Source organism: Diorhabda carinulata, chromosome 2 (assembly GCF_026250575.1).
Source record: "Diorhabda carinulata isolate Delta chromosome 2, icDioCari1.1, whole genome shotgun sequence".
Lineage (NCBI taxonomy): Eukaryota > Metazoa > Arthropoda > Insecta > Coleoptera > Chrysomelidae > Diorhabda > Diorhabda carinulata.
The window spans coordinates 34,157,928-34,411,874 of NC_079461.1; the positions used below are offsets into that span (position 1 = coordinate 34,157,928).

Consider the following 253,947-nt stretch of genomic DNA (forward strand, 5'->3'; position numbering starts at 1 on the left):
ACCGAAGTACTAATACACTTTGTTTTGTTTAAATATAAATAAAAACTCATAACAAAGGTAGTTTTAATGGAACGGTTGTAGCAAATGAAAGAGGACACAAATAATAGAATCCTTCATATGAGGATTATTTGGAAACAAGACATAGTTCTCAAAATAGTGATTTACATATGCAATAACGATGAAAAGAAACGGTCGCCATCACTTTTCAGGCCAATAAAACCGTCTTTGTTTGTTTTGGAGTAGTTTCGTTCTTTGCAATACACTATCTTGTCCGTTTACCGTTTTAGAATGTAGTAATAAATCCCGGTTTCATGCTGAATACACAGTTTACACTACAACTACACCAACACTCAAGATTACACTGACTGAGGCGCGTTTCGTTTACCAAAATTATCGACTGAAGGTAAACAGTTTACTTTGAGTCTCTGAAGACGTTAATTTGGTTATAGAAACGCGCGTCAGACAGTGTATTTATGGGTGTTGGTGTAAACTGTATGAATATCACCATCGGTTCCAGAAATTCCAACTTAGTACCAAGTTTCATGGTTAGGAATTGATGCAAAAATAGCCTGGGAAATGAAAACAAGACAAAAAACGGTCGCCATCACTTTTCAGGCCAATAAAACCGTCTTTGTTTGTTTTGTTTACACTACAACTACACCAACACTCAAGATTACATTGTCTGACGTGCGTTTCGTTTACCAAAATTATCGTCTTTAGAGACTGAAGGTAAACAGTTTACTTAGAGTCTCTGAAGACGTTAATTTGGTTATAGAAACGCGCGTCAGACAATGTAATTGTGAGTGTTGGTGTAAACTGTATGAATATCACCATCGGTTCCAGAAATTCCAACTTAGTACCAAGTTTTATGGTTAAGAATTGATGCAAAAATAGCCTGGGAAATGAAAACAAGACAAAAAACGGTCGCCATCACTTTTCAGGCCAATAAAACCGTCTTTGTTTGTTTTGTTTACACTACAACTACACCAACACTCGAGATTACACTGTCTGACGTGCGTTTCGTTTACCAAAATTACAGTTTACCTTCAGTCTTTAACTTGGTTATCGAAACGCACGTCAGACAGTGTAATTGTGAGTGTTGGTCTAAACAGTGTATTCAGTATAAATATCGCCAATGGCTCCAAAGATTCCAACTTAGTACCAAGTTTCATGGTTAGGAATTGATGCAAAAATTCGACTCAATTTGCTTAAAACTCATCAATAAAGCCTGGGAAATGCTCTTTCGAATACGATTTTAGTTAAGGAAAGAAAATAAATAATAATAATAAATTATTTATTAAACAATATAACTCTTCATCGCCGATGTTTTCTTTTTCATCATCGTTCATTGTTATTCATTAATTTAGACTAATCTTCGGATAAAACAAATAATTTCAAAGAATTAAAAATTAAAGGTTATACAAAATTATCGAAATGAAACTGTCAACTGTCAACTTGAAGTGGCTAGAGTCACTCCAGAGCGTCCCGAAAGTGTTTTGCAGTCACTTTCAGTACATGGAACACTCGAAACGCAACTTTCGGTATGTAAATGAATACAGAACGAACAACTTTCAAATGACGTCGCCTAAAATATGAATTTTGGAGGTATCAAGCACAAGGAATTTGATGAGGAGAAATGACATATTGACAATTGACAGTAATAACAAAGTTGAGTTTGGTGGGTATATTTTGTGCGACGACTGCAGCTCATACTCAAGGGTAAGATAGAAGGGCGCTAGCGAGGGAGAAAGCAACAGAAATATTCGAGGTATAAGAAGGGCTGGTAAATTTTTTCGCTTGGTAATCTTCAACGTCAGGAATACCGGACAAGGCACATGAAAGAATGCCTGTGAAAATAACTGGATACAATAAAAAAAAACTCATTAAAATGTATATTTTATTTGTATACGCCACATAGGTACATACATATAAAATTAAATCAAAATACATAAAGCAGAATAAAAAATATGAAAAATTTCTGAGTTTCTAGTAATATTTAGCTCATTTTTCCAACAAGAGCTTCCAAAAGTCTCGACTTCGCTTTAATCTTCTTGTATGATACATAAAAATTCTCCATAGGAGCTTTATCTTCCTTTTGGATCATCTTTCCAGTCGTCAGTTGCACATTCAATTCAAATTCCTTTATCTTCCTCTTCAATTCTTTCCTTTCCTCCGTCGTTATCCGAAGTTGTTCGATCAGTTCTTCTTTGGACATAGAGTGAATATTATCTTTCGCCGAGCTATCGGTATCGCTGTCGGTGCTCGTCGAAGGTAAAACGGTTTTTTCCGATTCGGTGTCGTTCGATTGAGACGAAGATGTTGGAGTGACGAAGTTCATAGTTTCGTTTTCGTGGATTGTCGCTAACTCGTTACCGCCAATGTTGTTCTGTAACAAAAATTATAGAACTACATATAGTTTTTGCAAAAAATTACCAAACTGGTTTGGACGAGTCCTCTTTATGTCAGCTCCCATGCTAGTTTTCATGACATGGAAATCATTCCTTAATGTAAAGATTTTCATAAGTTCGAAGGTTCGATAAGCTTCAATAGATGTTATTCGACGATATCTGACAAAAGTAGACGCCAATTCATCTGAATATTTAAGAATTTATGTGATTCGACAATATCTGACAAAAGTAGACGCCAATTCACCTGAATGAGCTTCAATAGATGTTATTCGACAATATCTGACAAAAGTAGACGCCAGTTCACCTGAATGAGCTTCAATAGATGTTATTCGACAATATCTGACGAAAGTAGACGCCAATTCACCTGAATAAGCTTCAATAGATGTTATTCGACAATATCTGACAAAAGTAGACGCCAATTCACCCGAATGAGCTTCAATAGATGTTATTCGACAATATCTGACAAAAGTAGACGTCAATTCATCTGAATATTTAAGAATTTATGTGATTCGACCTCTATTGACGTCAATAGACATCAGAAAATATCAAACCACATGAAGTGACAGTGGACATCAATTGCCTTCAATAGATAATAATCGACAATACTATCAAGTACAAAACTGGCTGAGGAGAAGATTCGTTGAATAGAATTTGGTAGGACAAGGAAAATTTTTATAGGAGGATGGTTTGTTGGAGCGGGTCCTGATAAAGGAATACCTCCTCTGCAGGGCCAGGGTTGTGGTGGTTGCGTGAGGTTGTGTTTTCTAAGTTTTCTCAATGAGGAAAAGCGAAGATTTGGGATTTTTGGCTAGAAGAAATTGAAAAGTGAGCTTGCAAGAAAAAACGATTCTTCTCGGTTTGTGATTCTTTTAAATTTTTTTGCGTTATTCCTATCGTCGGTTATTTTGATGGAGAACCGGTCCACCAGCTTGGCTAGGAAGAGAAATTGATCCAGAACATCGGGATTGAGAGTTAAAAAATAATGTAATACAGCCAATAACGACTTTAACCACCAGCCCCTGATGATCTACCGTAATTGTAATTGTAAGAAATGGTTGTGGATGCAAAAAAATTTGATTGAGGTGTTCAAAAGTTTGTGGACGTTGCCGTGGCCAGTCTTGCTTAAATGCATAGTAAACAAATGATGGAAATGATCAAGATGTTGATGAGTCCATTCGATGTTTTGTCAGCAACTATTACTGATCGAGAAAATGAAGATATCGACAATGAATAAAAAAAATTATATTCTAAAGTTCACGTTTTTTTGTATTTTACTGAATTCCAATAAAAAATTATTTATTCTTGAATAAGAAAACTTGAATTGAATATCATGGATTATGTCTACGAGGGAATCCATGTAGAAAAACTCGCCCTGCATTCCACCTCGTAGGTGGTGAGGAAACGAAAAAGATATTTGCGAAAAACTGATTTTCGTCGATTGTTGATTGTCACTTGTTACTTGTTACTTGTCACTTGTTACTTGTTACTTGTTACTTGTTACTTGTCACTTGTCACTTGTTACTTGTCAGTAATGGTTCACACAACAAAAATTTATGGTTGAATATTTTATGCCTAAACTATAATTTTTATTTGTAATTATGAAACACTTACCGATGTTAACTTTGATATCATTCTCTTTAGCGTGCGATATCTATCGTAGAAAGGTCGAACTACATCACGGTCAGCTTTTGTATTTGGTCGTCCATGAATCGATTCTAGAAATAGTAAAGCCTTTTGGACGGCAACTTTTTCTTCCACCAACTGCTCCGAAGACATTTCTTCCAGATTACAGCTCCGATTTGCAGCTTCTCGTTTCGATGTTAATTTCTGAAAATAAATATTAATTGGAAACATTTTATTATGGCAATGAAATATAGATTTCGGTAATAAATTGAAAAATGACAGGAAAGGAAACTAGAAATTGTTTTAGAAAACAATTAAACGCGACGAAATATACATACAAGACGACAACCATGAAAACGGAAAAAGGATAACGGAAGAAGTTACAGCTGAAATGTTAAAAACTATGTTGACTTATTTACAAAAGTATGCAACATAGCTTGTAATACAACAAAAATACCAAAATACAAAAAAATTGAGACCAAAAATAGAAAATTCTTTGATTGATACTTATTTCCCAAAGACAAAAATGTACAGGCTCATGTATTATATACATCAAAGAATTAGATAAAGCTGTCCGCCGCCGCAGATGCATTATTTGCATTTATTGGTATGAAGAAAGCTTTTGACAAAGACCAAGTACCAAAGTACGGTCCTTCTAGATGTAAACCTCCAAGATCTACAAAAAAACTTTGAGATCTGGAAGAGTACACTGAAGCAGTTTGTTTTGAGAATCAATGTAGAACACACTATAGCACTCAAACAATAACCAATTAATGTAGAATTAGAACAGTTGTAGATTACCAAGAGAATTGAAATTGATATTTTAGTATAAAGCTGCTGAATCAATAATAAAGAAGGTTCAAGAAAGATTAAACTAAATCTTTGAAACAAAATTTATAGATCAACATTGAGTTACGACCGTGAAGCATGGACTGTCACTAATAGATAAAAAATGCATTGCAAGCTGCAGGGATGAAGTATGTTAGACGCGGAAGAGATTTCATACTCAAGGAATTCATTGAGCAAACACAGTTTAGGTTGGAAGGAATGGAATATTCGAGACCAGTGAAAAGAGTATGGGACTCGAAACTAAGTAGAAATAAACAAAGAAGACTTAGAGCAACATTGAGTTACGACCGTGAAGCATGGACTGTCACTAATAGATAAAAAATGCATTGCAAGCTGCAGGGATGAAGTATGTTAGATGTGGAAGAGATGTCATACTCAAGGAATTCATTGAGCAAACACAGTTTAGGTTGGAAGGAATGGAATATTCGAGACCAGTGAAAAGAGTATGGGACTCGAAACTAAGTAGAAATAAACAAAGAAGACTTAGAGCAACATTGAGTTACGACCGTGAAGCATGGACTGTCACTAATAGATAAAAAATGCATTGCAAGCTGCAGGGATGAAGTATGTTAGACGCGGAAGAGATTTCATACTCGAGGAATTCATTGAGCAAACACAGTTTAGGTTGGAAGGAATGGAATATTCGAGACCAGTGAAGAGAGTATGGGACTCGAAACTAAGTAGAAATAAACAAAGAAGACTTAGAGCAACATTGAGTTACGACCGTGAAGCATGGACTGTCACTAATAGATAAAAAATGCATTGCAAGCTGCAGGGATGAAGTATGTTAGACGCGGAAGAGATTTCATACTCGAGGAATTCATTGAGCAAACACAGTTTAGGTTGGAAGGAATGGAATATTCGAGACCAGTGAAGAGAGTATGGGACTCGAAACTAAGTAGAAATAAACAAAGAAGACTTAGAGCAACATTGAGTTACGACCGTGAAGCATGGACTGTCACTAATAGATAAAAAATGCATTGCAAGCTGCAGGGATGAAGTATGTTAGACGCGGAAGAGATTTCATACTCGAGGAATTCATTGAGCAAACACAGTTTAGGTTGGAAGGAATGGAATATTCGAGACCAGTGAAGAGAGTATGGGACTCGAAACTAAGTAGAAATAAACAAAGAAGACTTGGAGCAACATGGGATAAAGTTATTGGTAGTATACTCGAGGAAAAAGATATAATATGGAATGGGAACCAAAAAAGATATCCACGTGGAATAAATCTTTTCACTTCTTTCAAAATAGCTTTTAATATTACTTCAACTTTTTCCTTGAATCATCTCTATTAATATCTTTTTATTCATCAACGTTTCCTTTAAACATCTTCGCTTCTGCTAATTTATTTGTATGCGGTCCTCGTATGTTTTCACTATTGTTTTTGTATTTCTAACACTTGTTATATATTGAGATATAAAAAGTACCAGTTTATTATTTTGATTTTAGAATTTTTTCTCCGCTTAAATATCACTTTCACTTTTTAACTATTGTAGACTGATGTTTATAATTTTGTTATCGAGTCGTATTCGTGACTTCCTACCGTATGTTATCATGTACATACGAAAACGATACGAATCTACGTCATTTTAAATTACTCTGTTGTACAAATTGCAAATATTCTTGATTGACGTAGTTAAATTTTTACTGTCGTTTATCAACAATCGTGCTCAGGTCATTTTAGTAAACTTTTTGTACAAATCCCGCAAACCCAGAAGTCGTGGTTTCAACAAGATGGACAACCAAATGAATATCTTGCGGTATCTGAACCAAATCCTTCAAATCGGTGAATAGGGAGGCGAGGATCGATATAATGTCCAACACGATCTCCCGATCTGATGCTATTAGACTTGTTTTTACGAGGGTATGTCAAAAATACTGTATACAAAACGAAACACCGAATTAACTTATGAGAATTTTGAAGTTCGTTTTTAAAAACTAAAGAACAGTCTTTTTATACTGGAAGACTTGGATTATCTTGTCCTGTGTCGTCAATAGGGTTGAGATAACCCCTCTCGCGGGAGTTCCAATTCACGGGGTAAGAAATAGTTGAATAGATGGTGATGGAACCCCAGATACATGCGGGTACCCCAGGAGGTTAAGTACACTAAACATTTTTCGTTTTGAATTCCTCTAAAAAGTTGCTAGTGTGGCAAAATATTGATACCTGACAAGTTCATCTTACCCCCTAACCCACCGCTCGGAAGTTTTTTCGAATAAGTAAGTTTTTCTGGTACACCTTGTATTTGGCGTCAATAGCAACGAAAGGGTTGATACTAATTGTTCACCCCATCTGTGTACTAGTTTTTATATTCCTGAGGAAGAATCTCCTGGCGAGAATTTAAGGTTACATCTTCAGAAAGTCGGATGATTTAAATATTGGATTTCGTTTGTAGAAAGTACTTGCAAGTTTCACATAGATAGATAATAATATGATTAATAATGTCAAATATATACCAAATCCGCCATTGTATAGAACACAACACTTACCTTCTCCATTTCATTGATGGTTGCTTGCAAATTAACCACACTGAGTTGTTTCGTTCTGTCTTCTACAGGTAACAAAGTACTACCATTCGAAATGTCCGCTAATTGTTTTTGGTCTCGTTTTAACGAACTCAAATCCGTATACAACTTCTTAATATTCTTGTCTGTCATTTTTTCCGCGTGTGACGGCCTATAACCGTGTTTCGTTTCGAACTCATTCTCGTATTTCTTTATTTTCTTCTTGATGCCGTTAATCTGTTTGGCGATTTTGTATAATCTTTCGTCTAAAGGATTCTGCGGTTTGTTTTCTATGTTACTGGTGACTTTAGGAACGTCGGGGTCTAAGTAGATCCTGTGCGTAGCGATAATCGAGTTCCTCGGGGAAGACAATAATCGATTCGAAGCAACCACGGGCATTATTTCCGTCGTTTCGGTTCTGTCTCGAGACGTTTGCGATAACAAAGGTTCCGAACAATCGACTTGTTCGTGTAAAGTCGACCAATCGACTACCGGCGAAACTAATTCTTGAGTTGGACTAGGAGATCTTTCTCTTTCGTCTATGTGCAATTGGAGGAAACCCGAGGAATTATCTTGTTCTTGTTGTGGATAATTCGATTTTTTATTATGATCTTTCGTTTCGGGTAATATTTCAGGTTTGTACTTTGTTCTTGGAAAGCATTTCACTTTTAGTCGTTTCGTGGGGTGCTTTTTTCCCTTTAAAGTCAAAGGTCTGGCAAATCTTTCATTAGATCTACAAAAAAAAACAAAAACTAAAAATTTATACATAAGAGTAAGCAATCACTTCAGCGCAACTTTCATGTGTCAAGGCCAGCGTGCTAACTACCAATTACACGACGAAAGATGTAAATACATTGAGCTAGTAGATAGATAAAATTGCAACGACATTTCTTCCAGATATTCAGGATTGATGGCATTTACACCGTATTTTGATCGGGATAAACCAGATTAACAAGTTACAAAAACTCTTGTTTTAACAGCATCACTAGCGTTCCCTGCTCGTTGGAAATTTTATTTTACGGATAAACCTCGTACAATAAGTGGTTTCCGAAACGAACACATGTCAAATATGTCAATTAATTATTACTTTGGCGCGTGAAATTGAGTGTCAGCGAAACAGAGAACTAATTCATTATCAGACTACCAACATAGCGAGTTCATGCTAGCGTTTACAATTAGGTTATGACGTGCGCAATACATCGAGGAATTGTAGATAGATAGAAATTGATCTTCGTATTCGTCAGCTTTCAGTTTTTGCGCACGAGTAAAGGACTCGAAGTAAAACGAAATAAAACGAATTCCTTGCAAAGTTGCACGAGCGTATGGACTTCGAACTTTTTTTTTGGTGTTTTATTTTTGAATGTTTGTCAATCTGGATTCTGAAACTAAGTTGCAATCATGCATCGAGAAATAACCAAGATTATTGAATGAACAACGTCATTCTTGCAAAGGTGTTTGATATTGTTTGTTTATTAGCTATTTGCATTTTTATGCATTTAAAAGTTATTAATTGTTGCGAATTATGCTGTCGTGTTTACTTACTCAATATGAGTAGACGAGTAAAGGCCTGCTGTGTACCAGGATGCACGAATAAGCAACTGATAAGGTGAGTAAGTAATATTTACTACTCGTTATCAAAATAAAAATATTTAAATTGAAATCAAGTTCATATCTACACGAGAATAACTCTTTTCTTCCTAACCTCATTAATTTGTATTTAGGAAATTATTTTGTTGAATGATTTTATCCTTATTTTACTTTTTTATAGACATTCCATTCTTACGAATGAAGACGTTTGCAGAATTTGGTTGCAAAAAATGAATAAACCCAAGTTAATGCTTGCAGATACAGTATTATCATCACATAGAATGTGTGATATTCATTTTGAACCAATTTGTACAAAACTTCAATGACAGGTTAAAATAACTTTCACTACCAACTCTACATTTACCTGGTAAGTACTTATATTTACTGTGACAATAAACCTCTTATGAATCCTAGTTAAAAGTGATGTCCCAATTTATAAACCATAGAAACTCAAAATATACAGGATTAGAGCTTGTCGTTCCTGATGTGGCAGGTTCAGTAGCGAAGAAATGATTTAAAAGTCTCAAATGCCACTTGTGTAAAAATATAATATTGTCAAACGAATTAATTAAGACAAATTCATTAATATATTCTAGGGAATATAAAAAAAAATGTTTTATGTGCACTTTCAGCAAAATTCTGTGATTTTTCTGATAAAATTTGAAAGATTTTCTCAGTTAATCAATTCGTTAGGCATAAAGAAACAAATATTTCGCTTGGAGGTTTTGACAGACATTTCCTCAATATTTTGTTCAGATCATAAGGATTATGTAAATATGTTTATAAATATTAGTTTTAATATATGGATCTTTCATTACATAGGTATAATTAATAAAATTTTGAAGGGCAAAGATCAACAATATAAAGACTACGATGTTGTGATGAATATGGCATATATTAAATATAGGGAAAGCTGCAAGAAAGACAACGGTAATCATTAATTAACCATGGTTATAAAATCAGTTTTTTATATACCATTGTATGTACCATGTACAACCAGAAACACTTTTTAAACATGCCAACATTTCACTGTTGACAGTCCTAAGCCTGCTAAAGTGTGAAGGAAAATTTTTTGTTTGTGGATATAGTTATAAAATGTCAAAAACAAAATAAAAATTTTAATAATCATTCTGTGTTTCAATCTTATATGAACCATTTAATTGTGAAATTTAGATGTTCAGACGTGATTGTTACATAAATTGTAAATGAAACCAAAATATTTTACAAAATACTTCATTTAAACAGCATTTTAATTTCAGGTATTTATATTTTCTTGTAAACAACAATAATTGAAATGTTGACAAAATGAAAGTATTTTGCATATTTTTGTTTCATTCACAATTCGATGGGACAATAGCTTCGAGCATTTAAAATTACTCGAGTTATTTTGAAATTTCCCGCGAAATTAGCATGGATATGAACCTTAGATGAAATCTTTGATTGTAGAAATCTTTTTTCTTGGTACAAAACCAATTTGAGAGATGTCGCTAGGATCGAACTTTGTCTTCAAATTTTTATACAGAGTGGCAGATCTATCGAGTATATAATCTTTGGTAGGAGCGAGTACTATAGTGGACGAAATTGATAGACACAACAGTCGTTATTGGAACGAAAGTAAACCTCGTTTATTCATAGAGACATATAAATGGAAATGAAATGTATGACGATCACATAACAGAACTAATCACGTATTGTCTCAGTGTAATTGATTGATTAGCAAGTGTCAATCACTAAAACGTACTTCGTACTATATTTAGTCGAGTAGAGGTTCGCAATACGGTAGAGTACAGTAAACAAGTCTTGGTTTGCAAGATGATGAATATGATTCACACTAAATCAATTGCAGTTTACAAGTGGGGGCCTTACTCGTCGGAAAACTTTAAAGGGGATAGTGTTAATTGAATTATCTATGTTGCACGATTTCTGCGGGTTTTCCCTGTTGGTCTATATCGAGACTATTCTAAAAAAAACCACGTCTTTTATCCACGCAAATTAATTCCACGATTAACTCTTTGTAAACCGCGACTCTAATGATAAATATTATGAATCTTACCTTCTTTTTTCGTGTTCGTAATCTTCGTAAGTTAAAGATTTGTCGGACGCCTTTTTGGAAGAAGCATTATAAATTCTATCTGCAGAATTGGATCTCTGACATTGGAAATCTTCACTACTAGATACTCTTCTAATATTATTATTGTTTTCTACGTGTTTCTTCTGAGCAGGTCTTTCTTCGGAATTGGACCTGATCACTTTACGCTCCTGGCATAGAGAACTTATACTTTCTTGTCTTTCTTTTCTCTTTCTTGCCTTACAAGTAGCTTTTGCTTCGTCGTACGTCGTCGGTAACGATGAAGTTTTATTTACAAAAGCGTTATTTATAATTCTCTTCTGTTTACCTATCTTCGCGTCGTGTAGTTTCGTAACTACGTCTTCCTTTCTAGTCGGACCTTTCATTCTAACCTATTCGTTCTGAAATGAAATGTACGCTTATTTATATAAAAAAATATTTTCGAAACCACACGTACCGAATTCGTACTAAGAAATATCGATACTAACAATAAAACGATCGTATTGATATTTACCGGAATTTTCCGGTAACCTTCCTTGTACTACCGTATTAACAATGTCACAACATTTATATTGAAACGGTCATCAATGATAAAAAAATTTAATCGTTTACTGTTATAGTATATTTAAAGTCAATGTGGGTACAGATATTTATTCTTCTTCTTATTCATTTTAAAGATGATGACATAATCTGTTAGTTTTGCAGGTTCCTCTGTATCAGTTCCTGGAAGGTGGACTGTCAGCTGTTCGTCCATCTCTTAAGTGGTTCTCTTTTTCCTATTGGTTTCCCTTCAAGTGGCAGTCTATTCTCTTTCATTTTCTCACGTGGGTTTACCAGTATCTTTTTCTTTGTCTCCCCCATCTTACGATGTCTTGCACCTCACATTGTTCCCTGATTCGATCTGCTCTTGTTTTTCCCACTACAGTCCTGAGCGTTTTTATTTCATCTACCCGAAGCATTCTTTGATACTCTGATACAAGTCTTATAGATCCTAACCTTGCTATCCTTTCTCATGCAGCCCGATATGGCAGTCGCTTCGTTGATCTGGCTTCTTAGACCCTCCACTGGATCGTTATAACTCGACAGGTCCATATCCAGGTATTTAAATTGTGAGACTTTTTCGATGATTTATTCCTCAACTACCAAAGGTTATGCTTTTCGTTTTTTCTGTGGTTATAGTCATTTTCATCGCTTGGCCGACCTAGCAGAATTTGTGTAGTTATCTCTGTGGGCCGTCCTGAAAATAGCTGCATACCATGCTTTTATTCTGTCCCATTCGGTATCCCATATTTAGTGATGATATTTCCTCTATAATTCTGTCCATTAAAATATTAAATAGAAATGGGCTGACGCTGCCTTTACGTGTTGTTCGTATTGAAACTGCGAACTGCTCTTACGATGGTGTCTGGCGTTTCTTTCGTTATATGATGTCGGAGAGGCGGACCCTATCAAATGCCTTGGTCAAATCGATGATGCAGACATACGCTGGTGTATGAGGAAATATTTATTGCATTAGGATAGCTCAGATAGAATTCGAATTAGTTGAGCATCCGCCGTATTATCCAGATTTGATACTATTTGCAGCGTGTAGGTATTCTTTTGTGCAAAACTTCTAATTTTTTATCTGAATCTAGAGAATAGAGTTTTTAAAATGAACCGGAGCCGTTTATTGTGGTGTGGGTCACCGTAAATTCACTCCAATTAGTCAAAAGGTCAATACAGAGTACTAGTTAGCCATTTTGAGGTGCCTAAGTGACGCTATTAGTCTTAAATGACCAGTTTTGGGAGCAGAAAATCCACGGATCTTTCAACACGAAAATGCGTGACATGATTGTGACTGATATCGAAATATTGGACTTAGAGAAAAGTCGAAACGTCAAATTTTATCTTTCTTTCAAAAAATTATTAAAAAAAAACTAATTTTAAAACAGAAGAGACCTAAAATCAAGGAGATTTTTTCAAATCAAAAGGTCTGAAAAATAAGAAATTAAAGAAATTTAAATTTTTATACATAAACTAATAATTCACTGAATAAAAGAGAACGTTTGTATATTGATCTTGACAATTTTTGAAATTACGTCGAACAACCTTGTTTTTTTATAGTTTATCATTGACTTTAGATTTACTATACATTAAAAAAAGTATAAATATAAATTCAAGTTCAGCCTAACAACTACAAGATAGAGGTTAATAAAATGATAGGCCTATTAATATTTATGAGATTTAAAATAACTTTATTGCATAGAACTCTTACAAAAATATAAGAAAAATATATAATGATAGATATTTTGAGACCTGGAAAGTCAATTCTCGGAGAGATTGTGAAAATTTGAGTTATTAGCGCAAAAATCTCGCAATTTAATAACGACTGGCATAAGATAGATTTTGGAAAAGCACTTTTCCAACATTTTCAATGATTTTTAGTCGTAACTTCATTGAAAACACAAAATTTAAAGCAACTTAATCAATATTGCCAGACGAGACTTTTGTATCGTAAACAAACAGCTGACAAACACACTCAAACTGTACGCGAATATCAAAAAAGGTTGTGCAAATTTAGGAAAAAAAATCGATTTATGCTCGGAGTCATTCCTAATAAATAAAAGACACGAGTAACTCAACGACTATACCCTGTATCAAGGTTACTACAATAATAGATCAGCTGCTAGAACACCAGCTACGTCATTATGTTTATATTTTTATGTCAAACATAACCTCACTAACATTATATTCGAGATATGAGGATATTGCTCTATTAAATGAACGCAACTCACAGATATATATCCACTTCTTTAATAAAATATTTTCCTTCGGAAAACGATGGTAGGATACATTTTTTTGATTTAATTTCTTGTTTTTAAAACTATTTTTGCATCCATTCATTTGCGTTTTATTGAAGGAAAACCATTTTTAATTAATTAATGCAAGCAACTATTGTTACTTTTACAATTTTGACAGATGCTAACGTTGTTGCCGTTCTCACAGTTGTGGAGAACCGGTGACGTCACTTGTCTACTGCGCATCTTGTTATTGTCACAAACCTTCTGTTATTCTAGTAACCTTGCCCTGTATAATCGACGAACGTCACAAGGACACTGCCTAAGTTAGTGCCTACTAAGTAATCTTGAGATTACCGTATACGTAATACTCTTAAATGGATAGATTCTGTAAGTAAAAGCTCGGTTCTGCGCATCCTCAAGCATGCGCAGTATAGATAAAGTGTTTAGAACGAGAACTGTCCATATTGGAGTATTATATATTACATAACCATAACCTCGCTTAACATAAAAAATACTCGTATCGAATTGTACCTTTAAAAATATCCTGTGTACTCTATTATCACGAATTCACTTTATTACTGTTCTTTGGACCACAATTATAAACAAATTTGAACCGACGTGACTCTATTAACTAATTATTTTATTTCGGAATTAATAAAAGATCGATTCGTGCACCGGCATTTATTTCAATGTCAAGTCGATAAAATGTACAGGGTTCGTCTGAAAATGCCGGTACTTATGAATATAAGTTGGGAAATATATTTGCGCACACATTCCCACTAAAATGTCATTTTGGACAATTATTCTGTTGATAATAATCGTCGAAGTGAGTCGTTATATGGTAATGGGAAAAATTGAGTGTCAAGATGTAATTAAACTTTTGTTTTGTAAATTTTCTTGTATCTTTGGGACGCCAGTCGGCAATTCTTTCGTCGATATATTCAATAGCACTCTTAGTCATGTTCATCCGTCTACGTATCTCATTATTAGTTATTCTGTCAAGTCTCGTCAATCCGTAATTTCGGTGCGAATAATTATAGTCCGGTCAAATTAAACCAAAAAATAAGAGTGAAGCTACATAATAATAAAATTAATCATCAAAATACAATTGAAAATAAAATTTGAATGTTTATTTTTCAAGGTCAAAGGTAAAAAAAATGAGTTTTTCGCGATTATTAGCAAAACGGTAAGTTTTATCATGAAAATACCTCAGATGAAAATTGTAGATCATGAAATTATCTACAAAAAACGTATTCATACTTTTTTTCCTACGAGCTACCGTTTCTGAGATATAACGATTTAAACAGTTGTGAAAGTTTACAGATTTACTGTCGTATTTAATGACTATAATGATAGCGTCAATTGAAGAGTTATTTAATGAACTTATGACAGTTCCAACGAGCCAACAAAAATTTCTTACAAATACTCGCAACAAGTCTCGGTTCATTTCAATGTTGTAAGAAAAGTTATTAAATACGACAACTTTTTGAATGATTATATCTCAGAAACAGTGGCTTATAGGAAAAAAAGTATTAATACGTTTTTTGTAAATAATTTTATGATGTACAATTTTCATCTAAGGTATTTTTAGGATAAAACTCACCGTTTTGCTGATAATGGCGAAAAACTCATTTTTTTGACATTTGACTTTGATTAAAATTTTTTCCATACATGGGAATGATGGGGAACATTTGTCTAAATGTCTAAATTGACCGGATTATTAATCCTTTTCCACCGCTATGTTTTTGTTGTTTTCATTCCTTTTATTGATTAGTTTTCAGCGCCGTGTACTTTGAACCATTGTGCTGTCTAATGCATCCCCGTATCTGTTCCAGTCTATTTTTTATTTATTTTTCCGTTGTTTTTAATCCTAGATATTTGAATGTATCTACAGGTTTTCATTTACTTCTAGGTTATCTACTTTTCTATCCATATTCTGTTTTCTCAAAGTATATTTCATGTCGTACTTTCTCTAAGTAACTTCCTCGCCATACAACCCAGATCCTCCTCATTCTGCACTATGATACTATGACTAATTGTAATCTGCAAAGTTTAATGAGTATAGGTGTTCATTTCTGACTGGAATTCCCTTTCCCTCGCCCTTCTTTTTCCAATATTTTCGCGTGTATTCCATGTTTTCAACAGAGTAGATGGTGTGAAACAAATCAAGTTCTAGTTGTTACGAAACCGTTGCTGGTGTTATGTCAAGTGTAGATGTGATCTATTGTAGATCTTTCTGGTGTGAATTCTGCCTTTTCTTTCTCTATTTTCTCTTGCATTTGTTCATTGGAACAAGTTTCGTAGTATTCGTCGGAGGTTTTTGGATCCGAATTTGATTAATTCCGTTACGATTCCTCCTGATAAGTTTTTACTGTTTTATGGACTTATTGTGAATTCATTCGAATTTGGTTTTCCTCCGGACTATATAAACTTTAGTTTCTGTAAGTTTCTAGGCCCTTCTATCTTTTCGGATGTAGAGCAAGGTCCATATGTTTGAAAAACCTTTTACTCAACTTACGAACACACCGTACATGTCCGTCTTTACATTCTTGTTTTAACTTTGCTTCGTTGTATGTTTTTTGTTAGTGTATTCGCTATCACGTGACCTTAAACGCCAGTTTAAACCACAGAAATAGACTTTTCCACGTTTTATAGATGGCGTTTAACGACAAACTTTGATTAGGTTAGGTTAGGTTTAAACGTCACTTGTGGTATAGGGGTAATTTAAACTTTAGAACCTAACCTAACTTTTTCAAATTGTTTTATAATATTATTTGAGTGAAGAGTTTCCATTATATAAAATTCTCGTTCCTTGTATCATATTTTGAGATTCCATTTTGTTCCATAGCTCCCCACATTTCTTTTTTTGACGGTCTAGGAGTAGTTTAAACTTTAGTTTAATTTGAAACTTTGGATTCTAACCTAGCTTTTCCAAACTGTTCAACGTTTTACGATATTACCTTGATTAAAGAATTGTTTTTGCTAAAATAACTTCAAATTTGATATATTCGACGATGGGGATGAATAAGTTTTCAAATTTTACTCAATTTCAATGTAGTATCAGCAGGTAAATAGAATTTTAGTTGGCTCAAGCTTAATTAGTAGCAGATAGTTTAATTTGGGGGTAATAACTGACAAAAAAAAATGGATTCAACTATAACCTACAAAAATAGAGCAACTTTGGTTTATTCTTGGTTCAAACTAGAGACTAATCCATAGTTTAAACTACAGTTTGATCCCCAATTATACCTCAAGTTGTAAAATTGCAACTAAATTAGTTAGAGATAAATATCGATGCCACGATTCTTCATTATAAGATGGTTTACCGCAAAAATTATTGGGAAACAATCAAACTCACCTCTTCTTAGGGAGCCACTGCAAATAAATCCGGTTACTTATGAAAAATTTATACCTCCTACGTATAGAAATGATTAACGAAATTGATGAATATGCAATAGTTATTTTTTTATAAATTTAACGATGTTTATGGAGTTATGACTCGGAACACATGGGGTTCATATCTCTATCTCGACACATATCGCAATCTATGGCTGTTTCAGAAAATGCGTTGAGACCAGCCGAAATTTCAGCATGAGAGTGATTACACCCCACGAAATAGTCTTAAAGGCCCGGGTCACCAGGCACTCACTAATTAGAACCTGAAACAAAACGCAAATTTAATATGGGGTTTAACTAAAACTTGTTCTGATTACTACAAAGACTCATTTTAAATATCCCGCCTCTCCACCTAGTACTGGAAAGCGTACCAGGAGAAAAATCATTGGAAAAGAAGGTAAATCAATGGGATAACCTTAGACAACAAATGAATTAAAGCTGTAAAGCTATAAACCAGAGAGAGAGAGTTCCATAGGGGCACTGATGTCTCAATAGAAACTTGAAGATGCTAGACTTAGTAGAGAGGACGAAACCTCCATCTAAATTCTCTCGAAATACTATGGAAATCCAAAGTACTACACCTGAGGGCGGATGAAATAGAAAACGACATTTTCAGCATCGGATTAAGAAGTAGTGTAGCTAAAATCGATTCGGGTCCCACTTAAGGAGAATCGAAATTAACTGGAACGTGATATTTCCGAACAATTTTTAGAGAAAATGCTCAAATTAGTAATTGAGCGGGGCCCCGCGAGGTCCCCACCTGCTCGCAGGTTCAGTCCCTCTTAGACCCTTCCAAAATCCGACGCTACACATTTTGGACTTTCTAAAAGGAGTGGAATTAACAGATCAGCGGTAAACACTGGGCTCCCCAGTATCGCAACGATAAAGGGGGACCCTACATTTTCAGCTCATGTTTTTTGTATCTGATCATCATGTTTCTAGTGAAAACAAATTCCAATTGCTCGGCGACGAACGGCCGACAGCTAGAGCTGGATTCCTTTGAAATTAACTAGGGATAGTGGGGACTATCTTGAAGGCTTCGGCAAACCAGCATCAGCAAGTAGGCTAGTACGGAATAAAAGATGGACGTGGGATAAAATTGCCAAAATGTAACTGACGGAAGGACACAAATTTGAAGGTTAAGTTTGGAAGAAATTGGATCAAAATAAGATCAGATTGCTTGCAGAACTAATATTTATGACGTGGATCGATCCAAAAAAAAAGTTTTTCGTGTTATTCTGCATATTTTTTTCTATATATCTTCCCCGCCGTATTTAATGATTTCAGTTGTATTCTTATTCTTTCCTGTACTGGTTTTTCAAATTTTCTATCTGTTAGAAGATTTCTTTAAAGTGTTAAGCCCATCTTTTATCTTCTGGATTCGTTAACAGTCTTCCTTCGTAATTCGTTGTCCTGTCTCATATTTTTTGGTAAATTTTTTTAGTTATACGTGTTCTTCAATATTCCGAGTATTCTTTCGGATTTCTGAGTATTTTCTCCAGTTTCTTCTATCACTTCTTCATCGAACCATCATTTCTTGTTTGTCTTCTCCACCTTCTCCATTGATTTTTCTACTTACTTTCTACTAAATTGTCGTTATTCTTCGATTTGTGCTAAAATCCTTCTGAGTTTCCTGCCTCAGTTTTACTTTTACGTTTTATTTACTTTTTCCTTCTATTTCAGCTATTAGCGAACAAATTTTTTTTAGAAAACCTCTAGTAATCTACATAGATTTGACCAATAGTGTAAATTAGACAATATCCACTCCTGTACAGGGTATTTTTCAACATAAAAGATATAATACAACGTACAAAAACGTCCAAAGTGAAAATACTTTGGAAAATAATGAAGAGGCTAGATAAAATAAGGAACGAGGCCAACAGACGCGAATTGAACGTAGTGAGAAGAAGAGAAGAAAGTGGAATACAAAAATAGAATAAGAATTTCAATATAAAATTTATATTGGGACGCCGCTGGTGACGGCAAAATCCTTTGTTACTTTTTTTCTCCACTGACTTTTACCTCTCGTTACATCAACCTTAACGTCTCAAAATTAATTACAAAAGCAATCAAATGACACTTCTAAATATATTTTTTCATTTAAAAACATTATTAATCATTTTATAAACGTCAAAAGTTCAAATACTTCTTCTAGCCCCACCTACATCTAATAAAAAACAAAAAAAAAGAAATAATTCATTCATTAAATTTGTATTATAACCTATAAATCGTATAATCACATAAAAACCCGTGTTAATTGTATCAATAAATTGATAAGTGGGTTTATATTCGTATATATAAATATCTACATAGTGTTACTGGAACGCGATGACGTCAGTGAAAACCAATCAGTTATCGGATTCACGTCAGCGGATGTAATAATGATCTCAAAACAAAAATACTACAAGCTATATTATAAAGGCGTTAACTTTCTCTTACATAATAAGATTAGGAAGCAGACTTACCGTTAATCATTGTTGCATTTAACAATCAATAGACATTATTGTTAAACAAAGCGGAAACGTCGTTTTTTTATGTACGATATACGATTGTCAACTAACCTTGTATCGATCCCGGGTTCCCGGAGGTGAGGTGGTGGTGGTTCGTTTTAAATGCGCGTACGCACTGGAATACTGGCGCAAAGACTTTAATTAGAAAGATGTTGGGGTAGTAGGACTAGGGCATTTCCACTTGTAGTTGAGGATAAGGATGTAGTTAAGGATTAAAAATCCCATAGGATTTTTAAGTATACAATCAATTTGGATCGTCGTATATACAAGGTTATGTAGAGATGTTAATAGATCTTACTCAGATTATACAAGGCGTGAGAAAATAAGCATTTGTAATAATGCGTATTAAATGCAATTATAAAGATGGTTTTTGTTACATTTTTTTTTCAAAACTTAATTGCTCGATAATCAATTTTTTTGTACGATCATTTTAAATATTATTACAAAATATTCTACAGGGTGTTTCTATATTCTACAACGCTCTACCACAGAGACATCTCAATAAATGATTCATTTTGATAAGAGAATAGGACCCTTACGGGGCCTAGTCACTGAAATATAGGGTGCTCAAAATTTTAAATCAAAAATTTGCTATAAATCAAGAACAACTTCAAATGTTTTTTTCAAATTTCTTCACCTAAATGCTCTGACATAAACAAACTTTGGAAAAATTTAACCAGTGGCGTGCTGTCAAGGTTAGTTGTCATTTTTATTACCCTATTTTTACGCCACTGGTGCAAATTCTTTTTTAAATTGCCTGATTATTTTTAGTTCAAAAACTAATAACCTTTTATATGTAACAGCTTAATTTAATTACAACTTGCAAGGTCCAGTGTGTTGAAGAATTCAATACTTTTTGATATTTTATTGTTTTTATTGCAATGTCAGAAAAAAATTTTCTTCTAATGTACTTAAAACAACCGTATGCAACTAACGTTATCAATTAGCAGTGCTAAATTAGAGCCCAAATTGACGATTTTTATCATAAAAAACGTAAAATTACCAATACGAAAATAGATATTGGGATAATAAAAATCCATATTTAAACTTTATATTTGTATGTTGAACAAAATCATAATATAGTATATATTAGATTCACCCTGTATAAATGGAAGCTTGTTCATCTAGTTACCAAATGACGTCACAAGCAAATGAAAATATCGTGAATGTCTACAATATACTTTAGAAGGGATGAGAAGAAGATGATTTAAACTTAGTATGGACTTAAAATCAGAATGGCATCACAAATAATTTAAATAATGTCTACGACGTTATAATAAGAGTGACTTTGACATGTCAGCATTTTTCTTGTGTTGAGCGCTAAAATTTCCCTTTAGCACGTCAGCATCTATTAGATGACAAATTGAACTGTCAAAATTTTATCTCTAAAAGTTTTGATGATTTTGGAAATAACATAAATTAAATCATGATGAAAATGATAATTGAGTGAACGATACAAGCATTTCAATAATGCCACGTTTGTGTTTTATAGCTGATTAGTTTAAAACATGTTTGCGTCTTTAAAAAATAAAATTCGCGAAGAAACAGGGAGTGATTTATCCAAGTTAACAGCAAAAATCACTTCTTCCACAGTTCAAAAGATTGAATCTTTACGAGGTCGCTCAACTCAAGGTTCAACTTCCAGTTTAAATTCTATAGTATCTTCAGAAGGTGTAAGGGAAGATGGTCCTATCGATTCCGATGAATTCAAGAAAAGGTTGAGCAGAATTGAATACGATTTTTTAAGAAAACTGGATATCAAAGAATCAGAATGGCGTGAAATAGTTAAAGAAAAAGATAAAAGGATACAGTCATTAGAAAAAGACCGAGACGAAACGCAACAACAGATAGCTAGTCTAAGGGAGTCTCTTAAGAATGCTGAAGGTACTTTTAGTTATTTTTCATATTTGAATTGTAAAATAGTATAGGTGCAATTGTTTAATAATTCACTAGCTGCTTCTTAAGCTTTGCTACTGACCAACATATTTTTATTTCACACTCAAAACATTTTTTTAAAGAAACTGTTGAATGTGGCATTATATTTTTGTAACAATGTTTCCATTTGTTTTCAAAACAAACCTGTGAAAGAAAAAATTGTAAAAACTAGATTTCGTCAATAATTCACTAACCTGTAAACCAAAGTAGAATTCATACAAAAGTCTCATGAACCCGTTTAAAACTAGTTCAAAATCTAAAATTCAAATGAGTGCAATATATTTAAAAAATTCACAAGGCATTTCCTGTTTAAACAGTCATAAAGTACCTTGTAGCTAAGTAATATAAAATACTAAGAATGCTCCAATTTCATTATCTTGAAAGGTACCCAGGTAAGTTTCTTCTACTGATAAAAATAACTACCTATATGTGTATGATAAGAAATAATTACTTTTATGTGGATAGTTTTGATTGATATAAAATTGTAAAGAATAAAGGTTGAGTCAAAAATATCATGTGGTGTACTAGAAAAATGATTGCCCAGGACATGAACTATCATGGTAATCTATTTATTAACACCTTCATTTTTATTCTTTAATAAATATTGAATATTTTGGTACATACTTACAAGATTAATAAAAGTAAAAATATAATTATTATTTATTTTTATGTTCCCAAATCATTTTTATTTTAGTTCTCTTCAATTTTAAAAATATATTTTGATAAAGACTGAGGATAGTTGAGGAGTCAAATTTTTATCTGTCTTTCAAAAATTATAAAAAAACTAGTTTTGGAACAAAACAAACCTAAAAACAAGACGATTTGAAATATTTTTGCTTACATACATATATGAAAGTGAAACCTATTTTGAGACAAAAGACCTTATATAGAAGCTTTGGAATGATTATATTGCCTTTGAAGTAGTTACATTAATGAATAAAATCGATTTTTGCTAAAAAAATGTGTTTTTCTTAGTTAGTCATACGACTTATTAAATAAATGCAAGGTTTTACTTTCCTTTCTATAGGTATGACAATATACAAGTTTGAATAATATTTTATATGTCATTACAAGTTTTATTTTCAGAATTCAATTCTAAAATACTTTTACACAAAGAAAACAACGAACAGTTAGAAAGTTTACAAAATCAAGAATTAAATAAAGTTAAGAATTTAGTTCTGTTGAGAGATCAAGAAATTAAAGAAAAATCAAATGCTCTCAAAGAGGCTAATGTCCAGTTGGAAAAATTACGTAATGAGGTTGCTAGATTAAGGAGGCAAGAAGAACTGCTGAGTGATGTACAGGTATGTAAAATTATTTTATATGGTTTAAACTGAATTTTGTATTTTTTGTTATAGTTAACAACATTATTCATTGTATATATTAGATGTTATCTACTAATAACTAGTTATTTTTATATTCCATTCATATTTTCTCAAAGTTATTTTTCAAAAATAATAGTTTTTGTAGTAAATGTTTCCGCAGAAATTTTTCTTGTATATTATACAAGTATATTGATATAAATCTTCAATAATTTTAATGTGTTTTGTTATAAAAAAATATAGGCAATAAAAAACTTGACAAATCTTATTTAAAATGGCTTTTTACCAGTTTTTACTAAATGTATAGTGGACTGGTGCTCCCACAATTATAATAAATGCCATTTTTGTTGAACTTAAAATCGTGTATTATATGATAATTCCATTTTCAATTCTATAGATCAAATTTTTCAATTATTCCTCTATTGTTTTCTAAAAATGTTGACATTTTTATTGATTGGTCAATAATTGAAGTTTCACCCTTGACTAAAAACACTAAATTTAGGTTGCTGAACACATCCTCACCTGACATATTTGTGTCTTGAAGAAAAGTGACATTAAGATATTGCATATCTTTGATACATGGGTATCTGAACTTCAATAATAGATACCTTGAACTAAAATCTGCTTTTCAAGAACTGAATAATAATTTACATTTATACAAACAGCTAAAACAATGTTTTTTAACTTATTTTTGTCATATTTGAGATTAAAACTGTTGTTATTAGTCTATCTCCAAAGAAATATGTAGACTAAACTAAAGACTTGATCAGTTGCGAGGTACATAAATCAGTCAGTGTGGCCCAAGATAGAGCAGAGTACAATAATACCAACAAAACTTTATGAGGGCCAACAGTTTATTGTTGAGCTAATTTTGACTATCGTGTAGTCATTCTATAATTCCTTGTCACGGAAATGGACCAAAGGAAGAGAGATTGATTAATCTAGGATTCTTCTTTTGTTTAGTGTCTGTCTCTATGGCTGAATTTTTTTTCAAAAAATTCCTTTGTCTTCCGTATTTACATTTATATTGTTTCTTTATCTCTTGTTTTTCTTATTTTCTTTCTTTTTCTTCCTCCTATTACTCCAATTTTGTTCTAGAAGCTTCTCTTATTGTCGTCATATTTATTTGCTAAATTTTTTTCCAAATTGTTTCCATGTTTTCTTTTTTCCCTTTTTAATTTCTCTCTGATTGCTTTTTAGGTCTCTTTATTTTCTTCTCTTCTATTTTTAATATAATTCTTCTATATTGCCCTTTTCTGGTTAACCATTTTCCTTATTTCTTCTGTCCACCATCTGGTTTTGTGTTCATTTCTTCTCTAACTTCTCGTCTCGTGTCATGCTTTTTTTTGGAGTAACCACCTCAATTGGAAGACCATCCTCGGTGTCTCTACAACGTTTAAGCAAACCAAAATATAAGTTGGATAAAAAATTTACATTAATATTTCTACGTTATGTGTAGTTTTTTCAAATACTGCGTATTGAAAATTTTGTAAATGCAATAAACCGGGCCAGTATCGCAACTGTCCGCATTTTAGTTTAATCGTTGTACAGTCTGTTTCACTGTTATTCACTTTTGAAGTTAGCAACCAATTGTCTTGTGTTATATCGTTTCGGTGAGCTTCTGGGCAATTCACAGGTATGTGCTTCTCGCAATTAGAATACCCAAGGAAAAACATTGACAGTTACAAATACTTGTTTGCAATTTCAGGACGATTTGGAGGCATTAAGACATAGTACAGCCAGAGATTTGGCGCATCTTGCTTCCAGTTTATCCAAAAGCGAACAGGAGAAAAAACATTTACAAGATTTAGTTGTCATATTAAGGCAGAATAATAATGACGGTACAACTGATGATAAAGTCATTTCAGAAAGAAAATTGTTGGAACAGAGACTAGAAGAGGCGCATCTTCATTTGACTGATATTAAAACATCTTGGAGCGATAAAATAGCAGCTTTAGAAACGCAAGTAAGTGGAAAGTGTATTTTATTTGAAAAGAGAAAGCACTGTGGATTGTCAGGTAGTCAAATATTTTACTGGATATTTAAAAATTTGTAGATCTACCTTCAGTTTAATGGAAAATACAGTGTTTGAAACTATCACCTTTTCTAATTGATTCAACTTGCACCATGATACCTTTTTAGGTGGGTAGACTGAGTAGACAGGCAGCCGAAGAAGGATCTGAAAGGCGGAGAGCTGTACAAGAAAAAGAAAAACTTGAAGAAAAATTAAAACAGCTCGAGGCCGAATTGGAATGTAACAAATTTGAATTGATGAATCGGGATATTAAAATAAAGCGTCTTTCGGAAGATGTAAATGAATTATCAGCTGAACTCAAAACCATACATTCCGATAACGAGGAAGAAATTACTTTCCTCAGAACTGAACTTGTGAGTCAACAGAAAATTTGAAATTGGGTTTTTTTTTATTTCGCTTAAATGGGAGTTTCTTATCAAAATTACATTTCTTCTATAAACATCATTTGAAATTGATATGGATTAAAAAATATCCTAAATTACTGACAATTTAGTGTAACCAACATGTTTAATTGGTCAAATGATTCTTCTTTCTCCTGTAACTTGGCCCTTTTCTAATTGATTACACAGTTATCAAATGTTCTAATAAACTATTTTGACTGTTGGATTGGCTGTAAAACCAACGCACATTTGGAGTGGAGTATACAGTATTTCAACAAAACGTTAAAATTTTAAGAAAAAACTTCTAAACTTTGATTTTTGGAGGAAATGGTGAAGAAAAGAGGCACAAAAGTCTTTTCTTGGACCTCGGTCTTCACATGTCTATACTGGAAATGTTTTCAAAGAACTAATGAAATATTTTACACCCTCGGATTGGCTGTAAAATCAACGCATTTTAGGGGTGGAGTATACAGTCTATACAGCCAGAAACAGTCTGGAGGAGAAAGAATATAGAAGAGAATATCTTAGATGGATTCTTTGAGGACTAAATAACTCTAAAAAGTTTCTTCTCACTGTGACCTTATTCTATTAGATCTAGCCCAAAAGAAACTCCGGATCATTAAGTTACGGAATTCTTTGTCATCACATTGGATTATTAAAAGGCTGTGGAGGAGATACTGGAGTTATTTAGAACTGTATGGTGAGCTGTAGGTGATCTGTGATATAAGAAATAGTCTGGAGGGGAAAGAATATAGAAGAGAATGTCTTCGGTGGATTCTTTGAGGACTGAATAACTCTAAAAAGTTTCTTCTCACTTTGACCTTATGCTATTAGATCTAGCATAAAAGAAACTGGATAATCTAGTTACGGAATGCTCTGACATCACATGTTAATATAAAGAAAGGATGTGGAGGAGATATTGGAGTTGATTAGAACTGGATGCTGATCTAGGAAAGCTCTATTGTGGGGCATAATAATAATAATAAACCTTATTTAATCTAATTTATAATATTATATTATAGTATTATTTTTTTCTTCAGCTCATTCAAATGAAACAAAAGGAATGTTATGTTTGATAGTAAACTCCAAACATTATTTAATCTGCTTGATTGTTTTTAGCACCACACTCACTTTGCTTGTTTATTATTGGAAATATTTCAGTATTTGATGTTATATTATTTTAAATAAATATCGATTTTATTTTTTTTAAATGAAATTATATTTTTTTAATTTTAGCTTGCCTTTTTACTTCTGGATATTTTGTTATCCTTTAAGGATAAGTATTATCGTTTTATTTAAGAAAATTTATTTATATTACATATTTTATGTTGAATAAAGTTTATTGTAAGTATTTTGAGTTATTCTTTTCACTGCCTTAATTTAACGCTCTTTCTATCTTGTGTTTAACCAATCGGGTTGGTATGGGAATACTTTTGGGAAAAAAATATTTATAGTGGTCAATTTTATCCATATTATATTTTTCTTCATTTCACAATAGAAATTTGAATTTTTATAGGAGAAGTGCCGAGGATAATGAACGAATTAAAAGATTCTAAACATTGAAATGTACCATTCAATACAAAAAATTACAGAAAAATTTTAAACAAAAAGTTGTCATTTTAATTTTTATATAATTGAATATATTACTATATGTCAAAGGAGAAAATTGACTACATCTTAATATATTGCAAACTGAAAAGACTCCTTGCTATAATGTGTTTAAAATTATTTTGTTTTTCAAGGATAACGCAAAAACCGATTTAAAAACAGCAAAGAAAAATTTAGATAATGTAGGAAATGAATTGGGAAAATCAGAAGAAGAGATAAATAAATTGAAGATCACCGTAGACAAGGAGCATTTAATTAATAATTCTCTGAAGGAAACCATAACAAAATTAGAGAAAGAATTATCGGAAGAAAGAGCCAATTCATTGAACGTACAAAAGACTTTAACCAGGTTAGTACTTTTTTTTATTTAATTATGTCAATAAACTCTGTATTGTTATAAATGATTTTTCTAGGGTGACTTCTGAAAAGAATACGACTCTTGTACGTAACGCGGAGATTTCCCAACAAATGGAACTAGTCAAACAGGAAATAAGACAACTAGAAAGAGAAATGTCGGAACATTTGAATCGGTTATCAAATTTGGAAGAAGAAAATACCAAATTGAAGGATAGCGTGCAAATAGAACAAAGACTGAGAAAAAATATAGAGGAACTACAAGAACAGATAGCAGAAAAAAATAAGGTGAGCCATATTAATTCCTCAACATTTTTTTTAAATATACCTTTAACCGATTTCAAATTTTTTTTACTTATATTAATTCTATTTTATTCATACTAAAATTTTAAGCTTACAATTTTTTGTATTGTTTTCCATTTCTATTTGATCTATCTTTAGTTACATATATAATGTAGTATAGGCTCTCTTTCACACAATATAATGTGTGGACTCCTATACTAATGATAGCTGAGCAGTAGACTATATTAATTAGTCGTAACTTTGTTCTACGTATTTATTATTAATAACCATAAAAAAGTAAAATAGTATCAGATATGGGGTACTGACCACTATACTACTGAGAATACTGCAGGTGTTACTGGTATAGGAGTCCATACACTATTTTATGCGATACTTTAATATTTTTTTAATTTATTAACAATCGTGTTTTGAGTGTTATCTTCTGTAGATAAACTAACAAATTACTTTATTAATTTCTTTTTTTTTTTTTTTTAGAATATAAAAACCTTGCAGCTACGTTTGGCCGATATGAAAAAGACTCTACAACAAGAATTGAGAACTCCGGGAAACCCTAATTACCATTCCGATTTATTGGATCTTAATTCTGCTGCTATTTTGACCCCGACTCAAATGTCAATTCGACATTTTCCTTCGCTGGTTAAAAGAGACGACGAAGATGTTAATTTTAAATATTTGAAACACGTTATTTTGAAATTTTTAACTAGTAGAGAATACGAAGCTCAACATTTAATTAAAGCAATATCGACACTATTGAAATTTACGACAGAAGAAGAAAAATTGATACAAGACACTTTGGAATGGAAGAAATCGTGGTTCGGTTCCAAACCGAAATATCCGACGTCGGGGGGTAAATTGAAAAATTTCCCTAATAGTTGATGGTTGTTTTTTACCGAAAAGTATTTTTTACAACAGTATTCTTAACTTATTTTTTCAAAATTGCCTATAATATTTAAAGAAAAAAATAAATTAGTGGCTTCCATATGGTAAAGAAGGTCACAACTAAACTTATAACTTTGTTTAATTAAGTTAGAATTTCTGGAACCGTTGGTGATATTCATACTGAACACACTGTTTACACCAAAACTCACAATTACTTTGTCAGACTCGCGTTTCAATAACTTTTCGCTTTTTGTTTAACACATCCTGTATTTCGATACTTCTATGTTGGTATTATCGTCTGCGGTTCGACGTGACGATAAGGATTCTACTACATAGTCCGTAAACGTCACTTCCGCCCCAGAACCGGCGTAGAGCGCCTACTCAAATCAATTAGAAAAAAGAGGGATCATCAGAATTTTCGTCCGCTAATATAATTTTCTTTAGGTTGGAGCAGTGGATTCTCGCGCGTCAGGTGCACATCATCACCGCAGGTGAAACTACCACCGATGGCACAAGGATGAGATCGTCTCCCAGTCTAATTTGGTGACTGGTAAGCCAATCCTCAACCTGAAAAGAGATCAAAAACCATATAATTGAATGAAAATAAACTCTTAGATAGTGTTTCATGGCAGCTTTATACGTAAGTGGACAGTACTCGGTAGGCAAACATGTCTGTCGAAAATCTTAGTGCTGCACACGGAAAGTTGTTTAGAGTCGAACCATGCGACGTACTCTAATGATGTTGGAGGTTGCGTACGACTCCAACTGCAGGAGACCAGAAAGAAACATGTGCCCGTGTTTGGCCAACAAATTAAGAGCGCAATTTTTAAAAATTCTGTCGCTTCTCGGGTCGGGAATGTTCCCGCAGTCATCCATCTTGTTATTTTCCCGACTCTTGGAGAACTAAGGGTTCGACGTTGGAGGCCCATGCTCGGACAGTCGATTGTTGTGAAGGCCCGTGGCGCCGGTTAAAGAAAAAAGAAATAATTCTCGTTGTTTGTTAACACGTCTTAGTATCTCCTTCAATGTCCACATTTCCATACCGTAAAGAAGCACCGAATAAATTTGATGAATCTTAATCGTAGATTAAGATCCAAGACTGAGATGGTTAACATTTTTCGAAAGTTTCAGAAATGCCTGTCCGTATTTTATTTCTTTGTCTATGTCCAGTCTTCAAAAAGCTTTATGCCCAAATACTTAAATTTACTTTTTCTATAGTCCCCCCTTTAACTATCAAATAATATAAAAATATAATAAAAGTAATTAGCGGTGTGTATTTAGAGTCTTTGATTAGAGCTTTTTTAATTATTTAACTAAGTACATACTTTCAGGGAATCATTATATACATTCCGACTGTATGTGATATACGGGGTACATTCTTAAACTAAGTTTGTATATATGTATATAACCTTGTTCTTTATGTGTATTTATACATTTTCCAAAAAAAAATATTAATATATTTATTTCCAAACAAATAGAGATTATTATTTACCTGTTTAATAGGTAAAGTTGGCCCAAGGGTAGGGTAATGTTTCAAGCACGGTCCCTTTGGCCGTGGAAAAGGTTTGAAATAAAAAAGTACCGCTCTGGGTTGTGGGGAAAGTTCAGTTGCGGGTCTATGTACCGCACCAGAGCTCAATGTGTTAAATTTGGGGTGTATTTTTAACATTAATGATTGTCTAGAGTGCGTATGTTCGCGTTCATTCTATGCACCGCTTTAGTCATTTAATTTTGACAAACGGGAAATTAGTATTGTTAATGAGCGGGCTATTTGAATAATTTTGATAAAATATCAAATTCGTATCCTCAATCACCATATTGTTATATGAAAAGCTTCTGGATAATCAGAAATACTACACACAATCGGTTTCTATTAGGATAATTGATTTGTTATAAATAAAACCACGTGATTTATATAATAATTTTTTATTTGCATACATATTTTGTAGAGACACTGTATGTGAGCACAAATATGATATCTAGATGCGAAATCGGGTTGTCCACTATGAAACATGCTTCTAACATTACTTGAAGAACTGTAAATATGTGTTATAATCGAAATCTGTTTTACATAATGAGCGAGACATGAAAAAATTTTTAATTTCTAAAAATTTATATGTCACTACTACCTCTAAATATATCAAATACAGTCTTCAAATGTTGCAGGTCTAAAATACAAATTTTCTCTTAAACTAATCTCAAAGCCAAAGTTTTTTATCACAGGAAAATATACTAGAAAATTTTCAAAATTCCTCTCAATTTCTTCATAATACTGTAGGAGTTACAAACATCATTCTTTAAATTACTATTTACAAGATAATGAAGAAAAATATGACTTAAAAAAGGACAAGAACATTTTTTTACATAAATAATTAAAATTGGACTATAATTTTGAACCTTACATGCTACTAGAGCAACTATTTTTTTGTTTCTCATACTGAGAAACCTAATGACTGGTTTTTCCAAGGACTTCGGCTTCTGATAGGCCTCGAGCACTATGGGTGTATCAGAAGAAGGTTTATGACAATTCACTTGCATTTTATATTGGAAAATCAAATCCTCACGAGCTTAATTATAAATTCTATGGAAGCTTTAGAACTTTACAATTTTTTTTTTCCTCAAGACGTCGGTTATTCAAAAGGAAACCAAATTTGTATCTCATGAACCGCAAGAATTATCAGCAAATGAAACAAAAATACAAGTAGTTCAAATCTACCATCTTTTAAGACATCAATTATAAAAAATTGCGCCTTATGAACTACAACAAGATTTCAAGTAAACACGAGGACCATATGTAAAGTGTGATACTAGTAGTTCAAAAGTACCAAATTTTGAAATGTCAATTCAATTCGTCGATTAATCAAAAGAAAACAAAATTTGTATCTCATGAACCGCATCAATAATCAGCAAATAAAACAAGAAATGAAAGTACTTCAAATGTATCACCTTTTAAGACATCAATTATTAAAAAAATGCGCCTTATGAACTGCAGAATTCTAAGCAAACACAAGGAATATAAGGAAATAGTAGTTCAAAAGTACCATATCTTAAAATGTCAACTCTTTTAAAGACAATGGAATTTGTGTCCCATAAACTGCGGAAATGAAACAAGGAGCAAAAGAAAATAGTACCAATAGTTCAAAAGTATTATTCCGTGGAACTTTTTGAACATTTTTCAACAACGATCATCGACATTTAGTAGCAGATTTTTTGGATTAATTAATAACAGTAGATGGAACCTGGTCTACTACACTACTGAAAAGGGAAACTAGTCAAGACAGTAGATTGCCAAAGGCAAACGTGTTCCGAAAGTGATGACAACCATTTTTTGGATGGTTATGAGATTTTTCATCAGTACAAGGCACCTTCTCATACTTTGGTGATCACCATGATTAAAATTCGTGAATTGCACTTCGAATTGGTTGACAAACAACCGTGACTACCAAATCTGGCCCCCAGCGACTGTTTCCAGTTTTATAATCTTGAAGTTTACTTATAGGAGAGAGATTTTTATAGGTTAGAGCATCGCTGATACTGAATTTCCAATATTATAAAGAATGAAAATGAATCGAAATTGCCAGTGGTATTCTTCAACTTTGTTTCTTTCTATATTTCTATCAATAGTATTTTTTAATAATGAGAATACGTTTGATATTTTGTTGGGAAAGGTTCGAAGATAACAAATAACAAAATCTAAATAGGTCAGATGTTATTACGTTAAACCAAAATATTCTTTTTCTTCCAATAGATCTTTTTCCTACAATTCCTGAAGGATCTTTGGACCTTTTATGATGAGACCAAGATATTGTTTTCTTCTTTACACTTCATCACGCCCTTCTCCACTCTTCTCAGAACATCTACATTGATCCCATTATATTCCCAGTACCCTACAGTGGATCCATACCTCGAAGGCGTCTTCTAGGGCTAGCTCGCAATGTGGGGTTCAATCGTAGAGAACTGGGAATACATAGAACTTGAGAATCCAAGTTGAGGTCGCGGCTACAGAGAAGCTTCTTGATCTTCATAAACGATGTACAAGCTTCCTCGATTTCTTATTTGTAAGGAAGAGCAGACAACACTTGTTCATTGGGAGCTTCAGTTTTGATGACATATTGTTCTTCTTAACGTTATTTAGTCCTTGGCTCATCCTGATATTCCTTTAAAAAAGTATTTGGATCTTACTGGTTACTTTACTGGTCATGGTCGCCCCAGGAAACTCTTATGAGAATAGGTATAGAAGAGTAAAGGGAAAAACTAAAGGTCGCTTCAATGACCTTTGCAAGGCAATGAAAAAATAATTCACGGGAGATATTTGTGCGTTTCATTGTTGTTGAGATATGTCATCTGTTGCTATACCTCAACCAACTGTAAGTAAGATGAAATAAGACTTCATCTAGATGGTATTTGGAACTCCCACAGTCTACCATTGGTAACTTTATAACTTATAAAACTAATAACTTTATTTGTCGATCACAAGTCTTACACATTGTTTACGATATGTCCGTTATTTGTGATATCATAAAGTAAATAATTTCTACATTATAACTTGTTTTTAATAAAAAATAAGAACATAACCTAGAATTAGATGAAAATCTAGAGTCGTTAACTCGTATAATTCCGCCTCAAAATTTCCCCATCTTAAAGGAATTCGGGATTAAAAATCTAGATAAAAAGATAATTCCAGGGTACAGTCTTGCACATAATATATTCCACATATGATATTTCATGTTACGTATTTAATAATTACGGGATGAAACAAAAATCTACAAAGCTGTGCGTTCGTCGTACACTATAACAGCTTCGTTGTCGACTAAGGAATCTGTGTCCTTGTGTAAAAATTGACTCCTAGACTTGCTTAAAGCTATTATGGCTGCCTCGTCGTTGCGCATGCGGTTTTTTCGTTTTTTACTAAAATTAACCTAAAAAAATAAATGTCATTCAAATACTATTTGTATACGTATACATGTTTGTATACGTATTGCGCATGTGTTAAGAAATTCTTACTAAAATTTCAGTAATTTCTTTTTGAAAGGCGATATACACCTACGCAGGTTTTCAATATATTAAAAGCTTATTCGAATTAACATTAGGATTGCAAAAAAGAAGCAAATCGAAACAATGACATCAGTAGTTCAAAAGCACCTTTCTAAAAAGTAAAAACAAAATTTTTACCTACTCCAGAAACCACAAGATTCCAAATTATAACAAATAGATGATACCAGTAGTTCAAATGTACCATCCCTTAAGACGTCAGTTATTCAAAACAAAAACAAAATTTGTATCCTATATACCGCAAGAATAATCAGCAAACGAAAAAAGAAATACAAGTAGATCAAATGTACCATCTTTTAAGACATCGATTATCCAAAAATAAATTTTGTATCTCATAAACTGCATGATTTCAAACAAACACAAGGAGCAAATGGAGATAATGATAACAGTAGTTCAAATGTACCATATCTCAAGACGTCGATTATTCAATAAAAAACAAAATTTGTATCCAATGAACCGCAAAAATAATCATCAAATGATAAAAGAAATACAAGTAGCTCAAATGTACCATCTCTCACGACGTCGGTTATTAAAAACAAAACAAAATTTGTATCCCATGAACTGCAAGAATTATCAGCCAATGAAAACAGAAATACAAGTAGATCAAATGTACCATCTTTTAAGACATCGATTATCCAAAAATAAATTTTGTATCTCATAAACTGCATGATTTCAAACAAACACAAGGAGCAAATGGAGATAATGATAACAGTAGTTCAAATGTACCATATCTCAAGACGTCGATTATTCAATAAAAAACAAAATTTGTATCCAATGAACCGCAAAAATAATCATCAAATGATAAAAGAAATACAAGTAGATCAAATGTACCATCTTTTAAGACATCGATTATCCAAAAATAAATTTTGTATCTCATAAACTGCATGATTTCAAACAAACACAAGGAGCAAATGGAAATAATGTTAACAGTAGTTCAAATGTACCATATCTCAAGACGTCGATTATTCAAAAGAAAATGAAATTTATGACCCATAAACAGTATAAAACAAAGAACAAATTGAATCAGTATCAGTAGTTCTTTAGAACCATCCCTTAAGATATCAGTTAATAAAAACTGTTGAAATGTTGACACCAATAGTTCAAAGTTCTTCTTCCATCTTTATAATTCCTCAAACATGGTCTAGCCTTAAAAGAAAGGAGGTTTTTTGAGTCGATTCATAACTGTAGATGACACCTGGATCCATCACTATACTACTGAAACGAACAGTTAAGCCAGGGGATTGCAAAATGTGAACTTGCTCCGAAAAAAGCAAAGACGATTTCATCAGCCGGGAAAGTTTCCTAACCTCAAAGTTTCACTTGTGATATGCATTTAAAGAAAGTATATGGTGTGCATTTAGGTTTCTTACCTTAGCGTATAAATCATTGATGTCATCTTCTGTGGATAGAGGTCTCGGTTTAGACCTTACCCAAGCTGGTAAACTTCTAGTTTTCAAAGTAGGTTCTCCGTTGAGTTTATCATCTTTGGTACTAACTTCATCTAAAACTACAGAAATCATTAAATCGTGATTTAATACCTATATAGACATTTTCAAAAAATGGGGTTAGTTTTTTAACTACGTCGTACTAAAATCAAATGAAATGGTTAAATAACGAGACTGGTGATGTAAAATATTTCATATCATGTCCCTACTCGCTCGTACGAATCTTCCATCGTTCGAAACAGTGCAGGAAGATCCTTCAGGACACGCACAGCTTCAACAGACTTAAATCTTGTTCCTTTTAATGCGGATTTGATAATAGAAATGAGGTAGAAATCGCACGGTGCAAGATCCGGCGAATAAGATGGGTGATCTAACACTGGAATGTTGTTATAGATTCAGCAATCGCTAGAATACTTATCCGTCAATCAGATTGAACAATATTACGAACTTTTCCGACATTTTATTCAGTTTTTGAAGTGGAAAGGCGACCCGAACTTGAATCATCTTCAATATCTTCTCGGTCATCTTGAAAACGACTCAAAAACATGCGAACACGCCAAATTCTCATTGCTGTTCAGTCGTTTCGATAAATTATAACTTTCTTTTGAAATTTTTCTAAATTTCATATGAAATTTCACAACATATGCCATATTTTTCCGGCAAATTAAAAAATATCCCCACGGCTACATTGGTTTGTCTATAAAAATTGTTGACATCGCGTTCGAAAAAGTAGGCGTCGACCTAAACAGCTGATAACTTTGGCGCATGCGTACTTTTTCTATCAGTGTTAGTTACTCAATAGCCATGCCTCGTATATACGATTTAATTTTTATTCGACTGGTTATTAAGCTCATATTGATTTCTAATTAATCTCAGAATATTCAAAGTGATTACGAATTTTTTAAATGACGTCTAAATACATCAACTTCCACCCAATTATCTTACGAGGGATTAAAACTTTAGAAACGACAAATATTCTACTTCAAACAAACTTCGCTGTGTCGATTCTCCAAGGAATAGATATTTTCCTTTACCTTATTGTAAATAATACATAGAATGGTTACAGGAAACTAATTTACCAGCCAACCATTTTCGTATTAAAACAAGAAGTTCACCAGTAAGACATATTTATTATTTACACTGTATGTATACAACACAAAAAGAATTTAGGAAGAATTTCTGGCAAATTTCAAAGCTCCACATATCCAAATAAATTTCAATTAATGGACACTAAAAGAAAGTGTCTTGCATTTCATCAACATTTTTAGCTAGTATACGAGGTGTGGCTGTTAAATAACGAGATGTCTACTGTAGCTGTAGACAAACCTGAATAGCCGTTGCTTGCAACTGAAAGTTTTAATTTATTAAATCAAATGTATAGTAATGATTTTTGTCGCTTCCAAGTGTTTTTGAGTGGTTTTCAAGATGGCCAGAAAGATGTTGAAGATAATTCACGTTCGGGTCGCTCTTCCACGCCAAAAACGGTTGAAAATGTCGATGTGACTGTCGGGTAAATGTCGAACAATGAAGTTTGGTACATATCGGAATCTTTTATACCATCAGTGTCGTTATTTACCAGCCACACATCCCATAAAATTGCATAGAATGGAACATTCCCTATAAATTTCAAAATATTCACAGTTCCGAGTAAATTTTAAGTAATCAACCCTTAAAGAATGTCTATCACCTCTTCAACAATGAAAACTTAGATAATTCAGGAAAACTACATCACAATCTAGAAGAAATTTTCGAGGAAAAGCAATATTGAGACGACCAAGACAGTTAAATATATTTAATCGACACAATTTTGAACACAGCCCATTTTCAAAATCACTTTCTTCGTTAATATTTTTCAAATATTGAAATAAAAGTTTGTTTCACCACTCCCCATTGTATTTAACAAAAAAAAACCTGCCCTATTGCGACTAATACAAATTTATCTTCTACAAAAATAACGAATTTTTTTAATTTGAATTGTTGTGATACTTAAGCCGGTGCCACACGATGCGTCCAAGGCTTCCAACGTTGAACGCTGGTATGATTGGACGCATACCATTCGACGAATGTTTTGCATCAAACGTTGACCATGGAAAATCGTTTTTTTTTACCCGCATCAAAAGAGTACTCAACATTGGAACCACATTCGAACCAACACTATAAACACTTCTTGTCCTCCTGAGTGTGAATGCTACGTGTTTTGTATAAAAAAATCTGTTGTATGCTGTTCATCACTTTTTTGCCATGTTTTCATTTCTTTAGGTACATTTAGATGAGGTTCCAGCTTATCGTCCACTGTTCGGCCAACGTTGGACGCATCTGGTAGTAGCGGCTTAACGTTCTGGCCTTCATCCAATGTTCAGTCGCACGTTAAAGGGTGGCGCAAGTCTTTGATGCATCGGGTAGTACCGGCTTAACGTTCTAGCCTTCATCCAATGTTCATCCGCACGTTAAAGGGTGGCGCAAGCCTTGGATGCATCGGTTAGTACCGGCTTAACGTTCTAGCCTTCATCCAATGTTCATCCGCACGTTAAAGGGTAGCGCAAGCCTTGGATGCATCGGTTAGTACCGGCTTAACGTTCTAGCCTTCATCCAATGTTCATCCGCACGTTAAAGGGTAGCGCAAGCCTTGGATGCATCGGTTAGTACCGGCTTAACGTTCTAGCCTTCATCCAATGTTCATCCGCACGTTAAAGGGTGGCGCAAGCCTTGGACGAATCGGGTGGTACCGGCTTAAGGTTCTAGCCTTCATCCAATGTTCATCCGCACGTTAAAGGGTAGCGCAAGCCTTGGATGCATCGGTTAGTACCGGCTTAACGTTCTAGCCTTCATCCAATGTTCATCCGCACGTTAAAGGGTAGCGCAAGCCTTGGATGCATCGGTTAGTACCGGCTTAACGTTCTAGCCTTCATCCAATGTTCATCCGCACGTTAAAGGGTGGCGCAAGCCTTGGACGAATCGGGTAGTACCGGCTTAAGGTTCTAGCCTTCGTCCAATGTTCATCCGCACGTTAAAGGGTGGCGCTAGCCTTGGATGCATCGGGCAGTACTGGCTTAAGGCATCAAACCTTTGTTTTATGCTCTTTACTATCAATTCAATGTTCCCAAGTATCAAAAAATTCATTTCCCTAAAGCCTCAATCAACAACTTCATAATACTAGCGATTACCATTAAAACAATTTCATTGTTTATAAAATAAATAATTAAATGTTTTTAAATAAATAAAATATTAAAAATATCATTGAGCGAATAATAAATGTGGAACAATCGATAAATAATTTCATTGAGCAACGTCATTTTCTTAAAATCTGATTTTTTTGAAATCATAGTTATTAACGTTAAATAATTTGCCAGTACCTAAACTATTGCATCTTTATTTTGCTTAATTTGTAATAAAAAAAATATTTGAAGTTATAAAAATGCCTTAAAACATTTTTCCCCTAAAATTGGGGGAAAACAACTGAGTTGGGAACCCTGTCTAAATTTAATGTAGCCTTCAATAATTTTAAGGTTAGATAGTAGTTTTTAGTAATGTTAGTTGTTTAATTTTGCGTCCCCGTCTAATATTAGATCTAAGAGTCTCCTCCACAATTTTCTTCGTGGTATTATTATCTTAAAACAAGAGATTGTAGTGTGAAAGTGACGCTAATGTAATTTAATATTTGGAGTTATGAGCACTCGAGTATTAAACTCATGAAACGTGTTTAAGTTTTCTCTCTTCGACGGGGTTCATGTTGCAATGAAAAACATTCGTTCCAGATGAAAATCATTTCGTCGTTTTTACAACGTTTTTGATAAAATATTACATCTAATTAGAAAAAATAATAATAAGTACGTTAAAAAATGTTTTTATACGAGGGTTTTTCAAATTGTAGTATATAACTTTGAAGAATATGAAAGACTCACTACTGCTAGAAGCATATTGAGGGCTGCTCGGTGAAAATTCTGATATTTCTGGTAATGGAGCTTTTGGTACAATTTCACCATTCACGGTTGATGGTATCGGTTGACTTAGTGGTCGTTGTTTTCTACTCGTGGAACTACTTGAAGCCGCCTGAAAAAAATACGTGCACGGAGTTTAGAATGCTTTCGAAAAATTCCATCCTTTGTCGTGAAACGTCCTCTTCGTAAATATTTCTTTAGGATCAGGTACAACCAGAAACCACATATAACCAAATCAGGCGAATAGGGTGAAAGTTTAATGATTTTTTAACAGGAAGCACAGTCAATAGGATCGGTCGATCAGAAGAAAACGATCAGCATTTAACCGCTGTCATTTACTCAACAAAAAAATTTAAACTTGTGGAACCTGGAACTGAAATAGGGAGGTTCCCCAAAAATCGTTTCAATCAATTCTTCAATTTGTGTGTTTATCCTCTGTGGGCCCTTATAACGCTGAAATACGCATTAGAACCCGAGCCGAGCTTTTTCATCCACACTACAAAATACAATTTTATGACGCCCAAATTACACCAAGCGTGTAGCCAAAAAGACATACCAAGAAATACAAAAAGTATCCAGAGCATCCGCCAAACTTTAGATTCTATTAACATATTAGAACAAGTCCGGCTTCACGGTCTATATGTATTAGTGGACGAGTTCGTGACAACGGTCTAATGTATTGGAGAGGATACAACCAAAATAAAACTAGAATGGATCGGAAAGTTGAAGAATGAAAGAACAACAAAAGAAAGAAGTCACGGAAATGGACGCCCTAACGAGAGCAAATAGAGTCAAGAGATTACCAAGAAAAAAAATAATGAATTTGATCAAAAACAATCTGAAATATCTCTTCTTTATGGTGAATTAGTTGCGTAGCCTCTCAAAATATACAAACGGGCCCTTTTATTTCAGATACATAATTATTTGGTAATTTTAATACTTACGTTCGTTGAATTACCGGGATTACTAGAACTCCTGGGTACTGGACAAACTCCAGGACACTGCGTGCATTGAGGTCCGCCTATTACTCTCGGTATGTACCAAGGACTGGGCTGGGTAGGTGCAACGAGTTTATTGCTATAACCCCAAGAGCATCCTTTTTGTTCAGCGAAAACAGCAGATTGGTTTGGGTAGGCCGGGGAAACTACTGATGGTACTTGAGTACCTGTAGGAGTTCCGTCTGTTTTCCTAATACCTATTGAAAGTAATTTTATCTCTAAGTACTTCTACCATCACTCAATAAGTCGGGTGACTCACATACAGATGGCGCTGCCATTGTCAAATCCGTATAACTTTCAAAATACTAAGTGTAAAATTTCGTGATATTTCGATTAATCAGAAAGAAGTGACAGTCATTTAACTGAAGGTACTTTTGTTATTTTCAAAACAGTGGATTCAAAAAAATCTCGTGTGTTCATTTATCATTGCTTCTTGATGAAAAAAAAATATTGTACAAGCTAAGGAAAGGCTTCAAAAGTATTATCCGGACTCTGCTTTATCGAAAAGAGCCATTGGTTTGCAGAATTTAAACGTGGTGAACGTTCTGGTCGTCCAATTGAGGTGATTACTTCAGAAAACATCAGAAACGTCCACAAATCTAATCGTAAATTGAAATTGCCTGAGATAACTGAGGCCGAAAAAATATCAGAAGGCGGTGTGTTTATAATTAGTCACGAACATGATCAAAAACAACAACGTGATGATGATTCAGAGTAGTGTTTGGACATGTTTACACGTAATGAAACAGATATGCGACAATAGATGAAAACATAGATCCATCACTTCACTTCGGAATTAAAACTATCATCATCTGAGTAGACTGCAGTCGGTGAACCACGTCCGAAGCGTCCAAAGGCACAACAGTCAGCTGGGAAGGTTATGACTTCAATATATGGGATCATTCATTAATGTATAGATTTTCGAAGGATCAATAAGCTTCAATAGATGTTATTCGACGATATCTGACAAAAGTAGACGCCAATTCACCTGAATAAGCTTCAATAGATGTTATTCGACAATATCTGACAAAAGTAGACGCCAATTCACGGTGAACCACGTCCGAGAGACAATACTACAAAGAGTTTTTGGATTCACAAGTCGATGGCAACGATGGTTGAATTAAATGAATTACATTTTGAATTGTTTCCTCATCCACCATACGGTCCAGATCTGGTCCCCAGTGTTTACTGATCTCAAAAAAATGCTCCTCGATGAGAAATTTCTGCTCAAATTAAGAATTAATTGCTGAAACTGAAGCCTATTTTGAAGAAAAAGACAAATAGTTCTACAAACACGGCATTGAGAAGTTACAGAAGCGTTGGAATGAATGTTCTGCACCTGAAGGAGATTACATTGACGAACAAAATCGATTCTTAGCAAAAAAAATGTCACCCGACTTATTGAGTGGTGTGTTATTATTAATCACCCTATCGAAATTTCTCGTTAACGAATGTTACATTTGCTAAAATTAGTGCGAGAGAAAACTGTCATTTCCGTTCGCAACACTTCATAACACATATTTATAGATTTGTATTGGTTCAATTTCCCGAGAAGATTGACTGCGCTCGGACGGAAATTAACCTAGTAAATGATAAACGTGGTGCAACAACTTACCGAAAAATTGATTTAAACGAATGATTAGAATGATTCGGGAAGGCTTTCAAATACACACGGTTTTTCCAAACTATCTAAAAGATGTCTGCTAATTCAATTTTAAAACGAAAAGTGTAATTGGTCACGTGACAGTAGCGAAGGGCTACGAAAACCGGTGTCAAAGAGGCAGCGGTTAGTTATAGTCATGCAGAATGTAAATATGGAAGTATACTCAATGATTCCTGAGAAACTATAACCAGGAAAGGTCTGTGGCATGTATCAACATATGGATGAACAATCTACGAATACTGGCAGAAGTTTTGCCGGGCCTTTTCCGCCTTAATGGATACTTGAAGACGCCGAGTGTAGCAGAGAGTGCTACTTGAAGATTCTGTTATGTAGAGGACAAAATCTCGATCCAGATTCCCTCAAAGTGAGAAAGACTAAATAAAGATGGTCAAAATGCGGAATTAGACAGCTGCCGCCTCAATGGACTTGAAGACGCTGGTTTTAGCAGGAAATTCAAACCTCTATCTACATTGTCTGGAATTGTGAGAAACCACGGGAAGTCCAGAGCATTACACCTGGAAGAGTATAGAATAGAAGACGAAGATCCCACATCCTGAAGCTTTTAAAAGCAGTGGGATTAATGGAAGAAAGGAAAATGGGAGAAAGGGATACCCTTAGATCTTTTTTGTATTGAAAAGCGACCTCATGTTGTGGAAGGAAGATATAAAAATCATGTTTTTATCCCCATTCGACTATTTACTAGCCCTCGACGGAAAAAACTAGCAGCTCGATGTGAATTTTAACATTATTTGGACTCAAATGATTATTACTTACAATAATGCTTATCCCTACGTGGCATGACGCAACAACGATAAAGAAAGAAAGCGCAGATTAAACAAACTATTAGCGCAGCACCACAAAATACGGCGGCCAACAAAGGTAAACGCTCGGAAGAGATCTTCCAGCCCCTCGTTGAGGCGGTTGTAGGCTCCGGCCACATACTCGCAGTCAACGTCACCCACTGCTGTTGCAGCACCAACCCACCATTTCGGTCGACTTCGTATATCTGTCCTTCATCTCCTGAAACGAAAATTGTTATAATGAATATAATTAATTCATTGACGGAATAACTTTGTGGGATTGTAGTAGCATTGAGATCGATTTGTGGGAGAAACATAACAAATGTTGATGGTTACATCCCGATTTTGTTAGTCTGGTACTGCGCGCCCTTACTTGTTTTGCCCTCACCCACATTTGGATCGAATTATTGCACTTGGGAAGTATACAAAGTTGCTAAAACTAGGGCAAAATTAACGGCAAAAAGTGAATTATAGAATACAAAGACATCACACTGAATAATAATGTGTTAGTCCAGTCATTTTAGGTAGATTTAGGAAAGAATTTCGGAAAATCGAGATACCCAGCTATAACGTCGTTTAAACTTGTTCATTTGACATTAAAAAACTCCTCTCGAAGCTCACAACTTTTAAAATCGGGGGTCAAAATAAAAAAAATCGATTTTTTGCACATTTTTGCAAATAACTCGTTCCCTATGGATTTTACGCTAATGGTATTCATTATCAATATTATAGAGCATTAAATTTTCTACAACATTATTTGAAAAATTTTTTCATTGGGTGAATCGTTTCTGAGATATAGAGCGGTTAGAATCCCGTTTGAAATCAACTGGTACTCCCGATCAAAATAATCTCTTATAAAGTTTATAAATTATTGCTAAATATATAATTATAAATAATTTTCTTTTTTTATCAATAATTACGTTATATTTAAATATTTTTTGCTTAATTATTCATTTCCAATAAAGTATAAATTCACTTAATAGCACGTGTAGTTTCAAAATCGTAGGTAGAAAAATGTTTATCATATAATTCAAATCTATCTTATTTTTAAAGTAATTAATCTTAAATAAATAAAAAATAATAAAAATCAATTTTCTTCTTCTTCATCGTCGTCGTCTTCCCGCTGAACTGGACAGTTTTCTTCTTCAAATGCTTCTGCAACTTCATCCAAATTATTATTATTTTGATTGGGACTACCATTTGATTTCAAACCGCCCTCTATCTCAGAAACGATTCACCGTATGAAAAAATTTTTGAAACAAAAGTTGTAGAGAATTGAATGCTCTACAATATTGATAATAAATACAAATAGCGTAAAATCCATAAGAAACGAGTTATTGGCAAAAATGTGCAAAAAATCGATTTTTTTTGCTTTTGACCCCCGATTTTAAAAGTTTAAACGACTTTATAGCTGGGTATTTCGATTTTCCTATGTGAAAAATGACTGGACTATGTAGCGAATGTTAGCGAAAGTAAACTGGATACCATCTTCAATATTTCAACTTCAAATTGCAACCCTAAATGTTTCAATATTTTTTTAACAGGCCATACTGCCTGCTCGCATTAACCTACATCCACTTTTGTAATTAAAACAGTGTCGCGGAATGTAAATTCAGTTTAAAACACTAACGAGCGATAAATCTTTTTGAAAAACAGAGAATAAAACCACGACCTTGGTATATATTTCATTGGTCCGAATAAGACGAATTTAACCGCAATAAATTACAAATTTCAATTAGAAGAAGTATTTTGATCTTTGTTAAATTTTGCTTAAATATGAGTATAGAAACAATACAAAAAAATAACATTCGTTTCTGAATTAAAAGTAACAACTTACGTAGACCGGGGTCAATAATTTTTGAAACCAAAAAAAAAATAATACTAGGATTAAACCCATTGGAAAAGAAGGAGATTATGATAAAAATGGAAGGAAAAGTAATTTACGAGCGATCTAAGTGAAAGGGAAGATCGGGAAGGGAAAAGGGGTTGAGTTTTTAAGGGTAAAAAATAGTTAATCTCGATTTCCGGTAAAACTACAATTCCTATGGAAAAAAGTCGTTTAGCAAAGTTGTAGATAATTAGAAGATCTACAACTTTTGTTTTTACACTTTTTTCACATAACCTCAAAATTTACCACGGTGATGGTAACCAATAAAAAGTAGAGATTTCAACGAATGAAAATCTCACCGACTTTTTAAAAAAAGCTGATATTTTAACGGGAGAATTTTCGTTCGAAAATTAGGGTACTTTTACGATATTATGTCAAAATAACGTGAAAAAATAAATTTTTCAATCCAAATGAATTAAATTTTATTTGGGACATAAGAAGATAAGTTTTTATCAAATTTTGTGAAAAAAAATATTCCTAAAAGACAAAAATTAAAAGCGAAAATCTCAATTTTTTGAATTTTTTACCTAAATTTCGAGGTTATGTGAAAAAAGTGAAAATACGAAAGTTGTAGACCTTTTAATTACAATTAAATTTTATTTGGGACATAAGAAGATAAATTTTCATCAAATTTTGTAAAAAAAATTGTTCCTAAAAGACAAAAATTAAAAGCGAAAATCTCAGTTTTTTCAATTTTTTACCTAAATTTCGAGGTTATGTGAAAAAAGTGAAAATACAAAAGTTGTAGACCTTCTAATTACCTACAACTTTGTTATTTGAGTTTTTCCCATAAGACTTGTAGTTTAGTCGGAAATCGAGATAAACTATCCTTCCTATTTTTAAACGCTTTTATCCTGTTCTAACGAATTTATTTCCGCCGAACAGGGGTTCCTTAGAATAATTAATAATCAGGGTTCCACCAAAATGATTAAGATATTATTAGAAAAAAAGTTTGAAGAAATGGGAAATCAATACATGAGTTGAGGCAATGAGGCAAACGAAGTCTGAGGCTTCTAATATATTTTGTATTCTATGTTCAATCATCAACTATATTTATGGTAAAAGATAAATTGATAGATTTTGAAAAAAAACTCAATTCCTGGATTGCCTGTAGGTAAAAGACAACAGTGAACGTTTTTCCCTTGTATACTTTAACTTCATTACACTCAGTTTCCTTTCTACAGACAACTCAGGATGAAAGTAATTCATTAGATGTAATTTGGGCCCTAGTTGTATTCGGGTGAGGTCATAGTTTAAGCTGAATGATCGTTGTTGGTAGTCCGGTTAAGTTGACAGTTTTCCAAAGATTGCAAGGGACAAAAAATCGATTTTTTCCGCGTTAGTCGTGGCCAATTTTTATTTTTTTTTTCTTTTGCATAATTTTCTGTATTTTTTGTATGTTAGTTATATAATAAAAATCCATATATCGAATTGATTCACATCTAATTCTTCGTTGTTCGACTGCTTTTCCAGCATACTAGTTTTCATTTTATTGTACCCCAAATTTTCGCCTATAAATAACAGTTCCATCTCTTATAAATACATGCATCGTGTTGATATTTTCCTTAAAAGACTTTCAAAGAGTATTTACGGGTGTTTTGAATGTTGATTGATGTTTCTTATCGCGCCCTATTTTCTACACCTTTCCATGATACATCCTGAAAAGGACTACCGTATTTGTCTCATTGTATACAGTGTTAAATATCTCGATCACTATAGTTTTTTTTATCCGAAACATACAAAGTAGTTTGGAAATATAATGGAAAAACGTTATTTGTATATGAAAATGTCGAAAATGGAATGTTTTCAATTTAATTAACGAAAATGTCAATTCCTTCTCGTAAAAATCAAATTTTTCTGAGTGTAAGTTGGTCCAACTTTCGATATTATGAGTTTTTTTTGTAAAAAATTGTTTTTTTTATTGGACGTTTATATTAAAAGCATAGGGACATTTTTTTCCCTTCGATTGACATTAGTCGTGGAAATAGAGGGTAAGATTTTGGTATAATAGGGGTCCAGAGCTTTGGTATTATAAAAATTATCCGAATTAAAAACTTGTTGAAAAACTGAATCAAAATCAATGGATATTAAAGAAAATTGATGAAAAAAGAATGAGAAAACAATGAACGTTACAGAAAATTGCTGGAAATTGAAACAAAATCGATGCATATTGAAGAAAATTGATGAAAAACTAAAGAGGAAACAATATTATTGAAGAAAATTGATGAGAAACTCACGTAAAATTAATGGATATTAACGATATTGATGAGAAAAAAGTAAAATTAATGGATATTAACGATATTGATGAGAAAAAAGCACAATCAATGGATATTTAGGAAAATGGATAAAAAACTGAATCAAAATCAATGGATATTAAAGAAAATTTATGGAAAAATAATGAGAAAACAATGAACGTTACAGGAAATTGCTGAAAATTGAAGCAAAATCAAAGGGTATCAAAGAAAATTGGTGAAAAACTAAAGAGGAAACAATGTTATTGAAGAAAATTGATGAGAAATTCACGTAAAATTAATGGATATTAACGATATTGATGAGAAAAAAGCACAATCAATGGATATTTAGGAAAATGGATAAAAAACTGAATCAAAATCAATGGATATTAAAGAAAATTTATGGAAAAATAATGAGAAAACAATGAACGTTACAGGAAATTGCTGAAAATTGAAGCAAAATCAAAGGGTATCAAAGAAAATTGGTGAAAAACTAAAGAGGAAACAATGTTATTGAAGAAAATTGATGAGAAATTCACGTAAAATTAATGGATATTAACGATATTGATGAGAAAAAAGCACAATCAATGGATATTGAGGAAAATGGATAAAAAACTGAATCAAAATCAATGGACATTAAAGAAAATTGATGAAAAACTAAAGAGGAAACAATGTTATTGAAGAAAATTGATGAGAAACTCACGTAAAATTGATGGATATTAACGATATTGATGAGAAAAAAGCACAATCAATGGATATTGAGGAAAATAGATAAAAAACTGAATCAAAATCAATGGACATTAAAGAAAATTGATGAAAAACTAAAGAGGAAACAATGTTATTGAAGAAAATTGATGAGAAATTCACGTAAAATTAATGGATATTAACGATATTGATGAGAAAAAAGCACAATCAATGGATATTTAGGAAAATGGATAAAAAACTGAATCAAAATCAATGGATATTAAAGAAAATTGATGAGAAACTAAAGCAAAGTCAATGGATACCGAAGATATTGTTTTCAAAATAGTATTAACACAAATTTCGTGAATGTTTTCATTGCATATTGTGTGTGCCAATAGTAAAAAGGTCGGCGTCTTGTAGACTGGATATTTGTGGTTTTGGAAGATGCTTAATATAAAATTAATCTTGGCAACCATTATCGTGTTTAACTCGAAGAGATGCCCTTCATTAATGCACATATAATAATACTTAAAATTGAACATCTAACACTTATTTTACGAAATGGATTATATTTGATGGAATTACTACAACAAATAACTGATTGCTTCGAAGACTATGGTTTAACTGAGAACTAAAACTAAAAACATAACACATCACTTGGTAAATCGTGTGACTAACTAAAAAAAATACATTTTTTGGCTAAAAATCGATTTTATTCATCAATGTAATCTCCTTCAAGATCAATAAAATCATTCCAACGCTACTTTAACTTCTCGATGCCGTGCTTGTAGAAATATTTGTCTTTTTCTTCAAAATAGTTTTCAGTTTTAGCAATTTCTTCTTCATTTGAGCTGTATTTCCTACCGGCGACCATTTTTTTGAGATCAGCGCATAACCAGTAGTCACTAGGGACCAGGTCTGGACTATATGGTGGATGAGGAAAGAATTCATTCAATTCGGCCATCGGTACATTGACTTGGTGGAACAGTCATAACCTCCCCATCTGACTGTTGTATCTTTGGACGCTTCGGACGTGATTCACTGGCTGCAGTCCACTCAGATGATGATCGTTTCGATTCCGGAGTGAATTGATGAATCCACTTTGAAAAAAACTTTCTCATGGTCAAATTTTTCTGGTGTCTTTGCGGCCTCAGCTATCTATCGCAATTCAATATGATCAATTTGTGGACTTTTCTGATGTTTTCTGGAGTAATCACCTCAATTGGACGACCAAAACGTTCACCATTCGACGAACCAATAACAACTGGTTCATTTGGATGGAGCAGAGTCCTCAGAAATTGAAATTTCTAAACATTGAATTTAGAATAGTCAATTTTTGACAAAGTTTGACAAATTAAACTAAGTAAAATCCAATTGTGGCCAAAAGAAACGTAATTTTTCCATAAAATTGTACTCAGAAAATGAAATTTTGTTAAAATGAAACTAAAATAGCCAAATTTGACAAACAAAAACTATTTTTGATGAAAACAAACTTTTGGAAAGAGATTTTGTCAAATTTAACTCAGAATTTTCAAAAACTGGAACTAGAATAGACAAAATTTAGATCAGAAAAACAATCTTTTCGAATTAAACTCTGTGAAACGAATTTTTGACAAAAATATATTAAGAAAAATCAATTAGTTAGTGAAACATTGTCAGAAATTATAATTTTGACAAACTGAAATTGAAATATCAAATTTTTGACTAAATTTAACTCAGAAAAACAATTTTGTTTCGAATTAATGTCGGTAAAATCAATTTTTCACCGAATTAAATTTTGAAAACGTATGTTTTTACTAATCTGAAGTCAGAAATTGTAATTTTGACAAACTGAAATTGAAATATCAAATTTTTGACTAAATTTAACTCAGAAAAACAATTTTGTTTCGAATTAATGTCGGTAAAATCAATTTTTCACCGAATTAAACTTTGAAAACTTATGTTTTTACTAATCTGAAGTCAGAAATTGTAATTTTGACAAACTGAAATTGAAATATCAAATTTTTGACTAAATTTAACTCAGAAAAACAATTTTGTTTCGAATTAATGTCGGTAAAATCAATTTTTCACCGAATTAAATTTTGAAAACGTATGTTTTTACTAATCTGAAGTCAGAAATTGTAATTTTGACAAACTGAAATTGAAATATCAAATTTTTGACTAAATTTAACTCAGAAAAACAATTTTGTTTCGAATTAATGTCGGTAAAATCAATTTTTCACCGAATTAAACTTTGAAAACTTATGTTTTTACTAATCTGAAGTCAGAAATTGTAATTTTGACAAACTGAAATTGAAATATCAAATTTTTGACTAAATTTAACTCAGAAAAACAATTTTGTTTCGAATTAATGTCGGTAAAATCAATTTTTCATCGAATTAAACTTTGAAAACTTATGTTTTTACTAATCTGAAGTCAGAAATTGTAATTTTGACAAACTGAAATTGAAATATCAAATTTTTGACTAAATTTAACTCAGAAAAACAATTTTGTTTCGAATTAATGTCGCTGAAATCAATTTTTCACCGAATTAAACTTTGAAAACTTATGTTTTTACTAATCTGAAGTCAGAAATTGTAATTTTGACAAACTGAAATTGAAATATCAAATTTTTGACTAAATTTAACTCAGAAAAACAATTTTGTTTCGAATTAATGTCGGTAAAATCAATTTTTCATCGAATTAAACTTTGAAAACTTATGTTTTTACTAATCTGAAGTCAGAAATTGTAATTTTGACAAACTGAAATTGAAATATCAAATTTTTGACTAAATTTAACTCAGAAAAACAATTTTGTTTCGAATTAATGTCGGTAAAATCAATTTTTCATCGAATTAAACTTTGAAAACTTATGTTTTTACTAATCTGAAGTCAGAAATTGTAATTTTGACAAACTGAAATTGAAATATCAAATTTTTGACTAAATTTAACTCAGAAAAACAATTTTGTTTCGAATTAATGTCGGTAAAATCAATTTTTCACCGAATTAAACTTTGAAAACTTATGTTTTTACTAATCTGAAGTCAGAAATTGTAATTTTGACAAACTGAAATTGAAATATCAAATTTTTGACTAAATTTAACTCAGAAAAACAATTTTGTTTCGAATTAATGTCGGTAAAATCAATTTTTCACCGAATTAAACTTTGAAAACTTATGTTTTTACTAATCTGAAGTCAGAAATTGTAATTTTGACAAACTGAAATTGAAATATCAAATTTTTGACTAAATTTAACTCAGAAAAACAATTTTGTTTCGAATTAATGTCGCTGATATCAATTTTTCACCGAATTAAACTTTGAAAACTTATGTTTGTACTAATCTGAAGTAAGAAATTTGAATTTTGATAAATTGAAAATGGAAAATTTAGCACAAAATAGCAATTAAAATAAGGCTCGAAAAAATAAATTTTCTACGAAAAAAAAACGTAATTTTTTACCAAATTGAAACTGAAACTTTAATTTTTTACAATTTTACGTTAAAGAAGTTTGAAAAACTAAACTTTTAGTAAAACAGCCTCGGAAATTGTAATTTACCAAATCGTAACAAGAATAGTCAATTTTTTACAAAAAAAAACATTTTTTATCAAAGTAAATGCAGTATAAGCAAATTTTGACCAAAACAAACTTTTAAAAAATGACTTGCTTGACTTAGAAAGTGAAATTAAACGTGCAACCAAAGGAATTATTTACTAAAGTACATATTAACTGTAGGAAAAATTAATTTTAGGAATATGATAAACACCGTCAAAATTACGCATTATTAACAAGCCGCATCTAGATTCCTGAGTTTGATGTAGATTAATTTATACCGTCAAACACAGCATTTCAATGTACATAATCAATCACTGAATTTTTATAACAATCCACTGTATAGTTTAGAAAATATATTACAAACAACATAAGTTTATATTTCGAAAAATTTAGGGACCTATAACTTTCGAGACTCGCTCCCGATTTTGACATTAATTTCCTGTGTGACATACATTTTCCTCGACATTAGTAATAAAATTTTCGGTCAATTATGAAATAAAATTCGTAAAAAATAATTTACAATTCAATACGATCTAATACGTCATTCCTTGCAACATATATTATCTCCACGTTCCACTTTTTTTTATCTTTCTAGTGCTTCATTCTAAGAATATGCCAGACATAATATTTCAACAAATTAAGGTCGTGTACTAGTTTTTTTAAAGTAAAAGGACGTTGAGTGTAGTATATCAATTTTCTAAGCCCGCCAAACTATCAGCGTTTGTTTATTCCAATCCTTTCTCACATAAATCCTTCATTTCGACTTTACGATATAATCTAATTCGATTAAAATGATGGGGGAGTCTGAATTATTTATAATATAAAATGTAATTCTAATTCAAGTTAATGTCGGAGGTTAAATTGTCATGACACCACGCGATAACGTATTAATTAGTGATGTTAGAATACATCATGAAGACACCACGGATCAACCACATAACAGAAGTAGAAATTGGAATTTTGACTAAATAAACTTTTATTTTACTCAGAAAAACCAATTTTTCACGAAAACATCTCCGATTGATCAAATTATACGCAGAAAAATGATTTTTGATCGAAAGAATTTCAAATTTAAGCGGATTATCGTTAAAATATTCAATAGATCCGAGAGAAACAAATTTTGAACTATAATAAACAAAGAAAATCGAATTTGAAACCATCATGAATTTAGACGAAACAATTTTTGGTCAAATTAAAAGTAGAATTTGTAATTTTGACGAAATAAACTTTCATTTTACCCAAAAAAAACCAATTTTCCACCAAAAATGTTCCGTTTGAACAAATTATACGCAAAAAAATAATTTTTGATCGAAAAAATTTCAAATTTAGGCGGATTATCGCTAGAATATTCAATAGGTCTGAGGGGAAACAAATTTTGAACAATAATAAACGAAGAAAATCGAATTTGAAACCATAATGAATTTCGAAAAAAAGAATTTTTGATCAAATTAAAAGTAGATTTTGTAATTTTGACGAAATAAACTTTCATTTTACCCAGAAAAACCAATTTTCCACCAAAAATGTTCCGTTTGAACAAATTATACGCAAAAAAATAATTTTTGATCGAAAAAATTTCAAATTTAGGCGGATAATCGCTAGAATATTCAATAGGTCTGAGGGGAAACAAATTTTGAACAATAATAAACGAAGAAAATCGAATTTTTAACCATCATGAATTTCGAAAAAAAGAATTTTTGATCAAATTAAAAGTAGATTTTGTAATTTTGACGAAATAAACTTGGAATAGGCAATTGCTTTACTCAGAAAAACAAATTTTCCACGAAAACATCTCCGATTGATCAAATTATACGCAGAAAAATAATTTTTGATCGAAAGAATTTTAAATATAGGCGGATTATCGTTAGAATATTCAATAGATCCGAGGGAAACAAATTTTGAACAATAATAAACGAAGAAAATAGAATTTGAAAACATAATGAATTTCGAAAAAAAGAATTTTTGATCAAATTAAAAGTAGATTTTGTAATTTTGACGAAATAAACTTTCATTTTACCCAGAAAAACCAATTTTCCACCAAAAATGTTCCGTTTGAACAAATTATACGCAAAAAAATAATTTTTGATCGAAAGAATTTTAAATTTTGGCGAATTATACTTAACCAAACTTACGAAAGTAATTTTTGACTTAATTAAAACTAGATATTGAAATTTTTACTATATAAATTCACAATAGCCAATTTTTGACAAAATTGACCGTGGAAAATGTTATTTCACATCAAAATATACTCAGGGAAGGTTATTTTTGAAATCGTATTCATAAAAATAAATATTAGAAATTGAAATGTTTACTAATTAATTTTTTTTTTAAATTTAGTTCATAGAATTGAATTTTATATCAAAAAAATTCAGAAGACGTAATTTTGAACTATAATAGACAAAGGAAAACAAATTTTTAATCAATATAAACTTAGATAATCGAATTTGTGACTACGAAAGTAATTTTTGACCAAATTAAGACTAGATATTGAAATTTTTACTACATAAATTCAGAATAACCAATTTTTGACAATATTTAGCGAAGAAAGTCTGAATAAATAAATTGAAATGTTCTCAAATTAAACTTAAAATAACCTAGTTTTGACTATAAATTTAATTCAGAAAATCCAATTTCCTATCAAATAAAACTTAACTGAAGTTTCATTCCCCGTGACTATCTGAGAAATAAAATCATCACCGTCTTCATAATAGCACGTCAAAAACTGAAATGCACTGCCCATCCATTATTTTTTCTGAGAATACTCCATAGCAAGAGCACTAATTCTAATCGCAGATTTGGCGATCCATTTCACTTGGTCTAACTTCTTCTTCTTTTTGCATTCAGAAAACGCATCACAGATCTGATTTCACAATCGGCGGCATCATAAAGAAGCACTTCGGAAGCAGGGATCTGGAAATCACGTACATTTCTTCGGGTTGAATCAGAGTACTGCAGCGCTTCTTCAGAATTGCGATCGCAGCAGCGTTATCGCTGATAAAATAACGTAAATGACATTGTGGATACGAGGTCTGGTTATTAAATAACGATACTGGTTACGAAAATGGCTTTCCCTTTCCCATACATTTTATCTATTGATCGAAACAGTGCTGGAAGTCTTCTTTGGTTAGTTCCTTCAGGAGTTTGCTTTACCGCTTCCATCGACTCAAATCGGGTCACTTTCTCTTTCTAACCTTCCAAGGAAATCTAAGCAGACCCGTTGACGCAAGAGCTTTTGGTCAGGAGGCAGATTTATTGGCACCAGCTTCGCACAGACTTTTGTCATGTATAAAATATTCTTTATCGGCGTTTACAGCCTGGGCTGGTCATTGTTTCCGGTGTTGAAACAGTCTCAGGGCAACCTGGCCGCTGGTCATCTTCAGTGCTCTGACTAAAGCGCTTACACCACTCAAAAATACGCGCACGAGATAGAGAATTATCCCCACAGTCCTCTTGAAACAATTTATAGCACTAAGTCGGAGTTTTTTACACATGGTGAGAAAAAACACGTTCGTTTCAAACCACTACTGCACAAATACTATAATAATGACGGAAACGTGTTTTGGGACGTGCATAGACAAGATATCTGGATACCCCGTCCGTCTAGGGCGCCCTCTAGGCGCGCAGTCTCGTTATTTAATAGCCAGACCTCGTATACCTTGTATAATTAAATTCAATAAGGACTAACTTGAATAGGGCTAATAAATTACATTTAATTCTTCGTTTTTCGAAATAGAAGTGCGCGGTTCCGTAATTGAAACATTTAATCTATTGTTTTATATACAAAGCCACTGAGAATTATGTCTAGTAATTATTTCCTCACTATTATATTAAAAGGTTTGGGTAGTTGATAGGGAAAGAACAATCGAAGTAACACGATTGGTTTGATTTATTAGTGTATCCAAAATCTTTAGTCACTAAACCCAAACAAATACAAAATGGAGTATGAAAGTGCAGGACCGAATTAAGGATTATTTGCTAATATAAATGATCATTACAAAAATATTTATTCCATTAAGGAAATTTCAATTTATTCTGGGAAAAAATTGGTTTTTCTCAGTATTACGAGGTTTATTCATAAAGTGTATCATCTCCCCGCGCCACGAAGACAGTTTAAAGCTGTCTCTCAAAATGTTGTGAATGCAGGACTTGCTGACATCAATCGCTTTGTCCGAAAACGATGGCCGGCCAAAAGGTTGTTCGTTATGGGGGTCTTCACACTCTAGGGCAGGAGCTGGGAAAAAGGGGGCCACTTTACACGCCAGTCTCGCCAAATTTAACCTAGCATCGTCCGCAGCTCCTAGATTTATGGATAAGCCTCGTATTTGATATAAAATTAGATTTTCTCGGCAATACAATTTGGTGTATTTTTTTGCCAGTGACTTGCGATTGCAGGAAAAACGTAGTCGCATTGCATCCCTGATGGAATATTAAAACAAATCGTGGTTCAACGGTCACTCACAGACGATCAAAATATCGATTGAACGATGTGCAGAATTCACAGTAAGATATTGGGTCTATTGTTATAACGAACATATCTATTGCAAAGTTTCTCTTGAGGTCATGAATTTTATCCGGTTACATTCAAGTTTACATTTGATAATATCGTGTAGCTCAAAACTCATTTAAACATTGTCGAACTAACGTCGAATCTGTTCCAAACTTTCTTGTTAAACAAACTAAACATGAAATTAATCATTAATCAAATTTTCTTCAACTATATAAAAGGGCATTCAAGTAAAACTTTTTATTTGAATGGTATAGGTTATCTGCTACGAGCTACGGTATAAATAGATTTGGGACCTCGTATACACTGCGATCCAAAGGATTTATTCTGTCTCCCTGTCTTGCTGCGATACTGGAGAACCCAATGTTTACATCTGATCCATCAATCTCCTTCCTTTTAAAAAGTCTAGAATGTGGGATGGCTTTAATTGCCAGAGATCTACGTCTTCTATTTCAAGCGCTCCCAGGTGCAGCGCTCTGGATTTCCTTAGTGTTTCATACTACGAGAAAATGTGGATAGGGGTTTCGTCCTCTGTGCAACAACATCGCATTATCTGCTAGTTCTAGAGTCTTCAGGTCCGATAAAACTCCTATTAGTAGATTGTTCTTACTTAGGTTGATACATTCAGTAGATCTACTCTGGTTAGAGTTTCCCAGAAGAGTCTCTGCATGTCTCAGTCCCCTGTAGGTTGTCCCATTGTTCTGTAGCTGATAACACAGAAGGGTTCGAGTCCCATGAAGGGATCTCTGCTTGAAAAATGCTTGGTGCGCTTTCAGAGTGGTTCTGATCCCATAAACTCCTATTCCAGTTGCGTGTGATGTTTTAGATCCATCCCTATACCATTTAATGGCATTTCTGTTCATTTCTTGTATGGTGTTTTAATTCCACTTTCGCTTTTACAGTTTATTATTGAGGTGAGAAGTTTTTCTCAAAGTTGAAACGTCCTGAGGCATGTCCCAGGGTTGGTCATCATTTAGGAACGGGTTTTCTTCAATGATTCTGTCTCTGAACATTGTAATGTGATTTAGAATCACTTCTAGTGCAGCTGCTTGGCAAGATTTCACGGCCCCAAATGCACGTAAACAACCCAGTCTTTGTACCTTTGAGATATTGTTTCTTGTTGTATTCAGACTAGTTCTAGTATCTTATAGAGGTGGATGGCAACTATTTATGGCATTTTTTATGTACCCATAGAGTGAAAATATAGTAGAGCATGTGAATTGACTATAATTTATTAAAAATTACATTGATAAATTGTAATTAAGTTGATTAAATTCGACTTTTGTATCGCCGTCTAACTATTCAAAGAATAATTTTTTACAAAACCAACGGTTATTTTAAGAAAGCATTTTTTTAGATTAAAAATAATCCATGCTATCCTTTATAATTCCTCGTTGGCATAACGCCTTCAGTGAACAAGGTGTGAAGTGAGCTTTTAAAAGTGAAAAAACGTAATACGAATTCAGTGCAACACGCAGACACATAAATTATTACATTCCCAAAATAGTCCTGAGAGACATAGAGGAAAAGGAAAATTCCATAATCTACGAGGGGAAACGGCGTTTTTATGAATTGTTAGTTAGTCAAAAACGTGCAGGGTTTTCACAATCGAACAATAGGTGGCGTTAATGAATTGTCACATCACTGTATTTGCGAACATTAAGGCCGATTCATAAACTTAACTTTCTGTTTTCGTGATATTTTTGTGTTTTTTTGTAATCCGTGACGATTTTGTGGAAAATTACGTAGATAAAACAGGCAAAGCCATAACACCACCATAAAGAAATAAACAGAAAAAGAAATAACCTCAAAATCACCCTCTCAAGTCATACGTCAAAATCACGTGACAAACGTAAACGGATGTAATTGGTTCTGGTTGCTACGATCGGGAAAAGATGAAATTCGTTTATGTTGAAAGCCACCAACAGCAAACGTCAATGTCAACGGCAAATGGTAAGTCACGTTTATGAATTGACCTTTATTTTGAGCCCAATAGCCATTTAGAAATTGATTGAAAGTTTGTACGAAAATGAAAATCACTTGTGAAGGCTTACGTTGAAAACACTTTGTTTCAAACTTGTTCACTTCATTTTTTGTTCTAAAAAAACACCCTCCGACAATTGATAAGCAATTAAAATGTCTGGCTAGGTGAGATGCTTCATATTTGGGTACCTCATGATTTGAAAGAAATTCATCAAATCAAAATTTGCGATATGCACCTTGAACGAGTTGAAACCGACCCTTTCTTGAAAAGAATCATCACCGGTAAAGAAAAATTGGTCTTGTACTGGAACATAGTTCGAAAACGATCACGGAGAAAGCACGATGAACCAGCACAAACCACATCGAAATCTGAATAACAACAAAAAACCTCATGCTGTCGGTTTGGTGAGATTACCAAGGTTTTTTGAGCTGCTTCCAAGGAATCAAACGATTAATTCTGATGCTTACTATCAACAATTCATGAGACCGGATGAAGCAATCCAAGAAAAACGGCAGGAATTGTCAAATCGGAAAATGCGAGGCCTCAAACATCTTTTGTAACTCATGGGAAACTATTGGAGCCAAATCCCCCATACAGTCTTGATCTGGCACCATCTGATTATCATTTATTTCGAAGTTTGCAGAATTGGGTAATTATTTAGAATTGGGGCTCCACTACAAACATTTAGGGTTGTTTTTTAGTGCTCCGAAAGTACTTTAAGAGTGAGGGAGACACATCATTTCCATCATAATACTCATTATCTTATGCATATTGAATGTCAATAATTATCCAATCATATCGGAATACTCGGTCATCTAGAGCAATAGCACATGAGTTAGGTTAGGTTAAGTTCCACTCCTGGGAGCTTTAAGACCTTGAAGTTGGTGGAGTGGCTCAGTAACTTCCTCTCTTCTCGTGCCGTCTTGACGGACTGGTGGAGAGGAGTGAAGCTAAGAAACAGCTCAAAAATCCAAAGGATTAAGTGTTGTACGCTGATGCAATGACAATTTGTTGTCCTCCCGGCGTACGACACTCCCGAGGATTGAGGAGGGTGGTTTAGTGGGTGAGAGTCCCACACAAACTCACAGCATTTGCACCCGCTCGTTGCGAGGAAGGCATTAGCTTCCACCCCACCTCTGGGCAAAAAAAAAGGTTAGGTTAAGTTAGGTTAGGTTAAGTTATGTGACGCGATGTTCGCTAAGATCGGTTCCACATGCGTCGGTGGAGAAAAGGGTGGGTTTTTAGCTGGTAGGCGGCCGGTTAACGGTTAACACCTTCCCGGGCGTCTTTCGAAGATTTTCCCACCCACACCAAACAAAAAAGGTTAGGTTAAGTTAAGTTAAGTTAGGTTAGGTTAATAAATCAAATAAAATAAAAAAAACGTAAACATTTTGTATGAAATCGAACGTTTATTCTACCAGTAAGAATATATATGCTAAATTTACCAATAAATAAGAATAAAAGCGAAAAAATGTGAATTTCTAGAAGTGAAAATCTTGATATCGTAATATCGGAGGGAAAGACGAGTAAATGTTAACCAAATTTTAAACACTTCTCCCCCCTTTTGCTACCCTCTGAAATGTATGATCAACGATTTCAAAGAAATTCATAAATAAATGGAATTAATATGTCTCCCCCGCCTTAAATTTACTATTTGTAATTTGTACCCTCAGAAACGACCCCAAATGAAAAATTTTTCGGAACGATTTTTGCCCCAATTCTACATAATTACCCAGAATTATTTGAATGATCAAATATCCATGAATTGTAATCGCATTTGATTAAATTATTTGATGATAGTACCAGAAATGTTCTGAGCGCGGAATCATGAAGCTGAAAGGTCATTCAGCATACATAGTTGATTAAAAACTATTCTTTATTTGAAAAAAAAAACAGTGTTTTATTTTATACTACAAAACTACTTTATCGCCAATAGATAAATAAATTTTTTAGCGAAAAAAACCGATAATCACGCTCCACACTATATATCAAAGTGTTGAACCCACAAAAATATTATAATAACAAAAATTATCACCCATTTGGTGACAAAACTATTTATTATTTGACACGAAAGCGTTACCTAATTTTGTTTTGTTTGTTAAACCGCAACATAAATTAATTTGTGTTATTCAGATAGTCATCCTGATGAGTAATAACCATCGTTACTTTCTCGTTGTATAATAAACTATTATAACATAGTATCAGAATCATTTTTATGTGTTACTATAGATTAAATATAGTCTAACTTTATGCAATGATGTCATTCATTATTATATAAATGGATATTCCTTATTTGCATAATCGTCTTGCTCAATAATAAATATTGTTTCGACGTGTTTGTATTATGTAACTTTTCTATCAAACCCACTTATAAATAAATCTACACGGTACATTAAACAATCGTAGCAATGGATTTCGTTACTTATACATATAGAGGGTGTTGAAAAAAAAAACAAATCCCGTTTCTAGGATAGATAAAAAACGTTGAGTACATAGGCCTTCAGATAAGCCCCACTTGACGTTACCAAAGGCCGATGTCATTTGAGAAGCCGATCAGAAGTTTTGGCTTGAACCCTTTGATGTCGTTTAGCAGGTTGTGGGGTTTAAACCGCGTCCGCGTGAGTACAAGGCCCTTATAGATAACGTGGTCTGCAGTTTCGTCATCCTCCATGCACCAGCGGCACTCCGGATCATCCGTGATGCCCATAGTGTGAAGATAGATTGTTGTTGAAACAAGGAATGGTATAACATCAATCAGAATGTGATCCGCAACTTAATTCAAAGTCTGCCGCGCCGACTTTAAGCAGTCATCAATGCAAGAGTAGGGAATATACGTTATTGGTGTCAAGTTTTTTTATTTTGTTCGTTCCATCCCTAACAGCAAAATGTCGAATTTCGCTTTTTTAGAATAAATCATCGAATCCAAGAAAACTACCTGAAAACGTAAAATTTCAAAGAACATGCAAATTTTAAGGTGACCCCAATTTTTTGCTGGCCAGTGTATATTATAATTGATCGCTTGCACTAATTTTTGTCATATTTAAATGCTCGTAAGATCCTTGGAATAATTGTTTTGGAAATACTGGACTGAACTGTTATTTCTTTTGTTTTTAGGCGCCGGTCACTTAAAACATGTTTTAATATTCAAAATAAAATAAAAATTAAGATAAACCGTCACGCTACTGAACCTAACATTTATTTACCTTGATATTTGTTGTTATCCACGTGAGGTACCATGAGAGGGGGTCCCACTTTCGCATTCATATTTGCGAACTATCAATAATTTATTCAAAAATATATATCACATCAATTTTAATCAGAGTATTTAAACAATCGATAAAGAAATAAAAAAAAGTCACATTTTGATAAATTGAAAACGTACACTACTTTTTTGGCGCCTATATAATATATATTACGAAAAGCGATGTTGGAAACAGACAAATTTTCAACCGACCTTCCACCTCAACAAATGAAAACCAACTGACTCACGTTTGTGGCAATTGCAGGAATAGCTTGGTGCGATGTTGCCGTTGCACATGAATTGAATATTCATTAAATTGTTTCTGGTAGGTTAGAATATAGTCCAGGAAAAATACTTTCATTTATGCCCAATCTATTTAAAATATTTATTAACCACATAACTTTAGTAGTAACTTTTAATTGTCGAATAAATGTTTACCGTTTCTTCACTCTAGTTGGTTTAAATCCGAACTAACTAATAAGTATTTGTCACTGTTGGTAACACTATGCAAGATGCCTATATAGCAATCGTCCATGTATTGAATAAGGAAAGAAATAAGCGAAAAAACGTTTTTCTATTGACGTTTGTGATAACGATCTGTGCGTAATTATATTTGCACGTGTTTTGTTAAGGTTAATGTTGATGTAGTCTCATGTCAAAAATTACAACATCAAATCGTGTTCTGTGTCAACTGTTACCATGTCTTACGTCATCTGTCATCATATTATGTGTGAATTATCTCAATTACGATTATTTATAATGATTATTATTGATTCATTGACAAAATCGAATAGTTTCTATTTAATCAAAACATAACCTTCGGATTTATGATAAGTTTCAATCGTGCACAACTTGTATTCGATTTGTTTCGATTCATATTTATATTATTATATAATACAATCCGAAGTGACTAAAAAAGCAAACATTCTCACGTATTTCAATACAAATCTTTACTATCGCAATCAATCTAGATTCCTATCGATTGAAAACAAACATTCAAAGTTTCCATACACAATTTTAGTAACAGGAAAATCACAATTAGTTATATCTGGCACATACGTTGATTATAATATGACAATCAGTCACAATATGTTAATATATACCACATAATCGTGGTGGAAGATTTATAAATCTTTTGTCATTTATGGGACTTATTTTGTGGGTTCATTAACTAGATTTTTGGTTAGTTTGGACGTCGTATTCATAAACCCGCGTCTTGTTACTATACTCGTAGTTTGTAGAGTCGTTAATTTATTTTGCAAAATATTCAGGTCTGTTTTAAGTCAGTGTATTTTGTTTAAACGCGTTTTTTTAGAAGACCCATTAATTTTTTCTCAATAAAAACTTAATACACTAACTTTATTGGTAGTAAAAAATCGTGTACTGTATCAACTGTCATTACATCTCATGTCAAAAATTACAACATCAAATCGTGTTCTGTGTCAACTGTTAGCATGTCTTATGTCATCTGTCATCATATTGACATTGACATCATTGACAAAATCGAATAGTTTCTATTTAATCTAATCATAACCTTTGAATTTATTATAAGTTTCTCTTGGAATTTACTGGAAAATGAACCTTATAAACGACTTTGTTTTGTATCCCAAGTCGAGGAAAAAATTAAGTAGATAATAAAAATCTTTTTAAAATTTAAACCTACGCGACGAGAAGCATAAAGTGTCTCATTTTTGATAAATGTGGTTTCGCGTGGGCCGCTTTCTGAGGGTAGTAAATCGACAAACGTCTAAGAATATAAATAATTATTTATAGGATTAGTTGATGCAGATACATAACACGCCGCGCTCACTATTGAAACTCGCCCACACTGATACGTTTGGCGCCTACTATTTCGTATTGCGCCGTTGCCACGTTATAATGAATATTCGAATATTAACAGGTTTATTAAAAACAATCATTCAAATCCCACGCCTCGAAACTTCCATCATTATGATTCCCAATTAATTTATGGCAGATTCAGAAGTCACATCTAGTAAATAAGGCAAACAGGAGGACTTTTTTTTAATGAAGACGAAAGTTTTAGCTCGTTTTTTAGTTGTAATTATTCCTATATATTTTTTAGTATCTCTTTGTAAAATACGTAGCTTAAAGTTGACGGCGTTATCATTCACAATAATGACCAAAACATTGACAGACATTTTTCATCCGTTTTTGCGATTTAAGTACGTCTTGGGCATTTTCTGATTGTTAAATTACTTATATCTTTGCCATTTTAATATCATCAAATGATTTTTAAGTGAACAGAATCAAATTTTGAATTAGATAACACCTTTACGGTGGGACACAACTTTTTGAGTTGTTACTTTAATAATATTGACGTTTTTTTAATTTTTTTAAACTATAATTTGTTGATTTTGACTCCTACGTCTTTACAAATATTTGAAGGGAAACTAAGAAGCCGATCGGCATGTCGCAAATTAATCATCTTTAGAATATCCTTTTACCCATTTCATCTCAACAACTTCATAGCGGTCAGCGGTATTTACATAATAAACGGCAGCTTTTTAGGAAACTTGTTAGTTAAACAAACAGGACAAGATAAAAGACCCTTTGTTCTTTATCTTTACGTACGTCCTTCTGGTGGTTATTGAAAAAAAAACGGCTTTTCAAGGATACTGAAACTTCTTACTACGTGTTTTTCGAACCTAATAACTTTTTTATAAATTCGAATGAGTTTATTTTAGAATTTAGAAGAAATCGATTTGTTTCAATATTTAATTTTGAACTTAATCGTGGAGTTGTATACATTTTTCTCTTTTAGAGACATACAAGTAGATTTCTAATCTTAAATTTCTGAAATTTCTGAAACGATAGTTTTCATTAACAGTGCTGTGTCTAAAGACGGCACACAGTATGAAATCAAGGAAAAGACACAGTTAATGAGAGAACGGAAATAATTATTTGTATGCCAAGGACTTAAAGTGCTACTTTGTACATAGTAATATTTCAGCCGCGACGTACGTGAAACTGTCAACTGTCAACATTGAAGTGGCTAGAGTCACTCTAGAGCGTCCCGAGAGTGTTTTGCAGCACGGAACTGTCACTTTCACTACATGGAACACTCGAAACGCAACTTTCAGTATGTAAATGAATACAGAACGAACAACTATCAGATGGCGTCATCTTAAAATTATTTTATTAGTGGTGATTCGATACTTGAAGATCGTTCGCCCTCAGATCGTCCATCTGCGTCGGATATTGAGGTTACAAGGGAAGGGAAGAAAACCTATTAAAGCCTTTCGATATACCATACATCGCCATTTAAAATCATTAGATAAGGTCTATAAAAGTTGTCGAATAGTGCCAAGATTCAAGCGAAATGTCGAAATTGACACATGACAACCTGAACATGAAAAATCAGTGGTTAGATATAAGACAATTACCAGAACCCATCGCAGTCGATTCGAGTGGAAACTCTTGTTACGTCTGGTGGAGCCTCATTTCCAAAACTTTGCGAAAAATTCACAATTAATAGATCGAATCTCGGTAAATGCACAAAAATTTTGGAACATTATAAAATAACTTCCATACTGCGAAGGAATTGGCTGATGAACTCGGAAATTCGACGTGTTAAGTGTTAGGCTGATAAAAATACTCATCCAGACAAAATTAGATGTTGAATTTTGGACACTACGTTAGTTTGATCCAACGAAAGATTCAAATAATTGAATGAGTTTCGCTCAGGGAGCTGGTAGTGCTGAAACTGGCACCGGGTGGAGTTATGAAGGTTTAATGTACTTAAAAATCATTCCGGATGGTCGAGCTAACAAGTCCGAGTTATATAGTGGACAGCTAATGCGATTGAATGACATTTTTATTTGATAAATATCAAGTTTACGTTCACTTCCAACAAGAATTTACTAAACTACATACTGCGAAAGTTACGCGGAATACAATCGAAAAACTTGGTGGTATTCAACTCCAATAACAACCACTTAGTCGTCCGGATCTTGCACTATCAGACTACTATTTAATCGCGAAATTCTCGCGTGAAAAAAAATGCACTGGGACTGCATTTAAGCCCAAAGAATGGTTTCACCAAGGTCTCAAAGAGCTTTATGATTTTTTTTATGAGACACCCTATATATAAGCAATTCTCGTCGAAATACCCGGTTTATTTCTGACTCCGGGCAATAACATGAGTCATTAGATGTTACAACTTCATTGGAGGGTTGAAATAGAGGGTTGTACATCAAATATGCATTATAAAAGGGTCTAGTAATGATCAATAACTTTGTGGTGGTAGTTTCGTCAAAATAAATTAAGAAAATTATCTTAAAAATTCATTGATTTAAAATATGAAAATAATAAAAATATGAGAGTGACGAAAACATTTTATTATTAACGATCATCACGCAAGTAGTTTGATAAATAAAAACACCGTCCAAACAATGGACTTCATCCAAGAAGTGTGCTCCAATGAAAGTTCTTTACTGTAAAGTAACTTTTTTTTTATTGAAACGGCAAATTCAGCTCCAAAAAGTAGGTCTCTGTTACAATCAACGCAATCAAAAACATTTCAATCCAAACTTCAAACGTTTCACATTTTACCACATAGGGATATCCGTATATCAGTCAAAATCTAACCTATATAATAATTACTTACCGCTTTTTCCTTATAAATCAAACTTTCTTTTTCACATGAAACAAATTGGCACGGATATTCGTAGAAAGAAGATATCAATTAATACGAAGACGTAATAAAAAATAAGAATAAAATGAACATAAAACATAAAGACCAAGATATAAATGGTCCCAGTATCTGCGCAACGCAACGCTTGCGCATAAATATTAACGCTGCTAAAAAATTACCGGGAGGAAACTAAATCATTTTTATATCTACTTATTTATCGATAAATCGTTTATTTTGTTATGGAATTATTTCAACGTTGTCACAAGATGGCGATAATAGGAAAAAAAGTAGATTCATATAAATAAAAAAGAAGAGGAGAATATACCAATTGACAGTTTTACGCGAGATGGTGTTAAGACGAAGTATTAAAAACGCACCCTATGACCAAAGGTTCCAAATGATAGTTTTATACGAGGGGAATACGAAGATTCGGTAACTATTAGTTACATTTCAATATTTCTTTAAATTTGAGAAAACTTACAATTTATTTCCGTATAATTAGTAGATTGTCTTAGATGGAGAAATCCAAATTTAAATCACGAATATTTATACAACAGACAAAACATTTATACGAAACTTCGGTGCGGTGAATTTACACACACTGTTTCTTACTTACTCACCTAATTTATTTATACGCTTACACTAATTACACTAGACTATTTACTATTCACTAAACTATACACTAAGACTTATTACTGAACGCTTATGTAATTCTTAACATATTAATTTATTAAAACACACGTTTACTTGTCTATCTCGATGTGTTCGAGATATCATCAGATTATTTACCGACTTCCTTGCTAATTTCTCGTTAATTCGGTTCTAGAATGTAGACAAACAAAAAGCCCTGACTCTAAATAAATATAAACGCTACCGTTGATAAAAATATGTAAATATCATTTCTGGGAATTTTCGCATTCGCCAAAATTTGAGTTCATTTAAAAATCGAACAGGACCGGTTTCACGGTCCATGTCGTAGACGAGATCGTAACTTCTAGCTTCATTATAGTTTTTTAATTTATTTATTTATTTATTTATTTATTTTTTATTATGTTATATCCCTACTAAAAATCTGAAATGCTGTACGATAAAATACAATTTGTTAAAGTTTCGATGATACGTCCTAGAAAAAGTTTTCTGTTAACCATAGACAAATTAAAAATATAGTGCACAACTTGATATCGAGAAGTCAAACTTTCATTAAAACTTTACTTCATCTTCAAAATTGTTTTCGAATTTTTAGATTTTTATAATGGAATCCTGAAATATTTAAAAAATCTTTATTAGTTACGAATTTCCACGTAAAATTGGCTCAATTTCAATGAATTTTACCAATAACTTTGCGAACAGTGCTTGCGCATGAGCGTTTGCACAAATTTTTTGAGGTTAAGTTTAATATGGATACATAAATAAAGAATTTCTTCTCCAGTGTGTAAACCACTTTATGATAAATCAGATGAAGGGTTTATATCTGTGTTTCAAAAATAAAATTGTTCAATTCGACCTAGTGCGCATGTTTCATGCACGTACGAAATGCAAAATCTTGGACCAAGTATTTGTGCTGTGTTTCCACTTTTCCCGTGAATTGCTCTAGAAGTGTACTCTTAACGAACTTTCTATAATTATCCTTTCGAAAAGTTTGTTAGAGTATGTACGACAGAGCTGCATTGCTGGCGCTCTACTAGAGATTGAGATGTATATCAAATATAGTAAACTAGAGAAAGATGAATACAACTTCACTGTATTGCACCTCACTTTTCAGTTCTATAGCTTTTATTCTCTATGTTATTAAAAAATAAATTTGATTTGGACAAAATCTTCAAAGTAATTTGTTAATATTTCTTTATTAATAGTCTCTAACGATAGCGCAACAATTTATATGTAAACAAAATAATTGCCATGAATGAAATAGAGTTTGCGACACGTGATAGATTTGCAGCTTTTTGATTAGCTACGTAAACCAATCCGTGGGATGGAATCGATAATTATTTTGTGGGCGATACTGTCAGATTATGCGATCGATTATAGGTTAAGCACTTTAAAAAATGTCAAAATAAAATAGTGTTTTTGCTATTATATTTTTAATAAACAATGAATTCAAGAACAAAATGTAAAATAAACTCAGATGGTAGTGTTTGTTTATCAACTATTTTAAACTCATTTAACTCATCAATCAAAGAAGAACATGCTTGGGCCCTGTGTTATCAAATCGCCAAATACTTTGAAGAATGTCTTCAGGCACATAAACAAAATTCATATATTATTACTGAGGTACAACATGTTTACTTAAAAACCGATGGAACGGTACATGAAAATACAGGAATAGTGAGTGATACTTCTAGGAGATTACCACAAAATGAAATAGATATTATTAAGGGAATAGGGGTAGTTATTTATGCGGCATTAGATTCAGAAATTCAAAATGGTGAAGAGAAAGTAATAAGTTACGATCTTGAGCAGCTTATTAGTGATTTAATAGCAGATGACTGGAATAACACTGACCATAACCATCATGAAACTGATGATGAAGGTATAGAAAGAGATTCAGATGAGGATCCAAATACATCAAGAATTGTAGATCATATAACTTTGAAAGAAGTGATTAGAAGGTGTGAAAGTCATCTAGGATATTTAACTAAAGCTCAGGCAGAGGCACATTATAAAGCAGTAGTTAGGGCTCTCGTAGCTGAAGCTATTGAACTATCGACATTTTTAGAAAAAGTGGCTCAAGGCAGTATAAGTTTACCATCTAGTAGTACCAGTGATCAATTGGAGTTTTCAGATTGGGCTAAATTTTGGGTACAAGTTATGAATGAACTCAGGACGGGAGTTAAACTCAAAAAAGTAAATTTCACAAAAGCTCCTATAGAATATGAATTAACCCCTTATGAAGTTTTAATGAAGGATATACGAAGTTGTAAATATAATTTAAGAAAAATAATGATCAATGGAGACGTACCTTGTAGAATAACCAAAGATGCTCATGCTATTATTTTAGAATTCATTAGATCGAGACCACCCTTAAAAAAGGTGTCAGACAGAAAAATTGTACCTCAACCAAGAGCTTTAACTCCTCGTGAACAACTATTGAACTCAATCAGGAAGGGGAGGAAACTCAGACCTGTGCCAACACCACGGTAAAAAATTCAATTTAGTTTAATTATCACTGAATGTTCTTACAATGTAAACTATTCAAAATTAGATGGTAATTAGTCATTAGAAAATTCTGTTTTAGTACTTCCAAGTTTAAACTTGATGTATCAAATGCTTCTACTTCAGCAGAAGTAATGACACCTCCAAAACCAGCTGTTAGGAAATTGATAAAAGTTGATTTTTCACAATTTGAAGATGATGACGATGATGATATAGCAGATACTCCAGATTCTGCAACTGAACCAGGTTTGTGGTCAAGTGAATATCCAGAAATTTCAGACACTTCTCTAGTAGATGTTTATGATTTGGCTACACAAGCATATGCCAGAAATCCACCTCGACGTAACACTCTAGAAGTCGTTGATACCAACAATGGGTGTTATTCTGTACCACAATCTCGACCATGCTCAAGACAATCATGCAATAGTTCTGAAACTGAATCAGTTCAGCTAGAACCAGAGGTAAGATATTATTATAGTGTATATTTTGTACTCACTTCTTGTTATTGTTATATTATGAGTTTGTATCAATACTAAAGATTTTATTACTGCAGATAAACCATTTGAAGTGCTTGGTGTAAAAGTGCCCATAAGGCAAAAGTTTTTTTTAGGCCCTCTATTTTTTTTATGGTTTCATACAGTTGGCCACCATTAAGTTTTCTCTTGTACCTTCTCTGTTTGTTTTGTTTTTTAATTGTTGAAAATATATAAGTATTTTGCTTATTGTATGATTCTAAGTCTCAAAGAGTCTTTGGTACCTTGTAGTAACTCCTTGCATTTTTTTACATTAACAATGTTCTCGCATGATTCAAATCCCAAAATTCTATGAGCTTTTGCTTTGTTTAATCATCTAATTTCAAGGTTTCTTTCTCCATCTGCTGGATGGGGCATGTTTGGGAGATATAATGAGTCCTCTCATAATATTGTTTATAGATTCTCCATTTTCTGTTATCTCATCATTTTGGATAGTTTGACCTTATTGGATCTTCTGAAGAGAACCATAATGAAGGTAAAATGAAACAAACCTCTAAAAAAGATGGTGGATGTGGTTAGTTTTAAAAAAAAAAACTCCCTCAAACAGTTTAACCGTGAATAAAAACCTAAGTTCTAATAATTTTAACAAAAGGGTTTCTGGCCACTCAAATTTATATTTTTTTGTTTCGGCAAAGATGGACAGCTTTCATTTCTAGTATCACTGTATCCTCAAAGATTCATCCAAATCGAAATTGTTATTTGAAGATATAAATTATTTACAGTGGGTAATCTGAATTGGTGGATAATCGAAATTGCATTGTATTCTTTTTAGGTAGCTAGACAAATACAAGATGAACTTACCTGTTCCCAAACTTGGCAAGATACCATATCTTTAGATGATAGACTCTCTTTAACATTAGCCGAAATTGTCCATATTCGTACTGTACTTACGAAGGCTGAATTAGACGCTCTACCAGTAGAAGGCAAGGTATGTTATTCGACTGATTACAATTAATTATTATTTTTGTTTCCATCGACAGTTTGTTTCTATTTGGATCTTAATTTCTATTAATATTATTCAAATTTTGTCTAATTTATTATTATTTTAGGTAAGACACGATGTAGAAGCACGAAAAGTATGTTTTCTGTGTTTAAAAACGCGTTTCGGTATATTCGGTCCTTGGGGTCAAAGATGCACTCTTTGTAAACGCACAGTATGCACCAAATGTAGCTGTAAAATGAATATTCCAATGGAACATTTCTCCAGCGTTCCTGTCGTACTATTGAGTCCAAGTATAATGTGTTCACCGGAAGATGATAATCAGTCAATTGCCAAATCTTTAGTGAACAAACTATCGGATACTAGTCCTAGTTCGAGAGATGTCAGTCCTGCTGGAAGTAGACCTGGATCTAGTATGGAAACTACAGAATCGGGTGGTCTTGGGAAATTTCGGACGAGGGCTGCAGTTGTTGGAAGAATTAATCGAGCTTCCGAAAGGTGAGTAAACTGACAAAAGCTATGTTCATGTGATTTTTACAATTATTATAAAATGTACTGAATAATTTGAAGATTAGTACACATGTGATACATTTGTGTGATACAAAGAATAGGACCCAAAAAAATTATGACATTCCTTGACTTCTAATTTTCTAAATAATTATTGAAACGATTTGGATATATGAGCTATGGGGATGTGCCAGTAAATCAAATACAATTATTATCCAAAAAAGACAATAAAAAATGAAAACAAACGCGCCTTGGTATATTTCACTCGTTACGAAGACTTAAAAATCATCTACATACCAGAAGTAATCGCAGATGAAAGTAAAAAATACTGCAACAGACTAGAACTGCACTTTAATATCCTACTCCATCCACTGTTAGAACCCCAACCAGTTCTAACGGTGACTGCTGACCTGAAAGATGGTTGAAGAGGTCCTATCACTGGAGATGACCTCATTATGCCAATTGGAACTCAACAGCTCATAAGCTTATAGAACTAAACAATGAATAGTATCTTTGTTTTAAGATATTCTAGGTAACCTCCAATGCTGCTTTGTTTCCCAAAGAAAGCCTTGTAACCATTTTGGAATTAAATATATTTCATTTTATAAATTAGAATCCTAGCAGATAGATAGATTTAATTAGGGGTTATATTACCCTGCAACTATAGTTTCTTTATGTCCCCCATTTATATCTACAGCTTGCCTTTCAATTCCAGAATTCGAATCAACTCTACAATAGAATTCAAAAAAATTATGAAACCATTTTTGTAATAATAAAATGTAAAGTTTATGACCGTCAACAAGCTGGAGACTAACGAAGAATCATACAACCAAAACTGTTTTTACTATATTGAGTGTTCTGGCAATGGTGGAAGCTTCTAAAATTATAAGAACCTGAGTTTCGTGATCCTCTCCACAGAATCTACACAGTTTTTGCTAAACTTAATCTCATTAGGTGTTTTCTGATGCTACTGTGCCCCGTAAGGGAACCAATAAAAGTTTTTGCTTGTATCCAAATACATTTAAGATTTGGAGCGATTTAGTCCTGGAAGGCACCTCTAAATTTCTGGAAACTCATTCTTATAGGATGAAAATAAGCTAAAACTGAACGATTTGTATTTATAAATTTGTAAAGAGCTTTGTATAACAAATAATTTTAGTGAACGAAAATATTTCAAACAATGTCAACATGTTTTTATATGTTCAACAGGTTTAAACATTCTCAGATGATGGTATGCCAGGATTGCAAAACGATGGTGCTTCAAATAATAAAATCGGCAAGAGCGAATAGATCGGCAATTAGAAATAAGACCATTCAGAGTTTAACCCTTAACCTATCACCCGTATTTTAGAAAAAATTTTCAAAATTATTCGACCTTTGTAGATATGTAAAAAAATGGTAAAAATTCAAAATAAAAAGAATCATCAAATAGAGCTTTAATTAGTGTTTAGTGTACAGTAAAGATGTCCTACATGTTTAATATCAAGTTTTATTATTTTTTTGTTTCAAAAAGAATCGTATATTATACAAATTTTTATTTATTATTGTTATAAATATACGAATCCCACATTAATTGTTTTTAAATACATCCAATTTGTAATTGAACTATTAATAGGCATATTTTCATATTTATAATGATCAAACTTTTTATTCTCTCCAGAATTTATGAGAAGGTTTGCATTGTGTCCCAAAAATAATCTTCAGCGCCTTTTTTTAGATCTGCTAACAGATATAAATAGTATAATAAGTTTGCTTTATTCACTTTTCTTACTAAAATTTAGCTTATCGTCAATGTCTGCAATATAATTAAATATAAACTTTTTTGAATCTCAATGAGGTTTGTAAACCAATCAAAATGTACAACATTTTATTAGATTATCATTACAAATAGGATAAAAGTGTATGTGTATAATTAGTAATGTAGAAATGGCTTGAATAATTTCTTTTTTGCTTTTGCTTCTCCAATTTTCAGTTTTATTCTTCCTTTCTTCATCTTATGTATGTAAAATTGTTAACAATACAATCGTAGAAAGGCCATGACTTGATCTATTTACTTCCTCTACTTCTTCTTTGCTTTTGATTCTCCAATTTGAAATTTTTAGCTCTTTTATATCCTTCACCAACTGTTACCTGCTTTAAACTAACAAATTGTAACTTTTTTGGATATTATACGTCAGTAAATTTCCAAAATAAGTAATATCTAGAAGAAATGGTATAATCAACTTGATAAAATTTGTAGGTTATCTAATAATCAGTCAAAAAATTGTTTACAGAGTGACCATAAAAACTGTAATTAGAATAAAATCTCCCACTTCGATTAATGGAAATATTTAATGTTTTAAACGTTAGGTTAAGGAAGTGTTATCGATATGTCAGGTCCACCATATAAAATTCACTCTGTATATGTGGACAAAATGGCAGTATCGTTAATATAATACATAATTTTTACCAATTTTGAATCAAGGCATCTAAAGGTCGAGTTTGAAACCTCATAATCGTGATATTTTAATGTTATTAATAAATAGTACGAAGAAATTATATTCACACCAAAGATTAGATAGAAAACTTTTTGCACACTTACTAAATCTGGTCATTTCTTTTATAATAACGGTGATTATTGACAAACTTTCATTGATTTTAACTTAATTGTTTAAATTTTAAATAATAAGTTTCCTATCATGTGTAATGTAAATTATATATATTTTGGATGCTACAACAGAAAGAACATCAAACGCAGAAAAACTATTTAATGCGATAGAAACATCTTTTCTAAGGACTTTTAGTGCAGTAGACCGATTGGTAAATGCAATCAGCGCGTTATTTCAGTTAAGACAAATGATATTAGACAAATAAACTTGTCAAAATACTAGTTTATCTACAATATTTCATTTAAACGAACTATTCGGAGGGCTTCTTTTAAAAAAGTTTCAAGCGACGTTTTGTCAACGGTGCATTGCAAACATAACCTCAATTCTTTTATATTGAGATTAATCTACGCGATTAAAACCAACAGTACGTTCTGGTGTATAAAAATATTAGATCAAAAGGTTGTATTGGAACAAAACTATTATAAATGTGATTAGATGTTATGTATATATGTCTGAATGTACTTTGAATTTAACTTTTCTTATTCAACTCCATTTCACTAAAATTTTTTTGCAATCTACAGATTGATCAACGACAATTTATTTTTGTTAGGCTATTTAATCACCTTAATCTCCTGTAATTTCTGGAACCGTTGTTGATACTCATACTGAACACACTATTTATACTACTACTACACCATCACCCACAATTATACTGTCTGGCGCGCGTTTCGATAACAAAGTTATCCTCTTCAGAAACTGAAGGTAAACTGTTTACCTCCTTCAGTTTCTGAAGAGGATACAACCTGTGATAATGTGAATAGTTTTGGTACGCTATATGTCGAATGGAAACACCTCTATATTTTCATTATTCAAAGCAATTTAGTTTTGAAAAAGCTAATTAATTATATAAATCATAATGATAGAGTCTGATACTACTACCCGAAGGATGATAAACAGATAACTAAATGCACAATCGCCTTTAGCACTGTCCTGTTGAAGCTCACAAATTTTCACTTCATATTTCAATAAAATTTCTTCGTGATATCCAGTGTTTTTAAGTAATTAATTTTTTTTATCAAAAGTTACATGGTCTTCTCCTAATATCTTTCGAACCGGTGAACATAATACCATTTTCAGTTGACAAATATTTAATTAGTGTTAATTTCAAATTTCCACTGATTATTGACTATATACATTAAAAATATTCGCTTTCAATCTGTAGAATCATTCTAAGGTGAATAATACATTTTTTATTCCACATGTTACTTATAAACCAATGTGTTAATAATAATTAAATGTTAAATATTTAAATAAATGATAAAAAACTGTAATACGTGACAAATTTAAATAATATTGATATAGGTCTCATTAAATATTGTAATTTTTTGAAAATATTGATAAAAAAATGTTTAAAAAGTCTATATGGATAATTATAATCATTTACAATAACCGAAGAGAATTATAAATTTGTTAATATGAGATTTTAAAACTGTGGAGTGTCTCAGGAGAAGATTTGATGGAATTTTTTTCGAATTCACTAAATCTGTTAAAATAAGAACATTGATTGCCCCTCTACATCGATATAATATGAACAAGTTCAATAATTTTTTCATCTTTTATATACTATAATTCACAATTCAAAAACTTTCACTCCATATTTCTATAAAATTTCTTTATGATATCATTGTAACTTTATATTTTTTACAAAAGTTACCAAAGATGACATGGTCCCCTCTTTTTCTAATATTTTTCAAATAGACCTTCACAAAAAAAGTTTTTTTACGATGGAGCTTTTCTCTTCTTTCGGTCTGAATCAGTACAATCATAAACAAAAACCAAAACCCCAGCCTTGCAGAGGAGCAACTTCTATATCAGGACCAACTCCAACAAACAAGTTTTATTTATATCTTTTGAACTGTTGAACTTGAAGCTTTATACAAAAGCGCTGTTAACAAATGGTTTTTTTAACATTAGAAATATAAATAGTATACTAAAATTGAAAACATTTTCCATCAAATTAAAAAAAGCTTGATAATTCTTACAATTAATGTATTGTTAATGTAGGAAATTGATTTTTTCTTGGACAATAAAAAAATAGATTTCATGTGCCTGTAATTGAAATATAGAAAACTATTCATTCAATGCTACTAAATTAGTATTTTTCTTTTTATTCCTTCTCAAAATATCATCACATTAATTACTGGTGTGTTTAGACTATGGAAATCAATCTCTAGTATCTAATTGATTAAATAATCAGTTGAAAATTATTCTTAACACTTATAATCATTTAATTTATAATCAAAACTTATTGAAACACACAGTATACATTGTGATTCGAGAAGAAATCATTGTTGTCCAATCCGAAGACCAGTTTTACCAAGTTTGTAACTTTCTTTTCACATTCCACTAATTTGTACTCAATTTTTTTCGGAATTGTTTGTTGATAGTGAGAAAAATATAAAATAAATTCCTAAAAAATTTAGTAGTGATACTAGAACTAAATGATTAAATATATATATTGATAAAAATCTATTTTAATTTTATAACCCTGCTTATCTTCATTTTATTCTTAAATCCATGTATTTACGTGTTTTTAGCTGTTAAACAAAATATTATAGAAGAAATGAGAGTAAAGTTTATTTTATTTTGGTAATTGTAATGTAAAAATTTCCTAAAATGTGTAAGAAATTAAAGATTATAACAATGGTTAACTTTTTGTTTTGTTCCTTAATACCCTTATGGCTTTTTATTTTCAAAATATGAGTTTAACCTTGATAAATAACCGTAAATTGTTTCAAATATTTACGGGAGGAATTTACAATAAAGGGAGCGTGGGTAACAGTGAGACTAGTCAGTTAAAAGTTCTATTTGAATGGTTGATAAATCTAGCGCTAAAATGTTATACTATAACCTTCTCCAATGTGTTTACAGCTGCTACAGAACTAAATTAATTTTGATTTTCATTTATATTATGATAAAGGTAGGCAACTGTTTATTTGTACGTCTTGAAGTTTTCTAAAGTTTATAGACTTCTTAATTTTTCCTTTGTAGCTCCTATAACTTGAAACGAGCGAATCTTTTTTCTTTCTCAATTCATTTATTGGTATTTCTATTACAGTACTTATCCGCATCCAAGCATCGCACTGTTTCAAGCACGAAAACATGCAATAAGTGAGAGTTTTAATTAGTTATTCCACACGGTACTCATTTTGTATGCAAAATCGTGGTATCGAAAACACGACCACCCATGGCAAATTCTACTGAACGACTGAGCAATCCGTAAAGTATTGTCGTGTTCGCGCCTGCGTGCCCTTTATCGCGGGACAAAAAAAACAATTTTTGGCGAAGGAGCCGCGAAGAATATACGAATAGTATCCACACTATGCTTCACGATATGGAATTTTTTAGATTCTCTTGTATCCCTCCGCTCACAAATTTGTAACATGAGCCTCTGATACGGAAACACCGATATATTAGCGTATTTTGACAAAATAGTTCCTAGTTCTGTGCTTGTGCTGTCAATTAAACGCAAATAATTCTATTCTAACCTAAAACTTTATTTTAATAGTAGCAGTTTATTAGGTTTGCTCTTGGTTGCTGCGGTGGAACTGTATTGAAATGGACCAGTGCAGGCCAGCTCATGAGTATAGAATTAATTCGATCGGATACAAAGAACGACATAGTGCAGAGAGCATTTGTTGATTGTTTTATATGAGATTTGATGTGATCAAGTGATTGTGGTATTATGTGGATTTTTTATGCTGTTTCAGAATTTAGATTTCTAGTTTTGTTTTATTTACATATGTATCACTGATTCTTATGTACCATCTAAACGTTTAAAAATTACAAACTGGTCATTATGTTTAAATTTTAAATGGTTGTTGGAACTTCACTTTACACTATGGGTATGTTTAAATGTAGAAAAAATTTTCACTATTCCTCACTTTACCTAAAATTCGAACTTTAATACACATATATTGTACTTAAAAAGTCATAATTTCAAATATCTCCTTCTGTTAATGTCTTCACATTATAGTTAGGACAGTCTCTAGGAAGAACACACATTTGACTTATTTCATCTCTCAAAAATCCCTCATCACATCTATATACTGGAATACATTCTATAGGACAATCCTCATAATCACATTGTTTGGTTTGCTTGTTTTGGCAAGTAGAATCTGGGCAACAAGGAGTACATCCTTCATGTTCATTGAATGGAACATTTTCTGAAAACAAGTGTTTGGTTCATACCATCTTTTCTCTATATACTATAGATAGGAATCAGTCCAGTCTATAATTACATGCCTTTTTATTGTTTTCGACTTGGTTCCCTTTTTATAATTTTTTCAACTTGCTTATCTCCCACAATAACATATAAAAATGAAAAACTATGTTAATTTATATTTGTGTAGTATATAATAATTTATGCTGAAAAAGTATTAGATGAATTGGAAGTAGTTTATAATAGTGCAGTTTTTGAATAAATTGAACCCGGGTGGAATTCAAAATAAATTCCTTTATTAGTTCATTGTAAATAAAATACTTACCATATTGTCCCATAACTTTAACCACAAATAAAAATAATATTAATCTATACATCTTTTAAACGAAAATAAATATTGAAAACAAAATGAAGAATTCAAGGTAGCCTCTGAATTTTAATACACAATGACGTTACTTAACTGACATTTTTCTATACCATGTTATCTTAAACATTTTCTAACTATGTTTAAATGATAAGCTATAATTCCAAAAACATTTATAGTTTGAATAAATTATTGAAGCCTTATGTATTCCAAACATTTTCTAGATTATTCTAATACTTTTGGAATATTTTCAACAGTTTAAGATTAGATCACCTCACTACAGTCTTCCAGTCATTAAGTCACAAAATAGATAGAAATAGAACAAACCTTATCAAATCTAATGAACACAAGACGCCCCATTACCAAAAAAATTGGTAGTTGTATACATTTAAAATGCAATCCCGGCCAAAATTATTTAAAGTTATACAAATTATGGTAAAACAGGAAACCAAGCAACGTTCATCTCACCGTCCAATAAGTCTGCAATATCCAAACTTCTTGAAAAACTACTCCTACATAAAATAACCGAAGACCTACGTCCACGGGAATGGATCCCCAGCCATCAATTTGGATTCCAACACAAGCATGTCCTCAAACTCACACAGGAAATAAACAAAGAATACTGCTCTGCTATTTTCATGAATATTGGACAGGCTTTTGACAGAGTGTGTCACCAATGATTGCTATGGCGGCTTCCTCCATCTGAATAGTAAGACTTGACTACTTCTATTCTAAAAGATGTTTTGTATTTTCATCCAGATTCAAGCAAGCAACAAGTAGATCCCACATTTTATCTATCTCAAGAAGATTTACAGGACTACCCTAAAGCCTCTTCTGATAATGGACAACAGAAAAGAAAGGCAAGAGAGAGATACACCATTAAAAATGGGCTCTATATATAAGCAAACGTAAAAGTTTAGGGCCAAGACTTATGGAGATACGTGTATTACGATAAATTACATAGAATAAGTAAAATTTTCACTGCACTATACATTATTATGTTAATTGTATATTTGTTTATAAAGCAATCGTCACAACAAAAAGGTAGGTTAATGTGAATTACCTTTTCATACTGAATATATAAAGCACCTTGAACGTTGTTCTTGAACATTCAATCCTTTATACTGGATTCATTTGAAATAAATCATAATAAAAATGAAAATCATCATTATTTCTTTTGTTATTATATATTTTACCACTGTATTTGGATCAACACAAGGTAAGTACTTTTCTTTCAATCTTCTTAACTGCATTCTTTTTAATAAATGTAAGACATAAATTTTTTTGTTTGGAAATGTATAGAATTTTCTTCGTAAAGTGCCATCTTTGGACGAAGGTTGCGATCATCATGACTATTTGTATTTTATTCACAGCTGCTCTAACCAATTAGTTTGATCTTCAGTTAAACTTTGTTTTGAGGTACATAGAGAGTTTATGGATCACTCTGGCACTCAATGTGTTAAAATAATTTTGTCCAAATACACTTTCTAGCTGTTTAAAGTTACCCCAAAGTGTACTGCAGCTTCTAACAAATACAAGTGATGATATTGTCGATTTTTAGTGTATTAAAACCAGGTCAAGGTCGTTGGCATGTGATACGATTAGCACTATAACAAAAACTGCTTCTCAAAAATTTCTGGTGCTAACAAGAAAAAGATATACGATTGGCACTACAGCTCGCCTTGGCATCTTTAAACTGGTCTGTTTTTCAACATCTCTCACATTCATTCTTCATAAATCTTTGTGAATTTGATCTAATACTGAGTCTACTTTTGTATATTCTGGCATTTATGATTCTTTTTGAATGTGGCCTACCTCTGGATGATGTTTTATTGCATATTATTTCATCGATTTCTTTATTATTTCGAATTCTCCAGACTTTGTCGTTCATTCTAATCCCTCTATATTAACGCGATTCATTTCTGAAAAAAAAGTTTAGTACTTACAATTTAAATACGTATAAAGTTTTAAATTTATTTAAAAAATATTTTTTTTTCAAATTTCTAATACTCACTTTTTATTATAATGCATATCAGTTTGATGGACTTAGTGGGAAATTTTATGTTCTTGGAAATTGCTTTAGTTTTTTTGTATAACTCGCACTGGTTCAACAATAGAAGAAAATTTTTTTCAAAAACTGCACTTTAACAACCCCTATTGGTGAACCATTGCTAATTACACAAAAAACTCAAAGGCGATTTTAAAGAACATAAAATTTATCTTTTATGTGTAGTTTTCTTCAAGTTTATCAATATTTTCCTTCTTAAGTTAAATATGAAAATTACTGATTTGGATTTTCTTATATACTTTCTGGTCCTTTGAACTTTCCCTAGGTCACTAGTACATATCCACCCCAAAAGAGATGCAATTACAAGTATTGGCGTAGTCATAGTAAATGTATTTATACTTTTTGACTTTGCACTTTTTTTCTATATTATACTTCAACCAGTCTTACTCTTGTAATATTTCTGCTATTTACTCTTCTGGTGTTGCAAATATTTCAACTCTTATTTTCATCCCTATTTTAAAATTTGTGGCATCTATAACCAACAGTCCAAAATCCATCCTCCTTTCCCTCTACATTTATGGTTTCAAAAAGTCTTTCCCATCTTTCTTCTGTATTATATTTAATACCATTTCAGACTTTATTCAAGGCTTCTGTCAAGTGTATGAAGCACCGCGAATTTTGTGTAAATAATTATACATGTACTGGTTTTGTTTTCAGATGCACCCCCAAACGAATATCTTGGATGCAAACCTTGTTGTCCTGATGCGACCTGTGCTAATAAAAATCCTCAACCTTGCGATCTCATATGTACTGCTCAGTGCATAGAACAATTTAGATGCAAAAAAGGTTTCGTGAGAGATGAAATCAGCAAAAGATGTATCTGTCCCCATCAATGCCCATAGAAAAACAAACTGGAACAAACTCATTAGAATCAGCACAAATATTTTAATAAGTTGTTAAATATGGTGTATTTAATCAATAAAACAATAAGAATCATCAATAATGTAGCAAAATCAGTTTATTTGATTGAAGTATTAACATCCTGGTGACATAAATTTGGAATAAAAAGTATCATCTGCAGGAAATTATCGGCTGTTACAATCCAATTAGGTTTAAAAAATTTGAGTATAAATTAAATAAACAATATAGCAATAATTTAAAATGACTCTAAAATTTCTCTTCTTCCAAGCCATGTTTGAAGAACATCATTACAGGCACAGAGTTTCCATCGATTTCTCTATATTCCATTAAACCTACCATACCATCAATCTCCATAGATTCTCCAGTGAAAAATTGAAGTTCTTTAAACCTTCCTAAGATGTCTTTCATTACTTTATTCATATTAGTTTTGAATACATCTACTTGATCTGGTGCTTTTTCTTCCAACTTGGATACTAATCTGAAAGAGATTAATATTTATATTGGACGAAAATTATATATGGAAGATTGCTTTTCAATAAATTAAGAGTTTTAGATTGTGTGCTCTCAAATATTTGCAAATGAGCATGAATACAAAATTACCTTTATCAAAATTCATATTTATAGTCATAAAATCAAAATTAGACCCTTAGATTTGTACTATTATGATGTATAATGAATATCTGCAGCAAACAACTATTGAGTAAATATGATCTAATCTAATTATAGTCTGATTTTGTGTATTCAACATTTCATTACTTCTAATTAAAGTTGGTTATGCAAGCAAAAGTTTTACCAAACTCTGTACACCTGTGAAATTTGACTAAGGTTGTAAAACATTTGTTAATAGAGTAATCTGAAAGATGCTAATACACCAGGAAGTTGACTGCAAATACAAAATAGTCAGCTCACTTTATGTCTACTAAACTAAAAATTATTTTCAAATAAAAAAAACCTTATCTGAATAGTTATTTACTCAAAGAGAGAATTTAAGAGAATAATAAAGTCTACACCTCTATTCCTGTTATTTATGTTAAAATCTTTTCTTTCCTATGTTAGAATCTAATGATTAAAAATTGTTGGGTCATCATATGAAAATTCATTTCCAAAATATGCATATCTAGAAGAAATGGTAAAATCAACTTGATAAAATCTGTAGGTCATCTGAAAATTTATATAATCATTCAAAAAAAACTCAAAATTGTTTAGAGTGATCATAAAAACAAATAAAGCTGTAATTAACATGAACTAAATAGGGTCTACCACATTAAAGTTAGTTTTTGTCTGGTCACTATATATATGTGGATATAAAGGCAATATCTCTGTTATCTTTTAATAGGAAGAAATTATTTTCACACCAAAGATTAGTTCTGGTCATTTCTTTTATAATAGCGATGATTATTAATAAGCATCTGATGTTTTTGACATCATTGTCTAAATTTTAAGTAAAAACTTCTACTAAGTGTAATATTAAACCAAATTGGCATAATTTGAATTTTTTAGGCAAATTTACATAATTATTTTGGAATACTTTATGAAAAATAATTAAGAATAAAAAATATTCTTAGATGATTCAGACTTAATTAGACACTGTGTATAACAAAAAGCATCAGGAATTGTAAAAAAATCTCAAGTTGATATTTATTATCAATAAAAAATCGGGGATTTATTAACCCTTGACCAGATATGGAGAAAAATAATGATAAACACGTCAATTCTTCACCTCTGCACTATTTTTACTTATGTTTCTATTATTTCTGTTGAAATCATTTAAATTGCTTTTATTTCCTATGTTAGAATCTGAAGTAGTACATCAAACACTGGACATACAAACAAATAATTCAGATTTTATTTATTTGGCATGATTTGCTCTGAATAACACACTTAAACATATTATTCAGTATTAGTTCATGCTATATATTGAAATTTGACATACTATATTTTAGGTTATCATGTGAATATTTATAAACAAGGTATATGATAAAAAAATATTTTTAACTTCGTTATATCTAAAAAAACACTTCAAGCTGCTAATCAAACTTAAACGGTAATTAGTTTTGGAATATTTATTGGAAATTATGAAATAGCTAATATGTAACAAAACAGAAAAGCAAAATGACTAAATAAATTTGATGTACTTACTTTTTCATATAGTCTTTAAGATATGCTGTGTAAGACTTTTTGTCGCCGAAAGCATATGTTTCGCACAACCTGTGATTGAGTACAATATCTACTCCAGATTCAACAGCTTCGTCTGTACCTTCATCGGCTTCTTCAGCTGATGGATTGGCTCCATCGATTTGGACGTCTCCGTGTTTACGTTGAATTAATTTTCCATATACCTCGTATAGAACTTCGTCTACTAATTTCATTTTGTAGGTATCTGAGAACATTTCGTCTCCTAAAAAATAATAAAGATGGTAAATGGAAAGTTTAACTTTGAAAATATATATAAACAAATTGCAAAACATCAAAAATATGTATATAAAATAGTTAAATACAATATTAAGAATAATATTTACCGGTAAAAATATCTTTATAAATCCTCATTTTCTTGGATTATTCAGATTTTGCTTTCTAATATCACAGATGGTACCTTCTTGTCAAAAGAGAGCACCTAAAAAGAAAGTGGTCGTCAAAAAGATCAGTGACGCCAACATTCGTTGTTCATGACGTTAACAATTCCGTTAATGTCGATTGCAATTGGTCATACAAGCAACAATTTCCTTAGAGCGGGACGTCCTCTACACGAGCCACTCAAAAATGAGGGTCTTACAAATTGTAAAATTATTTATTTGTTAATATTTTAATTCTATTTCGTGCTTATTATGCATGCATTTATTATACTGTAATTTATTTATATGATTACAAACTGCTTCTGATGTAGTTACATCAGATATCATTACCAAATTTCATTTACTGAACGTACTCTTTAGGAATTTGAAAACGTTTATGTCATATGTCAAAGTTAACCTATTATGCTAATATCGTTTACCGCACGTGTATATTTATAGCCAGTTTAAATCATTTCTTAACTGTCTGTAGTATTACAAACTTTAACATGGCAAACGATTTAGAAGCGAAAATTATTAAGCAAATAGAATACTATTTTGGGGACATAAATTTACCGCGAGATAAATTTTTGCAAGAAAAAATTAAAGAAGACGAGGGATGGGTGCCTCTGGAGACTTTATTAACGTTTAAACGGCTTGCCGCTTTATCTACGGACAAAGAAGTAATAGCGAAAGCCATTGAAAAATCTGAAGATAAAATTGCGGTAGTGAGCGAAGATCACAAGAAAATTAGACGTAATCCAGAAAAACCTTTACCAGAATTGAATGATGAACGTCGCAAGGAACTCATGAATAAGACAGGTAATTTATTTAATTCTCCAAGTAGTTGAAAAAAGTATAAGTTCTTTAATTTTTTACAACTCTTTATGTTATATTATATTGAAACCGTCTCGATTTTTGGTCTTTTTGATAGACTTAAGTTACAGAAAACAGGTAACAACTGATAAAGACCGAAATCAAGACTATTTATTAAGAAAATAATTTATATTGGTATAATATGGGTTTTTCAATTTAATTTTTAGCCTATGTCAAAGGATTTCCATTAGATGAAGACTTTGATAAAATTGTCTCTTTCTTTGAACTATATGGTCCAATTGCCTCCTGTAATAAACGTTGTACTAAAGATCATAAATTTAAAGGCTCCTGTTTTGTGATTTTCAAAGATGTTGAATCCTGTAAAAAATTCATTGATCTCGAAAGTATTAAATATGGAGAAACTGAATTGATAAAAAAATTCCAGAAAGATTATTTTAACGACAAAAAGAAAGAAATTGAAGAAAGGAAGAAAAACAAAAAGGAGAATAAATCTAAATCAGATGAAAAGTCAGAGAAAAAATTAGAATTTCCTAAAGGAGCTGTTTTGCATTTCTCTGGAATCGAGCAGGGCCAAACTTTAACTAGGGAAGAACTGAAAGATAAAGTTAAAGAAATTGGTGATACTGAAGTACAATTTGTAGATTTTAGCAAAGGTGATTTAGAAGGTTATTTGCGTTTTCCGGCTGAAAATAATGCTGTGGAATTCTTTAATAAAGTAACTGACGCAACACTTGAAGTAAGCGAGTGTAAATTGAAATTGAAAGTTTTGGAAGGTGAAGAAGAAGAGGAATACCTTAAAAAGAGTTCAGATGCCATCCTTGAATTCAGGAAGAAACAGAAAATGGGTGGAAGAAATAACAGGAAACGTAAAGGCAATTTTGGTGGCTATAACAAGGATTCAAAATCTAAAAAAGTAGATTAAAACTACAATATTTGTAATAATGAACTTGTTTATAAACTTATTTTTATTTGTACTGATGTATTATATAAAATGATATTTTTTTATCATGTTTTTTTAGAGAAAAATACAAGGAATTTGGATTAGGTTGTAGATTTTTGTCAACTATTATAAGTAGTTTCTTAAAAAAAAATTTATTTTATACTTGGGAGTCCAATAGTTAAATGAACATAAACAATATCCCAGGTACTAATTGAATAATTCAAGGGATGTTGGGAGTTACAGGAAAATGTGATATCACGTTATCATTTCCCAAGTATGGATTTTCATTAATTCTATTGAAGGAACGGCTAATAATAGCTGAGAGAAATCTGTGACATAATTCAGTTTTAATTTGGAAGTTTTTCTCAAATTAATGTTAGCAGAAGCAGCCCTTTTATTTTCCACAAAATGTTTTTTATTAATAAATTTACATCTTATATAGTTTTTCATTTACTACTAATATGATTTATCCCCCTTAAAGATCCAGTCCAATTAACAGCTCATTTTCATAGGCCAAAGTGGAAGCAATTATGCCGTGGAATAAATTGTATTTGAGCCCTAATCAGGTGTCGCAAACAAAGCCTACAGGAAATCTGACTAGGTTTCAAAGGCTTTATAAGAGCAGGGACCCTGACATCCTCCTCCACCCAGGGATCTGAGCAAACAGGTACCAAAGAACCAACTACTCCCAAAAGCATTGGTTTCTACTGATGGCTATGCTCTGGCCGGTGCTCTTGACAAGACCTGGTTCAAACACCACAACATCAGTGGCGCGCAGAAAGAAAGTCATGGCTACTGTGGTAGTTTAGTGCTTAATGGACTAGATTGACTCGACCTTCAACCTTCCAACCAGGAGGACCAGTTAAAATCTGTTAAGAGGTCAGGAACTTGAGACTAAATAAATCTGGACGCAGGCCATGGAATGTCCAATCATTTTGATGGACATTGATTAAATGGCGCCTACGATAATAAGGGTTTGGAGGCACACATCACTGAGAGGGAGCAGTGGAATGGTGACCCAAGTATGCTTTACTGAACAATGGAGCCACTTGTACAAAGACTGCTCCAGGAGGCGATACTCAATTGATGCCACAGGAACAAAGTAATCTCAATTTACTCAGATAGCAGAGCTGCTATAACTTCCGAAATGGCGTTCTCAAGGCTGGTGCTGGAGTGGAAGAAAGTCCTGTAAAATCTGGTGAGCGATGGCTGCCAGCTCGTTTGGGAGCAGACTCACCAATGGGCTAAAAACCCATTATTGGTGTAGCTATCGCTTCACTCAACGGCCTGCTAGCAAGGCGGGCTCGGCAGAGACAAGTGAAGGTAAACATAGATGGACCTTGTGCCTGTCTTACCAAACAATTGCACCAATTAAATAGGAGCGAAATCTGACTAGTGACTGGACTTTCAAGTTTATACAGTCATCTTCGCACCATGGACATCACAGACGATCTGGAGTGTCACTGGTGCATGGAGGAGGATGAAACTGCAGACCACATTTGTGATATAGGTGTGGTTCAAAGACTTACATCTTGCTTTATGACATAAAAAGGTTCAAGCCAAAGTGCAAATATATAACCATATTATTAGAGAAATATGTTTAGATTGGCATTGGAAATCAAATAAGAAATAAAGTTTTATATGAATTTTTAATGTCCTCATTTGTTTACAAAAACATTCTTTTATCTTACAAATTACTGTTAGCTTCTTTAGCATTTTGTAATGCTTGTGTAATGTAAAGTTTGGCCAATGATTGCGAACAAAACTGAGAAATAGCTTGACTGTAAGTATTCACTTGTCCAGCAATAATCATTGGGTTTAATCTTGGTGGAACCGGAGGTGGTCTAAATAGTTTATTGATATCCTCTTCAGGCAGTGGTGGTTCATCTTTGGCAATTCTTGCAGCATTTTCTTGAGCTCTTTTTTGTATATAGCGGTGTTTGTCTTGTTGCTGTCTACTTACAACCTGCTGATACCTGCAAGTAAATAACAATTTCTAGTACAAAATATTTTTCAATAATTTAATGTTTTTACCTGTTAAATTTGATAGCTTCTTGATTCAATTCGTCTATTCTATCCATAAGACACCTGAGTTGTCCTTCAAGTACAGAAGCCGTTCCAAGATCCAAAAACTTTGAACCTTCTTCTTCCGGTACTAATTCAGCTAATTCTGACATCATTATATTAGATAATGGGGAATTTTTAATTAGAAAAGGTACTTCCACAAACAAATTTTCATAGCCAACTTTCAATTTCAAAAGAACTTCAGGTGTAGATTCTCCTTCTTTATACATTTCTATAGCTTGTGGTGTCAGACGATAAGCTTTAAGAGTCAAAAATCCCCTTGATGACTTTTGTGTATCGTAAATTACGACAACAGATTCCTCAATGGAGGTTTGATAGTGGAATTGTGATTCCAGTAAAGGCAAACTCAAAAAATTGCCTAATAAAAAAATAACAAAAATAATGAAATATAAAAATTTTTAAAGTAAAATATTTACCAACATCAGCACTTTGATACCATCCCACATGAAAGTGATCCACATTAACTCTCCTTAGTCTACGCATCATAGCTAATTGGTATTCATCTTCATCCATATTCTCATCTGTTTGTTTAGGAAATGGAAAACAATTTGTTATTTCAAGACGGCTATCTACCACTAAACCCAACAACGCCCCTTGTGCAATATCCATATTTGTTGTGGATTCTTCATGGCAATGTTTAACAATTTTCATTACAGCCTGGAAAAAAAAGTTAAGTACAACTCGTATTGTATAAAATTCAAGTTCTTACTAATCCATCGGCTTGAACGTACGAAATTGTGGGCTCTTCTACACGTCTAGGCGTAGTGCTATTGGCATTATTAGTTGCAGCAGGACGACTTGCCATTTTGGCAATTTATGAAATTATACTTCAATATAGACAGTGCTGGATTCGAAAGGAACCTTATTGCAAAGAACAATTGACAAATGAAAAGATATTGACAAATTATAAATTTAATTTCTTCTTTTTTGTATACTCATTTCATGTACTTATACGGTTATATTAATATAACTCGTTTAAGTGTTTTGTTTTATTATATTCATATATTTCCTTGGAAATTACTTTGCAATAAGTCTAATTATTTGAATGAAATATGATATACTTATCTAAATTATCCTTACGATTTTTTAAATCAGTCCACTTGTTGTCTCATACTAAAACATGTCAGATTTCAAATGTCAATGCTCTCTCGTGATAGTTGAAAAAACTAGAATATTCTGTTAATACACTTTATATTTAAAGGGATTAATTGAATAACATGTTTTCTGATTATGTGTTAATACTATAGCTCTATTTTTTCATCAGCATTTCTAATTAAAGAAACGTATATTTTTTAAAATTATTTAATCACATTTTTCATGATAGTGAACAAGTGATACTACAAATAAACGTAATAGTGATAATTTCTGTTAATGCTCTAAAATGTCAAGACCAGTCAATAGGCATTATTTATTTATTTTAATCACATTATTAATCTTTTGTGTTAGTATATCTGATCAGAGTATTGCTGATGATGTACCAGTAACAAAACTTAGTCAAAATGTCGGTACACCTACAATCAAATTTCTTTACTGGTAAGTTCATTTGTTTCAAATGATATTTATTGGAATAGTTTTTGGAATAAAATCAGTTTTATATAAATAAATCAACGAATTGTAATTCTAGTTATTCATGTGGTTATAAGAACATGTTTGATCAGTATTCCAACATTATTAATCAAAAGTATCCAGAGATTCTCGTGGATGGTGCCAATTATGATCCACCAGGTTTAAATATGTTTATAGCAAGAGCAATAGTAAGTAAAAAAATATTTATCACAGTTTCATATATAATTGTATAGCTAAGTTATTTTATTTTTTTGTCTTCTGTTTCAATAAATATTTCAATTGTGTAGTATTAAATATAGATAAGATATAATGAATAATCAATATTTACATAAGCATTAGGATAATGATGCATCAACTAAATGGCTTCTGTATTTAATTTAATTTGCACTATGCTATAACGTCAGCATAGAGAGAGTCGAAAAATTGAGCAAAAATTTGTGCAATTCTCTTTATTTGTTAATTTCCTGCGTTCAGAGGATCATATTTCCTATGGAATATCTTTATTCCCTTTTTTATTATTTCCTTCCATATTTTATAATTTTAAGCCTGGTGTAATGATATCTGAAGGAGTTGTTTGATTTGATCAGGTAATTGGCATTTATTTATTTTTTCTTGTACTTTTCTCATCCCAATTACTCTTCTCTCTTTTATTGTTTTTTCATGTATTTGATGTTAGAATTCCATTTAAATTTTCCATTCAAGCAAAAGTAAAAATCCTCAGTCTTTTTCATTTATTAAAATTTTTTATTTCTGGTTTAAATTTAATTTTTTTTTCTATAAATATGCAAATGTTCTCTAGCGTCCTAAGGTGTCCATTGAGCAGTACCCTGACAAGACACCTGTTAGTATTCATAGGTTGTTCTTGCCACATTCAGTAGATCTTCTCTGGTCATAGCTTTACAGGAATTGTTTTGCCTGTCTCAACCCTTGTAGATGGTTCTCAATAACTGGTTTTACTCCTATCTACCTTCTTTTCCAGTGATTTTTTTTATTGTTTTATAGCTGATGCCACAAAAGGACTCAGTTCTTATGAAGGGTTTGTTTCAGTTATTGATTTGGATTGAAATAGATTTTTTATTTTTTCTCAATACATTCTCTTCGTTCTCATTTGCTTTATGCATACATTTACTTCAATCTCTTGGTTCTTAGATACTATATCAAAGTTTCAAATTAACAAGAAAATTTTTTTCATCATCTGGAACCTTTATTTTATATTCATATTTCAATTTTAATAAAGTTTTAAAAGTTGATATAAGCTCGATTTTTTACACAACAATAAATATTCATTTTGTTTTCAAGGGTTGGATCAAAATGGCCATAATCCTATGTATACTTTCAAATATCAACATTTTTGAATACTTCAATCAAGCAAGACCGTCATGGTGGATATGGTGTGTTGAAAATAAACTATATGCCTGTATGATGTTGTTCTTTCTCTCCAATATTCTCGAAGGTCAACTCATCCAATCTGGAGCATTCGAGATATCTCTGAATGATATACCGGTTTGGTCAAAGTTAGAAACCGGTCGTATACCTCAACCTACAGAATTATTCCAAATAATCGACAGTCATATGCAATTTGACAATAAAATAGAACTGAATAATTTTGCTAAATAATATTGATTCTCTCCTAATGAATATCTAGGAGAGAATCATGGAGAATCTTCATTATAACATGTTGTTATTCTACCCCTTATCTTTGATGTAACTCTATTAAGTAGGGTTTCTATAATCCAAATATCTAAAAAGTTTAAACTATATTCGGATTTATAGTGTGTTCGAATTACAATATGTAAATATTTTTTTTAAACAAACTAATAAAACGTAAAAATAAATTTACAATTCTATAGTCTATACAGTTAAATTACTCTTCAGAGATACGATGACTAAAAACATGTAATTCTTCTGTTATTGGTTGGAGAAAACAATTAGTTGAAGATTCTTATGGATAAACTTTAATATTAAAATAATTCATGGTCAAGTTTTTTATTTCCGGTTGAATGTAGTACTGGTTCTATTCAGTGCAATGATATTTATAATTATAGATTTTTGGCAACTAAAAATGTTTTGCATATTATTTCTTTAGGTGAAATAATTAAAAAAAAATAGGTATGTTGTCAGAACAAAACTTTTAATTCAATAATTGGGAATAACTTTGGTAAGGTTCATTCACTTTCTAATTGGTGTCAGATTCCTCAAGGATTATTATTTAATATGTTTATCAATATAATCATTTACAAAAGAATTAAAACCGTAAAATGTTTTATTTAAAATTTTTCCTGTATTAGGATTCTATTTTAATAAAGAATTTTAAATTAAAAGCTTTTTATTCTCATTTCAACAAAATATATTGGGTGTAAATGGAACGTGGATCTTAATATGATGTTGTAAATCGGTCATGTAAAAAGAGAAGGACCACAGGGGAACTTCATTCGATTCCTGTTCGGATGTTTTGTTTCACAGGCAACAATTCATTTGTAAATTGAGTTGATAGATTTTCAATTGGATAGTATTTTGAAAGAAAAATTTAATGAGATTAACGCCCTTACATTTAATACACAATATTTCAAGAGTTTAGATAATTAACCCGAATTAAAAAAGCATACAGCACTCATTCTCTGCATGTTTGGTAGCACTTATTTATGTTAGCAGTAGTTTTCCCTCATGAAAATAAATAAGAACACACATCGCACAAGACTTACGAATAAACATCCCCAATCAATTCTTGGAATAACTACAACGAATATGATACCCGAAATTAATGAGTATCTGGATCCGGATATTATATATTTATATAATTTAATAAATAAAATGTTATAATAATTTAGTAAATTTATTTCCAATCTGGCCCGTCAAATTCAAAATTTAATATATGGTCCTCTGCAAAATTGAGTTTGACACCTCTGTTCTAAACGAAAACATTTGAGCTTGATTATTTTAAGCATAATTTGACATGAGAAATCAATATGGCCGCCTTCCGTTTTGTTTTATGACGTGAAAATTGAGAACTTGAATGGAATGACGTGTCTAAATCATAGATAAATCACTCAATATTTCTTAGAATGTACTATGATGGTCAGAAAGCATATATGTAATATATTATATATATGTCAGAAAGGCTATAGAAGGCGAAACTTTTGGAAATTATATCTACAAGAGCTCGTCTTTCAGATAAATAAATGCGACGTTGCCTAAACCATATATAATTCACTTAAACTGCTTTCGAATATTCTATGCTAATCTAAAGAAAACAAAACTTTCTGAATTGATATCTTTAAAAGTATGTCCTTTAAGGCCGCTTGACATGATGCAATAAAACTTGCAATGAGTTATTCACATAACTCTGTTATTTTTATTTTCAAGTCGGTCACAAAATATTAAATAAAATTTGATTTTAAGAATTTTTTTAACTTAGTTGTGGAATTTTTGTTAGTGGTGGTAGTGGTAATGTCAAACGACGTACAATATTTTGACTTGAAAAAATTACGTGCAATTTCTTGCAAGCGATCTTGCACCATGTCAAGCTGCTTTACCATAGACAAATCTCTCGAAATTCCAGTGCTGTTTTAGTAGGTTCTAGAGTGCACAACTTTAGAAACTCACATTTACAAAAGAATATGCTTCAGGTAAGTAAGTGGTTGTCTCAACCATAGATAATTCACTCAAACTGTTCACGTTATATATGTTAAAAATCAATTATGACGCCAATATAAATCATGGATAAATCACTCAAAACTCTCTCGAATGTACCATGCTGGTCAGAAAGGTTCTAGAAGGCGAAACTTATATCTTCAAAAGCACACGTTTCAAGAAAATAAATGTGACGTTGACTAAATCATAGATAAATCACTTAAAATGCCCTAGAACGTTCTGTACTGTTTGGCGTGTCTAAAAGGCGTGTCTTAAGCAGGCCTTTTAGGCAAGTAAATGCGTTGTCTAACCATAGACAAATCTATCGAATGTCCTGTGCGGAAAAGCGAAACTTTCGTAAATAATACCTACAAAAGCACCCACTCTAAAAGGTTTTAGGAGGCGAAACTTTTAGATTTTATATCTACAAAAGGCCATTTCTGAGCTTTAGCTACATGTATATTGTAAAATTTCTTTTATAATATATATACTGATCAATTTTTTTATTGTTCATCTAAAATGAATAAGAAAACTAAATCTTGGACGAAAGTTTTTGTTTTTAGTTAAATAGTTAAGATTTTTTTGTGAATTAGCTCCGCGCCGTTGCCTAAATTTAGAAATATTCTATTTTGTAACGATAACAGATAATTAGAAAACTGAAAAGTTCTGTATTTAGAAGTTACGAATCGATAAAAAAATTAGTTATTATTAATTAAGAAATATCGTTTATTTGTTTAATTTATTACAATTTATTTTTGGCAGTGCTTAAAACCTACGATTGATACACAGATGAATCACATCAAGTTATTTTTGATAAGCTTAATTATTTTAATTTTAATTAAGACTATGGCACCAAAATAAAACGTTGGCTATATATTTACCATCAAGCTTCGCTTGGAAAAAGATTCTTTACATTTTTACATTTTCTTTTTCCCGAAAAATCCATTAGTGTTATGGGATAGAAAATTCATACTTAAAATATTTATACTGTACATTAATTACATTAATTTAACAAAAAAAAAATATGGCACGTTAGAGTGTTCAGTGAGTTATTCGATTATGTACTCTGTTATTGTTTGGTCTTCTTCTTCTGATTGGACGCGTCCTTCTGGTTCCGGTATTAAGCTGTTTGTAAGTCGGATTTGAAGTCGATTGTTCGGAATCTCTACTCGGGCTAATGAACGGAGGTGGAGGATTATTTGGTCGGTATACAGTTGGTCTATAAGACCGTCCTTGAGATGATGTGCGAGATGTTGCCGATGATTGTGGTAATCCTGATGATCCATATGAACCACCTGCTGATGATCCATACGATCCTCCTGATGATGTTCCATACGATCCTCCTGATGATGTTCCATATGAACTTCCTCCCGAAGATCCATATGAACCTCCCGAAGATCCATATGAACCTCTTCCCGATGATCCATATGAATCTCCCGCGGATGATCCGTACGAACCTCTGGATGATGCTCCGTACGATCCTCCTGTAGCTGCTGCGGCTGACGGTCCCGAAGACGTTCTATAAGATGAACCAGAAGAACCGTAAGCAGATGAACCTGGTGATACGCCATAACGTGTCGATCCCGAGGAACTGTCGTATGAAGATCCATAGGATGATGAACCAGTGTATGATGGTCTGGAATGATAAAAATGTTGAGTTGGGAAGCTGAATATAACGTACTATACTTACCTGTTGTAAGGTCTATTTATCTCACTAGGTACTTCAGGTACTGGTACTGGATTTCTTTCTATTTTTCTTCTAATACATACAGAACATCTACTAACTTTTTGAGTAAGAGAACCCGCTTTTAGGGTTTCCGGTCTTGGTTTGCGGAACATAGCGTAGTCTTCTATAGTAGCAAGCCAATAAGAAACGGCGGTTGTGTAATAGTTGCATGTTCCGTGACCGTGACATTCGACAAATGGTTTTGGTCGGAATTCTTCTAGACAAGACCCAGGAGATACTAGAGATTGACCGGAGCCTTCTGCTCCTGCATCAGTATGCTGAAAATTGAGGAGAAATTCAATAGAGAAAAATTGAATCTCTTAGTGAAAACTTACCATGAGGAAACTGTATCCAATCCATAGTTGATCCCATCCTTGAGGACATAGTGGTACTTCCACCGTTTGACTGTGAACTGCAATTACTCTCGTTGGTGCTTCGCATACAGAACATCTTAAAATAAAAACAAAAAAGGTTAGGTACGGATTTCGACAACTAAATCGAGATTTATTTTTCGTTGAGGATCTGAAATTAAATTACCTTGAAATATATCTCTGTACGTTTTGGGCAGCAATATTTGTCATTGTCATCGGAACTGGTTCCGTAGTTGATAACCAATAACTGTATTCATTACTTTGAGCATAATCGCATACATCATTGATGTTACAGAATAAGAATGGCATTGTGTTGAATTTTCTCAAACAACTTCCGGGAGCACCTAAACATATAAAATAAAAAATAATCGCTTAGCTAATAATACCGTAAGAATATAAGGTAAAAATAGTAAAATATTGTTAAACTTACCCAAATCTTGTCCGTGTGATCTTTCATTACCCATTATGTGTAATAAAGAATAACCGTCCCACATTTTTACTGTATTTGATGGACAAACTGGTATTTGCTCCGATTGAGAATGCCTCGTGAAATGGAATCCTCTACTTCTAGGAGCAAAATATTGCGGAGCTGGTACTCCCCTTTCACCTTTTGGTCCTGGAAAACCCTTAGCACCAGTACGGCCTCTAAAACCTGGCGATCCACGTGCACCTTTAGGCCCATTTAATCCGGGAATACCAGCAAGTCCAATATCACCTGTGATAAAAAATGTATTTTAATATAATTCTTAAATTTCGGTATATTTTCGAAACATACCCATTTCTCCTTTTTGGCCTCGCGCTCCAGGGAACCCTGTTTTTCCTGGAAAACCTTTTAAACCGGGTACTCCATCAAATCCTGGTAAACCAATATCACCCGGTTCACCTGGTAGTGCATCTGGAGCCCAATCACCTACGTCTCCTTTGGACCCTTTAAGACCAGGAAAACCATCCACACCATCTAATCCAAATAAACCTCTTACTCCCTTAAGACCTTGAGGACCTCGAGGGCCTGGTAAACCGTCTAATCCTGGTTCACCACGTTCTCCTTTGGTTCCATTAAATCCTTGTAAACCTCTATAACCAACATCCCCCGTTTCTCCTTTTGCACTATAAGCCGAATATCCTTGGTCCCCAACAAAACCTTTAGGACCAGCACGGCCCATTCTTCCTTGAATACCTGGTTCACCTGTAATAACGAATAGTTGTAAAAGTAATCGTTAATTAAAATAATGATTTACCTCTTGGGCCAGGTTGTCCTGGGAATCCAGGAAAACCGTCATCTCCTTGTTCTCCCTTGAAACCAGTTAATGATATTCCTGGTTTACCAGCTCTTCCCATAGGTCCGTCAGGCCCAAATTCTCCGGGAGCTCCTTTTTGCCCTGGGAACCCTGGTCGTCCAGGAAGTCCATCAAAGCCATCTTGACCTGGTTCACCTCGTTCAGGATTTTGTCCTGGTATTCCTGGTGGTCCAGGTAGTCCTACATCCCCTCTAGCGCCGGGCATTCCTGGATATCCGAAATCACCTGGTAATCCAGCAAATCCACTAGCACCTAATTCCCCTTTTAAGCCAATCAATCCAGGAAAACCGATATCTCCTTGTATTCCTTTTAAACCTATAAATATTTGTGTTCTTATAGAAATCTGGATAATGGGTATCAATTATTTTTTTACCTTGAATACCAGTCATACCATAGTCTCCAATATCCCCTTTTTCTGCAAATCCAATTGGTGCAATACCAGCAAGACCCCTGTTTCCTTTTAGACCTTTAGCGCCGGTAGCTCCTATCGCTCCACGATATCCTTCATCACCAGGCATACCTGGTCTTCCTATTAGACCGGGTTCACCATCCATTCCTCTTTCTCCTTTTGTTCCATTGAATCCCATACGTCCGATATCACCTCTACTGCCCTTGAAGCCGGGTATCCCGTTTAGACCTGGTATTCCTGGTTGACCAATTGTTCCTTTGTCGCCCATAAATCCTTTATAACCAACGTCTCCGTGTTCTCCTTGTTCACCTTTAATTCCAATAAATCCATTACGTCCATCTTTACCTGGCTCACCACGCTCGCCTTTTTGACCTATTGGACCTACTACATCTCTTCCGTCATCTCCTGCTAATCCTTTCAAACCCGGTAATCCCGGACGTCCACTAAATCCTTGAGGTCCAGGTAAACCTGGCTCTCCAGCATCTCCCTTTTCTCCACTTTGTGAAGATTCTCCTTCCTCTCCGTCCCAGCCTGGCAAACCTTGATCTCCTCTGCCTCCTTTTAATCCAGCTTCTCCCTTAAAACCCTGTAGTCCTTGATATCCGATATCTCCCCGTTCTCCTTTCCTGCCATAATAACCGGGCAGTCCTTTGGGACCAGGTAATCCATTTAGACCTGGAAAGCCCATATCACCCCTCTCGCCGGATAGACCCGGAACCCCCATTAATCCATCTGAACCTCTGTGACCAGGGTATCCAACAGGACCTTCATCTCCTAAAATTCCACCATTTTTTAATTGATTTGATTCGCAAATTCAGTTATGAATAAACAAAAGCTAAATTCCCGAATTATAAATATTTATCTCACCTGGGAATCCTCGGAATCCTTGAAGTCCTGGTTCACCCTTTGCTCCAGGTAATCCTACTGGTCCTGTAATACCGTCTTCTCCTTTTGGTCCAATATCTCCGAATTGTCCGGGTAATCCAGGTAATCCATCAGCACCATACCTTCCTGGTGGTCCTGTGATTGATGCGCCTTTTTGTCCTTTAGCTCCAGCAAAGCCGGTAGCGCCGCTATATCCTGGAGATCCTTTGGCTCCTTTATCTCCTTTAAGTCCAGGTCTTCCTGAAAGTCCAGGACGTCCGTCTGGTCCAAAATCTCCTGTTTGTCCTTTAACACCTTTCAATCCTTTGATTCCCATAACACCATTCAAAATTGCTAAACCGTAATCTCCTCGATCTCCTTTTGGTCCGCGAATACCAGGAAGACCATCTATTCCTGGTTTACCATCTGGACCGGATGGTCCTCTGAATCCTTGATCTCCTCGAATGCCAGGATATCCTTTAAGACCTTGTGGTCCGTCGAATGAAATTCCCTGTTCTCCGGTTAAACCTTGTAGTCCCGGTAAACCAGGTGATCCCCGGAATCCTTTCGGTCCAACCAAACCATCATAACCTGAAATCATTTAAGAATACGTATTTTTATTCTAGAAGGCGATGAAAAACTCAATTTCGATAAATACCTGGTTCTCCTATATCGCCTTTAGATCCTCTGTCTCCTCGCTTATCTTCATATAGTCCTAATACATCTCCCTCCATACCTCTAGGTCCAGGTGCTCCAGGTTCTCCTTTCGTTCCCCTAAATAAAACAATGTCATTTTTAGAATAGAAATTGGAACAAACAAATAATACAGGTGGAGTTTTTACTTACTTAATTCCTTTTAAACCAGGCGATCCCATAACATCTTCTTTTGTAGCTGACGTTGGTTCACCTTTCATTCCCGGAGTTCCGTTTAGACCAGGCAAACCATCTTTTCCAGGTATTCCTGGTTCACCATCATCACCAAATTGACCTTTGAGACCTACAAATCCTTCATCACCCATCGGACCCTTTGGACCAGGAAGCCCTTCAAGTCCCATCAATCCAGGAAAACCAGCATCTCCTGTTTCTGCTTCGTCGGCTAATATTAAGTTACCGGGAGGGTAAGTGAGTATCCCTGGGTTACCTGGAGGTCCTGGTACACCTTCCATACCGTCTGTTCCAGGTGTTCCATCTAACCCAGGCTCTCCTGCCGGTCCCGGTAATCCATCAGGGCCAGGAGGTCCACGCGGTCCTGGCAATCCTTGGTATCCAATTGTTCCAGGGCGACCAAAACGACCAGCCTCTCCTTTATCCCCTTTATTCCCCCTTAAACCTTTATAACAGACAAAAATATGTTGAAATTGTTCACTTATATATGGAAGAACTTACCAGGACGGCAAACTCCACAGTCATCTCCACGCCTTCCCTTTAATCCTGGAAATCCATCCATACCATGAAAACCCGGGTCTCCCGCAATACCAGGAGGTCCACGTGAACCTGATTCTCCTGGGGGCCCTCTTATAGGACTTCCTGCACCAGGGAATCCCTTGAGACCAGCATCACCAGTATCACCTCTGTCGCCAGGAGGTCCGTCAAAACCATCTAGACCCGGAAGCCCCGCAGGACCCGGGGGTCCAAATACTGTTTCACCAGGAAATCCTTTTTGTCCCATTATACCGACAATTCCTGGTTCACCTGGTGGTCCAGGGTTACCAGGTCTACCGGGTAAACCGTCTTCACCACGTTCTCCTTTAATACTAAGTCCTTTTATACCTGGCACACCAGGCCTTCCTTGGGGGCCTGGCTTTCCCGGCTCTCCCATCGGGCCAGGCATACCCGGTAATCCGGGTATTCCTGACATACCAATTTCTCCCATGGGCCCATCGGGTCCTTGTCTACCTCGGGGTCCCGGCTTAGCTGGCTCGTCGAGGAATGGATTATAGACACCTGGGGGACCTTCCTTTCCTTGAGGACCTGGGCTACCTGGTCTTCCTGATTCACCAATTCCTCCTTTATCTCCATCTAAACCATCTTGACCTGCGTATCCGGGTGCACCTTTATCTCCCTTTTCTCCAGCAGGTCCCTCAGGTCCTGGTGGACCTTGCTTTCCGTAAAAACCGTCTATACCTTGATCTCCTCTGAAACCCGATTCTCCTTTACGTCCAGGAATACCCTGTTTGAATTTGAAAGGATTAAATCTTCTTATGTATCAATAATATTTAACTTATATGGAGTAAAATTATTTTATAAATTATTATTTCACTCACAGGCTGTCCACGTTCTCCTATGTATCCTTTTCTTCCCCATTCTCCCATTTCTCCTTTCTGTCCTTTGTCTCCGGGCTCTCCTTTTAAATTGAGGGTGGTAGGTACAACTGACCAATCTCCTTTAGCGAATCCATCTCCTTTTTCCCCTTTTTGGCCTTGATCACCATCCATACCACGTTGTCCAGGTAAACCGGGTTTGTTGTCACCTGCATCTCCTTGTACCCCTTTTGGTCCCGCTTCCCCACCAATACCCTAATCAAAAGAAATCGATGGTACAGTATAACATACAATTTTCAAGTAGATATTCTTACAGAAACTCCAGGTGGACCTCTGTAACCAGTAGGACCTCTAGGTCCTTGTAGACCATCTATACCTTGGATTCCATCAATACCGCTAATACCCATTTCTCCTTTTACTCCTATGGAATTTCCACCTCCGTCACCAGCTTCTCCAACTGGACCTTGAGGACCTTCAGGACCTGGAGAACCACGTGGTCCTGGACGCCCTGGAGTACCAGCAACACCGTGCGCACCGTCAGCACCGTCGTAACCGTCAATACCTGGTGGTCCTCGAACTCCCGGTTCACCTGGTTCACCCTAGGAACATATATTAGAATAGTTATTGGGTTTAAGTTAATACTCTAAACAATACTTACAGCTCGACCGGGTATTCCTTGTATTCCTTGTAGTCCTTCATCTCCCTGAAACGAAGATGAAACTTGTAAACGTTAACGTGGGATAAGAGTAGAAGAATAATTCTTGTCATTAATAGATAATTGATAGGGTGCAAAATTAGATATAAATATAATGTATAAACTTACTCTAGGTCCTTTATCACCTACAGGTCCATATTCACCATCCGATCCTTTTTCTCCTTTCGGCCCGGGATTTCCCGGAAAACCTACATCGCCGTAATCACCTGGTCTAGCTGGTATACCCGGAAGTCCTTCAAGTCCTGGTGCCCCCTTTATGCCTGCACAATTACATTTCCATCCCTTGTACGGATTGGGACATCCCCCGCACTGTAAACAAAAAAAAAATTATATTTAAAGTGTCAAGTAGTGAGCTGGGATGGGATCAGTAGATCCCGGTTGCTAGAAGCTGTTAATTTTCCAACTTTGAAGGAATAATTTACTTAAAAAGATGTTTTGAGTGGAACTCCTGCTGCTGCATTGGTATAAAAAGATACGCGTCATCCTCAATCATTCGTAAGCACAAAATTCTCTAGGTCAATAGGGTTTAGATAAACTACACTATGTACTAAGCACTAAACTACTCGCTATTCACTAAAATTATGCACTTAATCAAATTCACTGTTTACTTTTTACTATTTCAATTAGTTTACTAAAACGTACAATTATTTACTGATTTCCTCGCCATCCGCCAAACTTTAGACTGTATCAACATAATGGTACAGGACTGGCTTCACGATCTACGTGGTTAGACGAGTTCGTGATGATACGTTTTTTAATAATTCAGAGCTTTCAGCCTCCGGCGTTTTTTCACGGTTATTTTTGTTTGCTATTATTGTTATTTCATCGGTTACATTTAAGGGTTTCAAAAAAATAAAATTATATACAGGGAATACGAGTGGACAAATAAATTTAATTGTATTAAATGTTTAATTTTATATTAGAGAATATTGTATGAATAAAAAAATTTTTATGGAACATTAACAGTGTTAATAAACAGTGTTTATTGCAATAATAATGTCTCACAGAGCAGCGGGTCAATGACTTAGTCGAAGTGATTATGAAAAAGAAAAAACCAAAGTATAATACGATTGGATGAACCTGTTAAATATGCGTTGTTTCGAGTTAATTATTCGATTGTAAAAGGTACAGAGTGTCTCAATAAGAATGACGCCCTCGGTAATATATCAGAAACGGTTTGTACGAGGGTTTTCTGAAAAGTTTCCGATCTAAAAAACATCAATTTCAGTTTTCAACAACAAATACGTTTTAGCTGGGCTTTGCTTCGGTTTAAGGTTGCAGAGGTTAAAATTCTCCTTGAGCAAGAAACTTGCAGTGATAAATGCGGTAGAAAGTGAAAGATATGTGTGCTAGAAGTACGAAATTTCGTCGATTTTGTGTCTCATTGATGATGTAGTAAAGTAGAATTTCTCAATATTTCTATTTCAATGATTCAATTTCAACGATATCCAAAAAATAATGTAGCTAATCCAAATGGTAAATCAAGAAACTTTTAAAGATTCTAAAGAAATATTTTGTTCTAATTTATGATTAATTTCAAGAAAAATATGCGTGTGGATCTCAAAATAGGTCAAATTATATAACAAGGACTTCTCGATTTGATAATATTATACAATGATTTGCGTGTTATCTATTAACTTTTTATTACTTGTTTTTATCAGTAATTACAACATTTAAGGACATAAATTACTCGTGTTTGACCATGATCGATAATTTTTGTCCATAAATTCAGTATTCAAACTAAATACTTACGAGGTGTGGTTATAAAATAACAAAACTGAAGCTGTAAAACCTGTTATCTATAATTATGGATTACTTATATAATATTAACAAGTTATGACAGTTTTAACGCTTGTCAATTTAAGAATATTGACAATTCGATGAAATAGTAACGTCAAAAATTAAATAGTCTGGGAGCTTGTTGCGTTGTATTTTGAATTAAATCGACCTATATGAAATGAATGAGTTTTATTTGGATGTTGCTTTTTAGGAATTTTTTTATTTGATTTTGTGTGATAAGTGGTTTCAGGATTGCTAATTTTTATTTGTATGAAAATATTGAAAGACTCCGTTAAAAATTAAAAGAGTATGGTTAATTTTAACACCAACTATCGAAGAGTTTTCTCGACAAACAAATACTAAAAATTGATTCAATACCAAAACAACTACCTGGTACTCAGCTCGTAGAAATCCTCGAGAATTCTGAGAAGAAAACTTTTTAATGTTAATGGTAGTGGTCAATTTTTATTGACGATAATGCGAGACCATAAAGAACTGCCGGTGGTCTTAGAGAAAATAAAAATTTAAGGTTTAATTCCACCCAGGTCGCTTAATCTTAATCCCATACCAATATGGTATTTATAAAGAAATTGCGGGATAGGTAAACGGCTTTAGAGGCTTCTGCAGGCGTTGTCACCGTTTCCATACCTCTTATAAAATAAAGTTAAGAGCTGGTGCAGATTAGAAAGTATAAATCCCAGATTTCCGCACTATTGCATGTTGTATTACAGAAAAGTTTATAGGGTAACATAAAGATGGAGTTACTAGTATTAAATTCATATAATTTTCAAGATACGTGTATAAATTTGACAGCTGTCATACTATTAGTTTGTGATATATAAGTTTCGAGTGAAGCAGCTTGTGTTAGTTTAAAAAAATGGTTACAAAGAAATTTTTTAATGAAATTTTGGTTTTTCGTGAAAACACTTGGCCTCTGGAAAGTCAAACACTGGGCCATCGACGAAAGCATCAATGAAGTTAACGAAAGAATTGCGGATAATCGTAAATGGTTTTGCGAAAGTTCTGTTTAGAGTAGTATCTGCTTCTTCGTTATCAATATTAAAACAAAACAATGGACTGAAAAGGGGGAAAATCAGCTCCATAGAAGGCAAGGATTATTCTATCAATATCAACGACGAACTTTTTGCGACGTTTCAGCGAGGAAATGCTATCTTATTAGCCATATTTAGCTCACCCGGACTCTTTTCTGTTCTCATACATACATAGATACAAAATTACCTCGTTGGTCGAAGAGTTCGAAGTGTTTGCAGGTGCTCAATACGAATTTTTGCGTTAATATGTGACAATTGATGAAACATGGCACGATCATTACACTTACAAGCCCAATTGACATTCAGCTGAGTGATGAGCTGACTCCACAGCGTGGAAAGACACAAACAGGCCAAATTTAAGTAATATTTTAAGTTTTTCATCAGTATATAGAATATTTTTTAAGTTTTTTCTTCTTCTTCATTGTACGTTAGGATTTAGTCCCGTGTTTGCATCCATAGTTGCCTAGTTGCAGCTGGGATGATGAAGACCAGTTTTCATCTTGTAGGTTGTCGTCCTGGTGGTCGGTTTTTCTTTCTTTGCAATCTTTGCCTGTCATCTCCACGTGGTCTCTCCATTCCCTTCTCCTATTCCTCGCCCATTTCACTACATCCTGGATGTCACATATCTCCCTTATTTCATCATTTCTGGTTATGGTGTTCTCTGTTCTGGTCTCTACTGGTCTCACACAGGTCTTGTATATTTTGACTTTGCTCCTGGTAGTGATATATTTATCTCTCAGGTACTCTGATATTAATGACGCCTCCGTTGTTTGTTAGGTTAGCTCCTATATATTTGAATGACATGGTCTACACTCTGATCGTATATTGCGAGTTTACATCTTCTCGATTCTCTGGATACCGTTCGCTGTTTATTCAACTCTATACAGTTAGTTATCTCAGTCTTCTGAGATGATCACTGCGTCATCAGCATAACATACTACAGTACAACCTCGTTGTACTGTAGTTATCAAGGATCTATGTTAAGGATAGGTTAATATAGAGGTAGGTATGTACATATGCGTCAGAAGTATTGGTTCAATAAAATACAGAAATTTAAATAATTATTTTTATTTATTCGCATTGCACACGTTACATAAAACTAAAACAACAATTAAAGGTTTAGTCTATTCAAAAAAGTCTGCGATTTTCTTTTGTTTTAAACTATTTACAGTTTCTAAATCGATTTGATTTTCAATTCCGCTCTATAAATGATCGTACAGTCTTTGAAACTCTTTTTGATTCGTTCATTGATACGTTCGTAGATGAAGTTTGTGGTTCGTCGTTAAAATCGTCGTTTTTATCACTTTCAATGCAGTTGCTTACTTTCTTTGTTACTTTGTCAACGTCCCTGCTGTGACTACTTCATCATAGCAAGTAAGTAATCTTCCTCTTTAATGATTTCTTGAGGTTCTGAAGAAAAACCACAGATTCTAAAGCAAGGGATGCTACGTTTCGGCAAGCTTTGTCCACCATCCTCATTTCTTGAAGAACATTAATAGAAGAAATCGTATTTTGCTCCATATTAGCTATCATCATTTTTCTAACAACTTCTTTTCTGTGTAATGTTTGAAGGTTTAAGTTGTGATGTTGTGTTTGGTGAAAGAAATTGTATCTTGACCATTATGATGCTGAGGTTGTCTCCTTGCCTGATACCGATCGTCACAGGTCTTCTATTGTTCAGTTTATTTTCCATTCTGATATATATGTGTAATTATCGGTGTTCAAGTCTTCGATTATTTTATTACATCTATTAAATCTATTGATTCGTATTTTTTGTTACTGTAGAAAGACAACTTTTTGAGCACAAAATACTATGAAATTGATTGAAAAATCTCCTGTGCGAAAACCTGTTTAAAGTCATTAATTTTTGATTAAGGTTAATATGCAAAATCATCGATTTCATTGCACTTGTCTACTTGCCTTATATAGTAATGAGGTCAGAGATAAGTTATTATATATTCACGAGAAACTACCAAATATTGTTCATAATTTCTTATACATGATTTAATAAACGACATTGTCATCCTGAGAGAATGATAAATATATTTATCGTAATGAAATTTAAGACATCACGTTCTGGGTGTGTTGCGATTAACTTTTTCAATGAAAAAGCTGCTGTAACGTGAAGAATTAGGTTTACAATAAATTTTTTTTTCAACTCCACACATTTAGTCCAACGACAAATAAAATGTGGGACGAAAAAAGTATTAATTAGATTTTAGTCTCGAAAGTAAGTTATCATATCTGAAAATTCCTTCATGAATAGGAACCAAAACTTAAAGCAGTCGTGGTAACAAGGAAATTATATGTATTTGAAGAGTAAGACACATTAAGACGACTGCACAGCGTTTGTTTAATTGTTTTAATATTGAAGATTTGACGCTTGAAGATCGGTCGTTTACTATTAAAAGCAGATACCCACGAATCATTCCTGGGAACGGAGCACTTTTAAGATAATATTTACGTTAATTTTCATCGGTTTATATTAATTAACTGTTAAAATTATTTTTTCCTTTTACATTTATGTGAATGTAATCTCGTTTCGCCAGAATCTGTCTTTAAGTTGATATTCGATGTCGAAAAATTGTTACAAGAGGCGGTATAATAGACGCATATTGGCAAAGAAGCTTCAAAATGTGGGATTTATTCTTTACCTGAACTTTTTATGCCCGTTCGAGTGATAAAGTCTTGAGGTTTTAGCTGTCATTAACCTATTATCGATGTTTTCACTGTATCCGTTCTTTTTCTACTTCATACATTTGTCGTTATGATTTTCCCTTTCTCATTCTCATTCCTGTGCTACTTGTACTAGCCAATTCTTTTTTTATCTTCTTTTCCACGTGACCTATACTCCTTTTGGCATAGATTCTTAGACTTGTTTATACACCTGGATATCGATAGAGTCTTTTTTGTTTAAAAGAGTAATTATGTAGCCTATTTCTTGAAAGCAAACATTAATATCTTTTGACATCGTTTTTTGCCCTATATATGCCCTCTGACATCGATTTTTCGCCCCGTATATACTCCTTTTGGCATAGATTCTTAGACTTGTTTATACACCTGGATATCGATAGAGTCTTTTTTGTTTAAAAGAGTAATTATCTAGCCTATTTCTTGAAAGCAAACAGTAAAGTTTTTTGACATCGTTTTTTGCCCTATATATGCCCTCTGACATCGATTTTTCGCCCCTTATTCCTTCCATTTTTCTTTATTGTTCTCTCTCTGCTTCACTTTGAGTCTTTTCGTTCATTATCTAGGAGTTGTCTACCTCCATTTTTCATCTATTCCTCGTCCCTTTATGATTAGATCTTTCTAGCATTTTTTGATATTTACTTCCATTCTCACTCCAAGCATTACGCAAATTGACGAAAAAGTTTCAAACAGACGGCTCACTAGCGAAATCTGATTTCTTGTGACTGAGGACTTCGTGATGTCTACCCAAGATCAAGTTAACAGCAATAATAACTACAATAAGCATGTGATTAAGGACTCAAACACTAAGGAAGTGTACAGCATCATCTACCAGGAACCTGGTGAACAAGTTGGGTCCTCTAAATAGCTACGTACCTACAAGTACCAGCTGCAGAAGGTGCTCGATGACACTTTTAGACTCTAAGATTTGTCAATTATTACCGATTGAGTAGTTCTCGTTGACGGAGCCATACCAAACACAATATTTTAGACGAAAATCAGGAGAAACTGGATCTTGCAATTGAGATTAAACATATGTGGGCGACATCTTCAAGGCTGTAATATCTTTAGATAATGATAATAATGTGTAGAATTTTTCTTCTTAGATGAAATATAAATATTAGAATTGCAATAAAACTACTAATTAATCGAAACTAATCGACTACAGAAATATTTTAACACAGTTTTTTCCTACAAAAATTATATTTAATGTACCGAATTATTAGTATGATACGAGAATAACGTAACTAAAAATAATTTAACAGTTATTTGGAATTGTTTATGTCTAATCTGTTTAATTTCAATATAAGTTATAAATTAGGGTTTCTAAAAGTGCGAGATTCGCACCTTAGGGGGCGCCATAATTCTACGTGTCTTCCAGCACATCAGAACGGAACAATTACTTCAACAGACAGGAAGAAAATTTGAATTATATTCAATTTGATATTATTAAATAAAAATTAAATGAAAGTTTGTTGTATACTGTCAAATAAATGACTTACACGAAGAAGTATTTTGTATTTAAAGCAGAAAATCCACCCTCGCAAATGCAGGATATTGAAAATGGTGATAGTACACAAAATAGTCCAGTCAAATTAGGTGAATATCTCGGAAAATCGACATACACTGTATATTACCAAATAAAAACTTTTATCTTGGCATCCTAAAACTATTCTCAAAAGTCACATATAATTGGATGATCGCAAGTTTTGAAGTCAGGAGTCAGAGGTCACAAAAATCGATTTTTTTTTACGTTTTTGCAAATATCTCGTTTTCTATAAGTTTTACGCACATGGTATCGCTTTTCAATATTGTAGAGAATTCAATTTTCTTCAGATTTTCTATTCAACATTTTTTTATATCTTAATGTGTTTTCGAGATAGAGGGCGCGTGAAACTCGCGGTCAGAGAATTATCTGAGGTCAACTGATAGTTCGATCAAAAACTCATAATATTAAGGTTATAATTTATTGCTAATTGTATAATTATCATTTTTCATTAACTTTTAGATTGAATTCATTACTTCTTAGTTACTTATCTATTTTTAATTGTCAATTTATTTAATAACGTGTCATTTTACAGATTTATTATTGTCAAAATTAATAAAAAGTTCGAGAACAAGTTCTAATTTCAATTCTCTTCTTTTTCTTCATCATCATCGTCGTCATCGTTTCTTTGCTGCAGAATTTCAAGTTCCTCTTTGCCACTTATTTCTTTCTTTTCTTATGTTTGGTTGCATACCTTAATTTTTATGTTTTCGCCTATTTTTTTCGTTCTATCTCCTGTGAAACGATTACCAGGTATTGAAATGTGGTTGATTTATCTATTCCTTGTCATTTCATTGTTGAATTTTCCTCTTTTTTTTTGATCTACTACCATACATTTATCTTTATCCACGTGCTTGCTTCTTTTTCAATTTTCTTCAATATATCTGCTACTATTAGTATATAGTTTGCATAATCCACCTATTTTCACCGGTTCTACATTCCTTTTTCTATGTTCTTTTTCGTTGTTTTCATCTTCTACTCTATCAATGTTTCTTGCTTCACCCTCATTTCCATCCTAAACCATAACTGAGTTTAGTCTTAAAGTTCGGTTAAATTAAAGCAATCTGTTGAAAAATAGTGACAAATACCAAACGGACATAGCTTGAAACCAAGCTCAAATCTATTTATTTTGGCAAATAATCTAAAAAGAGAATCGAAATTTTTTGTTCAAAGGGTTTTCATGAACAAATCGTAGAAGGGTTTCTTGGAAGAGCTCGGATAAAACATCTTGTATTAGCTTTAATTTTTAAGGACCCACTTCTCTATAGTTCTAGCGTCCAGCTCTAAAATTTGGTTCAACTGAAGCGATCTGTTGAAAAATAGTGACAAATACCAACCGGGGATAGCTTGAAACCAAGCGCAAATCTGTTTATTTTTGGAAAATAATCTAAAAAAAGAGAATCGAAACCGTTTGTTTAAGGGTTCATGAGGAAAACCTCAGAAGGGTTAAAACATCTTGTGTAAAGAATCTAATCTATAGCTTTAGAGTTTAACTCTAACTTTTTAAAGTAAATAAAGTATTTTTTTCTTCTTATATGAAACCAGGTAATAAATCTTATTAACTAGATCATTGTCGTAATGTGTTTTAATAACGCATTTTTGAAAGAGCTCGGATAAAACATCTTGTATTAGCTTTAATTTTTGAGAATCCACTTCTCTATAGTTCTAGCGTCCAGCTCTAAAATTTGGTTCAACTGAAGCGATCTGTTGAAAAATAGTGACAAATACCAACCGGAGATAGCTTGAAACCTGACGCAAATCTGTTTTATTTTCTTGGAAAATAATCTAAAAAGAAAATTGAAATAATCTACTCTATAGCTCTAGAGTCTAGCTCTAACTTTTTATAAAAGTATAGTATAAAGTATTTTTTTCTTCTTATATGAAACCAGGTAATAAATCTTATTAACTAGATCATTGTCGTAATGTGTTTTAATAACTTATTTTAGTTTAGAATTGCTCAATGAGAAACAAATAGAAGAATAACTTTACTGACTTTTCAATAAATAAACATGAGAAGTCATATACTTTGAGACTGTTTATATTTCCGGTACTGTTAACCTACAAAGATATTTGCTGCTGCCTGTATTTCGGGATATAACATCAAACAAAATATTTGAGTATGTAATGAAAGTAATTATTGATTTTAAGTGATTTTTTTATGTAAATAATTGGTTTTTGATAAATCATAACTATATTGTGCAGATTTTGAACAATGCTTCCGTAAAACAGCAATTTTTATACTTATCGATGGTTATTTTCAATTTCTTTGAATGTTTTTAGAAAAACTGCTATTTTATTAAAATTTTTACTCATTTCCATATCCAGGTTTCATCTAAAATCCATTATTTCTTGACAAATCCCTTAATCATCATAGAATCTAGAGTCTTTTCTATCATTGATGAATTTTGCGTCTATTTTCGAAATACTGAGAAGTTTGTCCTATGTCTTATCAATTTCGTGTTGTTTGTAATAAGATTTGATGATTTTGTGATGAATTGTGATAGAAATTCATATTAAAATTTATGGTATCTCAATATTTTAGTCACACCATATTCAAATTCTTTTTTAATGAAACGAGTGAGTTAACATTTATTAATCTGATCAATTATTAGGCAGCTTATCAATAAAAACCAATTAAAATAAAGCAGCGGTTTTATTATTTATTGTAGATACAAGTGTTTAGTATAACAAATTGATATTAATACTTTTAGAAACAGTGCAAATGAACCTTATAAATTATTTCAAATTGATCGAATTGACTTGAATAATTTCTCTTTAACCTATGATCTTATTTAAAAATAAATATTATTCCAATATCAAATTTGCTGAATTGTCGTTGGGGCTATGATAGTGATTTAAAAAAAAAATTATTAGGTAATAACATATTACTTAATCCAGATATAAATATGACCCCATCTCTTAATATAATAGTCGTAATCTTGAAAAAACAAACAATAATTTGGATTCAAACCACACTAAAAATTTTGAAAGTAAGAACAGTCATCGTTTGAAAAACTTTACCACTAAATATGAACTAACGTCTTTGACGAGGATTTATCGCCGTAGAGACGAAGAAAAAACAAGAATTTCCACAAAGAACAGGAAGAAAAAAGAAGAAACCACAGGACGATGAACCTACAGGCTAATCAGGAAGAATGGGTGACGTGTAGTCATGTCAGGAAGTAATTCCTGACATATAAACCTGGAGTTGGACTCATTCGACAAATATTTAGAGTGTATATTCAAATTAAAACAATGCCTACAATTCACAATTCAATTAAGCTTGAAAATTGGAGAATGTTGTAGGGATTTAAAGTCAAACTTTCAAATTCAGGAAGGGAGGAAACCAGATTAACAGTTTCTTGATTTTTCTTTGGTTCGGGTCTCATAAAAGCTTCCGAAGTCTCCAGTAGCTTATGGAACACGTCTTCGTCGGTAGCTATACAAAACATTGATCGCGAGTTTGATAAACAGTTGATTTTTGATTTAGTCTTTAGTTTATAACGTTTTGTTTGAAAATTCTTAATATTCTATTCTTAATAGTTATTTAAAATTCGTAATTGATAACGTTGTGAGGCGTTTTAATTTTGTCGTAGCCCAGAGTGACTGATTTATGGTTTAGTTGACCATCTTAGAGCAGGGAAAAAATTGATAATCTTAAAATCGAAAAAAGTCAACTGATAATGAGAAGGAAATGATTAAAAAAACTTCTGGAACCTAATTAACCATATATCAAGAATGTATTGGATTATCTTAAAGTTTTTTATATAATGTTTATTCCCGTTGTTTGTTTTGAATGTTTAATTTAATTTTTGTTTGTTTTTTAAACGTTTCCTTATTGATATTCAATTATAATTTTTTGGAATATTCTTTTCGTTGAGCTGTTGAATGCAAGTCTTATGAATATTATCGAAATTCAAATTCAAATATTGGGTTATCAAATCCGTACTAAAAAAAATTTACAAATAGGAAGAGCACTGATAAATAAATATAACTACGTTATCAGATTTGCGTAGGTCTTTAGTAACATAAATAGATTCGAAATTTTACAATAACCTTCAGTTTTTCTTTCAGCCGGAAGTTAAAAATATTGGAGATAATATATGGTGACAAATCTTTTTCAAATTTGGATAAAACGAATATCTAATATAACACGTGTCAAATCAAATTCAAATTTTCTATTATTCGAATTTGAAACTGTTTTTATTGGACATTCTATACATAAAAACCTAACGGCAAAAACTATTTCTGTTTTATTTTTTGTTGATAATACCGTTAGCCCTGATGTATCAATAGTTTGCACAAAGTGTAAACAAAAAATAAAATAAACAATTTGTAAGTATCTAAATCGGCAACAAACTCGAGATCAGCGAACTAGTTGTTATTGAAAGAAACGTTTATCCCACATAAATAAATAAACATTAAGTAGGTGTGTATATGTTTAAAAATTGAAGCCAATCCCCAAATAGAAAATTGCTAATACTCTTAATTAATTCTGACATAAACCAGGTAGGAAGATTCTTATTAGATGGGGATTTGAGTCTTTTAAGAAATCTAATAAACGAGAACGGTGATAATGATCGAGAAAAACGGAAACAAAAGCAGATTAATATCAAAATTGAACAAGGCACAACAGTAATAACAAAGAAAGTAAAAGAAACGTTGGAATCATTCTTTACTATACTTTATTTCGAAATCTAATATTACCGACAGCTAATTTGAAGTCAAAATTGAAGATACCTACTCAAATTACCATAGGATAGAATCTAGAGTACCGCAGGGTAGTGTTCTAGGCCCATTTCTGGATTCGATGTTCACAGCAGACGTTCCAAACGTAGACGATATCTTCATAGCAACCTTTGCAGACAACCCGGCGATCATGGCAACAGAAAAAAATCCTACTGTAGCCGCAGATACAAAACTGGCTCCACGAGGGAAAAATTGAAGTCAATGCCAGCAAATAACATTTACAACAAGAAAATCTGGTTGTTTACAAATGTTCATCAATAATATTACCATTCCAATAAAACCAATGAAGGACTTAGGGTTGCATTCAGATGGTAAACTGCACTGGGTACTCAATAAAAGAAAAAATAAAAAAAATAAGAATATCTTTAACTGGTTTGGACATGGAACAAGATAGATTGACAAAAATGATGCGGATAGATAAATAAGAAGATGAGATCGACAATAAAACAAATGATGATACTGGTACAGGACAGAAATATATAGTAGAAATGGGCAAATGGATAATAAATATATTTGCGATGCTCTAGTTACATTTATTTTTAAGGGTACAGTTTGTTAATAGTTTTTCTAGTTAATTACATCTCTGACAGCAACTTATATGAATAGTAAATAGGGAGGTTGAATAATATAATAAGAATTCCCCGAAAATTCCCTTCTAGCCATTTTATAAACTATAACTCCATCGCTACAGCCGTTAGATGGACAGTTTTTGTGCAGTTTCCTTATAGACTGATGAGCCTGTTCATGAGCCAAGTGGCCGATGGTTAATCAGCTCTTCTGTATAGTCAATACACCACAACAGCGCTTCGTTTGGTGAAGCCATTTTGTTTTGTTGTATTTTATGCTCTTTATAAATTTCTAAATTCAATTTTACATGTTTTAAATTACGGATCTCTGTTTAGAATTCGATAAGATCGGCATTAGGTGCAAGAAATTCTCAGTTATCATCATCTCAGTTATCTATATCTAACAAAGTTTATTATACAAAGTATTGCTTGAGTCCATCTTGACATACGGTATTCAGTTTTGGTATTACAAGCAATTCGAATCTAATCATTTTGAAGAGATTTCAAATGTTTTGAACATTTTTCAGTTGAGGAAAGAGATGATAGTCGGATGGAGTCAAATCTGGTGAATAAGGGGGGTGTTCTAGTAATTCAAACCCTAAATCACGAATCTTGTGTGCAGGGGCGTTGTCTTGCAAGAACAAAACAACTTGGAGAGGTGGAGAGTAGCCAGTAATGTCGAATAGTAATCTCCAGTTATTATCCCACCCTTATCCAAAAAATAAATCATGATTACTCCATGGTAATCCCAAGAAAACTGAACTTTTCCAGTAGATTTTTGGACACGAAACTTCTTAGGTCTTGTAGAACCAGAGTGTCGCCATTCCATCGATTGTTGCTTTGTTTCTGGAACGTAGAAATGTACCCAAATCTCATCCAAGTAATAATTCGGTTTAATAAGTCTACACCGTTTTCAAATCGAGCACAGATCGATTCTATCCTTCTTCTATCCTTGCACGCTTTTGGTCAACATTCAAACATTTGGGGATCCGTTTTGCAGCAATTTTTTTCTAAATTGAAGTGAACTATATGATGAACGCGTTTGGTATGAAATATTCAGTGCGGTCTGATAAAATCATGTCATGAACTCCATCGATATTTTCGGGGACTGCCACAGAAACTGGCCTTCCCGATCGGTCATCATCTTCAATGGAAAATTTACCTCTTTTGAAGCTTGCAGTCCAATTTTTCACGGTCGCATACAAAGGACATTGATCACCAAGGGTATTAAGCATATCTTCGTAAATCTACTTACCTGTTAAACCCTTTTAAATACAGGTACTTGATGATGGCACCATACTCCAATTTTTCGATTTTCCCAAAATCAATTCGACGTCTGTAGTTTCCTGTAGTTGAATTCGTTGCTTTCTGTTCCTCTACTACATCTACTAGACCCATAAAAAATTTCAAAAAAGAGATTTTTTGGAATTCTAATAGATTTCGACGTTTCAAACCAATTTTTTTTACTATAAATCTTCAGCCTGCATTATCGAATGCAGGATGATCATTTTAATTTTCGTTTTATAGAACTTTTGTAGATAATAAATGAAAAGGGAGGCGATAATGTCAAACATTGGTTCGTGAGTTAAATATACCTTATCATTCCTTTTCCCTAATAATTACCACGTCTCTTAAATCACCTGCTTATTACGATCGATTGTTGTTCGGTAGTATAAAATTGAAAATTATAGACGTGCAGCATGTGTGGGGTATTAATGTTTACTTTAGTAGTTCCTCATTCTAATCAAAATCGTGATGTTTGTTTTTTTAATTCTTTATGATAACAGGATAGAAATAGTATGAAGTTGAGAGTCTTAGAATTGATTGCTGTCATTTACACAGTGCTATAACTAATTATCGATTTAAATTACACGTGGAATTTCTCTTTGATTAGTTTCTTGAAATTACTTGCTTCCCTTGAATAATTTTATTACATTTTTGCATAAAAATACCGAAGCTTTTCTCATTTTTCCCCCGGTTTGGTGTCCCAGGACTTGAATAAATTTATCGACTTCCATAGCGGCATGGTGAAGAAAATTAACCAGGCACTAAATTGGATAATGGACGATCCCGTTTATAAGGAAGGGTCTTTGATGTTTTTTCTGTATAAAATCCAGGTCTATCATAAGGAAAAATCCACTTCTTTTATCCCAAGTGAATCCAGTAAAACCCAGCATTGAATCAAGTATGTCCACACCTCCCATATTATGATCATAGACTCCAATAACTTGAGGAACGTCTACTCTTATGTATTGTTGATCTTTGAGGACTTTCTTGTGACAGATTCGCTACCAACGAATGTTGAAACCATATTCACAGGATTGTTGTCAAACCAAGTAACCGAACTTAGTTAAATTCCATCTATTGTAGTAGTTTTTTCAATAATATTTTCTCTTCCTCTTTTTTTAACTTCTTTTTGAGAGGCGTTTGAGTATTTGGTACACGATTTAATCGCACGGAACCCGCAGGAAAAAGACGACACTGAGTTAGATATACCTGTAATTTTGGACTGTTGTGGATTTCCACTAACACCAATGTCTGGGGCTCCATCAGGAACAACTCAAAGACCTGGCTGCAACCTAAATGTCCACTCAAAAATTCATTTAAACGGATTCGTATATCGGTAAATATCCTTCCCAAGGAACTACCAAAAAGCGCTGTCGAATTTTCTCGATCAGAAGACGAACTTTGAGCAGCTTGTGATGACATAGAATTTACTATACAAATAAATTGTTTTATAGTTCCTTTTTTGATATGAGCTGGGTTGTTGGTACTAGTCATAGCTATCAACTCGCAATCCGAATGTGGTTGCGAAAAAATCGGACTGTTTTAATCCTTGTCAATACCGTTCGTGCTCTAATATTGAATCACCAGCAGTGGATTCCAACTGGGCGACATCTCTATTGACCTAATTTACATGATCACAACGGACCCGTGGAGTTTATCCACTGGGAAAATTTACAACTTTTTGAATCATTATATCTCAGAAACGGTGGATCGTAGAAGAAAAAGTATTAATACATTTTTTGTAGATAATTTTATGACCTACAATTTTTGTCTGAGGTATTTTCATGATAAAACTCACCGTTTTCCTGAAAATCGCGAAAAACTAATTTTTTTTACTTTGACCTTGAATAAAGTTTTTTCCATCGACGCGAATGATGTGGAATTGTACTGATTTTCAGCTTGGTGGGAATTTACGTAACTTCGAATGTCTAAATTGACCGGATCAGTATGAAAATCCATCGTCCGTCTCTGGTACAATAACATGGCGTCTTAATAGTATGGAAGATCGGAATCAACATCGATTTCTCAAAGTGGCTTTCCAGAACAACTAAAATATTTCGTCACGGAAACCTTACAACATATAGGATGCCAGAATTTGATTTTTATAAAAATATAGTCAATTAAACAATAAATAAATTAGTGAGAAAGATATTATATCATAAAATAACCTTTCACTTCTTTATATCAATAATGTATTAATCAATGGGTTAATTAGCAAAAAAATTTGATTATTTATTATCATTTTATTATCCTTACAAATTTACAGCCCATCCGTAAAGTTGATATAATTAATTTATCATTTTTACAATGACGCAATAAAATTAATTTTGAAGTATCAAAAACAACGTTTCGGAAATTCTGTAACTGCCAAAATATATGAAGAAGAATGTGTTAGTGTATAGTATATAGTTCAAAAATTGAATTAAAACCAACAGTGCGGATTTTTAATACCCATATAAAAAAAGACATGGACAACGATATATCCTTTTGATATTTTTCTATATCAACGAAATGTGTTTTTTTATCATATAGGAAGTAGAATCCGCGAATATATCTCTATTGTCGCTGTTTGGAGGACACCAGAATTCATCTTGTTCCAGTTGACCTAGTGACACAGATCTGATAAACATTTCATTCAACGAATGAAAATAATAAAGCCTATAATAAAAAGGGTAGTAAAATTTAAATAGTTGAATATATAATACGAAATATCAACATCAATCCTGGAACGCATCTTATATATAAAGGATGTCTCAAAGGATAATAAAGTCTTGATATTCCAATTTCAATCCAACCTTCAACGAGATCTTTATGATCATGCAGACATCATTCTTTGGGCTTAAATGTATAGAATTGTCTGTATAATTAAAATTCATCGCTTACAAAAAAGGAAATTAACCAAGGGGCTATTTAGTTGTGCATTGTTATCTATTTTAGTCGGGGAGTCTGGGATCGTGGAGTACGAACCTCAACTCAAATAAGAACGCTGAAACAACACCAGAAGTTTTGGAGGTCGGAAAAGCCCCGCCAGAAGTGAAAATTCGTGCGAAAAATCCGATATGATACACGAGTGAAACCTTGTGGAACGTGAGGACCGACTCTCAACTAGTAGCGGTGTAATAGCGAAGCACCATCTTACCCCAACGATCTTCAAAGATTCTTGGGGCACCATGAGCTGATAAACATTACTGAAGGACTTTTCGCAAAGTTACAATTGTTCCCTGACAAAAAAAGTTCACAAGTACGTCGATTTTCCTTATTTTTTTCGGAGATTTTCCGACCTGTACAGTTTGCCAGAAATGCCGTTTGGTGATCTACTAATTACGGACCCCCCGTTTCCAAGCTCAAATGTCGTGTACCTTATCGATGCTTTTTTATTTAGCCAGCTCTGGGATTATTCCCATAGCAAGGTTTCTATAAACTCGTAATTTTCTGAGATAGGGGAGGATTTGGAGCATACTAAGGAAAAAGTTGAATAAAAGACAAATCAGTGGATAGTTTCTAAACTATTCATTTGAAATTAAACCCATAGTCGTTTGTCCATCATTCATACACCATAGCCTCTAAAATCCCATATTTGTAATGTCCGCCTTAGCTTATTTATATAAATTTTAACATAAACGTAACCGTACAACAATTAAAAGCAAAAAACTCGAATATAATCAACCGAGCTGTCGGAACCAACAATTTTTTATGTGCCCATTTATTGCAACTTTTGCAACGGTACTACATTTCGTTATTTTCTCCTGTCACAACAAACGGCATACAAAGTTTCTTCTTCTGAATATTCTGACTCATCGTCGCAAAGATTATTAACGTCTTCTTCATCAGACGTGTCAGTTTCATCCTCAAAAAGTTTCTTCTTTACTCTTTTTACTTTTTTGTTTGTGCTGTCTTTTGTTTTTTTTCCTTTCCCCGCCGTACTTTTTCTTTCTTTGTTGTTGTTTTCTTCTTACTATGCTTCGGTTTTGAGAAATTCGAACGAAGTTGTCGTAACCGTTTGCTATAGATGGATAATGACATACTTGTTAAGTACCATCAAACTCTGCAAATGATACTAACAGAACAAAGTCCGATCATTTTTCTCAACTTATAATTTACTATAGAGGATCTGTAGCTACACTCTTCATTGATTTCAAGCGAGCATACGACAAAGTAAGTATTCTAAAGCTGTATGAAGCAATACAGTACCTTGGAGTACGAATTAAGTAAATGAAGTATGGAAAAAAAGTAACACTAGACAGTTTAGAACCGAAATAATTCAATGTAGATACAGGATTAAGACCCCGGTAGTAGTATACCAATGTAACTTTTTCAATTACACCGAGGAAAGAGAATAAATAATTGAGAATTATTATAAACATTTTATTTATTGAACAATATAATGTACTTAATGATATTTGCAATGTCAATATTAATTTATTAATTATTTGCAACAAGTAATGTTGATTGTACCTCCAGGTAGACAATTATTAATATTTATTGGATTGGATGTTGATGGAATCTCTGTAGATGTATTTGTGATTTCGATATAATTTGTTGATTGATTCGTTTTTCTGGTGGAAGAAAGTATTCTGTTAGCAATTTCAATCTTGTTTGTTATTGAGTCATCTATATACGCTTTAAGGTGCAAAATTATCGAAATGAAACTGTCAACTGTCAACTGTCAACGTTGAAGTGGCTAGGTCACTCCAGAGCGTCCCGAAAGCGTTTTGCAGTACGGAACTGTCACTTTCACTACATGGAACACTCAAAACGCAATTTTCGGTATGTAAATGAATATAGAACGAACCATTTTTTGCCACCATTTTCGCTGTGAGCGGATTTGGGTCTTGATGTACCCTGACATCTTCAGGTAGCTCCCGGTAAGCGTGTTGGGCACACCACCCATAGAAGGGGACGCTTCGTATAGCGGTGAATTTCCTATTTATAAAACCTTGACGGTATGGGATACACATAATATGTCAAGATTTGATTTTTCTAAAAGCATAGTATTTATTCTCTCTGGTCTAAGGAAGAGAGGTTGCCGATTCCCAATATACCCAGAGATTTGGCATTGGTAAAAGAGTCAGAGGAATGTCGAACGCCAAGGAGTAGAAGAAGATCGTCTCGACAAATCGAAGAATTAATTCCATTGAACTATCTAAGGAATCTTTTGTTGTCACGATTGTTTCTTTCGTGAGTACCGCCACTGGTTTTTGTCACGTGCCACTGTCTCTGTTCACGTCGTGGGCGTAACGTTGTAGGAAGTATAAGAGATATGATTTCACCCACGTCCTAATGTATTGCTCACTATTCTCGAATGGACCTATTTTCTTTAGGAATCCATCGAACGATTTCTATTTTACTTGTTTCTCAAGGTGGTCTTATGTTTTGGGGAATAAATTGTTTTTTTCTAAATATTCTTTTTGTAGAAACATCGGTCAAGGACTCTGGGGGTATCAATAAATTTAGTTATTTAGATTTTAAGGAAGCTAGTTTAATATTTAAAAGTTTTTTTCATCTAGAATAGGTGAAAATAGTCAGTTTATAACTTTTTCTTGAAATAATCATATTAAAAAAAATAGAAATTAGTAGCATTTGTTCCGCAGGATTAATTTAAAAAATAAAACAGAATTATAAACAAAAATAACTTCGAAGAATGATTCGTTTATAGAAAACAATACAATAGGAAGACAGAGTGTTATTATTTGGTAAATAAACGCATCAAATGTAATATACAGGGGGTGTCTCATAAGTAATATCAGTTTTCATATGACAAAAGTATAAAACAGTTGATGTTTGGGGATTGTTCGCGTTCAAATCGTCCACCTACGTTAAGAATAACCCGAACATGGAAAATCATTGGTAAGAAATAGTGGAATAAAACGCGACGTGGTTTCCTTTCAGGTAATCAGCAAAAGACTGACACAACTTTTTATTAACATAACATGACATACTTCACACTTTTTAACAGTAATACCAACTAATAAAATAAAAATATTATTGATTAATACCAACATTTTGTTTGATATCCAAAGATAAACATATACTAACAAGAAAGAGGACAATTACCAAAATTCGTCGCAAAGAAGGTCTCTTTAGTGGAATTATGAAAATTTAGTGTACTTAGAAATCATTCCAGATGGTCAAGCGATTATTATATAGCAACAGTGAATATCCAGGTTTAGTTAACCGAAGGTTAGTTAAAAACAACTGCGAAAGTTACGTGGAATAAGATCGATGAACTTGGAGGTATTGAACTCTCATTACATCCAGAATTTAGTCTGGATATTCAGTTTGATGCTAAAAATTTTGAATCCACAAAACGTTGGGTTAAAACTATAGATTACGCATCAAAATGTTGAAAGTTTGATGATATTAATTTTGATGTATGACGCAACTATTAAATCATTAACAATACGAGCGATACGTTTGTGCACATTCGAAATGATAACCGCGTCACTTTCCTACATCCTTGGAGGTTATTGAAACCGGAAATGTTATCTGTGCAGTTTTGTTTCCAGAAAACATAGATATGTAACCGAAACACTACACTCGTGTAGAAGATAATTTAAATACAAACCGAAGCGGAAGATAAATAAAATTTTCGCTAAATTTTAATATGAATCAAGGATATAACGTTTATTTTTATAATTAAACATTATAGCTGATAAGCCTGATGACATATCTATGCATCTAAATGATCACCGCACGGATAAAGGCCTTTTCATACTAGCGAATTGCGAGCGTTTTCAAAGTGGGGCGATCACGCCACGCACGCGCAGCAAATAGCAGCGTGAAAGCCATTTTGTACTACCGCGTACAAACGCCAATCCGTACGCCCCGATTTGTGTATAATACAGCAAAATTATGGCATTTAACTCCATAAATCACCATGAATTGATTAAAACTGAAATATAGGTTTCTTTACTGTTTTGAAAAACTAAAAAACATTCGAACTATATTAAGGAATAAACTCAAAATTTGATTAATGGTACTCTAAGGAATAATATGATAAACTTCATCTGTCAAATGTCATTATTACAGAATTTCTAAATAAAATTCAGGAATAATAATTTTCGCTAAATTTTAATATGAACCAAGGATATAACGTTTATTTTTATACTTTATTAAATCTAGTTAGGAATCAATTAAACATTATCACTGCAGAGATAAAGCCTTTTCATACTAGCAAATTGCGAGCGTTTTCAAAGTGGAACGATCACGCCACGCACGCGCAGCAAATAACAGCGTGGAAGCCATTTTGTATTGTCGCGTACAAACGCCAATCCGTAGCCCCGACTCGATTGTCTAGAAATAAGTGTAGAATACAGCAAAATTATAGAATCATAAATCACCTTGAATTGCTTAAAACTGAAATATAGGTTTCTTTACTGTTTTGAAAAACTAAAAAACATTCGAACTATAGTAAGGAGTAAACTCAAAATTTGATTAATGGTACTCTAAGGAATAATATGATAAACTTCATCTGTCAAATGTCATTATTACAGAATTTCTAAATAAAATTCAGGATTCATATTTTCAGTTAATTTCCTCAGATAAAAGATAAAATAGAAATGATTGTTAGCGAGCCAAAAATTATGAATTTTAAATTATTCATTTCTATTTATATGAGCCCGTAAAGTTGAAAATCGGATTTGTAATAATGCAGATCGAGTTCTGCCTTGATCTATTACTATTATTTCATTTTATAGACTATAACCTATATCCTATCGGATATTACAAATAAAATTGAAATACTTTATGATTTGATTGAATTTTTTTATGAAAATAGTTAATTAACAGCAAGTTTACTTCGCAATTAAAATCTTTATCGGCGTTTTTTTTTTGTTAATTATTAGTAGCGTTTGTTGAATATCATCAATTTAAAGATAGTATTTTTAGGTTATGATTCAGTGAACTTTAGACCATATAACATCTATTAGGACTAATATCAGCAAAAGATTCGTTTTTTTTTAAAAAGTATCTATACGAATTTATATTATATTCATCAATATAGTCTTCCCTATCTAACGAAAGGCAATTTCCTTTTATTTTCCATGTCAATTTTCAATGTTTACACATGACGTGTTGAATATGAACATGTGTGTGTTAAGTTGGTATACTTGATATGCTGATATTCATTTTTTTCTACTAACGTTAACTATAACACCAAAAACAGAGTCGGTTTTAGTTATAATTTTTGTTCTTCCTAAAACTGAAATTTAATCAATTTGTACGTCTAATATTTTCGCTTATTTTTCGGTCTAGTGTTTTCTATGGTCTACAAGAGTTGTTTCGTTGTGGATGTTTATGGCTTTGTTTCTGATATTTTGGTCATTACAGATCTGATTGTTGCTTTGTTTTTTGTCTTAGATGTTTCACCTCTTACCTTGTCTTCTTCAAATTTTCATTCTTGTTTGTATTATTTGAACTTCTAGGTCTACTTTACATCTAACGAGCTCATTTTATGTTGACTTGATTCACTGAGATCGGTTATTTATTTCTGCTGTTGAATTATCATTCTTCATATTTGTTTTTGAGCGCTTTGGAAGTCTCCAATTTTTTCGAGAATTGTTCCCAATTTTAACCCAAATTAAACAAAAACTTTGTATTCATCTTTTAATGCAGACAATAGTCACAATTAGTAACCATGAATTAATTTTGGACCCAGATGAAATTTTAGATAGAACTAACTTTCATACTAACGATGTTTTGGTGGTAATCTTAGATTACCTACGAATGAAAACCAAAATTACTTATTATGTCAATGTAGATCTATTTTATGTCAGGTGATAAAAGAAAATGCAGAAGGAAGTAACGAAAAAATACATCAAACACACAGATTTCCCATTGCAATTGTTGTAAAGGGTTTTCCGATAAGAGGTGTTATTTTGAACAGCCCGCTATTTCGGTAAATGTCACTTTTAAAGCTGTCATGTTTTGACATTTGACAAGTAGAAACTAAGCCATTAATGAAAATGGAACGATACACGCTTCAACAACGCAATGAAATTATTAAAATTCACTATAAAAATGGTGAAAGTTTGGCAGAGACGGTTCGTAAAACTAAAACATTTTTGGGTCGACGTGAAGCACCTTCTCGGACCGCAATACAGAAATTGGTGGAAAAATTTGAGCTGTTGGGACATGTTAGTGATGTGAAGAATAAAACCCGTGCACGTCGCTCAAGAACAACTGAGAATATTGCTGCTGTAGCCCAAAGTGTTGAAGAAAACCCAGGTTTGTCCATTCCTCGTCGATCTTTGGAATTAGCCATTCCACAAACGTCATTTCACCTTATTTTGCATAAAGACTTGGGTCTTAAGGCCTATAAAGTTCAGTTAACACAAGAGCTAAAGCCGGCCGATCATCAACAACGTCGTGTCTTTGCTGATTGGGTCCTTGAAATGCATGAAAATGATCCGGAATTTCATCGAAAAATCATCTTAACTGATGAGGCCCATTTCCACCTTTGTGATTACGTCAATAAAGAAAATTGTCGAATCTGGGGCTCCGAAAAACCCAATAGTTATTGTTGAAAATCCTCTCCATCCTCAACGCGTGACTGTTTGGTGCGGCTTATGGTCTGGCGGTGACATTGGACCTTACTTTTTCGAAAATGAGGCTGGAGCAACAGTTACGGTGAATGGATTGCGCTATCGAGAGATGATTAATGATTTTTTATGGCCGGAATTGGATGGTATTGATTTGGACAACGTTTAATTTCAACAAGACGGCGCTACGTGCCACACAAGCAACGAAACCATCGATCTTTTACGGAAAAAATTTCCGGATCGTGTCCAGATTCGATTCAAGACCTCAAAGATGGAATTCGTGAGGCTATCGACGACATAGGGCAGCCGCTTAGCAATTTGGTTACGGAAAATTTCATGAAATATAATATGGTCCTATAAGCGCAGTCGTGGCGGCCATTTGGCTGATGTTGTATTCCATTATTAACGGTATACCTTCCTCTTTATAATGAAATAAACATCCGATCATTTATCTCAAAAAATGACATTTTTCTTTGAATATCAAAATAACACCTCTTATTGGAAAACCCTTTATTAGTTCAGGCAGGCTTCGAATTGATTAAGCATCCATCTTATTAACCAGATTTGATCTCCAGCTATTACTGACTTTTCTATAATAGTTTCTTCAACATTTCTTGAGAATATATCGACAATTATGTTCATTTTTTAGGCCGTAACGACATTTTTTACAATACTAAACCTCAATTAACGATATTTCGATAGAAAAATCTTTTTTCTCGTATTAAGAATGTGTTTTAGGTTCGTATTAATCAGAACTTGATTATTCTAAAGCTAGATTAGAATTATGTGTGATTTTAAAGAAACTACAGCACCGATAAAAGTGTGATTTGAAGCCGTCTCTGGTAGTAAATTCTGGGTTGACGACCTAATAGCTACTGTTTGGGAAACAATTAGTTCTAAGCATAATAATATGAAGAATTGTAGCAGTTATAGGATACAATTTAGTAGATTTTAAATATTTATAAGTGTATCATTTGATATATTCTTGATAATTTTGATGTAAAGCTAGACGACAGCTCTAGATCCAGAAGGAAAATGCCGGGATCTATAACTTAAGTGAACAAATTAAAGCGACTAATAGAGGATTTTTGTAAATCGCCCTGTATTAATTGGATTTAATGGGATTTTGTTGCTGCTTTGGGGATTTGATTCTTTAGATCTATAATAAAAAAAATTTTATTTTTACTTCGTTTATGAAGGGTTTGTTCTCATTTAATAATGCTAATGATTAAATTGATTGTTTAAAGGGTCTTACAGGGTTAATGGATAACCCGAATCCAGATACAGATGCTTATTCAGATCCAGGAAACTAGAACGTGTTTCATGAACGTTACCTGGGACTTACATCTCATAGAAATCCTCATAGTACCTGCAGAATCTTGGGAAAAAGAGTTTGATGGAAATTGGGCTGTAATTTGGTTTAAAGGCCGTACTGAGGTGATTGTATTGGAAAAAAATAATCACAGGATAGTTATATAAGGATCAAATAGTGGCCAAAATATTGCAATAAGAGATAATATCGAGCTGCGGGCTTAGAAATAAAAAAATCAAGGTTTTCTTCATCTAAAACTCCTACATGGGTAGTTTTATGTAAATCCCATAGAGTATGGTTGTGATCGGCGGGTGGAAACCATGGAAAATCTTCTTTCTCAATTTTAGGCAGGAATATTACTAAATTCATTGGTTGAAAACGTGCAAATGGGGGTCACACATTATTAGTATTCGTTTTTTATTAAATTCCTAGACGTATTATTTTGTTTTATCATACTATATATGTTTGGAATTGATATTAATGAGTTTAGTTTGAAATAAAAAAACGACAATTATATCAAATACGCGAATTATTTCTTGTAGGCCGCTCTGTATACATTTTAGAAGCACGTTAATATCTATCGACACTTCTGCACATGAAATCTCCGATCAAAGATCAGCGGAATCAAAAATAAATAGCCACGAGTGGAAATAGTATGCGACTCATATTTCTTGAATGCAATGATTGTAATCCCTTATGTTGATCATTACTCTTTAAGGAAGAGGATAATGTAAATCGTCCTGTCCGGTTTCAGTCGTGTTCGAGAATTAACGGATATATTTGCTTAAATATACAGGGTTGTATTGAATACATATGCTACGGTATTTTTTAAAAAATAATTAAAAAATTTCTGTCAGCTCTAGTTTCAGCTATGCAGCTATAAAATAGAAAGAAAAATGTATTTGAGGGTGTTGGGGTAGAAAAGTAAAGTAGGCGTTGATTTATTCATTGTTTGTCGTAATTTGACAGCTGTCAAATGTCGCCGGTAAGTTTATACGTGTCTAGAAAGTTTAATTTGAAGTATGGAAAATCTTGAAGAAAATCAACGACGTAAAATAATAGTTTTTTGAACAAAAGCAAGGTCTGAACAAATCTTTTACATTGTAAGAATGGAAATAGCTAGAAAAACAATTTACGACATATTTTAGCGTTTTGGAACAGGTATTTCGATTGAAAGAAAGTCAGGATCAGACAGAAAGGCAAAAAAATGCCAAAAGAGAAATGAGAAGCTTTGGTTAGAGCGGCTCACGGAAAACTGGGAGTCAGTTTGCGGAAATTGAGGAGAAAATTCAAAATCAAGAAAATCAGCAAACAAATGGACGTCAGGAAGACAGAAAATAAATTCGAAAGTGTCTTTCAAAAAGTTCAACTCGAATGTGTTGATATGGTTGGCGATAAACTTTCGTAGTCGTTTCTCATCATATATTTGTCCTTCTGGAACTTCTGTAACTTCCAAAATATACGAAAAAGTGTAAAAAGTGAATATGATACTGACTGATTTTGTTATATTGGAAACTTTTTTATTATTAGTTTTACGAAAAAAAGTTATTCTTTATAAAAAGTTCTGCATGGTCCAAAACCTACAATTCAATCATCAGATGTGAAATTTTTTCAATCGTATACGAGGTTTGTCAAAAAATGTGATTAGCACCTTTCTTTTTGACAATATCGAAAATTGTTATAAAGAAAAGATGTTTAGAATTAAAAATAGCTTCCAAATATTCAACATTGTTTATTTACATTAAAAAAATATTTTTTTCTACATTTTCTCTGCGATTACGTTGGAAATGTAAGTTTGCACATTGATGCATAATTAATCTAGGATGCACTGGATGATAATTGTTTTTAAAAGTTTATTTAGAATTGTTTAATCATATTTATAATTAATAAATGCAATGCATTGATTTGCAAACTTAAATTTCCAACGTAATCGCAGAGAAAATGTAGAAAAAAATATTTTTTCAATGTAAATAAACAATGTTGAATATTTGAAAGCTATTTTTAATTCTAAACATCTTTTCTTTGTAACAATTTTCGATATTGTCAAAAAGAAAGGTACTTTAGAGCAAAAATCACATTTTTTGACAAACCTCGTATATGGCTGAAAAAATTTAACATCTGATGATTGAATTTTAGGGTTTGGACCATGCAGAACTTTCTATAAAGAATAGCTTTTTTTCGAAAAATTAATAATAAAAAAGTTGCCGACCAACTTACGTGGACAAACTGTATATGTGGTACATTTACCAAAGTACGAGATATAAAATTTTATTCAAACGCGTTTAAAAAACTTTTTGAAGCCTATGAAGCTTATTTTAAATGCTTAAATGCAGCAAAGAGTGACCATCTTCGTCGTCGACTCCAATTTCTCATAGCCCACAACTTCCAGTACCTGAGCCCCCTTCGAAATTGTCTCAATAAAGTTCATATCAGAGTTCAAATGACAATATTGAAGATGAAGAATTCGTACTCTCATAGGAACCACCGGAACTTCATTTTTTTACCTCAGAAAACTTCAATGAGAGATTTGAAGACAGAGCTTCTGGGTTCCTGAGTAATGGAATTTGTTTTTTGATGTTAAAATGACAGATCAACGACGTCCGCGTTAATCAATCATTCTCCTTTAAAAGCAAACTGTTTCAGGCTACATACTGTTAGGAACGCGAATTGGGTCCTTAGGTCAGATTTGTCCAGCTACAATGGAATTTTAAAAAACGGCGAATTCACGCGAAGCCTTTCATCTGGCTTTTATAAATGGCGGACGCTCATTTGATATAATTTTATTAGTAGCTGTCGGTTTATTTACATTATTTCTTCCAAATCTTTTCTAGGAAAGTCTATTTATTTCTTTTGATTCTAGTTGTTCTAGAGCTTTGTAGAATTTTATTTAGGTATATAAATGATTTGTGTAAACGCAGTTAATTATTTTAAAATAAAAACTCCTAGTGAAAAGAATAAATAAGTGAAAAATTATTCGAGTGATATTTATAAGTAAATTATTTTAAGTGAAGTGTATTGTATAGTGTGTAAATCAATTATGAACGTGAGAAACAGTGTTTATTAATTCTTCTCACGAATAGAAAGACTGAAAATATGAATTTTATTGATGACATTATCAATAATTCTTTCGATAGTTCATATTTTCTTGTCAATGTCAAAATTCTTGTTGACTTGTGTTATAAACCACAAAATTCTCGACAACAGATGAATTTTGTAAACTAGTATTACTCATACACTCAAATAGATATCTTCTTCTTCTTCTTTTTCAACGTACGTTAGTACTTAGTCCTGTGTTTGCATCCATAGTTGCCTGGCTGCAGCTGGGATGGTGAAGACCAGTTTTCATACCATGTTGTAGGTGGTCGTCCTGGTGGTAGGGATATATTCGTTTTTTTCGTTCAATTAGATATATTACGTTATTTTTCTGTATATATACTAAACAAATGTGAGGTTAAAAACCACCAATAAACCCGCGACGACAAAATGAATCCAAATAATAAAATATCGTTTCTCACAAGAGTAAGAAATTTTGCGCACGATCCTGTACACTCAAACAGACTATGATAACAAACATACTGTAGGTATGTGTGTTAAGTTTGCACATATTTCACATAAATATGTAGGAGAATGCTGAGAAGTTCTTTCTGGAACCAATGTCGGTCGTTTACATTTTCGAAATGCAAGAAGAGGAAGGAGCGATATAAAAATTGATTATATAAATATTTTATCGTATCATGTTTCCTTTTTCTTACTGTATTTGCGTTTCTACATCCCGGAATCGTATAATGCAAAGTAAGTTTAAAGGTTAAGTGTGAATGAATCGAGGGCTCTTATTAGGATTTATACGTAAAAAAGCTGTGATTTAAGCAGAAGTTTTTAATTATATTTCATTTGAATAAAATTAATGTTCAAATTTCCTATTGAGCGCAAAGCTACCAAACGAGTAGATTTGATTTTAATGAAATTACAAAAAATACTGAGAAAGACTATTTATTTCAAATTTACTGCACAAAAGTTAAATCAAGATGATGGTAGATCGTGCTGAAGGGTCACAAAAAGGAAGAAACTGATACTGATTATTGTGCAAATTGGTTGTCAACCACGTGGTTGACAACAATGTCAAATAAAAACTTGAAAGTGTTTCGTCACTAGTGGCTGTCAGGTGGTTAGCACGGAATAGGCACGTAGATACCACGAGAATGGAAAACTTTTTTGGGAAACCACCATTGACAAAGACCTACTCGACAGCCTGAAGTATCAGCTACCAAGGCACGTCTTTTCCGAGCTCTAAAACCTACAGAACCTCAAGATCAACATCCACAAGCATCTCCATACAGCAGGCACCACTCGAACTACTCGAGTATGTTAGGGTTTACCCTCTGGTGCTTGCTTTTTACATAAAAAAACTGGAAACTACGACAAATAGATTTCGAAAAGATTTACACGCGCTTTTACATATTGAGACGAATATTGCGGAGGGTGTTTTCATTAAGTAGCTCATATACAGAGTGTTGTTTGTGAATATGAATATGGCAGTTAGTTGTTAGCCTAAGCTAAAATCTAGCACTCCAAAGGACAATAAGGCATGCAACTATACTAAAGGATAGGGATCTCGAAAAGATACCAGACTTAGAGTGTTATAGTCGTCTTCTGAACCAAATTTAGAGTCCTTTTCTCTGATAGGCGGGACTGGGAAGATGAATCACTTAATTTACTAAACTCAATAGGTATGTTCGGTACACAGAAAGGTCCAAGACACAACTGGGAGTAAGAGGCTCTAAGGCCACGATCTTTTAAGCGTTAATAATAAAATTTAATCCTTTACTGATCACATAACTAACTGTATATCTTCTGCGATAATTGACAAGCTTTTGTTCTATTCAGGGTGGTGGTTATCATTTCTAAGGGAGCAAAAAACTGTATTGAGTGACTTGAGAAGCTGTCGAAGATTAATTATGTACTCGTAGAGCTTGTGTGGGATCCTGGACGTTCTGGTGTCTAGAAAAATGAAAAGGTACCGGACCAATCATCGCATCACGCTCAATGTCTAAAATTCAAAGATGAAAACGGAAATCAACTCTTAGTATTGTTCAAAAGTACTCGAGAGGAGGTAGCACGGGAGAGATATATGTCTTTATATCTTCTGCAGTATTTCCTTGACCCAGTGTGAGGAATTTGTTTCGTTTATAAAGGTTTTGCTCTATCTGTTACCGCGCTTTTTTATTTTTCCCTTTTCCATAGTTTACGATGTGTTTTTTCGAATTTTTTTTACAATTCAGTTTCTTCAATTATGCCTGTACATCGTAGTGTTGTGCAGGGCTGTGTACCGCCCCTTGTTAAAATTATACAATGTGAATTATAAGTAAGAATTTTGCACCCAACAAACAAATAAGAAAAATATCAAACTATCAATACCAGATGGTGTCGTTTCTAACTAGCTAACCAAAAATAAAGTATCTTGTTGTTTATTTTGATTTTCACCTTGTACATTTGGTTAACGTTTAAATACATTTATTTGCACGCGCTGTTGAAGAAAATATCTGATCGCACGACCAATCATTCCAGTAAACGTTTTACAGATCGTCGGTTAACAACATAGAAAAGAATATGGCGTAGATGTAGATAAACAGCTCGTTAAATTCAATTGGTGAGGTAAAGATGCCTGTCCATTTGGATAATATGTTAAGTGGGTATAGATATTAAGCCGTTTAGACAGATTAGAACTTGACGATGAGGAAAACAATTTTCTATTTACTTATTTGTTTCTAAAGGTACTTCATTCAATCGAGATTAGTTGACGTTTCTAGAAAGATGTGACTAGTACACACAATAAACGTATGAATACTACAACTTGAAATCTACCAGTACGTCCAGTAGAAATTCCAAAGTCCTCGGTGATTTTTTATGTTTCCAATTTTTGTTTTCTTTTCGGCAAAAAGCTGCTGACTTAAATATCAAGACGCAAAAAGAAAAACTACTAATGGAGACAATTCGATTGATGATAATCCTTGTTGTAGATACTCTTTTCAAGGAAAATAATGAAAAAAATCGAGATCTTGCGCTTACATTGAGTAATGGCTTATTTTGAAAAACTGTTCAGAGAATTTGAGCAAAAGTTTGTATGGAAAAGACTATTGCAAAGTCCATATTTTTCGATAAAAGTCCTGAATTATGATATGATTTTAAAAAAATGTTCAGTCAATTCAAACATTAAATCAATTCTAATTTGCTCTCTTAAACTCAAGAGGATAGTTTATACTTTTGCTGCTTCAGTTCAGAGAGTCAATCAAACAGTTCATTTGGAAGTCTTCTTCTTTGTTCCATAATAGATCTATCGCCTGTTTCTTCTTCGATACCTCTGGTTGTCATTCCATCCCTTTCCAATTGCTGTTTACATCAGTCTATAGTCTGTCATTCGACTTATAATACGAGGGTTGTCCGTAAACTAAGGTTCCCAAAAGCTGCGGACACTAGGATCACTATTGGGCGGGATTTGGTGCGAATTAAGCTCTGTGATTCGTTTTAGTGTGCAAAAAACGTTCCTCCGATGTACATTAATTCCCAACTATGTGAGGAAAAGTGTAAAAGCGCGCAAAATGTGTGCAAATGGTGTAGAGAATTCAAAGACGAGCTGAAATATCGAAGGGAGACGGATTGGGACCTCAGCGAGACCGCTTCAAGCTGATCTGAATAGAGGGAAGTCTAATGTTTCCAAATATATATTATTCAATGCCGATAAACATGTTTTTCATTGTGAAAATTTATTTCATGGACATGCCTCGTATGTTGATTCTAATGTTTCTTACGCTGTGATACTAATTCATAAATTTTTCGTGTCTACTTCAAATTTTTGGTCAAATATCCGAAAGCTTCAGGTTCTTCCGCAAAGACAATTTACCTGTACACAAAGCGATTTTGGTTCAACAGGTCTTTGTTAAAAATGGCATAGATAGGCTGTTAACTCTCCTGATCTGGCTCCGTGTGACATTTCCTTGTTTCCTCGGATGAATAGAGCTCAATGAAAAAATCAGAAAATAACTGTCAGCCATTTCCACATATAGGGACAAAAAAATGCTTAGAATAGTGTAAGCTTCAGTGGGATAAATCTATATAAGGGAGGACGTTGTTTTTTCAAAAAAAATGGAAAGTAACTTTTTTTTTTCTATATTATTTTGTATCGTACTTTAAAATATATTGAAACGACATCGTCAAATTCAGACAAATTTGGATATTTGTGAAATTATGATGGAAAATAAATGGATTTGCAAAAAACGTATTGTTGATTGAATGAATTATCGTTTTATTTTTTTACTCGACGTGAACCTCCTCGTTCTTGTTGTTGATTTCGGTTCTAATAAGTAAAGTAACCAAAGTGGAGGAGAATTCTATTAGAACAGTAGTTCATTATAATTTACTCTGGTAGAATTAAGGCGAATTTATGTCCTGTTTTCCATTCTCTGGACATGATCTCTTATGTCTTGTGTTAACCCTTATATCCACTGTTATTGTTATATCTCAAGATTTTTCAGTGATCCATCTCTGAGACTTCGAGGATCTCTCTTGAATCATATTTTTGTCTTCTATTTTTTTTTAATAAATCAAATTTTCGTATCCTTTCGAATGTAATGTACAGATATACTTTTATCTATTTGTTATAATGATTAGAGTATTAGGTGAATGGTTATTTTTATGATGTCTTTCTTAGAACTATTAGTATCTGTTGCGAATATTATCACTTTACGAGTTGTAAGTAATAAACATGGTTACAAAAGCAGATAACCAGATGATTTATGTTCAAATTTACGCGAATACTTCTTTTAAATGACTTGAGAAACGACTTACGGTTATTCGTAATTCAAATTAGATGAGTATTGAGTTAATTCCTTCAAAAAAAAACTATATCGACACACGAATTTCTCTCATCTCTGTATCCTGAGCTTTCCTTTTTTATCTTTTAGCCTGTTTTCGTCATCTTGAGATCCCTCGGCATTTCCAGCTTGAATAGTCTATCAAACAGGACATTCCAAAAAAGCGGATCTAGAACGGAGCCTTAAGGTATTTTTTTGAACCGGTTTCGGTGTCGTATTTCAGGATCCTACCAGAGAAGTAGCTTACCACAATCTTTACCAGGTATCAGGGTATGTTTATGCTTCCAGATACTTAGCAGAATTGAACGCGTTCTTGATATCAATGGTTGCTAATAAGCAATAGTTCTCAGCCTCTCCTTTACAAACTGTGTTTTATTTGGTAGTTAGTTGTAATATCATCTAATTTGTTTATGTTTTTCACATTTTTTGTCTGTATAAACATCTAAATATCTTTCTTTTGGATATTTCTAGAAGATTTCATATTTCCATAACTTTTATCGTTATTTGGTATAATCTTATTTTCAAATAGTAATTTCTTTGGTTCCTGTTACGATAATAATTCCCAGAGAAGATGTTTAGTTGGTGTTTTTGATAGAATAATATTGAATGATGATATTTTCGTTATAGAAGGAGTCCTCTGTATCTCTGTAGATTTTCTTTTACCAAAAATATCAATAGCTTAATACAAGTTATCTAGTTAATTTCCGCCTTCTTTAAATAATTCTCAAATAACCGATAGACGTCTCATAGATACAATTTATTAGCACCTTCCTTTGGATGTACACTCGTAAAAACACCCACTAGAACGACACAAAGACTTCCCACGTCGCTAGATATAAAAAATTGTGCAGACACATAATTTTATATTATTTCATTCGACGTTTAATACGTTTTTTTATTATTGTCCCTTCGGTTTTTTCTTATACTTAACCCCTGTATGTACATAAATCAAGTAAATAAAAGTACTTGACAAAATAATTGATTACTCTTTCATTTTTAGACGCACATGGGTCACATTTCTCCCAATCAACCAGTTTAAAATCGTTAACAAACTTCCGGTACTTGCACTGCGTACTTACCGAAAGAAATGAAGCTGAGGAATATTTGAACAGCCGCATTCGAGCTGCTAATATCGAAAATTGTCAAACGATTGACCAAATAGAAAATTGGTGGTACTCTACGGTAGCAAAACCTGTTTTCTAACTGAAAGACAAAGTTTTTAAAAATATTTGCTTTAGTGAGTTGGAGTCTCGGACACGTCTATCAACGAGTACATTTATCCACCAGGAAAAACTACGAGAAGATGGTCGGATTAAGTAAACGAAGACCTACGAACCGTGTGACTAACTGACGATACAAGGAAAGATACAGCAGAAGATAGAATATAGAATAGAGATATTGTTAGAGCAATGAGTCAAGTTCTCTGTCCTCTAATTAAGCTTCAATGTATTGTTACGAACTGACATAGACCGTGAAATCAGCTCTCTCCAGTTATAATGAAATTCTAAGATTTGGCTACAACAGAATTCGTTTTGTGGTTTTTTGTATATATATGATTTGTTTATATTGTTTTCTTAAACTAATTTCTAGAAAGGACTATTAATTTATTTGTTTATTTTCTAGAATTTTTGAGAAATTCGTTTTGGGTGTATAAACGAGTTTGTTTAGCGGAGTTTACAATTAAAAGTCATAATAAAAGGAATGATATTGAAAAGTAGACGATGATTTTAAATAAATTATATAAGTTAGATTAGTTTCAAATAGAGGAGGACAAAAGAGCGCTCAATATTGAAAACTGGAGAGCAAAAGAATGGAAAATAATAACAAAAGCAGACGAAACAAACGACAAACTATAAAGAAAATAAAATTTAGATAACGAGGAGTAATCCACCTTAAAAAAAAGGATTTAAAGCGCCAAAAGCCGTAATCCACATGGGATTGAAAGACTTGCTGATGATGATGATGATGATGATAACTCTAACACTAGGTAACTCTAGTGTTAGTGTTTGAATAAATTAAGTGAATAAAAGACAGTATTTATAAATTCTTTCAATATTAATAAACGTAAACAAAAATATTTTTATGTAACAAACTATTCGTTTGAGTCGAAGCAATATCTAACAATGTGTTACTCAGATTTATAGGTAGACGTGGTTTTATCGTCTGGTATATCAAACAATATTAAATTTCGGAATATATGAATCGAGATGAAGACAAAAATATGATTATGCGGAATCAAAAGTAAGCGAGTTTCAATTTCATTCACAAAAATTCAGCGCTCTTGCTTTTGTGAACCCTTTAAGTAATTCAATATCTGGATCAGAATTGGCTTTCGTCCAATACAATGACAGCATTCAGAGCAGGTACTAAATATTCATACATTGTTAAATTCTATACAGACCATTCAAGAAGTGACTCGACTGGCATGGTTTTTCATTCCGAAGCAGTGGCACCTGTGAAGGGATTTTCGTAAGCTTTGAATATAAAAGAAAACATTTTTTTCGATATTCATGTAGAATAGATCGATGTAGGTCGAAATATCGAAATAAAAAAACAGTTTTCTAACAACAGATATCTAAAATTAGGACGATTTATCAAGAAAAACACATGAAAAACAATAAGAATATGAAAATACTGATTAGTTTGATCGAATCAAACTTTTTGCGGAACAACAGATGATGGCCAATGAAATCCATCGGCTGAGATGGAGAAGATGAATCCTCAGTAATATAGAATCATAAAAAAATGTGAATATGCAAAATAGTAGGAGTAGAAGGTTATTATTGATGAGCAAACTGGGCGAACTGGTCTCCACCACTGAAGTATTATATATCCAAAATTCGAAAGTTTTTTTGTCCTTTACTACAGGCTACAATAACCGTCGCGAATTCTTCGATCGTTCGATTGGTTCACACATTCACAAGATCGCGACCACAACAGTAGGTATTTTATTAGAGGTGGAAGACAAAGTTATTATTACCTTTGGTGTTATTACGTGGATTTTAGAAAAAAAATTAAAGCTGTAATCAACTCTTATTTCTTCTTAAATCAAGTTTTTAAAACTGAATACACTATTCACACTACCACTACACCAACACTCACTATTACACTATTTAATACGCGTTTCGATAACCAAGTTATCGTCCTCAGAGACTGTAGGTAAACAGTTTAATCTGAAGACGATAACTCGATTATCGAAACGCGTGTTAAACAGTGTAATTGGGAGTGTTGGTGTAGTGGTAGTGTGAACAGTGTATTCAGTATGAACGGTTCCATAAATTCCAACTTAGTAAGTTTTGAAAACCTCACAGCAATAAAAGTTATGGGAGTTTACTCAACATTCAATCAACGACAAAACACTCTACTAACACATGGACTTGTCGGAAACTATAATCCAGGTTTAGGTACATCAGCTGATTGCGAATCCTAACTTAGAAAGAGTTTTAAATCGTAGTTTCCGAACGTCGCGTTCAATTTCAAATTTACTTTTTCGAGCGTTAATTCTGAATAATAATTTTCAGAGTTCAAAAAACAAGACAAATGAACCCGTCATTTCCTCATCGGTGTACCAGGGTTGAAAGGATTCTTTTATATAATTTCGGGGTTGGTTTTCGAATTTTCAGATCATGATTGAGTTAAAAGTTTCCGAAACGTCTTTCAATAGATGAAATTGTTAGAGAAATCGAATCAGTGCCTTCACGCACTAACTCTTGTGTTTACTACAATGTTTTTTATTCTTGGTATGCAGAGGTCAAGTTTTTGTACCAGAGTTTTCCTGGAAGTATCGAGCTGTTGGTTATTGTATCCACTTTGTTTTGTTTGTCTTCTTCTGTTTCATCTCACCACGTCTTGTAATCCAGAGAGTTTTCTTAACTTCCTACAGTATTTAGCCTGATTAGAATCGCATTTGTGATGTTTTTTGGGCTTTAGGTTCTTGTTTGAATGACATATTTTGAAAGATATGTTTTCGCTTAATGAAGAAATTTTTATCTCCTAAGAATGGGATTATTATCAAGTTCCTAAGCGAAATAAAAGAAATTCATTCATACGAGTTATGTAATAAGTTTTGAAAACATTCGTAAATGCGTTCATAGTGATAAAAAACAAGTTCATAGATCGTAACGGTTTTTTTTTAATATCAATTTTTAATAAGACATAACTGTCGATCTCTGGCATGTATTAAATTAGTCTTGAAATTTATCACAAAACTTTTATTACCAATAATTATCATCTATCTAGTTTTTTTGCAAATTACAGACTTCGTTCAAATTTATTATCATCAAAAATATATTCATAATCATTATCTTACCGTAACCGATTGTTATCAAAATATTTCCATGAATTAAATGATCATTACGAAGTTTATACATTCGAAAATTTCTATTTTGCAAAAAAATGTTTTCCAAATAAATGTACTCGCAGAAGTAATTGGCATTTGCCAAACGGAGAACAAAATTTTCAGTAGTACATTCTAGACCGTGTTTTTGTTTCATTTTGTGGCGAAGAAACGATGGCAGCCACCTGAGCTTTTGACAAACCATCGAAAACAGTGAAATAAACATGGAAGTCTTGCAAATACCAGAAATACTCATAAGCGCCAAAAAAATACGCACTGTTAGAACGATGGTTCTAGATTAATGCGAATACCTGAACTTCTTGAACTTCGTTGCTGAAATGTACAATAGTCTGACATCGGCTGGTGCTCCAATGGGTCTGGAAGGTTTTTTCGATCACTTAAATATCTCTAAAAACGCTTATTTTCTTCGTCGCTTACAGCTTTCAAATAATCAAGGTGATTATACAAAAATTGAGCTGTTAGGCTCAACAAATATCCTCAACTTTGAATCTTTTTTAATATACTAGTTTTCCATTTTCCAAGGACGACTTCCTTGTATGACACCCAGGTAATTACGGTTTCCACGTTGAGCTTTAACTTCGTTTTCATAATATCCGGTCCCATAAAGACTCATGCTCGATTTCACCAACATGTTGTTATGCATTACCTTGCTAAGTATTTCTTAAGCTAGAAATTACCTAAATCCAATACCTATCAGAATCAAGTTGCGCCAACCCCAAGAAGTACTTAGCTAACAAATACTTAGAAAAAAATTTGACTTGTCAAATTTCATATGTACAGTTGGTATTACTGTAGTAGTGAGTTAGAATTAAAGTCAAAATAAACTCAATAAAAACCTTTCTCATTATTTCTCAGTTATTTATTTGTAATGGAGAACTACCCTAGACAAAACAACAATATACAGTATACTGACCTAAAGGAAAAATTGCGTAAAATTGGTCATTATGTTGTCAAAAACAATGTTATTAACTTATATTTTGTGGCTTAAAATACCATGTCTTTGGGGGGAGGACTCGTCCTAATACTTTGTCAAGACCGTGGATTCGCCCTTGGACAGAAGTGACTAAACTGGCAAGAAAATCCACGAGACAAATTAAAACTTGGATGCCTTATACCTTATGGTTAGAAAACGCATTGTAAGGAACATGAAAATAAGGTAGTTCCACTGAAAAACAGTCTGTATAATTGACATGTAGTATCTAACCTCCTTCAGCAGCATTTAGACTACAAGATGGTTTTAAGTTTGTTGCAAAAAGTGCCTTCATTACTTACTTATAACTGAATTAAATGAAAACTCCCTTAGAAATAGGTACAAACACAGGAATGTGATATAGCCACGCTCGTCAATGATTGTAGTAGGGATTAGTACGGTCCCTCAAGCAGGTATCTACTTTCATTATTCCATATTTTATTTTGTGGTACACAATTTAGTACTTTGATTATTTACCGTACTAATTCACCAAGCGACTATTACCCTCTTTGTCATCCGAATACTTTCTCATTTTAACTTTGAGCCTCTCGTACGTTTCTCGACAATCATTCCTGTAACTGTAATTCAATTATTTTTTGTAATACAGTGGAACCTCTCTAACTCGAACCTCTCCAACTCGAAAAAAACCAATTTAAAATCACAACATCGAAGTCCAATCGACTGACAAAGTCCTTTATTTTTCAATATTTAGCCCTAATAGCCTCTATAACTCGAAGCGACGATCACAAGGCTCTACATCTCGAAATGCGAAAATGTAAAGGCAGATAAATATACGTATGTATGAGTTGGTGTCTGTAAACTGAAGGGAAAACTGAAATGTCTGAGCATTTGAAAAATAAATACGAAATTTTATCTCGAATTTACGAAGGTGACTCTAGTCGCAAAAGAAAGAGAGAGGCTGAACAGCCAAGTGTTGAAGAAGCTACGTTGGAATGGTTTAAGCAGTGTGTCGGCGAAAATGCCAGAATTTCAGGACGAATCTTGCGCTGAAAGCTGAACAATATGCAAAAGATTCAGGCTCTGACAGTTTTAGAGCTAGTAACGGCTGGCTGCAGAAGTTTAAGCAGAGGCACAGCATTGTTTTTCGTAAACAATGACACACGTGACGATTGGAAGCTAAAACTGCAAAACATAATAAGAAAATATGACATTGATGACATTTTCAATGCCGATGAGCTAGGTTAGATAATTTTTTATGTAATTTTAGGTTTCTTTTACAAGTGTCAACCTTACAGCACATTAAAATTTAAGACTGAATCATGTTTTGATGGCTATTAGCCGCCAATGCAAGTGTTATTGAAAAATTGAAGCCTTTTCTGATTGACAAATCAGCAAAACCACGTTGCTTCCGAGAAATGAAATCAGTTGAATATAGATCCAATAAAAAAGTGGTTATTGTCCCTTGAAAAACAAATGAAGCAACAAAAACGAAAAATAACTGCAGTTCTCACACTACATTGCCGCCTTTGAGAAATATTACTGTGCAGTTTTTGCCACCAAATACAATTTCAAGACTGCGTGGCTGTGACTTTCGATGATTTTGTCAATTTTGATGATGGAATTTCTGCGTACTGATTCTGACATTATTACAAGTGTACAAAATGAAGACGAGGAAGATTCTGATGACGAGACCAATTAAACACTACACTTTGCGACAAGTCACGATGCTTAACGTGCCCTTGATACATTGAGAACGTATTTAGAGAGATCAGAAGAAATTTGTTACATAAGATAGCATTAGATGGCTAGTGTATGGTCTCCTATATCAACTACACATGACCACTAGGTGGCAGCAGAACGGACGTCAAGTAGAAACGTCAGTGGCACTCCCGCGCTTATCTTTCCCCTTGTCCTGACTATAATTTAACAAGTTATAAAACATGTAACAGTCAGTGCCACTGACGTTTTAACTTGACGTCCGTTCTGCTGCCACCTAGTGGTCATGTGTAGTTGATATAGGAGGCCATACACTAGCCATCTAATGCTATCTTATGTAACAAAATTGATGATAATATTTTTTTATCTCTACATAACATCGATAATATTATAGATCTTCAACCTCTCAAATCAAAATCTCAAAGAAAAATAACTGACTTTTTCAATCAAATTGTGTAAAATTATTTGATCGACAAGAATCAAATTCGAAGTCTCCCTTACTCGAAATAGATTGCTTGTCCCTTTAGTTTCGAGTTAGAGAGGTTTCACTGTATTTCATTTAATTTTTAATATAGAAGAACCGCATGGGAGAAATCGCTGATTCTAATATATTACCTTCCATAGAAATCGGGTACCATCTCTACCACAAGTCAGTTGACCACCGCACCATTATCTTTTTTGTTAGTTCTGAGAAATGGTAGAGCAGAAGATTCAATCTCGTAGTACTAGAATTTCGTTTTTTGAAGCCCTGATACAGGTTGTTTATAAAAAAGGTGATTCCGTCTCTAGGATAGATAGAAAACTGAAAAATATTTGGGGTTTGTTCACTAAAACGTAACGCCACATTTTTTACGACTTTTCCGCAACTACTGGCAACGTTGTATTGAAATTTTATACGAATATGTTTTGGATTCTGATACATACAATCAATTTTTATGTATTTTCATAGAGGGCGCCACCCAAGTAACATTTTATATTCCATTTAGTGTTTCCGTAATTTTCTAAAAGCTTTATAAAGTTTATAATAAATGTTTTAGGCTTAAAACTATTATATCGACGTGACAGTGCTTTAAAAACTAAAGGATAAAGCTTATTGGTTGTCGACAGCAATGTGGTTCTAAAAAAACTGCTTACAGTTGGTTTAAAACTGATAGTAAGCAAATAACGTCTTAAAACGAGAAGCAAAGTTAGGTTATGTTATCTGATTGCATGAATTTGCATCGGCAACAATGTGGTTCTAAAAGTGTAAATGCTCTACTGTCTTGTTACAACATTTCAGTTTTGTAGAGTAGTTAAGAACTAAAAAACTTTAATATGGTTGCACCAATAGGCAGGCGTCATTTACAAACTCAATGACAAAGCTTTTTTAAAGATTTTTTCTGATAAACCTATTTAGCTTTATGAAATTTGTTTATACTAATATGACTTATTGGTTTGCATTTTTTGGAACTTCTTACAGTTGGTTTAAAACTGATAGTGAGCAAATAACGTCTTAAAACGAGAAGCAAAGTTAGGTTATGTTATCTGATTGCATGAATTTGCAGTTTATTGTGTTGGGTAAGAAAAAACTTATGTTTCATGATTTATTTTCTAGAAGATATTAAACTTTTATTGCAGTCATATGCAGTTATTGCATACCCATAGGAATACTATTAGCTTTATTCCGTTTTCGCCATTTTTGATTATGTAGCGGCCATTTTGTAGTAATATTGTCATTTGAAACTTTCATGCCGATTGTCTTAATAATTTCTAGGGTTATAATTATTTTTTTATGAATGTTTTACTTCTATTGTTATGCTGTTTAGACGCGAGTTGGATTTCCGAATGAAAAAAAATGTACAAGTTGAATTTTAAATGATTACATTCGTATTTTATACGTTTTTTACAGTAAACTTTTTAGCGACATACAAATTGGAAGTGTCCTTTAAGTAATTTTTATTACTGTAAAGAAGGAGTAAGCAAGTAATATTGAACATAACTTTTTCAATATTATATTTATTAAGCAACATTTCAAATTCTGAAATTTGAGAAGCGTGCTCACGAATTAGGCAAACAAATACGAAGATAGAATAGAAGGTTTCTTTTGTATTTCGAGGATTCGCTCGAATTGAGTATCCCAGAAGGAGAAGGAAGATTGTTAAGAAGGAGGATTAGTTCAGTTCTTTGGAAACTGTTGTAAAACAAATAATTTAATAAATGTTATATTCTAATTAAAGTTGTTTCTTATTAATTACATTACATTATGTTACTCTTTTCAGACAGCATGTCTTTAGAATTTTTGGAGAAAAATAATTAACAAATACTGGTTACATTTCCTGCGATGATGTCTTTGTTTATTCTTAGATGTAAATTTAGATTTACAATCGTGAAACATGTGTAACTCGAGTGATGGTTGACCTAATTTCGTCGCAGAACATGACTCCGAACAAGTATTCAATAGATTATATATTTTTTTCAAACATAGCTAGCGGACCGTTCAGAGAGGAATTATTATTGGCGGACATATTTTCTGTTTTTAAATTTCACATACGATAAATGTTTATGAAATATAAATTTAGTGGCGTTGAAAAGATTGTTTATTATTAGAAAAATATTGTTTGTATTTTACATCCGTATTTAGATAGGACAAATTTTACTGTGTATTGCTTATAAATAATATCAAATTCAGTTTCCTGACAACCGATGGTTAATAATAAGCAATAAGAACAGAAAACTAGGAAATAGCAATTTGCTGGAAGCAATTGAAAACGGAAAACTAGAAGGTAGATAAGAGATGAAAAAGTTTTTTCACACAACAATACGAGAGTTTCCGATTCAGTAGTCACTTGGTTAAAGAGATTCCTTTGTTCCTATTCACATCTACAATCGATTCAATAATGTACAGTTGTTAAGTTCTAGAGGTCTTCTAGACCTTTGGCTTCAATCTTCCTCGCATTTTTCTCCACTCCTTCGGTCCTTAGCTATTTCTATCCACTCAAACCTTCATACCTCATACATATATCCCTCTTGACTTCTTGTAAACATTTAGTTTTTACTGCATCTGATACTTCTTCGCTTCTATTTCAGTTTTTTGGTTGTAGCTACTTTTTTTTCACGGTCATTCTAAAGTCTTTTCGTTTTTGCCGTGTTTGGTTCCAGTAGTGTGCGTCCTTATTCTTATCAAATGGTCTGTTTGTTGAACCAGAATGAATTGTCCAATTTTGGAGGTGTTGTTGGTCTATTTTTGGACCTCGACTCCGTCTTTTAATGTGTGAAATGATTGATGTCTGTTTTTAAAGCTTGATTTTACTACTATCCATTTTTTAGACGGTTTTAGAACACTAGATGTTTCAACTAGCATGAATGTAAATCAAGACGACAAAATTGAAGAGAATATTGAGCATTTTAAGAGGATGGTGCCAGAACAAAGCCCAACAAAGAAATCATTAAAATTTTGGAATTATTCGGCTTCACGACAATTTTTTTGTTCCATTGTGATCAAACGCAGAATCCATTTTGCGTACAGCTTTCTCGCGTCCAAATTTTCAATTAATTTGCGATGTATCAAACTTTTTGAAATGTTAATTATGTCTACTAGCTTGCGTACTTTCAGTCGACGATCATCCATTGGATTTTCTTCAACATTTCTGGAGTCGTGACCTCATTTGGTCAACCACTGCAATGTTGGTTTTTCCAGGTCATACACCCTCGTTTAAACTCTGCTGCACAATATTTTACTGTCGATGACGAAGGAGCAGTCTCACTCAGAGTAGAATCTAGTTCAGACCAATGTTTTTCACGTTCACCATTGGTGGCTGCCAAACAAATACTAAACGACGTCTTCAAACTCGAAACATGTTTTGTGTAGATTGTGGTATTTTTCAAGCAACTACCTCCATCTCTAGGTCAGGTCAGATACTTCTGGGACCAACAAATATTCATGGAAAAGTGAATGCATATCAAGAGAGCAAAAGCATGAAACGAATGATCTAACCTATAAGATGTTTTTCGGGGATAACCCAGTCAAAACATCAATTGAGTCGTGGTATCCTGCGGCATATCTAAGTATAATGAGAGTATTGACCTTTTTGTTTATTGTAACATGGACAAAATTTGATACAATGTGAAGAATGAGAAGTATCGTTTACTCAATTACCCAACATATCCAATTGCTGTACTGATAACCTTCGTCTCACCTTGTTTTAATGGGTCTCTGGTAAAGAGAGAAAATGTAGGCAGACATAAGTTTATACTTATGTATACTTTTATCTTTTTTTGCTACAAAAAATTATCATTATTTAGTCACAATAAATGATAAATCAATTGAAATAACCATTAAAGGAAATAAAGTGTAAATGAAATGCATTAACGAATATTGGGAGTTACTTATTAGATAGAAAAGACATAAAGAAGAAGAGAAAAATAACAGGATAGCAGAAAACCAAAGAGAAACAACAATACCAAGAACAGGTTATGTCCAGTTGTAAAAATTTCTAATATACCTTTTGTATGGTTACGACGATGATTTATGACTAAGAATTTTATAAGTTCTTTAGCGATTGTGGACATTTTTAAACAAGAAAGGTAATTCCACATTTCTGAAGTCATAATTAAATATTTTACGCACTTTGAAGCATCAGAGTTGGAAACATTGTCTTAAGTAAGAAGCTCCAAATCGAACTGTAGTTTTATAGTATCTCAAAATATACAGGGTATTCCGGGACTTGATAAAAATAATTCGGGAGTGAGTATATGACATGAAAATAATGCTGTGGCATTAAATTTTCTCATACGACCCCTCGTTTATGAGATATAAGCCTTTAAAGTTGCGAAATCAAAACTGTTATTCAAGTATATTTTCTAAATTATACATTAAGAATATTATGAATTTTCAATGGATGATTACGTATGTCCATAAAGTGTGTTTGACGGATTAATTAATGGTTGATTGGTTCAATCAAACGACAAACGATTGTGCCTCAAGATTTTATTAAAGGATCTAGATTAAAAGATATTTTAGTTACCTCTCGATAAGATAAAATACGCGGATGAAGTAATAATAGATGGAGATATTATCGTAAGAAAGGCTGAACGTATGGCCTTGAATTGAAGGTTTCAAAATAGAGGAAAATATGATGAGTATCGGGAAAACAGAAAGTTGAGCCGGTGTAAATGTCTGGGAGTGGTCTTTCATGATAGTTTATACTTCTCTGCATACATAGACAACTACATACAAAAGGCCGACAGGGAGTAGATATAATGAAGAGGATTCTTCTAAACATTAGCTCTACAAAAGAGTGGTTCATCTAAACTTGAAGATTCGTCACGAAATTATCGCTTTAATTCAATAAAAACGACAAACTGCTATAATTATAGTTTTATTCGGTTCATTTATCAAATTAAGAAATAAAAAATAATGTTTACTCCCCGTATAAAATTCGATAAACATCTAACAAACCGTCAGTCCACGTGGACTCATCATTTACCAATGAAAACGTAGAATCGTAAACATAAATGCATTTCTATTGGCCGAAGCTGTCGGACGGCGTATATACACAACTTCTTTGAAATTTACCTGTTAGACAGTCTGCGATAAACAGTGGCGTGGCTAGGTGAGATTCAAAGATTCAAAGCCGGTTTATGCTTTATTAATATCTGCTAAAAAAATTAAAAACTGTGCAGCTGATTATCATGAAGATATGACAGCAGAATTATTTGAAAAGTGGTTTAATGAACATGAATCGTTATAGACAAAGATACCAAATAATAGTAGTAACAAAACGATCGTAAAGAAAGCCCAACAAATAAAGAATTACTCATTGTTATTAGAGGTCCAAAGTTAGGGAAAATTTATTATATTGACCAGTATGTAGTATCACCCTCTCTACGATTCTGACTACCATTATTATTTATATAAATAATCTATATGAATAGTCTTTTTCAATTTGTTTTATTTGCAAAGAATATATTTTCCTTTATGGTTTTTGCTTTGAAATATCGTTTTCCAGATAAAAAAAAGAATGAGGTACAAAAAGGGTTCAGTCAACGTCTGGTATCCTGTTTAAGCCAAACGCCCTTAAAGGCAGGTACATTTTACTCGTCTATTTATGTTTTATAATTAAAATTTCAATTGTAGCAAGTTAACCAGGTGTAATAATGTTGTTTTTTTCTAAGTAGGACTAAAATTAATTGCATCTGTCTAAATCCCGTCCGATTTATAATGATTCAACAGTTTTTTAACTTTCTTTCAAAAGATATACATATTTTTAAGAGTACGCCTATGGTAGATCAAACAAAATTGTCGAGCAAGAGTTTTTATAATATGCAATTGATATTGGAAGAACTATATTTTGTTGAGCATTGTATTTGAAATTTTTCATCGGAGGTTTACTATTCAATGTTAAAATATACGCCTACCCAATTTAGCTTCAAGATATTTTGTAGGCCGGTAGTTAGAGACAATAATGCCTCCTCGAAATTATAATCTTGTTTGTTATAAATCTTGACAAGCGTCATAGAGAAGCTCAAGGAATCGATATTTATACCAGAGTGATTAATTAAATATAACATCAACAGTATGTTTAATACTTTTTTGGATCTCTGAACGAGAAATAGAATATTAGACATGTTATAATTTTTTTTATACGAGAAGTAAACCTTTCTAAACTACAAGCCTTGTTTTACGTTCATTGAAACGTATAAAATTTCATGATTAAAAATCACATAAAGTTGGTTAGTCATTGGTGTATTTCTGGCATCGAACCTGTAGCTTAACACTGTATGAAAATGTATATATCTCGAATTGTCGATCATGTCTAAGTATAGACCCGGCGCGGCGTTAGATTACATAACACAATCAACTTAACATATGGTAAGTAATCCATATTTAGATTTTTTGAAAGGTTATAAAACTGCTGTCTGTTTTATAAAGTTGACGTTTTTGGGATGCGCCGTTTAAGGTAACCATAGAAATTTCATTGTTAGTTTTAATTAAAACGAATACACAATGTATCGATAAGCAATATCCAATTTTCTAATATGCAGATTTCTCTTGTTGAATTGGTGATTGATTCAATTCAATTTATATCAATATTAAAGCAACATTCATTTTGGTATATCCTTAAAGGATTAATACTTACAGACACCTAGTAGAGTGTGAAAAACTTGAGGATTTCTCCACCAGAAGAGCTGATAATCTACCTACAATCACCATATCACCTCTTCATTGTTGGAAAATCTTCTACCACTACAGAAAATAATCCGAGGGGGCTAAATCTCTCAAGAGAGTCGACGAATATTATCCCATAATCATCCCAAAAAACCGACACCATGACCTTGCCTGCAGATGGAACGGTCTTTACCTTCTTTGGAGCCGATTCTCCCTTTTTGAGTCCATTGTTTTGATTGTTTTTTTGTTTATGGTGTGAAGTGATGGACCCACGATAAATCCATGGTAATGAAACGGCGCAAAACTTCAGCTTTATTGCCAAACAATCGATAGAAACATCTTCATGACGCTACTTTCGTTCCATTGTGAGTACATGTCCAAATTTTCAGTTAATACGCGATTTAATGCAGTGTCTATTATGTCTTCAAACTCGTGCACTTTCATCATCCAGTGGATTTTCTTCAACATTTCTGGAGTCGTCACCTCATTTGGTCGACCACTGCGATATATCAGAAGAAAAATATGTCTCTTATGGATTCACCAAAATATTCTTATGGTATAAAACGTGTCAATGCTAGATTAGTACCAAAAAATCTGAATCTGAGTATAGATCGCAAAAGAAATACTTAACAACGTAGCTGAGGACCATACTAGTGACAAAACGTGGATTAATGTATATGACGTTGAAACTACTCAATAATCTAGCGCATAGCTTTCTCAAAATGTGTCGAAACTTAAGGTGATACTCATACTTTTCTTCGATTTCCATGAAATGACTTCAGAAGATCAAACGGTCCGAAAGGAAAACTATTTGGACATTTTGAGGAGTCTACGTAATGCCATTCGTGGAATAAAAGCAAAAATATATTCTCATCATACTCTATAAGTTTCAATGTTACATTTAGATACCATTTATTATGTTTTTCTAAAAGGAAGTCATTTGATTCAAGTTTTGTTACAAAATAATCATTTTTGTTGATATTAGTCAATTGCCGGCAACAGCGCCTGTTTCAAATTTTGGTATGTTTTATTTTAGTGACGAAGTTAACACCACTGCAGCTCATGATTTGGTCCTGTCTGGATATTAAATATCACCATCATCGTGCTAAGGCAAAAACTTTTAGATCAAAAAGCTACATACTCCGTAATAGCTTCGTCCAGCTTTTGAGTATTGCTCGTACATTTGGAGCTCAGCTCTCAAGCATACTCTTGGGATTCTCGACTCAATACAGAAGAGAGCAATTCAGCTTATAGGCTACCCAGAGTTGACCAGAAACTTGGACAGCTTTGAGCGTGGAAGTATTTGCAAGATACAATCGACCAGGCAGACGATTTGGTCTGTAGATGCCCACAACGTGAATTTATCGGGAAGGACTCACTTCTTTGGAGAAGTGGAAGTCTGTGGAAACAGCTACCAAAGAAACGTCTTTCCCGAACAATTATTTTTAATATTGGAATGAATTTTTGAACCATCATTAAATTTTCAATTCTTTTTCGGATTGTTAAACATAAGTATGTGATATATTATTATTATTAATAAAATTTTTTAATAAAATTTTGGCTTGTACGCTTTTCTATTTTATTTTGAATCGTTGTAAAATAGTTATAAAATTGATTTTTATTGGCAATAGTACAGAGTAAGTTTCAAATAACCAGAGTCAACAAATTATTGTTGAAAGGTTATTATAAACAGTGTTTGCACTTCCTTGAATTTGTAATTATATTTTTAGATATAACTATTAATCTAGATTTTATAATGATCGTGTGGGCATGTCAGAAACATTCGTTTCCAATCAAATGAAACATAATAATTTTTTTACCAGTAGGCAGATAGCCTACAGATGCTGAAAACTACAAAATGTTCAGGTCTAATTGTTAAATTTGAGATGACAAATATCAAAATTTTAATGAGATTTAGTATTAGTCAACTTCTGTTTATACTGATCATGAATAGGATGATAAAAGAGAAGAACAGCAGACTACAAACAAAAAAGAAGAAGATGTACGGACTCATAAAGAGATAAAAACCACGCAGCTTGTTAAAACGGGTTCCTAAAACGGGATTAGCTTCAAATTTTCACCAGATAATCTATCGTACACTAGATGATTGTACCTAAAAGGATTTTTGGCGTTTCGCAAGGAAAAGGGATGAAAATGATTTTTCTATCCTAACCTAATTTTTAGCTACTGATATTTTGTGTCTATATTAAGATTTTTTATGATACAAAAAAATTATTTCATTCAGTACCGTCATATTCTTTCTATACTGTATGCAATATTTTTCTTCCGGTAAAAAAAATTGATTCGCTAGTTAACATAACCTTAAAAGTGCATCTATATAAAGAAATTTGAACAGTGATCAAATACAAAGCGACATTTGACACCCATCGATTTGAATAGAGATATTTATAATTACTTTACTACAACATATTTTAAAATAAAGGGAATAAATCCCGATGGATTTTTTGAACTTTTAACTTATTGAGCAGACTCGACAAAACTTTTAATAAGAAAACCTGATTGTCAATTAGATCAGTCAGTCAGCAAAATTTTAGTTTTCTGGTATCCTGCCGAGTATTGTTATATAGATACACATTAGCACGTATAAATTCTGTCAGTCGTTCATTGAAAAGTCATTTTTTAGTGTTTCTACAACAACAAACACGACTAGAAAAGTGAGGTTATGTTTTGGACGTTCAGTGACGTTATCACAGTTTCTTAAAAAGTTGAATTATCTTTGACATTTATGGTTTATTCTGTGATAAATAGTAGGGTTGATATTAATACAATAATAGATTCAATATTAATTCAAATATATATTTTTCGTGGCTTCAAAAATGATTAAAATTTGGTTAGGTAAAATATAAGATCCAAGAAAGCTCGGCTAGAGTAAGTTGAAGTTTCCAGATTTGCAAATAACTGTAGGCACTAATGAAATTTTTGATTATTAATATTGAAAATACTCATTGATGCAAAAGATTATGTCAACTGTTCAAGTTGTATCATACAAATTGAACCAATAAAAAAGTAATAGATTACAATTTCTTCTTGTAATGTTAATTAAAAACGAATGACACAATAATTGATTTTGATATTGGATAGAGAATCTATATGGAAATATTTTTAATTTTTCATAATCTATATCAATTGGTTAGTTAAAAAGCTATGGAATTATATAATGGGCACTGGTAGTGAAATCATCTACACGTTTTTTTATCGAATTTTCGCCTTATTAATAAATCAATGTAAATGCTTTTATGTTTTTTTCAAGGGAACAAATTCGTTCTATGATTACTAATTGTGGCATCTGGAACTATTCCTTAGAATAATTCACATGAAATTTGGACGCCACATGTATTAGCAAAAGAACATCTGTTAAAATCTTTCGCATAATATGGTAGCCGGTTTAAATAAACAAAACCAAAATATTTCATGTTTTCTTTTCAAATTGAGCAGCAGATTATTTAATGTTTCCATTCATAAATAAACCACCATTTAACGAGAAAATTACCTGACTAAAAGCAATAACAATAAGACATCAACTAGGTCCTCTAGAATTTATACAGGGATGATTCAAAATAATTGAATAATTTGAATATAATTGGAATAATTACTACAAAAGGTTTTATTGTTTTAATCGTTTCATTTTGTTGTGAATTGTGCTGAAATGGTGGTGGTGGGGCTGTAGAAATATAACTACCAGACTGATAAACAAACAGAAAAACTAACTGATTAAATAAAGTGGGGTAAAACGGAATAAATACATTTAGGCGCAATTAGGAGTAATTAGGAGCAAAGTTTTCCTCTAACAGCTTCGTTTTTCAACTGGAAACGTGTCACAGGTGGTTTATTTATATTATTTTAAAAAATTCACGTGGTTCCATAAAAGGTATTCCAACTTTTTTATTTTTGACCAAAAGGACTATATCAGAGAAGTTGCATGATATTTTCCAAGTCAATTTTTGTTTGTTTAACACTTTTATACAATTAAACTTCAAAAACATTAAAAGCGAATAATGTTATGCATCGGAAAAGTTAGGTTATGTTAGGTATTTTGTGACCTCACAAATTACAGCAAGTGTGTCTCGCCATCCTAAGAAAGCTTTTGTTTTGGTGATATTATCAAGAACATTGGTTATATTAAGTCCAGTTAATATTTTGGGTCCGTTTCTCAATTGGTGCTTGTAATTTCCTCCAAACTTAAAAAGCTATTTACATTTTACTATAAAGTAAGATAATGTGTTGTAATTTGTGACATCAGAAGACAGTTTGATTTATTTGGTTAAGTAGACCATCCTAAGCTTTGTAGAAAAGTCCTTGGCATATCTATTTAACTGAGAGCTGTAAGCAACCTTATTAATTATCGTATTCAAACATTTAATTCATAGTTTACTCCAATAGTTTTCCAAACTTTTTTGTTTCATATACTACTTTCAAAATGTTGATGGATCCGGTGGATTACTACCAATTTCCAAATCTCGAAAAATAGTGAAGACCGGATCAATTTATGGAAACTTGCGTTGTGGTAAAGACGAATTAACAAAGTTGGCCAATCGAAAAAGTGATTAGTTTGAAATCTTCAGTGACTCATAGCCCAAGAGCCAATCAATTCTCACAAATTTTATCTAGAAACTTATTAAAAAAATTGATGATTTCCATTCCGAGTCCGTTAAGGCGTTCTACCCAACCGATTTGCTTAATTTTTTTTTTCAATGGAAGGTATTGATGCACAGATCAGCCATCAACCATCGGAATTCATCTAATTTTCACCATTCTCAAGTTATACTCAAATGCGATTTCCCCCTGTACATTACTTATGGGAGTTTTTCACATACACGCGTTCTATCCTCAATATCTCAGGTTCTAATATAGCTACAGAGTTCGTTTTGGTTTAAGAACACTCGCTAAAACACCTTCTTTCTTTTGAGTTTTAGAACACTTGAATCGGTTGAGTTGGAGAGGAGCTAGGCGCGGATATTCAATGTGGAGTTATGGATTTTTGTAGGTTTTTCGCAATTTTTCTACATTCAAAGATCTATATCTCAGGTTCTGATATAGCTACAGAGTTCGTTTTGGTTTGAGAACACTCTCAGAAACACCTTCTTTCTTTTGAGTTTTTGAACACTTAAATCGGTTGAGTTGGAGAGGAGCTAGGCGCGGACATTCATTGTGGAGTTATGGATTTTTGTAGGTTTTTGGCAATTTTTCTACATTCAAAGTTCTAATATAGCTACATAGTCCGTTCTTTTCTATTATAATGATTTCTGATACTTATTTAATGGATTCGATGCGAGCGAAGCCGCGGCTAAAAGCTAGTAACTGTATTAATCGCAAACTGAAGCTATAACTCAAATTTTTGCTACTAGGTGTTTTCGGTGGATAATACAGTGAATTGCAGTTACTTCTGGTTTAATTTTTTTAAGATGGCTTATAAAAAATCAATCAGGACATGTGTTCGTCTCTAGTTTTTGCGAATAGTAGCTCTTCACAACAAATCACACACAAACCAATAATTCAAACTTATATTTCGAATTCTAAGTGTAAATTTTATGAAAAAGACCTTGTATTCAAGCTTAAAATATAACTTGAATTATTAACTAGCTATGACGACTTTTGTGTAGGACAAAACACCAGATAGATTTATTTAAATCTTGATTATTTATGAATACAATTATTGTACTTAATTGGTATCTTAAATTTGTTTACAAATTAAGTGTTAGTATGTAGGACAATTATTTTATGTACCAGACATTGTGTGAGATCATTTCATCTTTTAACTTTATGGCACACACATAATAATTGATTGTTCGTTGTATGAGCACTAATATATTTTCGTAATACACTTCTTTTCCCAGATATCTAAACTCGACAACGCCTGACCACGTTCTCATTTAACGGCTTTTTCAAATTCGTTTCAAATTTTCCTGTGACCGAAGGGTATATATTAACAAACAAAATGAAGATCCAGACAGTTGGGGCTTACCCTCTCACATCTCCAGTTATTTTGATGAATTCTAATCGTCTCAGATAGCGTTTCAGTTGTTTTATTTGGCTCGTTATCTACGGATTTAGAAACATCATTCTGAAGACACAAATGATGAAGTAGAAGTCATATTAAACATCGTGTCCGGGAACTCGCGTCGGTTATATCGATACTCAGATAACGTGATGAAAAACTTTACATATTTAAGATACAAGTTTTGATCGATGGAGATACAGACAGTGGAAATGAAACGGATTATTCGGAATCCAGCGATGAAGAGTGTGAGAGCGATTGTTAATGTTTTTTGTAAACATAATTTAGAATCAAATCTATATTTTAATAAGTGCTTTTTCATTTGTTTGTTAGTATATTATTAATAGCAAATTTTTACTGCTGACTATCAATTTCTTCATTTTTTGATCGCCATTTCGATTTTCGAAGAACTATCACTTAATTCGTAATCAACGACGCCGAAAACCTCCGATTACCAATTTTTAATAAGAATGTCCGATTTTTCTAATTTTGGCATCTTGAATTCTGAAAATTCTAGCGTGGTTCAACCGGTAAAAAACATTACAAAACAAAGAAAGGTCATTATTTTATAAATATGTTTCTTCTTCTGCTTAAAGCGACCTTCAAAACTTTTATAAAATGCACTGCGAGCAATTTCAATTCTTACTCGAATCAATCCAAGTCACTAGATATTTGTATTTCTGTACTTTTTCAATTTGTAACTGTGCATTCTCGAGATCTTGGTTCGAATTTAGTGACATCCTGTATAGAACGAAATGAAGATCCTAACCTTTAAAATACCTATAATCACTTATATGGAATGCCTTTTCTCGCGACTTAACACCAAATCAAGTTTATTTCAGCAATAACATATTAAAGATAATAATCAATCTCAATGACAACTATAAATAATTTGCGCTTCTAAATAATCTATGGAGTGTAAGTTTTTAAAAAATTAGTGATTTGTAGTTAATTTAACTTAAACCAATCATTATGATTGACTGCATTTGCTCTTGCATTATAGGACTAATGAGGCGTTAAGGGTTTGCAGTTTGATGCGTCAGTTGGAATCTTTTGATATCAGGGTGGTTCCGTTGTCTGGAATCTTCGAAACTGCATATTTTTTCAAAAGATATCGTGAAAAATATGGTACTATTTTGATCTTTTTGTACTTTCAAGCCATCTTCTCTTAAAGCAAAATTTGATGAGTTAGTATTTACCTTTTCAAAAGCTTCACAATTTTTCAACACCTTGAGTGAACGCGATAATCCTAGATTGTCGACTTTTCTTATTTGATATACTTATTTAATTTATTAGGATCTTTATTATCTTTTTGTAGTCAGCAATTCTATGTCTATGACCACTATGCCTTTAATTGTTCATTGTTATTCATTGTTATTAATTAATTTAAACAAAACTTGGGATAAAACGAATAATTTCAGAAAATTAAAAATTTAAGGTTATGCAAAATCATCGAAATGAAACTGTCAACTGTCAACATTGAAGTGGCTAGAGTCACTCCAGAGCGTCCCGAAAGTGTTTTGCAGTCAATTTCACTACATGGAACACTCGAAACGCAGCTTTCGGTATGTAAGTGAATACAGAACGAACAACTTTTAGATGGCGTCGTTTAAAACCGTCGTTTATTTGCTGTGAGTATTTGAGTTTTGAAATAATCACATATATAGACGGGCGTCATTTTATATATGTGTATAATTCTCCACAAAACGCCTTTATGAAATCCCACTACCTGTCACCTCTTTACAGTTTCTTTTGAATGTATTAAATAATAATATATCGGCCATAATTGTTTCGAAAAGCATATAATTATCATATATTTACAACCTATATTATGTGCGTGAACCAAATGTGGTATACAACTGGCAACATTGCTATTGTTACTTATTCCAAGTATACAAACAGGTAGAGGTTTGTTACAAATATACTGTTAACGTACGTAATCCATCTCGTTGAACTTGATCTTGACTTGAAGTGGGTATTAGGCGCCGCTTCTGTGTATTGCTCGTAGTTTGATTTAGACTACTTAAGGACACTATTCAAAATTGGAGTGATGGCCGCCATTCTATTAAATTGTTTATTAAAATGATGATAGAGTAATGCGGCTTTGTTAATTTTATAGCTATGTCGAAGCATTATTTTTAAATTGATAGTTTTAAACTGATAGTGTCGCAGTTAACAAAGAATAACGGAATTCTCCTTCTTTTTTAAATCAATTTTAATATGGATAAGTGTCGATAGATTAATTGAGTCTTCGCTATAAATAGATAAGAGGTTAGGAAACTGTGATTTAATAACGCTAATGGGAACTTAGATGTAAATGGAATTAAAAGAAAACAAACAAAAAATAATTTGGTTCTTTGATGTACTATGATTGTACGTTTCTTCATTAACACAACTATAGTTTCTATATGATGCTATCAATAACGAAATACAAAAAAAGAAGCCTTATTTCGACAACGAAAAGAGCAAAAGATTTTTTTCTACTACTAGTCACAGAAACCATGTTCTTAGCATGTTGTTTAATTTTGAGATTAGTACTAAAGAAAAAGCCCATAGACCATTGTGTTCTAAATCCTGAAAATTAGTGCTAAGCTCTATAATTTGCTTGCTCCTTTAATATAATAGTTTCAAATTATCGTAAATTTAAAATTCGCGCTTGTTTTGATTTTTGACAGCTGATCTACGTCAAACTGGCGGCCGTGTGGTAAACAATGGATTTTCTCGTATGTTCCCGTACTAGATTTTCTTGGTTTTTCCAATAATTAAAAATGTTTTGTATTGTTTTTTTTCAAATCCAGGAGATTACGTGTTTAGTGCATTAATTTACTTATTAAAACACCAAATTATTATTTTAAAATTTTGGTAAATTTAAATTCGCGCTTGTTTTGATTTTTGACAGCTGATCTACCTCAAACTGGCGGCCGTGGGGTAAACAATGGATTTTCTCGTATGTTCCCGTGCTAGATTTTCTTGGTTTTTCCAATAATGAGAAATGTTTTGTATTGTTTTTTTCCAAATCCAGGAGATTACGTGTTTAGTGCATTAATTTACTTATTAAAACACCAAATTATTAATTTAAAATTATGGTAAATTTAAAATTCGCGCTTGTTTTGATTTTTGACAGCTAGATAATTAGGCAATCTAAGAAAACAGCTGACTTACATCAAACTGGCGGCTGTGGGGTAAACAATGGATTTTCTCGTATGTACCCTTGTTAGATTTTCTTGGTTGTTCCAATAATGAGAAATATTTTGTATTGTTCTTTCCAAATTCAGGAGATTACGTGTTTAGTGCATTAATTTACTTATTAAAACACCAAATTATTATTTTAAAATTTTGGTAAATTTAAATTCGCGCTTGTTTTGATTTTTGACAGCTGATCTACGTCAAACTGGCGGCCGTGGGGTAAACAATAGATTTTCTCGTATTTACCCTTGTTAGATTTTCTTGGTTTTTCCAATAATGAGAAATGTTTTGTATCGTTTTTTCCAAATCCAGGAGATTACGTGTTTAGTGCATTAATTTACTTATTATAAAACCAAATTATTATTTTAAAATTTTGGTAAATTTAAAATTCGCGCTTGTTTTGATTATTGTCAGCTTGAAAATTAGGTAATCTAAGAAAACAGCTGATCTACGTCAAACTGGCGGCCGTGTGGTAAACAATGGATTTTCTCGTATGTTCTCGTGGTAGATTTTCTTGGTTTTTCCAATAATGAGAAATGTTTTGTATTGTTTTTTTCCAAATCCAGGAGATTACGTGTGTAGTGCATTAATTTACTTATTACAAAACCAAATTATTAGTTTAAAATAATGGTAAATTTAAAATTCGCGCTTGTTTTGACTTTTGACAGCTAGATAATTAGGCAATCTAAGAAAACAGCTGATCTACGTCAAACTGGCGGCCGTGTGGTAAACAATGAATTTTTTCGTTTGTACCCGTGCAAACTTTCTTGGTTTTTCCAATAAAGAGAAATGTTTTGAGTTGTTTCTATGTTTAGTTTTTAGATCTTTTTCAGTGGAACTGATACAGCTCAAACTGTGTATTTTTGCGATTTTTAAGTCAGTCTGCGAGTAAGCATTCAAGCAATTCATAAATTTCCGGACACTCATGTAAGTTTTGTGCTTAAATTACGGGAGCTTTTTGGGCGTAAGTTTCAACTGTTGCGTTCAATTTAATCAAACATGTGAAAATACTTTGTAAGATTACAAAGTGATAACCCAACTTTCTAAAACAATTAAACAAATCTATGTTTCCTTGTATTCCAAATATTAACTACATTGGTTTGTTTTGTGTCTTCTTGATTCATACAACATATATACCGATAAGCATCCTCATTCTCTGCCCTGTGAAACGCGGTCAACTGATTACTCTTATCGCCTTTATAAAATTCTTTGACGGCTTTTATAACAAATCGGCCATTTAAATTAAAAGATGTTTATAAAAATTTGTGTTGTGGCCTGTAATTTTTTTAATAAAGGAGATATTATCGTTTACGGCCAGAAACGATCGGAAATCATGCGAGACTAAACAAAGGCGTACTTCGAATGATGGGCACTACTCCGAAATATTTGATTATATAAAGTGTGTTTTTAAATTCATGCGACAAAATTCAGGAGGTGATTACTCGTATGCCATTAAGTTTTTTCGCATGAATTTAGAAACACCCTGTATGTAATTGCTCGTCAAACTGATATTTCTTCCAAAAACATCACGTTTTAATATTGAAATAATCATCTTCAGAGAATTATTATGCAATAAACTACTTACCGGCTTTATTTCAGTCATATATGATTTAATTGATTTATCTTACCTGGAAAAATAAGTAAATTATCAATTAAATAACGAAATAACGAAATAATTTCAAGATACAGAAAATGAAAAGTGGAAAACAGGTAAAGTAATGTTTCTAGTTGAATTTGGTTGCTCGGAGGTATCAAAGATTAATTTTTTAATGACAAGCACTTCAAAAGCTTTAAATGTCGATCCTTGAAAATCTTAAATTTTTTTTCCACGGTCGTCTTTGGACACTTTAGTGCGAATTTTTAAGATACAGAACTTTCCGTTTCTAAATGTGTCTTTTATCAAATTTCAAATAACCCTTTTTTCATAAATTTTATGATACTACCACTGCTGATAAATCTATTTTTGTTATTTTCCATCTATTTTTTCTTTTCGTGATCGATTTCGTTAATTGAGGCTCGTTGGAGATGTAACAGGTTGAGTGGGTACCTATTTGGTAACCGCTTAGAATCAAAATAATCTCCGATTCATGATATTACTTTAGAAAATTACATCATCAAACTTTCATGTTGATCAGTATTTTACCCATGAAACAAATTCCCTCAATAACACGATAATCCGTATCTACCTGACTGACTGATACCTAGCCCAGGAAATGTCCTTAATACTTCCCAATATACCTGACTTTGGGAAAAACCAAAAACCTTCTACCTGTTGTTTGTTCCATTTTCACACGAATCCAGGCGAGGCGTTTGAAATCGTGGAAAAATTTCTAAAACTCAGTTAACACCTATTTTAATTAGTAAAACATTATCTAAGTAGTTTTTTGTGGTATCATCATCTTTCCTACAGAATCATGATTGGCAATCATGGATTATATCAATGGTAGTATACGGGGGCTACATCTTTGTTATTTACTTTTATTTTAAATTGCATTTTCTGAAATTTCTCATCACATTGTTGTGTTAATCCACAAAATAATTGAGTTCCATTTAAAGCCCGCATACAAAATACTCTAAACATCGACTAAATCAATTAAAGTATCTCGACGAATGTTTGAAACAAATTAATTCATTACAGTTGTGGTTAATACCTGTGACGTCATCCATATACATACACATGTCTATCGGTTGCTTTGTTATTCGATGACATAATTCTTGCACTTTTTTTTAGATTGTGATTAAATGTTTATACTACACACATGGGATATTGCAACCATATGTTACTGGTTCTTTTTTATCATCTTCAAAAAAAAAGTGGGTCACCGAAAGAATTACAATGTAAATTTTGGATAAGTCCAGTTGGTATCATCGATGTGATAGTGGGTGGCAATGCGCCAATACGAACTGACCTTCCATTTTTATTACGTTAATTGTTTATACACATCTCATAAAAATTGCATAATGTCGTTAATGTCGATTTTTATTATTCAGAGATGGATAATTCATCATGTATAAAACTTCTTCAATTTTTCATTTCCTAGACGTTTTGATATATTGATGCATCTAAATGTTCTTGATTTTTGGTGTCTTCTAATTCAAAATTAGTTTTTTTTTAATAATTTTCAAGAAATTGATGAAAAATTTTGACGTTTCGACTTTTCTTTAAGCCTTTAAGTGTTTATAAAAATAATAAATATCAAAAAAGTTTGAAGTACCATATGAATCACCCAGATATTTAGACTATAAGGGATGTAAGTAACATTTACTAGCCGAGAACATAAAATTCGAGGTAGTAAATATACTTACATCCCTTTACATGGTATAAATCACAACAATTACCACCCTTTTTAGTATAATTAATAGAATTTCCTTAATTTCTCATTTCCTAAACTTTTTGATATATTGATTCATCTAAATACTTTTGATTTTGGGTCTGTTCTGTTCCAAAATTAGTTTTTTTTAAATTATTTTTAAGAAATTGATGAAAAATTAACGTTTCTACTTTTCTTTAAGTCTATAAGTGTTTATCAAAATAATAAATATGAAAAAAGTTTGAAGTACCATATGAATCACCCAGATATTTAGACTATAAGGGATGTAAGTAACATTTACTAGCCGAGAACATAAAATTCGAGGTAGTAAATATACTTACATCCCTTTACATGGTATAATTGATAACTAATACCACCCCTTTTTAGTGTAATTAATAGAATTTTTTCAATTTCTTATTTCGTAGACTTTTTGATATATTAATGCATCTAAATATTCTTGATTTTGGGTCTGTTCCGTTTCAAAATAAGTTTTTTTTAATAGTTTTCAAGAAATTGATGAAAAATTAACGTTTCTACTTTTCTTTAAGTCTATAAGTGTTTATCAAAATAATAACTATGAAAAAAGTTTGAAGTACCATATGAATCACCCAGATATTTAGACTATAAGGGATGTAAGTAACATTTACTAGCCGAGAACATAAAATTCGAGGTAGTAAATATACTTACATCCCTTTACATGGTATAATTGATAACTAATACCACCCCTTTTTAGTGTAATTAATAGAATTTCTTCAATTTCTTATTTCGTAGACTTTTTGATATATTAATGCATCTAAATATTCTTGATTTTGGGTCTGTTCCGTTTCAAAATAAGTTTTTTTTAATAGTTTTCAAGAAATTGATGAAAAATTAACGTTTCTACTTTTCTTTAAGTCTATAAGTGTTTATCAAAATAATAAATATGAAAAAAGTTTGAAGTACCATATGAATCACTTAGATATTTAGACTATAAGGGATGTAAGTAACATTTACTAACCGAGAACATAGAATTCGAGGTTAGTAAATATACTTACATCCCTTTACATGGTATAAATCACAACAATTACCACCCTTTTTAGTATAATTAATAGAATTTCCTTAATTTCTCATTTCCTAAACTTTTTGATATATTGATTCATCTAAATACTTTTGATTTTGGGTCTGTTCTGTTCCAAAATTAGTTTTTTTTAAATTATTTTTAAGAAATTGATGAAAAATTAACGTTTCTACTTTTCTTTAAGTCTATAAGTGTTTATCAAAATAATAAATATGAAAAAAGTTTGAAGTACCATATGAATCACCCAGATATTTAGACTATAAGGGATGTAAGTAACATTTACTAGCCGAGAACATAAAATTCGAGGTAGTAAATATACTTACATCCCTTTACATGGTATAATTGATAACTAATACCACCCCTTTTTAGTGTAATTAATAGAATTTCTTCAATTTCTTATTTCGTAGACTTTTTGATATATTAATGCATCTAAATATTCTTGATTTTGGGTCTGTTCCGTTTCAAAATAAGTTTTTTTTAATAGTTTTCAAGAAATTGATGAAAAATTAACGTTTCTACTTTTCTTTAAGTCTATAAGTGTTTATCAAAATAATAAATATGAAAAAAGTTTGAAGTACCATATGAATCACTTAGATATTTAGACTATAAGGGATGTAAGTAACATTTACTAACCGAGAACATAGAATTCGAGGTTAGTAAATATACTTACATCCCTTTACATGGTATAAATCACAACAATTACCACCCTTTTTAGTATAATTAATAGAATTTCCTTAATTTCTCATTTCCTAAACTTTTTGATATATTGATTCATCTAAATACTTTTGATTTTGGGTCTGTTCTGTTCCAAAATTAGTTTTTTTTAAATTATTTTTAAGAAATTGATGAAAAATTAACGTTTCTACTTTTCTTTAAGTCTATAAGTGTTTATCAAAATAATAAATATGAAAAAAGTTTGAAGTACCATATGAATCACCCAGATATTTAGACTATAAGGGATGTAAGTAACATTTACTAGCCGAGAACATAAAATTCGAGGTAGTAAATATACTTACATCCCTTTACATGGTATAATTGATAACTAATACCACCCCTTTTTAGTGTAATTAATAGAATTTCTTCAATTTCTTATTTCGTAGACTTTTTGATATATTAATGCATCTAAATATTCTTGATTTTGGGTCTGTTCCGTTTCAAAATAAGTTTTTTTAATAGTTTTCAAGAAATTGATGAAAAATTAACGTTTCTACTTTTCTTTAAGTCTATAAGTGTTTATCAAAATAATAACTATGAAAAAAGTTTGAAGTACCATATGAATCACCCAGATATTTAGACTATAAGGGATGTAAGTAACATTTACTAGCCGAGAACATAAAATTCGAGGTAGTAAATATACTTACATCCCTTTACATGGTATAATTGATAACTAATACCACCCCTTTTTAGTGTAATTAATAGAATTTCTTCAATTTCTTATTTCGTAGACTTTTTGATATATTAATGCATCTAAATATTCTTGATTTTGGGTCTGTTCCGTTTCAAAATAAGTTTTTTTTAATAGTTTTCAAGAAATTGATGGAAAATTAACGTTTCTACTTTTCTTTAAGTCTATAAGTGTTTATCAAAATAATAAATATGAAAAAAGTTTGAAGTACCATATGAATCACTTAGATATTTAGACTATAAGGGATGTAAGTAACATTTACTAACCGAGAACATAGAATTCGAGGTTAGTAAATATACTTACATCCCTTTACATGGTATAAATCACAACAATTACCACCCTTTTTAGTATAATTAATAGAATTTCCTTAATTTCTCATTTCCTAAACTTTTTGATATATTGATTCATCTAAATACTTTTGATTTTGGGTCTGTTCTGTTCCAAAATTAGTTTTTTTTTTAATTATTTTTAAGAGATTGATTAAAAATTGGCGTTTCGACTTCTCTTTAAGCCTTTAAGTGTTTATCAAAATAATAAATATGAAATAAGTTTGAAGTACCATATGAATCCCATAGATATTTAGACTTTAAGAGATGTAAGTAACATTTACTAACCGAGAACATAGAATTCGAGGTTAGTAAATATACTTACATCCCTTTACATGGTATAAATCACAACAATTACCACCCTTTTTAGTATAATTAATAGAATTTCCTTAATTTCTCATTTCCTAAACTTTTTGATATATTCATTCATCTAAATACTTTTGATTTTGGGTCTGTTCTGTTCCAAAATTAGTTTTAAATTATTTTTAAGAAATTGATGAAAAATTAACGTTTCCACTTTTCTTTAAGTCTATAAGTGTTTATCAAAATAATAAATATGAAAAAAGTTTGAAGTACCATATGAATCACTTAGATATTTAGACTATAAGGGATGTAAGTAACATTTACTAGCCGAGAACATAAAATTCGAGGTTAGTAAATATACTTACATCCCTTTACATGGTATAAATCACAACTAATACCACCCTTTTTAGTATAATTAATAGAATTTCCTTAATTTCTCATTTCCTAAACTTTTTGATATATTGATTCATCTAAATACTTTTGATTTTGGGTCTGTTCTGTTCCAAAATTAGTTTTTTTAAATTATTTTTAAGAAATTGATGAAAAATTAACGTTTCGACTTTTCTTTAAGCCTTTAAGTGTTTATCAAAATAATAAATATGAAAAAAGTTTGAAGTATCATATGAATCACCCAGATATTTAGACTATAAGGGATGTAAGTAACATTTACTAGCCGAGAACATAAAATTCGAGGTAGTAAATATACTTACATCCCTTTACATGGTATAATTGATAACTAATACCACCCCTTTTAGTGTAATTAATAGAATTTTTTCATTTTCTCATTTCGTAGACTTTTTGATATATTAATGCATCTAAATATTCTTGATTTTGGGTCTGTTCCGTTTCAAAATAAGTTTTTTTTAATAGTTTTCAAGAAATGATGAAAAATTTTGACGTTTTGACTTTTCTTTAAGCCGTTAAGTGTTTATTAAAACAATAAATATGAAAAAAGTTTGAAGTACCATATGAATCACATAGATATTTAGACTATAAGGGATGTAAGTAACATTTACTAGCCGAGAACATAAAATTCGAGGTTAGTAAATATACTTACATCCCTTTACATGGTATAAATCACAACAATTACCACCCTTTTTAGTATAATTAATAGAATTTCCTTAATTTCTCATTTCCTAAACTTTTTGATATATTGATTCATCTAAATACTTTTGATTTTGGGTCTGTTCTGTTCCAAAATTAGTTTTTTTTAAATTATTTTTAAGAAATTGATGAAAAATTAACGTTTCGACTTTTCTTTAAGCCTTTAAGTGTTTATCAAAATAATAAATATGAAAAAAGTTTGAAGTACCATATGAATCACATAGATATTTAGACTATTTAGATATAAGGGATGTAAGTAACATTTACTAACCGAGAACATAAAATTCGAGGTTAGTAAATATACTTACATCCCTTTACATGGTATGAATGACAACTAATACCACCCCTTTTATTGTAATTAATAGAATTCATTCTTGGATTTTTGTTGAATTGAGTCCCGCAGTTATTTCATCAACAATATCATTTAACCGTCTGCTGTACATCAGTTTAATGGATATGGAAGAATCAAAAAATATTTCGTTGTTGTCTAAAAAATATTCCAAAAAACGATGGCAAACAAAAATTGCTGTTGCAGTTTCAGGAAACCGTGCCTTTGGCGTACTTTCACGAAAAATCTGCTAAATCAAAGTCTCCATTAGGCTCATGGTGTGAATATTCCATACTAAAATCCATCCTCTTTAACAGAACATAGATATTTCCTAGTATTCTGAGCTTGGAAGATTTAAAAAAAATCAAATATAAACCCAAAGAATCGAATAAGTTTATCAGGGAAGACATAAATAAATTCCGTAGCCCTGATGAAAGTTGTACTCAAAATAAGGAATTGCTGGAGCATGCCGCTTTGGTGAAAAATGAGGAATTAAGGCAGAAGTCTATTTCTGAGGAATAGCACGTCAATTTAAAAGGATTGAAAGTAACGCTGTGAAAGTTTGTTATTTCAAAGTAGTTGGCGGTTGGAAATCTGCAGTTATGTAACGGGAAGCGTCAACAAGAAGAAGGAAGATGCAAATAAAATTTTACTCAGTCTCCACTTGGCTGGTCCAGTATTCTTAAAAAAAAAACCAAATGAGGCAAAGTAAATATGAACCACTTGTAGGAGTTGAGCTTTTGGAAACTAATTCTGACTATGAACATGAGGCTACTGCTTCAACACCACAACTAGCTCCCAGGGGAAACTTAATTAAGTGACAATGGAACAAAAATCAACAACAAGGTTCGGAAGGGAAGTACCAATGTATGTTTTCATAAAATCCATATAAGAAGGTATTACCAGTCACTCTTAACAGTATTGATTAGTCAGTGCATGTAAAACATCAGCTCCATGAAGATGGTGAAGATAACAGTAATGAAGATAACACTCACAATGGCCTTAACATGAAAGAAGACCTCTTGTCGAATTAAGAGACTATATTTAAGTGCAAAAAGGAACCTGACCAGGGATAAATATCATATATTTATAGTTACCTCATATTATCATTTTATATTATTGGTATATCTTTTATACCAGTAGTTTAGTTTTCACTTTATTAAAGTCTTTATTCCTGAGGTTGCTTACTAAACGCTGATGGTCAAATTTCTGCTGAATATAGTAATATAAACAGCCACTAGTTTTATACAAGATGTTAATTTGGCCAACGTACCAAATGCTTCAATCTTATTTATATAAGGGACAGTTTTTAGGTTTCAGCACCTAAAAATTTTTATCGGTAAGGTGGTTGACTGTTACCTCTTTTAATAGGTCTCTTAACCTCACCTATCTCAATTAACTTATGGATGTTCAGTACTATTCATACCATTAATGTCTGACTAATAAATCTTTTACGGTTATGTTTATTGTATGCATCCTATTTTGCTTTTCAATGCTATTCAAAAGTTTTTTATTACATAAAACGATCGTTTGCAGTAATAGTAACTATTCAATTCATAATTTTCGAAATTTCACACTTCGAATCGAAATAAATGGTCGAAACTAATCGAGAATTACTTTTTTAAACATCGGGGATAAATATACGACGCTGCAGGGCATTCCTCGGTTAATCAGGAAAAGTAAACAGTAAAGTAAAAATATACCGTTTTTTTTATTTATAGGTAGATAGATAAACATTCAGTATCATAGGTGGTGATGTGGATTCCCTTTCAACAATATATTCGGAGCCATTATAGACAAATTAGAAAGTTGAAAGAAGAACTTAACAATTGTACAAAAACAATTTTGAGAAATTGTACAAGATAATTGCGAATAAATCATTTTCTTATTACTGTTTTCAAAATTTTGTAATTAAGTCTATAGAAGCCGATTTAAGGGTATAGAGGGTGATAAAGCAGGAATGAGAATGAAGCTTGTCTCCTGTCTTATTCACTAAACAACTTTCGACCATTTTTTTTTGTTTTATTTGTGTATCAATTATAGCAGTGACTTATACGTATCGATTTGTTTTTTTTTTGTTATTTATTTATCGTAATTATTTATTCACATAAATTTAAAAACTCTCATGTAAATAAACACGGCCATTACCGTACCTGTACATATTGTACTTAACATTTTTCGCGAATAGTTTTAATTCAAAGCAGAAACGTGTACGTGTTTAATAAATATACGTGAAAGTTAAGTTAAACGAATACAAAATCAAATCACTATTTTTCACCAATAATTATTTTAACTTAGGTCAAAAGTACAGTTAGCAATGCTAGTAAGACGCAAAGGGACCAATTTGAGTCGTCGAATAATGAAATTTGGAATTATTCAAGCTATAAGAGAACGAAAAACAAATTCAAAACGAAATCTATCTTATAAATGAAAAAAATTGATGATTTCCATTCCGAGTCCGTTCAGGCGTTCTTATGGGAGTTTTTCACATACACACGTTCTATCCTCAATATCTCAGGTTCTATTCAAGATAGAGACTTCGTTTTGGTTTAAGAACACTTGCTGAAACACCTTCTTTCTTTTGAGTTTTAGAACACTTGAATCGGTTGAGTTGGAGAGGAGCTAGGCGCGGACATTCAATGTGGAGTTATGGATTTTTGTAGGTTTTTGGCAATTTTTCTACATTCAAAGATCTATATCTCAGGTTCTAATATAGCTATAGACTTGGTTTTGGTTTAAGAACACTCGCTGAAATACCTTCTTTCTTTTGAGTTTTTGAACACTTAAATCGGTTGAGTTGGAGAGGAGCTAGGCGAGGACATTCAATGTGGAGTTATGGATTTTTGTAGGTTTTTGGCAATTTTTCTACATTCAAAGATCTATATCTCAGGTTCTAATATAGCTATAGACTTGGTTTTGGTTTAAGAACACTCGCTAAAACACCTTCTTTCTTTTGAGTTTTTGAACACTTAAATCGGTTGAGTCGGAGAGGAGCTAGGCGCGGACATTCAATGTGGAGTTATGGATTTTTGTAGGTTTTTGGCAATTTTTCTACATTCAAAGATCTATATCTCAGGTTCTAATATAGCTATAGACTTGGTTTTGGTTTAAGAACACTCGCTGAAATACCTTCTTTCTTTTGAGTTTTTGAACACTTAAATCGGTTGAGTCGGAGAGGAGCTAGGCGCGGACATTCAATGTGGAGTTATGGATTTTTGTAGATTTTTGGCAACTTTTCTACATTCAAAGATCTATATCTCAGGTTCTAATATAGCTACAGAGTTCGTTTTGGTTTAAAAACACTTGCTGAAACACCTTCTTTCTTTTGAGTTTTTGAACACTTGAATCGGTTGAGTTGGAGATGAGCTAGGCGCGGACATTCAATGTGGAGTTATGGATTTTTGTAGGTTTTTGGCAATTTTTCTACATTCAAAGATCTATATCTCAGGTTCTAATATAGCTACAGCGTTCGTTCTTTTCTATTATAATGATTTCTGATACTTATTTAATGGATTCGATGCGATTTTCTATGTGAAAAATTGTCTCCCTCATAAAAAAAGTTGACTTGTTTTTCTTTTTCGTAAAAACATTCACGTCGGACCATCTTGTAATTATTATACATGATACAATTAATATATTTTCGGTGCTTTCAAGATTTCGTTCATTAATCAGCTTGACAGAAAGGCATTGCGCCAATACATCACAGAAACCACAAAAATTTTTCAGCGAGTTTCGCAAGAGCCGCAACGGTACGTAATTCAGTCGGGGGCAGAGCGAGATCAGCTGACTCGTCTGAAGGCTAAATACCTTTGGTGCACTTCACTTATAACGAAGAACCAAGATCGAGATGAAAGAGTTCACGTAACGAAAACTACGGCGAGACCTCAGTCGGATACATAAATCAACGAACTTTGTTCATTATTTTTATTCGCCTGCATCTCAGTCTCATAATTTTGTAACCCCGTACAGTTTTTTATTCGCTTTTTTTGATTTATTCGTTGCAACTAATTGCATTTGTTGTTTATGATATTTAATTGAAGGTAGATGATTATAATGTGAATTAACTCGTGAGTTCTAATAAAGAGAATTAACAAAAATATTCAAATTTTGAGGAATTTAACGCCAACTATCAATTGAATAGTATGCAAAATATGAGTAGGAATTGATTTAATAAAACGAATCGTTTATATTCATCAAATAATGCTAAATAACCATGGAAATTATAATGAAAATAGCTAGTATTCGATTGATATTAAGAATTAAAATAGCGGAGAAAATAATGGAATGATCAGAATAACGTGATAATTAGCTAACACTTTGTGCAAAGTTACTTGATCTTGTTTGCATAACAAAAAAAGTTAGTTTAGAAGGTATGAAAAATATTCGGCAGTGAATAGATGACGTGAAATTAATACAGTCACATGAAAACGAAATCAGAATTTATGGTCTATAACTTAATTTATTAACAACAATAATTTTTTTACTCAAATATGTCGAACTTTGTTACTGAAAAAGTGTTTTTGCGGAGGGTTCTTCTTCATTACTTTAATATGAAGAAAAATGCTGCCGAAAGTCATCGTATTTTGGTGGAAGTTTATGGTGAACGTGCCAAAAGTGGTTTGCACGATTTAAAATTGGTGATTTTGGGGATGAACGTCCTGGGCAGCCAAAAAAGTTTGGAGATGAAGAACTGGAAGCATTACTCGATGAAGATTGTTGCCAAACACAAGAAGAGTTCGTAGAATCTTTGGGTGTCACTCAAGTAGCCATTTCAAAGCATCTGAAAAGAGCTGGATATATTCAAAAGCAATTAAATTGGGTTCCACATGAACTCAAGCCGAAAGGCATGTCCGAAATGCTGCTGGAACGCCACAGAAGGAAGCTATTTTTGCATCGGATTGTTACTCGTGATGAAAAATTGATCCATTACGACAACCTCAAGCGTAAAAAATCATAAGCGAAATCCGTCCAAACAGCCAAATCAAAGCTGAATATCCACGGCGCGACGGAAATGGTCTCTATTTGGTGGGATCAGAAGGGTGTGCTGTATTATGAGCCGCTAAATCCGGATGAAATCATCAATAAAGAACGCTACTGAAGAAAATTAATCCGTTTGAGCCGAAAAACGCTCGGAATATGCGAATTTTCCATCGGCCTCACGTTGCTATTCCGGTTAAGTACTATTTGGAAAACAGAGGAAGTTTTACCTCAACCGCCTTATAGTCCAGACCTTGCCCCTTATGATTACCATTTGTTCCGGTTGATGCAGAACGCCGTCACGGTTCACATCAGAGCAAGATATCAAAAATTGGTTTGATTCATTAATGGCTGCCAAGCCGGCGCAGTTTTTTTGGGATGGGATCCACAAATTGCCAGAAAGATGGGAAAAGGTCATAGCTTCAGATGGACAATACTTTGAATAATATTATTGTACATTTTTCTCTTAAATAAACGTTCAAACTTTGAAAAAAAAAATAATTTATAGACCACAATATATTTAAGTATATTTTCTAAATTATACAATCGAACGTAATTAATTTTAATGGATGATTAGGTATGTCCAAGTAGTGTGTTTGACACTACTATCTGAAGACCAGGGACGGCTCATGCTCAATGGTTAATAATCCGTAACTTTTATAGGATTGCCAAGGGAACTGTTCGTTATAAAGAAACATTCTGATTATTCATTGAAAATACTTATTAACGTCATCTACTCATACATAAATGTTTTGCATCAAATCCCGGAACATACTGTATATTGTATTATTAATTGATAATGTTGATTACTAGCTACTCAAAAATTTTAATTGGAATGAGAAAACATCCCGAGTTAGTAGAGCCGAATCCCTGAACTTGGAGGACTTGGAAACAATGAAATTATTGACGACTTGGCCTGATTTAGAGTCACTTGATCGAAAGCAGAGCCCGAATCTCCGAATTTCTGAATCCTATTCAAGGAATATCTTAAGTTGTGGAAATTTCGAAGCTGCATTACAATCATCTAGCTACAAATAGCCATAGTTTTGATAGACCCTTCACAAGGGTGGTGGAAATACTACAAAAGGGCGCATCTACTGTAGCTAAGTAGAGTTAAGGACTAATCACGGGGCACGTGGAAATCGGCTATTATAGATTCAGCCCCTCATCCCGACTGTAGGTACTGGAAAACAGGATTAAACTGCAATATAAATCCTCTACAATAGGGAGGGGAAAACCTTTCTTCGAGGCTAGGGACTCTTGGAGAGGTCTGAAGAGCCTCCATGAGATAGAGCGAGGGCGGGCAAATGGGAATCACCGCCAATTAGGATGGACAACATACATACAACTAGAAAACTACAGAAAGCTTCTTTTGAAGTCTTTAAATATTGACTGACACAAGTGCTATTAGAAAGGAAAGTATTTCTTTTTCAAAATATCTCCTCTTCTTTTCTACAATAATATCGAAGTTGAAAGAACTTCCTTATTAGAATATCAATCAATTTCAAATGTTTTACGTCCAGATTTTACGATTGCCGCAATAAAAAATTTCGCGCTAATTTAGTGCTATTTCTAGCAATGAACATCGGAGATTTCAGCGACTGTTATGAAAATATAAATGTGTCGGAAATCGTAAAAAGATATGCTCGCTGTATGTCTAATAGTTATTTTTAAACATAACTGTTAATGAGAGCATTGTTAATTTGATTTTGTTTATGCGGTTAATATTTATGATAATTCATAGTTGTTGCTCGAATTATTCGATCAGAAAATATAAATAAAAATGATATAACTGTTTAAGAAGAATACACATATTTGTTTTAAAAATACCCCATCTACACTTTATTATTGTTATTATTTGTATGTACCGGGTGGGCAACTAATAACAAAAGCGGACCCGACAAACACGTGGAAATTATTTTCGGAAATTTACGTTTGTCACTAAAGGGCGTATTTTTTTTTGAAATTTACCTAATTAAGTGGCAGTTTGTGATTTTTCTCTATTATTTTTAATACATGAAATGGGTCATTGAACAGCCGCTTGATATGATGCTAATATTACGTTTTTTTTTTGATTAGGAGCTTTTCAAAGGTTTCTTCATCCATACTTAACTAATTTTTCTATGTTTTTCTCGTCTAATTTGTCCAAAAACAAGGTAAAGGTAAATATAATTATTGTCAGTGATGCATTGGTCACTTTTTTCTAGTTTAATTTATCTAGCTGCTCACAAAATATTGAATAAAGTTTGAGGTTAGGAAATTGTTTACTTTAACTTTTGGAATTTTGATTAGTGGCAACCATGATGCAGTGGTAAGAGACTTGCATAATGTCAAACAATATGCAATATTAGTCTATGTAATATTTTGACATTTGCATGCAATTTCTTGCACGTTGTCTTGCACCATGTAAAGCGGTCTTGAGGGTATGTCTTCTAAAAGAAGTGGCAATTCGTTTCTTAAATTGTCTAAAAATCTTTATTAAATAAACGGGCCCATTACAATTGTTAATAAAATTGACACATCAAGTTCCTTTTCGACACTAAGACATATATGTTTATAAAAAGTACAAATCCGCTACATATAAACATATTTATTAATATATAGCTAATCATAGCTAATAAATAGCTATGATTTTCGTGAATGTTTGTCTTCTGGACGGTTTTAATAGTAATCTGCAAGCGATTTCTAGATTTTTTCTCTTAATAGCGCTGTTCTATTAAGGAAATACCCCGAGGAAATCTTTCGTCTTGTTCATCACTCGCAGGACCTTAAATCTCGGGGAAGAAATCCAGATATCTTTTTAATTTTCTTCTTTAGGGTTTCCTTGAATATTTTGGACAACATTCACAAAACAAGTTTCACTAGTTCCCGTATTTGTGAACCAATTAATATTCCCTCTTTAATATTTGCCTCGTAGAGTTTGGGAAATTTCTCTTTCAGGTATAAGAATCTACTTTTATAAAATTTTTCATCAGGTCGAGCTTTATTTACAACAGTAGCCACTTTTTCTGCTTTTACTGTCCCATTCGTTAATGAAATACTTTGCGTAACCAAACAGTAGCTCAAACTAAAGAACAATGACTTTAAAATCTCCAAACATTTTTCCAATAAGGAACTTAATGTTCTTGTAAGTTTCTTTGCAACACATTTACAGATTAAGGCCCCAATGTTGGATCTCCTTCATCCAATGGGGATTCGTTTCGTACTAGTAGTGCTTATTATGGTGGTTTACTGTACCTAACCTAACTTAACCTAACTTTAAATCTCGGGGAAGAAATCTTTTTAATTTTCTGCTTTATGGTTTCCTTGAATATTTTTGACAACATTCACAAAATTTCCCTCGTAGAGTTTGGGAAATTTCTCTTTCAAGTATAAGAATCCATTTTTATAAAATTTTTCATCTGGTCGAGCTTTATTGCTGTCCCATTCGCAAATGGAATATTTTGCGTAACCAAACTAAAGAACAATGACTTTAAAATCTCCAAACATTTTCAAAACATGTTAACAGTATTTAATTTTTCCAAGAAGGAACTTAATGTTCTTGTAAGATTCTTTACAACATTTACTGTACTGATTTACTGTACCTAACCTAATTTAACCTAACCTAACCTAACCTTTACTAAGAAACGTAGCCTTATCTATCCACAAGATTTCTCACATTGCTTAGAATTCATATATTTTTGATTACTGGACAGAAGCACTTTTGAACAATGTGAAGTTTATGAAAATGGGTTTAACAGAACCGGGCATTTGTTTAACACAAAGTTTCCACTCTCCCCTACTTCTTATTTGAAGGGACAGACTGAAACTTGTAAATGAAAAATGCGCAGAAATCGATTATTCTACATAAAGTACCACTTGATTAGGTAAATTAAGAAAAATTGCATTTTAAATTTGGTATTCTCAAATACGCCTTATGGTGGTTGACCTATACAGTCGTTTTAACTTGCCCCACCAGGTATAATACAAAAATTTCTCCTTATAAAATGTGAATAGAATAAAATGGGAAAAAGAAGTATAAAGAGATTTATTTTATAATCGCTTATTTAACGGTAAATAGTTTGTTTTCCTAAAAAAAGTATGTTAATAGATTTGTTGTAATTTTCGTTATCATCTGTGGCTCCTTAAAATGTATCAAACTCAAAATATAATTAATAACATCATATTATCTTGTGTAATTTGTATATTTAACCCTATTTATAATATAATATTCAAAATTGTTCGTTAAATTTTATCGCAAATTACTTGTTTTAAAATACTTGTGTTATTTGTACATTAACTATGTTATCTTCAATCAAATCGATGTTTTTATATTTAGAAAAAAATGAAAAACAGAAGATGTCGCGTTGACCCTTGACTTTCCACAATTATATTTGGTAATAGTAACCTACATTATAAAACTAGAGCAGATAACTGGTTTATTTAAAACTTAGAATAATCAACAAGAATTTTATTGGGACACTGACTTCGGAGAAAAGAGTTATCGGATTCGTTTTAATACCAATTTTTTTTCGCTTCGAAAATTTTATTAGTACTTAATATACAGTTCAAACTTCATGTATAATAACTTCGTTCCGACCGTGAAATTCCAAATACAAAATCAAATGTCTTCAAACATTCCTGTGTGAATTATTCGAATAGAATTACAACAACCACCATTTCAACCCTTGATTTATATAATTTAGCAATAACATAAAACTCCTGTAAGGATACAGATTGTTAAAATAAATTTTATTATACGAATATCGAGTTTTAAAAATAGGCCACCGTTAAAAAAGTGTGATTGATCCCACGAATAATTTAAATTAATTTATTTTTTTGAGTTTTAAATCAAAAGCTGTGTTTTCTCAATTATGATTATAATACGATTTGAATTGTCTGAAATACAACATAATAAAATTTGAGTCCGTCCTTGAAAGGGTCATTTGAATCAGGAATTATGTAACTAGTCGGTAAAAATGTTAAGAAAGTTCGATAAAATTTGATGAAATAATTCGAATGAATGAAAAGAGTACAATTTATTTCAAGTTAATTAATGAAATATTAATCGAAAGCCTTGACAAAAATGAACGGATCAATGATTGCAGGCCAAATGTTTTATCATATATAATATATTAAATAAAACATTGAAGATATGTCTACGTTAATTTATAATATTTTATCAACATCGATTAATTCATAAGATATGAAAGCTGCAACTTCGAGATATGGCAACACTGATGGGAATATGTCAAATCTGACATTGTCATCATAAAGTTTGACATGTGTGCCAATCAACTCGCTTCGACTATTGATAATGAAGCGCCATCTCGAACCACGTTTTTCGCACCACGATTGCCTGATTTAGGGGTATCTAAAATGTATTGTTTATAAAATACAGTTTCAAGGTAACGACAGAAAAATAGTTCGTGTCGAAAGCTTCATGCACCCCTTTTCTATCCCTATTTTTCTTTTACAGCTTCAACAGAATCAAATTTCGTTCTTTTTAATGCGGATTTGACTTTAGAGAAGAAGAAGGAGCCGCACGGTGTAAGATACGGTGAATAAGGTGGTTTATCTAGCGCTGGGATGTTATACTTGGTTTGAAACATCTTGATGTAAAATATGCCGTACACAGTCTTGTGGAATGAAGAAACATGAAACATGTTCTCGGCTCTCTTCAAAACGCTTAGGCACGTGACAAAAATTCATTGTTATACACTTGTTTCAATAAATTATGAGTTTCATTTGCAGTTTTTCCAATTTTCAGAAAATTGGTTTGTCTATAGACATGCTAGACATCGGATTCGTAGGCTTCAAGCTAAACATCTAACAGCTCCTAACTTTTAGCTTATGCCTACTTTTTCTGTAGCAGTGCTAGGCTCGATACTTAGTAGCCACACGTGTAATAAAATTGATTTTTATAAAGTACTAAGAAGTATTTGATACTTGAAGTTGAATTACTTTCCAAATCTGATAGCACTGAGTACCAATTTTCGTTGAAGTATTAGAAGCTTTGTCGTCTGTGGTTTTTTATATTTCACATGCCACGTTTATCGAATCAAAAAACAATCTTATATATTAAAAAAATTGATGATTTCCATTCCGAGTCCGTTCAGGCGTTCTACCCAACCGATCTGCTTAATATTTTTTTCAATGAAAGGTATTGATGCACAGATCAGCCATCAACCATCGGATTTCATCTAATTTTCACTATTCTCAAGTTATACTCAAATGAGATTTCCCCCTGTACATTACTTTTGGGAGTTTTTCACATACACACGTTCTATCCTCAATATCTCAGGTTCTATTCAAGATAGAGACTTCGTTTTGGTTTAAGAGCACTCGCTGAAACACCTTCTTTCTTTTGAGTTTTTGAACACTTAAATCGGTTGAGTTGGAGAGGAGCTAGGCGCGGACATTCAATGTGGAGTTATGGATTTTTGTAGGTTTTTGGCAATTTTTCTACATTCAAAGATCTATATCACAGGTTCTAATATAGCTACAGATTTCGTTTTTATTTAAGAACACTCGCTGAAACATCTTCTTTCTTTTGAGTTTTTGAACACTTAAATCGGTTGAGTTGGAGAGGAGCTAGGCGCGGACATTCAATGTGGAGTTATGGATTTTTGTAGGTTTTTGGCAATTTTTCTACACTCAAAGATCTATATCTCAGGTTCTAATATAGCTACAGATTTTGTTTTGGTTTAAGAACACTCGCTGAAACACCTTCTTTCTTTTGAGTTTTTGAACACTTAAATCGGTTGAGTTGGAGAGGAGCTAGGCGCGGACATTCAATGTGGAGTTATGGATTTTTGTAGGTTTTTGGCAATTTTTCTACATTCAAAGATCTATATCACAGGTTCTAATATAGCTACAGATTTCGTTTTTATTTAAGAACACTCGCTGAAACATCTTCTTTCTTTTGAGTTTTTGAACACTTAAATCGGTTGAGTTGGAGAGGAGCTAGGCGCGGACATTCAATGTGGAGTTATGGATTTTTGTAGGTTTTTGGCAATTTTTCTACATTCAAAGATCTATATCACAGGTTCTAATATAGCTACAGATTTCGTTTTTATTTAAGAACACTCGCTGAAACATCTTCTTTCTTTTGAGTTTTTGAACACTTAAATCGGTTGAGTTGGAGAGGAGCTAGGCGCGGACATTCAATGTGGAGTTATGGATTTTTGTAGGTTTTTGGCAATTTTTCTACACTCAAAGATCTATATCTCAGGTTCTAATATAGCTACAGATTTTGTTTTGGTTTAAGAACACTCGCTGAAACACCTTCTTTCTTTTGAGTTTTTGAACACTTAAATCGGTTGAGTTGGAGAGGAGCTAGGCGCGGACATTCAATGTGGAGTTATGGATTTTTGTAGGTTTTTGGCAATTTTTCTACATTCAAAGATCTATATTTCAGGTTCTGATATAGCTACAGAGTTCGTTTTGGTTTAAGAACACTCGCTGAAACACCTTCTTTCTTTTGAGTTTTTGAACACTTAAATCGGTTGAGTTGGAGAGGAGCTAGGCGAGGACAATCAATGTGGAGTTATGGATTTTTGTAGGTTTTTCGCAATTTTTCTACATTCAAAGATCCATATCTCAGGTTCTGATATAGCTACAGAGTTCGTTTTGGTTTAAGAACACTCGCTGAAACACCTTCTTTCTTTTGAGTTTTTGAACACTTAAATCGGTTGAGTTGGAGAGGAGCTAGGCGCGGACAATCAATGTGGAGTTATGGATTTTTGTAGGTTTTTCGCAATTTTTCTACATTCAAAGATCCATATCTCAGGTTCTGATATAGCTACAGAGTTCGTTTTGGTTTAAGAACACTCGCTGAAACACCTTCTTTCTTTTGAGTTTTTGAACACTTAAATCGGTTGAGTTGGAGAGGAGCTAGGCGCGGACAATCAATGTGGAGTTATGGATTTTTGTAGGTTTTTCGCAATTTTTCTACATTCAAAGATCCATATCTCAGGTTCTGATATAGCTACAGAGTTCGTTTTGGTTTAAGAACACTCTCAGAAACACCTTCTTTCTTTTGAGTTTTTGAACACTTAAATCGGTTGAGTTGGAGAGGAGCTAGGCGCGGACATTCAATGTGGAGTTATGGATTTTTGTAGGTTTTTGGCAATTTTTCTACATTCAAAGATCTATATTTCAGGTTCTAATATAGCTACAGATTTTGTTTTGGTTTAAGAACACTCGCTGAAACACCTTCTTTCTTTTGAGTTTTTGAACACTTAAATCGGTTGAGTTGGAGAGGAGCTAGGCGAGGACAATCAATGTGGAGTTATGGATTTTTGTAGGTTTTTCGCAATTTTTCTACATTCAAAGATCCATATCTCAGGTTCTGATATAGCTACAGAGTTCGTTTTGGTTTAAGAACACTCGCTGAAACACCTTCTTTCTTTTGAGTTTTTGAACACTTAAATCGGTTGAGTTGGAGAGGAGCTAGGCGCGGACAATCAATGTGGAGTTATGGATTTTTGTAGGTTTTTCGCAATTTTTCTACATTCAAAGATCCATATCTCAGGTTCTGATATAGCTACAGAGTTCGTTTTGGTTTAAGAACACTCTCAGAAACACCTTCTTTCTTTTGAGTTTTTGAACACTTAAATCGGTTGAGTTGGAGAGGAGCTAGGCGAGGACAATCAATGTGGAGTTATGGATTTTTGTAGGTTTTTGGCAATTTTTCTACATTCAAAGTTCTTATATAGCTACATAATTCGTTCTTTTCTATTATAATGATTTCTGATACTTCTTTCTACTGATATTTAATGGATTCGATGCGAGCGAAGCCGCGGGTAAAAGCTAGTGACTCTGGAGTGGTCACTGTATTGATACTACGTTTTGAAAGAGATGTTATTATCTACACTTTGCAAACAAATGATAACCATTTGTAGGTGCTACCATGGACGATAAAAGCTGGAGGATTTCCTCTTCGTCATGATATACAAATAATCGAAAAATAGGTCGTACAAAAACTGGTAATAAAAATTTTTTACATAGGATACCGTGGAAAGTAGCAAATTTAACATTTTCAAATTCATCTAATTTAAAAAATGTTTAATAAATACTCAAAACAGTGATTGAACTATGAAAAAAATTCATTTTCACTTCCGTTAATTTGGTTTTTTTAGACAATTCACTGTCTGAAACTTATCACTTATAATGAAAATAAAATGTTCTACATCTAGTAAAAGGTCATTAATCTAATTACTGTCGTTTGGATTATGTGTTTTATTTTCAGAATTTATTGTTTCGAGTGTAATATTTGGTAATAAAAATGCTACAAAACTGTGTCGATTTCGTGAAAAGTTTTTATTATATACAAGACGGATTTTCAGAAACTACATCTATCTATTAAAAGTATGAAAATCTAGGTAAATTCAAAATAATATTTTGGCTTCCGTAACAGAAACTGAAAGTTCCCGATATTTTCTATACGTGATGCAAAATGAAGTTGTTTTAGGCCAGGTATTCAAGCATTTCCCCTTCGAATTCTTTAATGCAGCACAGATTTATTTGAAATTTTGACAGATGATGTATACAAAAAGCGAATGGTGCCGAAGTGTGCAACCCAAAATAACTGGTGCCGAAGTGTGCAGCCCCAAAATAACTCCAGAAATCTAAAGATCAGCAAATATCAAATAAAAAATGTCATATAAAGTTTTTTCGCCAGATTAACAGTTTTTGAGTTATTCGTATATGAAAAGTATGATTTTTCGTCCAAAAAACCGCAGTTTTCAATAGTTTTTTACGTATAACTCTGTAATAATGTATTTTATCGAAAAAAGTGTAATGGACAAAAATTGAGCAAAAATTTAAGATCTTAATGTTCTACCTAAAGCAAGTTATAGATATTTGAATGAATAACTTTTGTTTTACGTAATTGAGAATTTAACCTCAAATAACGGGAATAGTGTACATTTTTTAAAAAAAGTCATACAATACTTTTTAAAGAGATTAAAAAAACCTTTCAAATGACTACTGATAAAAGTCGTTTCGACTGAAATTTCAGTGAGATATGGTGTAAAATAGTTAAAGCTAAAAAAAATTTGTACTAAAACTAATGCCATTCCATTGAAAATCAAAATTAAACTTATTCCTTTTACCAAATACTTTATTTGGATGTTATTTACGGCATCTGGAAGTTTGGCTGATTAGAAATGCATAATTTTGAAAAAAAATGAGCATTAAATGAGCCTTTTTTTTTATCTTTTGAAAATTTTTTTCTGCTCATTTTGTCTCCATAACTATAAAAGATATAAAAACAACTAAACAATCGAATGAAAGCATTTTTTATGACGATTATTTTGCTTTTTTTATTTTTTTTTGTAGCATAAAAATTGACGGAGTTATAACCAAACTAATCTGTCACTATAGTGCGGGGATTGCTTATCCACATCCCTTTGACCCTTTATTAATAAAAAGTGGAGGGTTTCAAACACTTATAACACACATAAACTTGTAGCCCTGTAGGATGTGTTAGCTTCAAAATTAATGGAATTACATAAAAAATAAGAATTTGAAAATTTTTGATGGATTATGAATTATAGGATATGAAATTTTGGCGCACGGATTTTTTCTGTTCATGCTGTAGGTACATTTGACAGTACCAAGAGATGATAAACTAATAATCTTGGTAAAGGGGTGATTTTTAATGGGTGTCAGGGTGTAGAAAATGAAAATCACTTCGTGTTTGGAAAATACAATTAAATACCGAAAGAATTCAAAATCAAAACATTGAAAAATTTATTTTTGATTAAAGGGGTGGTTCTTAAAGGTCGACAGAGTATAGATAATTAAAAATTACTTCAAATAAAGACTAGAAACTTAATTACCAAAAAAAATGCAAAATCTAAAAGTTGGCAGTCATTAGATTTATTTTTATTTCATTCTCTGCAAAGGGGTAGTTTTTAAGGGTTGAATAATAAGAATTGATAAGCAATTAAATTTTATTAAAATGCTATGAATTTTTCACAGTAAAAATGAAATTGTTTTAAATGGTTTAAAGATTCTTTCCTATATTATTTTCATCAGAAGTTTTTAAAGATTTTTAAGGGTTGATATCGAATAAACGTAAATATAGAAAGTTCCTCCGAAATAAATTGACGAACATTTTGAAGAAAAAACGTTTTTTAAACATACAGCTTGTCCAAAATTAATTGCCTTTGGAATCTCAGATGAAAATATATTTTAAAAAATATCGAATATAATTCAAAATATGAGAAACAGTCAAAGATCATTTTGCATTTGGAATAAACGTAAATATAGAAAGTTCCTCCGAAATAAGTTGACGAACATTTTGAAGAAAAAACGTTTTTTTAAACATACAGCTTGTCCAAAATTAATTGCCTTTAGAATCTCAGATGAAAATATATTTTAAAAAATATCGAATATAATTCAAAATATGAGAAACAGTCAAAGATCATTTTGCATTTGGAATAAACGTAAATATAGAAAGTTCCTCCGAAATAAGTTGACGAACATTTTGAAGAAAAAACGTTTTTTTAAACATACAGCTTGTCCAAAATTAATTGCCTTTAGAATCTCAGATGAAAATATATTTTAAAAAATATCGAATATAATTCAAAATATGAGAAACAGTCAAAGATCATTTTGCATTTGGAATAAACGTAAATATAGAAAGTTCCTCCGAAATAAGTTGACGAACATTTTGAAGAAAAAACGTTTTTTTAAACATACAGCTTGTCCAAAATTAATTGCCTTTAGAATCTCAGATGAAAATATATTTTAAAAAATATCGAATATAATTCAAAATATGAGAAACAGTCAAAGATCATTTTGCATTTGGAATAAACGTAAATATAGAAAGTTCCTCCGAAATAAATTGACGAACATTTTGAAGAAAAAACGTTTTTTTAAACATACAGCTTGTCCAAAATTAATTGCCTTTGGAATCTCAGATGAAAATATATTTTAAAAAATATCGAATATAATTCAAAATATGAGAAACAGTCAAAGATCATTTTGCATTTGGAATAAACGTAAATATAGAAAGTTCCTCCGAAATAAATTGACGAACATTTTGAAGAAAAAACGTTTTTTTAAACATACAGCTTGTCCAAAATTAATTGCCTTTGGAATCTCAGATGAAAATATATTTTAAAAAATATCGAATATAATTCAAAATATGAGAAACAGTCAAAGATCATTTTGCATTTGGAATAAACGTAAATATAGAAAGTTCCTCCGAAATAAATTGACGAACATTTTGAAGAAAAAACGTTTTTTTAAACATACAGCTTGTCCAAAATTAATTGCCTTTAGAATCTCAGATGAAAATATATTTTAAAAAATATCGAATATAATTCAAAATATGAGAAACAGTCAAAGATCATTTTGCATTTGGAATAAACGTAAATATAGAAAGTTCCTCCGAAATAAGTTGACGAACATTTTGAAGAAAAAACGTTTTTTTAAACATACAGCTTGTCCAAAATTAATTGCCTTTAGAATCTCAGATGAAAATATATTTTAAAAAATATCGAATATAATTCAAAATATGAGAAACAGTCAAAGATCATTTTGCATTTGGAATAAACGTAAATATAGAAAGTTCCTCCGAAATAAGTTGACGAACATTTTGAAGAAAAAACGTTTTTTTAAACATACAGCTTGTCCAAAATTAATTGCCTTTAGAATCTCAGATGAAAATATATTTTAAAAAATATCGAATATAATTCAAAATATGAGAAACAGTCAAAGATCATTTTGCATTTGGAATAAACGTAAATATAGAAAGTTCCTCCGAAATAAGTTGACGAACATTTTGAAGAAAAAACGTTTTTTTAAACATACAGCTTGTCCAAAATTAATTGCCTTTAGAATCTCAGATGAAAATATATTTTAAAAAATATCGAATATAATTCAAAATATGAGAAACAGTCAAAGATCATTTTGCATTTGGAATAAACGTAAATATAGAAAGTTCCTCCGAAATAAATTGACGAACATTTTGAAGAAAAAACGTTTTTTTAAACATACAGCTTGTCCAAAATTAATTGCCTTTGGAATCTCAGATGAAAATATATTTTAAAAAATATCGAATATAATTCAAAATATGAGAAACAGTCAAAGATCATTTTGCATTTGGAATAAACGTAAATATAGAAAGTTCCTCCGAAATAAATTGACGAACATTTTGAAGAAAAAACGTTTTTTTAAACATACAGCTTGTCCAAAATTAATTGCCTTTGGAATCTCAGATGAAAATATATTTTAAAAAATATCGAATATAATTCAAAATATGAGAAACAGTCAAAGATCATTTTGCATTTGGAATAAACGTAAATATAGAAAGTTCCTCCGAAATAAATTGACGAACATTTTGAAGAAAAAACGTTTTTTTAAACATACAGCTTGTCCAAAATTAATTGCCTTTAGAATCTCAGATGAAAATATATTTTAAAAAATATCGAATATAATTCAAAATATGAGAAACAGTCAAAGATCATTTTGCATTTGGAATAAACGTAAATATAGAAAGTTCCTCCGAAATAAATTGACGAACATTTTGAAGAAAAAACGTTTTTTTAAACATACAGCTTGTCCAAAATTAATTGCCTTTGGAATCTCAGATGAAAATATATTTTAAAAAATATCGAATATAATTCAAAATATGAGAAACAGTCATAGATCATTTTTCATTTGGAATACACATAGACATTGGAATTTCCTCCGAAAATTTTGAAAAAAATTTCCCGAATTTATTGAAACTGAGAATATATTTCAGCTCAGAGTTTGATGAAACTACATTTTAAAGAATATGGATTATGAATCAAAATATAAGATCATTTTGCATTTGAAATAAATTTAGCAATTATAATTCGTCAAAAATTTTATAAAAAAGATATCGTACTTTAAAACATACAGTTTGTCCCAAATTTAGTAAATCTGGGAGCATATTTGAGCTGAGAGTTTGATGAAAATAAATTTCAAAGACTTTAGAATTTTGAATCTAATAAAAAATATGAAGAACGTTGATTGATCATTTTGAAACAAGTAAAAAAACAAATTGTTATCAAAAAAATCAAACATGCAGATTATTATCAATATCATTTACATGAAATATAACTTTTTGCGGGAATTATAAACTCGATAATTTATCAAAATTATGAGGAATATTTATTTATGATATTAAGCAATTTTGTACAAATTAGCGACGGAAAATAAAAAATGAAAATTACCTTGCTGTCCCTTGCGTGCACTATCGTAAAAACAAGAATTACTAGGGCTATCGCCCGGCACAAGCCATGCCGCAGCGTCATCGCAACTGGCACCATGTTTCTTAGCCGGCTTAGCGAGTGGCATTCGCCCCACTATATCGGCCTTAAGCTTTACGAAACACTCCGCAAGACGAATTTATTCTTCCTAATTACACCCTTAGGCTAACACCTATTAACCCCATCTTCGAACCAGATAATCAAGGGTTATTAAGTTAGATTTGTGCAATTTTTTAACGTTATCTTCCGAACGGATCGCTCGTAAAAAGGACTTAAGTCATATTGGGTGGATCACGCGCATAACGTTGAAAATGTAGAAGTGGGCTTTGGAAGATTCACTGCAAGTAAGTTCTTGTGTAGTAGTCAGTAACGCGTGAGTTCGCGTTTGTACAATACACAAAGGTAGTGTTAGTGCGAATCCCCTTTCCAGGGGGAAAACAGGACGACATGAAAGACCATGGACTCGGGTGAGCTGATTTTTTTAAAAAAATTCCTTAAATACTTATCTTTTTAAGTCAATGTACGAAGTTAATTCATAGCAAATATATTTGTTTATAGAAATTGTTTATTTCCTTTTCGGTTCTTTTCTTTTATTACTTTTTTACATAATTTTCGTTTTGATAATAAGTGATTTTATTGAAAGTATACATTTTAATGTGGGTTTTATCGATTGTAATGAGGAGGTGATTATAATTTTATTCAAAAAGGATAGAAAAACGAAACGTTTCGAAATAAGTATTACGACGATCAAATTTACAATAAAAAGATTTCGTTTTATATAAAAAACATCTACATCGTTACGTTATGTAAGTTTATTTTATTAAAAAAATGTTGACTCTATGAATATAGACGTCGTATTAATACTTTAATTTTTTTTTAGGTCATGTACGCTTTTCTTAGTGTAAAAAAATTATTTTTCAGCAATAAATGTTGTCTGATATTAAAATAAAAATAAAATATTAGACTTGATCACTCTATGTTGTCAATTGTATTTTTCTTCAGTATGTTCTTCATTATTTTAATGTCACATATGGGGCCAATCCAAGAAACCCTCCTCCTATTGAAATGTTTCTTTACCTACCAAATTCTATCCAATAAATCTCCGACTCAGTCTCAATATGAGAGTCTCCCCTCTTTAGGGGATCTTAGTTTTGTTATTTTCAGTGAATCTTTCAACCTAAATAGTTTTTTCTTTCATTTTTATTCAACTATTTATTAGTTTCTTTTCATTGCTTCAAAATTTTGTATAAAGTATTGAACATTGAATTTTCTTCCAATTTTTTATCATTCATTTTATATATGATTTATCTGAATGGACAAGAAATTAATTTGTTGCTAGATTTCATCGCTGAATGATTTAATTCTCCCTTGTTTCATGTAGCTTTTGATCTCAACAAGTAAAATTAGAAGAGTATATCTCTCGTGGTTCATTATATTATTATTTACAATTTCAAAAACATCATCAAATATGAAAAAAATAATTTTTTTGATATTCTAGTATCGTTGCTCGAACCAAGACTTGATCATAGTTAACAAATAGTTTTTGGTGGTATTTCAGAAAACTGCTTATTTGTATATCTTCCTAAATTTTATTAGATTTCATTTTGCATTTTTTTTTTCTTTAAATTTAGAGTATTCTGACTACTCTAATACTGTAAGATTCGCTCTACATTTTTACATTTACAAGCAATGAAATGATTGCTAGAGCAATAAAAAACATAATTCTTCGAATTCGAAGTCGAATTAAAAGAAATAAGAATCACAGTAGATTTTTCTATGGTCTAAAAATGTTGAAATTCGTAGTCTGGTGTAAGATATACACTCATAATTCATAATAAACGAAATTTTTGATCACTTCGCAGTGTTTGGTGTCAATCAACTCCAATATGAACGAATTTTTCGCATTTTCGTCCACAAGGGTTGTACGTAGGTTCATTAGAACACCCCACAGATGAAATAGCAATCGTAATAGAGGGTTTCTAGGACTGAAACCTCGCTAAGTAGTTCCATGATTCAAAAAGGGAAAAATTAACAATTTCTATGATCTAAAAATACTGAAATTGGTAGCTTGGTGTGAGATATACACTCACAATTCATAATAAACGAAATTTTTGATCACTTCGCAGTGTTTGGTGTCAATCAACTCCAATATGAACGAATTTTTCGCATTTTCGTCCACAAGGGTTGTACGTAGGTTCATTAGAACACCCCACAGATGAAATAGCAATCGTAATAGAGGGTTTATAGGACTGAAACCTCGCCAATTAGTTCCATGATTCAAAAAGGGAAAAATTAACAATTTCTATGATCTAAAAATACTGAAATTGGTAGCTTGATGTGAGATATACACTCACAATTCATAATAAACGAAATTTTTGATCACTTCGCAGTGTTTGGTGTCAATCAACTCCAATATGAACGAATTTTTCGCATTTTCGTCCACAAGGGTTGTACGTAGGTTCATTAGAACACCCCACAGATGAAATAGCAATCGTAATAGAGGGTTTCTAGGACTGAAACCTCGCTAAGTAGTTCCATGATTCAAAAAGGGAAAAATTAACAATTTCTATGATCTAAAAATACTGAAATTGGTAGCTTGGTGTGAGATATACACTCACAATTCATAATAAACGAAATTTTTGATCACTTCGCAGTGTTTGGAGTCAATCAACTCCAATATGAACGAATTTTTCGCATTTTCGTCCACAAGGGTTGTACGTAGGTTCATTAGAACACCCCACAGATGAAATAGCAATCGTAATAGAGGGTTTATAGGACTGAAACCTCGCCAATTAGTTCCATGATTCAAAAAGGGAAAAATTAACAATTTCTATGATCTAAAAATACTGAAATTGGTAGCTTGGTGTGAGATATACACTCACAATTCATAATAAACGAAATTTTTGATCACTTCGCAGTGTTTGGTGTCAATCAACTCCAATATGAACGAATTTTTCGCATTTTCGTCCACAAGGGTTGTACGTAGGTTCATTAGAACACCCCACAGATGAAATAGCAATCGTAATAGAGGGTTTATAGGACTGAAACCTCGCCAATTAGTTCCATGATTCAAAAAGGGAAAAATTAACAATTTCTATGATCTAAAAATACTGAAATTGGTAGCTTGGTGTGAGATATACACTCACAATTCATAATAAACGAAATTTTTGATCACTTCGCAGTGTTTGGTGTCAATCAACTCCAATATGAACGAATTTTTCGCATTTTCGTCCACAAGGGTTGTACGTAGGTTCATTAGAACACCCCACAGATGAAATAGCAATCGTAATAGAGGGTTTATAGGACTGAAACCTCGTCAATTAGTTCCATGATTCAAAAAGGGAAAAATTAACAATTTCTATGATCTAAAAATACTGAAATTGGTAGCTTGATGTGAGATATACACTCACAATTCATAATAAACGAAATTTTTGATCACTTCGCAGTGTTTGGTGTCAATCAACTCCAATATGAACGAATTTTTCGCATTTTCGTCCACAAGGGTTGTACGTAGGTTCATTAGAACACCCCACAGATGAAATAGCAATCGTAATAGAGGGTTTATAGGACTGAAACCTCGCCAAGTAGTTCCATGATTCAAAGAGGGAAAAATTAACAATTTCTATGATCTAAAAATACTAAAATTGTTAGCCTGGTGTGAGATATACACTCACAATTCATAATAAACGAAATTTTTGATCACTTCGCAGTGTTTGGTGTCAATCAACTCCAATATGAACGAATTTTTCGCATTTTTGTCCACAAGGGTTGTACGTAGGTTCATTAGAACACCCCACAGATGAAATAGCAATCGTAATAGAGGGTTTATAGGACTGAAACCTCACCAATTAGTTCCATGATTCAAAAAGGGAAAAATTAACAATTTCTATGATCTAAAAATACTGAAATTGGTAGCTTGGTGTGAGATATACACTCACAATTCATAATAAACGAAATGTTTGATCACTTCGGAGTGTTTGGTGTCAATCAACTCCAATATGAACGAATTTTTCGCATTTTCGTCCACAAGGGTTGTACGTAGGTTCATTAGAACACCCCACAGATGAAATAGCAATCGTAATAGAGGGTTTATAGGACTGAAACCTCGCCAATTAGTTCCATGATTCAAAAAGGGAAAAATTAACAATTTCTATGATCTAAAAATACTGAAATTGGTAGCTTGATGTGAGATATACACTCACAATTCATAATAAACGAAATTTTTGATCACTTCGCAGTGTTTGGTGTCAATCAACTCCAATATGAACGAATTTTTCGCATTTTTGTCCACAAGGGTTGTACGTAGGTTCATTAGAACACCCCACAGATGAAATAGCAAACGTAATAGAGGGTTTATAGGACTGAAACCTCACCAATTAGTTCCATGATTCAAAAAGGGAAAAATTAACAATTTCTATGATCTAAAAATACTGAAATTGGTAGCTTGGTGTGAGATATACACTCACAATTCATAATAAACGAAATGTTTGATCACTTCGGAGTGTTTGGTGTCAATCAACTCCAATATGAACGAATTTTTCGCATTTTCGTCCACAAGGGTTGTACGTAGGTTCATTAGAACACCCCACAGATGAAATAGCAAACGTAATAGAGGGTTTATAGGACTGAAACCTTGCCAAGGTGGATTTATGGGGCTATATAGTCATCTAATTTCCATTAGAGAAATCGATGAAATAAGCTTAAATTCTTGATCTGCCCTCGTATCTACGCATTTCTAATCTTATGAATATTGGATTGGAAGAAAATTAAGTTCGGTTTTTTTAAGGTTTTAATGTTTCGATTCTGATAGAACCATAATTTCCTTCCGATGGAGCTACTTTTGGATTATACAGTGGGTGTATAAAATTTCTCAATAATTGACAAGAACTTAACATATTTGCGGTCTAGGATTGTCGCGAGGAAACATTTTTTCAATCGATCAATTCTGAAATGATTGCTTGCATCAGTTGTAGTAAATTATCAAATTATTAGTTTGGCCAGTTTTGAGCAGTTCACTAAAAACTAAGCATCACTTTCCTTCTTGTTAGTACAAGCTTCGTAATTCTTTTTGAAGTTTCTTCGTGCTTCAAAAATGATTTTTTCTACTTATTTAAAAATCGTGTTTCGGTTAGGTTAGGTTAGGTTAGGTTAGTGTTTCGGCGGTGGATCGAATTTTTTAACGTTAATTCTTTTGAACTATTTAGATTTTTTGCATAAAAGGTATGAAAATGTTTTAATTTCTATAATCGAATCGTAAGATGAAGTTTTCTTAAACAATTCACTATTGGTAAACCAGGGGGGGTTTATGTGACGAAATTACTTGCGACGAATTAACAAATGAAGTTATTTTTTATTGTAGAATGATATATAAACTATAAGCTAGCGTCATCTATTAGCAAGAAGCGGAATTACGTTTTCTAAATTGTATTATTTTAATGGCGAAACAGTGCAAAAAAAAGGCGAATGCCTATATTTATTCGCCATTATCTTAATAATTGCGAATTCACCATAATTTAGACGATTTTATAACTATAACCTATAAATTATTTCAAGTTGTTTAAATGAATTCAGTCACCATATTTAAGATTTCCAATGACGTACACATAAATAAATATTAACTGACAGTTGACAGGAATCTGTGAAGGAATTTGTTTTCTTCGTGGATTCATCTTCGTTGAAAGTAATACATCATTTGTTAATGAAATTTGACAAGCTATCTTATAGATTGAATAGTGAGATTAACTCCGATGCAAGACAGCAAAATGAGATTTGCGAATCAGAATGTAACAAACAAGACAGTCTGATTTAACAGTTCGACAGTTTTATATATTAACCACAAGAAGGAAAACCCGTTTAGTTCTTGTTTAATTGACAAAAAATAAATTATAGTTCACATATTTATTGATAAACAAAGTTTTAAGATTCATTCAGTTCATTTCAAAACGTATCCTATGGATTTTATACGTGTCGAATCAATATTTAATGTTATGAGGTTTGTTCTAGAAATATCACCATGGAAATGGCAGTAGTACTAAAAATATTCACATCAAAGCTTTTATTCAGTTTTTGGTCTATTTTTATTAGATGGCTTTTGAAGCTAGATACTGCCCGGTCTCGTTTTCTTCTGTGGAAAGTTTTGAACTGCTACTACATCCAGCATTGAATCCACAGCTTGCACCGTCAGATAATTATTTATCCACATCCATGGCGAAACTTTTGCTACAAGAAAACCTTTGAATCCAAAGGATTTGTTGCGATTTTTTTTCCATTCAATCTCAAAGAATGGTTTCATCGATATGAAACCACTAGAATGTTATGCTTCTTAATTCGTGATGTTCATAGGATTTTATAAATTTGAAACTTGTTTCTATAATTATAGTATAATATAAATATACAGGATGCCATCAGAAAACTTTATTAAAGCGTACACCGAAGAAAAGGCACTGTTACAAATCACAGGTCACCAGAGAATGTATTGCAAAAAGTGATTCAAACGAATTGGGTCTCAATTTTTTGGTTCAAATATTTCTAATTATTTAATACTTATCGCATTGTTGTAAAGAGGAAATCATCTAATTAACCCCAAAAAGCAAGTTTTTTTTTTTAGAAACAATATATTTTTAAAGCACTGAACTGGTTAATTCTTTGAAACGTATTGATATTTAGTTTCAAACAATCATTTTTCTACCTTGGTTGATAATACGACGTATTCTATGAGAATAAAAAGCAGAAATGATTTCTATATTACACAATTCTTTTATATTTCAGGTTCCTGGTCGTATCTGTAGGAGTTTTGAGTAGTATCAATGCAGTGAGTATAAAAGTTATATAATGAAGAATCTACCATCAAAAAAAAACATTTTAACACGCACCTTGTAACTTTTCCAGCTAACTTTTGATCAGTTTTCTTACATTTTTTCCTATCAACAGCACATTACAGTCTGGGGTGTCTTTAATCTTTCTATAATGTATACAGCATATGTTTCAAATTTGAAAATTATGCACCAGCTCATAGATTCTTTATTGCAATGGCCAAAATTAATGAATTAAAGTTTCAATTTCTAGTTCATGCAACCTATTCACCAGATTTAGTCCCCTAGGATTCTTTCAATGTTAATAAACTTCACTTTCCATTTCTCAGAAGTCTTTGGCAAACACTTTCAACGTTAAAATGATTAGTGAATTGAATCGTCCTGTAAAGTTCCTATTTTCCCGAAAATATCAACTTGAGATTGATCCTTCAACCGTAAAATCACCCGCATGTGTCAGCAATTCAATTAATTTATTGCCAGCGTGTACGTAAAGCAGTTTGGGACAAATAAAACGGTTTGAATCCTTTCATAGTCCTGCGATAAAAGTTAATATGCTGGGGCTTATCGCAACTTTTAATTATATAATAAGGTAAATCCGTTCCTGATGCTGCGTCTCCTGACGGCTTTTATGGCGAAGGAACTTCTATAAATGTGCAAAGAAACCTTTCAACAGGATAATTAACAAGATAGGATAAAATCTTTTTTGATGGTCACTCAAATTATTTTTATGATCGTAAGCTTCCGGTAACTTGAACATGTGTTAGCAGCCGCATCATAAATTTTGCTACTATGAATGAATGTCACTACAAACCGAATAGATTTCTGCATTACGTAATCGATACCATAAAAGTTCCCATCAACCTTGACAGCAATAAAAAGAATGAATACGGCTCTTCCTACACAATCAAATATACAGGGTATAATAATCATTCGTCGATGGTATGATGGGTGTCAAAAGTTGAAGACAAACGTGTTGTATGGTATTTCGTAAAGGTCGTTCAAAATCGGCTGCTGCGCCATAAAACATCGATGCCGTGCGTTAGTTCCACTCGTTTGCATTCAATAATACAAGAAAAGTTAGCTGCCAAAAAGGATTTTGACAATCTCAAAAAAGCTCATGTCGATTGGTACGAAGAAAGACTGTGACCTTGACCATGACAGGCGACAAATCATGGATCTATCCATATGAACCCGAAACTGAAAAATGTATGGGTCATCTTTAGAGACGAGCCAAATCCAATAAAATTAGTTCTTTAGAGCAGCGTAGAAAGGTCAATTTGGATTGGTATACCAGCATTTGCTTGCTAGAAGAAAAAATCAGGGACACCAATCGTAGAAGAACCATTTTCCATCACGACAATGCTAGCTCTTGCACATCAATTCAAACAAAAACGTTTTTGAACAGTCCAAACAACGAATTGATGGGTCATCCACAGTACAGTCCTTGTTTGGCACCCAATGATCAAGAATTAATGGCTGAAATGAATGTTTTTCTAGACCTGAAAAGTGTATTTTATTAGTTATTTTTTTTCGACGAGATGCGCGGTTTTTTTTTGTATGTCTATTTTGATTAAACTGTATCTCAAAAATATTAGTTTTTTTTTTCGAAATATGAGTCGTTTCGACGAAAGACCACCCACAAAATATCCAATATTTGCAACTCACCATTACATTATGATGATCGTGAACATAGCCGGCCACCCAGTTATCTTGATGCATCAGTTAATGGCTTTTTAAGGTTTTAAAAAACTATGTCACTTTAAATATACGACGAAGCGGTACTTTAATGTTTATAATTACAAAACATGATTAAACTGCTTCACTTTCTTATATTTTTAGCTTTCTATACTTTCTCATACTTTTAATTGGTCTGCGAATAATATTGTAATAAGTCACCAAAATGATGGATAAAGGTCATTACGAATCATATTCAAGGCATTATCGCTTGTCCTAATTCTTTCATTTTCATTTTGGTTTTCGATATAAAAATATTAAATAAGGCAACGAGGTGCTACAAGTAGACTTTAGCTAACTTTTGTAGATGACTAGATATGTATTGAAATACGGATTCGCCATTTTAATAAAATGTATCATTTCATCATTGAGATCCACTATTGAAATCTTTATTTGTTTTAACTCTCAGCAATTTCTGAGTAACTACCCCGCAGAAAACAGAACTGGTCTCTACGGAAGGCAAATCAACTCGAAGACGAGATATGGAAGAGAAGATTATGATAATAGAGACGAGGATGACTATCTTGACGGAGAGTAAGTATTAGTATCATCAATTTCCTTCCATTTTATAAATTGAATATTTCCTGTTTTCTTTTTTTAATAATTGATTTTTTAGAGATTTAAACGAAGTGGATAACTATGATTATTCCCGAGGAGATATATCGGAATCGACAGATACGCAGAACGGATATTACCGACCCAGTGGAGGGAGCTCTGATTATCCAACCACAGCAGCTCCTGAATCGAGTGAGACAACTGAAACTAATGAAGCACGATTAGATCCACGCTTAAATCCGATAGACCCTAGATATGATGCTAGAATTGATACCAAAAATCCACGTTACGACCCGAGATTAGATCCTAGAAGTAGCATGTATGTAAAACGGAAAGATATTCTGATCATCACTAATTAAAAATATTTTTTTAGGTACGAGCCTCGATTAGACCCTCAAAATTCTCTTTATGATCCACAATACAGTAGCCAATATAGATCTGGATCAACAGGATATACATATCAAACGGGTTCTCAAACGGGAGGTGGACAATCAGGAGGATCAAACGTACGATCAGGCGATTCAACAGGAGGATCACAATCAGTTGGTGGATATGATGATGAATCTAGTTCACAATATGGCAATTCTCAACAAGGTAATCCATATAGACCCGGCTCACAACCAATGCGCCCAGATTATGGATCGGTTTCTGGATCAGGATCAATATCGGGTTCAGCAACAGGACAAACAGGAAATACTTATGGATATTCACAATCGGGAGATAGATCGTATGGAAGAAATTCTCAATCAGGTGGATCTTTTAGAACAGGCATCTATAGAACAGGTTCTCAATCGGGAGGATCTTATGGAACAGGTTCTCAATCGGGAGGATCTTATGGAACAGGTTCTCAATCGGCAGGATCGTATGGATCAGGTTCCCAAGGTACTATTTTTAAATCTCAACTCAATATTTTGGAATGATCTAATTATTTTTTCAATATGTAGTAGTATAACTATATTTTTTTGTTGTAAGGAATTTCTGGATCCAGTGCATACAATGAATCTAGAACATGGTCAGCATCATATGACTCTAGATTATCAGGAGGCAGGCGACCTTACTCTAGCAGTTATGATGTATTTGATTCGCCAGCAGCAAAAGCAGGTTTGGATAAATATTTGCCCAAGTGTTTTGCAGAAAAAGGTAACAGGGTGAGTATCGTTGTTATCATATTAAATCAAACATTTAGAAAATACGGATGATTATCGTAATGTTGGAATTGCGAAAAATTTTTTAGGGTTTCCCTGGAGTACCAGGTTTACCCGGGGAAAAGGGACAAAGAGGTTTCCCTGGTGGTGAAGGAATTGCAGGAGATAAAGGAGATAAAGGAGAAGCTGGTCCTTTCGGTCCCAGAGGTCCGAAAGGAGAACGTGGTAAAACGGGAGTTCCAGGTTTTCCTGGATTGAATGGTATAGCTGGAGTGATGGGCCCACCTGGAGCTCCGGGAATTCCTGGTTCAGATGGGTGCAATGGTACTGATGTAAGTGTATTTTCAATTAATCATAAATATCAATTGAATTGTATATTTTATTCATATCCGTTTTATAGGGGTTACCTGGAATGGACGGATATCCTGGAGAACAAGGTCCTCGAGGTTTGCCTGGTCCGATGGGTATTAAAGGGGAAAAAGGAGAATCGGCGCATTGTGAAATAACCTTGAAGGGACAAAAAGGAGAGCCAGGAAGAAACGGTGTAACAGGGCCCGCTGGTAATCCCGGACCATCAGGTCCGCCCGGATTGCCCGGACCGCAAGGAGAGCCTGGTTTGACTGTGAGTAATTCATATATCATTCATTTATTAATTTTCGTGTAACAGCAATTAGCATACGTAAATTTCTATATCGTTCACTAATTCGTTGAAATATTTAGGGTCCCCGAGGTCCACCTGGTCAAAAAGGTCAAAAAGGTACACCTGGTCTTGGATTCTATGGACCGAGGGGAGAAAAAGGTAATACTGGACCTCCCGGACAAAAAGGAGAACCAGCTGACGGCCACCATGAGCTAAATCCAACCGCTCTAATAGGACCTAAAGGTGATAAGGGTTTCAAAGGTGATCGTGGAGATATTGGATTCCCCGGCCAAAAAGGAGAACCGGGCACTGAAGGAGATTATGGATTACCTGGAGCTATTGGTATGAAGGGAGAAAAAGGTTTGCCGGGTTCTCCAGGTCCACGTGTAAGTTCAAATTTACAAATTTCCAAATATTTATAAAAATAAAAGAGCTCAATTTTGGTTACAGGGAAGAGCTGGTTTTGCTGGCCCACCAGGTCCACCCGGCCAAAAAGGTGATAGAGGTTTAACTGGACTCTCTGGATTACCCGGAAAACCTGGATTGAAAGGAGAACCAGGAAGGGATGGTGAAACTGGTCGTATTGGATTGACAGGACCTCCAGGTCCACCTGGGGGCGGTAGAGGAATTCCTGGAGCTCCTGGTGAAAAAGGACCTATGGGTTATCCAGGTCCAAGGGGTCCCAAAGGATTAGACGGCTTTCCTGGGGAACCAGGTCCACGTGGACCTATTGGACCAGTCGGTGGACCAGGTCTACCTGGTGTTCCTGGTCCTGAGGGTGCACCCGGCGAGAAAGGAGAAAAGGGTGATCATGGAGCAACTGGTTATCCTGGCAGTGACGGGGCGAGAGGTTTTCCTGGCCCGCAAGGCCCGCAAGGTCCCCAAGGATCGAAAGGTGATAAAGGAGCGACGATAATTGTTAGTATCGAATCAGATTACAATCCTTAATCAATTATTGATTAATCCAATATTCTAGGGACCAAAAGGAGAAGACGGAGAGCCTGGACGTGACGGACAAAAAGGATTGAAAGGAGAAAAAGGATTCGCCGGTCCAAGGGGTACTCCAGGAGATGCACTTAATGGTATTCCTGGAATGCCTGGACCAACGGGTCCTCAAGGGGAAAAAGGAAACGCTGGTCGACCTGGTATACCTGGTAGTCCAGGAATACCTGGAGAAAAAGGTGACAGAGGTGGTCAATGTATCGATTGTATACCGGGAGCTAAGGGAGACAAAGGAGACCGTGGGTTTGATGGTAGAGATGGGCCAATGGGACCGAGAGGTCCACCAGGACAACCTGGCGTTATTGGATTACCAGGTCACGATGGACTACCAGGAAGAGTCGGACCCCCTGGAAATCCAGTAAGTATTAATAAATATGGAAAATTCATTTCATAACATACAAAGTGATATTAGAAGTAAATATAAATTTTAGTTTCGAATCAACATGGATACATGAAGCGTCGCCTAAAAAATAGCTGTATAACTAATATAACTGAATAATTAATTTAGTGATTGCTAATTATTTGAAAACTGTATGTTTGTAGGGTGTTCCTGGAAAAGATGGTACTCCTGGATCACAAGGAAACGATGGTATTCCCGCTCAGGTTCCTCTCAATTTGATAAAAGCTGAAAAGGGAAATAAAGGTGCTAGAGGAAAAGACGGTGTTCCAGGACCACCAGGTCCTCCTGGTAGACAAGGACCTAAAGGAGATATGGGTCTGACAGGTAGGGCAGGTGAAAAGGGAGACAGAGGTTTCCAAGGTTTCCCTGGTACTGATGGAAGAAACGGAGAGCCCGGAATTAATGGAATTAAAGGACAAAAAGGTGACAGTATTATTGGAGAACAAGGTCCTCCAGGATTACAAGGCGAAAAAGGAGAAGTGGGAAGACCTGGAATGTCAGGTCCCAAAGGAAATCCAGGTACATGTCCAGAAAATATAATGATCAGTTTGAAAGGTAATACCGGACCCAAGGGTAGTAAAGGAGAACGAGGCTTTCCTGGAAGAGATGGGCCAATGGGAGAAAAGGGAGATCAAGGAAATCCAGGTCCATCAGGTCCAACAGGTCATACAGGTCCACCAGGACCAGTAGGAAGGAGAGGATTACCGGGACCAAGAGGTGAAAAAGGAGAGCAAGGACCGATGGGTTTCCCTGGAGAGCCTGGAAGAGACGGTGCTGCTGGATTTCCGGGATTAGCTGGTGCAAAGGGAGGTAAAGGAGAGGCAGGTATTCCAGCTATTGGACCTCCAGGACCGCCTGGTCCAATAGGAGAACCAGGAGAGAAAGGTTTACCTGGATTCCCAGGAAAACCAGGTCCTCCTGGAAATGATGGTTTCCGAGGACTTATGGGCGAAAAAGGGGACATTGGCTCACCAGGATTAAACGGATTGACGGGACCACCTGGAGAAAAGGGAGAGCCTGGACCACTTGGTCCTCCCGGATTAGATGGGCAACCCGGTAGACAGGGACCTATGGGACCAAAAGGAGAACCTGGATTGAGGGGAGAAGTGGGGCGACCAGGATTAGCTGGATTCCCTGGATTGAAGGGTGAACCAGGTATTGCTGGTGAACCAGGTCCTAAAGGATTCAAAGGTGCTGTAGGACGACCGGGTATCCCAGGAGCACCAGGTAAGTTTCATTTATAGATTCTGTTCTTTGTTTATTATTAATCTATCTATCTATTTCCAAGGTATGGATGGGTTGCCGGGACGAGCTGGCGAGAAAGGAGATCGTGGAGTACCAGGTCCACAAGGTCCACCAGGTCTAATTGGAATGCCAGGAGAGATAGGATTGCCTGGTGAAAAGGGAGATATCGGTCCATTCGGTCCACCAGGACTACCAGGTCCACAAGGTGCCGAAGGACCCAAAGGAGATATGGGTTTCCCTGGTACACCGGGAAGAAAAGGAGAACCGGGAACTGCCGCAGAAAAAGGACAAAAAGGAGAGCACGGAATACCAGGTTTACGTGGACCAGATGGGTTGCCAGGAATACAAGGTTTTTCTGGTGCCAAAGGTGACGCAGGAGTGCCAGGAAGAAGTATTCCTGGAGAGCCCGGAGAAAAGGGAGATATGGGTCCACCTGGATTGGATGGTCTACCAGGTATAATGGGTATGAGAGGAGAAAAAGGTCAACCTGGCTTCCCCGGAGTTAAAGGAGATAGAGGATATCCAGGAGATCGAGGAGCACCTGGTTTAGACGGTATGCCAGGACAACCGGGACAAAAAGGTGACTTAGGATTTACGGGAGCAGCAGGATTCCCTGGTGAGAAGGGTGACCAAGGATTCCCTGGAATTAATGGATATGAAGGACAAAAAGGAGAGAGGGGACGAACAGGACCACCTGGTTTTATTGGCGCACCGGGTGAGAAAGGAGATATGGGAGACATTGGTCCACCAGGTCCATTGGTTCAGATCAAGGGAGAAAAAGGAGAACCAGGACCCTTCGGGCTGGAAGGTAGACAAGGAGAGAAAGGAGACAGAGGAGAGCGCGGAGCTATGGGATTGCAAGGGGAAAGAGGTGATACCGGATTCCCAGGACCCAAGGGAGATATTGGACAACCAGGATTACCGGGAGCCAAAGGTTCGTTATTGTCATATTTGAATTTATATTAGTAAAATATTTGAATCAATTGTTGACGGGTTGATTTGATCTTTATTAATTAAAAGTGTACGTATCGAAATCTCGCAAAAGACATTAGTTTTCTAGTTTTGTAATGTATAATGAAATCTTTTTGGTTTTTAATTATCAAATTAATTTAGTAGTTATTTTGTATAGATTCATTTACTAATTATTGTCATAATATAGGTGAAAGAGGATATCCTGGAGTCGCCGGACTACAAGGGCTAACTGTAAAAGGAGAAAAGGGACTTCCTGGAATACCAGGTAAAAGTGGTAGAGATGGCATGCAAGGTATGGTTGGTGAAAAAGGAGAAAGGGGATTACAAGGCTTACCTGGTCGAACTGGACCTCCTGGGCCGCCGGGACCTCTTGGTCCTCAAGGACAAAAAGGTGAAAGAGGTTTCGATGGTGCTCCAGGACCAGTAGGTCCAATCGGACCGCCAGGTCCTGCAGGATTAGAAGGTATAGCTGGTATCAGAGGAGAAAAAGGAGACCGAGGAGAACCCGGTCATGTTGGGGCACCAGGACAGAAGGGAGATCGCGGTTTAACAGGATTACAAGGTTTTCCTGGTAAACCAGGAGAAAAAGGAGATAGAGGTTATGATGGACTGCCAGGAAGAGAGGGACCTAGTGGGTTCCCTGGACCTAAAGGAGATGACGGAATACCAGGACAACCTGGAATACCAGGAATTAACGGAGAAAAGGGAGATAAAGGGGAGCCTGCCCCTCGTGGTTTCCCTGGACCAAAAGGAGAGCCAGGCCCACCCGGTATTTCTGGTTCACCTGGTATTAGAGGTCCACCTGGTCTCGATGGGGTATCGGGAGTACCAGGCGAAAAAGGTGAGAAAGGAGACAGAGGATTTACCGGTATTGCGGGAACTCCGGGTATGCCTGGAGAAAAGGGTGACCAAGGTATCGAAGGAGCTGTCGGTCTTCAGGGAGCTATTGGAGACTTTGGACAAAAGGGAGAACCGGGTGCCGCATGTGTCGATGTTCCAGATTATCTTACTGGTTCACTATTAGTGCGACACAGTCAAAGCAAGGAAATACCTAGATGTGAAAGTGGACATATCAAATTATGGGATGGTTACTCACTATTATACGTCGAAGGAAACGAAAAGGCGCATACGCAAGATTTAGGTTATGCCGGTTCTTGTATCAGGAAATTCTCTACAATGCCATTCGTATTTTGCGATGTCAACAACGTGTGCAATTATGCAAGCAGAAACGACAAATCTTATTGGTTGTCGACAAGCGCAGCTATACCCATGATGCCTGTCGAGGAATCGGCAATTGAAGAATACATTTCGAGATGCGTTGTTTGCGAGGCGCCCGCCAACGTTATCGCTGTTCACAGTCAGTCGTTAGCACTACCAGATTGTCCGTATGGATGGAGCTCCCTTTGGATCGGTTATAGTTTTGTGATGGTAAGTATACAAACAATATAATTTGCATCCTTATTCTATTTAGTTCATCAAAAAGTTCAATCAGTTAATAACTAGTTCATTTCTGACTTTTCTATGCACATAATTGATTTTTAAAATGAATATTAATACCATAGCTCGTACTAGGACGAACTACGTGCCTTAAATCATCAACCTAACAATTTCTTCATCAATGAAGTGTACAACAATTGAGTAATTCCATTGAAACCAATCTAATCTAATTGGAGTGTCAGGAGAGATAGGATTACCCGGTGACAAGGGAGATATCGGTTCAGTCGGTCCACCAGGACTACCTATTCCACTAGGTGTTGAAGGACCTAAAAGAGATAAGGGTTTCCCTGGTACACCGAGAAGGAAAGGAAAAATTTGGAACTGCCGCAGATAAAGAAGAAAAAGGAGAGCACGGAATACCAGGTTTACGTGAACCAGAGAGATTGCTAGGAATTCAAGGTTTTTCTTGTGCCAAAGGGGACGCAGGAGTGCCAGGAAGAAGTATACCTGGAGAACCAGGAAAAAAGGGAGATATGGGTTCACCTGGATTGGATGGTTTACCAGGAATAATGAGTATGAGAGGAGAAAAAGGTCAACATGGTTAGGGAGATACAGGATATCCAGGAGATCGAGGAGTATTTGGTTTAGACTGTATGCCAGGACAACTCAAACAACGGATTTGAGAAATAACGAAGAGCGGAATTAAGATATGCGGAATTAACTAGCTCATTCCTGTTTCACATCATCAACTGAAGTCTTTATCAATAAAGTATACAACAATTGAGTAATTCTAGTGATGGATTAAAAAAATGGATTAAATTGAAATTTACTATTTTTTCAGCACACTGCCGCTGGAGCTGAAGGAGGTGGACAATCTCTATCGAGTCCGGGATCTTGTTTGGAAGATTTTCGAGCTACACCTTTCATAGAATGTAACGGCGCTCAGGGTTCTTGCCACTATTTTGCAAACACTTTCAGTTTCTGGTTAGCTACAATCGACAACAATCAACAATTCCAGAAACCACAGAAACAAACGCTTAAAGCAGGAAACGTAAGAGACAGAATCAGTAGATGCCAAGTCTGTATAAGAAATACGTAAATATTCAAAAATCGGACTAGGATAAATTTATTCGAGCGGTGACTTCCTTACAAAGGTTTTTCTTATTTTAAAATCGTGTAAATGAGACACCTTATATGTGTTCCTATCAGCTCGGTACTTGATTCTACCATTGAATTCATCTCATGTTGAGTAAAGTATAAGAAGATAATAATTGACTTTGGATTATCATGTACCAAACTGCCAAATTTTGTATAGTAAGCTTTATAACTTTTCTTAATAATACTGCCGTGCCATGTTTTGTGTAACAAGATAGCATGTAAAAAAATTTTGTATAAAATATAGATTTTAAGTTGTACGTATATATGAATTTTACAGTAACCGACTATAAAATTACCAAAACGAAGTAATTCATGTAAATTAACTAGTTGTCTTTAAAAGATATATGGGGTGCTGAATCATTAAAATAATTTATAATTTCCAGAATGCATTTCACTTGATTTTTTCTCACCGAGTAAATTTTTTTATTGCTCTAGTCAACGACGCAGAATATTCGATAGCTGAGTATATAAACATTTTAATACACTGCCATTTGTAAAATATTATAAATATACTTGTTTCTTATTAATTTTTCTGCGATATGTTTCCGATTTACATTCTGAAAGAAAAAAAAAAACGTTTACACCAGTGCAATTTACCAAAATAATGTAAATAAATTTATATGAATAAAGTTTATTTTCAAATTAATATCTAGTTTAAATTTCGTTCCTTATATTCCTAAATATTCAGCATACGAGGGCGGTTTCAAAACAACTGAACATAATATTAGAAAATTATCACCGACATGATTTTCGTAGAACAAGCGAAACTTTTATTTTTAAAATAGAAATAGAAAATAATCGAAAAAAATATTGATTAAGCCCTAACACGTACCACTTTTCAATAGCTTAATTATACCTGTTTACATTAAAGAGAGAGAAAGATTCGTTGGTTAAAGTTTGGTAGGATTTTTGTGGGTTTGTTTTTGTAGGCCCTGATATAGGAATAGCTCCTCTGCAAGGCTTGGATTGTGGTGATTTCGTTGGGTTGTGTTTGCCGAACTATTTCTAGCGAAAAATTGAGTGGAGCTTGCAAGTAAAAACGGCTCTTTTCGGTTTGTTTTTTTGCTTGTTTTTTGTTTTTTTGTTTTTTGTGTTTTGTTTTAAATTCAATTTGGGATGGGCGGGTACAGCTGCGGCTGTATTATTATTACATTAGCAGGTACGTAATTTTATAAAGGGGCGGTTAATATAGCCGAAAAAATACCAGAGCTGTATTATTTAGAATAATAAACATTGAAAATTAATATTCTGTTGAGTTTCATAGTAAGTGGTTCTCTGCTCATATTACAAAAAGTGATTTTAAAGACGAAAATGTCGAGTCAAATACGCTGCAGAACTTCTCCTGACAAATTTTGCTATATTTGTGGAGAATTTATGGTGAAATCGCGAGCTAGGTCATTTTCCGAAAATGTAAAAAGCCTACTTCAAATATTTTGCTACTTTGATTGGAGACCAAGACAAGCAGTGGGCCCCCCACGCGAGCTGTGTTAGTTGTAGCATGTCATTGGTGCCTTTTGCAATTCCAATGGTGTGGAGGAAGCCTATTAACCATTTTGACGACTGAAAGTTATTCTAAAAAAGGAAACAACAAGATCGATTATCCAAATTTATATATAGCGCCTTTAGGTTCGCAAAATATTGTTTTAGAAGATACTGGAGACAACGTATCATCAGGAAAAACAATGCACCGACCCTATTTTTACTCCTAGTACCAGTTCCGACGAGCCACATTTGATTGTTCAAAGTGAGTTGATTGATTTAGTACATGATTTGTGGTTATCAACAGTCCGAACTTCTTGATTCCCATTTTAAAGAATGGAACTTGTTAGCCAAAGACCTTTAGAAAAAGAAATACTACATTTTCTGCTTTCTACACTATGGAAAATTTGTTTTGTACGGGTAATGATGGTCTAATAGAGGATCTTGATATTGAGCAAAATCCCAGTGAGTGGCGCCCATTTATTAACTAGTCTAAGTACAGTTTAATACCAGTTTTATATTGTACGACCGTACTGCTACAAAACCGAGTTATAACATATAAGTTCAAAAGGTTTGGCGCGTTTGAGTCCGCGGAGTGTACCTTGATTATCTTGAACTTTCAACATTTCGTTATTTCTCCGTTTTTTATTTGTTCTTTGACTATTTTTATACGGAGTTCTCGGTGTAGATCTTTATTGTGGATATAATACCACGGGACGTTAATTATATTCCTTGGCATCCTTGGACCTTTTGCAGGCAAGCATAATTGATTTCACTTGTACAGCCATAGCTGTAAGACATAAGTCCATGCCGGTTTGAGGATTTGCATACTAGCACCTCATTTTTAATAGTACGTTGTAGGCTTCTTTCTAGTAACCAACATAGTTTTAAATATCTGAGTTTCAGTTTCTCTGTTTTTTTTTGATAGTTTCGTATTCAGATGTAGTCCTAGATTTTTGACCGTTTTCTTATATAGAACAATCTTATCGTTTAGTGTAACTTCCTCAACAAGCTAAAATGCCTTGAGTTTGACGATATAAGAATGATATGTCATGATTAGTATTTCAGTTTTAATTTAAAAAATATCAATATGTTACTGATGTTTGTTGAAAAATAAGAGGCTTAAGTGGTGTTGACTCAAGCATTAATGCAACAGGCCTAGTTACCGCCATCTATCAAAAATGTTTCAAACTTCCTTAAACATAGCAGATTTTCTCTCATTGATTTCAAAACGCCATTTGTCAGTCCAGACATATATTTTGTTAATTCTTGACAACCTCTCCAATTGAATCTTCAACTGCTAGTGTTACAGTGTCGTCTGCAAATATAGTTTTTGTTCCTGGTAAAAATTTCACTTGAATATCCAAGTACTCTTTTGAATTTTTAATGAGAAAGAGCTTTTCATCAGCATCAATCACGGTTTACATACAGGTCTGGAAACCAAGTCCAATTTTTAAAACGCTTCATATTTACGTGGGTTTTTTGTTTGTAACTCTCCTTCGTTCGTTAGAAGATTCGAACCAGCGATCTCCGTGTTGGAAATTAAGCACTTCGTCAACCTTACCAACTACATCGTTATGGCTCGATACAAGTTTCGAGGTGATGTAGACCTGATCGAGTGTAAACCAATCTCCAATCGAATAGTATGACATCCACGGATTTCTATTTGTTCCGATCGTTATAAAAATTTGGATGATATCCAAAATGTTATCTCGAAATATTTCATTCAAAACCCAATTGATTTTTATAGGTCCGGTATTGAAAATTTACATACTAGATGACAAAATGTTTTTGATAACGAAATTAATCAAATTATCAATATAAATAAATACTTTCAGAAATTTATCGATTGAATTTGATTTTAGAAACCAACGTAATTTTCCAATCGTCCTCTGTATTTATTAAAATCATTTTTTACTGTCTTTTAGTAACCAATATCCTCAATACTAAATCTTTCTATACTTCAATTTTAATTCAACAACTAAGGTTGAAAATAAATTATAAATAGGCATGTTTGCTATCGCCATCTAGCAATGAAGTTTTCAACAAGCATTATGTTATTGCTCGTAGTTGTACTGTAAATTTCAAGGGATCTTTTTTCTAATGGCAGTTAGTCATATTACTCTCTGGTAGATGGCTGATATAGTTACACATCCAAAGTATAAAGTTAGAAGTTTAAATAATTGCGCCGTGGTTCGTATACAGTGAAATCCACAAAGACCTTCACATCCAAATGAATCGACAAGAAATCTTATGAATTCACCGCCCGAAAAAAAAAAAAAGAGAATTTCGATATGGATACTATTATAATCATTTGGAAAGAGATAATCAACACTCTCTTCCTATATACCAATCTCACGAATTTTGAACATTTTAGATGTGTACACAAGAGTGTTGTTACGTTTTTCTTCAAATATTTTAAATATTTTTTTGTTCACGTGCCGTGCCATTAGTCACTAGTATTAATTCGATAAAACTACAGTTCGATTGCTAAATCGTCCTCTATCTATCTACACTTCCAAAGTATTTGAATCAAAGTGAATTTAGTAAAATATATGAGGATATTTTCCTTTATATTCGCTGGTAAGTTATTCAAATTGGTTTTTTATATATATAGTGCTCACTAAATTCCAGTTACCTCTATTAATTTCCTTTTCTTTTAAGTATTTTATATTTATTTGAGGATTAGAACGAATAGAAAAGATTCATGTTTGAGTATATCTTAAAAAATATTAGAGCTTCTTTTTACTCAAATCTGTTCTAGCTACTCGTTCCTTATTCAGTAAATTCATCTGTGTCGCCGTCCCCTGCTTCATTTTATTTTTTTTTGCAGTTCTACAGCTGCCAGTTTGGAGTTCAACCAACCAGTACACCACCATCTCATTAACTCCAACAACTGGGAACTCAGTTTAGGGCTGCTACTATCCCAGTTTTCCATACGTATCTTCTGGTCTTATCTTTAGTACATTGAAAATTGAGTTGTTTTCAATTTATAACTGCTTTTATTCGTTGCACTCTTTTGGATATTTGAATCTTTTTTTATTGTTTCCAGCATCGTGAAGGTGGAGAATCGTGTTCGGCGATAGATTTAGTTTTTAATAATTTAATTCACAAGGTGTTTTCATCGTTCCCACCTTTTTTATTCTCTCTTGCCTCAAAATAGACTTCAGTTTCTTCATTTGAGCTGAATGTCGTACCGGCGAGCTTTTTTTGAGAACAGCGAATAGCCAGTAGTCGCTGGGTGCCAGATTCGGACTATATGGTGGATGAGGAAGCAATTCGAAGTGTAAATGTCTTAGTGAAACAGTGGCCGTTTTTTCTTGATTTTTTCATCTTGCAATCCACTAAAATGATGATCATTTCAATTCCGGAGTTAAGTGATGGATCCACTGCTTTGAATCATCAACACGTTGATGTTTTTGATCGTCTGTGGGTAAACGCGGTACCCACTTTGAAAAAAGCTTTCTTGTGGTCGAATCTTCATGTATAATAATAAACACACCAAATTCTGATATCTGTTTCGCTTCAGTTATCTCACGCAATTTCAATTTACGATTAGATTTGATGTTTTCTAGAGTAACCACCTCAACTGAATGACCAGAACATTCACCATCATTAGTTAGGTTAGCAACCAATAATATTTGAAACCATTGTTGAGCTAGTATAGTTTTTTTTCCATCAAGAAGCAATGATATACTGAGACACGAAGATGTATTGAAAATAACAAAACTAACTTCATTTAAATGGCTGTCACTTTTTTCTGACTAATCGAAATGACATGAAATTTTAGATATAGTTTTTTGAATGTTGGTACTTTATAAACGTCATATGGATTTGACAATGACAACGCCATCTGTGTGTCAGTCATACGACTTATTGAGTGACGATTAGTCCCACAGCTTTGATAAATTCGATTTGAGGTGTGTCTGAAGTGTGTATTTATTAATTTTAGGAATAAAGTCAAGGATAAATAATTTTGGTGATAAGACTTTGATTAATCAGTTGCTCAACAGCTTTTTCACCCCTTAAGATTCCAACCATGTTATAATGGTACTGAGACGTCCTATATGAAACTTAATTGACTGGTTAGTATTATATTACATGTTGGTTTGTATAAATTAAACATTCTTAATTTCTAGAACTTTTGGACGACAATGTACGTTTTTTTTACTGTAAATAACAGTTTAACTCATCGTGGGAAATTTAAACACTGAATTTGGAAAAAAAGTAGTTCAGTCACACAATATTTTACATTATTTTTTGGAATAGCTCTCACTTTAACCACTATAATTTTGAAGTGCCCCAGTTTTCTGAAAAGTGTAAGTGAAAGCGTATCTGAAAAAATATAAAGCCCTGAAATTATTACCACCAGATAAAAGAAATAGTTTGCGGTTACATCTATTATATATAAAATTTAGGACGTGAAGTTCTTAACAGATTTCTTATTGAATTGTATTCAGAAGTCCTAAAGGCACAAATACACGCTACTTACCTGTTATTTTATGTCTTTTGAAGCTGTGACAATATTATTGAACATGGTTCTTTATAAAAATCGTTAATACAGTTGAAAAATTTCGCCCAAAGGGCGCTTCATATATTATATAAAGCTATGACTTTGTATTCTTGCACAAAAGTCAATTTAATATTGAATAAACAGAGAAAAATGAATTGAAAATAAAAAGTTGTTGTGGTTTATGCATTGAGTTATTTTTTCTTACGTATTTGCAACATTTCTAAAAATATGTTACCATTTTTTTTTGACTTTTATTAAAAGTATTTGATGACTGTTATAATTAATGATTGAAAAATTAGGACTACTTTTGATGTAACCGTGAAAAAGTTCGTTAAAATTACTCATAAATCCAGGAAGTTGTTTAACATAAATAGCTACTAGTGAGTTAAGGTAACGAATATTTTTTATACATTGTAATTTAAAAAAAAATACACCTGCAAGATTAATACACATTTTTTATTAGCATCAGACAGTGATTTATTCTCCTCCATTTAAAATTAAGCTTAATGTTAATATAATATTATAAAAGATCGTCTACAAAGTATTTTCGGACTCTCTTTAAAGTTTGAATAAAATTCTTTCAGTAAAAATCGTTATTTTCAAGTAAATGTAAAAGTAATTTCATTGGTGTAGAATTGTAGTCAAATTTTTTACCAATAAGAAAATTATGGACCAAAATAAATGAAGAAATATGCGGAGTTGAAATATCACTACCAAATTCAGTTATTTTTTGAGAACATAATATGTGAGTGTCAACATACACACAGCATCATCGTCAATATAGAATTTGCAATCCTTTGAGTCACTGCACCAAGATTCGACAACGATTGTTAGCGTTGGCCCGAAATAAATGAATCAATATCTGGACTGTATGGTATATTAAAATTTCTCTACCAAATTCAGCAATTTTTTGACGAATCTCAAAGTTGAATGAGTCCTTGCGTTGCAGAGGTCTAGCACGGTCGCTTTATTGACCAATTCTAGGAGATTCTTTTGAGTTTTCTCCAATAATCTGTACAATTGTCAATAGTATTGTTCTATAGGCACTGTAGAACGAAAAATTTCATAGTATGTGAGTGCCTTTATACACACAGCATCATCGTCAATATAGAATTTGCAATCCTTTGAGTCACTGCACCAAGATTCGACAACGATTGTTAGCGTTGGTCCGAAATAAATAATTCAACATCTGGTCTATATGGTATATTAAAGCTTCTCTACCAAATTCAGCAATTTTTTGACGAATCTTCAAAGTTGAATGAGTCCTTGCGTTGCAGAGGTCTAGCACACTCGCTTTATTGACCAATTCTAGGAGATTCTTTTGAGTTTTCTCCAATAATCTGTACAATTGTTAACAATATTGTTCTATAGGCACCGTAGAACGAAAAATTTCATAGTATGTGAGTGCCTTTATACACACAGCATCATCGTTAATATAGAATTTGCAATCCTTTGAGACACTGCACCAAGATTCGACCTCGATTGTTAGCGTTGGTCCGAAATAAATGATTCAACATCTGGTCTATATGGTATATTAAAGCTTCTCTACCAAATTCAGTCATTTTTTGACGAATCATCAAAGTTGTATGAGTCCTTGCGTTGCAGAGGTCTAGCACACTCGCTTTATTGACCAATTCTAGGAGATTCTTTTGAGTTTTCTCCAATAATCTGTACAATTGTCAATAGTATTGTTCTATAGGCACTGTAGAACGAAAAATTTCATAGCATGTGAGTGCCGTTGTACACACAGCATAATCGTCAATATAGAATTTGCAATCCTTTGAGTCACTGCACCAAGATTCGACCTCGATTGTTAGCGTTGGTCCGAAATAAATGATTCAACATCTGGTCTATATGGTATATTAAAACTTCTCTACCAAATTCAGTCATTTTTTGACGAATCATCAAAGTTGTATGAGTCCTTGCGTTGCAGAGGTCTAGCACACTCGCTTTATTGACCAATTCTAGGAGATTCTTTTGAGTTTTCTCCAATAATCTGTACAATTGTCAATAGTATTGTTCTATAGGCACTGTAGAACGAAAAATTTCATAGCATGTGAGTGCCGTTGTACACACAGCATAATCGTCAATATAGAATTTGCAATCCTTTGAGTCACTGCACCAAGATTCGACCTCGATTGTTAGCGTTGGTCCGAAATAAATAATTCAACATCTGGTCTATATGGTATATTAAAGCTTCTCTACCAAATTCAGCAATTTTTTGACGAATCTTCAAAGTTGAATGAGTCCTTGCGTTGCAGAGGTCTAGCACACTCGCTTTATTGACCAATTCTAGGAGATTCTTTTGAGTTTTCTCCAATAATCTGTACAATTGTTAACAATATTGTTCTATAGGCACCGTAGAACGAAAAATTTCATAGTATGTGAGTGCCTTTATACACACAGCATCATCGTTAATATAGAATTTGCAATCCTTTGAGTCACTGCACCAAGATTCGACCTCGATTGTTAGCGTTGGTCCGAAATAAATGATTCAACATCTGGTCTATATGGTATATTAAAGCTTCTCTACCAAATTCAGTCATTTTTTGACGAATCATCAAAGTTGTATGAGTCCTTGCGTTGCAGAGGTCTAGCACACTCGCTTTATTGACCAATTCTAGGAGATTCTTTTGAGTTTTCTCCAATAATCTGTACAATTGTCAATAGTATTGTTCTATAGGCACTGTAGAACGAAAAATTTCATAGCATGTGAGTGCCGTTGTACACACAGCATAATCGTCAATATAGAATTTGCAATCCTTTGAGTCACTGCACCAAGATTCGACCTCGATTGTTAGCGTTGGTCCGAAATAAATAATTCAACATCTGGTCTATATGGTATATTAAAGCTTCTCTACCAAATTCAGTCATTTTTTGACGTATCATCAAAGTTGAATGAGTCCTTGCGTTGCAGAGGTCTAGCACACTCGCTTTATTGACCAATTCTAGGAGATTCTTTTGAGTTTTCTCCAATAATCTGTACAATTGTTAACAATATTGTTCTATAGGCACCGTAGAACGAAAAATTTCATAGTATGTGAGTGCCTTTATACACACAGCATCATCGTTAATATAGAATTTGCAATCCTTTGAGTCACTGCACCAAGATTCGACCTCGATTGTTAGCGTTGGTCCGAAATAAATGATTCAACATCTGGTCTATATGGTATATTAAAGCTTCTCTACCAAATTCAGTCATTTTTTGACGAATCATCAAAGTTGTATGAGTCCTTGCGTTGCAGAGGTCTAGCACACTCGCTTTATTGACCAATTCTAGGAGATTCTTTTGAGTTTTCTCCAATAATCTGTACAATTGTCAATAGTATTGTTCTATAGGCACTGTAGAACGAAAAATTTCATAGTATGTGAGTGCCTTTATACACACAGCATCATCGTTAATATAGAATTTGCAATCCTTTGAGACACTGCACCAAGATTCGACCTCGATTGTTAGCGTTGGTCCGAAATAAATAATTCAACATCTGGTCTATATGGTATATTAAAACTTCTCTACCAAATTCAGTCATTTTTTGACGAATCTTCATAGTTGAATGAGTCCTTGTGTTGCAGAGGTCTAGCACGCTCTCTTTATTGACCAATTCTAGGAGATCCTTTTGAGTTGTCTCCAATAATCTCTTCAGAAATGATTCCATTTCATTGATTTTGGAATCAAATAATTGGTAGAACTGCAGAGGTTCCGATTAATTGACCTCCTCGGTTTTGTGATTTTAATCCTTTGGACTAAATTGTTTGGTCGTATCTTAAGGAAGAAATATATACTACAGAGATAAATACACGTCAAGAATTGAAAGACAAATTCAATGTCCTCATAGTCGAGCCCCAATCGTTTAGAAGATCAATGAATTCTTTAGAAAAAGGAAAAAGTATATTTATGTGTATTTATTTCTATTTTGATATTTTCTTTTCGTGATTTTTTTGTTTAATTAATACTTCGCGAATATTTATACCAGTATAAGTAATTAGTATCGAGTTTTATCAGTCAGATTTACGATTGCTTGTATTAGTAAAGCTTTTTGATATCAATTTGAAAGGGAAGAATCCCGATAAAAAGTTTTAGTTGACTTGAAACCTACGCATCAATCAGAAATCAAAATTCAGGTTCATACATGATGTTTGCTTCGAAGAAAAGTACTTTAAATTTAGGAAATACAAATTATTGTGAGAAAAAGTTAAAGTATAAATAATAAACTAAATTACAGGTCTTCACCCTTGATTATAATTGTATTATTAGGATGATTATATATCAATTAGTATCAACTTATGTCATATATATCTTTCCTGGTTTAAAAAACCACCAAAACGACTTAACAACGACTCTAAAGAAGAAGATTTCACTGAGTATTAATTTCAACTACTTTAGACGTGAGTTTAATAAATCTAACCTCAAAAAAGTTCGATACTAATTGGTACGAACCGTGTAACTAACGTCCTCTGTGAGGGTCAGATATAAAAACAAATTCATAGCTTCCAAAACATCTTCAAGCTTTAATTATTTTTCAGTTTCCTACCCATTCTAAAGAAGTTGCTTGAAACACACTGTATATATCAATTTTTATAGTCCAGCCAGGTAGTCGTGAGAAATAACAACAAAAATACTGAACAAAATAATCCAACACTTTCCAATATTTTTTTGTGGATATAATCAAGTATTTCAACTTGTATCTTTCTACAATTCAATAAAAAATTTTATTCTCATAGATCCTGGCGCCAGTAATATTCATTTAAAGATATAAACGATTTATTGAATGGCCTTTTGTTAGAAAATATACCGACGAGGATTTAACCTTGAAGTCTTCAAAACAGCACCTAAACACTATTATTTGTTTACACTATTTATTGGTGTTACGTGCTCATGAATGAACTAGAGAATTCGTGAATGGGACTAGTCCATTTACACCTATACCTATCCGATCGACTGAAGTGTAATTTCATCTCGGGTTGTTTTGATTTTGGGGTATATCGAACACCCAGGTAAAAGGTATACCTGTAGTTTACTGTTTATAAGTTCAAACTAAAAAATATCCCTATTATATATATTATTTTCAAAATTTTAATTTAGGGCAGAAGCCAATTGTCAGCACTTGTACCATAAGCAGTCTTTTTTTCTGTATATCTGCAAACCAAGGAATGAATTTTTACAAATTGCTTCCTACTTTTCCAAAAGTCAAAATCAAAGTTTGGTTTTCAACCTCGTGGAAATTTTTTATACATTTAAATATAAATACAAACAATACTACACTTTTTATTTATAATGAAGTGTAGTTTTGAAGAAAGCATTCGCAAAAGTCAACATCTTGAACATATATAGTTCACGCTAGCACATTTCAGATTATCATTTACTGTTTTTGTTTTTCTAGATGCCATCAATTTATTTTTTATGTAGAAAAAGAGTTCGAATGGTGCCGCTAACTATATAGAGATGCCTGTGGATATTGATCTTGAACTTCTCAAGAAACCATAAATCCTTTAGATCCTCTCATTTGGCCATAATGTCAAAGTTTACGTGATGTAAATTAATCCTGAAATCAGATTTCTACTTCACACGTTACCTTTAATTAATTTGCGATCTGATTTTCCGAGTGGTGCATGTATAGACGCGTTGTACAGATCAAATTTTGTTGTTAGAAACAGGTCTGTGGTTAGTTGAAGTCACTTTCTCGATTGAGGACTCTGTGTGGTTCCTTAATAAGTTGTGTTAACCCATATAATTATTTTCACCGACCTCCAAGTGGTTCAAAACAACCGAAACCCTTTGATCTTGAACTTCTGTATATTGTAATAATCGGAAAAGACATACTTTGGTAACTGATTCCTCAGGCTAGCATTTTTCCTGGATTAATATCTGCAAAGCCCTTAAAGGAATAAGGAATATAAACTTCCAAACCTGTCAATATTACTTCCGAAGTGTCGTTTGCACAAACTGAGGGTTTATTGGACTAGGGGGAAACATCATTCCAAGAAAACATGAAAAGAAAATCCTTTAGATGCTGAGTTCATATTTCTACTTCACACGTTGTCGTAATTAGTTTGTGATCTGATTTTCCGAATGGTGCATGTATAGACGCGTTGTACAGATCAAGGACTGTTGTTGGAAACAGGTCTGTCTGAACGTCTTCTCGATTGAGGACTCTGGATATGGTCTTATATATATTCGTATAACTATTTTTACCAAGTGGTTCGAAACATCCAAAATCCTTTTATCTCTTAGTATAACAATAGTCACCCTCAACTGGCTTTCATCTCAGATTAGAATCTCTGGTGGAGGAAAACTACGATAATCAGAAAACTTCGAGTTAACCACATACATAAAGTCATTCACCGCTGAATTTTTGTTATATTAGTTATATTTGCGAAACTCCAACAATATTTTAAAATAAATCTACTAATGAATTCATTTCGACCGCAACATTTTAGGAACAGAAGGTCGGCGCAAACATTCTACAGAATTAAGTTTTTAAATATGATTATCGAACATTTTTTTGCATGGACGTCTTAATTGTCACGTGCTGTGATACCAGTTGGCGTTTCTCATTTTTTCGCGTCACATCTGATGCAGAATAATTGTAACAAGCCATATGGACTACCATATTCTTTCAAAAATTATGTTTTATTTAATCTATTAGCTCTGAAATGCAAAATGAGCTGAAAATAACTGAATTCTGAACGATGTTAGTTCAGTGTACTTAATGAGTTTCCTTAATTCTTTGTTGGGATGTGTCTCCAGCTCATCGAATAGCTTTTCTGCCCTATGTTCTGTTGGGCTTGCAGTTTTTTTCTGTTCGAGGCAACTTTGAAACTTCTATTTATTTTTAACATATGGCAACAGTGTGTTCACAATGTGATACATGAACATAAACAAGTACAAACCTGTATTAGTCGCGATCGGAAGCTAGTGTACGACGCATAAAAATGAAAATAGAGTCAGGAGAGGAATTAAGTCCAAGAAGAAACAAAAATTTGCGTTAGAAAACCAATTTTCATTCCACGGTCAGAGAGATGTTTGAAGAAAATTTGTCTAGAAAACAGATTTGCTACCACAAAGATGGTAAAATCCCAACTCCAGGATGCTTCTGAACGCACTGTTCGAAGAAAATTGGAAGAGCTAGATTTGGAGGCCTGTCGCCCCGCCAGGAAGCCCAAGTTAACAGCTACAATGAAAGCAAAGCGCCTGAAGTGGGCCAAAAAATGGAAAGACAAAGATGTGGCCTTCTGGAGATCGGTAAGATATTGCAATTTATTAAAAAATTCACACATTCATATCCTCTTTAGATAAATAAAGTGATGATTTGGTCAGTTATCAGCGGCAAGGGCATTGGACGTCTATATATCGTAAGAGGAATGATGAGGCAAGATCAGTACAAAATCACTTGATTCCGCAGCTCAGAGAATGGTTTCCGAATGGAGAACCATTCACTTTAATGCAAATTGGAGCTCCCTGCCACACTGCTCGGTCGTCTGTCAAAGCTTTTTTTGCAGAAGATAATATCCCTCTGTTGGATTGGCCGGGTAATCGTCCCGATATGAATCCGATTGACAATGTGTGGGAGCTATTGAAAAGAGAAGTAGCTAAGGATGTGACTACCAACAAAACCCAGCTTTTAGATAAGATTATTCGTGTGTGGAATCATCAGGGCATGTAATAATTTGGCCAGGGACTGTAGTCCAGTCATTTAAAGTAATTCACGAAGGAAAATCTAGATACCCAGCTATACAGTCGTTTAAACTTCTACATTTGACATCCTAAAACGCACATATAATTCGATATGAACAACAACAGTAAAAAAAAACGATTTTTTGCACAGTTTTGGAGGCCCAGGAACAGTTGTACCATCGGAAATGTCCTGCCAACATTTTTTCTGATAATTTTGAACCAAATATCATGTTTTATTCAGTTTAGTTGGCAGGAATCAGAAAATCATGGGAAATTGATGATTTTCCTAGCATTTTCATATAAATTTTAGCCCGCGGAACTCTCGCAAACTTCCTGCTAGAAAAAAATCGATTATCAAATCGATGTTAAGCTGCTGTCGTTCTAGGACGAAAATCCCTCCCGATATATAATATCAACGTGACATAAAATAATACACAAACTAAAATAAATTCTTTGAATGACTCAAAATAATATTAGAAGTTAAATGAAGATGAATTTGAACTTGAATTTATCAGCTCTATCTACATCCTAACCACGTACTAGTCCAGTCATTTTAGGTAGATTTAGGCAAGAATTTCGGAAAATCGAGATACACAGTTATAAAGTCGTTTAAACTTGTTCATTTGACATCCTAAAACTCCTCTCAAAACTCACATATAATTCGATGTGAGCAACTTTAAAAATCGGGGGTCAAAAGTAAAAAAAATTTTTTTTCGCGCATTTTTTTCATATAACTCGATTCCTATGTGTTTTACGCTATTTGTATTGATCATCAATATTGTAGAGCATTAAATTCTCTACAACTTTTATTGAAAAAATTTTTTCATACGGTGAATCGTTTCTGAGATAGAGGGCGATTTGAAATCTAATAGTAGGTAGTCCCAATCAAAATAATAATAATTTGGATGAAGTTGCAGAAGCATTTGAAGAAGAAAACTGTCCAGTTCAGCGGGAAGACGACGACGATGAAGAAGAAGAAAATTGATTTTTATTATTTTTTATTTATTTAAGATTAATTACTTTAAAAATAAGATAGATTTGAATTATATAATTAAAATTTTTCTCTCTACGATTTTGAAACTACACGGGCAGATAAGTGCTATTAAATTAAATTAAGCAAAAAATATTTAAATTTAACGTAATTATTGATGAAAAAAGAAAATTATTCATAATTATATATTTAGAAATAATTTATAAACTTTATAAGAGATTATTTTGATCGGGAGTACCAGTTGATTTCTAACGGGATTCTAATCGCCCTATATCTCAGAAACGATTCACCGTATGAAAAAATTTTATAAACAAAAGTTGTAGAGAATTCAATGCGCTACAATATTGATAAGGATTATAAATAGCGTAAAACCCATAGGAAACGAGTTATTTGTAAAAATGTGCGAAAAATTGTTTTTTTTTTTACTTTTGACCCCCGAATTTTTAAAGTTGCTCACATCGTATTATACGTGAGTTTTGACAGGATGTCAAATGAACAAGTTCAAACGACTTTATAGCCGGATATCTCGATTTTCCGAAATTCTTGTCTAAATCTACCTAAAATGACTGGACTAGCAATTCAAACTAAAACAGTTCTTTTAGTAATTTTTTTATTGCATGAAATATACATTTTAAAGGAAAAAAATTCTATCTAAAATGACTACTACCAGAGACAATAATCTTTCAGATAAGGTGCTATTTTATAACGGTAAAATATAGGTAATAGCGGATATTTTAGGTAACCTAACCGAGCACAATAAGTCATAAAATTGTAATTATGTTCCCAAGTGCCCAAAAAGGAAGACGAAGTTGCCGAATAGAAAACTTTAAAACTCAATAAACTCATACAACACTTGTAAAAAATGGTAAAGAATTGATTGATTTTCACAGGTAGTATTTAATCTTAACCTACAGGTGATTCATAAACTCAGTGGCGGCTAGTGGATTTGCGCATATCTCTAAAAAAATTGTGAAAGAAAAAATGGTCTGCAGGAATAATGTTAAATATATAATAAACTTTTTTGGTGAAAGATTATGAATAAATACAGCAAAAAAAATCGCCAAAATAATATAATTCCCTTCGACATATCACTACTTGTCAAAACAAGAATTGTTTCTGCTACCGTGCAGAAAGTACGTACTTCAAACACACTTTCGAGTGCGTAAAACATCACTTTACGCACTAGTGTGTAAAAAACATACTTTAAGCAGTAGTGCGTAAAGAAAATTATCAAGTTTTCCGTGCATTTCCGTGTATTACAAAAAGCAGTTACTGAGGACTGTCACTTGTGTTTTGTCCTTCAAAAAACGCTGGTGCAAACCACGTTCAAGTGATTTTTCACGAAACTTTCGTATTTCACCTTGATTTAACGATTTGGAGAGGGGTGGGGATCTGGAGATCTGGAGATGGACAAAAATCTAAGTAAAAAATAGAATCAAAGAATGAATGGGTCGCAATAACAAACACAAATGAGAAAAATGGTCCATCTTTGAGGTGCTGTAGCTCGCTCCCTATTTGTTGTAGAAGAAAAAGTTCAATATGAAATTTGTAGGGAATTTAATGTTCTATAACTTTGTATTGGTATTGTTTTTTGCTAGAACCCCTCCTTTTCGAGATATTCCGAAAAAACCGAAATATTTCGGGGTTTTTCAGCTACCAAAAGTCAGCACCAGATTAAAGAAAACATTCCGTATAAATTCATTACAGTTCTATTAAAAAATTATGATACTACAGTTTTCTTCGCAAATTTTTTTTTTCCATTCCTTCCTGTTCACAGCTTCTTCTTTCCAATTCTGAACATTATTATTTTTTAGGTCTTCCATTACACAACCATACCATCTCTTCTTTGGTCGTTCCTTTCTCTTTTTCTCTTTTGGTCTTCTTTTTAGTACTAATTTTGGCATCCATTCTCTATGTAGTCTCTCAAAATCTCATTCTTCGTCCCTTAATAAACGAGCTTATTGTAGCTTCTCCATAAAGTTCCTCCAATTCTTTATTAGTTCTCCTCCAGCCATCTTCTGTGTGTACTCCTCCGTAGATTCCTCTTAGTATCTTCCTCTCCCATCTTTCCAACATGGTTTCATCTCCCTTTTTTAATATCCATGTCTCACACGCATTTGTTGCTTATTTTTGTTTTGTTTTGACACGTATTTTGACTTCTACACTGATCTAGTACTTCCGAATTTTTGTGTTCCTTCAGTTATTCTGGCTTTCAGTTCTAATTCTTCTACTTCCATAAAGTTGGAAACTATTTCGAAATTGTACTCTTTGTGTCTGGTTGTCTTAAAGGACAAGTAATCTTCTGTGTATCTCCCATGGTCATATATTTCGTCTTCTCTTGATTTTTGGCGTCTTCTTCCAATTTTAGTACTGCTCACTCACTAATGCGAAACTACGAGTATAATATAATGTAATTGATTCAAGTTTTCGGACTTTAAATATATATTTTATAACCATACTACAAATGCATCATTATTGTATTACTCTCTCATTCATAAAAATAGACTATGGAAATGATAATTCCGACATACTTACAGCATAAAATGTAATGTAATGTAATTTCAAATATATCTATTATTTTACTTATTTACGATACTAAATTACGGAATACCGGGTATATAATGGAAATAAAAAATGTTAATGATTTTCGGGTACTCGTTGCCCAATTAATACTGTATGTAATACGTTGGAAAAGAAGATGAAACAGACCGATTTGGAATGAGTGTGAAAGTGTAAGTATTGGAATTGACGACGACGCAAGGAGCAGGTGTATATGTGTGTTTGAGTGTATATGGAGCACCTGCTGATCGAGCTTTCCACACACATATCTAAAAACGAAGATGGGACTTGAATAGTTATTTTTTCCGTTATAATATTCACGTTTTTTTTTTCATTATTTTGCATTCATAGTGAATGTAATTTCTGAATCGGTCAAAAAGCGTGAAAAAAAGTAACTCAGCAGTTCATTTTTTAAGTGGTTTGTGTCAATTCGTTTCTCCGATAAACTGTTTTTACTTTTATTTCTTGATATTCGTTCAAGAAAATCCGTTTTGTGTATAAATAAATTAGTGTAGTATTAGTGATGGAGAGTAATAGTAAAGAAAGTTTAAACTGTACACCAGATGATGTTGAATCCGCAACAGCAGCCCTTATGAATCCACGGAACAGTATTTAAAGGAATATAATTCTTTTATGCAGAGGCGTACCAAAAAAAGTCATAAACAGCTTCACAGAATGATTGTTACTAGCTTCTTTTGCAACTAAATTCAAAATTTGAAAATCTTCAACACTTTGATCGATTTATTCAAAACTGAAAGGCGCCCTAATAGTAAATAACGACATAAACATCAGTAAATACTCGAAATTCATTGGATTTTTGAGAAATAAACCAGTTGGTCAGCTTCTTTTTAATCCTTTTTCAAAATCTCATGATCTGTTAGTTTTGCAGGTTCCTCTGTTTCAGGTGGAAGCTTCAGCTGTCCATCCGGGTTCTCTTTTTCCTATTGATTTCCCTTCAAGTGGCAGTCTATTCTCTTCCAATTCTTCTCACGTACCAGTATCTTTTTCTTTGTATGGAAGATGCTCAAAAACAGGAAAAAGCCAACAAACGAATTTGTGCAAACGAAAGAAGACACCAAAGACGTATCACTGAACGAAGAAGAGGTTAAAATAAACAAAAAACTGAAAAACAGAAAAGCCCTCGGAATAGATAACATCCCAAACGAAGTTTTAAAATAGATTTCCCGAGCTAGGAAAACAATAAATCCACGATCGATACCATATTCATTATTAAACAACTAAAAGAAAAATCGATCGAATTTAATACACTAGTATGTGTGCCTCATCGATTTGACTAAGGCACTTGACAGGGTTCGCCTCTCCGATATCATAAAAATACTGATATCGATGGAAACGCCAGACACTATCGTAAGAGCAGTCCGCAGTCTCAATACTAACACCAGGAAGCATCAAGCAGGGCGACAGCCTCAGCCCATTTCTGTTCAATCTCTTAATGGACCGAATTATAGAGAAAATGTCATTTGGCTCTAGAGTTGCAAGCTCAGACGATAATTATCTCATGCATAAGGTATGACAGCAAAAAACTTCGCTTTAATAGCAGGTTGCTTTAATATTCGGAATCCCAGGAGCTCTGCAGAGGGAGGAATTATATAAAATGTAGTGTAACGATATTAATAATACCGGAAGTTTTGTAATTATCACAGTACCTGATACAAAAACTAATGTTCAACGTCGATTTACTATTATTGATGAAATATCTAACAAAAGATTGAACTTGGTTAAAAACCAACGACCCACAAATGTCAAAACAGATGATTTCTTTTTGCAGTATAGAAAATGCATAACCCAAGTTGTAAGTATCAATACTTTTTCAAAAATTCCCTCGCTTATCGCAACATTTTGAATTACCTAATCCAAAAAACTACACTGGGCTTACATTTCGACGCTCTTCGTCGTCTCTTTTAGTGGATTCCGGTGGTGATATAATTCAACTGAAGAAATACGGTGGGTGGAAATCCAACACAGTCGCGGAGGGATTCAATAAAAAACAAAATAGATTCCGCAGTGAAAATTTTGACGGGTACAACTAGTTCGACTTCAAGCAACTATCCTACCAATAATACAATAAGTACTGATACAACTATTGACGATATTATTTCTTTGAACTCGTTAAATGTCGCCAATTCAAGCACAGTTGTACTTTTCATATTACTATTACAAAATAAAAATTGATGATGACATTTTGTGAAATTATTTTAAGTCTACGGACGTAGAAACAATTTTGTATGAAACTCGAGAGTGAAGTAACTTTTTTTCATTCCTAGGAATTGGCCAAACTGTCCTACTCGTGAAAAAAGTATCAATTTATTCACTTGTTACATAAATAACTCCTATTTTCAAATTTACTATTATCTAAAAAATATAGTTTGACATAATTTTTCCCCACATTGGTTTTTCTGTCGTCCATTCTAGATAAATACATAAAAAAAACTTGAACTGAAGCCTTAACGTTTATTATGCTGTCTATAAAAATGTTTCTATAACATCTATAACACCTCTTCCAGTTTAATAACGTCAGTATCTATGATTTTTTTAAAGATAAGAAGCTTGTATAAAATTCTGATCTGAAAGATTTTTTGCGCTAGCTTGTAATGGCTAGAAATTGACTAGATAAACGTCCAAGTAAGAACCAGTATGAGTATTTTCACTAAAATCTAAATACTTTATAGTTCTAGCGATATTAAAACGTCGTAATTCACACATAAAGTCAGTTTTTCTGTTCCTAATTCTTCTTTTTACATTTAGCATCGTAATAAAGTTTTTAGTCGTTAGAAAATTTTCTTCTGGGCTGCAATGCTACAACTCTTTTGATGTCTAAGTTGGAATTTATGGAACCGTTCATACTAAACACACTGTTCACACCACAACTACACCAACACTCACAACTACGCTGTCTGACGTGCGTTTCGATAACCAAGTTACCGTCTTCAGAGACTGAAGGTAAACTGTAAACAGTGGCTTAAACAGTGTAATCAGCTTTCTGATGTGTACTCTGTAATGCTGAATATAATTAAAAATGTTATAATTTAAATAATATTACCACTTTATTTACCAATTATAGTGATTACGTCCTCTGTAAGTTCTTTTCTGATGAGGATTTCCTTATAATATAAGAGTTTGGGTACATTTTTAGACAACTTAGCAAGTAAAGTAATTGATTTATAATGTTATTAATCGTTTTTCGTAATTCGGCAGTTCTCAAATATCCCATTAAGTCTCTGGTAGAAGTTTTATGAACAAAATCCAAGATCTGAGGAAATCGTTTATGGTAAATCACTTTGTAAGAGTATTGAGAGAGGTATTTTGATTGAAAGAAAGTCAGGAACATGCCGAAAATCAAACAAAAAATGCTGAAAAAGAAGAGATAAGTTTACATGTTTGAGTAGACATATTGAGGACATATTAAAGGAACTTAATTTAGCTTGAAAATAAAAAAAATCAATACCCAGATATTCTAAGAAGAAACAAGAATAAAAACTTGGAAATGCCAGTGTTTTCGCGCGCTAACAAAAGACACAAAAAGTTTTCGATAGTGTTGGTACTATTGACGAGATTTTCTCTTGGTCGTTCTTCGGCATTTGTGTTTAGAAACGATCAAATTGACAGCTGACTCGACCTATCCCTATCTCACACTATTTTATTTTATATAGAGTCAAAGTTGGTAACCATGTTCATGTTAATTTAGTTAAGTTGGCAGACGACATCGAAAAAATGGATTAAAATGGCGACAAGCAAACGTGCTCCAATTTGTAATCTCAAGAATCGTTAAATATTGAGCAACAATCCGACAATTGCTTAGCGAGATTTGTCAAACTGAACATTTTGTCAATTTGTCAACAAACAACCCAAACCCATCGAAAATAACAACATTGTCCTTCTAGAAATTCTGCGACCGCATAAATATATGAAAAAGAGTGTGTTAGATCTAAATTAATGCAGTTAATAAAGAAACAAATAATTGAACGTTTTTGGAAAATTTTGTAACAGAACGTATCTTCTGAAAATCAATTACACATAAAGATAATTTTGAAGAAACTCCGGCAAACACCAGATTTAGTATTTCATAATTTAATGCAACATTCAAAAACAAAAATTTTGGAGTGGGTGTCTATTCAGTAATATAAATTGTTTCATAGATTCAAATAGTTTGTACGGAATTTTTGTCCCCATAACCTCACTTATATATTTGATGTGAAAAAATTGTTTATAAAAGCAAAATTAACGTATTTATAGAAAGTAAGTTATGATAAACTGATTAATAATCATGATACCATATTGTATCAAAGATAAATTTTTATTTTATGTCTTTATAAACACCTTCTATTTTTTCAACTGTCTTATTAGGAGGTTTTAGTATACTACCGATATTTGTTGAATATAAACATTAAATAACTAGTTATTTTCTATAGATAGTACGCCCAGCTCTGATGGTTTCACATATTAAACATTCTTACGTATGTCTGACGGTACACAGGTGCCACCCCCATCGTAGTAGCGCGCGCCAAACCATCGTTTCTTATAACCGCCCTAACGGCCACCAACAAACAATACTCAGTTGTGGTGAAGAGGTTGTTGCCGTCGTTATAACAGGATCGTATTCAAGCCTTTCTGATTCCGATTTGTTATTTTGTTCTTTTATATTTTTCAGGTAGAGGCTAAAAATTCTCTTGAATGTACATTGAAAACATGAATTTTATACACGAAGTACAAACACGTGGAATATATTATACTCTATTCGAAAAGAGTATTAAAGGTCTTCTAATTTTTGGGGAGATTCAGAGGTTGGTGTGAAAGTATTGAAATAGAGAGAGAAATAAAGATATCCTTTAATTTTGGAAAGAAAAGGATGGCCAATCGGATTATCTAGGTAACCGCTTATGTTTTAGTACGATCAATTATGGGGAAAATATACCTCGTTACTTATTTTTTGCATATATAATGTCGACATGGTTTTTTTGTCTTGATAAGTTACCGCTTTGATTATTCGAATGTGCTCAGTTGTTTCAGTTATTTTCAAGAAGATAGATGTTGATTATGATAGTGGTACCCTGCATCTGCAGTACCTGGGACATATAGCTAGAGGATCAGGAACAATTCATCAAAGAAGGGAAAGTGGAAGGCAAACGCCAAGAGTCAGATCTTCAACTAGGTGGTTAGACCAAACAAAACCCTTACTAGATATGAGACTGCATCTTGTCGAAAAGATTGCACAGGATAGACAAGCGTGGAAACAACTGTTAAATCGAATACAAATTGTGTCACTTCATCTTTTGGAGGATAATGAAAAAGGAGGAGTGTACCCCATCAGATATATCTGACGAAGAAAGTGCAATAGTATCTAAAATGTTACCGTTCACATTCAAGTTACTGTGACAAGAAACATGTAAAAGTATACAGTTGCTTCATACAAAATGTAACTGATAATTTTTAAAATATTAAAGAAGAAAATGTATAAATTCCCCAGCTTGAATCCAAAATGTCTTGGAAAAAAACATGTATACGTGCTACACAGGTCACTGTATGATTCTTTTGGCCAAAGAAGAGGGCAAAATTACGTCCATAAAACGTTTTTTTCCAAACAAATTAACATACGTGATAAAATTGTTGAATCAACTGTTCAAAAAAAATCTAACGGCAACAGGAAATATCTTCGGGAATCAATGCTAGAAGTAATTATTCAAATTTCGTTATCAATCATTATTCCAATAAACGAAAATGTTTTAAAAGTAAATCCTTAAAAAGTAAAGTTTCATGCGTACATCGAGCGCACATTTGCAGTTATCAAATTGTCTTGTCTTTCGGATTCGACACTGGAAGTGTGCGCTCGATGCACGTGGGTTCCTCGCACCCCAACATTATTTTAGCAGTGTAGAAAATTTCTTCAAACCTCGACATTAAGTACTTTCGTCCCTAATAGCAGGGAAAAACTTTCTGTGGAAGTACACGCACGCATTACACTAGAAAGGATAGAAGTTGACTTTTAGGCCCTTGGGCATTATGACGAAAATTAAACTTTCGGCTTTTATAATGTGATATACTATTTATTCACGATGTGCGTCAATAGAAATGCAGAAAAGTCAAGTTTTTTTTTAATTTCACAAGTAATAAGATATGTAGTAGGAACATTTTTTTATTATCATCTATTCCAGCATTGCTATTTTGGAATTTTAGCACCAATACGTCTCTGTACTTATAGAAGAGTCCAGTTAACGTTTTTTTTCTTAAAATGGTAATAGAACAAAGACCTTTACCATTTTTTTAAATAAAATACTTGTTTTTATTTCGAACAATTTTGGGTTTTTAATATACAGGTGTTCATGTAATTTACTAGATACATTAACACCGGAAATTTAGAACTTCCTAATGTTCTGTATACTTTTTGACAGTTTATTTTCGTTCATCGGCATTTCTATAAAATTTTTATACTATATACTAATTAAGAACACAATTAAATAAAAACAAAAATAGTTGTTAACTTTTTAGATAGTTCTTGTAATGGAATTTTAATCGTTTGATGATATAGTGCATCGTGATTTCCTTATAACTCATATTTCTTCAGACCTTCGGCTATTTCAGTGAGGTTATAATCTTCTGGGGTTGTTTGCCTTCATCTCTCTCAATAAATCTTTCTAGCTACCACAATATTTTGCTTTTATTCTTATTCTTTAGGAATTAACACGTAACTACATACGACATTGAGATTTATGAATTTATAAACAAATTATAACACGTTTTCTCCGTTTTAATTAATCGTTCACGTTCTATTATTGAATATAATAGAAAATAGAAAAAAAATTTCACTTCGGCGTTTCGGAAATGTTGAGAGAAGAAATTAAAGAAACTGTAATACTAAATGGTACGCCTCAGTTATTTAACTTTGTTGTTTATTTTTTTAAAACGTGATACCTAATGATGAATAAACTCTAACCATTTTGAATAACTCGTAGATGTCTACTATAAAAAACTAATTAGCGTCCAAGTTATTCTCATCGAATAATTTAACATATTTTATTATTTCCGTCTTCCGACATATTCCTCTCTCCCTAATTGCCGGATGATTAGTCGTTGTGAATGATTCTCACGATAGAAACAAGTAATTGTTTGAATGTAGATGGTGGCTGTGTGCCCTTATATTTACTTAGTTGCAATTTCGAAACGTTAAAATTAATGGTGACACCTTGCAAGAGGGTCAACAATCATTAGATATTTATTGGAGTTCTCATGAGAATTTTTTATCCCTTGATTACCATCTTGATAAACTGTGTTTTTTCAATTTTCTTGTACTGCGCAGATGGATTTTGGAAAAAATTTAGTTTAATTAGAGTTTCTGCTTTTATCGTATATTGATGTCTTTTATAATTTCTTCACTAGTCTAGTCAACAAGTTCAAAAACGTAAAAAAGGTTCTAAAAATATGATCGATAGTCCATTAGATTCGGAATCGCATCTAGAAAAATGTTTTTGAAGGATTTTGGCGCAGGTAAAAAATTGCTTATTGATAGCGTTGATATAGCCGGACATAGGGATGTTTTTTGATTGCGTGTAGGGCTAAAATAAACGGTGTTCGGTTTGTACGGCTTTTGTTGAGCTTTTTACATTTCGCGAACGAGCGTGTACCGTAGATTTATTATCAGTCACACAAAATAGCACTTGTAACACTGGCAGGTTGTTCTTGATTTGATTTCTTAAAGCCCGAGGATTAAATGATCTGTAAAGCATCAGTAGCTTAATGACACAATCTCCACAATAATGACAACGCCAATTCCATTTTTTCTATTGCTGGATCACGAACAAATTTCGCTGACAATGAAGTTGAAGCTACAGACTAAACAAGTACTTTATCATTGAAAGTTTGGGCCTTTTTTCAACTATAGAAAGAGTTCTACAAATGTTGGAACCTCTTTAAGTCGTATTTCCTAAACAAGGAAAAGAATAGTACGTCCAGAACTTTGAGAGGTTTTTATGGAAATGTCCTTCACGAAGACATTCTTTCATAACCATTTAACATAACCATAACCATACCAAGAGATATAGAAAAGGATGATGTTTCTGTAAAGGTTTTGGAAAACTATACTGAGATGTTAAATAGCATAAATTGGACTGGACTTTTGCTCACTGAAAGTGTCTTCCATTTTGCGTAAATTCAAAGAGAACAACGAAAATTTTAAAGAGGTGACTGTGTACAAGAGGATGTGGTACAATATTTTATAAGGATGAAAAAATTTTCCTTAATGGAATCAAGTTTCCGATACTGTAGGTATCCTATCACAATACAATAACGATAGCAAATGTTTTGACTAACTGCCATATCTTAAAAGTTTTCTGAATACTAGGAAAAAGAAGAGGAAGCAGTTAGCACGTAAGAAATATCAGTATTAACTGCTATCCAAGGACATAACGCAAACGTTAGAGAGTTAGAGGTTTTTCCTTGATAGGTTTGCAATGGACGAAAAAACGCAACAGTTTACACTGTTGCCAAAATGTTGGTTGTAGAATTTAATTTGAAACATTTGACATGTAATATGTAACAAATAGATTTTCAGAGAAACTGAGGTCTCGAAGCTGGTTTCGAAAAACTAAAAACTCAAAGTTACACAAAGTTATTAACATCATAATATGATAAAAATGGTTTTTAATTTTTAGTGGATAACTCGAAATATCTTAATATTTGTGCAATTTTGTGAAAAGCTCGTTGAAAGCGAAGAAATTTCCGATAAAAAAGTCGAAACTTCTGCAACTCCACCTTTATTATTTATAATTTTCATTTGACGTTGAAAATAGGTCTTCGCTTGGTTATTAAAGCATGGGTCTAAAGAAAGTTCTTCATGTAAAATAATTTTTTCATAACATAAAATGTCATTATAAAAATTTGAAAAATTCTAGTTTCTTCTTAACACTTGAAAGAATCGAAATTAGTTATAAAAAAAGTTTTATCACCATTTTCCAATAAATAATTGGACTATATTATAATATATTATATAATACAATATTAGAAAGTAGCACGTTGCTGTTTTGTTTTTATAATTCTGTTCTGCATTAGAAAAAAAAATATAAAATTGGTCAAAACTTGTTTATAACAATTGCAGCTGTTTTTCTGAACCAAAATCCCTCAAAAACATCTTTTCAGAGATGATTCCGAATCCGGTAAGCTATCGCTGATATATTTAGGACCTTTATCTTTATTTTTCACGTTTTTAAACTTGTTGACTAGACTATATACGTGGGTTTCTGCTCTTACTACTTGTTGGTACTTTTTTTTATAAAACATGACATGGGTTACGGTACTTACCACGTATTGATCTCTATTTAACAAGCTTCTATTAGTTGTATTCGTTCAAAATAATTGTTGATTAGATACATCAGGATTCTTAAATTGCTATTTGTACCCTTTGCATTAGAGTAAAAAGCTAGAACTATGAAAAATCTTATCCGATTGTAAAAATTATAAAAAACCAATTTTAAATCAGTAGAGACCTGAAATCAAGATGATTTATAAACATAAACACATCAAAAGGTCTAAGAAATAAGAAATTAAAAAAATTTATGTATATCTTCATCTGGTAAAGAACCAAACATATTGGAAATTCTCCCCGCTTTCACCTCATTGATTGTTTTAATAATAAAAATCAAAAATTAATAGACATAGGGTAAGTGAGGGTTAGTTTGAGATAATGAGGATGATACGATGCGTAACACCCTATTTTATAAAAACGACAGATATACCAAACGAATATAGACAGACAACCACGTACGCACGAACGCTGACCAGATGGCACGAGCCATCGCAATTTTACGCGTCGAGGATTCCACTTCAAGCGGCCTTTTGTGGTACCTCTCGTACTAGTTGCAGTGGTACTAGCACACTAATTGTTGTGCGCAAATTTTATTTATCTTAGGGTTATAATAGTAAAGACGAAACATCTTAAAATCTCTATATACATATATTAATATTGGTAGATTTTTTCCTTCCCTTATTGCGAACGACGCATTCTAGTTTCTAAGAGCCTAAGTAATAATAAAAACCTGATTTTGACGACGGGTTCTAAGTCAACTTTCTACCCTAGTTGATGCTAAATAAAACGTCTTATTTATTTGAAAAAAACTTTCCAAAAATATTCGAAGTTGGGGATAGTTTTTCTCTATGAAAAGGCTTGAGATTTTTAGACCATAAGTTTGATGGACTTAACCTAATCTAACCTAACCATAAGTTTACTGGAGACTTTAATATAAAATTTCATGCTAGAAGTACAAAAATATATTCAGTCAAATGTAAAATACAAACCACATCTTTTGCTTGTGGTCGATATTACCAAAAATGAGCCAATGTAGTAGTTTTAGCCCTTCAGAAATTAGAGCACAATACCAGGGGAGTTATTGTCAAAAAAAAATCACAAAAGGATACAGCTTGGATTAGATATTTTATATTTTATTGTCATTATTCATATTTTCCAAAATAACTGATGCTAACACGATTCTAAATTTACAAAATTTAGGAATTTCAATCCTTCTGTGCTCTTGAGTAAATTTTGACGTACAATTAAACTGACATCTTTTGAAGTGTTACCTGACTTAATTACCTTCTAAGTGAAGTATAAATTACATCAATATCAAGTCAACTAGTTCGTGTTTTGCAACCGATGAAATTCATCTTTATTGACACGGTTGTATGGGCAATTTTACTATGGTAAAGTGTAACTCCACGATATTAATAACATCAAAGGTAATGATTGTTTACTTTCAAGAACCAGCTCAACCAAATGAAGCTTCATTTCTGTCGTCTAATTATTCGATAATAAAATCAGTATCAACATCCGAAAAAATATCTAAATCCATTTTAAGGACTTGTTTCAAAAAGTTTCAAAAAGACTTATTGTATCACAACAAGTAAACAAAAGTGTAAGAATTATGTTGTTCACCAAAGAAGTTACGTAACGGACAATTTAGAATCCTTATGAATGCTGAAACTGGAGAAATCTATCACCAGATTTATAAAATGGCAGCGAAAACGATGGCCTGGACAAGAAAAAGTTTAAAAAAGAAAAATGGTTAGAAATGAATCAAAATTCCGTACATCTTCTGTACGAAATATTTTCTTTTTGTTCTATTAAGTACAAAAATGACGAGGAAAATCATATTTCTATAACATACAGGGTGTTATACTTGAAATATGCCGATATGAATAATATAGTGAGTTAAATGTGATCTAAGCCGCCGTACTATGATACTGTTCAATTTGTTATGTTCTAGTGGAGTTAACGGATTGCGAAATCGGTATACCCACTAAATTGGGTTAGGGAGGCGAAAGACGATTCGTCTAGCATATGTTACTATTATTCAAACAGTGGAATGGCACATCAAAAACCGCCATTTGAAAAGAAAGGGAATTTCATGGTCAAAAACACAACTATCTTTAATATGTACTTGAAAAACTGATTAGTTATATGACGATGATAACAGGTCTCTAAAATTTTATAGAAATTACATTATACTAGCCCTTTTATCAAAAATTCGATTTTTTTATGTGTTATACAATGTATTTTTATTAATAAATATTGTACTAAATAAATCTAATAAAACAAGACGCCATACTAAAATTTTTCATGATAAAACTGAAAATAATTCGTGATACTCCAATTGAGGAACTGATTTTCTTTATTACGGGTTGTTTCGAAAGGGTTGGACATATACAATGATTTGAAGAAGGAAAATACCATGTCTGAACGTCCTTAAAAGTGGAAAATCGAAAAGATTTTACCCAAAAAACAGCAGAAAATCCGGTAAGACATCAACGTACCTTTGTACCAAGATAAACTCCTGATTTCCTTAGACACGTCCAATTGAAGATTTCTGGGCATTTATATGTCTCAAAATGTATATTACGGTGAAGAATATTTATTAGTTTCGGTTCTGTGAGTTTGTTAATGTTTTTTTACCTTCGGCAGGGAGCTGGAGTGACTTATGAACCCTTCTCTTTTTGCCGGGCTTGGGATCGGCAACATAATCACAGGGCTACTCAATTTACCCGCGATCACGAATGGGCGCCTAAGTACCACAATTTTACAGTTCAGAAAAGGAGACAATACTCAATACTACCGAAGTATAAACCTTTTAAATACAACCTTGAAGTTAGTCTCAGAAATCATGAAGAACAAAATCAATGAATTCACTACATTGAGCAAGGATTCAGATCAGGAAGATCTTGTACAGATGCGATGAATAACTGAAAAATCGAGTATAACAAAACAGCGTTAATGTGTTTTATCTACCTGAAAAAGGCGTTTGACCAAATACAACTGGTATACAACGGGCAAAACCCATATAGCATCATAAAAACCATTGAAACTAACTGTCGAGGAAATTCCTGTAAACAATGGTATTCGATTATTGTTCAAAATCGTTTTGGACGAAGTAATAGAAAGCACTCGTAACTTAAAGGGAACAAAGACGTCAAAATTCTATGCTATGGCGATGATACTGTTCTGATTGCAGAAAACGAAGATTACCTACTGAGATTACTATTCACACAACGGCAAAAAGTTTAAAAATTAATATATCCGCAACAGAAACACCTATCAGATGCAAAATTGTTGTAGATAATGAAATGATACAACAAAAGATGAAATTTAAATATCTAAGTATAGAAATATACGGTGATAACGAATAAACCAAGAGGCAAAAGCAGCACGACCCTCAGGTTACCTGAACGATACAATATTCCGAAACAAATATATCGGATTAGAAACCAAATCCCGAATCTACAAGCCTGCCATCCGACCTTAATTAACGTACAGAATAAAGAGAATATTAGAAAACACCGAAATGAAAATAGTGACCATGATTGACAACGTAAACGAATGGATATTGGGAAGAAAGAGAAAGTGGAACGAAGACATAGATCGAATGGTCAAAATAGACATGTCCCCTTAAAGTCCCGAAACGTCGCAAGAGATGGAGCGACAACCTCTCTAATAATTAAACGACAGAGGATACGAGGAAAAACAAGCCTTTTGCTTACATTGAAGAAAGAAGAAGAAGACATTCCACATTGTACTATATTATCGATAAAAAAATATTCATGAAAAGGAAATGTTATTCTATGTTCTAGAATCATATTGATAAGGCAAAATGGTTATTTGAAAGACCAATACCATCTTGAAACGCGACTTAAACTCCTAGAAAAATCCACGGGGAACCATGGGAATCCATGGAACTGGGACCAAAACAAAGTTGTGTCTTTGTTTTCCAGTACCAAAATGCTTGTATGGACAGTGTTCTAATATACCTAGCATGTTCATGGAAATATTAGTTAGATAATTTAATTATGAGAAGGGGATCTAAATTTAAATTGTATCAAGTAACTATTTAACAATTTACTTATATAAGATATGCTATATTGAGTTTTTTGGGTACCATCAATCTTAAAATATAAATTGTTGACGTTTGAATAAATATATTAATAAAAACTCTTGTTAATTATATAAATAAAGAATGAAAATTAATTCAAAACTATTTGATGTCATTATCCTATGATATATTTATTCAAGATCATTTTGAAACAATACCTATATTTTGAAAAACATTTGGGCATTAATGGATAAAGATCGAGTTGTCATTGTAGTCAAAAAGATACAGGTAAAACGCTAAAATCCAAAAAAAAGCCACCAATTCTATTTTCGAGCTGTTTTCATTAACTATTTAATTTAAATTACCGCCGTAGCTTAGTTTTTATATGTAGTACAATAAAAAAAATAAAAAATATACACAAGCTTTTTCCATTATCGAAAATCAGTGACTATTTTCGGAAATACTGATCAGATGTAACGTAATTAAGAGTAATTTTGTTCTTTATACGTAAAAATCGACCTCTTGTGTAATTTTGTCCTACATTCTATACAACTGCCTCGGACAAATAATATATAATAATGATGTTTATTATATCAATTATTTTAATGACCATAAATTTCCAAAATACCATATTTTAATAAATATTTTTAAATTGGAGAAAACCCGCGCACGAATGGTTCCGGTTGTACTGGCAACGTAATTTGTCTGTAATAATTCATTCTCTTTTCAAAATATCTTTAAAACGATTGACATAATTCCAATCACTACTTGTCCCGAGTAATTTTAAAGAAAAATCCCACATTCTTCAAGTATAAACTTGGTCATATACTAGTCCTTAAGATTAAAGATATAAGACTGTTAAAGAAATTACAAAACTCACATCAGAACTCCGTAATCATTGGCATTGTTATATCAAAAAACTAGAAAAGAAGATTTCTTACCAATCGAGTTGTATATCTTTGGAATCTTTCATTAATTTTCTGAGTTAATCTTAGTAGATATACATTGATTATTAAGAACGTATCAATTTAAACTATTATTCAGTCAATCAGACAACCTCTTCATCCACTTGATCCAACAGCTTTCAAAGAGGTTATATATAAGATCCAAGAAAAAAATCAGCGCTTATCCACAAGTACGAATATAAATACCTGGAAATTATGTATAAACAACAGCAAAATGCTCCCAAAGAATGTGACAGTAGACGCCAGAAAGAAAACGAACATAATAACGAAGAAAACCATGCCAACGAAGTTGTAGAAGACAACGAAGTTGTAGAAGAAATAATACAAGTAACTCAAAGGCCTGGTTTACACATGCAAATCTATTTGAAAGACCAAAATGGATGGTTTCATGATTGAAACATCAAATAAAGGAATCAGCACAAATGAAATAATATGTAAATATCTTCGAATTGTGTATAGACTTAAGACTTAAATGCTCTCACAGAACTTGACTAGCATTGAAGAGAAAGAAATGAAGTTAATGAAGGAAAAGAACCATAATAAAAGAGACTCAGTGTACCCTGAACAAAAAAAATGGAACAGAAAATGAAGCAACAGATGAAGAAAGAAAAAATCACGAAAGGATAAACCAAACCAACTCACGCTCATAAAAATCTCGATCAAAGACCAAAGTTGATAATTGAATTATTCAATAAATGAGTCAGCAGTCACTTACAACTCAAACAAGATGGTAAATATATCGGAATGATGTACAGACAATAGAAAAATGTTTCTAAACAACATAATAGGCGAGACGAGAAAGAAAATGTAGACAACGAAGAAGAAAAAACCATAATAGCCGTAGTATACTTGAAACGAAGAAAATGGAGCAGAAAATAAAGCAACAGATGAACAAGGATGAATCCCGTCTCTTTCAAATACTGAGATTGAAGATTTGGTAACTGAGTTACAAGATCAACGCGACAAAAAACAGATTTGCAGCGCAGCAACACTGTAGCATTTCAAATTTTCTATTCTAGATTTGTGGGACACAATTTGCTACAGAAGAGAAAATAGCTGAGAACGAGTAGCCACCACAATATCACACAAAAGGAAACAGAACTGATGCTTAAGTATAAAGATATGTAAATTGGGACATAATGTATGTGGGTCAAAATAACCCCTATCTCTATTAAACCCTCATGAGTCTCTAGAATCTAACCAAATGCAAAGAGCAGGCAACATATATTGTGAAAAGTACTTTAACTTATGTTGAATATTAATACTTAAAAGAAACAAATTTAAGAAAAGTTACAATTTGTAGACAAAAGCTTGTAAAAACTGAAAAAACAAACATAAAAATAACTAAATAAAGATACAAATACAATAAAATTTCAATATATAGAAGCGTGCTTACGAATTAGGCAAACCGATTCAAAGATAAATAAGGAAGGAAGAGTCTCTTTTGTAGTATAATGATTTGCTCAAATTGAGTCTTGCCAAACGTACCTCAGAAGGGAAGGGCATATCGAGATGCAGCCCAATAGGCATAATGGACTGGAGGTGGAGTTCAGTTCTTTGGAAACTAATATGAGCGCAAAACAGGAGGTAAATAAGGCGGCAATATGTACTTTCCATTTCAAGGAATTGTCCAAAACAAGCTCTAAGAATTTTACAGATTCAACGACGTCATTGATATTGTTATTCAAAAAAAACTTTGATAAAACTATGATAAAACTTTGGTTTTAGAAACGTTGAGACAGAGAATATTAGAATAGCACCATGATTTAAGAGTGATTAGGTCACTAGATGTCGTTTATAACCAGAAGAAACATAATAGGGCCTAGTACTGAGACTTGGTGCACTCCACATTCTATTGGCTTCCAAGGTGACATCGCTGTATCAACCCTTACCAGCTGACTTCTGTCGGTAAGATATGACTTCAACCTTGCGAGAGGTATTCCCCTGAAACCGTAGTACTGCAACTTGTTATTTGAAATATTATGATTAACACAATCGAAAGCCTTGGAAAAATCACAAAAAGTTGTTGCAGAGGTGCTTTGCAACATTATTGGAACTTGTAACATAATGAGAAGAGTAACCGATTCACTCTTTGGTGGTACTTCTAACTAACAAGTTTAATTAACCTCGAATACTAAATCTTTGTCGGTTCGACTACCTGTGCCGAACAATTTATGGTATAACCTTTGTCGTTAAGATCAGGAAATTCAGGCTATAGCAATGCTTTCCCCATCTCAGTGCACTTTGAACCAAGTAGGAGCAAGGACCGTTGAACTTTAAAGATTTTAACCAGGTAAGTCTAAATAAAACTTCGTCTGTTCGACAGATTGGCTTGAAACTCAGGAAGTCGCTAAACTAATCGAGGAAATTGAAATCGGAGAGGGAAAAAAACAAGATTCTGGAAAGAAGACAAAGCGAAAATCTCCAAGAACATCACTTGATGAAGATAAGAGCTGCTCGGAAGTACAAAAGAGAGGTTCATGTAAATATATGCCTCAACCATGTCTTGAAGAATTAGAGGGGAAAAACGGAAAGAAATGGAAGACTTCTAACTTGGTGAGATATGGAAAAACGCGGAGTATTGATGTTGTCCACATAAGATAAGGCCCTACTCCTCGACGACATCCTGGAGTGTCTGAAACTATTTTTTACCGATTCATCTATGAAAATAGTTCTTCGTTCTTCGAAACGTGCCTTGAAGAGCTAAATGCTCTATTTGGCTTACTCATTTTGAGTGGTATTCTGAAGAGCTATCATCTATCTACCCAAAAATGTGTCAAGGATAGGATTGACGCAGCAATTGGCCCTACAACTCCAGTTCCTCGGGTAGTACCTGCTTGCAGAAACACAATAGATGCGACTACAAACTCCGAGGAATGACAAAAACGTCTTGTAAGAGTTGTTCCTTAGCAATATGCGGCGAATCAAGTGAAATTGTTTCGAAGAAAATCATATCAATAAAGTTAAGGGAATTCAATAATAACATCAATTTCAAACCATAAAGTTTTACCATTCAACAAATCTCATTGTAATATGTCTTACGTTGTACATTTTTTTAACTACTGGCTTAGGTTAGGTTAGGTAATAAAATTTCAACAAATTACTTGACTTCATTCCCATCTATGGTAGTTATCCCAGCCTGAGAGGCGATGTTATGATTAATAAGTTGGTAATATGTAGTTTACTCAAGCTCCAGGTAAGTAAATGGTTAACCATAATTCAATATTTATATATCGATAATTCTGGGAAGTATAATTAGTTTACTGAAGTCTTTAATACCACATTTTTTTAATGTTCTTCGGGATACTATTCATATGACCCTTATGAATGAAATTGACATTGACATTGACATTGACATTGACATTGACATTGACATTGACATTGACATTGACATTGACATTGACATTGACATTGACATTGACATTGACATTGACATTGACATTGACATTGACATTGACATTGACATTGACATTGACATTGACATTGACATATACCAATATTCTAATAAGCACGTAGAACGTGTTATATATAATAATAATAATGATAAAAATATTACTAGAGTTCATCGTTTTATTATGAGACGATTAAAAGATTCCCCGGACACGGATGAGAAAACTGTACGTGTCGGTTAAAAAGAACACACGCAACCCCTACTTAAGCGCAGCACGTGTTTGGCTCGCGCCCCTCTCAACTTGCTTCGTTGCCCATTTACCCGTTTGCCATATGACGAAGATATCGCTATAGTGTAACTAGAGAATCACCCTCTTTTTCGTTATTCTAGAGTTTAACTACGGTGCGATGACTCGGCTCATATACAAAACTAAAATTAGATTTTAACAAATCAAAAATTGAGCTTAAATTGATAAAAGCGTACCGCTAAAATGTCGTCAAATGAAACATATTTTCAGGTGGAAGACGTTCAACTTTTTTCACTCGCTTTTTTTGTTAGATACATGTCTTCTCAAGGTACAAACTTCTAGGATTGGTGCCTAGAGGGAAAGATATAGCTGATGCCGTGCAAACATACCTTGAAGACAATGAGATCAATTCAAATAAAATCGTTCCAATAGCAACTGTTAGAGCCAGAAGAAGAATAACAGAAAAAAATGAAGAAACAACAACTATTCCAAAATAAACCATGAAATTCACTGTACTTAATACACCAAGAAGCGCTTTGTACTCAAACATTTCCGACCGAAATAGTTGAGGTTATGAATTTGGTGATCAAAATCTTGTCAAAAGCATTCTTCATCATAATAATTCATCCATTGCTTTCCAAAGGTAAGGTGTTGAAACATTTTGCTTTGTGCTGGAATGAATTAATTCATTCCTGAATGAAAAAGGCAATAATCAACTGGATTGAAGAACAACAAATGGCTGCAAAAATTTTACTTTATGGTGGACCCAGCCTATGTTTTAGTAGAAGAATTGGTTTGGTTTGGAGATAAAACCAGTGCCACTGTTGACATGATTTAGTTCAGCAACCTTATGAAAAAAATAAAGATGAATTTGCTGACAAATTTGAGCAATTCAGAACCAATAAAACCAGTTTAGTATTTATGCTAAATCCTTTCAACAGAAATAGTAACGAAATCTACATTGTGCTGTTTGGAATTGAAAATGGATGCGATTTAATGAGTAGAGCTTTGGGATTTACAGAATTGAAAAGCAGAAATCGAGGTCAAGATATGTATGTACGTAACGCAACAAAAATTGAACACCTCTAAAAGAAAAACCGCGAGTTGAGGAATATAATCAAAAGTAAAGTGAAAAGCCAATCGACAAAGGAAAATTTAAAACTTAAAACAACAGTTTTGAGCCAAATTTATCGAAACTTTCTAAAATCATGCATAACCATTGAATTTACATGCTCAAATGTGTGTTATTGTTTTTTATTTTGAGTACAAGTAACATTATTCAGTAAAGTTTGAATTTTCTACTTGCACATCCATGTAAAGTAAAGATAACAAAAAATTTTTCGCTCTCCTGATTTAAAAAGTTGCCGATCTATTGGAGCTTTCATGTAGCTTATTGGTATTATGAGTATTTATACAAATTTGTGAATTCTTTGTTAGTTCTTCTTGTCCCAAGTGCTTCATTTGTGTTTATTTTCCCAAAAATTTTCCTCTACCACTTTCTTTCCCATATAATCAGTTCTGCTTCTTCAGCCTTTGTTGAAACCTATGTTTGACTGCTCTAGATAACTTATTTACTCACATAGCTTCACTTCCTTTGGCTATTCTCCTATTTATTCCATGCTTATATGGATACCATAATGACAATTTTTTCCTTAGCAAATCTCAATGATTTTTCAGTTTCCTACATATTCTAGATGACCTTCTGAAGCACCCTGTATACGTATAAGTTTCCCATTAAAAGTATTGCCTTCTTTTCAACGCACTAAGACATAATACGCCGTCCTGCTGGTAGCTTGATAGAAATATTGAATAATGAATTTTGAAACCTATGAATTTAAAATTTTTACAAGAATTAACACAATTCAAAACCACCAAAAATCTTAATTAATTATTTCCCAGACGATGAATACATAAGTATTAGGAAGCTCGGAAAATATATTAAGGCTAGTCCACTTTGGTGTTTCATTGCCACGTTCCCAATAAGAAATCGCTCATAATATAGCTGGCACTGACTTCGTTACAATTTATATATATAAACAAATAGCACGACAGCTGAATATAACTCATAAAGCCGTTAAAAATATATTTTGTAAGTTGTAAAAAGTATCATCTGTTTTAATTGTCATGTAATAAAATTTCAACATTTCTAACGTAGCAGGTTTTTACTAAATCTCTAAATTATCATAAGTAGAATAATTTTTTAATCGTCTTAATATCGCAACTCTAATCTTATTTGAATAATGATTAATCATTTGAATTTGGAAGATCGGGACTTAAGTGATAGTATGATTAGGTGTAAATGAGAATATACAAAGTCATAATTCACCAAGTTTTATTGTATGGAGATGAGGTGTGGACACTAACAAAACATACATAGAAGGAGTTACTAACATTAGAAAATAAAATACAACGATAAGATGAGTGTGGAGAGGTGAACCAGAAAGGAAGCGCCCACTGGGAATACCAAGAGCAAAATGGAATGACCAAGTGGGTAAAGATGTAAGGAGACTTGGTGGAGAAGTAAACATGGCTGAAGATAGAAAATTATGGAGTGGGTAGATGTAATTGCAAAAGTGTGTTATATAATTTGATGTTGCCAGTTGTAGCTTGTAGTTTTATAGATTTTTATTAATCTCCATTATAGGGAGAATCTGATAGGAAGAATCATAATGTCCAGTATCTTCTTCTTTTCCTGATAGCTCATCTTTTTTCAGTGGAAATTTCTGATAATCTGACACCAAATCACTTAGCTTTGTCTGCATTCACAATTTGTACCAATAACAAGGTTTCTTTAGTTGATTTTTTCATAACATCCATATATTTCACACATTATTCGCCATTCAAAAACATGCGCAGAAGACGTTCAGCTGAATATTTCATGCAGGATATTACGCTTGCAACTTGCAACTATCGGTTTGGTGTCGATTTTTTTGCGTACAAGTCGTAATTCTAGAATGAGATTTAGTTACTTTGGGCTTGACAATCCACCTGTCCATCAAGATTTAAAAGCAAAGCAGCAGCAGATATAATCATCGTCAGTGATTCAATGACATACATTGATATGATCATTTTTAATTAAATAAAATTTGAGGTTAGGAATTTGTTTACATTTACTTATGAAAATGGCAGCCATGATGTAACAGCATAATGTCAAGCGACGTACAATATTCATCTAGGCAATCTTTGAACTTGCAAGAAATTGCATACAGTTTCTTGCACGTTGTTTTGCATGATGTCAAGCGGCCTTAAAGACCTCCTTTTACAGCAAGCTGTGAATAAATACACACGCAAAATGTTAGTATGAATTAATAATTAGATTCTCTAAATAATTGACATTATCATATCTCTTTATTTGTCTTTAGTCTTCTTCTTTTTATGAAATTACACGTTGCGACAATTTTTAGTCTAATAAAATTAGAGGTTGGGCAGTTTTTTTTAAAAAACTATGATTAAATAAAGTCAATGAACTATATAACAACAGTCGCCTTCTGGCTAGCGAAAATTTCGAAAAGTTTAGTGAACTTTTTTTTAAAAAGATCCAAAATATTTTTTTCTCCAATCCCTCTCATAAAACTAATTATAATCCACTACAACAATAGATCATATATTCGATAAAATTTTGTGTCTTAATATTTCGATTCATCAGCTGGTTGTGAGCAATTATGAGAAGAACCTAACATAATGCAAATGGTGATGATAATAAATACCATCGTCGGCAACAGATAATCAGATTAACTATCGCTAAATTACCAGGATTGGGCCAACAGAAAATTCAAAAATGTGAGACGTAAGTTTAATAGAAAATAACTCATAGCGCTTTAATATGAAATATATTTCGTATTTTGCACAAAAATAGGTCGATATAAAAATAGAAAAGTCATCTTCCAGAACCGTACTTTATCGTAGATTGAAATTTATAGAATTTTCATTCATTCGTAGGCTTCATATAAACCAAATAAGTGCAGAGTTCACTTCCACACAATAGGTACAAGGATTCATGGAAAATATTATACCGACATTTTTGAATATTAATTTTCTGAGCTAAATCAAGCGAGAATTCTCTTTTATACAAAATTTACAATGGAGAAGCCATGAAGTATATTATTTTAGAGTTTTATTCAAAAATATCTCACACCATGATCCTAAATTTCAGATTTTGACTTTTTTCTCGTAAGGAATTTTCTCGTCCTGGCTTCTTCCCCAAAATGGATTAGAAATTATTAGTTATCCACTTATCAATTTTATTTTGTAGCCCTAATTAAAATGGGGTTCAAACTCTCTATTTTACAACACATATATAAGAAAGATGATATAGAATTTATTATGGGGAAACTTTAATAATTCAGCTCAACTGGATCTTCCCTAACTTGGACATTCTGTAATTTGACTTCGAGATTTTTGTCGTGAGAAATTTTCAAGGCCCTCCAGTATCCTCCTTAAAATGAAACAGACAATAGACTTTATCAAGTGCCCCATTCCATTTATGAGTCCAAACAACTAAAAACTAAGCTAAATCAAGTCGAGAATTCTCTTATACAAAATTTATAAAAAAGAAGACATGAAATATATTATTTAAGAGTTTTATTCAAAAATATCTCACATCACGATCCTAAATTCCAGATTTTGACTTTTTTCTCGAAAGGAATTTTTTCTTCCTGGCTTCTTCCACAAAATGGATTATCTGCTTCTTAACTTTATTTTGGGGTCCGAAATGTTTCAATCAATAGAGTTCAAATCATCTATTATACAATATATATAAGAAAGAAGACATCATAGGGAAATTTCAATGATTCAGTTCAACTTTGTCATCCTTCAATATGACCTCGAAATTTTCTCGTGAAGAGTTTTACAATTACTGTTAGTATCCTCATAAAATTCTACTATTCTAGAATGCAGACGGTATCTTCAATCCCTATATTTAGCTTCAAATTTTTATTACCGTAAATAGAAGAAGAAAAATAATAAAAGAGTTAACCATAGAGTAACAAAGACTCAATACCTAACTTAACCTAACCTAACCTAACCTATCCTAACCTAACATAACCTAACCTTTTCATTCTTGGATCAATAAGCTTTTTTGTGGAATATTTAAAAGACCCAATTTTTTAATTATTTTGAATCTAATACTAACAATGCACTCATTCTTAGAGAAAATAATTTTTTCTATCAATATTCAACATTCAACATTCCAATATACCACATTTTTGATTTCGAATTTTTCTAAGCCTTAAGATCTTCTAATCCTGAAATTATTCGCTCAAAATAAACTTTTTCAATCTACTCTTCAATCTAAACATGGATGTAGAAAATATGGTAGAAATATTAAGATGAACCATTTAATTTAACTGTGATTTCAAAAGACAGATTTTGTCTATCGCGTTTTGATTAAGTATATTCCAAATCAATTTTTCCTCTTTTAAATAGCGACAGTTGAAAAAATTTCTTAGATACGTTTCTGTAAAAAATATCCGGATATAAATACTGCACTTTTAAATTTAATTTCCTGCGTCCCGCTGGTGGTTTTTTCCTCCCTCTTCGGTGGTATGTGAAATCGGTTATCTGAACGTATCTTGGCCATTTTATCTACAAGACAGCAGTCTAACGGAAACACTCTAAACATTCTTTTGTTTTTAAAGAAGTATTGTAGCAGATTACATTTTTTAATTAAGTTTAAGCTGAAAGTTTCGCTAGCAATTGCTTTTTTTTGGTCATTTACAAAAATTGTTGTTTGAAAATCCAGATGAAAATTGCTTTGGAACAAAATATAAGCTAGTATTATATATTTTATTTATTTATAATCATCAAATTGGAAATTAAATAGATCCAAAAAGAATCTAAATCAAAGTGAACATTCTCTAATGAGACTAAGGCTCTGCCGGAGCCAAATTTGGACGGTATGGAAGCTTTCTGTTGTGTTTACTGGCAAAAACCTGCTGAACTTCCAGCGACGAAAGTGTTAACATGTTTTCGTGCTGTTCACATGGAATTCTTGCTCACAACCGAATCGATTAACTCCGGTAAACCCTCAAAATTGATGGCTCTGGATGCTTCACGTCATTTTTCACCGCCTCAAGACATAAATTCGTGGTTCATTTCAATCTCTGCTCGCTAACTTTTGCCCTCTTTTGAGAAAATTAATCTTGGTTGGAACTAGAGTTTGGTCCTCTGAACCTCGACTTCCCCATCTAAGAGCAATTATGTGACGAAGAAATGTGTTTTGGGCATCTGGCTCACTGTCCCTGTACTAAAAATTGTGTTGTTGTGTTTATTGTCTTAAGCTACTATACGATACAAAAGATTCTAGATGTCCGGCAGTATCTGTATCACCTCCCTTGTAAGTCATTTCAACATCTTTAGTTCTTTTGATATAGTTCCAAAATCTTTACAACTTCAAAAATTCATAACTTCGAACATATTACTACTACATATTAATGCAACTAATAGTTTTTTTTCAATAGGCTAAACAGTTAAAAGTGAAGATGTGGACACCACAACAGAAAGTTCAATGCGTGTCATTGTTCATAAAGACGAAATCATATGCACAGGTTTAACGGAACTTCAGGACAAAATTCCAAAGAGACCCACCATCCAGACGCTCCATCCGTGCATGGCACACAAGCTTCATGAGCACCGGATCAGTATTGCATAAAAGTGGAGCCGGACGACTCAGCACAAGTGCAGAGAATACGCAAACATTCCAACACATTCCGGAAACTTCAATTCGTCGGGCTTCAAGGCAACTCCAAATGCCTACAACCACAATCCACAGGGTTCTTCATAAACAGTTGTGTCTGTATACCTATAAAGTACAGTCGCTGCAGGCACTGTTACCAACAGATCGACCAAAAAGTGTGGATTTTGTCGTAGACATGTTACAACGTATTGAGCATGTTGAAGATTTCTTGAAAAAGGAGTGTTTCAGTGATGAAGCCACGTTCCATGTGTCTGGTGCAATAAACCGCCACAACGTACGAATTTGGGGTTCTAAAACCCCACATGCAGTGGTCCAAGTTCAACGAGGCAGCCCAAAGGTTAATGTGTGGTGTGCACGTTGAAGTGTACTAAAAAGAATATCTTGTTATGTTATGAATTTTCGAACACACTGTATATCTGGATACGTCATTTCAACTTTTATCTTATCTATAGAGATTCTGTCATGAAATACTAAGTGCTTATATAGCTTCCTAATATTAAAAAATCGGCTCTTCTTCTATGTCTTTTCCTGATCCAATTATTTCTTCCATAATTGGTGGAGTAGATTACAATCTAGGATTTGAATCTTTCCTAAAGTTTTTTAGCATAAACTCTTCGACAAAGGTTGATCATTTGACTGGTTTTATAGTTATCTTCAGTTCTTTGATGATTGGGTAGGGTATGGTAGGTTTTACTAGCCCCAGCTGTGTTCCCGCTTACCTAAACAAACATACGAAGAACCGTTTGCTTCCAGGCGTTTTTCCCTTCTTCTTTTTTTGCTTTTTTTCATTCTATTGCAGTTCACGTTACTCTACCATTACAGATCCACTATCAGGGCAAAACCTTCACATGGTTGTCTCCATCCAAATCATAAGCAACCCAACGAACAATTCTCTCTCTCTACGTTCGCTCAAATTTTCCTGTCTAAAGTAGCATTCAAATCTGTACTCCAATTGAGAATGTGAGCATCAAGAGTTGGGAGGGTTGAGTTGTTTCGAGTATTGATGGTAACCCTCCATTTTCCGCACCTATTCGAGAAATTGAGTAAAGAAATTTTGGAATCAGACGTTGAGACAGTAGGACGCTTATAAATGATCCGTCTTTGAGGTGCTGGGGTATCAAACGTATATGTAGAAAGGAGATTAGTAAGAAACCAGTCAGAAGGGGAGTTGTTGAGATTTTGACCATCATGGAACGGTCAGTAGGATATGATTAGATACATTTTATTATTGGATATGATCAAAACCTTTTTGGATATGAAAATGTTAATGTTTTTAGTGTTTCCACATTGATATGCATATGTTGTAACTGTGAGAATTCACAGTATTTGTTGTTGGATTAAGTTTCTAAAATACTAAAACAGAATCTTTGATAATTTTTTTCGATGTACCGTATAATTGTCAAAAAATAAAATTCCGTTATATTTTTTTTTACCTTCTACCTTAGCCCACACATACAACAGTTATATTGCATATCTAATAAATAAAAATAACATTCCATTAGTTCTACAAACAAAACAAAAAACTATTGAAAAAATGAAATAAAAAAGGCGATAAAATATTTCAATTCCACTTGCTAACATCTGCCGTCTAGGAGACTTATTTTTTTTTTTTTCTAAATGAACTCTCACTAGAAACACCGAACAGATTCATTCTCATTCGGTTTCAGGTAAAAAAAAATACAAGGGAAAGTAGACGAAAGGGATAGACATGTGTTTTTTCATATCAGTTGTGATCATCACTTTTAATTTTCATTTTGAACGGCAATTTGAGAAATAAAAGTATCTCTAAATACATCTTCAATTTAGTGCTAAATTATTAGTACTTGGAGTTGGCAGTAATTGCCCACAAATTAAATATCACCATCATAATATTACCTATAGGTTGTTATCAATTTCGAGTTAAATAAATAAACGGTTCTCAACGTTGCCCAACGACCACCGGTTCGATGGACAATTAATTTTGATGAAATACAGGTACTTGAAATTATCTTTCGTATGACTTAAACCGACGTTTACTGTTTAATAAAATGAAGATTTAAATTACCACGCTTGTAGGGATTATAATTTCCTATAAAATCACTTTCGGTTTATTTGCAATATAAATTTTTGCAATGAATATCTCAAATTTATAACACATCCCATTGAAACAACGAGACACTTGAAAGATATTTATTATAATAGAAGAATTCTCTAAGATCTCAGAAGGCTTCTTCTGAGATAAATACTCAACTGGAACTGATGGACTCACATCAAAAATGTTTTTGAGTCCGTCCGATTCCACATTAAGTTTAATTTCAAAATGGCACTTTTCTCAATTGCGCTGTTTTTGCGCTGAGATCAGTTTCCAAAGAACTGAATTTATCCATCTCCTTAACAGTTTATTATGCCCTTATTGAATCGCGATTCCGATAAGCCCTTACCTTCTGAGGTAGGTACGTGTGGTGCGACTCAATTTGAGCGAGTCTTCAAACTACAAAACAGAGCTGTTAGATATTTACCCAAACTAAACTGCATGGACTTCTTTGAAAGATTAAAAATTCTGACTGTTCCTTCCTTATTTATCTTTGAATCCGTTTGCCTGATTTGTAAGCACGGTTCTCCAATTTTAGAATTCCACTCCACGCTCAGAATTAGTTAAGGGCTCAATTATTTACAATGCAAAAAATATGCACAATAACTTGCAATCAATTTGAGGGCATATTCACTGAAAAAGTGCCTTCTACTCTTAATCGACTCAATATTTAATTCTGGACATGCTGCATACTGGTTTAATTTTGCTATGGACTTGTATACTAATTATTACCTATTACTCATTGTGGTTTTCTTCTGTATATTGAAAGTTTATTTTATTTGTATCTTTATTTAGTTATTTTTATATTTATTTTTTAGTTTTTACAAGGTTTTGTGTACATAATTACATTCCATCTATTTCAATGTCTTATCCTTTGATCCTCGCTACTATTATTTGTCCGCCCCCAATTCTGAATATTCCATCTATGACCACATTTCTGTATGCCATTTGTATCTGTTTTATCTTCCAATACATCATCTATTTCAATTATGAATGGAACCTGTCTTTATCCTTCTTTGTTTTGACTCCAGTTTCTCTCTCTAAATTATTCCTTAGTTAATTTCTTCGGACGCCGTCAAATGCTTTTTGAATGTTTATAAAACTGAGCTAAACTTGATTTGTGTCCAGTTTTTTCTCCATGATGCTTTGAGATTCCTCAAATTAGTCGTTTATCATTTTTTTGATCTGGTTTTACGCACTGAGACGTACAGTCGTTTCGGAGAAAATGTGATGCATTATTTTCCGGACAATCCCTGTATATTATGAATCGAAACAAGTACTCAGGTACTTAGATTGTTGCAGGTGTTGAAATGCTTAAATTGAGAGTTATTGTTCAGTTAAAATTACCCGCATAAGTCCTTCAAATGTGTCGATACCGTCTAATAAACATATGATGGTGCCGAATCATTGAATTAAAAAAACAAAATCAAAATTCACATATCAATAATATATTCGTTTAGCTTGTGAACTTATTTCCAATTTCCAGCTCTTAATACAAATTTGAAATGGAAGTATATCGGTATAATTGAGGTTAGGTCAGGTTAATTTCCAAGCCGACCGCATCTTCTTCTTCATTAGAAGTCCTCAAAACAACATTATTAAAGCTGACGATCCTGTAGATGTTGACAATATTTTGGAGGATACGCTCCTGAGGATATTGGTGATTGGTTAGAAAAGCGGAATAGGTTATTTAGCTGTGAAAGGGTTAAAATGAGCATCCCTGCCACAAGCTCCCAACAGATGTTGAGGTTATGAATTATTAAAACATGTGAAAGTAAATTTTGCTATTCTTTGGTGTATGGTTACGTTGAAGGTTAACTTTTACGTCTTATGTCGACTCCGGTGGTTAATGCGAATAAATATTTACCCCAATCGGGAATACAGGGTTGAAAATTGTAAATGAACATCTTCTATATTATCTGTGATTAGTGGTAAACAATTCACGCTTTGTTTAATAATACGATTTGGTTGTAGTCGAGGTCTTTGTCTTTTTGATGACCTCTTTGAGGGGAATTCACCTTATAAATTGTGTATCAGCCATAAGCCTTTTAATATCTGGTCCAACGAAAACACATTTCTCCAAATTGGCTTTCGAGAAGCCTTGAAACTTTGAAATCAAGTAATTGAACGACTCCACAAATTAATATTTCATCACACCGCTTCATTTGAAGAACTTTATAAAGAGACTTTTTTCTCACCAACTGTAAGCTCTCTAGAGAGCCAAAATTTTTTGATCCAATGATTTTCTTGAACCAAAATATCTACTTTTCCGTAGACACTTCCGTCAAAGTTTGTTTACATGAATTCCTAAGTTAACTTTTAATTATTTAATAATGTTACGGTCATAATTTTGGTTTCTAACAACCTAGTCCTCGCCTAAGTTCAACTAAGTTGCCTTTTTATGACGTTCGGGGTTAATAACCACCCCAACCCTTTATTATGCGATTTTCTGGCGTTTTCGTCTCATCAAAAGTATTCTTAATCAGATAGTCGGAAAATGAAAATCCCCGTTTTCCATTTGAATCATTCTTTACTATTGTATGTCCAGTTTTTTCGTAATTCACCAAATCTTTTTGATTTATTCTCTAATTTTCTTTAACAGCTGAACATAAATGGAATGAAAACTCATCAAAAATTAAAAGGAATGATATCTAATGTAAATAATCAATCGTAAACTCATTAAAAACGGATTTTAATAATTTACAAACATGTTTTATTGTAACTGGACTTACCAGCAATCCCAACTTGTTCAACAAATCGTTATAATATTCGTGTGGGTATACGGCCCCTATATCAATATAATTAATAGTGCCATGTGCATCAATCTATAGCTTCACCAGCGCTCACCTGGTCCTGCAACGTGAACTCTCCCCCGCTTGATTCGCTGGAGCTCGTGCCTAGCTGGGTGGTAAGGCTTAACTGCACCAATTCACCTTCACAGCACCTCGTTTCTTCTCAAGGGTTTTTGCTATTTCTTAACGCACTTTTTTATCATACTGATGATTATTCGACTTTTCTTTTCCTTACAAGTTGGTCAAACTCGATTTTGGATTGCAGTTTTTTGTAATTAAAACTGAATATTCAAATTCATAAAATTCATTCATAAAACTCGTCATTACAATCAAATTGATTGTAATAACGAAAAATATTAAAAAACAAAATCACGATATACTGTAATGGAGTTAAACAGAAACTATATTGAAATATTGTGAAGATTCAAGTGTAAAATATATAAAAATAGATTATCTTCAAGTTACCATGAAATTGATTAATTATTTTGCAGTCGAGTGCAGTTGGTAAGCAAATTTACGTGAGTATACGTATGCACAGACTGCACAACGAAACCATCGCATCGCTGACAGACAGACAATGTTAAAAAAAAAAAATAAGAGAGGGTCATTGTATCACCTTGCATAACATGCCACTGGACGCTGCGTTTTCTTCCATTTTCAGAAATGAGTTACTGAAATTGTTACCGAATTCATAAATCAAAAATTATTGATCAAATCGACGACTCTTTCTGTGTGGTCTTTGTAGATTATTAAAAAGCATTTGATTATGTATCATCAGTATCACTAAATAAAAGAATTGCATCGAAAAGCTGATTGTTATGAAGACGATTTTTAAAAATGTTTAAAAATTTGTCTATCGTTTTTTGATGAAATATTTGATTTGGCAACGCTGCTAAATATTCTGTCATCAACTATAATACTTGATGGTATTCAAAAAATACTGTTATACTATTCTTATTAAAGTGAAGAATGAATAAAAGGGAATTTGGTAACACTTGATTGATTGTTTTTCGGTGGCAGAACGGCCGCGCGTACCGTTAGGACACAAGCAATTAGGGCAGGTATGAATGGATAGTAGAATTTAGAAATTTTAGCACACTTTCTATTATTTAATGAAAATAATTTATTACGAGTATTTGAGATGCGTGTTTCCACTAACCGAATATGTTTTTATCAAAAATAGAGATAAAACGTGTACCAAAGGCTTCAAATACGAGTTTCAAAATTCATAAAAGCTGGAAACATCACAGGTAAATAAACTAATGAATACGAAATACTAGAATGACTTGTTTTGACAAATACTATTTAGAATTGAAAGTATTTGAGTTTGGACGTAATTACTAAGATGGTAGTTTGAAAGAAAGATTGATGAAAAATAATATGCAAATAATATTGTTTCAAAAAAGAGAGAGTTGATTTTTATTTGGGGTTAAAGGTCAAGAACTTCGTTATTTTCCCAAAGGCCACTATTAACAACTTTTTATTGCTACTAATATATTGGCTAAAAAAATTCGTAAGCTGGCACATAGGAGGCGCTAGTTGTATTGAATAGCTAGAGAATTTTGAGTGGATGAAGTGGGAGAAGTCCCAGTAATACTTGGCACAACAAAGAAATACAGATATTTCGGAAATCACTTTTTCATTGTTGAACAATCTGGGAGGCTGGGTACAAAGACTAAACCGATAGGGCTAAATCTGGCGAATAGGGTGCAATTCAAACTTTAATTCAATAATTTTGGCTATTGCAATAATGGATGTGTGAGCTGGTGCCTTGTATTGATGAAACAACACTTTCTCCTTAGCCAAATACGGCAGTTTTTGCTTGATTCCTCCGCTCGAACGTTGCAAAAATTCGACTTTATTTCTGTCAAACATTGCCGAACACTCGATTGAAATATTTTAACAAACCCAGCTTGCTTACAGCTTTCTCATGTCCAAATTTTCAGTTAATATATGTACCACATAGTGTGCTAGCTCGTGCACTTTCAGGCAACGATCAACCAGTGGATTTTCTTAAGCATTTTTGGAGTCGTCACCTCATTTGGTCGACCACTGCGATTCTGGTCTTCGCAGGTCGTAAGTCCTCGTTTAAACGCTTCTATCCAAGATTTTACTGTTGATTACGAAGGACAAGTCTCACCCACAGTAGAATCTAGCTCAAGTTTTATATTGGTTGTGCTAAAGTCTTTCAAATAAAAATATTGTATCATTTAACGATGACCAATGTTATCCATGTTAAAAATTCACTGAAAACGTTCACTATTGATGGCTACTAAACAAATACTAAACAAGGCGACAGCTTCAAACTTAAAATAAGTGCTGTATTGATTAAGTACTTTCTAATAAAGTGTTATGTTTCAAGCAACTACCACTATCTCAAGGTCAGGCCTTGCCAAAATAATACCATTGAAGCCAAAGCTTGACCCTATAAACATTAGTCAAATGGTACTATTTTTTCGATTTTTAAAGTACTCCAATGGAGCTGAATAGTTTGACATAAATTTGAACAGTACTAGTAGTTTCAGAGATTGATTGATAACAAGACTGGTTACGAAAAAGACCTTTCCTTTCAAGAAAATTTGCTTTTTGCTTGCAAAAAAGCTTTTGAACAGAACTCAACTTCGCACAGACTTTTGTCTCAGATGTTTTGGCACCAACTTCGCACAGACTTTTGTCATGTGTAATTCCTATATGTAAAATTTTTCTACTTTTTATTTATCGGCGTTTACAGCCTCGGCAAACATCCGGATGCTTATTTGACGATTTGCACGCACAATTTGATTACTGTTTCCGGAGTTGAAACAATCACAGGATGACCTGGGCGCTGGTCATCTTCAGTGCTCTCTCGGCCATCACTAAAGCGTTTACACCACTCAAAAACACACTCACGAGATAGAGAATTGTCTCCATAAGCCTCTTGTAACAAATTATAGCACTCAGTCGGAGTTTTTTTTTTTTTAATTTAACGAGAAATTTCAGATTGATACGATGCTCCTGTTTTTCGTCACAAATGATGAGAAAACCGTTTTTTCCCCACGCGTCTAGGGCGCCCACTAGACACGCAGTCTCGTTATTTAATAACCAGACCTCGTACATATAATAAAAGCTATCTCCGAAAGCGGTTAATATAGTGTAGGTATCCAATTATATAGTGGGCTACTTAAACATGTCTTATTACATATTTAAAAGAACGAGTTAATAAAATTAAACAGAAATAAGAATTTAACGCTTTCCAATACTTTTTATTTCCAATCATAGTACAATAAAAAAAATATTTGCTTTGATATACTCAATATAATCACGTATAACTATCGATTTCTATCAGCGAGACAATGATAAGATAATTATTTTAATTCGAATCATTTGCTTTATCATTTCAAGTCAATCTTGTAAACTAAACGAAAGCAAGCCCGTTAAAACAAATCGAGCACACGCTGAAATGCCGAAAAAGTCGAAAAGACCGACGTAAAAACTGAAACATCAAATAATAAGTTCCGCTCGAACAAAACATTAAGTGCAATAATAAAGCAGGGAATTTTTTTGAAGTTAATAAGTTGAAGTATTTCGTGACCATCTGCCTTATGTTGAGTCTCGGACACTCTCATATACGCGATGAAAAGAAAACCGGAATGACTATTCTTAAAATCGTATACTAACCAATAAGGACGTATCTCGATATATTTTAAGGTATATATTTATTGTAAAAATTATACATACATTCAATATTCAAAAATGATCGACTGAATGGGTTTTCTAAGACGAGCCAAACCTAACCTAACCTAACCTAACAAAAGTTGTAGACAAGCATTTGTTTACCAGAAGTGTTCGAAACAATCATCGCCGTAGACGAATAATTCTCCACCAGGAAATTACGAGCTCTAACACATCACTTTGATTTGTGAGTCATCCGCCGTACATTTTCTCATTATTCCCGCAGGTCAAAAATAAATTGCGAGCACAACGTTTTTCTACACCCGAAGAAGAGGTTGATGCGTATTTAAAAACTTAAGTAGCAACTCTAGTAATTACGTATGACATACGTAATTACAAAACATGTACCTTGAAGATATTTAAGATTGGTACACCCTGTATATTTGTAAAAACAACTCGACCTGCGCCTTTGGTGTAATAAACTTTTTAATTGGATAAATGAGCTGATTATTGCGTTCAAGTTTTATTACTAACATAATTACCTTTTAATACCTAATATAAATAACGTTGGTATGGAACGCGGTGTCAACTACAGTGACAATATAAATCGAAGGAAATTAAAAAAATTATTAACAAAAATACATAATTAAAGAGATGTAATAAGTGATTGCAATCATCTGTTGGCCTAGTGAGAGTTAATTTATTGTCTTGGTTGCGATAAAAAGAAACATTGATCTCATAAATCAAAACGAAGATGTGTTTTTAACACGCTACGAATTCTACGAGGTTTTTCGTAAATTCACTTTTCCTGTATATTAATTCCTATGCCTAAATTCTAGTCTTTCTGTACCATGTTCAAGTTTTTTAGAAGTGGAGTAATCAAAAGACTAAATATTTTGGTAGAAAGAAGATCAGCGGGAAAGAAAGATATTCGTTGTGTATATTTGAGTGAGATGAGGAAGTTTTATGAAGAGGAAGGTTCATTGGAATTGGCGCTGATCTAGGAGTTGCTCTTCTGCAGGGCTGGAGTTGTGGTTTGTGATTGCACTGCTTCAGATTGCGAAAAGTAAAAAAACCGATGACCAAACAAGGTTAGAATAAGGAGAAAAGAAAGCTCCAGTCTAAAAAACAAACGGTTCCTTCGGGGTTTAGGGATAAATTTTTGGTTTGTTTATTATTTGATAGGAAGCGGGTAATAGGGAGACGGGCGGGTATAGTTATGGCTACAAAATCGCAAAAAACGCCAACACCGACGATAGTAAAGATCAGTGACACCAGGGGGCCCTACCAATCTCTTAAACTCCGGAGAACAACCACAAAATCCTGAAAACTGTGGAAATCCAGAAAAGACCCAAAAACGTTGAAGAAACTGACAAAAACTGGACAATTGGGAACTCTAAAAAGATTTTCTATAAATATTGGTAGTTTTTAGTAAAGTAAGTTCATAATAAGTGAATTTGAATATTTTTACAACTGTTTTTTTTTTGCACAATCAGAGTACCAAATCAAGCTCTGGCTCAGAACAGTTTCGGAGCCCCTGTTCTAGATGGATTCAGATATATTGCTGATATAATTTGAAAATGAAAATTTCACTTATATGTCTAATATTAAAAAGGAAGTGTTTTGGATATTTTTTAGAATAATGACACTATGAGTTTTGATAGATTTTTTTTAATTCAATATTGAATCACATGTCTTAATTTCATGGTAAATTTTGGCGGATCAGAAACAAATAATGATACAGGTGCAAATATCTTATTAGACACCTTACTAGCAATTTTTTATGGACCTAAAGTTCATTGACATTAAGGCGTGATGCGTAGATTAAAAATCATTGATTTTCTACGTAAAATACATTAAAGGAAAACAAAAAAAATCTCGTGTTCATAATACAAAGTTAGAATGAAAATAATGTTAAAAAAAAAACAAAAAGAATTATTGTAATTCTTTCTAATAACGTTAATACGCCAGGAATTATCATTTGAATGAAATTTATGAAGTTTCAACTTCAACTTTTTTGACAGTTTCTTCAAGACTTTGGCGGTCATTAGGTCGGGAAATTTCTTAGGGTTCAACTGCTGTATTAATTTTTCAACCTGGTTGGAGATATGGAGATTTCAGAAAATCTTGGACTTCAGCCTCAATATTGAAGTTACTTTCTAACAGGTTGGGCTCACAGACTTGTTCGAAGTGTTTGGCAAGCACATTGGTGACATTTTGGCTGCTTTTTGCCCATTAACATTCAGGAGGATAAGAGGATTTGTTAATTATGGTCTATTCAGTTTTTTCGTTTGACATATCCTAAATATTTCATCATTTTTCACTTCCAAAGTTACTTGAATCAGCTTTGTTTCGTGCGTTCTTTGCCAAATTTTTCTTAATTTTGATCCGTTGATCCTTAATAATCCTCTAAAGAATTTTGGGTGTGGTAATTTTATCTTTAATTGGGGATGACCCATAAGTTACTATCTGGATTGATTTTCAACCATATTATCAATGTTTTCTTCAGTTTTTAAAGGAATTTGGAATTCCAGAGAGCTATCCAAATGAAAACTGAAACCATTGGTGTTTGCGTTGCCTAATCTTGGTGGTATTTCGATTACTATTATTTGGGTGCTGACTGTGATAGTTCAGATTTGTAGATTCCGAAGTCTACTAGATCAGGAATCCGTTTTCTATCAGTATAAAAAATTAATGAACTTTCAATGTCTCCATAAGATTTTCTAAGTTTAGATCTTTATATAATCTTCATACCCTGCAAACCAATGATCAAATATTTCAAAATAATGGTTGTTATAAGTTTAAAGGAAAAAATCTATTTATTTATTTAATTTAATTTATTTGTGATGTGATACAATCCATATCAAGGCTTGAGGGAATTGTGTGCAATCGAAAAGGATTTATAAAAAAATCAATCAAGGACGAAATTTACACCCACACTAAATTCTCTCAGGAGGTCCGTTGTTGTCTGTAGTTACATCTGTGTATACATATGGCGTTACCATTTCAGCCGACATATTTCATAGACAAGAATCATGACGAAAAGTCACATCAATCTATCGGTTGAGTGCCCCGAAAGCGTGTACCAGATATCCGAGAATGTAATGGTGCCAATTGGACAGCGAGGATCCACCACAAGCAGAGAAAATGAAAACAATAACAAAAGTTATAAATATGCGGATGATGTTGTTATAAGTTGGTTATGGTATTGAGTAAGAATAAAAATTAGTTCGAAATACTAAGTATCTACTAATCTGTTGGCTATCATTTGCTTGTAAACCAACCTCCTATCAATCATTCTGATCAAAATGGGATTATTAGGGGTTAAATTAATAGTCAGATCTAACTTATCAGCCACCTACCTAACTCAGATGCTTTCTGAAGAAGAATAGTTGGAGTAGTGCCCAGCGTGTGTTGAAGTTAATCAAAAAGCACTTATTTTTCATAAACCTGTGCTGTTGTGTACCTGGAAAGTCACATTTCTAGGAGGAGCGACTCCAGAGATTGTCTGTAAAGTGAAAACCACGTTCGCCGTTGATTTGCTGGACAAATTTTTGTTTGAAACTAAAATAGAAGAAGCGAAATCAAGAGCTATATCAAAATAGAAGAAGAAATTGAAGAAGGGGTTTAATGGCTAGTTTCTAATCGGCAAACAATGCCTATTGGTTTTTTGATAAGACCTTCAGAATAGTACCAATAATTTCTTTCGATGCAACTTCGTATGTGAGGTCCGAGAAAAACTAATTCCAGTGTTGTTAGCTAGTTTGTAACTAGCCCTTGGAACGGGGATTCTAGGCCACGAACTGAATGGTATTGTCGAAAGAGGGATTTTTAAACTGAGAGTGTAGAGACAAGAACGATACGCAATGAAGGAATTCAAGGAAAACGAGCGAATTTGGACTCAATTGCATGGAACCTATCAACATATTTGCATAATCTGACATAACCCAACTTTACCTAACTTAACCTGACATAATCCAACCTAAACTGGCTCTCATAGTAGAGAGTAATGATCGGTTTATCCAGTT

At 33.0% G+C, this 253,947-nt stretch overlaps 10 protein-coding genes and 3 long non-coding RNA genes across 15 annotated transcripts; 7 read left to right on the forward strand and 6 right to left on the reverse strand.

The window, feature by feature from the left end:
* Positions 1-1,872: 1,872 nt before the first annotated feature.
* On the reverse strand, positions 1,873-19,813 carry LOC130903953 (protein FAM13A). The gene is made up of 6 exons (XM_057816414.1): positions 19,685-19,813; positions 17,182-17,482; positions 11,029-11,444; positions 7,374-8,121; positions 4,020-4,235; positions 1,873-2,386 (listed from the first exon to the last, which is right to left on the reverse strand). Exons 3-6 carry the CDS (start codon positions 11,427-11,429, stop codon positions 1,997-1,999), a joined length of 1,755 nt encoding a protein of 584 aa, XP_057672397.1. The 5' UTR covers positions 11,430-11,444; positions 17,182-17,482; positions 19,685-19,813; the 3' UTR covers positions 1,873-1,996.
* Positions 8,117-10,103, forward strand: LOC130903954 (uncharacterized). The gene is made up of 2 exons (XR_009060795.1): positions 8,117-8,994; positions 9,157-10,103. It is a non-coding gene; the product is annotated as an uncharacterized LOC130903954 (long non-coding RNA).
* Positions 19,814-21,084: 1,271 nt separating the features above from the next.
* Positions 21,085-30,020, forward strand: LOC130890940 (golgin subfamily A member 1). The gene is made up of 7 exons (XM_057795391.1): positions 21,085-21,613; positions 22,751-22,968; positions 24,695-24,952; positions 25,129-25,374; positions 27,144-27,358; positions 27,423-27,651; positions 28,141-30,020. Exons 1-7 carry the CDS (start codon positions 21,238-21,240, stop codon positions 28,540-28,542), a joined length of 1,944 nt encoding a protein of 647 aa, XP_057651374.1. The 5' UTR covers positions 21,085-21,237; the 3' UTR covers positions 28,543-30,020.
* Positions 30,021-30,455: 435 nt separating this feature from the next.
* Positions 30,456-65,284, reverse strand: LOC130890941 (uncharacterized). Of its 2 annotated transcripts, none has more exons than XM_057795393.1 (6): positions 65,130-65,284; positions 42,416-42,661; positions 39,925-40,175; positions 38,945-39,092; positions 34,968-35,104; positions 30,456-33,464 (listed from the first exon to the last, which is right to left on the reverse strand). In XM_057795393.1, exons 2-6 carry the CDS (start codon positions 42,579-42,581, stop codon positions 33,309-33,311), a joined length of 858 nt encoding a protein of 285 aa, XP_057651376.1. In that variant the 5' UTR covers positions 42,582-42,661; positions 65,130-65,284; the 3' UTR covers positions 30,456-33,308. The 2 variants fall into 2 exon arrangements, with proteins under 2 accessions (XP_057651376.1, XP_057651375.1); XM_057795392.1 differs by lacking the exon at positions 65,130-65,284 and adding an exon at positions 60,465-60,748.
* A 1,855-nt stretch (positions 65,285-67,139) lies between these two features.
* LOC130890881 (protein spire) lies at positions 67,140-75,588 on the forward strand. 2 transcript variants are annotated; one of them, XM_057795282.1, is made up of 5 exons: positions 67,140-68,293; positions 68,377-68,770; positions 69,615-69,770; positions 69,892-70,280; positions 71,499-75,588. In XM_057795282.1, the coding sequence occupies exons 1-5, from the start codon at positions 67,248-67,250 to the stop codon at positions 71,638-71,640; spliced, it is 2,127 nt and encodes a 708-aa protein (XP_057651265.1). In that variant the 5' UTR covers positions 67,140-67,247; the 3' UTR covers positions 71,641-75,588. The 2 variants fall into 2 exon arrangements, with proteins under 2 accessions (XP_057651265.1, XP_057651266.1); XM_057795283.1 differs by having other exon boundaries at positions 68,392-68,770.
* Positions 75,142-77,612, reverse strand: LOC130890887 (uncharacterized). Its single transcript, XR_009058797.1, has 2 exons — positions 77,425-77,612; positions 75,142-77,103 (listed from the first exon to the last, which is right to left on the reverse strand). It is a non-coding gene; the product is annotated as an uncharacterized LOC130890887 (long non-coding RNA).
* Positions 77,613-80,471: 2,859 nt separating this feature from the next.
* On the reverse strand, positions 80,472-83,087 carry LOC130890886 (translationally-controlled tumor protein homolog). The gene is made up of 3 exons (XM_057795287.1): positions 82,912-83,087; positions 82,532-82,790; positions 80,472-80,870 (listed from the first exon to the last, which is right to left on the reverse strand). The coding sequence occupies exons 1-3, from the start codon at positions 82,937-82,939 to the stop codon at positions 80,639-80,641; spliced, it is 519 nt and encodes a 172-aa protein (XP_057651270.1). The 5' UTR covers positions 82,940-83,087; the 3' UTR covers positions 80,472-80,638.
* A 250-nt stretch (positions 83,088-83,337) lies between these two features.
* On the forward strand, positions 83,338-85,155 carry LOC130890882 (la protein homolog). Its single transcript, XM_057795284.1, has 2 exons — positions 83,338-83,763; positions 83,985-85,155. The coding sequence occupies exons 1-2, from the start codon at positions 83,349-83,351 to the stop codon at positions 84,698-84,700; spliced, it is 1,131 nt and encodes a 376-aa protein (XP_057651267.1). The 5' UTR covers positions 83,338-83,348; the 3' UTR covers positions 84,701-85,155.
* Positions 85,156-86,348: 1,193 nt separating this feature from the next.
* LOC130890883 (eukaryotic translation initiation factor 3 subunit H) lies at positions 86,349-87,725 on the reverse strand. Its single transcript, XM_057795285.1, has 4 exons — positions 87,513-87,725; positions 87,220-87,460; positions 86,753-87,161; positions 86,349-86,694 (listed from the first exon to the last, which is right to left on the reverse strand). Exons 1-4 carry the CDS (start codon positions 87,606-87,608, stop codon positions 86,406-86,408), a joined length of 1,035 nt encoding a protein of 344 aa, XP_057651268.1. The 5' UTR covers positions 87,609-87,725; the 3' UTR covers positions 86,349-86,405.
* Positions 87,726-87,896: 171 nt separating this feature from the next.
* On the forward strand, positions 87,897-90,690 carry LOC130890884 (thioredoxin reductase-like selenoprotein T homolog CG3887). The gene is made up of 3 exons (XM_057795286.1): positions 87,897-88,336; positions 88,428-88,557; positions 89,669-90,690. Exons 1-3 carry the CDS (start codon positions 88,185-88,187, stop codon positions 89,984-89,986), a joined length of 600 nt encoding a protein of 199 aa, XP_057651269.1. The 5' UTR covers positions 87,897-88,184; the 3' UTR covers positions 89,987-90,690.
* A 2,011-nt stretch (positions 90,691-92,701) lies between these two features.
* On the reverse strand, positions 92,702-182,676 carry LOC130904225 (collagen alpha-1(IV) chain). The gene is made up of 17 exons (XM_057816867.1): positions 182,392-182,676; positions 99,752-99,952; positions 99,587-99,631; positions 99,243-99,527; positions 98,932-99,183; positions 98,054-98,837; positions 97,514-97,997; positions 97,326-97,441; positions 96,671-97,258; positions 95,768-96,577; positions 95,335-95,709; positions 94,872-95,282; positions 94,527-94,811; positions 94,263-94,440; positions 94,061-94,175; positions 93,690-94,003; positions 92,702-93,635 (listed from the first exon to the last, which is right to left on the reverse strand). The coding sequence occupies exons 1-17, from the start codon at positions 182,485-182,487 to the stop codon at positions 93,041-93,043; spliced, it is 5,934 nt and encodes a 1,977-aa protein (XP_057672850.1). The 5' UTR covers positions 182,488-182,676; the 3' UTR covers positions 92,702-93,040.
* LOC130904226 (uncharacterized) lies at positions 145,760-147,738 on the forward strand. The gene is made up of 2 exons (XR_009060829.1): positions 145,760-145,886; positions 147,220-147,738. It is a non-coding gene; the product is annotated as an uncharacterized LOC130904226 (long non-coding RNA).
* Positions 182,574-200,173, forward strand: LOC130904224 (collagen alpha-2(IV) chain). The gene is made up of 15 exons (XM_057816866.1): positions 182,574-182,894; positions 189,196-189,238; positions 191,383-191,507; positions 191,590-191,847; positions 191,902-192,410; positions 192,501-192,676; positions 192,763-193,005; positions 193,074-193,295; positions 193,394-193,699; positions 193,764-194,231; positions 194,290-194,673; positions 194,859-195,942; positions 196,004-196,894; positions 197,120-198,360; positions 199,211-200,173. Exons 1-15 carry the CDS (start codon positions 182,875-182,877, stop codon positions 199,466-199,468), a joined length of 6,228 nt encoding a protein of 2,075 aa, XP_057672849.1. The 5' UTR covers positions 182,574-182,874; the 3' UTR covers positions 199,469-200,173.
* Positions 200,174-253,947: the final 53,774 nt, after the last annotated feature.

What these genes read in the sequence shown, in the direction of transcription:
- LOC130903953 (XM_057816414.1), bottom strand. Translation starts at nt 11,429, where the DNA reads ATGAAAGGTCCGACTAGAAAGGAAGACGTAGTTACGAAACTACACGAC. An exon ending in TACGAACACGAAAAAAGAAG is followed by an intron (nt 8,122 to 11,028) that starts GTAAGATTCATA and finishes TTTTTTTTGTAG; the next exon opens with ATCTAATGAAAGATTTGCCA. An exon ending in TGATATCAAAGTTAACATCG is followed by an intron (nt 2,387 to 4,019) that starts GTAAGTGTTTCA and finishes TTTTTGTTACAG; the next exon opens with AACAACATTGGCGGTAACGA.
- LOC130890940 (XM_057795391.1), top strand. Translation starts at nt 21,238, where the DNA reads ATGTTTGCGTCTTTAAAAAATAAAATTCGCGAAGAAACAGGGAGTGAT. An exon ending in TAGCAGCTTTAGAAACGCAA is followed by an intron (nt 24,953 to 25,128) that starts GTAAGTGGAAAG and finishes ATACCTTTTTAG; the next exon opens with GTGGGTAGACTGAGTAGACA. An exon ending in CTTTCCTCAGAACTGAACTT is followed by an intron (nt 25,375 to 27,143) that starts GTGAGTCAACAG and finishes TTGTTTTTCAAG; the next exon opens with GATAACGCAAAAACCGATTT.
- LOC130890941 (XM_057795392.1), bottom strand. Translation starts at nt 60,525, where the DNA reads ATGAATGCGAAAGTGGGACCCCCTCTCATGGTACCTCACGTGGATAAC. An exon ending in GGATAACAACAAATATCAAG is followed by an intron (nt 42,662 to 60,464) that starts GTAAATAAATGT and finishes TTTTCGTTTCAG; the next exon opens with GAGATGAAGGACAGATATAC. An exon ending in ACGTAGGGATAAGCATTATT is followed by an intron (nt 40,176 to 42,415) that starts GTAAGTAATAAT and finishes TACTTTCAATAG; the next exon opens with GTATTAGGAAAACAGACGGA.
- LOC130890881 (XM_057795282.1), top strand. Translation starts at nt 67,248, where the DNA reads ATGAATTCAAGAACAAAATGTAAAATAAACTCAGATGGTAGTGTTTGT. An exon ending in AGACCTGTGCCAACACCACG is followed by an intron (nt 68,294 to 68,376) that starts GTAAAAAATTCA and finishes ATTAGTCATTAG; the next exon opens with AAAATTCTGTTTTAGTACTT. An exon ending in CAGTTCAGCTAGAACCAGAG is followed by an intron (nt 68,771 to 69,614) that starts GTAAGATATTAT and finishes TATTCTTTTTAG; the next exon opens with GTAGCTAGACAAATACAAGA.
- LOC130890886 (XM_057795287.1), bottom strand. Translation starts at nt 82,939, where the DNA reads ATGAGGATTTATAAAGATATTTTTACCG. An exon ending in TTATAAAGATATTTTTACCG is followed by an intron (nt 82,791 to 82,911) that starts GTAAATATTATT and finishes ATTATTTTTTAG; the next exon opens with GAGACGAAATGTTCTCAGAT. An exon ending in CTTAAAGACTATATGAAAAA is followed by an intron (nt 80,871 to 82,531) that starts GTAAGTACATCA and finishes AATCTCTTTCAG; the next exon opens with ATTAGTATCCAAGTTGGAAG.
- LOC130890882 (XM_057795284.1), top strand. Translation starts at nt 83,349, where the DNA reads ATGTCAAAGTTAACCTATTATGCTAATATCGTTTACCGCACGTGTATA. An exon ending in GGAACTCATGAATAAGACAG is followed by an intron (nt 83,764 to 83,984) that starts GTAATTTATTTA and finishes TTTAATTTTTAG; the next exon opens with CCTATGTCAAAGGATTTCCA.
- LOC130890883 (XM_057795285.1), bottom strand. Translation starts at nt 87,608, where the DNA reads ATGGCAAGTCGTCCTGCTGCAACTAATAATGCCAATAGCACTACGCCT. An exon ending in GTATCAAAGTGCTGATGTTG is followed by an intron (nt 87,162 to 87,219) that starts GTAAATATTTTA and finishes TTTTTTTATTAG; the next exon opens with GCAATTTTTTGAGTTTGCCT. An exon ending in GAAGCTATCAAATTTAACAG is followed by an intron (nt 86,695 to 86,752) that starts GTAAAAACATTA and finishes ATTTACTTGCAG; the next exon opens with GTATCAGCAGGTTGTAAGTA.
- LOC130890884 (XM_057795286.1), top strand. Translation starts at nt 88,185, where the DNA reads ATGTCAAGACCAGTCAATAGGCATTATTTATTTATTTTAATCACATTA. An exon ending in ACAATCAAATTTCTTTACTG is followed by an intron (nt 88,337 to 88,427) that starts GTAAGTTCATTT and finishes TTGTAATTCTAG; the next exon opens with TTATTCATGTGGTTATAAGA. An exon ending in TGTTTATAGCAAGAGCAATA is followed by an intron (nt 88,558 to 89,668) that starts GTAAGTAAAAAA and finishes TTTGTTTTCAAG; the next exon opens with GGTTGGATCAAAATGGCCAT.
- LOC130904225 (XM_057816867.1), bottom strand. Translation starts at nt 182,487, where the DNA reads ATGGTGCCAGTTGCGATGACGCTGCGGCATGGCTTGTGCCGGGCGATA. An exon ending in TAGGAGAACGTGGACAGCCT is followed by an intron (nt 98,838 to 98,931) that starts GTGAGTGAAATA and finishes AAATTCAAACAG; the next exon opens with GGTATTCCTGGACGTAAAGG. An exon ending in ATAAATAGACCTTACAACAG is followed by an intron (nt 93,636 to 93,689) that starts GTAAGTATAGTA and finishes TTATCATTCCAG; the next exon opens with ACCATCATACACTGGTTCAT.
- LOC130904224 (XM_057816866.1), top strand. Translation starts at nt 182,875, where the DNA reads ATGAAAGACCATGGACTCGG. An exon ending in TTTTGAGTAGTATCAATGCA is followed by an intron (nt 189,239 to 191,382) that starts GTGAGTATAAAA and finishes TTTAACTCTCAG; the next exon opens with CAATTTCTGAGTAACTACCC. An exon ending in ATAAAGGAGCGACGATAATT is followed by an intron (nt 194,232 to 194,289) that starts GTTAGTATCGAA and finishes CCAATATTCTAG; the next exon opens with GGACCAAAAGGAGAAGACGG.